The 266,913-nt window shown below is 51.3% G+C and overlaps 12 protein-coding genes and 1 long non-coding RNA gene across 44 annotated transcripts; 7 read left to right on the forward strand and 6 right to left on the reverse strand.

Annotated features, from left to right (window-relative positions):
- Positions 1-19,464: 19,464 nt before the first annotated feature.
- Positions 19,465-33,066, forward strand: Cxcl17 (C-X-C motif chemokine ligand 17). The gene is made up of 4 exons (XM_004873008.4): positions 19,465-19,646; positions 30,134-30,214; positions 30,910-31,011; positions 32,641-33,066. Exons 1-4 carry the CDS (start codon positions 19,568-19,570, stop codon positions 32,736-32,738), a joined length of 360 nt encoding a protein of 119 aa, XP_004873065.1. The 5' UTR covers positions 19,465-19,567; the 3' UTR covers positions 32,739-33,066.
- On the reverse strand, positions 25,334-36,999 carry LOC147821326 (uncharacterized). Its single transcript, XR_015447200.1, has 3 exons — positions 36,622-36,999; positions 35,583-35,761; positions 25,334-26,288 (listed from the first exon to the last, which is right to left on the reverse strand). It is a non-coding gene; the product is annotated as an uncharacterized LOC147821326 (long non-coding RNA).
- Positions 37,000-37,125: 126 nt separating this feature from the next.
- Positions 37,126-53,135, forward strand: Lipe (lipase E, hormone sensitive type). 7 transcript variants are annotated; one of them, XM_013068618.3, is made up of 10 exons: positions 37,126-37,302; positions 44,555-45,090; positions 47,162-47,252; positions 47,362-47,507; positions 47,716-47,901; positions 48,121-48,415; positions 49,239-49,466; positions 49,703-49,879; positions 51,901-52,325; positions 52,598-53,135. In XM_013068618.3, the coding sequence occupies exons 1-10, from the start codon at positions 37,194-37,196 to the stop codon at positions 52,808-52,810; spliced, it is 2,406 nt and encodes an 801-aa protein (XP_012924072.1). In that variant the 5' UTR covers positions 37,126-37,193; the 3' UTR covers positions 52,811-53,135. The 7 variants fall into 7 exon arrangements, with proteins under 7 accessions (XP_012924072.1, XP_004873067.1, XP_021106543.1 ...); XM_004873010.4 differs by having other exon boundaries at positions 37,135-37,302; positions 44,690-45,090; XM_021250884.2 differs by lacking the exon at positions 37,126-37,302 and adding an exon at positions 42,251-42,521 and having other exon boundaries at positions 44,690-45,090.
- Positions 53,136-62,947: 9,812 nt separating this feature from the next.
- Cnfn (cornifelin) lies at positions 62,948-65,222 on the forward strand. Of its 5 annotated transcripts, none has more exons than XM_087200769.1 (5): positions 62,973-63,081; positions 63,637-63,816; positions 64,275-64,385; positions 64,747-64,883; positions 64,977-65,222. In XM_087200769.1, exons 2-5 carry the CDS (start codon positions 63,780-63,782, stop codon positions 65,064-65,066), a joined length of 375 nt encoding a protein of 124 aa, XP_087056895.1. In that variant the 5' UTR covers positions 62,973-63,081; positions 63,637-63,779; the 3' UTR covers positions 65,067-65,222. The 5 variants fall into 5 exon arrangements, with proteins under 5 accessions (XP_021106612.1, XP_087056895.1, XP_004873068.1 ...); XM_004873011.3 differs by having other exon boundaries at positions 63,002-63,081; positions 63,696-63,816; XM_021250951.2 differs by having other exon boundaries at positions 63,019-63,081; positions 63,605-63,816.
- A 5,410-nt stretch (positions 65,223-70,632) lies between these two features.
- Positions 70,633-111,718, reverse strand: Megf8 (multiple EGF like domains 8). Of its 3 annotated transcripts, XM_004873013.4 has the most exons (42): positions 111,289-111,718; positions 110,748-111,128; positions 105,323-105,486; positions 104,894-105,100; positions 104,036-104,216; positions 103,866-103,954; positions 102,885-103,300; positions 102,355-102,500; positions 102,108-102,230; positions 101,059-101,213; positions 100,640-100,759; positions 100,137-100,281; positions 99,885-100,048; positions 97,032-97,232; positions 96,429-96,629; positions 95,299-95,535; positions 94,366-94,484; positions 94,148-94,279; positions 93,943-94,056; positions 93,371-93,619; positions 92,709-92,908; positions 92,041-92,251; positions 91,696-91,945; positions 91,101-91,233; positions 88,985-89,232; positions 88,798-88,908; positions 88,549-88,667; positions 88,069-88,276; positions 87,399-87,579; positions 86,691-86,854; positions 85,702-85,846; positions 83,119-83,350; positions 81,868-81,991; positions 81,479-81,692; positions 81,030-81,244; positions 76,641-76,848; positions 76,312-76,471; positions 75,935-76,127; positions 75,089-75,259; positions 74,836-74,966; positions 73,951-74,083; positions 70,633-73,424 (listed from the first exon to the last, which is right to left on the reverse strand). In XM_004873013.4, exons 2-42 carry the CDS (start codon positions 110,932-110,934, stop codon positions 72,165-72,167), a joined length of 8,361 nt encoding a protein of 2,786 aa, XP_004873070.2. In that variant the 5' UTR covers positions 110,935-111,128; positions 111,289-111,718; the 3' UTR covers positions 70,633-72,164. The 3 variants fall into 3 exon arrangements, with proteins under 3 accessions (XP_004873070.2, XP_004873071.2, XP_004873069.2); XM_004873014.4 differs by having other exon boundaries at positions 74,885-74,966; positions 110,748-111,718; XM_004873012.4 differs by having other exon boundaries at positions 110,748-111,718.
- Positions 111,719-112,337: 619 nt separating this feature from the next.
- Positions 112,338-121,656, reverse strand: Tmem145 (transmembrane protein 145). 5 transcript variants are annotated; one of them, XM_021250960.2, is made up of 15 exons: positions 121,468-121,656; positions 120,611-120,685; positions 120,413-120,490; positions 120,242-120,328; positions 120,056-120,157; positions 119,873-119,957; positions 119,704-119,775; positions 119,529-119,597; positions 119,065-119,145; positions 118,903-118,981; positions 118,675-118,768; positions 117,977-117,994; positions 117,822-117,894; positions 113,634-113,840; positions 112,338-113,136 (listed from the first exon to the last, which is right to left on the reverse strand). In XM_021250960.2, the coding sequence occupies exons 1-15, from the start codon at positions 121,585-121,587 to the stop codon at positions 112,406-112,408; spliced, it is 1,971 nt and encodes a 656-aa protein (XP_021106619.1). In that variant the 5' UTR covers positions 121,588-121,656; the 3' UTR covers positions 112,338-112,405. The 5 variants fall into 5 exon arrangements, with proteins under 5 accessions (XP_021106619.1, XP_004873075.2, XP_021106618.1 ...); XM_004873018.4 differs by adding an exon at positions 116,268-116,388 and having other exon boundaries at positions 117,822-117,994; XM_021250959.2 differs by lacking the exons at positions 117,822-117,894; positions 117,977-117,994 and adding an exon at positions 116,268-116,388.
- Positions 121,657-123,832: 2,176 nt separating this feature from the next.
- Positions 123,833-128,284, reverse strand: Prr19 (proline rich 19). 3 transcript variants are annotated; one of them, XM_021250965.2, is made up of 5 exons: positions 128,149-128,284; positions 126,995-127,128; positions 126,550-126,686; positions 124,466-125,090; positions 123,833-124,379 (listed from the first exon to the last, which is right to left on the reverse strand). In XM_021250965.2, the coding sequence occupies exons 4-5, from the start codon at positions 125,082-125,084 to the stop codon at positions 123,916-123,918; spliced, it is 1,083 nt and encodes a 360-aa protein (XP_021106624.1). In that variant the 5' UTR covers positions 125,085-125,090; positions 126,550-126,686; positions 126,995-127,128; positions 128,149-128,284; the 3' UTR covers positions 123,833-123,915. The 3 variants fall into 3 exon arrangements, with proteins under 3 accessions (XP_021106624.1, XP_087056891.1, XP_012924096.1); XM_087200765.1 differs by having other exon boundaries at positions 125,847-126,686; XM_013068642.3 differs by lacking the exons at positions 126,550-126,686; positions 126,995-127,128 and having other exon boundaries at positions 128,149-128,272.
- Positions 128,285-128,292: 8 nt separating this feature from the next.
- On the forward strand, positions 128,293-131,176 carry Pafah1b3 (platelet activating factor acetylhydrolase 1b catalytic subunit 3). 3 transcript variants are annotated; one of them, XM_004873025.3, is made up of 6 exons: positions 128,293-128,454; positions 128,592-128,685; positions 128,901-128,990; positions 129,896-130,012; positions 130,091-130,213; positions 130,853-131,176. In XM_004873025.3, exons 2-6 carry the CDS (start codon positions 128,608-128,610, stop codon positions 131,138-131,140), a joined length of 696 nt encoding a protein of 231 aa, XP_004873082.1. In that variant the 5' UTR covers positions 128,293-128,454; positions 128,592-128,607; the 3' UTR covers positions 131,141-131,176. The 3 variants fall into 3 exon arrangements, with proteins under 3 accessions (XP_004873082.1, XP_004873083.1, XP_021106627.1); XM_004873026.3 differs by having other exon boundaries at positions 128,295-128,433; XM_021250968.2 differs by lacking the exon at positions 128,293-128,454 and having other exon boundaries at positions 128,495-128,685.
- Positions 131,177-132,071: 895 nt separating this feature from the next.
- On the reverse strand, positions 132,072-160,123 carry Cic (capicua transcriptional repressor). Of its 5 annotated transcripts, none has more exons than XM_013068591.3 (21): positions 159,995-160,123; positions 154,061-156,859; positions 141,391-141,540; positions 141,067-141,301; positions 140,850-140,979; positions 140,582-140,764; positions 140,334-140,499; positions 139,292-139,494; positions 138,975-139,200; positions 138,485-138,588; positions 136,996-138,241; positions 136,716-136,903; positions 135,756-135,877; positions 135,498-135,664; positions 135,101-135,397; positions 134,684-135,009; positions 134,154-134,407; positions 133,900-134,051; positions 133,690-133,821; positions 133,155-133,286; positions 132,072-133,068 (listed from the first exon to the last, which is right to left on the reverse strand). In XM_013068591.3, exons 2-21 carry the CDS (start codon positions 156,846-156,848, stop codon positions 132,701-132,703), a joined length of 7,569 nt encoding a protein of 2,522 aa, XP_012924045.1. In that variant the 5' UTR covers positions 156,849-156,859; positions 159,995-160,123; the 3' UTR covers positions 132,072-132,700. The 5 variants fall into 5 exon arrangements, with proteins under 5 accessions (XP_012924045.1, XP_012924043.1, XP_012924044.1 ...); XM_013068589.3 differs by having other exon boundaries at positions 133,900-134,054; XM_013068590.3 differs by lacking the exon at positions 159,995-160,123 and adding an exon at positions 159,207-159,355 and having other exon boundaries at positions 133,900-134,054.
- A 13,411-nt stretch (positions 160,124-173,534) lies between these two features.
- Positions 173,535-180,340, forward strand: Erf (ETS2 repressor factor). 3 transcript variants are annotated; one of them, XM_004873032.4, is made up of 4 exons: positions 173,535-173,701; positions 178,133-178,367; positions 178,693-178,808; positions 178,888-180,340. In XM_004873032.4, exons 1-4 carry the CDS (start codon positions 173,680-173,682, stop codon positions 180,183-180,185), a joined length of 1,671 nt encoding a protein of 556 aa, XP_004873089.1. In that variant the 5' UTR covers positions 173,535-173,679; the 3' UTR covers positions 180,186-180,340. The 3 variants fall into 3 exon arrangements, with proteins under 3 accessions (XP_004873089.1, XP_004873090.1, XP_021106549.1); XM_004873033.4 differs by having other exon boundaries at positions 173,537-173,701; positions 178,906-180,340; XM_021250890.2 differs by lacking the exon at positions 173,535-173,701 and adding an exon at positions 173,762-173,951.
- Positions 180,341-185,299: 4,959 nt separating this feature from the next.
- Gsk3a (glycogen synthase kinase 3 alpha) lies at positions 185,300-195,667 on the forward strand. The gene is made up of 11 exons (XM_004873039.4): positions 185,300-185,757; positions 187,504-187,691; positions 189,064-189,147; positions 189,313-189,423; positions 191,624-191,754; positions 191,843-191,949; positions 193,010-193,107; positions 193,188-193,283; positions 193,704-193,890; positions 194,275-194,367; positions 194,986-195,667. Exons 1-11 carry the CDS (start codon positions 185,475-185,477, stop codon positions 195,057-195,059), a joined length of 1,452 nt encoding a protein of 483 aa, XP_004873096.1. The 5' UTR covers positions 185,300-185,474; the 3' UTR covers positions 195,060-195,667.
- Positions 185,755-203,060, reverse strand: Znf526 (zinc finger protein 526). Of its 5 annotated transcripts, none has more exons than XR_015447173.1 (3): positions 200,757-200,815; positions 198,051-200,544; positions 185,755-186,018 (listed from the first exon to the last, which is right to left on the reverse strand). XR_015447173.1 is itself a non-coding variant. In XM_087200697.1 (3 exons), exons 1-3 carry the CDS (start codon positions 203,043-203,045, stop codon positions 198,331-198,333), a joined length of 2,103 nt encoding a protein of 700 aa, XP_087056823.1. In that variant the 5' UTR covers positions 203,046-203,060; the 3' UTR covers positions 193,408-198,330. The 5 variants fall into 5 exon arrangements, 4 of the variants coding, with proteins under 4 accessions (XP_087056823.1, XP_012924068.1, XP_012924067.1 ...); XM_087200697.1 differs by lacking the exons at positions 185,755-186,018; positions 200,757-200,815 and adding exons at positions 200,644-200,651; positions 202,975-203,060 and having other exon boundaries at positions 193,408-200,354; XM_013068614.3 differs by lacking the exons at positions 185,755-186,018; positions 200,757-200,815 and adding an exon at positions 202,956-203,029 and having other exon boundaries at positions 193,408-200,354; positions 200,446-200,544.
- A 1,484-nt stretch (positions 203,061-204,544) lies between these two features.
- On the forward strand, positions 204,545-220,798 carry Dedd2 (death effector domain containing 2). Of its 2 annotated transcripts, XM_087200698.1 has the most exons (7): positions 204,545-204,712; positions 205,318-205,684; positions 207,008-207,130; positions 210,569-210,709; positions 212,808-212,929; positions 217,493-217,577; positions 219,633-220,798. In XM_087200698.1, the coding sequence occupies exons 2-7, from the start codon at positions 205,357-205,359 to the stop codon at positions 220,022-220,024; spliced, it is 1,191 nt and encodes a 396-aa protein (XP_087056824.1). In that variant the 5' UTR covers positions 204,545-204,712; positions 205,318-205,356; the 3' UTR covers positions 220,025-220,798. The 2 variants fall into 2 exon arrangements, with proteins under 2 accessions (XP_087056824.1, XP_004873097.1); XM_004873040.4 differs by lacking the exons at positions 212,808-212,929; positions 217,493-217,577 and having other exon boundaries at positions 204,550-204,712.
- The last annotated feature ends 46,115 nt before the right edge of the window (positions 220,799-266,913 follow it).

A 266,913-nucleotide genomic window follows, 5' to 3' on the forward strand; every position in this document is an offset into this window, starting at 1 on the left:
CTGTCACTGTGATCCTGACAGTCAGAAAGTGGCAACAGCTATACTCCTGTTCCACTCTCATCCATCAGCTGCTGCAGCATCTCATGGCACCAATCTGGTTCTGAGAATTCCCAAAGGCTTACTAGTAAGATAGAGCTGGATATTGAGAGAATTAGCTCCTCCCTCTTCCTAAACAAGAAGACAAACTGGGGTTGAGGATTTAGCTCAGTGGCAGAGCAATTGCCTAGCACAAATGAGGCCCTGAGTGTGATCCACAGCAAAAGAAGGAAGGAAGGAAGAATTAGTTCCTGACAACTAAATAGTGCAGGACATAGAAACAAAGAGAAAAATCAGATTCACAATAAAACATGCACAACTATCCAAACAGTGGTGACAATTTCAGCTTAATATTGTTAGATGATAATGACTTTGACACAAATATATGTGCCCTCGCGTGTGCAATTCCTTATAGATCCGGCTTGATTCTTTTTCAATGTCTCTTCTGGGAGTTGTACCTGATTTTATTTCCAGGTTTCAAGTGAATCCATTCGAAAATGGGATGATTTTGCTTTTGGTTTTGGGCCAAGAATCACTTGATTCCAAAAGTCTTGTGAAAACACAGTAAAGGCTCAGTGGAAGACAACACATTCAGCATGTGGGAGGCCCTGAGTACAATCTCCCACACAGAAAAGAGAAGGAGGAAGAAAAGGAAGAGGAGGAGAAGAGGGGGGAAGAAGAATCAGAGTCAAGTGCACACAACACAATGGTGAAGAAAAGTAGAGTGAAACTTTTTTTAAAATTTTGTAGGCAGTTCTGAGGATTGAATCTACGGCCTTACGCATGCTAGACAAGTGCTCTCCCACTGAGTTATATCACCAGCCCTAGTTAAGTCCTATTTTTAAAGGTCAAATTGCCTAAAAATTGGCTGAAAACAAACCACAGATCTGACCAGTTTCCTACTTGTCCATTCGTTCCTAATCTTTCCCAAACAGAATGATACCTCTGTCACGGAAACTCTCACATCTCCTGGGTCACACTCACAAATCCAAGGGTGGTGACTGTTCAGAAAGGTTTAGATTATTTCAATTTCTACCTCCTCAGCGCCTTACATAATCTACACCCAAGAATCAAACAAGGTGGATTTCAGCTGGATCAAGGAAATTTCTAACATCTTATCAGCTCTGACAACACAAATTACCAGGATGTTGTACAAAAAAACAGAAACAGAGACTTTAGTTCCTGAATCATTTCCTCTCAGTACCAACTGCCACTGACTCCACACTAACCCTTAACCACAAATTCTGACCCACAAGTACACACCCAGAAATACACAATACACTCGAGCACATTCATAGCACCCACCCTAAACTCCTAAGTGTCAGCATCATACATTAGGATACCACATGGTTTCATATAGGTGCTATAGGAGTTCACAGACAATGCTAATCAACGCATAGGAATATAACTACCCAGCTGGGTGTGGTGATATCAAATACCAGTACTCCAAAAGGATCACAAATCCAAGTCCAGTCTGGGCAATTTAGTGATTTAGTGAGATCATGTATTAAAATTTAAAAACATAAAACAGGTGGAGATATAGCTCAGTGTGAAGGCGTGGGTTCAGTCCCCAGTATCAAAAACTAAAAATAAAAAAGAATAGAGCCACCCCTAACCATACCATCTACAAATGCTGGGAGCTAGAGCACACACATGTATCTCTCTGCACCCCACGTGTTTCATCAAGCTTTGTGGGGAAAGGGAAAATATGAAATAGCACCCTGATGGCTATGGAAAGAATTTCCTGCTATTTGTTTCATGGAACCACAGGCAGGAAACAATCAAGATATTCATCGAAGCAATCACAATCCACTTTAGAAAGAGGATATTGCCTTCAAGGTGGGCTGTAGATGCAGTGAGAACAGGAAGAGAAACCATGTCAATGCCAAATCATGAGAAGTCCATGCACGGTCAGGGAACCTGCCAACTGGGCCCTCCTTCCCAGGGGCAAGAGGGGACTCTTGGCTCTGAAACTGCCCTGGCCACACCCACCATGCATCATCAGCCCCTTGAAACAGCTGTTCAGGAAGAGGCACAAAGAGAACTCTCAACCCATTTCTTGGGAGGGAAACAGGCGCATGTGACCAAAGGAAAAAAAAAAAAATTCAGGGCTTTGCTGCACCTGTGCCTGCTACTGACCACAGAATTGAAACTCGAGAGCAAAAAGGAACCTGAAAGATTAACTCAGTCAAATCCACCAATGTACAGATAAGAAAACTAAAGTGCAGAGTACATGAGTGACCATCGTGTTAACAGAGGAAGCTGTTGAGCTCAGCTGACACAGAGCTGGGTCCGCTCACTGCCACCCCTCACTTCTGGACCTCTGAGGCCGAGGTGTGAACATCCCAGACGTAACTGTATTGTCCCTCCAAACTTGCTGCTGGTTGATGTGGAGGGAGAAAGACTCGTTTTTCTGCCCACTCTGCTGCATGGCCTGGCTCAGAGCCCTCAGGGAGACTACCCTGAGAAAAGACAGGACACACAGAGGCCCTCCTGCTGGTGTAGGACCAGCAGGGCGGCTCTGAGAAGCAGCTAAACTTCATGTGATGCTCCACCTCCATGCAGGGGGCCCAAGGAGGCCACCCCAAAGGGAGCCACAGCTGACTGCTCCTCTTCCTTGCTCATCTGCCACTGAGCACCAAACCACAGAGATTTTTCTCCCCTCCCCTCCCCCATGCCTGTCCCACTCAGGCGGTAAAGCCCCCAGGGATGGGCAGAGAAGTGAAATCCACCCTGAGAGGGAGTCGGTGAGGACAGGCTGTGAGGAAGGGGGAAGCAAATGAAGGGTGAAAAGAAAGTGGGCCTCAAAACACCTCCTCTAGCATAAATGCCTATGGGATTTCACCCACTCTCGGTGCCCCCACCCCAACCTTGCAAGAGCCCAGAAAAAGTAAGCGTATAGACTACGTTGCTGACTTCACACAGTAAAAAGACCCGGAACTGTGGTATCTAGAAAAGCCCAAATCCCACTCTCTTCCAAAGCCCACACAGCTGGCCGACTCAGTAAGTCTCAAACATCCATCTTTGAGAAATTCTCCTTCTAGCCAGCTCAAGGTGAGACCCACAGATCTCAGTTCTTAACAAACCTCCCAGACAATTCCAATACTAACAACCCAAGGGTCACTCTAGGAGAAGTCCTACCGGATCCCTTTCTACAGCTTTCCTGCTGTTGACCTGCGAGTCCTCCTAGTACACTTTCTGCCCCTGAGCATCGTGTCTCATTGTAAGGCAAAACAAAAAAGGTAGAATGTACTGAACTGCTGAGCTGTTAAAAGGTCTTCCGCCAGTCAGTGTGCCGCCCACCCAAGCTTCTCATTCTGGCTCTAGCACACAAACTGAGGCTCTGGGCACATGACTACGCCTTACAGTTCCCTCGTGTGTAAAATCCGGCTAACAGAAGTACCCAAGCACTGCTGTGAGGATCAGGTGAGGTAATAAAGTATTTACTACACTGCTAGGCATGTGCTAAGCACATAATATTTGTTGGATATTGGTATTTTATATTGTAATGAAAAGAGATAAAACTCATTACCATCAAGAGTTGAAAAAGAAAAAAGAGTTGAATAAGCCAAGTAATTTTTGAGCCATAGGGAGCCTTCCAAGATTTCTAGATGAGTAATCCAGTTTTTAGCTTCATCCTTCTAAGCAATTGCTTCTCCTTTGCCTTCCCTCCCCCTTCTGACTCCCGGATACAGTGTTCTCAAATGAACTTCACATTTACACTGTACTTTTTATGGTTTATAATGAATGCTAAAATGTTTTATAGTGTGTTTTATAGTGCCAGTCTTCCTGGTTATCTTCCTGCAAAAGTCTTTCCTTCTCTCTTCTTTCTGCCTTTTCCCTCATCAATTCACAGCCCCCATTTTCCAACACTTCTTGCTCATTACTATGTGATCCCCAGGCTAAGACTATCTGGCCAAACCCTGAAAAATCACCCACAATCCAGAGAAAAGATTGAGGAAAGAGCACACAGCTGTATCCCCTGTGCTGGAGGAGGCCAAACATGCAATTCCCACAGAGCCAAGACTCTGTGTGCTCCCCCTCTTCTCCTCCTCCAGCTCCACCGCTCCTTCACTCCACCTCCTCCTGGGGCTTCAACCGTGTTCTTCCTGCTGCCCATGTTGTAGTTCCACCTGGAGGGCCCTCAGGTGTTTCACCCGAACATAACCCCAAACTGAGTTCAGCATTTCAGTCCCTAACCCTCAGCCTCACCTCAGGGCCAAAGACATTGGATGCTCCCACAGCCAAAACTAGACACAGCTCAGCGCCACCTTCAGGCCCCTCCCCACCATGCTTTCCGCTGGGTCACTCACAAAGACCCGCCACTTCTCCTCAAGTGGCCCTGACCCTCCTCCACTCTCCCAGTGTTTTGATCTCTCAGATCAGATCTAAGTCTCTCAAGTGGACTCTCCACAGACATAGTTCCCCCAACAAACCAGCTGCCGGAGCACCTGGCCCACAACACAGATCTGACCAGGCCACTTCCCCACTAGAGATTCCCCACTCATGAGTCCAAACTCCCAAAGCTGGGAGTCAAGATTCTCACAGTCTGGCAAGACCACTTCCCGATACCAATGGGCCCCAGACTAAGACCTGACCAAAAGCATCTACCCGGTCCACAAGCCTAAAAGGCCACCCACTGAGAGCATCATTCTCAGAAGGGTCCATGATACCTGAAAGTGTGTCCCCTCTCGTAAGGACGTTAACTAAATTCATTTATCTGAGGATAAATCTTTGAGCCCAGAAGGAATGATACAGATTTCATCAAGGAAGAGCAAAGAAAATACACTGATCAAACATTCAAGCTGTAGGTTTGAGTTCATCTAGATACATATCATTTCGCAGAGATATAGCTAAGGCTTAGAGTCCTTCAAGGTCAAAGCCAAGTCACCAGCACTAGGACACAGGTCCTGGCTCACAGCCCTGCTCCTTCTGCCAACTGGCCTACAAGACTCTCCCATGGACTACTGTTTGGGATTCCCATAAACTTCTTTTGCTGGACATGATTCAGGGCTCCTACCCCAACCCCACAAGCCCACAGTCTTTCAGATGACCTGGAAGGAACAGGAAGGCATGAGCTTTGGCACCAGTTTGGGGTGGAACTCCAATGACTGAACATAAGATCTTTTGACTCTAGAAAAAATAGGCCCATTGTCTTAGTGGGTGAAGCTAAACCCTAGCAGGAGCTAGGAGATCAGTTTCTTTGTGACCAAGATGAGGACTTGCCCATAAACATTAGGGGGAGGGACTAGGGGAGGAAGGAACAGACACTTTAATAGAATTCCAAGAGTTCTTACCCCTGGGTTTGGTTTGGTTTTCTCACACAGGGCTCTATATGGCCTTCTAAGTCCCTCAAGATCTAGGAAGGCTGGGAAAAGGCATGGCTTCCTGGAGGGTGGAGAAATTGAGAAGAGATTTAGATGGCCCCATTATGAAGCCATTAGAGAAAGAACACACACTTTCAATTCCCTAATTGCTAATGAAAGAAAAACGAGACAAAACAACAAACTCAGAGCTACATACCCACCTCTCCACAAAGTAAATAAACCCTCTGGTGGAACACCAGGGACCTGTCTAGGGACTGGGCCACTTCAGTACTACCAGAAACACCAGGCGGGGAAAGCAGAAAAGGCTAAGCCTTAAATAACAAAAAATTCACAAGAACATTCTCCCCTGCCACCAAATCTGAAGCTACCTGATATCCCAAGTAGCCAGAATGTCTCAGTTCACCCCATCAGAAGTTGCCGAGCACGCTCCCTGATAAAATTATTTTTTCAAGTTTGACCCATTCAAGTGAGGAATCATTTAGACAAAATCTCATGCTCATCCTCAAGACAAGGTCCTCCCTTCCTGCCTTTGCACAAGCTACCCTTCTCTCTGTAATCCCCTTCCCTCCACAGCCTGAACTTAGCAAATTCATCCTTAGACTCAAGCAGCATGCCCTCTCAGAGATCTACAAGGGGTTTCCAAGGTACGATGAAAGGTACAATAAAAAATATCTCCATTTATAACATTACAGTATGATTTTTTTTCAGTGCTAGGGATTGAATGCAGGGCCGCACCTAAGGTTTTTTCTTTAAAAATTAACATATAAAGTATAAAACGAAAGTAACTAACCCTTGGGCCAGGGATTTAGCTCAGTGGTTCCGCCGCCTGCTGTGCAAGCGCAAGGTCCCAAGTTCAATCCCCGGTACCAAAAAATAAAAAAAAACCCTATCTCTTGTATTCCCCTTTCTACCCATAATCTCAACTTAATCATTGTGTTAACATTTTGTCTTATTTCTTCTGGTCTCTTTTTCTTTGTGGCAGTCTGTACCTGACAGAAAGCAGAGGCTACCGACATTTTTCCCCAGTTCTTACAGTTCTAGAGGTCAGAAGTCCAAAATGGGTCCCTTTGGGCTCAAAGAAAGGCACTGTTGGGACAATTAAATCCTTCTAGATGTTTGAGGAGTGAATCCATTGGCCTTTGCCTCATCCAGCTCGAGGCTCCCAAATTCCTGGGCCACTGGAGTCTTTCTTGTGCGTCCCTGACTCCCCCCAACTGTTAAGGACCCTTGTGATTACTTTGGGCCCATCCAGATAATCCAGGTCAGTCTCCCCATCCTACGATTCTAACTTCCTCACGTCTGAAAAGTCCTTGTTGTCAAATAAAGTAACCTTCACACATTCCAGGAGTTGGGATGCAGACATTTCGGGGAGGCCATTATTCTACCGAACACAGGCACCTTTTATAAACTTTAGCCACCACAAAAACTCACTTTGCCTTCCTTCTCTTTCACTTATCTGTCTGTTACAGAAGCAAGAAGACAAACTCTGAGGCGAAACACACTAATCACTTCACCTCCTGCAGCCTCAATTCTCATCTATAACACAAGGATACCTCTTACTGCATCAGGAAATGTCAGTGAAAGAGTAATTAAGATATGGAAGGCTGGTAAGTGATGAGTTCTCAGTAAGCATCTTTTCAATCCTTTCCTTTTGCCCTCCCATTTCCTCTCATCCTTGTCCACTTTCTCCCTGTCTCCTTGCTCCTCAGTGACTTGGTCTGACCTAGCATTAGCGAAGAAGACTGTTCTGCCCATTCTCTTGTGATTCTGCTCGAACGGCCTTGCCATGGAATCGGCTATCTACTCAAGGCAGCCCACTATATTTATTGGGAGATGTTTGGGTTATATATAAAAAAAGGTCCATTTTATATTCACATAAAATTTACACATGCTTCCTATTAATTTTCCACACATCTCACTTCTGCCTTTCATTCACTTCCTCATTAGGTCCTTCTTCAGTCTTTCTCTTTTCACCTTATAAATAAGGGTAGTGCAGAGAAAGAAATAATGACCTGGCCCACAATAGGGAATTCCCTTAGCAAAATGAATGCTGTTTGCAAAACCTGCTGACCTTCTTTAAAACCATGTGATTCTAGGGCATCTTCCTAGATTCCCAGGAGACTATAACCATGACCAAAGGAGCCGCACCCACTCTGGGTACTCCTGCTGTTGCATAAGGTATTTTTATAGACTCTTGTACATGATTTGGTTTTCCCCACTGCTATAACTTAAGCCACCTTCAACCATTTTCTTTTTTTTTTTTTTTTTGGTACAGGGGATTGAACTCAGGACTTTGAGCTTGCGAGGCAGGCGCCAGAACCACTGAGCTAAATCCCCGGCCCAACTTCAACCATTTTCAACTCCAGGTGGCCTACTAGGACCCTAGCCAGAAAACAATTCCCTGTTCTCCATGACCAGAATGTATCCTAAGATTTCTGAGGTCACCAAAATGAAATCCCCTTTCCAGAATGATGTTCCAGAATTTGACAAGTAGCCAGTTCTTTGTTTTCTGACTCACCCTTCACATACACACCTGTTCCCTAGCACCGCACAACTTCACAGACCTTCATAATCTCTTTTAGGAAAAGGCAGGGTCAAGCTCCCAGTCCTCATAAAAAGTCACTTTTACTGAATTGTCAACTATTTGCACAGCCATTCTCTGGCTATAAAAGGGGTAGACCATGGAAAGAATGTGTACTGAGAAGGAAGTAAAAAGAGGGAGAGTCCCTGGAATGGGTCACCCAGGGAAGGAGGCTCCAAACCAGAAACAGTAATAAAACACACCCAGAGTTTGTGGTGGGTGAACAATGGCCGCCCCACCTATCTCTTTCCATGCCTGCTGGCATCTGACTTCCTTCTCAGCTATCTCTCCAGCCCTGACTTCACAGACCATAGCCGAGGCCTGGAATCTGGGACCAGACAGAACACTCAGCACTGAGCTGAAGGGGTGGCGGAAACAGGAAAGGGAGAGCAGTATTCCACTCGTACAGGACCTTACTCACCTTGCTGGCCTCACCTGCACAGGAAGTGGATTAGTCAAGGGTTACTAGGCAGGACTCGAGGTTCAAGGAGTTTTTACTAAGGAGATATACTACTTCCTCAATCAAGTCTAATTGAAAGCAGCAAAGTGGGCGTGGAAGGCGTCTCAATCTTCTTCGAAACTCATTGTCCCTCCATTCTCCCTCTTTATGGAGTTACATTCTTTCATCCATAGATCATTTATTTACTGAGTTGTGTTCCAGGAAAAAAAAATCTCAGTTGGATCCCTTAAAGTCCCAAGCATTCTATTCAGTTCATTCTATTCATCTTCATGATGACCAGATGTAAATAAAAAAATTTTAAGGTCTATAGGAAATTTTTGACAAAAGCTTCTGCACTACCCATAATACCTTTAGAGCCAGTGAACTACAAATATGAAGACAAAGGAACTTACTATGTGTGGGAGCTTTTATGTTCACACCTCACCTAAACTTCACAGTGACCTTATCCCTTATCTTGAACTGATCAAAGAGGCTCACATTATTTCTGAGTCTAAAGATCATGTTTTCACTCCACACCATTGTGCCTACCAGAATTCAAAGAAAGGAAAGATAATTGCTTCAAACAGAAATAATTGCACAAGGCTTCAGTGAAGAGACAGGGATCTGAAATGGGCCTTATGACAAATAATTTGAGAGGCAGAACGGAAAGGCAAGGATGTTCTAGAAAGGAAGAAAGAAAAGGATTGTAAGTTCAGACGTTGGAAAATAAAATGTGGGTCAGGTGGGAGTAGAGTGGGGCTGTTCTGTAGGGGCTTCGAGTGGCAGGCAGCCTAAGGAATTTGAACTTCATCCTATAGGTGAGAGGCATTATTGGGAAGCTTTGAGAAGTCAGAAAGTTAACTAAACAGTATTTTCAGAAAGATTGCTCTGATAGTATTAGGCAAGATTACTACTTGAGGAAGTGGTTCTTAACTTTGGCAACTCTTTAGAATTACCTGGAAGCTTTCTTTTCTTTTTTTTTCTTTAACGGTTCATTTTGAAATTATTTTAGACTCTCATAAGTGTTTTAAAGTGCTCATGGTCGCACCGCCTGTAGTCACAGCACTCTGGGAAGCTGAGGCAGGAGGAACTCAAGTTTAAACCCAGCCTGAGCAATTTAGCAAGACCCTGTCTCAAAATTAAAAATTAAAAAACTAGTCTTGGCAAAAGAGTTGAAAACATTACATTATGGTGATACACATATCCCCACGTTTATAGCAGTACAACTCATAATAGCTGAATCTTTTTCATTATTGCTGTTGTTTGTTTCTTCAAACATGGTCTTGCTATGTAGTTCAGGATTGAACCTAGGACTTCATCCATGCTAGGCAAGTGCTCTACCACTGAGCACACCCCAGCCCAATGTATTACATTTTGTTTATCCATTTATCTGATAATGAATATTTTGGCTTTTATAATAAATCTTCTGTGAATATTCTTGTTTAAAAAATGGGGTTGGGATATAGCTCAGTATAAAGGCTTTGCATTCAAACCCAAATACTACAAAAAAAGTGTTTCAAAAATAGAATCTACATATGCTCTTCAATCAGTTTCCCCAAATATTAATGTTTTAAATATCCACAGCACAATCATCAAAATCTATTCATTATTACTGATATCATAGAATAAACCAATCTACAGCCCTTATTTAAATTCCATCTACCAAAAAAAAAATTCCATCTACCTTCCTGCTAATGTCTTTTTTTTTCCTATTGCCCTTGGGGTTTTTTGTTTGTTTTTGTTTGTTTATTTGTTTTGGTATAGGGCATTGAACTCCGGACCTTGGGCTTTCGAAGCAGGTGGCAGTGGTGGAACCATTGAGCTAAATTTCCGGCTGCCCTTGGGTTTTTTTTGGTACCAGGGATTGAACTCGGGTCCTTGCGCTTGCAAGGCAGGCGCCAGAACCACTGAGCTAAATCCGCAGCCCTGCCCTTGGATTTTTTGAGACAGGGTCTCACTACACAGTTCTGGCTGGGCTTGAACTCACTGTGTAGCCCAGGCTGGCCTCGAACTCACAGTGATCTTCCTGCCTCAGCCTCCCAAATGCTGGACTCACAGGCATCCTGAGTGCTGGGATCACAGGCAAAGTGACTATTACTTGGATACAATTTTTTTTTTTTTTTTTTTGATGACAGGGTCTCACTATGTAGCCCAGGTTGGTCTGGAACTCACGGCAATCCTCCTGTTTCAGCCTCCCAAGTGCTGGGATTACAGGCATGTGCCACCACACCCAGCTTTGGATGCATTTTTAAACTACCAGTACCTGAGCCAAACAACAGACCAATCAAATCAGACCCTCTTAGGGTCAGGCACAGGCACTGGGGGTGTTAAGCTTCCCACAAGTGAGTCTAACCTGGATCCAGGATCAGAAACCAACACTGAAGATCAGAATCCTGGAAATCTGCAAGAAGGCCATTCCTTAAGGGTTTCTTTCTTTCTTTCTTTTTTTTTCAAAGAAATCCAGTTCCAGGAACAAATAAATAACATGAATTTTGGCACAGACCCACCTTAGGAGGAAGGGAAGGCCAGAAATCCCCAGATTGGGAAAGTGATGGGCAAGCAGACTTCTTTTTTTTTTTTTTCCCCAGTACTAGGGATCAAGCTCAGGACCTTGTGCTTTCGGGGCAGGCGGCGGCACCACTGAGCTACATCCCCGGCCTGGCAAGCAGACTTCTGTCCAACAAAGAGAAAGCAGGGCATTAAGTAAAGTCCCTCGGCTTCCTGGTCTGTCCTCTAAACAGACCTCAGAGAACCTTTGCTACAGTGAAAGCACACACTACGTAATTTTACTATAGTAAGCCTGACATGAGCTCCTAATTGCCACTGACAAGAAGAGAACTATATATCTTTTTTTTTTTAGAACTATATATCTTGATATAAATATCTGACCACACACGCAAAGATGCACATTTCCGGGTAGGGTCAAATGAATAATCCACAGAATCCATAGGTGACCTCCTTTAAACAACCCTTTCTTCCTCATTTGATTTTTTTTTTTTTTTGATCCCTAATCTCTTCTGAAGAGGCTAAGGATCGTGTTGTAAATTCATGAAATAGGAAACTGTGCACATCTCCTGTCCCCAGGATGTTAAAGCAATAAGATGTTATGCTCAACTCTCTTAGAATATTACCTTGGAGCTCCCATAAAAGACAGACGGTGTCAGGGAGCATCTGATAACATGCAAAAGGGAACACCAATTTAACTAGAAGCCAGAGGGAGCAAGGGCCCCTAAGGTATTCACATGACTAGCATGGTCCTCCAGGACTGGAGAAGCTGCTGCTAGGCAATAAGTGGGAAAGAGAGAAGGTAGCTCTAACACTCACAGAGTCCTAAAAAAATTAAATGGACTCAACTATCCCTCAGTGACCGCACAACTAGTATCCCCAAGTATCTCTATGGGGTCTGCCGAGGGCCGGCCCGTAATTAAATGCTAATACATGGATGGAATAACTAACTCATGGAAGCACAGAATCACCAGATCAGGAATGGTTGGGAAAGCTTTTGAGAAAGAGGCAGATGTCAAGTTAGGCCTTTGGTTAAACCACAGGGAAAGAGGCGAGAAGAAACCTGAGCAAAGGGAACTGGGTGTCAGGCACCGTCGGGATGCTGCTTTTGAAGGGGATCTCAGAAGTTGAAGTGGGTTTGCATGCTATTTCATTTGCACATCTCCACCACCACACAAATTATTTCACAGAAGGACGCTGGCCCTCCCTCAGAAAGGTGAAGTAGCTTCCTCTGCTGCTCCTGGTGCTGCTTGTGTGCTCGTCCACAGTGGACCTGGTGCCTCTTCTGTCAAGCGGCAGCTGAGGAGACTCGGGTGCTTACTATGGCCAATGAAAACCCAAGGAAGGAGCCAAGACTAAGAACAAGGATCATATTAATTTGCAGGTGGCGCACACCGGATGGCTCGGTGGTGCAGCGTAAGATTAAGAGACAGACACCACCTAGTAAGCCAATGAAAAACTAGTGCGAACAACAGGGTTTGTGGATAAGGGAGATCAGATCCCAATTTGATGGAATCAATAAATTAATTCAGCCAGTCAGTGAAACAGTCACACCTGCACAGTTGGAAATGGAGGATGAAGATAACAACTGAGCCGGGGATGTAGCTCAGTGGCACCGCTCCTGCCTGGCAAGCACAAGGTCCTCAGTTCAACTCCTGGTACAAAAAAAAATGAAGATGGGATGGGGAACATACTAGTTCTCTGAAAACAATTCCCTTTCTCTATTAGTGGCTGACCATTCAGCTCTTATTGGTTTTTGTTTGTTTATGGTACTGGGGATTGAACTCAGGACCTTGTGCTTTCAAGGCAGGTGGCAGAACCACTGAGCTAAATCTCTGGCCCTCAGCTCTTATTGTTATCATTCTGTAAGTTCTTTTGCTCTCACTACTTTAACAAAAAAAAGACATAAAAATCCTTGTATACCTTGTTTGACTGGAAATTTTTAATATTTTGCATTTACCATTGTAAAACCAAGGACAATTTTATAACCTTTTCACAGGGCAATCTGTTTTGAAGTAGGAGTAAATTGCTCATTAAAAAACCAGAATCCTAGATAGTTTCCCCTTTAAGTCAAGTGTCTTGTTTAAATAAACTTCTGGTTAAATGAACAACAACAAAAAAAGGTGATGTAATTTTCCAAAGCTGGTGCTGAATCTGGAATTAAAGACTAGACATGTCTAGTTCCAGGGCCCATTCCATTGCTACTACCACCAGGGCAGGACTAAGCCCAGCAGGGTAGCTTCTGTGAAAAGATACAGTTAAAAACCAAGGAAGTTGGGTAAGCTTAACAAAGAGGGGCCATATGTTGTAGGGCCATAAAAACTAGACAGAGACATCTGAACTTGATCTTGTGATTACAAAAGAGCCACTGAAGGTTTTGAGTAAGGGAGAAGCCAAATGACAGCTTGAGCAAAGGCCACAAAAGGATGGTGAAAACTGGAGTTCAGAGTCCTTAAACTAACAACACAAGGGGCCACAGGATACAGAGGAGTGAAAGTTGGACTACGAATCCGAAATCCTGGGTTTAAATGCAAAAGTCATGATGATATAGGGGAAATACAGGTAACCCCTAACCTGCTAGATGTCAGATATGCCAAGTTCGTGTTCCCCAAAATAGAAGAATGAATTCTAAGGAAACAATGGAGGTTAAGTTTATGAAAACTTGGGCCGGGGATTTAGCCCAGTGGTGCTGCAGCCTACCCTGCAAGTGCAAGGTCCTGAGTTCGAGCCCCAGTAACAAAGAAAGAAGTATGAAAACTTTATGGACAGAGATAGCTCCTGAGAAATAAGAGGGGAGGTTGCTAACGAGCCTACTTCTCAAAAGAAGACTTATAGAGGGCAGGGGATTTAGCTCAGTAGGTCCGATGCCTGCCTCAAAAGCACAGGTTCCGAGTTCGATCCCCGGTACCAAAAAAAAAGAAGAAGACTTATAGAGCACAATTATGAGGATACAACATGGGTCAAAACTATGATCAATCAATAAGAGTACAAGTAGAGCCACTTAGGTAATATTGATCAAATGGGGAAGCAACTCGTGTAACAAGTGCATATGGAAAGAACAAGGACCTTCTTTAGGAAGGGATAAATCAGGGGGTCCTGGTCACCCACAAGGGTGACTGATGTCTGTCTAGACTTTATTGGACCAGGTGGCACCAATTACCTTATCTCTTGGGAAGGTATGTAGGCCTGGTCATTCCGTCCCTATCTTGAGGCCTGGCCTCCAATGGATGTGCCTCCCGCCACAGTTGTAATGTGCTCTCAGCTTCTGCACCAACTCCCTTGAGGGCCTAGCCCTGTCTGAGTGCACAGAATATTTCTACCTAATTTAGTTATCTACAACAACAAGTAATGAGGTATGGTTCTCTCTTCATCCATAAATCAGGTAGAGTGAGAATTAACCTCGACATGGCCTCTAAAACTTGGCTAGTCAACAGTGTGGTCCACCAACTGGCAGCAAGAGAGACTCTCAGCCAGGGGTCACAGTGGTGTCTGTAGTCCCAGCTATTTGAAAGTCTGTGTCAGGAAGATTACTGGAGCCGAGGAGTTGGGGGGTAGCCTGGACAACGTAGCAGGACTTCATCTGTTGGGGGCGGGGGGGAAGGAAGGAAAGAAGGGAGAGAGAGAGGAAGGAAGGAAGGAAGGAAGAAAGAAGGAAGAGAGAGAGAGAAAGAGAGAGAAAGAAAGAAAGAAAGACAGACAGACAGACAGAAGGGCCAGGGATTTAGCTCAGTAGTGCTGCCACCTGCCTCGAAAGCACAAGATCCTGAGTTCAATACCCGGTACCAAAAAAAAAAGAAAGAAAAAAAGAGGCAGAATTGTAGTCCCCATCAGAAGAATTACAATCTGTACTTAAACAAGATCCTTGGGAGGTGCGCAAGTATATTGAAGTTTGGGAAGCACTTCTCCAAAGTGTCTTCCAGTTCGGAAATGCAGTTATGGACTGGGGATTTAGCTCAGTGGTTCCAGTGCCTGCCTCACAAGCACAAGGTCCCAAGTTTGACCCTGGTACCAAGAATAAATAAATAAAATAAAATGCAGTTATTTCACATTCACTTCAACTCTGTTGCTCCATAGGAGAAAAAGAAAAATAAAAAAATTTTATCCGTTTGCCTCATTTGTGCCCATAGCCTGCCCCAGACTTGCCCATATGAATTCTTTAGGAAACACCAGTGAGGACGTGCTGCCACCTTGTGAGCATGATCAGTAAATGTATTTAACCTGTGCGGTTCTCAGTAAATGAGGGGAAGGAGGGTGAACTCCAATCCACACGTGGTGATAAGAGAAGCACAAAGTGCACAGTGATAATTTGGCAGGCATCATGGCAAAATGTCATGTTTCAAAGGGATTTTTATAGTACCCAATAATAAATGTATTATTAGTGGAAAACCTGAGATCCACACCAAACTCCACCTTTGTAATTGTAGGAATCACTGTGACAGCTATTTTCAGACAGCCCCTAACTGAACTCTACCAGTAAACATGCAATTTTCCGAGGAAACTTACTTTTCTGCCACAGTTCTTTGGCATCCTGAGCCACACTTGGTCTGATACACATTCACCTATTCCTACTCCGTATGGGCACCAAAATAATACCTTTTTATACAACAACTTTTCAAATACTTGTATCCACCACCATGTGCCAGACCCCCACAACTATCTTCCCTCAGGCATCTTCCAAATGATAGGATCTGAAGCCCATGCACTTGCCTGTCACTTTCCTGTGTGTGAAGCTCAGCAGGCACCTGGGAAACTCAGAATTTTAGGAGTGTTCCAACCACAGCACCAGAGCCACAGGGCTACCCATCCCCCCATACTGGCACTACCCACATATCTAGAAGGCCAAATACCACAGCGGCTGATCTGGGGATACTACTTTTTCCTACCTGTGCTGCTGCTCAGTCATTCCATACCTGTGTAGGTGTATTAGGTTGGTTTTTTTGGTTTTTGGTACCAGGGATCGAACTCAAGGACCTTGTGCTTGTAAGGCAGGCAGCAGCACCACTGAACTAAATCCCTGGCCCTAGGTTTTTTTAAATCCCATTTTACTTTTTTTTTTTTTGGTACTGGGGTTTGAACTGGGGTCCTTGCCCTTGTGAGGCAGGCAGCGGAACCACTGAGCTAAATCCCCAGCCCCTCATTTTACTTTTTAAGAAGTAAAATTTACTTATCAGAGCCAGGCACAAGTGGCATACACCTGTAATCCCAGCACTAGGGAGGTTGAGGCAGAAGGATCATGAACTCTAGGCCAGCCTAGGCTACATAGGAAGACCCCTGTCAAAATTTTTAAAAAGGAAGGAAGGAATATTTAATATGTTATGAAGTGTACACTAGAGCAACACAGATGAATAGGATCTGGCCACATGCACATGTGTGTGTATGCGCACACACACACACATACACACACACACACACACACACACAGAGCTTCAGGGTTTGGAGGAAATCCAATTCAAAACTAGACTACTATAGCTGAGTGAGAAATACTATGTTAGATGTCAACACTGACTTTGGGGGGGGCCCATCTCATCAACAGCCTGGGAAAAATCTTCCACTCTTGGTTCCTTTGGCTCAGTTTTCCTCACATCAAGCTCAAAATGACATAGGAGAATGTAAATGTCCCAGATGGTCCTCTTCACTGTCACGGTTAGATTGGGCATTTCCTTCCGGGTAATCAGGGAGGCTGTGAGCTCCCACTTCGTTTTAAATGTGCTCTCTGTCCTACCAGGGCTCAGCACATTTGCATGTGCAGCAGCCAGATAGCTTCACACTAACAGAAAATCTAGCAAGAGGGCCAGGGATGTAGTTCAGTGGCACTGCATCTGTCTGGCAAGGTTCTGAGTTTGATCCCTGGTACCAGAAGAAAAAGAAAAAAAAAAGAAAGAAAATATAGCAAGATTGTGTTTCATTCCTGTGGCTTTGAGGCTAACTGGCTGATGACACTGACCTAATCATATAACCTCCCTGTACTTTAGCTTCCAACCCTCCAAAGGGGGACAAGTGTGAGAACTCCTTAGAGACAGCACCAAGCCTTATTCTCTTTGGCACCCACCATCCAGCAGATACCAGGCACACACTGGGCAATCCAGTGTTCAACAAATTTATGCATGAACAAATGACTATTATTAGAGCAACTGGAAGCATGGAAGCGATTAGCAAATATTCTTGAATGTCTGCCAAGTACACTGCAGAATGGGGAAAGCAAATAACCATGGCAGAGTGGAGCTTTCTCCTTGCTCGCCCTTTACCCCTCTCTGGGGGAGGGCTTTTGCAAATCAGGGAGACTCTTGACACAAATAATGTTTCCGACATGGGCTAGAAGTTGTTAATATTAACCAAAGAAAAAGTCTGTTTGTCTCAAGGGTGTTGTATATCAACGAACCTGAAAGTCCCAAAGCCCTATCCTGCGATATGACCCCACCCAAATCCACAGAGGGGAAAACCACAGCGAAAAAAATTCCGGCCAGTTCACTAGCTGAGCAAGGGTAAACAGACTGGGGTAACCCAGAGGAAACTCTCAGCATTGACTAACACAACTTTATGAGGAAGGCAAAACAAAGCATCCCCACTGGGCTCCCTGTGAAGACATAACCATGTATCCATAATGTTTTCTCTCTTCTTAATGAGTTGTACTTCCACGCACTCTCCAACACATAGGCCTAGTTAAGCGGTTACAAAATTATCATTCAGGGTCCAGGATTTAGCTCAGTGCTTCTGCCACCTGCCTCATAAGCACAAGGACCCGAGTTTGATCCCCGGTACCAAACAAACAAACAAACAAAATTATCATTCAATTCAATAAATGTTTGTAGAGTATTCCATAGTACCAGACCCTACATGCATCCTGTGGCATCCCAGGGTCTGTGGCCCTGCCCTCAAATATCCAATTAGCTCCAGTTTACAACACACTCCTCTGTTCTCCCATCTTCTTTGCCTTCCACCAATCCAAATTCTACCCCACCTATGAGACTGAGCTCAAGTACCACCTAAGCCAGAGTCCCTCTCAGTCCTCAGTGAACCTCTGCTACCTCTGAATGAACGTTGGTTCCACTTTTATCTATAGGATTTATGAAGTGAATGGCATCTCCTTGGTTAGGCTTAACCATCCTGAAAATGGAGTCCATTTTAAGAATTTTCCCAAAAAAAGAATTTTCCAGAAAGAAGGCGTATCAGTGGTTTGTATCAAACCAAACCCAGACCAAACCCAAGACTTCAACTTGAAAATAGCTTCCATCTCCTAGCACAATTCTCCAATATGCCAATAGGCCAGGATATCTTGAAAACTGAGAGACTAGGAATAGCCTAACAAAAATTAAAAAGAGGTTGATCAGTGCCTTCTCTTTTAAGTCATACCATCTTTTCTCATGCCTTCCTGGAGGCTTCCAGGAAGGACTCCTTGTTAACTATCCCTTCAGCCCTCACAGAATTACCCAGCAGTCAAACCCAGTCTCTGCTCTTTCTCTGACACATTTCTAAAGCCTCTGGGATAGACACCAAGTTTATAAGTGCTCATGTTCCATGACTGTTGTTTGGATCTTGAATGCCACCAAAAGGCTCATATGCTAAAGGCTCAGTCTCTAGCCTGTAGTGTAATTGGGAAGTGATGAAACCTTCAGGAGATGAAGCCTACTAAAAGAAAGTTAGGCCATTAGAGCAGTGCCCTTAAAGAGGATATTGAGACCCTCCCCCCTTCCTGTCTCTGCTTCCTGGTTCCCATGAGGCAAACAGTTCCCTCTGTCATGTGCTCCTACCATGATGCACTGCTTCACCATAGGCCCAAAAGCAATGTGGAACAGATGACCATGGAGCAAAACCATCAGCCAAAATAAACCTCTCCTCTTCTGAGCTGATAATCTCAGGTGTTTCGTTGCAGTGATGGGAAGCTAACACAATAACCCTTAGTGTTTACTAAAGTATTATTACTTTTCTTCTTTTGCCTGGAGATGTTTCCAACCAAAGTTTGGTGGCAGAAGCCCCAGCTGCCTGGGAAAACACACTTTAAAGCCATTGCCATCTTCCCAATGAACCATGAGGAGGCTTGGTTTTACCACGGGCCCGGGAGCAGTGCTTTGAACAAGGGAGAATTGCCCTCTCCTCATCCTGCCCTTCTGCAGCCTTACATGGCTACAGAGTTGGTGGAACAAGGTGAGGACAGGGCCACTGTCCAAGCAGTAGCATTACTCTTGCCATTCTTTGCCAAGGATGAAGTGGAAAGGACAGAGGGGAAACAGACATGTCCCTCTCTCTTCTGCCAACCGGTAGTGGCCACTTTCTTGCTAGAAACCGTCAGTGAAAGATATAAGGAAATTTAAACTAGAAAAAGGTCTTGAGGGAGAAATCATAACACATGGAGGGGTGGGGAGGCAAGAAGGAGGACAGGAGGGAACAAGTACGGCTGCCAAGTGATCAGTCACTTCTTAAGTTCTTAAGAATGCTGCGTTTCTTTTGTTTGATCAGTTTCACCTCCCAGATTCCCGTAAAGCACCTGGTCCAGTCTGTTAGCTAACAACAAACTCAGCGTCACCTCACCTGTTCTTGCCCTCTCATGAGAACACTGGGCTGGGATTAAAGCCCAGACCACTAAGCCAACCACCGCATGTAAGCCATTCCCAGGAACCAGGAGCCACTGCCTGGGAGCATTTCAGACACTGCAAGGAACTTGCAGCAGCACTGACAGCCACCATGAAGGTTACAATCTCCTTCCTCCTTCTGTTGCTGCCACTAATGCTGATGTCCATGGTCTGTAGCAGCCCAAATCCAGGTAAAAAAATTTTTTAAAGATTAATTTTTCAGGCTGGGGATTTAGCTCAGTGGTTTTGCTGCCTGCTGCGCAAGTGCAAGGACCTGAGTTCGATCCCCTGTACAAAAAAAAAGATTAATTTTTCTATGAAGGGGGTAAGGGATAAAAAAAAATGGTGGCAAAACAGGCCACACATGCATTAAAGTGTAGCCCTTTGAGCTACAAAGATTTGGGGCAAGATAGCCTTTCTCGGTGCCGGTTTCCTCATTTAGAAAAAGGAGGCAACAGTACATAAACTAAAGTGTGTTGAGAGAGTTCAAAAGATATTGTACGTGAAGGGGTCTGCAACTATAGCTGGCGAAATACACACGCGTGTGCGCTAGGTCAACCAGCATGTGCTGATCTTACTGTCTCCTCAACCCCCTCTCCAGAACAGTAATGAATTTCCCCGGTGCCACATGCCACCAGCAGTTTCTAATCCTATGTAATGGTCGTGTAATAATAAGAAAAATCCTGTCGCCAGACCATACTGATATGGACCCAAAGCCATACCAAGCCCTGTGCTAACAGCCTTGGGCAGTGGTTCCAAATTCGCTCCGGTTTTCACCACAGCAGAAGTGGCCCTGATCTTTCCAAAATAATGCACAGAAGAGAGATCATCCCCATATATATTCCTATTCAAGAGCACCATCTCCCCAAGAGCTACTTTGAGGTGAAACAGGTTGTTACATACAAAGCATCAACTTGGTCCTAAAATCAGAAGTTCCACCCTACTCCATCCTAATTTCAAACTTCCCCTCCTTTTTAGAGACCGCCCCAGAAGCTGCTGAGTCCCACATCCCTAGGACCCAGGCCACTGCTCGGGAATGGAAAGCTTTTCCAACACTATGACAGACACCAAGGCTTCAGTCCTCAGATGGATTCAGTGCTCTGGCCCCGACCTACTTTTCCTACTCATTAACCAATACTCTATGCTCCACATGAAGTAGACTGTGCAGTCCCCTGAACGGGTTCTGTGTGTTCCCATCAGCTCAACCCTGCTCACACATTCAGCTCAAAACCTGGCTGCTCCCTACAGCCTCCCTCGGTCCCTGCCAGAACCAGACACGCATGCCTCCTTCTCAGAGCATGCTCAGCCCTAGCTTGATTCGCCTTTTGCATTTGTTGTATTTTTGTCTCAGACTGAAAGAGGGGGAGGCTCTCCTGCCTCCAACCCCTTCCTTTCCAGAGTGTGACCTCCGTGCCAGCACAAACTGGTGTATTGTTTCTACAGCCGTCACACTATGCAGCACACTACTCAGTAAATATTAGCTAAGTCCTCACATTTCTAAGTTCAAAATTTTGCCCTTTTAAGATTCAGCACTAGGATTCAATAGCCACTCTGCTGACACATGGGGCTGAACTATTCTTTGTCATAGGGGACCATTCTGTGTATTGTAAGATGTTTAGCAGCAGCTAGAAAACCTCCATCCATTAGATGACAGTTCCCCTCAAGAAAGCTAAAAATATCTCCAGACATTGCCAAATGAGGGACAGGGACAGACACCTATTCGAGAATCATTCCTCTATGCTAATAGTTCTCCAATTTAACAACACATTTAGACTCAGCCTTACAGTTAGGGGACCTAGATCCAAACCCGGCTCTGGATTCACTTTGCAAACCTGGACAAGTCACTTAACTTTTGTGAACCTCAGTTTTATCATCTCAAAAGTCAGTAAAATACCAATTAGCATATAGACTTATAAAGATTAAATGATCTATAACATGCATCTACAAGGTGTTCAATAAAAGAAGTCCAATTTGTAAAACAGCTCCTAAAGCCCAAGGATGATGAATTGGGTAAGGGCAGCCCTGTCGCCAGGTGGCGCTATCACAAGCGCCCTGGAAAGGGCAGCAGTGGAAATCAAGCCTTGCTTCCCAGCGAGCAGTTTCTGAGTTCAGTTTTGCCAGCATAAATTTGAGCCAATGAGCGACCAGAGGAAATGACACCACCCCCTCACCCTCTAAAACAATCCTCAAAATAAAATCTGATCTTACTTTTTATCTCTAGAAATAACTACATCTGTGCTCACCACAGTATTCTTTTCACAGGGGAAACAGTCAAAAAATAAAGTTAAGAATATATGAGACTATTAGGAAATAAATTACTTACAATAGATTATTCACTACTTATATCACTTAATCATAAAATTACTATTAATAAGAGCTGACATGTGTTAAGAACTCATGTTTCGGGCATTGTTCTAAGTGCTCCACACGGATGGCATTATCTCATTTTGTCCTCATAGAAATCTAGTGTACCTTTATATTTTTAAGTTTTTATTTTTCATGCTTTCAAAAAGGTTGCAGAAATAGTCAGAGTGGGCCGGGTATTTAGCTCAGTGGCTTTGCCTGGCTGCTGCACAAGCACAAGGACCAGAGTTCGATCCTTGATACCAAAAAAAAAAAAAAAAAAAAAAAAAATAGAGTTCCAGTATATTGTTCCTCTGGTTTGTTTCAAATAATCTTACATAACCATAACAAGATTATCAAAACCAGGAAATTGGCACTGGTACACTAAGGGTAACTAATTCACAAACATTCAAATTTTGTTAATCATCCAAATAATGTCCTTTTTCTACTCCAGAGTGCAATCCAGGATCCCACACTAAATAAAACTGCCATGTCTCCTTAGTCTCCTCCAATCTGGGGTAGTTTCTCAGTCTTTCCTCATCTTCCATGATCTTGACTGAAAAAAAAATTTCAAAATACTTTGTAGCATGTGCTCAATTTGAGTTTGTCCAATATTTTCTCCTGATTAAGTTCAGGTAATGGATTTTGGGTGAGAATACCACAAAGGGATACATCCTCAGTACTGGAGGCCCAGGACATCGCTGGCTCATTACTGGTGATGCTAACTGGTGAAGGTGGTGTCTATAAAGTTACAACTGTATTTTTCTCCCTGTATCTTGTGGAGAGATACCTTGTTTGTTTATTTGTGTTTGTTTGTTGGGGTTTGGGAGGGTTGTTGTGGTGGTGTTTTTTTGGTTTTGCTTTGTTTTTTTGTTTTTTGAGACAGAGTCTCTCTGGCCTTGGTTCTGCCTGGCCTTGTACTCACTATGTACCCCAGGCTGGCCTCAAACTTGTGGCGATCTTGCTGCCTTAGCCTCCCAAATGCTGGGATTATGCGCTACCACACCCAGCCAAGAAGAGATACTTTAATATTTTGAAAATATTCTGCTTCTTATACTTTTACCCACTAAGGTGGTTTTTTGTTTTGCTTTGGTTTTTTTTTGTTATTGTTGTTGTTTTTGGTACCTGGGATCGAACTCCGGACCTTGCGCTTGGGAGGCAGGCGGCGGAACCACTGAGCTAAATTCCCGGCCCTGTTTTGTTATTTTGTTTTGGGGGGTTTTGGGGGTTTTTTTGGTACCAGGGATTGAACTCTGGACCTTGCACTTGCGCAGCAGGCGGGGAAACCACTGAGCTAAATCCCTGTCCCCGTTTTGTTTTTGAGACAGGCCTTGAACTCACTATTAGCCCAGCCTGGCCTTACACTCAGGCAATCCTCCTGCTTCAGCCTCTCGAGTGCTGTGATTACAGGCATGCACCACCATACCCAGCTAACCATTAAGTTTTAGAATTTATTAATAACTCTTGCTAACAGTTATTACTGTAGCATTACCCAAATAGTGATTTTTCTATTTAATTATTCTTTCTACATTTTTTTTTTCTGTACCAGGGATTGAACTCAGGACCTTGAGCTTGCCAGGCAGGCGCAGTGCCACTGAGCTACATCCCTGGCCTTTCTACATTTATTAACTGGAATTTTACTATAAAAAGAGCTATTCTTTCTCCTTTTGTTATTTATTCAATTATCTATATCAAAATGGACTCATGTATACTTATGAGGTATAATTCATTATTATCATTATTTATTGTGTTGTTCATATTGTCTCTAAATTGCCCATTGGGAGCTCCTTCAAGTTGGCTTCTGTGACCTTTTAATACCCTCATCACTATTTGAGCAGTTCCTTATTTTCTGACACTAAAAGGTGTTCCAGGCTCATCTTTTACTTTACTGCCCCAGCCCTGGAACCAGTTATTTCTCCAGGGAGCCCTAGTTCCTTTGGTGGAGAATGCTATTTACAAACCACAACTGCTAAATGTGCCCTTTGCTAGTACTGTAAGTGCAGCGCTTCTAGGCCCCCTAGTGGAACAGAGCTAGAAAATAACATACATACTCTCCTACTAGTAGCTATACTTTAAAAACTACTGGTAGCAAGCACAAGGACAGGAGTTCGATCCCCGGTACCAAAAAAACCCAAAAAACAAAAAAACTACTGGTAGGCGGGCCGGGGATTTAGCTCAGTGGTTCTGCCACCTGCCTCCAAGCGCAAGGTCCAGAGTTCAATCGCTGGTACCAAAAAAAAAAAAAACTACTGGTAGGTAAATTAGGGAATAGAGAAGTTAAGCAAATTGTCCAAAAATCACAAAGCAAATGTGTGGTAGAACTAGGAAGTCAAAATAATATAGATGTACTGGAAGTCCTAACAAGTTCATATGAGCAGAAAACCACAAGCCTATATTCCAGTGTAGACACAGTCCTCAGAAATAACTAGACCACAGTAATAACCACAATAATAACCAGCAATACTGAACACCTGTCTGGTCACTGGGCACTCACAGTACTGCATTTATTCCTCACAGTTCTGCAAGGTGGCTATTCCTATCCTCATTTTACAAATCAGGGAAAGGCAGTGTGATGGCGCAGGCCCGCAATCCCAGCACAAGGCAGAGGCAAGAGGATAGTGAGTTTGAGACCATCCTGGGCTACAGAATGAGTTCAAGGTCAGCTTGAACTACACTGCGAGATTCTGTCTCAAAACACAAATCAGGGAACCGAGAACTGAGGACACTAAGTGACTTGTCTAAGACTATATAATTAGGTGACAGAGCAAGTAGTTAACCCCAGATCTCCTTAGATATAAAGTCCGTGTTTATTCCACTGTATCAGTGGTTCCCAAACGCAATTTTAGGTGGAATATAAATTTGCATGTTTCACTTTAATAGTTATGTTTACTTTCATACATGTCAGAAAAACATCTAAGCATCCGGGGATTTAGTTCAGTGGTTCCACTGCTTGCCTTGCAAGCACAAGGACCTGAGTTCAATCCCTGGTACTGAAAAAGAAAAACATCTAAGCATACATCAAGCCTGTAATTTCACAGATAATATCACATAAGAACAGCTGTTTTGTCACCGTGCCTGCCTGGCAAGCACAGGGTCCTGATGAGTTCAATCCCCACTACAGAAAAAAAAAGAACAACTGGGCTGGGGATTTAGTTCAGTGGTTTCGCTGCCTGCTGCGCAAGCGCAAGGACCCAAGTTCGATCCCCGGTACCAAAAAAAAAAAAAAAGAACAACTGTTCTGCAAAATAAACTTAAAAGGGCAAAGTATGAGGTGAGTAACAGTGGAGCCTACAAAAGCTGTAGGAAAAAAGTCATAGGTGGTCTATAAATGTCTGAAGTCTGGGAGACAGTACTACAGTAGCACGAAGCTTCACTTTCATTTCCATCAATTAAATGAGGGTCAGGTGGGGTTGCAGAAAGAACAAGAGACTAAGGATCTTGGATTTGAGTTTAATTCTTAGAGATGTCACCATTACCTTGGTGAACTTGGGCATTTCATTTACTCTCTCTGGGCCTCAGTTTCCTCATCTGAAAATATAGGACAGTGATTTAATCAATTAATATCGTCCTTTTGAAAGCAATTTGATAATAATATCAATAAATATAAGAACTATTCTTAACTTTTGACCAGTAATTCTATTTTTCTAAGAAAATCATACAAAATTTGGAAGACAGCTACATAACAAAGAACTTTATCAGTATCTAAAAATAAGACAATCTGCCAGAGATTTAGCTCAGTGGTTCCACCGCCTGCCTCGCAAGCACAAGGACCCAAGTTCAATCACCGGTACCAAAAAATAAATAAATAAATAAATAAATAAATAAAATAAAAATAAGACAATCCAAATATTCAGCAATAGGAAAACACTTAAATAATTTAGACTATACTTACTGGGAGTACGATACAGTCATTAAAAATATCTGTTATGGCCAGGCATGGAGGCAAACACCTGTAATCTGCCCCTCTGGGAGGCTGAGGCAGAGGGATCACAGGCTCAAGTCCATTGTAATTCAGCAATTTAGGAAGACCCTGTCTCAAAATCTTTAAAAACTAACAAAGGGCTGGGGATGTAGTTCAGTACAAAAGCCCTGGATTTAACCCCCAGTACTGGAATAAAAAGTCAATGATGAAGATGACATAGTAGGGCCGGGGATTTAGCTCAGTGGTTTCGCTGCTTGCTATGCAAGCACAATGACCCAAGTTCGATCCCCGGTACCAAAAAAAAAAAAAAAATGACATAGTAATATCCTTTGTGAAGCAGGGAGAAAAATATATAAGATTGTTCACATACTGTGATTATCACTACATAAAGAGAAGCATACACAGGTATCCCAAAATACCAACAGTTAGTAAGAACAATGAGTTATTTGTTGTACCTTCAAGATTTTCTCTAGAATATTTGTATTATACTTAGAATGAAAGGGCCAGGGATTTAGCTCAGTGGTTCCGCTGCCTGCCTCACAAAGCACAAGGTCCTGAGTTCGATCCCCTGTGCCAAAAAAAAAAGAATGAAAAACCTTCTCAATTAAGAGATTCAATTAAGTAATTTCCAAGTTTGCTTTTCACCCTAATATTTTGTGGCTTTTTTCTGGAAGAAGAAGGAGAGGTCACATAAGAGTAAAATATTTGAAAAATTCCATTGGCAGGGGCTCCACTTGTTTAAATTATTTTAACAGCTCTCAAAACAGCACACGAGAACATTTGAAAACTCGCACTTGGAGAAATGAAGCAACACCCCCACCCCCATCTGTGTGCAGAAGGGGCACGAGTCTGGGAAGTCTGGCCACATGTCTTCTCAGGGCCTGCTCCAAATAACTTGTTTGTCTACTTATTGAACAAGTATTTGCCAAATGCCCATTACTCAACAGGAACTTTGTTGCTGAATGAGGACTACACAATTAGTTCTAAGTATTCCGAAGGAGAAAGACTTCGTTTTAGTTTGCTAGAGTTGTCACAAGAGAATAGCTGAGACTGGGTGGCTTAAGCCGCAAAAATGTATTTTCTCACGGTTCTGGAGGCTGGAAATCTAAGGTTGCCGGCAGGTGTGCTGGAGTGCAGGTGTGGGGGCCTCTGTCCATGGTTTGCAAATAGCTGCTGTCTTTGTTTGGGCTGATATTACAAAGCGCCACAGACAGTAGCTTATGAACAACAAAAAGGTATCTCACTGCTCTGGAGGTGGGATTTCTGAGCTCAGAGGGTCAGCAGCACTGGGTTTCTGCAAGGAGTCTCTTGCAGCCTGGACACAGCCCACTTCTTGCATTTTCACATGGGAGAGAAGAGAGTGCTCTGGGGTCCCTTGGTTAGGGCACTAATCCCACTAATCCGGGCTCCACCTTCACAACCCAATGGCCTCCCAAAGGCCCCTTTTCTAATACTATCACATTGAGGGTTAAGATTTCAACATGGTACTGCACAAAAGCAGACCTGCGGATCAAAGGCACAGAATAGAGGATTCAGAAACAACCCCGGGCACATCCAGCTATCTGATTTTTGACAAAGGAGCCAAAAACATTCACTGAAGGAAAGACAGCCTCTTTAGCAAATGGTGCTGGGAAAACTGGCTATCCCCATGGAGAAGATTGAATATAGACCCATATATCTCACCATGCACTAAACTAAAATCAAAATGGATCAGCAATCTAAATTTTAAAACAGAAATAATCTGCTGGAAGATAAAATAGGTAAAATACTTGAAGACATAGGCATAGACAAGGACTTTCTTAAACAGAACTCTGATTGCTCAAGAAGTAATGTTAAAAATCAACAAATGGGATTATATTAAACTAAAAAGCTTCTGCACAGCAAATGAAACAACCAAGAGTGAAAAAACAACCTACAGAATGGGGGAAATTTTTTGCCAGTTATTCCTTAGGCAGAGGACTATTATCTAAAATACATGAAGAACTCAAAAAAATTAGACACCCCACCCCATCATCTGAACATGGTGGCACATTCCTGTAATCCCAACACTTGGGAGGCTGAGGCAGGAGGATCACTGTGAGTTTGAGGCCACCCTGAACTACATAGTGAGATCCTGTATCAAAAAACCCCTAAAGGGCCGGGATTTAGCTCAGTGGCACTGCACCTGCCTCACAAGGCACAAAGTCCTGAGTTCGATCGCTGGCACGCCCTTGAAAAAAAGAACCCTAAAAAAATTAGACCCCTCCAAGTTAAAAGACCCAGTCAAAAAATGGGCAACTTAAATGAATACTTTTCAGAAGTACAAATGACCAATAAATACATTAAAAATGTTCAGCATCTCTGACCATTCAAGAAATACAAATGAAAGCAATATTAATATTCCATCTTAATCCATAAAGAATAGCTATCACCAAAACATCAAATAATAATGAATGGTGATAAGGTTGCCAGGAAAAAGAAAACTTTCTACATTGTTGGTGGAAATGTAGGTAGTACCGCCACTATGGAATTCAGTATGGAGACACCTCAAAAACTAAAAATAGCCTCAGCTATTCCCCTCCCAGGGACCTTCCTGAAAAAGTTAAAGACATCATATGACAGTGATACAGGTATACCCATGTTTATAGCAGCACAATTCATAATAGCTAAATCTTAGAAGTGGCCTATATGTCCATCAACAGATGAGTAGACAAAGAAAACGTGGTATTTTATACACAGTGGAGTACTACTGTGCCATAAAGAAGGATAAATGTGAGTCATTTGTAAGGAAATGGATGCACCTTAAGACCATAATGTTAAGTGCGATGAAACAGACACACAAGCTTAAATACAAGAAACCCAAAATATAAATAAAGAGCAAAACAAAATATAGACAATAGAAAATAGGGAGATAGATCTTTTGCAAGAAGAAAGAGTACCAAGAAATGCAGCGAGGGAAGATGAAGGGGGACAGAGTGGGAAGAAAGAATTAAGATGCGCTACGTGCATGTACCAGCCCCCCACGATGAGCGTACTCATTAGGTACTGCAGACATGTACTAACAAAAATAAAAAATTTTTTAAATATTTCAACATAAGGATTTTAGGAGGCACAAACATTAAGTTCGTGCCAGGGATTTAGCTCAGTGGTTCCGGCACCTGCCTCGAAAGTGCAAGGTCCCTAGTTTGATCCCTGGTATCAAAAAAAAAAAAAAACCAAACAAACATTAAGTTCGTATACCTTCTTACTGTATCCTCACATCATTGTTTCTCTGTGTTCACACATCCTGAGGGACTTTTCTGTGTGACCAAATCTCGTCTTCTTTTAAAGACATCAGTCAGACAGGAGAGGGTCCCGCCCCTTTTCTTTTGTACCAGGGATGGAACTCGGGACCTTGCACTTGCAAGGCAGGAGGCGGAACCACTGAGCTAAATCCCCAGCCCATGCCCCATTTTAAATTAATCACATCTTAATCACCCTGTCTCCAAATACAGTCATTCTGATGTGTTAGAAGTTAGGGCTTTAACATGTGCAGACAGTCTAGTCCATAATAAATTTCAAACCATAAACTATAGTTGGAGGAAGACTCTGAGCTCCATTAAAATACAGTGGGAACCATGTGAAAGGAATAAGTGATTACGACAAGAAATATCAGAAACAACTATAAATAGAGGTGTCATGTGGGCCCAATTTTAGTGTGAGAACCTCAAATCTCTATGCTGTCATCCTTGATCATCACAAAAATATTTTAGAGTCAGGTGCAGTGACGGCCACCTGTAGTCCCAGCTACTTGGGAGGCTGGAGCAGGAGGATTACCAGGGCCTAGGAGTTCAAGGACAGCCTAAACAGTACAGCAAGACCCAAAAACAATCTTTTAGGCATAAACTAGGCTTGGGTAAAAGCCAAAAAAGAATGTATTTGTTCCAGAGGAAGAAACATAAATAACATCCTCCTAGAGTTGAACTAGGATTGTGGATTCAAATACAGCAACTTGGATGTCAGGTGGAAATCTTGATTTGTGGAATAATATGCTCCTTGCTCCCATTCCTTAAGTCATAAGTCTTTTAATATTGGGCCGGGGATTTAGCTCAGTGGTTTTGCCACCTGCTGTGCAAGCGCAAGGACTTAAAAAAAAAAAAAAGTATTTTAATGTGGGTCTCAGGGGAAGAGTTAGAGTCTTGGTAACCCCCCACCTTCTATCCTTTCTTCCATTCAAAAGCCATTCTTTCTCCACCTACCTTCAGCTAAGCTTTCCTTTAGGCTAAATTTTAAACCTCAACTCCTTATCCATTTAAAATGCTCCTCTCCAGAAATACCCTAGATCCTCCAGGTAAAAGAGCAGGTGAAACAGAACCAGCGCAGTCAGCAGACCTTTTCTGTCGGCCCCTTCCTTCCCTTTCCAGTGCCTGGGAGTAACCTGTTTCCTCTCAACAGGGGTCGCCAGAGGCCACAGGGACCAACGCCAGGCTTCTGGGAGGTGGCTCCAAGAAGGCGGCCAAGAATGCGAGTGCAAAGGTCAGTCACTCCGAATCCACAACAATGGTGGACCCACGCATCTGCCGTGAGAGCTGACCGCAACAGGCCAGCACCAGCAGCACCCACGGCTGCTTTCTTTCCGAGTTTCAGACAAGAACTAGATTCCCTCAGGATCTGGAGGATTCACAACTAGATCTCAAACTGTCCCCGCCCCCTTTCCCTTTCCCCCGAAGACCAGGGCTGCCTTTTTCCTAGCCTTCTGAAAGCATCCTGGATCCTATTCTCAGTCTTATTTTACTCACAGGAAAAACTAAACGGGAGGCTAGATGGCTTGCCCAAGGTAAAGCAGCCCTAGAAAGATAACACCTAGGCCTCTCTTCATTCTTCGGTTTCCTCAGCGATATCCCAGTGCCCCCTCTAAACTTGCCACCAAATCCTTGCCCTGTAGAGTTCAGGAAAAACACCTCAGAAGTCCTAGTATTCACACAGCTGGCTGTCTCCGCTGCTCTCGGGTCGCCCTTTTCACATCCATTGCAGTACCAGAAGACCCAGAAGATGACAAGGCCCTGCCCCACTCCCTTCTTTCAAACATGCTAACATCTGGGTTGGGGATGTAGCTCAGTGGTACTGCGCCTGCCTGGCAAGCGCAAAGTCCGGAGTTTGATCCCCAGTTCCTGGGAAAACAAAACAAACAAACATACCAACAACCCCTGTTATCTAACCTGTTATTTCAGATTGGTTCCTGAGAGTCCCTAGAAGAAAACTTATGACAGTGCCCAGGCTGCCAAAGAAGCGATGTCCCTGTGATCACCCCAAGGTCAATGTGAAGAAAATCAGTAAGTTTCAAGAGAAAAGCCTTCCTTAGCCTGGGGTGTTCCACACCTGTAACCCCAGCACTTGGGAGGCTGAGGTACGAGGACAAAGAGTTTGAGGCCAGCCTGGGCTACAGAGCAAGACCTTGTATTTAAAAAAAAAAAAAATGACAAGCTACAGAGGAAGAGATAACTGTGACATACAACCTACAAAGGATTAGTATTAGGATTATATAAAGAATCCCTACAAGTCAGTAAGTGAGAAGGCAAGCGATACAACAGTCAAATAGACAAAACACTTGAATAGCCACTTAAAAAGCCAACTAGCTAATAAGCATTGGGAGGCTGAAGCAGGAGGATCGCTTCAAGTTTGAGGCCAGCCTGGGCTACACAGTGAGTTCAAAGGCCAACCTGAACTACATAGTGAGATCTTGTATCCTCCCAAAATTAAATAAATAAAAGACCAAAAAAGGAGACCAAAATGACATTGTCATTAAACAATCATCAAATTGACAAAAGATTTTAGGGGCCAGGGATTTATCTCAGTGGCACCACGCCTGCCTCACAAGCACAAGGTCCTGAGTTCGATCCTCAGTACCAGGAAAAAAAAATTTTAAGTCTGACAATACCAAGCATTGCCAAGGAATAGAGAAACTCTCATATGCTGTCAATGGAAGTGTAAATGGTAAATCACATTGCAAAAGTGTTGGCAGTTACTTAGTAAAGTTTAAGCTATGTGTACCATATGACCAAGCAATTACACTATTATGTATATACTCAAAAGGAATGCTTATCCACACCAGGAGACATATGCAACAACTTCATAACAGCATTGCTCATAACTGCCCTAAAACTGACCAAAAGACACAAGAGAAGAGCTGTAGTATGATTTCATGCACTGTCTTAGTTAATTTAGGATGCTGTAACAAAGTATCAGCGATGGAGTAGTTATAAACAATGGAAATGTATTTCTCATAGTTCTGGATGTTGGAAAGTCCATGGTCAAGTTACCGGTAGATTCAGGGCCCACTTCCTGGTTTACAGATGATGCTACTTGTGCCCGCACATGACAGAAGGGAGGACCTAGCTCCTTCTGTTCCCCTCTAAAGGTGCTACCCACTGACCCCATTCCTGAGAGTTCTACCTCCACACCTATGTTTTCCTGATTTTCTATAGATGGATAGTATTTTGCAATAATAAAAGATTTGTTCAAGGTGCTGGCCAAAGCAATACAAGTATAATCTCTTTTTATGTTATTTATTTATTTTTTGTTTCATTTTGTTGGACTTTGGAGACAAGGTCTTGCTATGTGTTACAGGCTGACCTCAAACTCACCATGTAGCCCAGGGTGGCCTTGAACCTTCAATCTTCCTGCCTCAGTCTCCCAGAGTGCTGGGATTACAGGCGTGTGCCACCATGCTAGGCTTGTCTTGTTTTTTTAAAGTAAACTATTATGTTTATATACAAAAAGATTTGTAAGAATGTGTAACAGTATTGACAGGGGGTTGGTAGAAAAGCTTTTACTTTTTATTGTATGTTTTTAATTTTAGTTTTTTCTACTAGACAAATCTTACTATTATAATTTTAAAGCTCTTGTCAACATTAAATTTTTAAAGTTTTTTAACACTAGCTTCCCCTTTATTTGTACCTTAGGACACCGCAGGCACCACAAGAAGCCAAACAAGCACTTGCAAGCCTGCCAAGAATTTCTCAAACGATGTCAACTAGCGAGCTTAGCTCTGCCTTTGTAGGGGCTCTGAACAGAAACCTTCAAAAACTCAAACCTGTCCAAAAGGCAGCAAGCACTCCTAGAGCACACCCTTCCTCTCTCCACTCCCTGTCGCACTCCCTAGGTCAATCCTGTGCCCTAAAGGCACTTTTCCCAACATCACCTTGATTATTGCTCCTTCTACTGTTTTCTTCTGTCTTTTCCTGTGCCCTCCTCTTACCTTGCTTTAAGCTTTAATTACCCAGTTACCTGAAAGAGACTAGAAAACCCATCCTCCTAGCTGGTCTGACTTGACCTTAAATAATCAAGAAAAGTAACAAACAGAAGTCAATAAAAGTTTCTAAACATAATAGGGTCAAATTCATTTCTTTTAAATGGTGCCTAACAATTCACATTCAATCCACATGATCCACTTTGCCCTGCTCACTCCAAATCCAACCCAGAGTCTAGATATATTTCTCCCAAGACCTTTACTCTTTCTCCACTGCCCAACTTCTTACTCTTTTTTTTTTTCTGGGTCGGGGTAGGGTGGGGGGTTACGGAGGACTGAAACCCAGGGAGTGCTGAGCTACATCCCGAGCCCTTTTTGTTTTCTTTTGAGACAAGAGTCTACTAAATTGCTCTGGCTATCTGCCTTGCCTCAGCCTCCTGAATAGCTAGGATTACAGCCACATGCCCATTCCCACCTTTTTTATTTTCATTCAACAAACCTTTCTGAGGCAAGAGCTAGGTGGGGCAAAGAAAGCAGGCATAGCAATGAATCAGATATTGTCTTATGAAAAATTATATAATTAAAAAACTGTCACAGTTTCCTAGCATGTAGGCAGCCTTCAGTATTTATGATTGCTATCTCTATCATTATCATCATTAGTAATTGTAGTCTGTAGGTTCCCAAACTAGTACAGAAGATATTGAAGAATCTCAAATGTCTTTAAAGGCTTCCAGCCATAAAAACAGGAGGACATCGCCTTTTTTTTTTTTTTTTTTTTAGCACCAGTGTGAAGTGATCAGTGACAATACAAAGAGATTAAATTGGCAACCAGTTGTAGTAATGAGTAAAGAGGGAAAAAATATTACAAGTATAGAGACTCTGTCCCTCTCTAACCCTTTTCCCAAACATCAGAAGGGGTGAGGAGAAAAAAAAAGGAGCACTCATTCAGAACGGGCTTCTGTCTTCCCAAATGAAACAGAAGACCAAATTGGGATGGTTTCCTAAGGGACAGGAGCATTTTAACTGACTGGTGAGAAGGGTGGGGCCCTCTTTATGACACAAGAGGCCAAGCCCATCCCTTCTGGTGACAGCACAGGGCGCACAGCCTCCTCCTAGTCCTAGGCCCTCTTCCCAAAGTGGAAGTCACAGAGGGCATCTGTTGGCACAGGGGTGGAGGGCAACCATCAGCCACCTGTCTTAAAAAGGAAGACCAGGGGTGCCAGGATGGAGGACAGGACTGCAAAGGGAGGCGACATTACAAGACTGTGAAGAGGGCGGCCCAGGGGAATTCAGAAGGATGAAGCCTGTGGCATCAGCATTTGCCCTGAGGGAAATGACGCCCATGGAGCCAGGCTCTAAGTCAGTGTCCAGGCCAGGACGGGAAGCTGAGCTAGACCAGAGACCTCTAACCGAGCCCCAGTCTGGGCCAGAAAAAAGACCCACAGCCCAACCAGAATGGAAAACTCAGCAGCAATCCAGTACCCAGCAGGAGTTTGCATCACAGCAAAGACCTCTCACCCAGCAGAAGCCTTTCATCCAACATGAAATGGAATCCCAGCAGGAACCTAGAACCTAACAAAAATCTGCATTGCACCAGAAATGTCTTGCCCCAAAGCAATCACCCCCGACCCACAGGGTGTACTTCAGTCAACAGGAAGCTGCCTCACTGCAGGGACCTGGTCCAGAAAAAGTGCCTACAACTCAACAGGAACCAGAACTGTGACAGAGAGATGTAGCCCAGCCAGGACCTGGGTCAACAGAGCTATCTCTTGCTCAAAAAGCTGAATTAGCACCGATAGCCCAGGAAATATCTGGACCCAGAAATGGGCGACCTGCCCAGATGGAGTCTACATCCCAAAAGAGACCTGAACAGTCAGCCCCCAAGACCCAGCAAACACCTCCAGTCCAGCAAGCCAAGTCCAAGGGAGGATCTTTGACAGTGTGGGGATTTCTAACAAGACTTCACGAACTATCTGTACAGCGATCAGCCCATGAGTGGAAGGCATTTTTTGAATGGATCACAGATTCAGACTCAGAATCAGATGTTACGCCATCTTCAGAGAAAGATCCTCCAGCCATGAGATGTGGAACAGTGACTCCAGGAGTGAAGCCAGCCTCCCAAAGGAAACCTGGTTCTGAAAAAATGCCAGGATGTGGTGGAAGGTTACTATGTAGGAAGACTGTTGCCCAGGATCGCAGGTGCTACCCAGACAAAGGTGAGTCCGACCCTGGAGGAAATGCACCCTCCCGGGGACAGTAATGCACTCATTCAAGAAATACTAAGAACTTTTTATACAACAGGTTAGCTCAGGTTATCCTTCAAAAACCCTGTGAGATAAATATCAACATCTCCAGTTTTTGTATAACAATCAACATTCCCATTTTAAAGAAAAAGAAGGATCTTGCACAAAGCCATCCATTAGGAAGTGTCAAGCTCAGGATTTAAGCCTGGGTCTTTCTCCCCTACCCAGGGCTGCCTTTCTACAAAGGATTTGGGTAACATCAAATAGAAATAGGAAAGAGCTCTGGGCAAGGGACTAGGAAACCAGGACTGCTGCCCTCCTCCCACTTTTCATTCATCCACACACAAAATCTGACCAAGTACGAGCTCAAGGGTGACACAGCAGCACAGTGCTGAGTGTGGGTGGACCTTACCCTTCCGAGTTTCCTCGCAGACAAGGCTGAACATCTGGGGAATTCAGGATCTCTGAGTCGACCAGGTCTGATCTCTGCTTCTGGGAAGACACTTGCTCCCCAGCCAGCTGCCTCCACAGGGAGTCTCAGTTGAGCCAGGCAGAATGGACTTGGTGTCTGGGTTTTCCGGAAGGAGGACCCTGGTAGAGGGGGTGTACAAAGGCAAGGATGGGTGGGAGCAGTGTCAGAGAGTGATGAGCCCGAGGCTCTGGCACCTCCTGGGGCTCTTCTGAAGCAGGCATTGTGACCCTGGGGTTGCAGGCTCCAGCTCTGTGGCACTCAGGCCCTAATCTTCCTTTTCTAGGCTCAAAACCCTTGCAGTGGAGAAGAGAAAATACAAGTTTATTGATGAAATTAGGAATTACCTATTGAGTAGCCTGAAAGGGGGAAACAACAAAGCCCCAATTCTGAAGCAAAGGGCACCTATTAGGCCATAGTCTGGAGGGTAAGCAAATCTTTTCTCTCTGCCCAGAGGCCTGTCCGGCCCTGGGAAGGCTGGGCCAACCCTCAAAGAGCTGAAGTGACCAGAGGTGTTAATGTCTCAGTGCCAGTGCTGGTTGTATGCTTTGGCAAGAAAAGGAGGAGAGTTCGAGCCTGCTTTCGGGATGCAGAGTAAAGAGTTGTTTCTCTAGTATTCCAGATCCCAGTCTCAAGGGACACCTGCACCAAGCAGCAGCAGCTAATGAGGCTGCTTCTCAGGCCTACTACTTCCTGCCTTTTCCCAGCCACATCCACTCCATCTACTTCCACTCCTCCCCACTTGCCAGCCCATAGCCCGAAGCTAGTGAGCAAGCTCAGGCATTCCCTTCTGGCTTCTCTCATTCTGTTAGGGGGAAGAGAGCAGAGAGAGAAAAACAAACCCAGGAGAGCTGAGTTTAGTGGCTCACGCCTGTAATTCCAGCTACTCAGGAGGCTGAGACAGAAGGATTAAGAGTTCTATGACAGTCTTAGCTACATAGCAAGTCCTTGTCTCAACAAAAGAAAAAGCATAGGGATATACCTCGGTGGTAGAGAGCCCATGGGTTTGATGCCCAATCCCACCAAAATTAAAAAAAAAAAAGATCTGAGCAATGGAAGAACTAGAATGGGGAGGGGGAGGGGCGGGGTTTCTTTCCCCAAGGCCCCCAGGCACAGCCACGCCTCCAGTGCTGGTCCCGCCCCTCCTCCCAGTGGTCGAGCTGGGCTGCTTTCTAGGGGATCCCTCTGTGGGAAGGTGAGTGGGATAGCGAGGCTAAACACTGGCACAGAGAAGAACGAGGCTTCCGGTTGAAATGATGTCCACGGGGCTCCCCACAAGTCCTGTCCGAACGACGCTTTTTGCTGCCTACAGGGCTGAATCTTTGTTAGCCCGGGGCTCTTTAATGCGTGCGAGGGGGCGAAGCCAGGCCTTGGGTCCTAGCGGCCAGGGGCGGGGCCCGGCTCCGGAGCTGGGCCAGGATTGCTCAGGGGGCGGGACCCAGAGAGGAGCACGCCCGGCATTGGATGGTTTGGAGGCCCGGCGGTGGTGTGGAGTAAGGATTGGCCCTGGCGGGCGGCAGGAATTGGGTCTTGCGCTGGGACCGCGGAGAATTGATGGAGTCGACCGGGGAATCAGGACCCGCTGGGGCCCGGGCCTCAAAGAATGAGAAAGAAGGGTTGAAGAGCCGCAGTCGTCGGCGGTGGCGAAAAGCCAAAGCCAAAGGTGAGCTCACGGGCTCGCTGTAGCCCGGAAGGAACCGTGCACCTCTCGTGCGGCACTCAACGTCGAGTGGAATGACCCACTGCCATGAGAAGGGGGATGCCCGTGGACTAGCCCATTGCCGCCCTGCGTGGGGGGAGCGTGGACGATCTTTTGTGGGAAGGGAGTGATGGGGGAGCAGAATGTCCCACTGGGGCATAGAAACTACCGGACGTCTTAGGAGCAGCCTGGAATAGGAGTCTTTGTTCAAGGTTGACGCTCTGGTTCCGTATTCGCTGTGAGACCTAGGGCAACAGCTCCGCGTTCCCTACCTGGGAAATGGTTTAAGCAACGATTTTCAAATGGGGAAGGGTTTGGCAGCTGTTACCCAAAGAGGATGTTTAGGGTTGAGTCAGGGCCTGGTAGTCGGGAATGCAGCTTATCACCGCGTGGTCCTCCAGCGCTTAGTCAGCCTATCCATCCATTCATTGTCATTCCACCTGCACCAGACCGGCTCCACTGGGGCCTAGCTGGTGACGACAAGGGCTCCACGTTGGCTTTGAACTTTCTTACCCTCCTTAAAGAGAAGGCAGGGCCTTCACCTGGGTTTCCTAGATCTCAGAGGGAGAGACACTGACAAACCAACAGAGATAATGCAAACCCCAGGCAGAAGCAGGCATTAAGTCCTGGTTCAGTGATGAGTCTGCCAATCTCAGTGAGGACCTATGGGAAGTTCCTGTGCAGGAAGGAAACTGACGTGCCCTTCCCCCAGCCTCAAGGACCCCAAACTTATCTTTCTACCTGGCTGCATCATTCATGACGGTTAGAACGAAAATTGGCTCCAGAGCAACCCACAGCTGAAACAGGCTGGGAGTTCAGACTGGAGACAGAGGGCATCTGCCATCACAGAAGACACTGACAAGCAGGACAGCATCCCTAGAGGCAGCACAGACTGAGATGAAGAGCCTGGGCATTCGAGACCCAATTCCTTAGGCTAAGAGGTGTGGCATAGTGGTCAACAGGCTCCTTCCTTGCCTGCCTCAACTTTCTGAGCTCTAAAATGGGCGAAATGATAGTAGTACCAGACTGCTTTGAGGTTCAATAAGTATAGTGTGTGACACACAGCAAGCCCTCAGGGGAATTGGAAATGACTATTATTGTTAGTCCCCACTAAACAGTACCTCCCTAAGAGTGGGGCTGTGTCTACCTTGTTTACTCTATAATGTCAGAGCTTATAATGTCAGACATAAAGGCACTCAAATATTTATTGGATTAATAATCAGAGGAATGTGTGGACTGTAATATAGAGATATTCATACTCATGCTTCCCTTAGGGCTGTCTGAGGAGTCTGAAAGAATCTGCTTGGGTAGGGTTCCCTGTGTCTTCCTCTTCACAGACTCAGACCCACCTACTCACAAAGGCTCATTCCCCTAAGCTATGAGATTTGCCTATTATTTCTTTTTTTTTTTTTGGTACTGGGGAACGAACTCAGGACCTTGGGCTTGAGAGGCAGGCGCCGGAACCACTGAGCTAAATCCCTGGCCCTGCCTATTATTTCTTGAGCCCCTTTCTGGTGCCAGGCTTCAGACACATGAATCAGACTCCACCCCATTCCCCAAGGGCATCCAGGCTGGCTGGAGCAGTCCTTAGTATCAGTTTGATCTTGCCAGTAACTGGCTGAGAACAGTGTCATTATGATCATCCCTTTTCCCAGACCACCACACTGAAGTCCTGAGCCACCAAGCTTTCTGATCTGGCCACTCAAGGCGGAGAGCTGGCCACCTCCAGCCTCCTCCAGGCAAGGCATATATGAGCTGGCAGTTCTTGTGGCTACCAGCCTTGATTCCAAGCCCACAAGGTTCTGGTCACACAGTCATTCAGCAGACATTCACTGAATGCCTAATGGTGTCAGGTCTAGGCTGTCAGTGAGAAGCAAGACAGACTCACAGTGGAGATGGGGACATAGATGTTAATCAGATACCACTATTGTCATAAAGCGTGACAGGTTCGACTGAGGAAAAATCCTGAGAAAATGAAAGAGGGAGGCTTCCCAAGGAAGTGACACTGGGCCCAAGGATGGGCAAGTGTTAACTGTGGAGCAAGAGGGCAGGGAGAACAGAGAGGACAGCATGAGCAAAGACCTTGAGCTGGAGAAAGCAGCACGTGACAGTGCAGGGGAGCTCAGAGAGGGAGGGAGGATGGTAACAGGAAGCTGGGGTAGCAGAGTAAGGGAGGAGGGTGTTACCTGGTTCAGGAGGCCATGTCCAGAATTTGGTGCTTTATCCTGAGAGCCAGGAAGGAGCCATTGAAGGGTTAGGAGTGTGTGGTCCCATTTATGTTTTAGAAAGACCCCCTGTATGCTATATATAGGACAGATTGAAATCCCACACACACACCCACACCAGAATACATCCAATCATGTATATATATTGATACATATACATATACATGTCCACACAAGCTCACAAGCCAAGAAAAATGGAGAGACACAGGCTAAGAAATATACATAGGCCATGACACTTGCATTCAAACACCTTCGACACACAAGGAACATGGAAGTATTCAGACTGAGAAAATGTCAACACACCCACAAACAGGCAGGACACATACCTACAAGTGTACATGCTTGCATGTGAACACTCTCACACCTTACTACCAAGAAAGCACACAGCAGAGGCTCAGAAAGAAGGAGCAACGAAGACACAGAAACCCGTTCAGAGGCCAGTAGCGCTGTCCTGGAGCTGCCCCTTCCTGGCTCTGTGACCCTGGGTAGTCCTGTCACCTCTGCACCTCAGTTTTCTCATCTGCCAAAAGAGGATGATAATGGTCCCCACTTCCTGGGTCATGAGAGGATGACACAAGTTACTCCATTGTGACACACATGAAAAGAACAGTGCTGGCACACATTTGCTCTTTCACGTGGACTCTGAGGGAGGGACTCACTCGCCCCCACCTGCATCTGATCCCAGCATCTCACACCTACACACTTCAGAAGCCCTGGCTCCCTCCCGGGGTCTAGACCTGGCCCATTGCCATCGTGCCCCTACATCCTTCCCTCACTGCCCTTCTCACCCCTGCTGCACCCCCAGGAGCCAAAGACCAGGCAGGATCCAGTTATCCAGCAGCTTTTTAGGTCAAAGTGCTGGTGTCCAGTCAGCAGAACAACCCCTACCAGGCCCCTGGTCCCTACCTCTGCATGTTCACCCATGGCCCTAGTGCCCTCTGCCTGGCATTCTTATCAAGTTTCTGGCAACCTCAGTGTCCCTTCCTCTTGTTTCCAGCTAGCCAGGCCTTCAGGGAGCTGCCTGGAGCAGGGCACAGGGCAGAGCCTTGCAGTCACCAGGGTTTGGGGTCCAGCCACCTCCCCATTGCTTTCTGCATGTTACTTGTTCAGTTAGAGGCTTCCTCTTATCTTTCACAAAAACTCCTATTCCACAGAGGAAGTGAATGAGACAATTTAGAAAGGGGAAACAGCAGTGTGAGGAAATATTTAGCAAGTGCACCCAGCACTGTACAGGGACTGAATAAAACAAAGAAGATCCTACCTTCAGAGACCTAGAATCTAGTAAAGGAAACAGAGCAAACAACGTAAAAAGGAAGTTGTATAATATGTTCGATAATGACAAATGCCACAGAAAAATGACCCAACCCACCATCTCCATGTAGCTGACCAAGCTCACCAAACACAAAATGCAGAAAGTGCCTCCCTGGGATACAACTATAGCTCATGGTACAGCACTTGCCTAGCCTGTGTGAGGCCCTGGGTTCCATCCCCAGCACCACAAAAAGAAGAAAAAGAAGAAAGTAACACCCACAAGGGGCTGCTTATAAAGGATGTCCCTCACCCCAAGTGGGCAGAGTGGTCAAGTGGTTTCCAAATGTGGAAGCCAGATGCACCTGCAATTTCCTGACAAGTGGCTTGGGCTCCTGTCTCACTGTCACAGCCACCAATCCTAACAGCCTCCTGAACCCCCTGTCTGTCCATCTTTCCATGAGTTTGGCAGCACTGGGGAGGAACAGGCCTCCACTATCCCTAGTCATGCCGTCTTCATTCTTCAGATATTTTTCGCACACCACTATCCACTAAGGTGCATGATAATCCCTGGGGCCACCTCCTGCCCTCATGAGGATGACAGTCTAGGGCAGAGACAAAGAGGACTTAGCGACAGCCAGGCAAATAATGCAGAGCCTTCAGGGCCTTGCATTTGCACAGGCCCCTGCCTAATCTTGCGTTTGTAATTTTGTATTCTTCCTACAGAGCCAGACCCCCATGCTTTGTAAGCTTTATGACTATAAACCCTTGTTCTGGGCCAGGGATTTAGGTCAGTGGTTTCACCGCCTGCTGCGAAAGCGCAAGGACCCGAGTTTGATCCCCGGTACCAAAAAAAAAGAAACCTTGTTCTGTCCTGGTAGATAAACAACAAACAAATATAGAAGAGCTAAGCATTATGGGAGAAACTAATGGGAGTACTCATCTTAGATGGGGAGGAGCAGTCAGGGAGGACTTCAAGCTAGGCCTGAAGGATAAGAACAGGCCAGCCAGAAAAGGCACTTGTGTACTGAGTGAAGTGTCTCCTGCTCCTCCGTTTCCCCATATGCGAGGTGAGGGTGGCCAAGCAGGGTGGGCTGTGAAGGGTAAGTGGCAGATACAGGTTGCCCAGAGTGGGAACACTTTCTAGTAGGACCTATGGCTCAGGCTCCTAGCTGAGATTGGCACTGCCCTTAATCGGCTTTTGTCCTCCCTAGAGGGGCAAGCAGGCCTGGCCACTTTGTCTCTTCTCCCAACAACTGGGGCCGCCTGTGCCAGGACCAGCCTGGGGGTGGGGACAGAGATCACTGGGCCTTTGGCTCCTGGAACCCATTCTGAAGGAGGGAGGTGGCCTGGCTGGGTGAGAGGGGACTCCTGGGTCCCGAGGGAGAAGAAGGCTCGGACCCTGCATCCCTGCTTCTAAAGGAGAGGGGTTAGGGGCTGGACTCCTGGGGTCTATGGCAGAGGAGCCTGGGACAGGACTCCCAGTTGGTCTGGGGCTGGCAGGGATCAGAAGGAGCAGGGACTTGGACTCTGTGTTCTGTTTACAGCATGTGTTTCCACTGTCCTTTCTGGGAGGGAGGCAGAGAGGGTGGCCACACCCTGGGCAGACTGGCCCCTCCCCTCATTTATGGCCCCAAGCTGCTACTGGCACTAAGCACAGACCAGCAGTCCTAGCCGAGGGAGCACCAGCTCAGAAAAGGCCTGGGAGGGGTGAGTGCACAACCAGCTGAGAGACAGGAAAGGTTGCTGTCTGAGCCCAGGACCTGGAAGGGAAGTGAGACACCTTCTTCTGGGGGCACGGGGGATCAGGAGCAAGGTAGGCCCCCAAGCTTCAGGAAAGGAGAGTCCTGTGAGCATATGGTAGCATCCCCACCAAGGGGGCAAAGACAGCTTGTCAAGGCTATCCAAAAACCAGGGTGGCCTGAGTGCCTGGGGAGGACAGGGATCCTAGGGGGAATATAGCAGGACCTGAAGCATAGGGAGTCAGAAGTAATCCAGGCAAGTTTTGAGGACCAGAGCTAGAGACCCGGCCTCCAGAGTCTTGGGGTGAAGACCAGCATATGCAGCAGCCCTGCACCCAGAGATCTGGGTTTGATTCAGTGCTGCCACTCTCTGTGCACCCTCCAGCTCCTTGCTGAAGCACTCTGAGGCTGTTCCCTGTCCTATAAAGCAGGGATGCTAGCAGCCATAGAGATTTGAGCATAGACAGTCTGGATCTCAGAGCGCTCAGGCACTAAATGCACAAACCCACAGAAAGCTGGAGCACAGGATCTGGCACAGAGGAAACTCAAGGTCAGTGGTGGTGATAGATACTCATATTCCAGATGGGAGCAGGGCTGGCCATGCAATCTAACTGGACAGGCGCAAAGGCCAAGGAGCCTCGCTGAAGAAGTGATTCGGAGCTTTGAGGACTCCACAGGGGAACAGGAAAGAGCTGGAGTTTGGAGGGTTTTCCACTTCCAGGCTGGAGGACAGGAGTGAGTCATCAGTGAAGGCTAGAATTACAAACTCCTAGGTTTAGAAGGGCTGTGGGGCATGGGGAGCAGGGTCCTGGGAGATGGGAATGGGCGGACAGGTGCTAAATGCTCCCAAATATTGTTGGAGAGGAAGAGCCTATGGGCCTAAGAAGGAAAGGTGCGGGGGGGGGGGGGGGGGGCTGGACTCCTGGGTCTTGAGGTAGGGACCAGCTGGGAGTCCAGACTTCTTGGAACCAAGGAGAAGGAGCCCTGGGTCCCAGGAAAATAAAGGGAGTCAGGTGCCTGAACTCCTGAATCCCTGGACGGAAGAGGGGAGAGGCGGACTCCTGGGTCATAGGGGAGATACAAATGCTAGAAAATCAGGTTTCTTTTTTTGTTTTCTTTTGGGGGGGGGCGGGTATTGAACCCAGGGCTTTCACACTGAGCTACATCCCAGCCTTTTATTTATTTATTTTGAGGGGGAATTTTTGTTTTGTTGTTGTTGTTGTTTTGTTTTGTTTTGCTTTGGTACTGGGGATCAACCTCAGGACCTTATGCTTGTGAGGCAGGCAGCAGAACCACTGAGCCCTTTGTTTTTGTTTTTTAAGATAGAGTCTCAGTGTGTAGCCCAGGGTGGACCTAAACTCATGGCCATCCTCCTACCTCAGCCTCCTGAGTGCTAGGATTGCAGGCCTACGCCACCACACCTGGGCTTATTTTTTATTTTGTGACAGGGTCTCTCACTAAGTTACCCGGGCTGGGTTTGATTTTGTAATCCTCCTGCCTCAGCCTTCTGGATTCCTGGGATTACAAACACACGCCACTACTCCCAGCTTAAGAAACTAGATTGTTGTGGGCATGTCTGGACTCCTGGGTCCAAGAGAGAGGGGATGGCCAAAGACAGCAGGTTTCTGAGTCACCAATAAGAGAAAGCAGGGACTCCTGAGTCCTGAAGAGGTGGAATCTAGGGCCTGGATTCCTAGGTCTGCGGGAAGAGGAGACAGAGGGCTGAAACCCAGCTTCTGAAAAGGAAGAAAGTTACTGGGGACTTGGACTCACTGGTGTTAAGGAAGGAGAGGGATGAGGCCCTAGAGTCCTGGAGATGAGGGGGAACCTTCTGAGTGTGAGGGAGGAGGGGGCTGGAGTCTTGGGCCTCCAAGTGTGAAGAGGCTGAGGGCCAGGGGTCGAATGCCGAGCCTGAGAGAGGAGACACAGGGCCTGGACTTGGCCCAGCCAAGCAAGGGGTGACCCCAGCCAGGGCTAACAGGCCTCCTCACCTGCCCACAGCCTCCCGGCTCATGCACACCATGGACCTCCGCACAATGACACAGACGTTGGTGACTCTAGCAGAAGACAACATGGCCTTCTTCTCGAGCCAGGGTCCTGGGGAGACAGCACGGCGGCTGACGAGTGTTTTTGCAGGTGTTCGAGAGCAGGCACTGGGGCTAGAGCCAGCCCTGGTCCGCCTGCTAGGTGTGGCGCATCTCTTTGACCTGGACCCAGAGACACCAGCCAATGGGTACCGCAGTCTGGTGCACACAGCCCGCTGCTGCCTGGCACACCTGCTCCATAAATCCCGCTACGTGGCCTCCAACCGCCACAGCATCTTCTTCCGCACCAGCCACAACCTGGCTGAACTGGAGGCCTACCTGGTTGCCCTCACCCAGCTCCGCGCTCTGACCTACTATGCCCAGCATCTGCTGGCCACCAACCGGCCAGGGGGGCTGTTCTTTGAGGGAGATGAGGGGCTCACCGCTGAGTTCCTGCGCGAGTATGTCACACTGCATAAAGGCTGCTTCTATGGCCGCTGCCTGGGCTTCCAGGTGAGCCCCCTGCTCCGGGTCCCTCTGGGCCCACGGTAAAGGCACTGGTTGCTCCTAACCTGGCCCGGTAGTAGAGCAGAGTAGCCACAGTGGTCAGTATTATTGGATTCAGGGAACAGAAAGGGGAAGTTGGCTGGAGCTCAGAGCTGGACTGGGAGCCTCAGATTCATAGCCTTGGACCATATCGACCACGTACGGAGAGCTAGCACAGCTTTTTTCCCCAGCATCCCCACTATTCTCTGTTGCCTGACACTCAGGAGAGTCATTTGATGTTACCCATCTGGCCCCAGAAGTCCCTTGAGTTTGAGACCCTTAAGAGGAGGGTCAGCATTGTTCAAGAGGCCTGTTCCGTACAGTGTGCCCCCGGAGTCACACCACTGGGGCTCTGGAGGGAGGGGGGGAGGGAGCCAGCCCACAGCTGCCAGACCCAGTCCTCTTTCAAGTGGTGGTGGAATCAGGATGTTCAGGCAGCCCTCAGGGGACCAACAAGCCCATCAGAGGAAGTGAGGAGGACCTGATGGTGCCCACGCTCCTCCCTGTAGGCCTTCCCCTACCCTCTGCTCGTCCCACAGCACCCTCAGAGAGACAGAGCTCATCAACACACAGAAAGCGAGGCAGCTGAAGGCTGTCAGACTTAGGTAAAAAGTGATCCGGGGATTTGGAAATTGGGGGAACTTGGGGCATCAGGCTCAGAGCAGAGACCCATCCTCTCCCTGTCTGGGGTCAGTGCCAGCTCCCCTACCACCACCACTAGTTGTACCTGGGAACCCCAATAGGACAGTCTGAGGCTGTGTGATCTTACAGTCCTTCCCACCCTCTCTGGGCCTTTCTCCACCTCAGTGATAGATAAGCTCAGCAGTCTCTCAGCCTCCCTAGCCGACCCTGCCACTCCAGGCTTCCCTGAGCATCAGCCTGACCTCCACAACTCAGCCTGGAAGTCTGGAAACTTCCCTCACTCAAGCTGAGTATGCAGACACTGTCAGCTCAGCAGAGCCAGCCAGGCCCTCCCCGTGTCCTGGGAGTGACATTGGAGTCACGAGAAAAAGATCCTGAACTGCCTAAACCAGTATCCCACCCACTATGGTCAGGCACCCCGGTGCTCTTTAGCCTGCTGGGCCCACAGCCAGGGGCAGGGCCAGAGCCAGCTGACAGCTTCTCTCTGAGGGCCCAGCCTCCCCATCTAAAATGTCAGCCCCTGGGAGGACAGATGCCTCCTCATCCCGGTCACTTCCCAGCCCTGCCTAGTGTGCAGCATGCTGCAGGGCCGTGGGCAGTGTTTGCAGAATGAACAGAAGAACCCTCCCTGCCCCTTGACTCAACCTCCTCCAGCTTTGCTTGCTCCGATCCTGCCGCCCCATTGTCTTCCTAACTTCTGGTCCACTCTCTGGGATGCTGTCTCCCCATTTCTCTATGGCAGCCATCTGTCCCTGTCTCTGAACCTCAGACAGTCTCCCATCTGGCTTTTTGCCTCAACATCCCAGTACCTATCAGGCTTTCTCTGGCCATCTCCCCACATCTGTCCTCCTGCCACCCTAAAACTGACCCCTACTGTGTCCCTTGCCCTTCTAGGAGATCCCTGCGTCATATTACCTCCCAGCTCACAGGCCTCCAGTGGCTCCCCTAACACTACAAGGAAAGGCAGGCTTCTTAACGTCAGCCCTACCTGACCCACGTCTCCCCCGCTTACTGATCCAGCCACGCTGGCCCTCTGGCCTCCCCTCACTGCCCGAGCCCAGTACGGCCTGGCCCAGAGCTTTGCACTCCCTGTGCCCTGTGCTGTGCGCGCCCTCCCCTCATTAGACCCCTCTGGCCCTATTCATCACTGCGGCCCCTCCACCTGCTGTCTCTGCCTAGATCATGTGTACTCCTTGATACTGTTGCATGTCTTCATTTATTTGCTTATCACTTCTCTTCCCTTTAAGAAAACCAGGTCTATGAAGGAGCCAGAGCTGTGCCCAGCACACACAGGAGCTCAGGAAATGCTTCCTGAATGAATATGTCTCACACACACACCTCTGCCCCTCACTACTGCCCTGTGCTGGGCAGGTGGGTGACTATCGTCTCTCCACAGTTCACGCCTGCCATCCGACCATTCCTGCAGACCATCTCCATTGGGCTGGTGTCCTTCGGGGAGCATTACAAGCGTAACGAGACAGGCCTCGGTGAGTGCTGGCTGGGCCCTGCCCACAGACTCCCTGCCGGTCCCTTCTCCCCAGCCCTGTGCAGCAGCCTGACCTGCTGGGGCTCCCTGATGCCCTTCCCGACCCCCAGGTGTGACCGCCAGCTCACTCTTCACCAGTGGCCGCTTTGCCATCGACCCAGAGCTTCGTGGGGCCGAATTTGAGCGGATCATACAGAACCTGGATGTGCACTTCTGGAAAGCCTTCTGGAATATCACAGAGATCGAAGTGTTGTCGGTGAGCACAGGGCCAGGCAAGGTCCTGAACTATTATAGATGGGGACACTACACGGAGGTCTGAGACCCATCTGAAGCCACAGCAGGTCCCTGCCAGGCCCCAGGCCTAGGGACAGTGCATGAGGGGAAAGACTAAGGGTGGGAGGGGAAGTGTGGGGCACCCTCGCAGGCAGCCTCTCCCCATCACCCCTTCCCTTCCCTCCCACCAGTCTCTGGCCAACATGGCGTCAGCCACTGTGAGGGTGAGCCGCCTACTCAGCCTGCCGCCTGAGGCCTTTGAGATGCCACTGACCTCTGACCCCAAGCTCACAGTCACCATCTCACCTCCTTTGGCCCACACAGGCCCTGGGCCTGTCCTTGTCAGGCTCATCTCCTATGAACTGCGTGAAGGTCAGGTAAGGCCCTGACGTCAGCCACAAGCTGAGGAGCAGGGAGCCCCCAGCCCGGCATGCCCCTCCTGCTGTATGCCACTGTCCTCTCGCCCTCCTTCCTCCTGCTGCTCACACACACAACCCCCAGGCCCTGTCCTGTCACTCTTGAGCACAACCCCTTGGAGGGATAAGGCCCAGGCAGGCCCAGCCAAGCCTCACCACCTCGTCCCTCCTCACCCCCAGGACAGTGAGGAACTCAGCAGCCTGGTGAAGTCCGAGGGCCCATGGAGCCTGGAGCTGCGGCCCCGGCCTCAGCAGGCACCCCGATCTCAGTCCCTCGTAGTGCACATCCATGGTGGCGGCTTTGTGGCCCAGACCTCCAAATCCCACGAGCCCTACCTCAAAACCTGGGCCCAGGAGCTGGGTGTTCCCATCATCTCCATCGACTACTCCCTGGCCCCCGAGGCGCCCTTCCCCCGAGCACTGGAGGAATGCTTCTTCGCCTACTGCTGGGCCATCAAGCACTGTGCCCTCCTTGGTGAGCCTCAAACCCCAGGTGCTGCTGCCGCAGCTCTTGCTCCCACCCCAGCCCGTCCTGCAGGGGCAGCGAAACCTCTAGGTCCTTAAGCCTTAGCCTCAAGGCCTCTGCCTGCCCCTTTCCCCCTCCTGCCTGGGCAGCTCTGCCACCTGCTCGCCCCACTCATGCCCATCTTCTACCTCAGCCCCTTCGTCACCGCCACCTGCTCCCTCACTCACCTGGTCTCCTCCTCCACCCCTGCCCCAGAGCTGTCCTCCTGCTGGCTCTTCTTGCCTCCCCCAGTTGCCCCAGTCCCTGAGCTGCCAGCTTCCTGGCCCTCTTCTGCAGTTCCTCAAAGCCCTTCTTAGAATAACAAAATATTAGGAAGACGCCGAGGCACAGAGCGGGGTTAGCCCTGCCCTGGCACACAGTGTAGCCCTGTGGCCCGGCCCTCTGTGCTATTGGTATGAACCTTGGCCTTTGGCTTCCCAGCCTCTGATGACTGTCCATCCAGAAACAACCCTGAGCTCCCTTTTCCTGCCACCTGCCTTTGCTGCTCCTCCAGCCTTCTGATGCCAGGGTCTCTCCATGTCCAAGTCTTCCCAATCCTCTCTTAGATCCTGATCCTTCGGTAGACCACTGTCTAGCCAAATAGGCCCAAATCCCTGTCTCAGTTTGCCAGTCTCTAAAATGACAGGCTGCTAGACCTTGGGGAAACCCACACCTGCCTCTGAGAGCTCTGTTCTAGCACAGAGCTTGAGATCCTCCTTGTCCTCCTTCCCCAGTTCCCTGACTGCATAGCCTGCCAGGCTATATCCAAGCCCTTGCCTTGCCTTCAAACTAGGTTCAACAGGAGAGCGGATATGCCTTGCTGGGGACAGTGCAGGTGGGAATCTCTGCTTCACCGTGTCCCTTCGAGCAGCAGCCTATGGGGTACGGGTGCCCGATGGCATCATGGCAGCGTACCCAGCCACAATGCTGCAGTCTGCTGCCTCTCCCTCCCGCCTTCTGAGCCTCATGGACCCGCTGCTGCCCCTCAGTGTGCTCTCCAAGTGTGTCAGCGCCTATGCAGGTGAGACCCACATCCTCCGAGCCAGGCTGGTGTGCTTAGAAGCCTGGGTCCTGCAGGGACAGGGACTGGGGCCCAGTCTTGGGCCTGCGGAAGGAAGAACAGAGCAGGGGAATCTGAGACCTCTTCCCTTTGAATGGATCAGATATTCTTGAGCCCCTGGGATCACAGTTGCCTGAAGTTCTGGGTTTTTCTCCACCTGGAAAGGAGACAAGTTCGGCCCCCCATACATTCTGCAGGTGCAGAGACAGAAGACCACTCGAACTCGGACCAGAAGGCACTGGGCATGATGGGGCTAGTGCGGCGGGACACATCCCTGCTCCTCAGAGACCTCCGCCTGGGCGCCTCCTCCTGGCTCAACTCCTTCCTGGAGCTGAGGGGGCACAAGTCCCAGAAGACACAGGTGCCTGTAGCAGGTGAGTGACCACCTCCCCTAACACACCCAGCCAGAGTGGTCAGGAAGGATGGCCTGGTACAACAGAAGTCCCAGGGGAGGAAAGGGTATGAGCCTCCAGGCCCACAGTAAAGCAGAAACTGCCTTCCTAGTTGGCTCTGCCCCCATAACCATCCCGGTTCTACTACAAAGCCTTGATTTTCTACAACACTTCACATCCTGGGAAGTGCAGGACTTCTGGTCCCCCGAGTCATCTCAGAATTCCAGGAATTGTTTTCTAAACAGCCTCACCCAGCCCACACCCTGAGAAATGACTCAGAAGATATATGCTATATGTCCTGATTTCCAGTCCCCAAATCTCCACCCGAGTCTCTCAGGTGAGAGTCCTGCCCTCCTCAATTCTTTCCAGACTTCTGACAGGGGTACACAGGCCTCAGACCCCCAGCAGCTGGCCTGGGAGCCAGGATGGGGAGATCAAGGGATCGTACAAACCCTGGAAAGTAGAGAGTCCCAGTCTTGAGTGGGTGCCAGGACCCTCAGGCAGCCAAAAATCACTTCCGTCTGGAGACCCCCTTTTCCCCACCATAACTTTTAAAGGATTTTAAAGCACAACCAATTCATTTTCTACCGCTAGTACATCCACGGTATTTTCTGAATAACAGGAATAGTACATTCAAAAGTAGATGCAGTTCCAGTTATTCAGAAAATTATTCCAATTGAATGGAATTTTAATTTTAGAATCTTCAAACAGATGCAAATATATACATCCAGAGAGAGTTAAAAGGAAATTGAATTTGAGGCACCTGGACCATTGCACATTGAAGCTTTCTTGTAGGATAGAGGTGACAAGGGCAGCCCCTGGAGGCACATACTCTGGACCATCCTGCTCCATGGTGACTTGCTGGTTCTTGGGTCATGTGGGCAAGTCACAATATCTGTGAGCTTTGGCTTGCTCCTCTGTGAAGTGGGTTCAACAAGAGTGCCTGCCTTGTTGTGTCATTGTGAAGACTACATGTCCCCATGGTGTCAAATGCCCAGCACAATGCCTGGCACACAGCAGGTACTCTTGGAAGATGTTGGTCCCCAATGCCCTATGTCAACAATTCCATTCCGATAAGTCTCTGGCTCACAGCACTTAATGCAGTGTTTCTCATATTCTCTTGCATTTTGGCCTCATGGATTGATAAAGACAAGTATAAAAACTGAAATGTAGCGTCCATGCCCTAGGGGTAAGCAGTATGACAAAGTTAATAGAGCTGGGGCCAAGGTGGACACACTGGGTGAGCCAAAAAGTTACCTTTAGTATCACTTGGGCATGTGTTTGCCTGATCATGCAAAAGAGAAGAGATAAAACTGAAAAACATGAAAGAAACTTTTGGGAACAGATCCATGGGGCTACAGGTATAGAATCCCTGGGAAACTAATATGCCCTGGAGACTCTTGTTAGCTCCCTGTGAACAGAACCTTTTCTCAAGCCATGTGGGCCCACTCACTATTTTGGACATTTGGATGCATTCACACCCTTTATATCAAGTGGCCATAAAAAGCTTGGCGGACTTCCTGCTGGGGCTGGAGGCGCTGGAACAGAGCAAGCCTGGCAGTAAAACCTTAATACTGATACACTGTGACCTCCACAGGGCGTCAGTGCTGTACTTAATCCCATATATCCCACTGAGTTTTTACATTCTAACTTCCTTTGAGTGAGGCTGTTTCTATCTCCTTTGTACAAAGGAAGAAATGGAGGTTCCCAGAAGTACACTGACTTGCCCTTCCCTGTCACACACACACAGCCTGTGCTAGAAAGCAGTCCCGCTTCCAAGACCACCATGGGACTCCCTGTTGAAATGGTCGCCTGGGACACTCCTTACCCGTCCCCAGGGCAGTCTGGGGAAATGTCCTAGGCCTGCACAACTGCAGATGGGTACAGCACCTCCTCCACAAGCCGCTGACCTTCCTTATCTGCCACCTGCACACCCAGCTAACACACCCAGGCTGGTCTGTGGCCCTATCCGGCCCCTGACTCTGCCCCTGCCTCTCCCACAGAGACAATGCGCCGAAGTGTGTCGGACGCTGCCCTGGCCCAACCAGAGAGCCCACTGGGGACAGATTCCCTCAAGGCGCTGACAGACTTGAGCCTGAAGAGCAGCTCCGAGTCGTCAGACACCCCCAAGATGTCCGAGATGTCACAGTCCCTGGAGACACTTGGCCCCTCCACACCGTCTGATGTCAACTTCTTTCTGCGGTCTGAGGACGCACAAGAAGAGGCTGGGGCCAAAGAAGGGGCGAGCACCAAGGACAGAGGCCTTGGCAGCAGAGCCACCTTCCCCGAGGGTTTCCACCCTCGGCGCTCCAGCCAGGGTGTCATCCACATGCCCCTGTACTCGGTGCCCATCGTCAAGAACCCCTTCATGTCGCCTCTGCTGGCCCCTGACCACATGCTCAAGACCCTGCCGCCTGTGCACATCGTAGTGAGTGTGGTACTGGGAACATCGCAGTTAGACCAGGGCGGGTGGAGCGCTGTGCAGGGGGCTGGGAGGAGCCGGAGTGGAGAGTCAAAGGCAGGGGCTTCAAGAGTGTAAGAAAGGAGGCTCTCTGGGTGGGGGGAGGCTGGGCAAAGGGCAGGGAACTGAGTTAAACGCATCTCTCCCCCTTTTTCCACCTCCGCCTCTTCCTCCATTCACTCCTAACCCCGCCCCCCACATCCACCACCGTCGGTGCCCCCCACCTGTGCGTCCCGCAGGCGTGTGCGCTGGACCCCATGCTGGACGACTCGGTCATGTTCGCTCGGCGACTGCGCGAGGTGGGCCAGCCGGTGACGCTGCACGTGGTGGAGGACCTCCCACACGGCTTCCTGAGCCTGGCTTCGCTGTGCCGAGAGACTCAACAGGCCGCCCAGCTGTGCGTGGAGCGCATCCGCCTCATCCTCACTCCGCCCGCTGCGCCCCAGCCCTGAGCTGAGCCGGGACTGGGGTGGGCCTCGCCGGGAGATGGGGCCTCTGGGGACGACACTAAAGACCTTGTTCCCATCTGTGAGGCCTCAGTGGTTAAATGGGTCGGTGCCTCGCCTCCGTCTGGCCCTGGCGGGAGGGCGGGCTGTGCCTTAAATTAGGGGACCGTGAGGGGGTGGGGCAGGGGCCCAGAGCTAGACCCCTGCCCGGGGGAGGAGGATGCACACACCTGTCACCGGACCTGCATTCCACCACTGCCTTTTACTGCTGCTGCGACGGACCAACTAGTGCAAATCTGTTTGTTTTTTTGTAAATAAAAGTATTTAATTAGTTTGGCCTCTCTCAGATAGAGTGAGGGTGTGTAAAACAGCCCAGCAGGGGGCAGCATCGGACTCTGCTGCGGGTAACTAGGAAACCTGGCCTATGAGCACCTGAATGGGAGAGAAGGGCTTCCCACAGAGACCTACCTCCTCCTAAAACCCAATCCAGGTTGACAGCAGGGCTCCAGCTCCTGCCCCTTCCGTACGTCTCAGCTGGATCCCTCTCCCTGGTTCGGATGGAAGGCTACTCCCCTCTACAAATCCAACGTTGGGGCCCACCAAGGTAAACAGTCTCCAATAGCTCACTCCCAACCGAACTGGAGCAAAGTTAGCAGAAAACCAGAAGCAAAATACTAGAAGTATAAGCTCTGCCAGGCTGTAACAGCCCTTCGACTCTGTAGGTCTTACCCCTTGTAGGCCCTCCATTTGGAGTAGACGATTTGTAACCAGGGCCTGGCCTCGGGGTGAGTAAACTTGCTAGGCAGAGAAAACATGTCAGGCTATGAAGAGCTAGTAGGCAGTCATTGAGGCCTCCATCTGGCCGGACCAAAATGGACAATGGCCTGAGGGCCCTCAAGGGTCTGGCAGATCATGAAGGGCCTGGAATACAATTTGAACTATAACTGGAGTCAGTGGGGAGCCCCAAAAGTGCTTAGAGCAAGAAAGGGCCAGGATCAGTTCTGGGCACTGAAAGAGCCTGCTTGGGTACTAGAGGACGAACAGAGAAGGGAAAGAGTGCACCCTGGAGGCCAAGCAGGGGACTGGGGACAAGACCAGGCAAGGTCTGAGGCCAAGCAGTGCTAACTCAGGTAGGAGTGCAGGTGGGGCTCGCAGAGAAGAGCAGGGGACAGGATGACACATGGGTCTGGCCAGGGGAACTACTGGCCAGTGAGGCTGTCTCTCTGTTGAGTGGAGAGGGTTGTGTGTGTGTAGGAGACAGAGCCAATTTTGACATGAGATAAAAGGTTTCCTAGGGATATCCAGGGAGCAGCAGAGGGTGGAGTGGGCACTCATTCACTTCTGCCTAGGGCCAAGAGACTGGAACCTTCCTAGGAAGAATGAGCAGGTAGGACTAGAGGAAGATCAGGACAGAGAACCCTGAGCCGCATGGGCCCCAGGAATAGGGTATGCATTGGGGAGGGAGTGCTGGAGGGTTCTGGGGAGCAGATGTAGAGGGAAGACGCCATCTGAGCCAGGGAAGAAGGGAGTTTCAGGCTAGAGGGAGTACTCTGTGACAAAGGAGGACTGAAATGTTATCCTTCGGCCTCAGCAATGAGCAGGTGATCTCAGAGACTTTATCCAGAGCCCTTGCAGGGGCCTAGGAGGGGACAGCTAGATGTGGTGGGCTGGAGAGGGAGTAGAAAGTAAGACATATTGCAGGGTGTGGTGATGCACACCTGTAATCTCAGCACTTGAGAGGCTGAGGCAAAAGGGTCACAGCAAATTCAAGGCCAGCCTGGGCTACATTTTGAGTTCAAGGCCAGCCCAAACTACATAGAGAGACCCTGTCTCAAAAAACAAAAACAAAGTAAAAGATAGAGCCAGTGGGAATCAAAGACTTTAGCAGTAAAAAGGATAACAGATCATTTGCAGGAGCTTGATGGGAGGTATATGCATGTTTCAGAATGATGACACATGTTTTAATGCTGCCAGGAAGGGAGAGATGGAAGCACAAGAAAGCAGTTTCTTGGGGGTATGCAAAGGAAGCAGGGGATCCTCACTTCAGAGACCCTCATCCAGCCAAGAAGTGACTTCTTTTGTTTGTTTATTTTTGGTGGGGTTTTTTGTGTTTTTTTGTTTTTGTTTTTGTACTGGGGATTGAACTTGGGACCTTGTGCTTGCGAGGCAGATGGCGACAACACTGAGCTAATTCCCCTGCCCTCTTTCATTGTTTTTGAGACAGGATCTCACTATGTAGTTTGGGGTGGACTTGAGCTCACTATGTAGCCCCAGCTGGCCTCATATTTTTGGTGATCCTACTGCTTCAGCCTCCCAAGTGCTGAGATTACAGGTGTACACCACCACACCCAGTTTCCAACAAGTGAATTCTGAGTCAAGGCCTGTGATGGGAGGGAGCCATAGCTCAGAATTTCCCCAAGGGTACAGATCCACACACAGCTCCCTGACTAGCTCCTAGGACCCCTAGCTCTTCTCTGTCAAAACAGCCATCACTATCAGTGTGCTCCCCTTCCCTGTCCCCATCTCACCCTGAGATGAGCAAAAGCTCTAGGTCTCATCCTGGACACCCCCTCATCCCATAGGCCATCCACTCTGCCTCCTGAATCTGCCTTCAGCCTCTGCCCTCCATCCAGAGCCACTTCAGAGCCACTTCTTGGGCTACTGGTGTCCAGTCTCATTCCCCCCATTCTGATCCCATCCCTAACCTGGCCCACACCTGCTCTAATTGTCTATGGCTCCCCCCATCAACCCCCCAGAGATGGAGCTCCTCTGCCTGGCTTCTGCCCACAGCCACCTCCTCATCGTCTTTTAGCCTTAGTTTCCCTGCTGGCAAAGTGGATTGACTGGCCTTCTGCTTGGGCACCTGCACACAGAATACTCCTGCATGCCTCCCTGGCCTTTGCTCACATTAAAATACCCTCCCCACACCTTCCTCTCCACCTTTGCCTGGCACCTCATCCTCCTCCAAGATCCAGCTCCAACGGTCCCTCCTCTGGAAATCCTTTCCTGACCACGCCAAATCAAAAAAGACACTCCTGCTGGGGATTTAGCTCAGTGGTTCCGCCGCTTGCCTTGCAAGTGCAAGGACCCGAGTTCAATCCCCAGTACCAAAAAAAAAAAAAAAAAAAAAAAAGACACTCCTGTGTTCCCCGGCCCCTTCACACCCATGCCCATCAGTCATCAGTCTCTGCCTTCCTGCCAGGCTGGGGCTCCTGGAGGGCAGGGCCCAGGTCTGACTCATCTTGATCAGCACCCCAGCACCAGGCCTCATACACCAGAAGCCTCCCTCAGGAAATGCTTGCTTAAGTAATAGGTGGTGAGTGGATGAGTGAGTGGCTATAAAGGGGAATCAGTGAGTGAGGGCATTAATGAGAGGAGCAAGGGCTGAACGGATGGATAAGCGGGGCATGCAGAGGCAGACGAGAATCAGATTTAGGGCGGGAGAAGGGATGGATGGATGTCTCAGATCCTGCATCGCTGGTCTGTTTCTCCAGTAAAGCAAATTGGGTTCGCTCTGGCTGAGCTGCCCCCTCTGCTTCCCGTCTGAGCTATGTCCTGAATCTCAATACTGGTCATTCTGGAAAGAGCTTATCCGGCATGACCCGGAGAACCCGTTTCCTCGAGAGCCCGCTCAAGCCTCTTCCTAGTCAACCTGAACGCCAACCCGGCAGGTTCCCCATCTATAGGCAAACTGTCAGGGACTGTCGTCTCTAGGAACCAATCGCTGTCAGCCTTGGGCTGCGGGCCCCGCCCAGTCCGGAAAGCTCCCGGAATGGCCTGGAGAAGCGGGTGTCTATTGGCTGGATGACAATGACTGACGTGTTCAGTAGCTTATCGCAGCTGGACTCGGGAAAAGTACCTCGCCTGTCAGCGTCGCCTCTAAAGACGCTGAGGGGCTGGTGGCTGAGGTCAAGCGCAGAGTGGCAAGGGATTTCTGGTGGCAAATACCTAAACTGTTTGCTGGCCTTACCCTTGGGTCCTGAGGGAGGATGAGACTGGAGAGCCCAGATTCCTCGATCCTGAAGAGGCAGGGTTCTTAGGAAACAAGGTGGGGAGGGATGAGGGGAGAGGTCCCGACTTGTGGGCCTGGGAGAGGAGGGACTGGGAACCTGAAATATTGATGTCTTGGGACCGGAACGCCTGGATCCCGACAGTCATTGGCCTGCCCTCGGACGACAGGATTTTACGAGGCTATTTATGGGATTGGAGCCAAGCCTTGCCCCCAGGCAAGTGTTCTGAGTCCCGAGGTGAGGCGTGCAATAGCAGTGGAGAGGACAGAGAAGCTATGGCCTGTTCCGCATCCCTACCTGGGAGAACGGAGGCAGGGCGCTGTCTGCAAAAGGAAGCCAGAAGGGGAGGAGACTTGAGACTCACGTAGAGACTGAAGAAAACACAGATACCAATGGAGAGATAAAAATAATAAAACAACAATAATAATAGAGCTCCCCTGTACTGAATTTACTGTGGCCTGGGTTCTGTGCTAAGCATTTTACATAATTATTTCACGTCTTCCTCATCACAGTTCTAAGAGAACAGATTATTATTATTACCTTCCCTTTACAACTGAGAAAATTGAGGTCCAGTGCGAGAGAATAAGATATAGAGTTTTATTTTTTTAAGCCAGGCACAGTGGTACACACCTGTAATCCCAGCACTCTGGAGGCTGAGGCAGGAGAATCACAAATTCGAGCCTGGGCAACTTAGCAAGACCCCATCTCAAGATATTTTTTTAAAAGGCTGAAAATGTAGCTTGATGCATAGGCTCTGAATTCAATCCCCAGCACTGCCCAAGGATGGACACCAAACATAAAATAATAGAAATGACAACGAGATAAAGAGAGGTGCAGAGAGAAGACATGGCAGACCATGAATAAAAGGAAAGGGTCTGAAAAAAAAAAAAAAAGGAGAGGGTCTGAAAGCTGAGACTCCTGGGGAAGGGGGCACTGGGGACTCCTGGGTCCTGGGAAAAGGAAGGACCAAGGACAGAAGACTCCAAGTATTTTCTTTCCCTAAATCCATGATACCAGGCTTGTCCACCCTTTCTTGCTGTGGGTGTTAAGCCTAGTCGGGATCAAAAATAGTGATTAGGAAGAGGCAGGCGTGTCACTATCCCATTAGGAGATGATAAGAAAATGAATCATGGGGGTGCCCCCAGCCTGGGAGGTCCTTTCCCTCATGGTCTCTGTTCTTTATCTGGAAAGGTCAGGCCTCAGGAGGACTGGGGGGTGAGTGGGGCCCTCCCTCTTCTTCCCCATCTCTGCATCTACTCAGAACTGTCCTGGGCAACAACAACTTCCTGGTAGGTCTTCCAGGACTCTCTGGATCTTTCTTCTTTACACTAGACCTTGAACTGATGCCCCCTAGAGGTCCTGACCCCTTGCAGAGGCTCTGCAAATGCTTATGGAATGAAGCAGCGTCCACATCCTCATCTCTCTGGGCAGCTCTTCCTCTGTCCCTACCCCACCCCATCCCTCTGTGTCACAATCACACTTGTCAGCCTCTCCCGGGCCTCAGTCTCTTTCCACCTTCCCTTTTACCCTTGTGCTTCTCCTGAAACCACTGGGGCCACCAGCCCCAAAAGGCAGAAACTGAAGCTTGTTTTGGAAGGCATCAGCCTTCCAGGGTCACCCGTGGGGACAAGTAAGGGAGTGGCTAGAGGAGAGTTTCACAAGACTCCAAATATAGCCACACTCCCAGCATCTCAAAGTCAGAAATGCAATATTAGACTAAACGTGTTCTCAGAATACATGTTAGGTGTGATATTACATTTGCACCCACATAATCAGATATACACTGAGAACACATATAATCACCTATGAGCACAAACAGAAACATAGGCACTGAATTACCTGCACTGACAGAAATACCCTATTCCACACTGTGTGACTCTATTCTCAGCCACCAACAGACCACTGGCCAGTCCCTGCCAGAAGAACTGTAAACAAAGACTTGATTTTGTTCATTTGTATCTTCAGCAACTAACAGAACGTAATCAGCACCATCATCATCACAGACACAGAATGTTTCTTATATGCCAGGCACAATTAATTCTTTGTTTTTGTTTTTTTTGGTACCAGGGATCGAACTCGGGTCCTCGAGCTTGCGAAGCAGGCAGAGAAACCACTGAGCTAAATCCCCGGCCCAAGGCACAATTAATTCTAAGCCCTTCACACGAATTAACTCATTTAATCCTCTCGACAACTTTATTTGCAAAAAGCCCATTTTTCAGATGGGAAAACTGAGATGTAGAGAAGTTTGGTGAACTGTCTGAGGTCTCACAGCCAGTGAGAGGCAGTTGAAGCTGGGCATGACGACACATGTCTGTGATCTCAACACTTGGAAGGCTGAGGCAGAAGGATCATGAGTTCATGGGCTACATAGTAAGACTGTCTCAAAAAACATGCAGTTGGGATTTCAACCCAGGTTTTCTGGCTCTAGAGTCCATCACATAAGACTACTTCTCAATAAAATAATTGTTCCCTTAGCTGAGAATGGTGCCTATAATCTTAGCACTCTGGGAAGCTGAGGCAGGAGGATCAGCAAGTTTGAGCTCAGCCCAGACAATTTAGGAACTTGGTGAGAATCTGTTTCAAAATAAAAATTTTAAAAGGCTGGGAATATGGCTCAGTCCAAAGGACTTAGATTCAATCTCCAGTACCCCCCCAAAAAAACCCCACAAACAAACAATAAAAAAACACTGCCTTAATTCAGTCAGAATTACAGAGCCACAATAAATGAGAACATTCCCAAATACAGGAGCACAGTGTGTACAACCACAGACTTGTAATGTGACACAAAGACAGAAGACGCCCATCACATGTCACACCGCCAACCACAGAAGCTATGCAAAGAAGTACTGTTGTGGGAATAGTGGCACTGCAATCCCAGCACTCTGAGACAAAAAGATTGCAAGTTCAAGCCCAGCCTGGGCAATTTAGTGATTTAGCAAGACTGTCTCAAAAATAAAGAGGGGTAGTGGGCCGGGGATTTAGCTCAGTGGTTCCGCCGCCTGCCGCACAAGCACAAGGTCCCGAGTTTGATTCCCAGTACCACGCACACACAAAAAACAGGGGTAGAGGAATGAGGGGGGATGCCGGCCAGTGTGAAGGACCTGAGTTCAATCCCCAGTACTGGGGGGGGGGGGGAGGAAAGAAAAGAGTGATGTATTATGACAATCCTCACAGTCACACAACCAACACGGAGACACAGCACACCCAAACCAGACAGTGCCACACCCAAGAGCTTGAGTCCCTCCTGCTCCCTGGGCTGGCCTGCAAGGAAACAGCAGGTTTAGGATGGGAAGGGGGCCCCCTACTTGTCAGCTCAGCCAGACCGGTTCCACCAGGGCCACGGATGGCACAACCTGCTTCGTGAAACCCACATTGGGCAACTGGGTTCACCCTTGGACTCCCGGATTCTGGGACTCTGAGGCTGGCAGCCTGGACTCCTGTGAGCTGAGGGAACAGGGGGTTGGGTGCCCCACTCATTCTCAGGGAGATGCAGAAGAGGACCTAGGCCTGGACTCTCCAGTCCGGAGAATGAGGGACTAGGGCCCTGGACTAGTCAGGATTCCAGGCTTGGCAAAGAAAAGTAAAAGTCCAGCTGGGTGCAGTGGTGCAACCCGGTAATCCTAGCTACTCTGGAGGCTGAGGCAGGAGGATTGCAAGTTTAGAGACCAGTCTAGGCAACTTAGCAAGACCCTGTTTAAAAAAAAAAAATTTATTTTTAAAGCTGGGGATGTAGCTCAGTGATAGAGCACTTACCTAGCATGTGCAAGGCCCAGCACCTAAAAGTCAAAAAAACAAGAACAAGTCCAGTTCAATTTGAATTTCAGATAAGCAAATAATTTTTAGTATAAGTATAGCATAGAGAACATACTAACACTAAAAAAAAGTTCATTGTGGGGACTGGGGATTTAGCTCAGTGGCACCCCTCCTGCCTCACAAGCACAAGGTCCTGAGTTCAATCCCCGGTACAATAAAAAAGTTCATTGTATATCTGAAATTCCTATTGACCTAGGCATCCTGTATTTATTGTTGTTTTGGGGGGCTTTTTTTGGTACTGGGGATCGAACTCGGGACCTTGCGCCTTTGAGGTAGGTGGCAGACCTACTGAACTAAATCCCCAGCCCCATCCTGTATTTATTGAATAACCCCATATGAAGAGGACACAGGCTAGTTGTCTATTGGCTGAGCCACAGGCAAACCTCCACCTCCTAGGCTTTACCTCTTCCTGCTCCGGGCTCCCCTCTTGCCCCACCAGGCCACCTCACAGCTTCCCCAGTTCCGGATTTCCTCATCTACATGAGTTGTTATGTCTAATTGGGCCCGCCAGGCTGCATCAGAAGAGGAAACTTGAGGACAACTCAGATTGTCATCTTGGAAATCTCGGGTCCCCAGAAATGACTGACATTGAGTCACCTGCAGCCCATAGTCCAAGCAGCTGGAGGAAAGGGGCTTGGTGGCTGCCTCCATGGGACAGGCCTGGAGAAAGGGAGAGAGGAGGAGAGATCCTGGGACAGCAGACAGAGAGCCCAGGATAAGAGCATGGAGAATACAGACCAATATTTGGAAGCAGATTTGCAGAGATGAGGAGAGAAAGAGATTCAGTTAGAGAGATGAAGATGCTGAGGTGGGAAAACAGACACAAGGACGAATTGAAGAGCTGCCCTCTAGACATGCAGCCTCCCAGACCAAGTGACAGACTTGCACAGCCAAGACCGTGAGCTCTGTCACTGGTCTGGGGACAAAGAGAGCCAGCCATCCGGGTGGAGCCTAGAGACAAAGCCTTGGGTCCTGTGTGTTGGGTGTGGGGGGAAAGTCGTGATCCCAGGCCAGCAGGTGATCCACCTGCCATCACCCCATATCCATACATTGTGGAGTGATGACAGCACCTTCTCTACAGGTGACACCCTAACTTTCTGGTGCCTCCTACATTTTTGAGGTAACACCTGTACTGGCAACCTCACCCAGCTCTAACAACGCTTCCCTCACTGAGTCACCTCCAACCCTGTCAAGCTTGCTGAGGGGAGACTTCAGCGACTCAGGACTCCAGCCTTCACCTCTGGTGCCCAGAGACCTGAACCTACCCAGGAAACATGCAGGACAGTGTAAGGAGATGAGACCCATGGGTCCAGGCCCAATGTCCTCCTCCTTCAAACTAAAGGGTGCAGACTCCAGTCCCTTCTTCCCTCAGGGCCCTCCTCCTCCCTCAGCTGCCCCCACCAGACCCGGGAGTCGAGGCCCCAGCCACACTTCCCTTACACTCAGGGGTCCAAGCCTCAATACCCTAAACCCCAGAATTCCAGGTCCCTCAGACCCCAGGGTCTAGGTTCCAGGCTCCTCCTCCTTGGAACGAGGGTTCCAGGGCACCCAGCCCCACTTTTCTGCACTATTAGGACTTAGGGTGTGACTCGGGCCGCATCCATGTACTTCACTTCTCTTTCAGTCCGCACCCTCCTCACCTTCCAATTTGGAGTTGAGGTGAGGTGTGAGTATTGACTGTGGTCCCGCCAAGAATCACTCCCTCAAACACCATGTCTTACTTCATCGCTTGGCCCTGAAAGGGAGGACAATCCTCCTCTTCTGGGGAAGTGACAGTTCACTAAGCCCTCTTCTCCCCAGGAAGTGGTGAAGTCACTAAGCGTGAAGACAGGGAGCCTTTCAGGGGAGCCCCCTCTGCACTCTGCGAACTGCCTGGCCTTCTTCTTTCTACCAACCCCTGCCTCTGCCCTCCCTTGCCCTCTACTCTGCTGCCCTCCACCTGGCCATCTCTGTGCCTCTCTTCTCTGAACCCTAATTTTCCTTTTTGCTATTAGTCCCAATCATCCCTCTCTGCCTCAGAACCTTTCCACAACTTTCCGTTTTCCTGTTTCTCTCCAGCTCTCTGAGTCTCTTTTCTTGCTCCCTCCTATCCCGCTTCCTGGTTGTCTCTCCATCCCCCATGCCGTCTCCATCTCTGTCTCAGTCTCTTTGGGTCTGTGCAGGTGACCCAACTGCCTCCCCTTCCTTCCCCCACACACTCACACTATTTCCTCGGTCCTAGGAGGTGAGGCATCAGGGGAAGTGATGGGGGTGGGGAATGGAGAGGCAGGGCTGGAAATCCCAGTGCGGGGAAGAGGGTCAACCAGACCGGCTTGGCTCCCCGAGCACCTCCGTCAGAGCCCCACCCAGGGCTGTCTGGCACTACCCATATAAGAAGCTCCTGGCCTGGGACGGAGAACTCAGTGCCTGTGTCACCTACATCTCTGTCTCCATCACTGCATCTTCAGCCTGAAGGTAGGAGTGGCCCTTTCTTCCCTCTGCTCTCTGAGGCTGGGCACCTCTCCTCTGCTTTGCCACCATCCCACTCTGCTCGCATCTCCTTTCGAGTATCCCTGCAATGTCCTCTCTCTGGATATCTGTCTTTCTCAATCCCCCTTGAGTCTACTTTTTCAACCTGAGTGGCACTAGGTTGAGTCTGGACTCTGGGGCTCAGCATCTCCTCTTCCACCCACCTTGGTCTGGGCCATCAGAGTTGGGCTTCTCTCTTTGCCTCATGGAGCCTCAGGTTCCCTCTGTGAAAGGGACTCACAGAGGACTCAAGGGGACAGGAACATGTGGGCATCACTGGCAGCCTCTCTATGGGCACCTGGCTCAGAGCTCTTGCCCCTTGTCCCTGCCTCTGCCTTTGGTCTCTCAGTCTCTGTGCATCTCTGTCTCTGGTATGAGGCGGGTCCTCTGGGGTCTGTCGGGCAGCTGTAAAGAGATGGGCGAGTTTCTCGCCCCCACTTACCCATCCCTGATTCCATGTCTCTCCTAGCCAGCAGGCTGACTTGGCCTCCTTCTCCCCAGCTCCCTCCCCCTGAGAGCCCACCCCCCAGTGCCCCAGTCCCTTGCCCTCGCCTCCCCAGTATCCAGTATCCCTTGGACAGACCTCAGCACCGTTGCTCCAGCCACCTCTGCATCTACACCACCGCCTCCTTAAGGCCAGCAAAATGCAGTTTGAGATGCACGACAACGTGAAAGGCAAAGGTGGGATTGCTGGATGGACCTGCAACCCTCGTAGTACTTGGAACCTGGCTGCCTCCCTCCCCTGGGCATCCTGGCTTTGAAGACAAATGGCAGCTGCTTCCACCCCAGAGGTCCCCTGAGATGCTGGAACCCAGACTCAGATATGGTGGAGGAGGTGGCATATCCAGGCCCTGCCTGGAGGCGGTGCCCACCCTTCCTCAGACCTGCAGGAGCCCCCACCCCACCCCACTCCACCCCAGGCCATCTCAACCAAATGTGCAGGAGGCAGCAGGCAAAAGGGACAGACCGGGGCGTCCATGCTCACATGTGGCAGAAGGGACAGGGAGGCGCAGTGGTGTCCCCTCCATGGGCGGCCTGGTGGCCCCGCCTAGACTGCCCGGCAGAGGGAAGGGTGGCAGGGGCATGGGGCCCTGGAGGTCCAGCCAGGCTGTCTGCTGACCCCTCTCCCCGCTCCGCAGCCATGTCCTACCCAGTGACCACTCAGCCCCAGTGCACCAGCACCTGCTACCAGTCTCAGCTCAGTGACTGGCACACGGGTCTCACTGACTGCTGCAACGACATGCCCGTCTGTGAGTGTGCCGGGGAGGCGGAAGGCGAGGGGAGGGAGGCTCACCCCAGCTCCCGCCGCCCTCCCAGTTCCAGTTCCTCTCTGGGGACTCTGCATTCCCTCCTCCACCTTGCCAGGATCCCCACACTCCTAGGGCCCCGACTTCAGCTTCCAACTCTCGACTTCCCCTCTCACCCTCAACTGTCCTGGTGACACCAGCTTCCTCTTCAAACGCTAAACCACCCCTCCTCGGACCCCAGCCCCCTCTGGGACTTCTCCTTTGTGTCCTACACTCAACTCCCTCTGGGATCCTCGCCGCCCCCGCCCCAGGCTGAGCCGCGCCCGCCAGCCTCGCCTCTGATCTGTGTCCTCGACCCGCCCAGGTCTGTGCGGCACTTTCGCTCCCCTGTGCCTCGCCTGCCGCATCTCCGACGACTTCGGCGAGTGCTGCTGCACGCCCTACCTGCCCGGAGGCCTGCACTCCCTGCGCACCGGCATGCGCGAGCGCTACCACATCCAGGTGCGCGCCGGCCGGGCCCGTGGGAGCGGGGCGCGGGGGACCCGCCTCCGGGGGCGCCAGCAGCGCTCCTGACCTCTCTCTCCCACCCTCCAGGGCTCCGTCGGGCACGACTGGGCGGCCCTCACCTTTTGTCTGCCCTGCGCCCTCTGTCAGATGGCGCGGGAGCTGAAGATCCGAGGGTAAAGATGTTCCCCGCCCCGCCTTCCGCCTCCTTTGCCACTGTCTGGCCTGGCCTCCTCCGGCCCCTTCCGGGAGAGTCTAACCCGCCGCCCCCGGTCCCACTGCCAAAAATACACCTACAATAAAAACTTGAAAACCAAGCCTGCCTACATCTTTTTTGTCCCAGGAATCTGGGTGGAGAGGGAGGTTTGGTGATGGAGGTGACACAGGAGAAATGCCCAGATGTGGATGGAAGAGTCGGGCATTGGAGACCGGCTGTGTGAGGACTTTGGCTTTGGCACGTCGTCCCTCTCTAAGCCCAGGTGTCCTCACCTGGCCAATAAGACTACTGTGCTTAGCTGCAGATCCCCAGTCTGAAATTCTGCACACGTCCTGAAGATAAGCGAAACCAGAAAGGGAGTCTTGGTGTTACAGACAGGCCAGTTAGGCAGAAGGTAGCAGGCAACTAGAGAGGCACTGGGTCCAAGATAGAGTCTGGACCACCAGGCCTTGGACAGACAAGCAGGAGCCAGAAGTCAAGAGCTGACATTGGGCCAGGGATTTAGCTCAGTAGTTCTGATGCCTACCTTGCATGCACAAGGTCCTGGTACGAAAAAAAAAAAAAAAAAACCTAACAAGAACCAGTGGACAGTTAAGTCCAGGGATGTAAAAAGCAAGGTATCAAGCAGGGTGATGGATGCCCACTGTGACAATTTCTGCTCCTACCTATCTGGAACATGTTTTCTCTTTCCCACTTTGTTTTTTGTTTCTGTTTTGTTGTTGTTGTTTTGAGACAGGGTCTCGCTATGTAGCCCAGGCTGGCCCCGAATTCACAGCAATCCTCCGGTCTCAGCCTCCCATGTGCTGGACTTCACTTTGTTCTTTTAATGAACCACTTGGGTAGGATAGAGGCCAAGAGGTAACTGCAGACTTATGCTTGCTAAGTGCCTCAGATCCTTATAGGCCCCATTTCTAGTTTAAGTAAGCTTGTTTTAGTCTTACAGGTTGACCTTAGTTTGACTCAGAGTTGTCTGAGGCCTTGTCATATTTTTATATTAAAACTCCTAGACAAACAGTCACTGGGGGAATCCACAACTATTGGGAACTATTCCTCTCTTCTTAATAAACCTTCCTTCTTTTTACCTCCTTTGTCCTATACTCTATTCTTTGACCTTGTGAGACATGGACCCAGGTTACACCATTACATTAGCAGAGTCTAGGCACTAAAGTTCAAAGAAAAAATTTAGGAATGCTCTCCCCTACTCATTCAGCATCTGTGGACTTTTGGCTTTCACACACCTCTCACAGGCTTGAGTCTCCAAAGGAAAGAACTGTCAAGCTTAAGGCTCTCTGGAACTAAAATGAATTCTGAAGGGTTATCCAGTTCATTCAACTCTTTTTATGACACTGAGCTTTAAGAATAGACATCACAGGGCCGGGATTTAGCTCAGTGGTTCCACCGCCTGCCTCACAAGTGAAAGGATCCAAGTTTGATCTCTGGTACCAAAAAAAACCCAAACCAAAACAAAACAAAGAATAGACATCACAGTCTCTGATGTGCAAAACTCAAAGTATAAATAAGGATCAAAATGTATAATAGATAATGTGAAATAGAAACAAAAGTTCCAAAGGGGAAGGGGGAGGGGAAAGGAAAGAAGGGAAAGGAATAAATACAAGAAAAGAAAAAAAATGGAAACAAAGTCTTTGTAAATAGGAGGGGTGGAGGGGATGAAGGGTGGCAGGGGAATGGGGAAAAAATAAGAACCAAGGTATATCATGTAAAGGTGCAGATTCCCAATGACAATTATTATCATAGTTTATACCTAAAATGTACCAATAAAAGTAATGAAAAAAAAAGAATAGACATCAGCAATATAGCCTACTGATAAAGTGCTTGCCTAGCATGCACAAGGTCCTGGGTTCAAACCTCAAGACTGCAAAAAAAAAAAAAAAAGAAAAGAAAAAGAAAAATCAGATGTGTATCATGTGGCCACAAACCTCCACCTGTGAGAAGCCAATCACCCATCTCCTATATAAATCACTCCTGCATCAGCTTCCTGGCAAGATGGTCCTTTAAGATGCTGACCCTCTGGGTCTACTATCTAATCCTCTAGCTCACTGTAATAAAGTTTTATTTGTACCACCAACTTGCCTCTTTTGGGGATGTAGGGAGGGTACTGGGGATTGAATCCAGGATCTTCATACTGAGCTATATCCCCAACCCTTTGTTTATTTTTTAGAGGGAGGGTCTCGATAAGTCACTAAGTTGCTAAGTTCCCCAGACTTGGCTTGAATTTTTGATCCTCCTACTTCAGCCTTCCAGAGTGCTCTGGTTACAGGCATGCAACTCCATATCTGTCTCTTCCTTGCCTTTTGACAAGCTGGCTTCCCTTGTGCTGTGCGGACCAAGGTTTTGCATGGTAACATTTCTCAAAAGCAACTGGCAGATTACAGAGTATTCAAGACTTGGGATCCATTCTGAAAATTTTGCCACTTACTGTGATATCTTTGTCAGCTTATAACCCTTTCTGAACCTGTTTTTTCTTCTGAGGGTAAGAATCCGTAATATATCAAAAGGCTATTATGAGAACAGGCGGTGGGACAGATGAAAGCTTGAGCTAAAAAAATTTTCATTGTTAATATTACTATTAGATTATTTATAATAGAATTACCCTAATAGTAATATATCGTATTACTTGCTTTATCCTCCCGCTGCCTCCTGCCACTGAATGACAACTTCACTTAGAGTACTTAAGAACTTCCTCAAAAGTAACAGGTTCCAAACCCTGCTTCTGATCCTCCAGCCCTCTTCCTCCACATTCTTCCCATCTCAGGAACCTGCAAGCTCCCTCCTTCCCCTTGCTAAATCACTACCTCTCTCACCCAGCACCCAGTCTGTTGGCTCTACTTTCAGGATATATCCAGAATCTAACGACTGCTACCCACCTTGCTGCCCTCTTTCCTCTTCAACCTGAAGGAGCACAGTGGCTCCCTTGCTGGGCTTCTGCACAGAAGACTCCTCTGAAGTCCTCAGTCAGATCACATGCCTTTTGCGCTCAGAATCCTCCCATGGCTCCATCCCCTGAGAGTAGAGTTCTCACTGTGGCCCAAGGACTTGCAGGATCTGGCTCTTACTCCCTCTGTGACCCTGTGTGATTCCTGCCTTCCCTTGCCTCCCTCTGCTCCAACCACATGAATCTGTCTTCTCTAAAATGCTAGGCACACTTCTACCTCAGGGCCTTTGCCCTGGCTGTTCCCTCAGCTTTGAATGCTCTTCCCTCAGATGTTGTGTGAATCCCTCCCTCTCTCACATCCTGAAAGAGGCCTTCTCTTCCTGCCTTACATTAAATAGTAAGTGCCATCTGCCCTTTCTGGTCACTTTCTAATATACTGCATCATTTACTTATTACCAGGCACCCCACTGGTTTACTAGCTCCATGAGGGCAGGGACCTTGTCCACTGCTATGTCCTCAGAACATTGCTATGCCCTGGAACATTGTGGGGCCCGCTGTAGCTGATCCCAACCGGATGGCATTGCCTTAGAAAAGTGACTTTGGAGATGATGTTGGGGCAACAGAGGTTCAGGCTTGTCAAAATCTGGTCTGCTCCTAATTAGCCCTGAGTTCATAGGCAAGAGATTTAGCTTTCATATCCTAAAAATGGGCGAACAAATCTCCCAGGGATGATTCTGGCAAGATTAAGTGCCTGGAGGGCTACAGACCTAGGTAAAACGCCCCCTTGCCTGAAACCTCCAGGGCATTGGCAGATATACACACACAGTTAAAAGCCAGGCCTCTGGCACCCTGTGCCAGGCTTTCTTTCACCCACCATGAGCCTCTTGCATACCAGTGCATCTAGGGAGAATCGAGAACTGAGAAGCTGACGTAGAGGAAGTGTGGACAGAGGCCACGTGGCATTGGTGTAGCAGCATGCACGGATCAGGAACAGGAGTAAAAGGTAGAGTGGCTTTGTGTTCCACAGAAAAGGCCCAGTCATGGCACAAATGCTCTGAGGAAAGCCAAGTCACAGGGAGACTGCTGAACCTTATCTAAAGAGCTGAAGCATAACACACTCCTTTTTGGGTGGTGGTGGTGGTACTGGGGATAGCACTCAAAGCCTTTGCACTGAGCTACATCCCAAGCCCTTTTTTTTGGAGACAGGTTTTCACTGAGTTGCCTAAGCAAGATTTGAATTTGCAATCCTGCTGCCTCAGCCTCCCTCAGTGCTGGGATTATAGACATGTGCCACTGTGCCCACCTGGGAAATCTTTTTGGGTCAGGGCAAGTCCCCTTTGGCTTGGGACTCCCTGACTTTGGGCAGCATGACCTGCTGCTCTCCGGTCTCAGTTGGTCAATTCCACCTTACTTCCACAAAAAATCAATCAGAAGACCCTAGGGCCCACTGTCTGCTGGGATAGGTCTCAGCTATGTCGACCTAAGCCAAGTTGGGCACACATTCCACACAGGCACAACAGAGATGTGTGTTTCAGTCCGGCAGCTGGGGTTTAAGAGGCAGCTGACACCTGACAACTAAATTTTGTCTCTCCTCGGCAAAATGGAGATTACGTAGTTCCTACCTACTACCATTGTTGGAAAGATCAAATAAAATTAAACAACTTAGCCCATGGTATTCAGTAAGTGTCACATTCATAGTCGAATCTTGGACAGTAGGTGCTATTGTCCATTCCTAATAGCAAAACTCCTATGTCAAAGTAATCTCTGAAAATTCCCTAAATCGTCCACAAAGTCTGAAAATACTGTTATTCACAGTCCACACTGGAGACTCACACAACCCCTACCAGTGTCGTGCCCTTGACTAATCCACCTGAAGCAAACAGCTTGTGTTTAGGGGCTGGATTGTACAGAACAGGTACCCCGTTGAGCACTCCCAGGAAGATGCTCAGGTGAGTCAAGGCTGAAAGATAGAGGTCCCTGGCTCCCGCCTGCCCTCATTATATGGGCTTGTGCTTGCCCAGAAGACGAGGAGATAGAATGGTTCTCATATTAGCGTCTGGGTTTGACCTTGAGCGTGTACTTGAACCAAACAAACCTCATCATGGTAGGGCCTTGTCTCAGATTCCATGCTATCTGGTTTGAACTCTTCAGTCTTATATCAGGGCCCAGAATAAAACCTGTGCTCAGAACCAGGGGAGTCTGCCTTCCCTCCTGAGCCAAACTGGGGTGTCCCTGTGGCAGGGACTTATGGAAAGTCAAAGGCATCTCTACCCACAGCCCCCCACCACCCTATTTCTCCTAAGTACAGGGCATTCATACTAAGATACACCCCCAGCCCTCTGAGACAGGGTCTCATTAAGTTGCCGAGATTGAGTTCAAACTTTTGATCCTCCTGCCTCAGCTTCCCAGAGTACTGGGATTACAGGTGTACACCACTATACCGTTCCATTCAGCCCTTTGGAGGACCAAGAGCTCCTGTCAGGCCCACCCCTCACCACCCAGGAGCCAGGCCCAGGTCACTGAGCTTACCGGTGGCACCAGGATGTGGGCATTCATCCCAGTTAACAGCTCAGGTGCTAGTTCAGAGAGCCAACGCCCATTCACTCCTCTCCAGCATGCAGATCACAATCAGACCCTTGGGTCTTCCCCACACTTTATTTGTTCAGTCGCTCCCCTCCTCTTCAAACACAGCCCCAGCTGCCTCCAACATGCACATATTGGGGGGCCCTCTCAGACAAGGGCCCCCAGTGAGGGGAAGATGCAGGGCCCAGCCCCTCCAAGGACCAAAAGCTAGGGGCTGTAGTGTTGGGAGAGTCCCAAATTCAGGAAGACAGCTAGGATTGGAGGAAGGGGTCCTCAAGTGGGAGGAGCTCAGAGGTTCTAGGAGGTGGCTTGGGTGGGGTGGCCCCTAAAGTCATCAAGACATCACTACCTGGAAGACAGCAGTGGGTAATGACCCCACCATGTCCCTCTTCAACTCCAACTCCAGCACCTCCACCCCCACTGAAGCCCCACGCCTGCCTGGAGGGCATCTCAGGCAGAAGTTTTGCCTCTTCTGAGACTTCCTGGTTGCTCCTGCTTCACTGGGTAACCCTGACTCTAGGGCCAGGTAGTGCCATTACTGAGCTTTGTCCCTTAAGCTCAGGGGTGGCAGCAGCCGAAGCTTCTCGCTCTTGTTCACTGCTAGTCACACTGTCCCTCCTCAGCTGCCACCTTCACCAACACTACCAATTTCCTGCACTGGACCAGCTGGACTTGACTGAAATGTTCAAAAGGTTTCTCACATCAAACCTAGATGCTCATCGTCCCAAGCCCACCTGCCCTTTTTAATAAACGATCCCATCAGTCGAAGTCATAACATTAGGGTCACTCTGGATGTCTCATTTCTCACCCTGGGATCCATACCCTCACTGGGTCTTCCACACTCATCCTGCATCAGTGCCATTACCCTGATCCAGCCCACTGTCATCCCTTGTCCTCCTGCTGCCTCTCCTGCCCCCTCTGACCTGCTCCCCACACCATAGCTAAATAGGCATGGACTTTGACACTCTGCCCCACAAAACCATCCAACAGCTTCTCATTCCCCTTGAGAGAAAACCAAAAACTGCCCAGGGCTCAGAAGGTCCTGAATGTCCCCAATCTCGTGTTTTCATGTCCTCATATTTGATCTGGTTCAATCACATTTTCTGGTCCTTCCAATAAAACAAGCTGGTTCTCATCTCCAGACTTTGCCCTGCAGATCCATTTTCTTGGAATTCATTTCCCAATGCTCTTCCCATAGCCAGTTCCTTTCTTCCTCAATACAGCTTCTCGGAATGCACAATCCACTTTACCTCACAATCCTTCACCACCATATCCCGCTGAGGTCTCATAACACTTGTCCTTCTCTGAAACTACCCTGCTTTTTATATCTGTCCAGATTGTCTCCTTTCACTAGAACCTAAGTCCCAAGAGATCAGAGAATCTTCTCTCACTTCCTGCTTTGCTCTGTGCCCACAACAGTGCCTGGCACAAAGTAGGATTCAATAAATAGTTGCTGAATGCAGAACAAAAGGGACCCCTGGGGGAAGGAAGCCAGTGGTCTCTGAGAAGCCAGTGTCCAGGGGCCCCCAGTCCAGAGTGGCCCCATCAGGTGACTTGACTGCTGTGGCTGAGGACACTCTGGAGGTCAAAGGGACATGCTGGTGAGGTTGTCCTGGCTCAAGAGTCCCTTCCGGCCTGCACCAGCCCCGTGTCCACTCCCACCTGCACCCCCACCACCCCCACAGTACTCATGAAGCCTGTGTCGCAGTGTGACAAGGGCTGACCCCAGGCAGGCTCCATTGGGTGCATGGGGCCCACCAGGCAGTTGGAGAAGCAGCGTGGCCACACCGGCCATGCCATCTTCTGTGGGCTCAAGGGTGATGGGCCCAGCTCGAAGGCCTGCAGTGGTGGCAGGGATGGCCGGTGGGCAGCAGCCCCCTCCCATGGGTCCCCAGGGTCCACCAGCCCCTGTCAGCAGCAGGGGTGCCAAGAAGGGCTCAGATCGCCGGAAGGCAGGTGGTGGGAGCCCTGCTGGCTTCCAGGCAGGGGCTGGGGCAGTGTGGTCTGGTGGGAAGCAGACGGTGACCTTGGCAAAGGGCCGGCTGGCCATCTTGGTCATCTCCTGCAGGTGCCGGCGCTGCTCCTGCCGCTGGTCCAGGGCCTGCTTGGCCTTCCAGAGGAGCACACAGAGAGAGAGGAAGAGGAAGAAGCAGGAGAAGAACACAGAGAAGAAGACAAACAGGTCGATGTGGGCCTGGTCCTGCCGGAAGAACAGCAAGCCCTGCGAGTCGGCTGAGCCATTGGCACTGGGCCCACTTGGGTCCCCCACGCCCAGCAGCAGCAGGTAGAAGCGGCTGGACTTGAGGGCATGGTGCTCATGTGGGTAGGTGATGACCAGCCTGTCCCGCACTCCTCGGACCACAAGTACCGCTGATGGCTCTGTCACTGTCACGTAGGTAATCAGGCCCCGGGGCCACACCTCCCGTACCCGTGGCTCTGGGGATGTGCCTGGCCCACTTCCAGCTCCTGGTCCTCCTGGATCCCCAGCCACCCGGGGCCCATCTGCAGGAGGTGGGGGCGGGGGCGGGGGCGGCTGGATGTGCACAGTGTGGACGCCAGTGTCAGGTGCCACGCGGACCACGAAGGTGTCATAGGAGGTGGAGACATAGAGGTCTACAGCACCGAAGGTCACGTCCAGTGTCAAGCGTATGTCCACGTTGGTGAATTTGGGCTGCACGCCGAAGAGAACGGTGCGGCCAGGGCCCAGGGCCCGGCGCTTGGGCTCATGGAAGCAGTTGGTCTGGGAAGTGGGGTCCAGGCAGCACTCCTGCTCCACCGAGATGAGGCGGTAGCACTGCTGGCCGCCCAGCGGGCTCCCGTGGAATGACTCCCGGCACTTGGCACACTGTGGGCAGGGCAGGGGTGAAGGAAGCATCAGGGCTGAGCTCAGGCAGGGAAAACTGAGCTAATACCTGCACCTGATGGTAAGTCACTGCCCTAAACCTTCACCAGTGGCCAGGCCAGTCCCCCAGGATGTCCCTGCCGCAGTGTGGACACCACTGGAACCTGACATTCCAGCACTGTTGTCCCTGGTGTCACCCCCAGTGACTTTGGCACTCTGAGGTCCACCTGGATGCAGTCATTCTGGAGGACAGACCTCAGACCTCTGTTTTGAGAACCAATACTTTGTCTTTTTGTCTTAAGTTACCATGACATGGGTTTTCCAGCACTGACAACCTTCAAGTTGGTGACTATCTGTAATGGAGACTTTCTACATCAGTCTGAGAGCGCCCCATCCTGGGTCTTTGACTTCAATACTCAGGGCTGGAAACTGACTGAGATTCAGTAACAGTCTAATAGGTTGACCTTAACTCAAGATCACAGATTCAGAAGTGGACACCTTGGCCCAGAGCTCCCTTCCCCCGCCATACCTGATACTTGTAGCAGTCTCGGCGGTCATTGGGGGAGCTTCCCTGGCATGTGCCTGTCTCTGTGTTGTTCTGACATGGACAGCCCGTCCCGTCCTGCTCATTACAGGTGTCTGCGTGACCATTACACTGGCATCTGAGGGTGGGGAAGAAGACTGTGTTATGGAGCTCTTGTGATGAGAGGGTTGGGCTTAATTGTCAACTTAACTGGCCTGAGAGCCAGCTGTGGGATTGGTGGGGCACACTTCTAGGTGTGTCTGGATGGGTCATGGAGATGTGACCTGGGATACTATATCTGGTCCCCAGCCTTCACTCTCTGGCTGTCCCTCTGCTCTGCTTCCTGGTCTCCATGAACTGAGTGTCTTTACCCTGCCATGACTTCCACCAGGTTTCTGCCTTGGAGCTAGTTGACCATGGACTAAATCCTCTGAAACTGTGAACTAAATTCAACTGCTCTTCCATTACGTTGTAGATGTCAGACACTGTGTAAAGCTAACTAATACACATAACCTCTGAGGCTCACAGAGGTCAAACCAATTGCCCAAGGCCACAAAGCCATTAAGTGGCAGTCAGGACTGGAACCCCAGCTGAACTGACCTGAGCCACTCAAACACTCAGAAGGAAGGGCATGGAGCTGGGGGTTTCAAGTCCTCCTTCCTCAGAAGCCCTCTCTTCTTGCCAGCCTGTCTCCACCAGGTTGCTCTGCAGCCTGCACCTCAGTGAGGGCCTCTGAGGGGGTATCTCTCATCTGAGCCCAACTCACTCCCTCACCTCTGCCTGGCCTGAGGTCCCTGGACACTTCACTCTCTTCTGACAGAAGACGGGGGCAGAGTTTGGCCCAAGAACTATTTCCAGTGAGAGGGTTCGGGCCCCAGCCCTTGCTCTCACTTGGTGCACTTCCCGTCCAGGAGGAAGTAGCCATGGAGGCAGCTCTCACATTTGTCTCCATAGCTGTTATTCTGGCAGTTCACACACAAAGCTTCATCTTCACTAGGACCCTCGGTCACCCAGTTTTCAATCTGGCCAAGGGAGGACAAGTGTTCACAAAAAGGCATGGACCATCCCCTCCTCCCTCAGACCCGGGGGTCCAGGCCCAGCCTCCTCCCTCAGACCCGGGGGTCCAGGCCCCAGCCTCTTTCACCTCCTCTGGATCCAGTGAGTACTTTTCAGGCTCCCTCCTGGCCATTTCAAGCTCCTTCCTGGAGACGCAGACGTGGCTATTGCCACGACAGAAAGCGTGGCAGGGGCGGCAGGTCCCGCCCCCCACAGCTGAACCCACAAACAGTGGGAGGCACTGCTCACAGTGGCTGCCCTGGGAACCCAGGTCAGAGTGGTCAGAAGAGTTGGAGAATCACAGGGCAGGGGGACATGAGGGACTGGCACTTGGTATGGACCATCCCTGCCTATCTGTGCTCAGCCCCACATTCTCTTGCTTACTTTTAGCCCTAAATCTTGAGCTCAAAAACCCCTTCACAATCAGGTGTGATGGAGCATATTTGTAATCCCAGCTGTTTCGGGAAGCTGAGGCAGGAAGATCGCAAATTCAAGCCCAACCTGCCTGGGCAACTTAGCAAGACTCTGTCTCAAAATAAAAAATAAAGAAAGGTCCTCACAAGCACAAGGTCTCAAGTTTGATCCCCTGTACCAAAATAAATAAATAAAAAATAAGAAAGGTTGGGAATGTAGCTGCCACACCTGCCTTCCTGCCCAAGCCCATAATCTGTCCACTACTGCAGTCCCCCCAAGAGGCTTCTCACACCTTTCTAGGCCAGACTGCTACTGCTTCCCTGTCCCCGACTTATGAGGACTCTGAATGAGAAGGGCTGAAGACGTAGCTCAGTGGTAGAGCATTGCCTACCATATGGGAGGCCCTGGGTTTGAACCCCAGCACCACAGAAAACTAAAGAAAACCATGCCAGATCACAGGCTGAAGACAAGCAAAGGCCTGGGTCCCAACATCAGGGGTCTGAGGCCCAGGGCGGCCCACCTTGGTGTGGTTGCGGCACAGCAGGCAGTGGTCTCGGGCTCCCACGCCAGCGCACTCACTATGACGATTGCAGCGACATTCTGTGGAACAGTTGCGGCCCACAAAGCCGAAGTGGCAGCGGCAGTGGTCAGGCTCCACACAGGAACCATTCACACAGCCCTGGGCGCACACAGGGCGGCACAGGCCCGTCACACTGTGGGGCAGAGGGGGGTCAGGGACCACGGCTAGAGCAGGTGCTCACCTTCCCCTTCCGGTTCAATGCCATCACCTTCACGCCTCTGCCTGCTTTGCTCATGCTTACCCCTCGATGCTCCCCAAGGGCTCCCCTAGGCCTGTGTGGTCCCTGCTGCCCACCCACAGCCCAGCCACAGCCTCACTTGTCCATGGTGTAGCCCGTCTTGCAGCTGCACTCGTAGCCATGGAGCTGGTCGTGGCAGTTCTGGGTCTCATTGCAGTCATGGTGCCCATTTGCACACTCGTCCTCAGGGGGGCAGGACAGGAAGGCCCAGGACGCCCCAGGACGCCCACATGTTAGCCCTGGTCCCAGAGATTCAGGGCTTCAACTGGGTGCTTCTGCACCATCTGCCCCCACCCACCCAGATCCCCCTGCTTGTGAGCTATACATCTGAGACTCAACCAACAGTACCCTCTGTATTCTGTGCACCACACCCCAGCCTGGCCCCTTGCCATTCCAAATCCTTCTCACCATCACGCGGGCCGCTGAGTCCACCTTCCATGCAGTGGCCACCTCCATCCTGGCCCCCCCAGGCACACCAGCCACAGTGGGGGCGCCGCAGGCACAGGGCACACTGGGTTGCCTGAGCACAGCCCAGGGAGCAGCTCTCAGGTCCCCGGAGCAGCCGCCCACAGCCTCCAGCCATACATCGAAGGGGCAGGTAGGAGGGGCTCAGACACTGTGGGAGGGGAAGTGGGTCGGGGAGAGAGAGGCAGGGAAAGGGAGGGGTCAAACACAACCTTGTGGAGCTCTCCGAAGGCTGCACTCTCCTGGAAGCCCTGCCCTCCCTGACCACAGCCAGCCCAGGGCACCAGCTGGGCCACCCTGGCCTCCCTCCCAAGCCTTTGTAACTAGACATCAGGACTGGAAGTTGGGCCAGGGAGATCCTGGAGAGGGAAGTTCACACAGACTTGGGTTGGAGGGATGTTTGGATGAACAAGTGACATGGAAATGAAGAGGACATGGAAGGACAGGAAAAGAGCAGGTATGCAAAGGGGTAGAGATGAGACCTAAACTAAAGGCAGAAGTGAGGCAGAGGGAGAGGTAGCTGTTGGGCCGCCATCTCCAGCCTCCGTGAGACCCAGTTGTACCATCTTTATTGGTGCTGGGGTTGGAACTTGCCCTTGAGGATGCTAGGTGAGTGCTTTCCCAGTGAGCTACACTCAGCCTCTGACTGGCTATATTTTCTCTCCAGCTCAGGCCACCACTCCTGTTTCCCACCACTAAAGGCAGGCAACTTCCTAGACACACACACAGAGTTTCAACAGTGGAGTTGCAAGCCACAATTGCTTAGACAAACATGGACTCGGCTGCTGGGCAAAAGACCTCTCCCACCCCAGGCTGGGAAGCTGAGGAGTTCTGGGTGAGGGGCCAGGCAGCAACACAAAAGCCACCATTTCTGTATTTGGACCCAGACCATATGCACAATGAAGTCCCAGACCCTTGGGACCTTACCTCAGTGTGTAAGAGCATTTTATTTACTGCTTTGGCCTTAAATGAAGTAAAAGAAGGAAGAGATTAATCTGGGTCAGTTGCTCAAAAGCACTTAAGAAAAAGCAAAGCAACCATGCAGTCCTGAAATAGAAAACCCTGATTGCTGTGGCTGGAGGTCTGAGTCCACTGAGGGTTGGGCTGGCCATGACCTGAGCCTTGCTGAACTGCCAGAGGCAGAATCGCTGCCAAGGAGTCTAATATTCCCATGCCTTAGACTTGTAATAAATTGTGTTATTTTTCCTGTTTTATTTTTATGCAGTGCTGGGGATCGAACCCAAGGCCTTTTGGATGCTAGGCTAGTGCTCTACCACTGAGCTACATTTCTAGCCCCTTTCCTGTTTAAAAAAAAAAATTCTTTCTCTCCCAGGCTGGGCTTCCAGATCTAAAGTCAGTGCACCCCTGGCAGATGGTGGGGTAATGTGTATGAGAAGGGGCAGAGTGCCCGAGTCCTCAGTGTCACACAGCACCTTCTGCTGTGACCTGTCTACTAGTAAATGCAATGATGCCCAACACTATAAACCACTCCCTGTGTTCTGGGAAAAGACACATGAACCTAAGTTCCAAGAGCAGGATCCCAGCTCATCCGCTTACACACCCCACAGCTTAGCAAAGCACCCAAAGAAGGTGTTCAAATGAATTTGTTCGTGGGAGGGAAGCAGAGGAGGAAAGAAGGCAGGCCAGAGAGGACAGCACTGGGTCGCTTGTCCCCAGGTTCTAAGGTCAAAGGCATCACAAAGAACAATGCCAGATGGTTCAAATCTGGAACCTTAGAGCCAAATCATAGCAGGTCTGACCTGCACATCTTTTACATTTGGTATGTGTGGTGATATTTATAAAACTTTCAAGCCAGCTGTGTAATCCTGTAATCCCAGCACTGGGGAGGCTGAAGCAAGAGGAATGCAAGTTCAAGGCCAGCCTGGATTATAGAACAAGACCCTGTCTTAAAAAAAAAAAAACAAAAACCCAAGCGTGGTGGCACAGGCTTGCAATCCCAGCACTTGGGAGGCTGAGGCAAGGAGGATCACCTCGAATTTGAGGCCAGCTTGGGCCACATAGTGAGTTCAAGGACAGCCTGAACTACATAGTGAGATCCTGTCTCAAAAAAAAAAAAAATCCAACCCAATACTTTGAATCTACAAGATTTCATGAAAGTCAAATGATCTGGCAAAAGTCCCCTCCAATTTCATATGCACCATCAACTTTGTGCTGTGTGGTTCCTGTGGGCAGGCTGTGCCCCCACCACACCCTCCTGACTCCATCCTGGCCAGTAACTCATCTTGTGAGCTGCCCATGCCCTTCAGGCACCTGATCCTGGAGGCACAGAGGTGCTGGAAGAGTTGCACATGCCAACTGGTGCTCTCATGTCGCTTTCTGGTCCCAGGAGTCCCCGAAAAGATAAACCATGGAAATCTTGAGACTATTTAGGGAGAATATTTACACTGCCAGAAAGACCCTAGGTTTGGAGATGAGAGACCTCTGCTTTTGCAGATCAATACCATGGGGACCTCTGCCCTTCTGCTACACTTTGAACCCCTGGAGAACCCTTACAGGGATCCCCTGGGAGTGTCTCACATAGTGGGGACTGGGAATCCTCCCAGCAGGTGCAACTGGGGATGGCCAGATCGGCCCTCCCAGCACCACTCCTTACAAGAGCAGCAGCACTGGCTCAGCAGCCATGCCTGTAGTACCAGAACTTGAAAGGCTGAGGCAGGAAGACTGTAAGTTCGAATCCTGCCTGGGCAACTTAGCAAGAACCTGTCTCAAAATAAAAAAAGAAAAAGGCTTAGGACAAGGGAAATGACTCACCTAAGGTCAAATAGCTAGGAAGTAGTGTAGCTAGATTCACACCTGGATCCAGCTGAGCTGGGAGCCTGAGCTTTTGATCATAAGGGAAATGAGCCACCATGCGGCTGCCAGGTGGGGCTTCCGCTCTATGTGCTTATGCTCCTCTGTGCCCTGCCCTCCTGGGCTGGAACATGCGGGAAGTACTGTCGGTTTCTTTGTACAGTTACTCTCGACACAGAAGCTCTAATGGCAAGTGTCCTGTTTTCTCCACACCGCTGTGCCCTGCGTGAGTGGGCCATGGTATGGTGAGCAGGCATGCCTCCACTGGGACTCGCACAGTCAAGGTATGAGAGGAGTACACAGTACTGGGACTGAGACCCACTTTCTGCCAAACGAGACAGAGGAATGTGAATGAAATGCCTTCGTCTGCAACAGGGATAGCTGAATCACGCTACATAAATGTATCTTTGGAGCAGATATTCTGGAAATGGAGAGGATGTGCTATGCATTCATGGGGCAGACTGTCCCGGACACATGGTGCACCTCCAACAATGCTCTCCAGCCACAGACACAGACAAGGTCCTGCCCTGCCCTGCCCTGTTTGAACCACGCACTCCTAAGCTTCCCTAGCATGTCTCACTAGACCAAGGCCGGACACCTGACTCACAAACTGGGTCAGAGCCTCTTCTTGAGAATGTGAGCTGATGAGAGAAGACTGTGAAATTAGAAAGGTAAATGAATGAGGGTCAATGAGGCCATGCATGCTGATGATAAAGCCAAGGAAGACCAAAGGATCCAGCTGTGTGGAGAATCACTGAAATTACAGGCTACAGGGCCAAGAGCAACAAAGTAGCAGCATTTCCTATTCTCAGATTTCATCAAATACCCTAAATTCTTTTTTTGGGGGGGGGTACCAGGGATTGAACTTGGGACCATGCGCTTGTGAAGCAGGCGTCAGAACCACTGAGCTAAATCCCTGGCCCTATTATTTTAATAAAAGGTGCTTCAGAGTTGTCTGCTTTTACACCAAGAGTTACCAGTGCAGGGAGAGAGAGATGAAGAAGGAAACAGAAAAAGGAGATTAAGGAGATATGACATTGAGAGTCATGGAAAGAACCAGGCATGGTGGCACACGCTTGTAATCCCAACACTCACAGATCACGAGTTCAAGCCTAGCCTGGGGAATTTAGTGACTCATTAAGACCCTGTTTCAAAATAAAAATAGGGGGGCTAGGGGTGTGGGTTAGTGCAATGGCCTTAGGTTCAATTCCTAGTGCTACTGGGAGAAAGAGAGAAAGAGACAGAGACAGAGAGAGAGAGAGAGAGACAGAGACAGACAGACAGAGGATAGAGCGGGAATGCATGAGAGCTGGAGACCGAGAGGGCTGCAGACGGAGTTCAGGAGGTAGGCACAGTAGCATGGCCAGGAAAACAGCAGGGGATTTACAAGATGAACGAAGGAAATGATAGTGGGAGGAGGGAGAACAAGATGGTGGGGTTGGAGTTATGACGGGGATGGAGGAAGGAGCAGGACAGAGGAAACACAAAGGCCAGCCCCAGCCAAAGAGGCCAGAGCAGTACCTGTTGGAGGCTGCTGCTCCAGACACAGTGTTGCCAGCCCCCATCCGCACCCTTGGAGTCCAGGCAGGAAGTGCAGTTGGGTAGGAGGTGACAGGGGGTGGGGCAGGGCAGTGGGGGTGATGACTCAACTGGCATCGGGGACACATTCAGCAGAGAGTGGCTGAAGCATGTCCAGTCATAGGTGGGCTGCACTGAGAGGATGCGGCGGGTCTCCCCTGCAGTTGGAGACACAGGGAAGAGTTGGGGTCCAGCCCTTCTCCCTCAAACACAGGGGCCCAAGCCCAGCCTCCTCCCTCAGACCTGGGGGTCCAGGCCCAGCCTCCTCCCTCTGACCCAGGAGTCCAGGCCCAGCCTCCTCCCTCTGACCCAGGAGTCTAGGCCTAGCCTCCTCCTTCAGACCTAGGATCCAGGGTTCCAAACCCTCTCAGGGAGGGAGCACTTCAGCTCACCAGTCCTCTTGAACTGCCGCGTCCACATGCACTTGCCCTCCCGTGTGCACTGTTCACAGTCAGCAGCCCCACATGCAGCCTCTGAGCAATTCCCTGCCCAGAAGACCTCTCGCTGGTTGATGCGACAGTCATTCTCCGAGGTGCAGGAGCCATTGCGCCCAATGCAGGCACCCTCGGGGCAGTTGGTACACCACTTACAGCGGGGCGCAGAGGCCTAGCAGGAGAAGACAGGCTTGGTGGGGTCTGCAGGGACCCCAGCACCTCTCCTGACCCAGCTCTTCCTGACCAACCACAGCTGACGGGCTTAGTGGTTCCTGAGACCCCAGTGTGGGCAGGAGAGCTGACCAGAGTGGGGGCCAGGACCTGCTTCTCCTGCCCAGGCCATTTACCTCTCCATCTCCAGGCTGCAGGGTCCGGGGATGGCGGGCCAGGCACTCACTACAGGTCCGGAGACGTCGGCATTCCTCCGGGGAGCGAGGCATTGGAGAGCAGGGAGAGCCCCCACAGCCTAGCCTGGGAGGCAAGAGGCCTGGCTCACTCACTCCAGCCAGGCCCCAACCTCCTACTTCCTGGAATCTTCCTGCAGCCCTCCACACCAGGACCCAAGCTGGCCTTGGCACAGACCTCCCGATCCTGGTCCACCCAGCCCTTGGTAATGGACAGTGCCATGTCCACCCATCACTCAGGCTGGAGACATCAGAAATACCCATGCCTTCCTGCTCCTTCAGCCTCTGAGGCCTTCTGCCTCCTGAATTTCTCTCCAATTGTGCCCTCCTCACCACCCAGTTGCAACCACTCACCTAGTTCAGGGCTCTTCCTAGGTAGTTCCAGGGTCTTGCCCTAGCTAGTTCCTGATCCCCCTGCCACCTCCCCTCACCAATCTGACCCTCACAACAGCCCCGGGGATCTCACTGCCCAGGCCTGCCTTGCCCCCTCCTGCTCAAACCTTCTGTGGCTGTCCACTGCCTACAGTGCAGGTCCACAATCCCTTGCCCAAAATCTATGGAGATACATGTATTTCAAACTTTCGCATTTTGGAAAACTAGTGGGTGCTCCTTCTGTTACACATATACCCAGGAGCCCAGGGGAGCACCCTAAAGTCAGAGCCACTCAGATTCCTGTAGTAAACATGATGACATACTTCATGGGACAAAGCCCAGCACAGCCTCACACATCAGGGCAGGACAAGGAGTAGTCAAGTGAGTTGGTGCAAACCTAGGAACCCCTTGGTTTGCAGAGATGTTTGGATTCCCGAACTGCAGATGAGGGAACTGTGGAGTGGGACAGAACCAAGGGCCTCGGCCATGCAATGGATGCCCTTTCTGAGCTGACTCCACCCACCCTTCCAGTCTCACGGTCCCCCAGTATGGACTGTCCTCTCAGACATGCCAGGCGTAGCCCTACTTTTACACTGCTGGTCTAAATGATACCAGTTGTTCAGGGCCTAGTTCAAACCCAACTCCTCCAGAAAGAGACCCTAGCCCACAAGCAGGGCTCCCCACTGAAGCTGCCCCAGGCCACCCCACCTGTGATGATTCATCCACTTCCCCATGTGTGAGCCTGTAGGCTCCTGAGGCATAGTGCAGACCCCTAAAAGGGTACCACTCCTGCCTGTGGTGACCTGTCAGTCACATGGTTACCTGTGAGCCTGGTCCCCGGAAAGGCAAGCTCCATGGCACCAGTTGCAGGCTCCAGACTGGTTACAAGCTTCAGGTGAGGGCAGCAGGCGGCAGGGGTCAGGGGGCATGGTCAGCGCCAGCAGGCGGCCCAGGGCCACTCCCCCAAAGCCCCCAGAGATGTACAGGCGGTTCCCCACTGCAGCCACTGCATGGGCCACAGACTCTTCCATTGGGGGTCCCACAGAGGCTGGACCTGAGGAAAGATGGGTGGGTGTTCAGAGAGAACAGCAGATGTAAGGAAGAGACCCACACAAAGAAGCCAGTCGGAAAGGTCACCTAGAGGAGATAAAGACGGAAGAGGGCAGAGACAGACAGGCAGGGAGGAGACAGGTAAGGACAAATAAAGAAAAGAATCAGACAGCAAAAGAGAGGAAGAGAAAGGTAGAGTGGGGAATGAGAACAGAGACAATCCAGGAACAGTGGTGCCTGCCTGGAATCCCAGCTACTCCACGAGGCTGAGGCAGGAGGACCACAAATTCAAGGCCAGTGTTATGGCTTGTGTTTAGATGTCCCCCCAAAGCTTCATGTGGATGAAGTGGGGCTTTCTTTTTCAGAGGTGGTTGAATCTGGAATGTGTGATGCTGGGATTAAGGGCATGTCATTACTAAACCACTGCACATGAGTGACTGGTTTGGCACCGCCCTAATCCCAGTAGTCTGGATAGCATGAAAGGGGCAGAAAGACTGTTAAACTCTCTTGTTGCTTTGCTATCTTCAGGCCTCCATGAACTGTTGCACCTCTGCCACCCTGCCTTGGAACCAGTCGATTATGGACTGAAACCTCTAGGAACTATAAACCAAATAAACCTTTCCCCCCTTTAACTTTGGGTGTCAGGTATTTTGTCTCAGCAACAAGAGAAAAGTAACTAAGACAGCTAGCCTGGGTGACTTAGTAAGACTCTGTCTCAAAATAAAAATTTTTTTTAAAGCACTGGAGGAAAAAAATAAAATAAAATAAAGCACTGGAGGGCTAGGGATGCAGTGGTAGAGCACTTGCCTAGCATGTGTGAGACCTTGGGTCCAATCCTCAGTACCACAAAAACAAAACAAAACACAAACAAGAAAACAGAGACAAACGTTTTAGAACCAGATGGAGGTGGTAACTCCATACACAACATTGTATTGGCTCTAAACACCACTAAGTTGATCATTTTTTAAAATGTATTTATTTTTACAGTGCTGGGGATGTAACTCAGGGCCTTGTACATGCCAGGCAAGCCCTCTACAACCAGGCTACACCCCCAGCCCTACAGATCAATTTTTCTTTTTTGGTACCGGTGATTGAACTCAGAACCTTGCACTTGTGAGGCAGGCGGGCTACAGATCATTTTAAAATGGATAATTTTTTTTTTTTTGGGTACCGGGATCGAACTCAGATCCTTGCGCTTGTGCAGCAGGCGGTGAAACTGCTAAATCCCCAGCCCCAAAATGGATAATTTTATGTTACATGAATTTTTCTTCGGTTTTTTAAAGCCTCACAAAAAATAGAGACAGAAACACAGATAATAGGGAAGGCAGATTGTGAAAAAAAGAGAATTAGAGAGAGAAAATCAGAGATGAAAAGGGAAAGGAGACAGGCCCAGAAATACAAACGCAGCCATAACACTAAGTGAAATCAAAAGGCAAGGTGCGGGGTGGGGTTATCGCCCAGCAGAAGAGCATACCCAGCACTGCAAAAAACCACAAAGGTGGGCCAGGGATTTAGCTCAGTGGTTTTGCCACCTGCTGCACAAGCGCAAGGACCCGAGTTTGATCTCCGGTACCAAAAAAATAAAAAAATAAAAAAATTTGTGGGCCAGGGATTTGGCTCAGTGGTTCTGCCACCTGCCTCGCCAGCTCAAGGTCCCAAGTTCGATCCCCGGTACCAAAAAAAAAAAAAAACCCCACAAAGGTGAGATATAAGCCCATTTCAACCCTATGAACAGCAAAGCTTGGAAAGAAACTGCCCACACACAACAGTGGTTGTCTCTAGAGAGTGGGATCATGGGTGGGTTTTGTTCTTCCAATTCTATAACTTATAAATAGTGAATGTAGGGCCGAGGATTTAGCTCAGTGGTGCTGTGACCTGCCTCTCAAGCACAAGGTTCTGAGTTCAATCCCCAGTACCAAAAAGAATGTTACTTTTATAACCAGAATAAAAATAAAAATTTCAAAGTGAAAAGAAGGAAGAAGGACTTCTCCATGGTCTTTAGAAAATATGGAGACAGGTTTGTTGTTGGGTACAAGGAACCCTGGCCTTTTTTTTTTTGTGGTATTGGGATTGAGCCCAGGGCCTTTGCACTGAACTACATCCCCACCCCCACCCACCCCCAGTCCTTTTTTTTTTTTAACTTTTTATTTTGAGACAAGTCTCACTAAATTGCTAACTTGCCCAAGCTGGGCTCAAACTTGTGATCCTCCTACCACAGCTTCCCAGAGTGCTGGGATTACAGGCATGTGCCACCATGCCTGGCCTGAGTGCCTTCTAATGAGTGGGGGTCCCAGGACAGATACGAGGCTCCCCTGGATGTCCCCCAGCCCCCCAAGGAGAGTGAGGGGGACTCACGGGTGAGGTCGGGCAGAAGCCAGGCGTTGCAGTTGACCTGGTAGAGCAGAACATCGCTGCTGAATTCATTAGGGTCCGAGCGTCCCCCAAGGACCACCATGGTGTCCCCTAGCAGGGCTGCGGCATGGAAAAGTCTAGGGTGGGGCTGTCAGAGCGACACAAAGCAGGGATGGCCAGTCAGAGCCCAGTCCTTTGTTCCACATGCTCCCTCCCAGCCCACCTGCATCCTTGAATTTCCCCTCCTGCCCACCCCCTCTTACTTATCCAATCCTCACCTCCCTCAAATCTTACCTCACTCCTCTAGGACCTCCTGGATCCCTCAGAGTAACCCACAGAGTCATCTCCTTTTCCCTGGAGGCCCCAAGACCTATGCTGCTCCCCATGAACTTGGCCCAGACTCGAGATGAAAACCCCATTCCTCTGTGATTTCCGCAGCTGGGCTGGGGTATGAGGCTCCCTGTGGTCTCCTTCTACCCCAAAGGGGCTTCTGAATGTATGTGCACAACACACACACAATTGTCCCTATAGCACAGATGGCTTCCCTGTGCCCTCATACCCGTGTAAGGTAGGAAATGCAAGGAGCCTCAGTCCTATGGCTTTTTTGGGTTGGTTTTTTTTTTTGATACTGTGGACTGAACTGGGGACCTTGTGCTTGCAAGGCAGGCAACAGAACCACTGAGCTAAATCCCCAGCCCAGTCCTATGTTTTTATAGACGGGGAGCCCAGGAGGGAAAGAGACCCGCCAGGCCACACCAAGAGTCAGGGCAGAGCTGAGGCAGAACCCATGGCTCTGACCTCCTGGCTAAGGATTCTTTCCTCCAAATCAGGAACAGAAAGAAGAGACCACAGGATGTCACAGTTCAGTGCAAGGGGCTACAAAGAAGGGAAGGCCAGAGGAATTCAGGAGGGAGCCAATCCGTGGGACACTAGGTACAGGGGACACTTCCCTCTTGTCTCTACAGCTATCTGTTTGAACCACTTTTTCTGACCTTTGCCCCCTGCGAGGGGGCCAGCAGGCTCCAGGTGCGGTCAGGACAGTGCAGGGAATAGAGCTCCGGGGATGGGGCTGCCAGCTCCACGTGGAAGCGGAAGCCACCAAATACATAGAGAGAGTCAGTGGCCTCGTGGTAGACTGAAGAATGGCCATAGAGACCTGCACAGGAGCAGAATGACCACAGAGATGGTGGGACAGGGCTGACAACCAGCAATGTCCTCCCACCAACCTCCCAGGATCCCCTTCTCAGTGACCACACCACTACCTCCCCAGGGCCTGAGCCCAGAGACCTAGGAGTCTTTCCCAACACCTCCCTCTGGGTTCTAAAGGGCAATCACTAGTGACTCCGGGAGAGAGAAGACAGAATCAATGGCTGGGAAGTTAGGACAAGCTGGTGGGAGGGGGACAGGGTGACAGAATGTCTAGAGACTGGATCAAAGCATGGAGGAGAGATAAGGGAGGAGAGTCACAGGGTCAGGGATCTCAGAACCCCAGGGAGGGAGACGGTGGCCACACTGGGCAGGAAATGGGCAGTACACCATGGAGTCTGGGGCAGAGAAACTGAACATCCCCAGAGATGGCTCCCTGACAATCAGGGTGGGTTAGGGGATGGCAGGAAGATAATAAGGTACAGTGGGCAACGAATACAGTACGGGCAGGGGCAGAGAGCCTGCATGAAGCCCTGGACAGCTCCTGCTCCTACCTGTTGGGGGTGTCCCACTCTGGGCTCCGGACACCCAGGTGCCGGTCACCAGCTGGTACTCAAGCAACTGCTGGTTGAAGCCGTTTTCAGGAGAGTAACCACCCACCAGGATCAGAGACAGGCCACGGCGGGCAGTAAGGGTGTGACCAGCAACTGCTGGCAACTCCACGGTCTGAGGGGCCTGAAGAGCACAGAGCTAAGATCACCAAGGAACCAGAGGTTGAGGTAACCTTGTGGGTAAAAGCGAGACCCAGATCCATGGTCCCTCTGAACTGCTAAGGAGGTAATAAGCTCTGCAAGGCTGCTCAGATTCCAGCCTCTGACTAACAAGGGCCCCGGCAGCTGTGTGGTAGGCTCTGCTCAGTTCTGACTCCTCATGCCTTCCTCAGGCTCAGTCAACCCCAGTTCATCTTTGGTAAGCCCTTGCTCCTCTGCTCTCAGTGTCCTGGCTGGGCCAAGCACAGTACCACAAACCCTTGGTTGTTGAAAACTCAGGGTTGGCCTGGGACTTCAGCGTGACCCAGGATGGCCAATGAAATTCAATTCCGGGACTTCGGATGGAACCCCAGGAGGATATAGTTTCCTCTAGTGGTGAAGTGTGTGGGAGCTGCTGTGGCCATCCCTTCCAGACCTGTCATAGGGATGGGGCTGGATGGGGGTAGACGCTTACCTTCTCCTGCCGCCACTGCAGAGTGGTGAGGTTAAGGACCCAGAAGTCACGGGTGACTCCCCAGGCCGTGAGTCCCCCGAGCAGGTACATGGCACCACGTCCAGCAGGAACATAGGCAGCTGCATGGAAGGAGCGGGGTGACGGGCCAGGGCCCCCATCCTCAGCTCCTGCCAGCATCTGTGTCCACCGCCGCTCACTCACTGAGTACCTGGGACCAAGGTGCAAAAAAGCAGCCTTACTGTACAGTCACATCAGCAGCTATCTCAGCATCCTCAGGGTGACCTTCCTATGACAACCATCTTACCATCCCCTGGAGCAGCACCACCCAAATGGTACCCCAGACCTCCTATGACAAGTGTCCCTCACCTTAGGGGCTTTTCTACACCCCTTGAGGTAACTCTTGGGTGACAGACATCTCAGCAGGCCCTGAGGTAACCTCTTCCCATGCAGGTATCCCAACTCTTCCAGAGCAGTCCTCACCTGTACAAGTTTCCCAGCAGCCCCTGGGGCAGGCCCAGGCCCCCAAACATCCACAAGGTGGCATCAGGTCCCTCCACCATAGTGTGACCCAGGCGGTGCAGGAAGCGGCTAGCAGTGTCCTGGGTGATGGCAGGGGTGCCAGGGATCAGGCTAAGGTCATGACAAAGTGTCAGGCATGGGTGGAGGGTTTATAGGTGGTCCCCAGAGTGGAGGCGAGGAAATCACCCACAGGACTGAGACACAACTCACAGCGGAGAGGCGGCTGTCCATGAGGGTCTCCCAGACCAGCTGCCCACCATCCAGCTTTGTGGCACAGTCCAGGCCCCCAAAGCCCTCAGCACAGATGCACACACCTTGGCTCTGGGGACAGCAGGAGCAGGTTCAGAGGGGCCCTAATCACCCCCCATCCCACCTGGCTGACCCTGTCCCTTTGTACCTGGTTACAAATCCCAGCCCCAGTGTGGGCATTGCAGTTCTCCGGACACAGAGCCATGCGGCAGTGTGGGCCAGCCCAGCCCTGGGGACACCGGCAGAGCCCAGCACCTGCAGCCCCATCCTGGGGCACACACTCTTGGGGGACAGGGCAGCTCCCAGGACCTCCTGATCCACAGCGGGCAGAACCCACCGAGGCATTGAAGCCCCAGGATGAGGAGCCATTGGCCTCCCAGTGTAGCACAAGCAGCCCTGTGGGGAGAAAGGCCAGTGTCTTCCCAGGTTCCTGGCACTGCTCTACCCGAGGTGTGGAGAAACCAAGAGTAATTGGGCAGGGAAGCACCCTAGTCACTTAAAATCACTGCTGTGATGAGCTGTTCTGCACATCCCTCCCTTTGCCAACTCATCAAGTTCCATCTATTTTATTTTACCGAAATAGGGTCTAGGCTGGCCTTGAACTCACTCTGTAGTCCAGGCTGGCCTTGAACTTGTGGCTATTCTCCTGCCTCAGCCTCTTGAGTGCTAGGATTACAGATGTGCACCACAACACCTGACTCCACCCATTTTAAAGCCTAAATGTCAGTCTGGGTCTGTGGCTCAGTGGAAGAGCACAGGGTTAAGCATGCACAAGGCCGCGGGTTCAATACTCAGTGCCATAAAAATAAGTAAATAGGTAGACAGATAGATGATTGATTGATTAGCAGGTAGGTAGGTAGCTTACATCTCTCTCACATTCACCTGTTGGTTGCTATCTCCTTTTGCTGCTATCCAAGCCAGTGTTTTCATGTCACCTGGACACCAGGGCCATCTCCCCACTGTCTTCCTGGCTGCCTACACTACCTCCCAGCAGCCCATGTGATCCTAAAAAACATGAACTTGACCCCATCAAGGGCAAGCCCCAAACCTTCCTAGATTCCACTGCTCTTACATAAGACCAACTTTCCTTAGAAAGATTAGCAGTTTTGTGGGTGGTGGAACAGAAATTCATTACAAAACACTTTGCGCTATGTAAAATACACTTCATTAACACTGTATTTTTCTTAACAAGAGTCCCCTTCGGGAACTGATAGGGTCCCGTGGACTCCTAATTTCACCCTATCCTGTGCTCCCCAGCTTGGGCTGGGCCTCTCCCTCCCGCTCTCAGGACTTTGGCATCTCTACTGCTCTGCCTGGAGAAACTGCCTTCCAATGCCTCCAGCTTCCTGCCTGCTGCCAAATTCACCTCTGCAAAGAAGGCCTTCCCAGTCCCCCAGCCCCCCAGCCTCCAGGCAAGGCCAGGTGCCTGCTCCTCTCCTCTGCCTCACTAGAAGAGCAACTATTCTGAATCTCCTGCTTTGTTCCCTGCAGTTTGCCCCCTCGCCTCCCCAGTGCATGAGGGCAGCATCTGTGTCCCCTGTTCACTGTTGTACCCCAGTGTCTAGCTGAGGGCAGCTCAGTGTGGGTGATTGGAAAACATCTGCTGAGTGTCGGCAAGTCCCCTCAGTTCTAGGGGCTCCCTGTGGGTCTGGGTTCACGCAGTCTCCAGCAGGCCAATTATGATCTGCCCTTGTCTCCAGCTTGAGTGTTCTGATTCACAGTATGAAAAGCATTTCCAAATTCTGGCCCTTTCACTGCCTTTCCATCTCCATCCATTCTGAGGGGTTTTTCAACCTCTCAGCGCTATGCATGTTAGGGGTGTTAGGGGCAGTAGCTCTGTTGTGGAGGCTGTGCTATGTAATGTAGAATGCAGAGCCACATCTGGTGTCTATACAACAGATGGCAGTAGCACCCCTAATCACATCAGTCAAAATGACTACAGACATCACCAAAGGTCTTGAGGGACAAAACCATCCCCGAAAACCACTAAATAGATAGTAAAGGACTGTCACACCCACCACATTCTACATGCCATGCATGGCTCTTCTCTCTGGAGCCAGCCCAGCTAGAAAAATCCTATTTTCCTCTCAGCAGAGGAAAATGAAAGCCTAGAGATAGACAGTAACTGTATCATCCACAAAAGGAATTGCATCACCTAGCAATCCCGCGGCAGTCTCCTGGAACCTAAGCCCAAGCAGATGACAAGTGCAGGGGCAAGGGATACAAAGCCAGGAGAGAGGTCCCACTGTCCCCAGCCCTCATACCAGACAGGGCCTGCACAGTGAGGGGCCTGTCCCGCCGCTGGCCACAGAAGGCAGCTATGAGGCTCCGGTCTGACTGCACAACACCAGTGTCCAGGAAGCGTGGGAATCCATCAAAGGCCAGGACGTAGCTCAGCTGGAAGGGTGAAGAGTCAAGGGTTAGGGAACCCTTCCTGGGGTCTGGGAAGAGGGAACCTGAGACTGGGAAGACTGTCAAACTGTGGCATGGAGGCCACCACTCTCCCTCCTGTGCTCAAAGCAGACATGGCTAATCAATCAGGCATTCTTGCATTGAGGCTCTTTCTCAATACACAGCTCCTGGCAGCTACCACCAATCACCTGACACATAAGGTGTAAGAAGTTACTATCCCTGGTCTAGGGAAGGGGAGTTTGAGGGATGGGCATTCAGGAATTAGTAAACTTGGAAATGGAAGGGTCTATAGGCTTGGGAACAAATCACTGGACAGCTTGAGAACAGCATTTGGTATGTGAAGTGTAAAAAAAAGACATGAAGGATAGAACCTGTCTGGGAATCTAGATTGGGTGGGGGACATGATTTTGGCTTATAGGCCTGAACCCTAGACTCTTCAATGCTCACCGTGCAGGGGGTGCTGCTGTCAGGGGAGAAGGTAAGGGTGAGTGGGGGACAGAGGGTCCCAGGAGCACAAGGCTGTAGTTCCTCAGTGGCTGACACAACCCATACACAATAGGACAGGCCAGGCCCGGCTCTCGCTGCCCTGCCACCTGGAGGCAGCAGACCTCCAAAGCGGCGGGAGCCCAGAGCCACTGAGGACACGTTGGTGAGGAGGGCACGACCCCCACACTCCCGGAAACAGGAGCCACCGGCCCTGGAGAGATGGAGAACCAGTGTCAGACCAGTTCTGCCCCAGCCCACCATGTCCCTAAGCCCACCCTACTAAGCCCTGCTGGCCCTCCGGCTCACCGGGGATCCCCGTAGTAGCCTGGGGAGCAGAGCTGGCAGTGGACACCCTCAGTATGGTCCTGGCAGAAGCACAGCCCGCTGAGGTTGTCACAATGGCCATGGCGTGGGTCCCCATGCCCGTTGCACTGACAGGGTCTGCAGCCACCGGAGCCCGTGGCATTGCCATAGCTGCCGGGCCGGCACCATTCGCAGTGCTCCCCCCATGTCCAGTCTGTGGAGGCCCCAGAAAGTGGGACACAGCGTCAGGGCGAGGGCAGGATGGGGCCCAGACCAACTGGTTCAGCGGATCCCCAATCCCCACTCCAGCCCCTGCTGCTTTAAGGGAGAGAAACCAAGGACCGGACTGGGAAAGAAACAGCAAGTCCCAAGATGGAGAATTGAGGCTCAGCCAAGAGATGGTGACAGAAATCTGTTTGGCTCAGGAGCAAGGAATGGCGCGAGGGGACTGAGAGCCACCCGAGGGGGCACTGAAGCCCACTGAGAAGAAAAATCTGGATCCTTAAGAAGAGAGGAGGGGGCAGGGGGTATAGCTCAGCACTAGATCCCTTGCCATTTGCTAGTATGGCTGAGGCCCTGGCTTCAATCTCTACACCACCACAAAAAAAAAAAAAAGAAGGAGGAGGCCCCTTCAAGGGCCACCCCGGGCACTCGGGACAAGGGCTGCTCACCCTGGCACTCATCGCAGAAACCAGGCCCCTGCTTGCGGCAGTGGCTATGGAAGCTGCAGCCACAGTCTCGGGAACAACGTGGGGCAGGGGGTCCAGGGGCAGGTGTGGGTGGGGGCAGGTCAGATGTCCAGCCCAGGTCACACACGCAAGTGAAGTCCGGGGGACCACTGCACACACCGTGACCACAGTCTTCCAGGCACCTGAGGGACCATGCAGGGATGGGGAAAGGGCCGGGCAGGCCTAGACACCCAGAACATCCCCATCCGCTCCACCCACTCGCAAGGGGCTGCCTGTTTCCACAGTTCTTGGCTGTGTGGGTGAACCTGCCTCCACAGTAACTCTACCACACACGCTAATGCCCGTCTCCATGGCAACCACCTGTCACCACTGTGAAAACTCCCTTACAACTGGGTCCTCCTTCATCTCCACAGCAATGCTGAAGACTATGGCCCACAGTCTGTGAGTGTCCCATTTCCAAGGTAACTAGCACTACCCTGGGGACCTGCCACTCAAATGAGGTCCTAGCCTGCAAGGTAAAAACCTGAGGCTAAGTGGGGATGCTGGTTCCACAAGAGGGAGCCCAGCACCATGACAGATTCTTCCCTCCAACTCAAGCCCCCACCCTGGGGTGACACCTCCACAGCCACACATGCCTCACTCACGTGCGATTGCAGTGCGTGATGCCATCGCCCTGGTAGCCTCGCTGGCACTGACACTCGTAGCTGAGAGGTGTGTTCAGGCAGGATGCCCTCGGATGACACCGTGCCAGGCCCAAGCGGCACTCATCCACATCTGGACAGCGGGCATAGGCCCAGCGGGCAGGGAGGGCCACAGGTAGCCCTAGGCCCTCCCCCACCCACAGAGAGCAGTTACTCCCACCCAGGGGCCCTGAGAAGTCCCCCTGTAGGCACCTGGGGGGAGTGAGAGAGGTAACAATTCAGAAACAGGAGAAAGAAGGGATACAGGGACACAGGGACAGGGAGAGAGGAAAGACAAACAGAAAAACAAGGACAAAGAAAAAAGGAAAGGCAAGAGAAAACAGACAGGGAAAGTGGAGAGAGAGAAATGGAGAAGAGGGGAAGGAAAGAAAAAGAGATGCAAGATAGTAGGAAGCAGAAGGGCAGCCATGGGATGGGGCCAGGATAAAGGGGCAGAGAAAGAGGCCATTAGAATCACTGAGGGGAGAGAGCCCCGCCCACAAATGCCCACCAGCCCCCGCAAACCAGCCCCTCACCGTCCCAGCGTAGGGTTGTCCTCATTGCCACACCAGCCGCACTCATGGCTCTGCAGACACTCATGGCAGGTCAGGAAGCCATCGCAGCTCCGGCACCGTGGCTCAGAGTGCACACTGTGGAGCAACAGATATGTGGGGGTGTCAGAGCCTGGTCCCCTCGGCTGGCTGAAACCTCCATTCCATCAGTGCCACCCCAGAATCGCACCTGTCGTCCCAGCCACGGCAGCCCCCGTGCGGGTACCGGGCTAGGTAGGCGGCGAAGAGGAAGCAGGTGTGGGTGGACTGGCACCAGGCACACTGGCTAGAGTTGGCCAGGCAGTCCTCGCAGGTCAGACGCCTGGGGACGGGGAGCAGGGGCCTTGTCACTGCAGCCCTCACCCCACACACGCCCGCCACCCACTTCCTGGGCCCAGCCAGGCTCACTGGCTGCAGAGCGGGGGACACTCCTCCGGGCTCTTCAGGGCACTCCGGCCCCGGCCTCGCCGGCTGCAGGCTGCATCCCCTTTGCGGCTGGTGCTCTGATGCCACTCGCAGAAGGGGTCCTGGGGGGTTGGTTGGACAAGGAGTCAGAGCCCAGTTTAGCCCAACCCTTTGGGCCCCAGTGCCTGCCCTTCACCATCCACCCTTCCAAACACCTCCCTCCCCAGCTGCACTTTCCCCTTTAGCCACATGCATCTGTGTTCTGTGTGCTCAGGGCCCACCCTTCTTTGTGCAGTAGCTCCCTTCTGTGGGGACTGGGAGGGGGTCAGATTCGATCCCCGGGATCCAGAGATGGGCAAAGGCCACACTCCCTCCCAACCTCAGTGACGACTAGGAGCCATCACAAGACCCAGCAGCCGCCAGTGAAACATGATTTGGGTATTTCTGTTGAGCTGCAGGGTAGGGTGGGGTGGGGACAGAAATATAAAGTTCCTTCCCCTTGTGGCTGAGTGGAGAAATATTGGCTGGAGCGCTATGTCTTCCCTGCCAGTCATGGGAAGAAACCCTCCCAGGGAAAAGGGGTGCAGTGGAGGATAGCACTGGAGCTGGCAGGCCTGAAGATCAACTCCGGAACTCCGGCTGCCTGAACAGGTAAACCCCACTCTGGTGAAGGGAGTTCAATTGCATTTTCTGGGCCCTGCAAGAGGGCAAATCCTGACTCCCAGGAGCCCATCTTACCCCAGTCCCACTTCCTCCTCTCCCCATCTGGTTCTTGCCTGTAGACTCAGGACAACAGCCCTAGCCGTCCACTCTCTGCACCTTGCCAGGGCTCCCAGGCTGCCCTGCTAGTGTAGGGGGCCCTTCTTGTCACCTGTTCTGTCTGCCTTTACGCTGAGACTCCACCCCCACGCGCACAAGCCGTGACCTGGCAGGTACCTGGGTACAGGCGTGGCAGTCACGATGCTCCTCACAGAGTGGGCAGAGCGCAGGCACCAGCACTAGCAGGGACCCACCTGCTGCATCATCCTCACAGTGGGCCCCACCCTGGCGCAGGTGGCAGGTGGCACTGCTCAGGCACCAGCCACAACCCTGGTCCGCCAGGCAGCCCAGGCAGGAGGAGTAGGAGGTGCAGGTAGAGGAGCGGTAGGGCTCCAGGAAGAAGAAGGAGATCTCCTGGAGGCGGGGCACAGGAGTGTCAATCAGGCTCTGAGACAGGGGTCAGAATTTAGAGCTAATGACTGGAGTTAAGGGTTAAAGGTTTGGAGACCAGATTGAGAATTAAGCACAAAAAAAGTAAGGATTTAGGAAATCAGAAAACAAACGATCAGGGTTGGAGGAAATCTAGAGATTAGAGGTCAAAGTAAGGAAGACAGAGATCAGATAGGAGGAGTGTGAAGATGTGGATGGGGCTCAGAATACGGGATCAGGGCTGGGGTGTAGCCCTATAGTGATAGAGTGCTTGCCCAGCACACAGTGGTACCTCAGTTTACAGACTTAATGTGTTTTACTATTTAGGGGAAGATGGGTACATTTGTATTTGTATGTGCCGTGGTTGTGGCTGTGTCTAGTTTGCAAACGGAAGCAAAACATTCCCAAACACTTATTTGCAAACCAAACTGCTTGCAAACAAAAGCATTCATGAACTAAGTATCACTGTATATGAGGCCCTGGGTTTCATTCCCAGCACCATAAAAATGGATAGATGGACGGACAGACAAACAGGCAGACAGATTATAGATAGATAGTAGATAGAAAGAAAGATAAAAAAGAGTATGGAATAGTTTCAGAATCTGGGACCAGAGGTTGGGGTCTAGAGTTCAAGGTGAGGTCCAGAGTTCAAAGGAGAAGAGTCAAGGAATCAGAGGTCAGGATGCAGGGAGGTTTTTTTCTGGGTTTTTTTTTTCTGGTACTGGGGATCAAACTTGGGTCCTTGCACTTGCACAGCAGGTGGTGAAACCACTGAGCTAAATCCCCGGCCTCAAGGATGCAGGGAGTAAGAGTTTGAGGCCTGGGGCTCAGAAGGCCAGGGTCTGGGGACAGGGTCAGAGCCCAGGCTGGGCACTCACACTGCCACCTGGCACACCAGTCCGATCCCACAGCAGAGTGAGCTCGCTGTGCCCAGGGCCTGCTGAGCCATTGAGCTGTCCCTGGATCTCCACTGCATACTTATGGCCTCGGCCGGGCAGTGGGAAGAGGTGAGCAGATCCAGGGCGCTGCAGCCGCCTCGTCTCCTTCTCCTGCTGAGCCACCCAGCGTCCCACCTCCTCCTGGGGTAGAGGGGAGAGACAGACAGGGCCCTCAGAACTCTTCACTCTCCTTCCTCAGACCCCCAAGTAACCTAGCACCCCGAGGAAGAGGAAGAAGAAGAGGGCCTCAGACCTCCTTAGACTTTGAAAACCTTCAAGGCACTCTCAAATCCCCCAGAGACCGACCTCCTCCTCAGGGGAGCCTGACTTGCTGACTCAAATCTGCGCTTCTCTCGTCCAAATCGCCAAAATTGGGTTTACAGATGAAACCCCAGTGCCCTCTTATTCCTCTGAGGATACACCCCACACCTCTGGCTTCTCCGAAGTCTTCCCCTGAACCTTCACATCACCTCAGATGCCCTGTACCACATCCCCACCTAGGTATTTACCAGACACACCCCTAAATGTCCCAGGCTCCCTCACCATGCTCTCTGGGTCGGAGCCACGGGCCATCCGGGCCAGGACATGGAGGCGCTGGGCCCGGGCCCACACGGACACGTCCTCGGCCCCTGGCCCGCCTGGCCCGCCTGGCAGCAGTGGGTGGATGAAGCCACGGTAGACCAAAGACACGTCTGTCTCGGGACTGGGCGTGAGGGTGATGGTTGTACTGCGGACAATTGAGACCTGTGCCAGCAGGGATGGAGTTTACATGAGAATCCCTTTTTACACGGTCCCCAAGTCCCCACATTCCCCAGGCCACATCAGAGCCAGAGAAGATGGGTCAAGCCAACTTCTTTCCCCATTTACTCAATGAGAAACTGAGGCAGAGGGCAGAGGTTAGGCAGAGGTTGTCCCTCCAGAAGAGTCAGGATTCAAATTCAGACAATAGGTGTTGTCAATAGCTCTGTCCAAAAGCTTACCTTAAACCTCAGCCCCCTCTCTTCTCCAGGTTAGAGTAAAACTCCAGGACTGGATCTTTCAGTATCTTGTTCCCTAACTTACTACCTTTCCACCCAAGCCCTTCCAAGCCAGGCCCAATGCTCCAAGTGACAGACATAGTCTATAAGTGATATTCTAGTATGCAGCATGTGACTTTATAATACCAAAAGAGTGGTAACCCAAGCATTGCTCACTGGGAAGCTATTTAAATAAGCTACAGCAGCACTGTGGCATTTGAATGTAAATGGAATACTACACAGACATAAAAAAGCCAGGCACACTGGCACATTTCTGTCAGCCCAGTTACTCAGGAGGCTGAGGCAGGAGGATCACCTGAGCACAAGAGTTCAAGATCAGACTGGACAATACAACAAGACCTCATCTCAAAAAACAAAAAAAGAGCAAAGTATTTCCTAAGTTCTGCCATGAGAAAGCTTGTCAGGAAGTGGTAATAGAAAGTAAATATACTATTTTTTGTACAAGAAAGAAAAATAATACAATTCACATTACATGTACTTGAAGGTAGACTGGAAGGATGTAAAAATATATCTTCTGGAGAGTACTAGTGGTCTTGAGTTGGGGAACACTGGAGCTAGATTGTCCTGGACCATTGCAGGTGTAGGAAGTAGGGTACACGGGAGAGACTTATAACCCAACCACTGTTTGAATCATTGTAGTTTTTGTATATGTGAATTATATTCTATTTTAAAAATCTATACAGAGCCCCTGTGGAAAAGTTTGGTGGTTCTTCCATAAGTTCAATGTAGAATTACAGTCAGGGATTTAGCTCAATGGTCCCACCACCTGCCTTGCAAGCGCAAGGTCCCAAGTTCGTTCCCCAGTACAAAAAAAAAAAAAAGTAGAATTACAGTATGACCCAGCAATTTCACACCTAGGTACTGTATATACCTACAAAAATTGAAATTAGACCAGGCATGATGGCATACACCTATAATCCCAGCACTCTGGGAGGCTGAGGCAGGAGAATCACAAGTTTGAACCCAGCCTGGGGCAACTTAGCAAAACCCTGTCTCAATATAAAAAAATTACTTTAAAAGAGTTGGGTAGGGCTGGGGATTTAGCTTAGTGGTTCTGCTGCTTGACTCGAAAGGTGAAGGACCCGAGTTCAATCCCCGGTACCAAAAAAAAAAAAAAAAAAAAGAGCTGGGGATATAGCTCAGTACAAAGGCCTGGCTCCATTCAAAAAAACTGAAAACAGGTGTTCAAACACAAGCTTGTACACAAATATGCATAACAGCACTATTCACAATAGCCAAAAGGTATAAACAACCCAAATGTCTGTTGGCTGATGAGTGGATAACGAAATGTGGAACATCTGTACAACAGAATATTATTTGACATAAAAAGGAATGAAGTGGGCCAGGGATTTAGCTCAGTGGTTCTGCCACCTGCCTCACAAGCGCAAGGTCCTGAGTTCGATCCCCAGTATCAGGAAAAAAAAAAAAGGAATGAAGTTCTTTCATGAGTGAAGTTACAACATGGATTAGCCTTAAAGACATTATGCTAAAGGAAAGCAGCCCAAGAGAAAAGGCCACATGTTATATAACTCTATTTACATGAAATGTCCAGAGCTGGCAAATCCAGTGGTTGCCAGAGATGGAAGAGACGGGGCAATGGGGAGAAACCTATTTAATAAGTCCAGGGTTGCTTTGGGGGATGATAAAAATGTTCTGTAAGGTGGGTGCAGTGGTGCACAGCTCTAATCCTTGGGAGGCTGAGGCAGGAAGATCACCATGAGCTCGAGGCCAGCCTGGGCTACATAGTGAGTTCAAGACTGGCTTGGTCTACACAGTAAGACCCTGTCTCAAAAACCAAAACCAAACCAAAACAAAAATGCTCTGTAATTAGACAGTGGTGATCATTGCACAGTACAGTGAATGTGCTAAATGTCACTTATAGTAAATTTTATATATATTTTGCCATAATAAAAAAAAGTCTTGGGGCTAGGGATATAGCTCAACGGTAGAGCACTTATCTAGCATGACCAAGGCCGTGGGTTCAATGTGCAGTACTGAAAAAAAAAATTTTTTTTGGCTGGAGCTGTAGCTCAGTGGTAGAGCACCTGCTTAGCATGTGTGAGGCCCTAGGTTTAATCCCCAAGGACCACAAAAAATATATACATACACACATATATGTGCACAAACACGCACATACCTACATCTACAAGGCAAACCGAACCCTTGAAAGTAGACTTGCTGGGTAAACACAGGAGGGATAAGGACCCATTAAGGGCTGGGGATGTAGCTCAGAGTGCAAATTTAGCATGCACCAGGCTGTGAGTTTAATGCCCTGCACCACAAACAAAATCCATTTGAAAAAGGCAAACCCTAGGCTCATGACCATCACCTCCCCACTCTGGCCACTCTGGCTGCCCACCTTGTCCGGCTGGGAGGCGTTGGGCGGCTGCTGGAAGGTGAGCAGGTGCAGGCCAGGCAGGAAGCTCTGGGTCACACAGGCCTCCAGGGATGTGACGAAGACAGGCACTGGCCCCCACCAGCCCACAGTGCCTGAGATCTGCTCCCCTCGGCAGCGGGCCTGTTCTGCGAGGACAGGGGTGGGGTGGGGTTGGGAGGTCAGTGCGGGGTGTTCTGTCGCCACCCAACCCCTCCACTGCCACTGGACACTCACCAGGCCGAGGGAGGCAGCTCTCATTGTGCACGCACCAGCCCAGAGTGCCAGGTCCCCGGGGAGGGGCTATGGGGCTGCTGAAGACCAGGCATGCCTGGCAGTCACCCAGGAGGCGGCCCAGGCCCAGGCAACTGGCAGCTGGACACTGCAAGGAGAGGCAATAGGGCTCACTGTCTGCCAGGACTCAAGGGACCCTGGGAAGGGCTGATTCGGGGTCCTGGGCACAGACCAGCAAGCTGGAGAATGGGAAATTGGAAGCAAGGAGGGAATGTGGAAGATCAAGGACAGAAGCTGGAAGATCCAAGGACAGCGGCATAAGCTCAAAAGGATCTGGCTGGAGGAAGGGGGAGGGGAGAGTTCAGAGATCTGCAGTTGGGAGGCAGGAAAGAGAATCTTGAGGGTGCAAAGAAGTCTCCTAACTGAGAGAAAGTCCTTGACCACTCAGTTTAGGCAGAGGGCAGGTCTCTGTGCTAGGGGACAAAAGGTCCAGGGCAGTCACTCACATCCCCTGAGGGGGTACCAGGGGGGGGTGCGGCTTGGCAGGCCCCCTGACACCAACTGCATTCGGGGTCTCGAGAGCAGACACTGTGGTCCGTGTACATGGAGCAATAGTCCAAGTGGTACTGCAGGGAGAAGAGGGGACAGAGGGCTACTCAGATCTGGGGCCAGCCTCCCAACTACTCACCCACTTTGGTCCTCCCAGGGAAGCCCAAATGCTCAGCACCTGAGACCCCATCCATTCCTGCCTCAGTCCCAGGAACCCTCTATGTCTTCTTCCTTCAACCAAGGGACCTCCTTCCCTCCTCTCATGGCCCTAGGGAACCCCATTCTCCTAGGGACCCCTTTCCCACCTTCTCCCTCACCTGTGGGAACCATGCTACCTCCTCCCTGGCCACCCTCGCCCTATCACCCCAGTGCTCACGTCTAGGGCAGGTGCCTGGAACACGAAGGGGGGCACCTTGTAGGCCATCAAGTCCCCACGAGGCCGGCCACTATACCCCCCAGCCACAAGCAGGACACTGCCACCAAGCACAGCTGCCACGTGTGAGTACCGGCCGCTGGGAGGTGCTGCTCGGCCTAGGAGAATACAGACGCCCCCCAACCCCAGAACATTAGATCCTCAATATCTCTCTACCTTGATGGCTCTCCTGCCAGGAAGCTACCCTGACATTTTTTTTGGTGCCAAGGATCGAACTCAGGACCTTGTGCTTGCAAGGCAGGCACCAGAACCACTGAGCTAAATCCCCAGCCCAAAACTTCATCCAGTGCAATTTTTATTTTTTGGGGGGGGGGTACTGGGGATCGAACTCAGGACCTTGCACTTTCGAGGCAGGCACAGTGTCACTGAGCTAAATCCCTGGCCCCCTACCCTGACTCTTGAGTCTCTCTGCCCAGCCTTCTTGTTGTTGCTTCAACCCCACCTGACCAAGGAAATCCTCCCAACTTTCCTGCCCTGCATTGGCTATAATCCCCTCACCTCTCCAACACCAATGAGGCCCCGACACCCCTGCCCATATCATCTTTCAGCATGATCTTGGGGTCAGAAAGACTTGAGTCCAAATCCTGAGTCTATCACTCCTTGGGTACAAACCACAGATCAGCTACTAGCCGGGCAGGAGACTCAACTTCTCTGAGTCTTTGTTCTTCTGTAGATGGAACCACCATTCCACCTGACCGCAGAGGGCTGCCTAGGTCTCACCTGTCTCTGCCTGTCCAGCACCAGCCTCCTCTCTGGTGAAGGCCCCTGCTGTTGCTCTGAAAAGCCATCCTTTCCCACTCCTAGGCCAAAGACCTGAGTGGACCTGTCCATGCCCCTGGCAGATGAGGCCCTGGCCCAGGCCCATCAGTCCTCATGACTAGCTCAACAATGTCTAGCTCACCTAGGAGGGACAGAGGCAGCTCAAGCCCAGATTCACTGTGAGGGAAGGTGGAACCCTCAGGAACCCTCGGGGAAACAAAAGAACTACTCACCCTCAGGAGTTCCTGGGGGAGCAAGCTCAGCCCCCGACACCCACTGATGGCAGCCAAGGTGGTAGAAGAAGATGCCATCTTCATAGCACTTTTCCTCCTGGTAATGGGTATGCACATTGCCGCCTGGGAAAAGAGAAAAGGGGCACAGCTGGCAAGACTGGGGGAGGTAGGGATGCCCACATGGGGAGCCTCAGCTCAGGTTCTACTTGGATCCCTGGCCGGAAGGTAGGACTGAAAACCTCCTCACCATAGACCACCATGTAGTTGCCCAGCACACTGGCTGTATGGAAGGCTCGCTCCCGTGGGCCCTGAAGCCCGTCCCGGCCCTTCAGGGTCGTCCATACACGTCGATCCACATGGAAGAGCTCAGTGGAGTTTACTCGAACAGAGAACCTACAAGAAGGGGTCAGGCAGGGGCTCAGGGGAGGCAGGGCCTCTCTCCCTCCTCTAGGCTCTTAGGGGCCATGCGACAACCCAGGGTAGAGACCAGCTATGACCCAGGTCTATGTCCCCTCCTAACTAGACACTCCTGGTAGGCAGGGCCCAGAGTAAATGGTCTCTGAGTTACCTGTATAATCTGGTAAGGAATGGATGAATGTGTGGGAATGGTAGGAAGGTAACTGAGCATGAAACTGAATAAAAAGGTATAAAAGGGTGAGTGAATGAACAAGGGAAGGAAGGAAGAAAGGAGTCTGTTACTGGGCAAAGACTTAAAGTTGCCATGGAGTTGGGCCAGCCTGGCCCTGAGGGACAGGGATGGTAGGACAGGTCACTCACCGGGCAGTGGAGGGTCGGTGTCCACCATGGACCAGCAAGGCGCGAGATGGAGCATGGAACACCATGGAGTGGCCAGTGGCAGCAGGGGGTCGCCCACCTGCAGGGATCACCTGTTCCCAGTAGCCCCTGCTAGTGCCACCAAGGTGGAAACGGAAAAGGCCAGAGGAGAAGAGGTCATGCTGGGTGCGGCCACCGGACACATAGAGCCAGATGTCGTCTACCAGGGCAGCTGCATGACCTGCCAGGCCTGGGGGTCCTGAGGAGCTGGAGGCAGCTGGTGCCAGGAGCTCCCAGTGGCCCCCACCCAGTGGGCTGAAGGCCCACACATCATTGGTGAGTGAGCCATTGGCCAACTCACCGCCCATCAGCACCAGGGAGCCAGCCCAGGCCACAGACACGTGGGAGTGACGGGCAGCCTGTGAAGAAGAGAAAAGAGACAGAGATGGAGAGGGCAACAGGTGGCGACCGAGAGAGCCACAGCCAAACATGGCAGAGAGGTGCAGAGAAGGAGGGAGATGGGCAGATGGTGGAGAGATAGAGACAGAGATGTGCAAAGAGAGAAAAGGAGAGACAGACACAGAAAGATGAGACGGGGAATAAAAACACAGGTGAGATAAAGAAACACAATAAGAGAGGGAAGAGGAGGGAAACAGAAGAGGAGAAATGACAAAGAAAAGAGAGAGAAAGAAACAGGCCCAGAGTGAGGGAGACAGAGAGATCAGGCAAGAACAAAAGACCAAGAATCAGACAGATGAATTTAAGAGAAACACAAGGGAGACACACAAAAAGGTAAAATGTAGGGGGGAAAAAGGAGCAAAAACAGGAAACCTGAGCAAACAAAGGCAAAAGTAGGGAGAGGCAGGTTCCAATATCAAACTATGGGGCTGGGGCAGGGGGTGGGACAGGAATATAGGACAATGGAGGTCACCCCCAGGGGGACCTTGGCTGGGTCTGATGAGGGGACAGAGGAGGGATCTATACCGGAGCAGGACTCAGGTCCCAGCGCTCCCAGGTGTTGGCAGAGAAGTTGTACAGGACGAGGTCACCCAGGGCCTTGTTGAGGTCCTGGCCTGTGGAGGGGTGGATAGTCTTAAGCCCCAGCCACAGGTGGCCAGGCCTCCAGACACTCCATGTTCACCCCACCTGCTCACCTCCAAAAACAGCCAGCAGTCCTGGTGGGGACAGGAAGGCACCAGCTGCCCCAATACGAGCAGAGAAGGCAGGGTCCCCAGCACTCACATTGTGCCACCAACCAGCCCCCTGGTTCTCCCACAGATGCAGGTCACAGGCACGTCCCAGGAAGCCAGGCTCACAGCGGCATGGTCCCAGAGGCTGGGGAAACAGGACATAAAGACACGGACAGAGAGACAGAGGAGGGACACACAGAGAAAAACAGCCGGAGTGAGACAGACAGGACAGAAAGGCAGGAGAGAGACATATAGGAACCCAGAGAATGGAAAAAGACAGGCAAAAGGACAGACAGAGACAAACGGGAAGGAGACAGGCAGACAGACAAAGGGGGAGAAATAGGGGACACAGAGACACAACCAAAGGAAGACCGAGAGATGGAGCAAAGAAAAAGGGAAAGACCATGAGATCAGTGTTTAGCCTGGGCAGAAAGCTTGAATTAGAGAGGTGAAGGCAGGAAGGGCTCAAAGTGAGATCCAGATCCTAAACTGGAGATGCACGGCTCAGATAAGGTCAGTGGCAACAGAACTGAAGTCATGTCAAGGGGGTCAAGGCCACACAGGGCAGCTGAGTAGGAGGGAGCTGGCTCTGGCAGTGCCCCCAGGAGAGAGTAGGGTGTGGATGAGGACAGAGCAGGAGGGGTGCCGGCAGGTGAAGGTGAGGTGAGGCTGGAGTCACAGGTGGGGTTGGGATCTGGAAGGAGAGCTGTCCCTGCAGGGGCAGTTTCAGGTAGGAACAAGGGCCCATCTCAGAGGTGGAAGTGGCAGGAGTGGTCACAGATCCAGGCCCCAAGGGGGCAAGGTTGGTCAGGGACAGCTCACCGAGGCACAGTTGCCATGGCTGCCACAGTAGGCTGAGCACTCCTGCAGGCCACAGTCAGGGCCACCCCAGCCTGGCTCACAGGCACACACTCCTGGAGGCTGGCACTGCCCATGGTTCCGGCAGCCCCCCGGGCACAGGGAAAAGTGGAAGGAGGCATTGAAGCCCAACAGGTTGTAGTTGGCATCACTGAAGAGGTGCAGCAGCATCTGTAGGCACAAGGGTGGGGCTAGACCGGAAAGGTGGCCCACCACCAGGGGACCTAGAACCCCACTGCCTTTGTCACTCCCCACTTTCATTTGTTCCTTCTCCCTGATGCCCTCTGGCTATCTCTGTCCCTCTGGTCTCTTGTTTCCCTGTGTCTCCATCCCTGTCTACTCCAGGACCCACTAGATCCTCCGCCCACAGTCCCACAGCCCGTCCCCACTAACCTTGCCCGAAGAAGCCTCAATGGGTGGCGGACGGGTGCTCCCACTCAGACTGGCAAGCAGCAGGCCTCTGGGAGAGTCACCATCATACACAAACAGGTAGTCATATGTGCATTCCGTGTCCAGGAAAAGGAAGTCCAGCAGGATCTGGTGTTGGGGACTTGGGGCTGGGAGGGAGCATGGAGAGGCCAGACTCGAATGCGGACCTTCTCCCCAGCCAGCCATGCAGCCCATTCACCCACGCCATGCCAAGTTCTGGGGATGTGGGGGTGCAAAGGTGAGTCAGGCCTGTGCCCCGCCTAAGAGGAGAGGTCAGAGCTATGGGAGCCAGAGGGACATGAGTCCAGAGAAGGAATCACAGTGTCAGCCCTGCAAGTAAGATACACGTGCCCCCATCATTCAGACGGGGAAACTAAAGCACAGAGAAGAAACACCATTTCAGTGGTCACAGATTGCACACACAGTGTTCCCGATGCCTCATTTGCACTTTCCACATGTGAGCTTCAGACATGTGCAGGCTCAGCAGAGACCTGAGACTCCCTAGACCACGCTGAACTCAGCTCCCAGGGAAAGTCACGTTTCCTCTCCCTGAACAAAGCCTTTATCCTGGAGTGTCACAGTTCCCCTCTGCCTCCATCCAAGGTCTTATGCTTGTTTACTGCAGTGGCTATAGGCATAGACTCGAGCTAGACTGCCTGGGCTCAAAACTCAGCTCTGCCACTGACAAGCTACTAGCTGTATAACCTTAAGCAAGTCACCTACCCTCTCTGACTCTGTTTCCTCATCTGTAAAGCAGAAATATAATGGTATTGCACTGGATCCAAACTTTAGGCCAGGGCTCTGTGGTGGAGCGCTCACCTAGCATACATGAAGCCCTGCATTTCATCCCCAACACCACAAAAAAGCAAACATTTTGGGCCACTTCTAGCATTTAAAAGTGCAAGCTAGTTTCCTGCCCTATGTATCTGGGAAGAACCTTAGTGACTTCCTCTACCAGAAACAAGGCAGCAAAAAAGACACTGGGATTTCTGCGATTAGGAAACAAGAATCCTGTAGCTTTCAGCTGGGCCTCACAGAATGCTCCCTACGAGAACACAGCTGTCATGCTATGAAAAGCCAAAGCCACATGGACAGGCCACATGGAGGTCTTCCAGCTGACAGCCAGCATCAACGGCCAGCTCTTCCTTAAATACCCAGCCTAGATGAGCACTCAGATGACCGTAACCCTGACTGACATCTGACTGTGACGTGAGAGGTGACAATGCCTATAAAGTGCTTAGCACAGGGCCTAGCACATCGCAGTCAGGGCTTAACACTGTCACTATTCTTGCTTTCTGCCATGTCTTGGTTCCAGAAGGTTCTTTTATTCCTACATCCTGCACTAGAGGCCCTCATGAGACTATTGCAGGCAGCTCGGGGGAGTCCTCTGGGCAGGGAAAACTAGGAGACCTGAGTTCCAGCTCTGTCCCTGAGCTGCTGGAGGACCCTGGGCCAGCCCTTCCCTGTGACCCTCAGCTTACTCATCCAGGTACTGTACTGGAGATGCTCATCTACCACTCTCCCTGGCTGTGTGATCACAGGATAGCTCCATGGGCTCTCTGTGCCTCAGTTACCTTAGCTGTAAAATGGGGATAATTTCCCCCAACCACTAAGGCTGGTGTGACTATTTACTGAGATGATGGCTCTATCCTGCTAGCCCAGAGTTAGGATCCTCAATAATGTGTCCTGCCCTGCTCTCATCCTTGTCCTCTCTCACCTCATCCTTGCCATCTTTCAGGATCTGGCCTCCAGTGGTGCCCTAACATGGGTTCCTGAGGGATTTTCCCAACTTGCTATCTGGCCCTATCTCTTCCTTGCTCCAGAGTCCTGCATGGCTCCCCACTACCCTATGAGAAAATCCAGCTCCCAAACCTCATGCTTGGATCCCAATATTTTTTTTTTTTTTTTAGTACCGGGGATGGAACTTGGGTCCTTGTGGTTTTGAGGCAGGCGGTGGAACCACTGAGCTAAATCCCCAGCCCTTGGATCCCAATCTTGTCTCACATCACCCCATTGCTTGTACCTCTGAGGAACAATGCCTTTTTTGTTTTTTCCCCCACAGTACCAGGGAATTGCTCCCAGGGCCTTTGCAGTGAGCTACATCCTCAACTCTTCTTTTTTAATTTTGAGACAGGGTTTCATTAAGTTGCTAAACTGTCCAGGCTGGGATGAACTTGCAATCCTCCTGCCTCAATCTCCCAAGGTGCTAGAATTATGAAACAAAATCAAAGAAGAACACATTTAAATGAAAATGGTGTGTGTCACTATTCCAGGCTGGACACAGGGCCTTTGCACAAGCTTCTACCTTTGTCTAGAATATATCTTCCCTTCCTACCGAAGAACTTCCCTCCTCCACCAGAAAGCCTTCCTTGATGTCCCCCAGCTGGGTTAGGAGCCCTTCGGGGGTTCCCACAGCCCATTATAACCTTTATTCCTCTGGGCTGGAGTCATCTGTGCAAAGGTCCAACTCTCCTACAGCCTAGGAGGCCCACAGGGCAGGGCCTGGGCCTGGGCCTGGGCCTAATCCCTCCCCAACATTGTCCTGCACAGGCTTGGCACTCAGCAAGGGCTCAGCAAATGCTGGACAACAGAATGAAAAAATGCATACAAGGAAGACTATGAAGCTTGCAGCTCTCCCTGGGGCTCTGACCAGAGTCCCTGGGACTGACGACACATACAGCTCCCCAGCTGTGGTCTGGGGAATGCAGAAGAACCATTCAGCTGGACCATTTGAGCAGACCTCCCAGAATCTCACCAGCCTCAACCTAACTACACAGTTCCATTTCTGGACTCACAACAAGGACATCTTTGTACAGTGCCTGCTGGAAACCAGCTCACCATCTGCCTTCCCCACGTTCCTCCCAGGGTTCAAGGTCTCCTGTTTCCACCAACCCCCACACTTATTTCCAACTGAAATCTGATCCAAACCCATCCCCTGGCCCCACCCCTGCTCCAAAGCACGAAAGACCAGGAGGTTGAGGACTACATAAAGTATGCACACGGCACAAAAGCAGTTGGATTGGTTGCTCATTTTTTAACAGATGTTGGTTCTTAGTGGCTGCAGGCACTGAGAAGGAAAGGAGACAGAGGGAGTCTTCAGGTTTCCCAGATGCCGCCTGCACCTCAACATCCAGTCACTTGGCCCCCAAGCCTCACTGGTGAAACTCCACAAACATCTTCCTAAACTCTCCACACCTCTCATCACTTTGCCTCTGCCCCAGTTCAGAGCTCATTTTCTCTTGTCTCCACTCTCCCCTCTACCCCAGGCTGAAAGCAATATCCTGCTAACGCTTAAAAATCCTGAAATCTTCCGGTGGCTCCCCTGAAGTCCCCGTGGAAAGACTTAGCATGACACTCAGGGCCTATCTCCCCCAGCTTCTGTCTCCTTCTTCATCTCTCAGTCTACTATGCAGCCAGACCAGACAAACCCACACATGGGTCCTGAGACACACAAGCCTCCTTCAAGTCTCCATAGATGCTGGTTAATTTCAAACCCAGTAAACTCCTATACATGTTTCAGAACCCTGCTGAGGTGGCTCCTTCTATGTAACACAGAGCAGATTCCTCCCCTTGCCCTAAGCCCACCCACCAAACCTCTGTTCCTCCTTCTGCCTTTACCCTGGAGCACTGTCTCAGTGAGCACACTAAGGGCTGAATGTCATGTCCAATTCCACCATTCCCAACCAGTTGGAGACTCTTCAAAACCAGAGAATGATTTATACTCCCCATGACATATTTCCCATTCTGTTCTTATTCCATTCTCTTCTTAACCTGACAGGAATGGCTCCCATGCTGGGTACAAGTAAACACACCCCCCCCCAAAACATGCCTTCATCCATACCCCACAAAGCAGCCAGAGCAATCAACTAAAACAAATCAGATCAAGTCCTGCCTCTGGTCAAAAATGTTCTGTAGCTCCCCGGTACCTCATATAAAGACCAAGCTTTCTGCCAAGTGAGGCCTTGTCACATCTGTGGCCTTTACCTGTGGCCTCCTACCTCTCCTTTAAGGCCAGCTCCCACATCCACTGCGCTGTGAAGCCTAGGACTTTTCCTGCCACTGCCCTTGAGCTTCTCTTCTCCCTCCCTTTGCCCTCAGGGTACAGCTCAAAATCACAAGATCTTGCGCCCCCTGTTTTCTCCCCGTGTTGAATCCTCTGCTGGTAGGTTATCTTCTGCTCTATGTTTCAGCACCCTGGGTTTCTGGCTGCTTAAAAGCATCTCATCCTCCTGGCTCCAGGCCTCTGAAAGGACTGTTCCCTTCGCCAAGAATGTCCTCTGCTGCCTCCTACCCGTGCCACTCGTCCTGCCCAGATGCAGACTAAATCACATGTTTTCTCTGGGCTTGCCCACTCCCTGGGAATGGGTTTGTCTCTCCTTTTGACTAGGAGCCCATAAAGGTAGAGCTGGGCCCTTTGCACAGCCTGTTTCCTCTTTCTGGAATGTTCCTAACTGATTTCCCTTGGTCTTTTAGGTCTCAGCTCTGACATCTTTGGAAAGCTTCTTTGCTCTCTTCCACTCTCAGGTCAAGAACTTCTGGGTTCTTCCAGCACAGATCACTCTGAGCTGTCACAGGCTGTTAATGTGTTTGTCACCCCCAATAGAATCCAACTCTGTCACCAGGGACTGGGGGGCTCTTTTGGACTTCTGCTATATCTCAGTGGCAAAAATAACACCTAGCAGATGAATGAAAGAATGCCTTTAACTAGTACTTTATACATCATATAATAATCACCATCTTACTTCTGTTTATTGAGGATTTACTATGTGCTAGGGATCAGGCATGTTAAATACATGACCTTATTTAATTCTAACAACCTAGGAGGTGAGTACTATTGTTATCATGTAAGGGAAGATGAATCTCAGTGAAAGAAAGTCACTTGCTTAATCACAAAGATGGCAGAAAGTGGAACCTAAATTTCAACCCAGGTGATTGGACTTAGAGCTACAGGTTTTGGTTGTTTTGTTCTATTTTGTGGTACTGGGGACTGAACACAGGGGCCTTCACAATGAACTACATCCCAGCCCCTTCTATTTTTATTTTGAGACAGGGTTTCCCTACCATGTTAAATTGCCCAGGCTGGGCTGGAAATTACCATCCTCCTGCCTCAGCCTCCCAGATTTCTGGGATCACAGGTGTGTGCCACCAGCTCAGAATTACTCTGAATTCCCCTCACTGTTGCTTCTGGTTTGTACCTGTCAAACTGAGTCTGCACACATCTCCCCCACCAGACTTCCAGGGTAGGGTCCAGGTTGGTTGCAACCATGGGGGTCCAGCATTTTAAGGCACAAGCCCTGGCAAGACCCCGGCTCTAGGAGAGTACTGAATGGATGAATGCACAAATGAATGAACTCGTGAATGAGTGTGTGACCCACGCGGCCCCACTCACCCTCGATAAGCCACTCGCAGTTGCCATTGACGCTGTAGTTGCCTGCGCCATCCGTCACGAAGCCTGGAGCCTCCCGTAGCACCTGCCGCTGCCCCTTGCAGTCCCCTGCCAGGGCCCGAGGAGACAGTGGCCCCAGCAAGGCCAAGGCCAGTGCCAGTGCCACGCCCAGAGTCCGGCCTAAGGCCATCGTCGACTCCCGCCTCGACCCTTAAGACGAGAAGGGCCTTAAGGACCCGTGGAGTACCCGCCACCAGCGTGAGGGCATCCAGTGCGACCTCTATAGGCGTAGCATGGCCTTGCACACCGGGGAGGTCCTGAAGACGCAGTTCCTCGGAAGGGAACGACCGCTGTTAATGGCCTTTGGGGGTCGAGGGGTGGGCCCTACAGAGCAATGGAAGGCCCTGTATGTGGGGTTGTCATGGATGCGGCCGACCCCTAGGGACCATAGGAGTCCCCTACAGACACGGGTTTCCATAAGGGGGCCGACCCCATAAACAGTGTCCAGCAGTTAAGACTCCGGCCGCTGCAGACCAAAACAGACCTTAAAGACGGATGGGTGCCCAGGGGTGACGGACTCTACCGCCCGGCAGGGTCCTCCATAGAAGGTGCGGACCAGGACGGTCCAGGCCCGGACCGTCCTGGACAGACCCCTCCAGCCGGGGGCGGGGCGCGAGCTGGTCCCGGGGGCGGAGCCTGTCTTCAAGAGCTTGGGCCCGGATCCCACAGGCACACTCCCTTTGCTCACCCACCCGTGCCTCCCTCCCGAGCCGGATGGGCCGGATCAGAGAGACTAGGTGTTTCTCGGGCCAGAGCGGCCGGGAGAAGACCCGCTGGGAGGGCCAGGGGGCGGGAGCCCAGCGGCCGCTCTGGGAGAACGCGCGGAGAGGAAGCGAGAAGTTGCAGAGCTGCAGGTCAGAGCGCCCCTGGGAGGACTGCGGAGCGACCAACCCCACCCCTTCGCAAAGGGAGGCTTCCGGAAACTTCCCCTCCCAGGTTTCCAGCCACATGCGCAGCAGCGACCTCCTCGAACAGCGGGGAGATTTACGCATGCGCAGCATTAAGCTCATAACCCAAACTCGTACGTAAAACCTGTGCTAGTGGCTGAGGAATCCAAAATGCCACTGGAGGGCGCCTCTATCGCTGACTGGGAAGGGGAAGTGGTGCAATATACAGCTCTGCTAGATGATTGGTATTTTCTGTGCTCCCAGATTCTGGGTCAATTTAAAGGTTAGGTTACTGGGCCCTTGCTTCTGGGCCAAATGCCATTTCACAGATGGACACACTGAGATTCTGAGATTGAAAATGTTCTTGCTCAACCTCGCCACTGAGCACTATCAAGATGTAAGAGAGAAAGATAAAAGAAGCTGGGGATTGGTGGCGCCTACCTGTGAGCACTCAGGAGACCGGAGGATCGCTGTGAGTTCGAGGCCAGCCTGGGCTATGTAGTGAAACCCTGTCTCAAAAAAACTAAAGTAGGGCCAGGGATTTAGCTCAGTGGTTCCGCCGCCTGCTTCGCAAATGCAAGGTCCTGAGTTCGATCCCCGATACCAAAAAAATTAAATAAATAAATAAATAATAAAAAGAGCCATGTTATAGATGAAAACTCAACGAATCCTCTTTATTTTGGCAAGAAGGGAAAAATCTTTCTGCCAGGGACCCTATGGAAGGCCCCCAGAATGCAGACAGGAGCGGAGAGCATGGGTCCGGTCACAGATCCAAGGGAGGGTTTCAGAGAGACCAGCTTCACAGTATCCGTCCCGGGAGCAGTGGCTCGGGGTCGCACAGTCCTGGAGAGTCACGGTCAGGATCCCGGCGGGCGTGATGGGTGTCCGAAGTCCAGCGGGGTCAGAAGTCTCGGAGGGGGCCAGGGGGCCGAAGATCGCGGAACAGCGGGAGCCCAGAATCCGGCGCCGCTCGGGGCAGGGGCTGAGGGAGGGGACGGGGAGAGCGGCTCCCGCGGGACCGTTTGGCACAAGAGGGGTGGGGGCGGGACGCAGCGCATCCCACCTGGGCGCTGGGGGTGAGTGGGGAGGGTCGGAAGGACCTGGGAGGGCCGAGCCCTGGGGCCGGGACAGGGCTGGGGGTCCGGAGCCCAGCCGGGGCCCGGAGCGCACCCATGGGTTGGGTCGGGCAGGGATGCTCAGACTGGGGGTGCGGGGCCCCCAGTCGTGTGCATGCTGAAGTATTCGGTGAAGCCAGTGTGCAGCGCCGCCGTCGAGGGCACGAGCGGGTGGTAGGGTGGCGTCGGGCCATCCCAGCCCGGGTCGGCCGCCTTGGGGAACCGAGCGGGAGGGGGCGGAGAGGCTGCGCCCAGCTCGGCTGTGGTCACCACGCGGCCCCTCGGGGCCACCGCCGCCGCTACCGCTGTCTCCTCCACCTGCTTCCCGGCCTGGGAGGGGGGTCAGGGTCAGAGGGCGTCCAGGACCCTCGGGGGGGCGGATATGGCCCCGAAGGCCCGTCCCCCTCCCCCCAAGGACCCAACCACCCCAAGAATGGTCACACGTGTCAGTCAGGGCAGGGGCAGATCGGGGGACGCCTGGGCAGCGGAGCCAGGTACTCAAGAGGCGGCGTCGGGGTGCGCCAGGCGAACTCCGGCGGCGGCCGGGGAGCGGGGGGAGAACCGCGGAAGGCGGGCGGCGGGGGCACAGCGCGTGGCGTCGGCGGGGGCGTGCGCAGTAGCGCCAGGACCCAGTCCGGCAAGGTGGGCGCGGGGGCCAGGGGACGGTCTCGGCGTGGCGTCGGGGCGCGGGGCGTGCGGAAGGCAGGGGGAGGGCTGAGGCGGCCGGGCGCCGGGGGCGGCGGCGGCGGCGGCGGGGCCGGGAGCGGGGTCAGGTACTCCAGGGGCGGCGCCAGCAGCTCCTCAGGCGCCGGGGTCGCAGGGCTTACGGAGGAGGTGGGCGGGGGGATGGAGAAGAGCTCCGTGAAGTTGGGCACCGAGTCGCTGATGAACGTCACGTTCCCATAGACGTGCTGCGGGAAGGCCTTGTCCGCCGATTGGCTGCCACCGGGTCCCGGAGTACCGGCAGAGGCGATCTGCGACGTGCGGACGTGGTACGGGAAGTTCTTGTTGGCCGCTGATGGGCGAGTCATGATCTGGGGCAGGGGTCAGGCACAGGTTGGAGAAGCCTGGCGCACCCCGAAGCTTCTCCTTGAGTACCTGGCTCCTTTCCCTGGCTGTTTCCACAAATTCCAGCACCTCAAGAGTACCCTCTGTTTAGCAGTGTTAGGGTGCTTGCCTGTAATTTCCTAGCTCTCTAGGAAGCTGAGGCAGGAGGATTGCAAGTTGGAGCCCACCCTCAGCAATTTAGCAACTTAGTGAGACCTTGTCTCAAACTATGTTTTCAGAGGGGCTGGGAATGAGGGGTTGGAGAGCAGCACAGTGGGAAGGCCCCTGGGTTCAGTCCCCAGTACCACACACACACAGACACACACACCAAGTGTTACCTCCACTTGACATCGCTCCCCCTACACTTCCCTGCTGCCACTCAAACTGGATTAGGTGCCTCCTCTGGGCTGTGGCTGTGCCCTGGGTTCTGACCTTTCCCATCAACACACCTCTTACTACTCTGCCTATCAGAGTCCTGATCACAGACTAGTTAAGATCCTCATCACATGCTGTTCATTGTGATAGCCACTACCACAAGTGGCTTAAATTTAATAAAAATTAAACTAAAATTTTAGTTTCTCAGCCACACTACCCTACCCACATTCATGTGCTTATTTGACACCATACTGGGAGGTACAGATTATAGAATGTTTTCATAAACACAGAAAGTTCAATTAGACAGCAGTGAATAGTCTAGAATGTTAGCTCTCTGAAGGCAGGAACTTGACCCTCCTGTTCCCTGTTGAATCTCCAGTACATTTTGCACTGAGCAGCACTAGGCTTCTCCCACCCCCTTCAATAGTGTACTGGGCATTGAACCTAAGGGCTTTGCACTGAGCTACATCCCCAGCACATTTTTTAGTTTTTATTTGGGGATAAGGTCTTGTTAAATTGCTAAACCACCCAGGCTGGGCTTGAACTTAAGATCCTTTTGCCTCAGCCTCTCAGAGTGCTGGGATTACATGTGTGGGCCACCATGACAGCCTGTGCTGGCATTTTTAGGAAGGAAGCTGGCTGAAGGGCACTTCATTTGGGTTGAGCCTGCATCACACCTCTTGGCTCCATCTCTCACTGAGCATGGGATCTGGGGCACGTTGACTAAACCTCCTGAGCCTCACTGGCCACCAAAAGGGATTGCAATGACTGTTTGGAAAGATGAGAGGGTAGAAATGAAAACCACTGGTGCAGAGCCTGGCTGGCACCTGGTGGGTTCTCAGTGTTTCTCCCCTTTCTATCCCTTTCCGACTTCTTGCAGATTTTCAAGATGTACTGGCCAGGGAAGGTGATTGAATCTGTACCATAGCCAGGCTCTGAGGTGGTGGGTGGCACCTGCCTTGGGCTCCTTCCTTGGACTTCTGGTTACTTTCCCTGCAATGGGCACATTCTGGTTCCCTGGAGTTAGGATCTGGGGCCCTCGGTGATGCCTATTTCCCTTTCTGGCTCCCACTTATGTTGCACCTAGTGGTAGACCAGAGAAGGATGCAGTTCAACATGCCTGCCCTGCTACCAAAGGCCATGGAGCCCTGGCAGGTCACTGGCCCTCTCTGGGCCTTAGCTTCCCCTCTCTTTGTACACTGCTATCCATCCTGTGCTGGGGCTGCTCTGAAAATTGAAAAAGAGCAGGGGTAAATGCATATGAATATTCCTAGCAAGAAACACACTATTTCAAGACAGAAGCCCAGAGAACAGTGGATGGATGGGTGGATGAATGCACAGATGGATGCATGGATGAATGAACTGTCCCCAGGAAGGTCAGACAGGATGGGAACCAAGGTAAAGAACAGATTTGATGCTGAGATCCTCCTGATACCCAGGTCTGGACAACACTTCAGATCTAAGCCACCAGGAGCCACAGACTGCTCCATCCCAACAGCTTCTTCCTGAACAACGATCTATGATGGGAGAGTCGGGGGTAGGGCTTGAGGAGGGCAGTGGGGTTACAGAGGGAAATGTGAGAATCTGGGGACACAGAGTCAGGAATGGAAATAGGGATGGAGGCAGAGAAAGAGGATGGGGTTGTGGGAAGAGGCCAGAACATAAGGTGGGAGAGAAGAATAGAAGAATAGAAAAGTTGGACCGGGCATTTAGCTCAGTGGTTCCGGCACTTGCCTCATAAGCGCAAGGTCCCAAGTTCGATCCCCGGTACCAAAAAAAAAAAAAAAGAAAATGTGGTCTAGCAGCCTATCTGTATGCTATATGTATCTTGTCCCCCTTTACATACACACACTGGAGATTGAACTTACAGTCTCACATGCTAGGCAAGTCCAGTAAGTACCTTCCGAGTGATTAAGGGGTAAATGGTTAAGGGGAGATGGGTCAAGAGCTCAGAAAAGGATGTTCAGGCAGTTGAAGAATAGGAGCCCTGTGCATCTTCTGCCCTTCAGTTTCCCACCCCACCAGACACCTGTCCTTACCAGGAACACACCATGGGCATACAAATGAATCCCCAGCTGGATGCCATTGACAATCTTCTCCCGGGCCCACTTGGGGATCCCGAAATTGGCAATCAGGGCCATGACAGGGACCGCAAAAAACCTGCACAGGAGATATTGGGTGGATAGAAACTGCCTCTGGCTCCATCTCGTTCCACACCCCCACCTCCCTTGCCATGCACACGGCCCCAAACAGGTCCCAAACTGAAGCCAGAGGTTGAAAGGGGACAGGAATCTCACTGGACTGGGAAATTCTAGGGAGTAAGGACTAAGTTGAATTTAACTGGGCTCTACTATACCCCAAATCCTGGCATCTCATAGAAAATCAATTGATATTTGATGACAGAATTAACAAATAACAATTAAGGAATTATTGCATCCCAGCCCTCTTTTTAAGCCATACATATTCACTTAACTCACAGTGAGTCTATGATGGAGGTAGAATTTTCATCCCCAAGAACAGATGACAACACCAAGGCAGAGGTTAATGGACTTACCTGAGTTGGCAGAATTTATAAGCTTTATAGCCCCATATATTTCCCTATGCATGCTCAAGAAAACCCTTTGCCAGAGATACTACTGACAGCCTTATTTTGTGGACAAGCAACCTAACAGGTACTCTGTGAAAGTAGTTTTTTTCCAGGGGTGGGGATGGAAGCCAGGGCCTTTATTCATGCTACACAAGCACTCTACCACTGACCTATATTATCACCTGTTTTGGGTTTTTGTTTGTTTGGTTTGGTTTGGTTTTTTTGAGACAAGATATTGCTTTGTAGTTCAGGCTGGCCTTGAACTCACTATGTAGCCCAGGCTGGCCTCTATCTTGTGGCAATCCTCCTGCCTCAGCCTCCTGAGTACTGGGATTACAGGCATGCACTACCATACCCAGCTCTTGTTTCGTTTTGTTTTTGAGACAGTGAGTTGCTATGTAGCCTTTCTATGTTGCCCTGAAATTCATGATCCTCCTGCCTCAGCCTCCCAAGTAGCTATGGTTACAAGTATGAATCACTGTTCCCAGTTTAAAAATAATTTTTTGCCAGGTCAGGAGGCTGAGATAGGAGGATCACCACAAGTTCAAGGGTAACCTGGGCTACATAATGAGTTCAAGGCCAGTCTGGACTAGATAGTGAGACCCTGTCTCAAAAAAATAATTTTTTTGCAGTACTGGAAATTGAACCCAGGATTTTCACACTGAGCTACATCTCTAGTCCCCTTTTATTTATTTTATTTTATTTTATTTTGAGACAGACAGTCTTTCTTGCTAAATTGCCTAAGCTGGGCTTGAACTTGTGATCCTCTTGCCTCGGTCTCCTAGAGTACTGCGATTACATGCATGTGCCACCATGCCCTGGCTCTGAAAATAATTATTTATTCTCTCTTTTTTTTTTTTGCCTTGAGAGAATAATTTTTTTAAGGTGGGGAAGTGGTAGATTCTGAGTGACAACTACCTGACTTGAAAGCTTGAAAGCTTGTCTTCCCTATGGAGAAGGGTCTGAGTTGGGGGCATAGAGAGGTTGGGGGCCCACCACATCTCACCAGAGGGTGTAGGCAGCAAAGAAGGGCACGTAGAAGGGCTGCTTCTCAGGGAAGTGGCGCAGGGAGATGAGCACTGCGTAGCAGAACCACACGTAGGCTGCCACCTGCAGCCCGATGAGCCCATAGCCGGCCAGAGACTCATATGTATACAGTACCTGGCCTGGATCAAAGAACTGGACCCACAGGACAGGGTTAATCACAGCACTGGCCTGCTGCCCCAGCCCCACCACTGGGTACCCAGGGAGCAGGGTTACTGGGTCAGAACAGAAGCATCAGGGGAGTCGGGGATGGAGATAGAAAGATATAGAGGTAGAACAAGAAAGCTAGGACCAGGCCACATCAGCTATCTTGTGCCCAATGTGGGGCTAAATGCCTACCATGTGTGAGCTTTTCCATTAGCATCAACTCCACAAGGCAAGTCTTACTAGTTCCCACTTCACAGGGGAGGAAAGTGAGGCTGAGAGTGAAGGCCTTTGGCCAAAGCCATAAGGTGATATAAAGCCTCAGAAGAGTCCCTAGAGTGGGTAAGGTCCTCCTGATTTTCAGGGGAGGAAACAGGTTTGGGGGGTCATCACTCAAAGTCAGCCAGCTAAGAAGTGGGACAGCCAGAGTGGAATCCAGCTGTGTGTGACACCTGAACTTTTAAAACAGGGAGCTTAAATGTTACAGACAGTGAGAGGCGGAGGGAAGAGGAAAAAAGCTACTCAGAGACAGACGGGAAGGCAGAAACTCAAGAGTAGGAGAGAAATCCAGGAGGACGCTAGGTGGAGAAGGGCAGCAGCAGGCAGGTCAAGGAGAAGGAAGCCACCAAAATCTGGGAACGGAGAGGCCTGGCAGGGGCTGGGGGACTCACTTTGGCCTCATAGATGAGCAGCACCACGTGGGTGAGGGTGTACAGGGTCATGTACACAGACAACTTCACAGAGCCTGAGTGGCTGATGCGGCCCCTGGCAGCAGCCCATGAGAGGAGACAGCAGGGGTGGGGGCCGTCAGGGAGGAGGAGGTGATCACCCCCCACACCCACCCACCCCTGCCCAGCTCCCCAGCCCAGCCACCCAAGGAGCACTCCCTGCCCGGGCACCGTGTCACCGTGAATCCCTTCCCCAGAAGGATGAGCATGAGCAGGAAGATGAGGAAGCTGGAGGAGAAGAGCAGCTTGGCTGGGGAGGAGAGAAGGGTTCAGAGATGGCTCAGAGAGAGTACAGATCTCCCGCAGCCCTCCCACAGCCCACTCCATTCTCACCCAGGATCTTCATGCTTTCGTTGCCAATGCCATCAGTGGCATATTGACCCCAGTAGATGCAGAAAAACAGGAGGCTCAAGACTGAAAGGACAATGGGCAGAGAGGGAAAGGACAGAAATTAGCTGTGGGGATCACTGTCCTCTAGCACTATGACACCGATGAAATGAACCCTACTTTGCCCCCATTAGGACTCCAGACTATCTGCTCCTACTTGCTAGATTGTGGAGTCCACTGCCCCTAGTCCCTCTGCCTCAGACCCAGGGGTCCTGGCCCAGCCTCCTCCCTCAGGCTCAGGGGTCTAGACCCCCAGTCCTCCTCCCTCAGGCCTAAGAGTCCAGGCCCCAGCCACTCATCCCCTAGGACCCAGGGGTCTAGGCCTCAGCCCTCCTCCCTCAGACCTAGGCATCTGGGTTCCAAGTCTCTCCTCCCATAGAACTCAAAAGCTGGGTAACTCTAAACCTCACCCTCCACTCCTGCTGCAGCCATGAACATTTTGTAAGTTGTGTGGAGCAACTGACGACCTTTCAGCAAATCTAGGAAGGCATCATAAAAAGGCTGTTCACAGACAGAAGGGAGGGCAGCACATTTCCTAAGCTTGCACCCACATACCTCATACCCCCCACTATATGCTGGACTCACATCCAAAGTAACAGGAGAGGAAGAAGATGAGGATGAAGATGAGGAGGAAGGTCACATCTGTCTCCAGGATCCCTAAGATTTGGTGGAAAGAAGAAGTAGTTCATTGAGTGGGTGTCCTCACCAAGCTCCAGTTGAGACACTGGCAGTAGCTCACCAGGTATCTGCTCACCAAACTCATCAGCTGAGAAGTGTCGTGTCCAGAAGGACTTGCCATTGGTGAGGACCATCTCATATTCCAGCTGCAGCCCATCTCCCTGTGGGGAGTGTGGAGGCCTAAGGAGCACCCTAGGCAGGCAAGGGGGTCCACAGAAAGGCAGAGGAGAAGGACCAGGGGGCCACCCCAGCCACTTACCCCACACTTGCTGAGTGCAATGTACCACCACCTTTCACGCACAGAGCGGAAGCTTCTACCACTGGAGCAGCTCAGGTAACGGGTTCCCTCCTCTGACACCACCTAGGGAAGAGCCAGGAGAAGGCTGAAGTCTGTCCTCCATGCTGCCAGGCCCTTGACCTTCAGCGCCTGCCTGCTCCCCCGCACCTGACAGCCTGACCAGGCATACTGGGTGGTGAGGTTGATGACCTGGTTGTTCTCTGGCCTGATCACTGACTCCTTGGCCAGGCAGTCCTAGGGAAAGCAGAGACAGGATCACTCCCTGGCCATCAAGGACCTTCTGTTCCCCTCCCCATACACCCTCTTCACAACCCTCACCTTGTCCCCTGCTTTGTACACAGCTGGCCACTGTGATGGGTCATCAAAATAGAGAAGGATGTTCTGACAGCACTTGGCCTGCAGACTCAGAGATTTGGGGGTTTGAGGGAGTGTAGGGGGCTGGAGTAGCCCTTGCCTTGAGAGGCCAAAGGAGTAAGTATCCAGCCTCACCTTGGACAGTGGTTGGGGGAGACTCACCTCAGGGTAACGGAAGCGGAAGTCCAGTCGGCCGTAATCCGAGAGGAAACAAAATCTTGTCAGGAACACCCAGTCCTGGCAAAGGGGCCCGGTCAGACCCTCTTCCAAGTCCTTTGAGAACCCTCTTGGACTTCAGAGTCCTTCAACTTTCTTCCCTACCCTCAGATACTTGGCTTTTGGCTTCCCAAATACCTCAAAGGAGACCAAGTCACTTCCAAAATTCTTTCTAGGTCCCCTTGCCGTGGGTCTAGGACTCCTGCCATCCTGATTATTTCCCCGAGATGCACGCTACCACCACTATCTCCACCCCCAGTTAACCTTCCCTCCTCTCAAACACGCCTGCCTCCATTTTCCAGGAACCAAGAGAAAAGCCCTGGAGAGCCAGGTGCCCATCTTGGCCACCTTCGGTCTCAGCCACCTTCCCACCCGAATTCACCCAGTTATACACACACACACCTCCACCCCACCCCACCCCACCCCACCCGCGGCGGTCCCAGAGACCATCCTGAGCTGGGGAATCTTCCAAACCGCCCCCCTCAGCCCTGAGCGAGAGTGTATTGAACTCGGGCTCTCCGCGGAGCGAAGAAGAGTGCTGTCCCTTCAGCACCACCTCGGCCTCGCCCCTCCTTCCCGCCCCACTCTCCCAACCTGCCCCTCTCCTCGCCCAGCTCTGACCTCCACGTCCCTAATACAGCCCCCAGAGCCCCGACCCTGGCCCGGCACCCCCCCACCCCCGCCCTGGCCCATTCGGCAGTGGCTCCCAGGTCCGCCAGGAGGGTGACAGGGGGCGGGGCGGCACCTGTCCCCTGTAGTCCCCTGGGCCCGGTGGGCCGCTGGGGAGGGCCGGGCGTGCTCACCTCCTTGGAGCTGAGGTTGCCCCGCACGTACTTGGCCCGGGCGCGGGGGGGCAGTGGCAGCAGCAGGAGCAGAAGCGGCGGCAGCAGGCGGCGCAGCGCGGGCGCGCACGGGGGCTCCATTCCGCAGGCTCCGGCCCCCGCCCCGCTCCGGCAACGGCTCCGACTCCGGCCCGGCGACGGAGGCGAGAGCGCGCGGGCCGGCCAGCGCGCGCCCCCGATTAAAGGGGCCGCTGGGCACAGCGTTCCCCGCCCTCTCCACCCGGATGGCCCAACCTGGTCGCTACTGTCCCCACTTGGGAGGAGACGCACCTTTCGCATCCTTTGTCACCCCGCCCCAGCTCCAGTCCTTTCCTCCGGGAGTCTTGTGGATACCTTCGGTTCTCGGTGCCCTCAACTGAACTCACATTATTTCAAACCAGGCCTTCTCTAGACTGCTGTCCCCGGGACAATTCACAACCCCCAGACCTGAGCTCTGTTCTGACAATTTAGTCCCCAAACCATTCTGATTACCCATCTCTCTGTCCTTAGCAACCCCTCTCACTTGTGTCTGCCCCTGGGTTGCCAGTGTCACAGATTCAATGCACCCTTGTGAGGCGCCTGCAGAGGCACAGAGGACAAGCCACTAGTTCTGGGTCATACAACACAGAGGTGGCGGTGGGGGAGCTTTCTGCCACAACCACCATACCCATCTGCCTGACCTATCCTGTCACTTCTTACCTGAGTGTGAAACAGGGTTGCTGTGAGAAGGAGAGGTGTGAGATATCTAGGAGCATGGACTCAAGCTGCTTGGGTTCAGATCTCACCATTGGCATTTCCCCACCACAACCCTCGTGACCAATTCATTCAGCCCAGTGATCTCCTAGTCCAGTCCACTCTGTGTTTGAATCAACCTTGTGGTTTCTCAGTGGGGAAGCAGGAGCCCTGGAAAGTCTTCAGCTTGATTTTCCTGATAAGACTCCCATCAACATTCCTAGTTTCATCCCTCACCTTCCACTGGAGAAAATGTGCAACTGTTCAAAATGGCATTTTAATATATTTATCATGGTTTTTGAAAAAGTCTCATTACATAGTCCAGGATGGCCCTGATCTCAACAAGTAGCCCAGGCTCCTCCTGCCTCCTGCCTCAGACTTCTAAGTGCTGTTATTATATAAGTGTGACACAATGCTGGGCTTTATTTTTATTATTTTAAATGACTTTATTTTGAAATAAGGACTATGTTGCCCAGACTGGCCTCAAACTCCTGGACTCAACCGATCCTCCTGTCTCAGCTTCCCTGTGCTGGGATTACAGGTGTGTACCACCATGCCTTATAGTGAGTTCAAGGCCAGCCTTAACTACATCTTGAGACCCTGTCTCAACCCCACCCAATGTAATTTTTTTAAAGCAAAATTCTGATTTTTGGGGGGGGTACTGGGGATCAAACTCAGGACCTTGCGCTTGCAAGACAGGTGGTGGAACCACTGAGCTAAATCCCTGGCCCTCTGATTTTTAACAATAGGCAATTGATCTGGTAACAAAAATGAAGGATGAGGTGCCGGGGATTTAGCTCAGTGGTTTCACTGCCTGCTTCACAAGCACAAGGACCCGAGTTCAATCTCCAGTACCAAAAAAAACAAATGAAGGATGAATGAAAAATGGAGAATGTAGTGTGTACAAAGGTATTTAAATATAAAAAGTAGGTAACTGATTAAACCATTTAAAATATATTTTGAGGGGGAGAAAATCTTTGGGCCAGATTGAGCCCTGATCTGCCACTACGGCCCTGATCATGCAATTTACCCTGTTCCCTGTGATCCCAGACCAGAAGCTCCGCAAGGCCAGGGCAAATGTGACTGACTCTAGTTCCAGCATGATCTAAGGATAGGAGCTAAATAAAAATGGTCATGTCCCCTTACCTCCTCTACCTCTGCCCTTCTCCAAGCCTTGCACATGTTCTTCCCTTTGCTGTAAATGTTCTTTCCCACCAACTATCAAGTTTCTACCAATCTTCCAAAATATAGGGCATAAAAAAGAAAATACAAGGCCTGTGTCACCTCTTCTGTGAAACTGAATCTTGTTCCTTAGGCTCCCAGCCCCTTCAGCTCTCTCCCACATGCAACCTCTGGAGGTGGGATTTCCCCCCACCAGAATGGGTGTCTTATGAGGGCCCCAGGCTCACTTATTCTGGGCCCCTGTATGGCTAGAGCTCAGAGTCAGGCACCTAGTTGGCCAAAGTGGGATATGTGTTAAGACTGAGACCACAAGTTTCAATATCCTGTTGGCCCCTCGGGCCCCAGGAAGGTAAAATGTAACAGTGGCTTCTCCTCCATCTTGCTCCTAGAACTCAGAGCTAATGAAAGTTACTCTCCAGGGTCTGCCACTCACTAAAAACCAACAGGACCAAGAAGGTACTTTATTGAGATGACTGGGTATGAGGATACCCTGCCCCAGGCCTAGCCACAGCCCCCTCAGTACAGTCTCATGGGTGGAAAGGACCAGGCTTCTGGACTGCTCTGAGCTACTACCCAGGAGAGACTGGGAAGTGGGGCAGGGGAGGTGGGGCTCCAGTCCAGGTCAGAAGTTCGGGGCAACAAAGGTGATGGCTGAGGCAGGGGCTGAGGTGGGCCTACACACCAGTGATGGGGAGGAGGTGGTGTGCCTACAAGCCAGATGCTTTTTAGTAGGTCAAAGGCTGTTGGGGGGCCCCAGGCTGTCCCAGAAGGTGAAGACAAGGGCAAGGAAGGTGGCCAGGGACCTCTTCGTGGCTCCAGGCTCATCCTGTGTGCAGTGGGAGTGCTGGACATATGAGGCATGGTAAAGATGTCCTTTGTCCGCTGGGGCCTCCTCTGCCTCCCTTCCCTTGCGGCTTGTTCAGGCTTGTTGATCCAGGAAGGCGTCATTGTTTGTCTCTCAGGAACCTCAGGTTTGGTCCCTGGCACACAGGAAAAAAGCATGGGGGATAGGTGGGCTAGAGCAGAGAAAGGAAAGGGGGAAGCGGAGGGCAGGAGGCAGGCTCACCTGGCAAAGGTGACTGGCAGCCTTGGAGCACCAGGGCAAGATCAGGCACACAGCCATGGAGGGCATGTAAGGTTCCCACGATGGCATCTCTGGCCTCCTGCACCAGGTTCCTCCTGGGGAAGGCCTGTGGCAAAATCAACTGGCACTGTAGCTCCTCCAGAAGTTGCCCCAAACCAGGGAGTTCTGGAAAATTAGGTGGGCCTGGGCCTGAGCCTCCAGGCACTTGGTTCTCCTTGCCCCTTGACTGGGAGGCTGGCTCTTGAATCCTGGCTGGGCTGGAGGAAGGCTTAGTGGGGAGGGGGGGGGTTCTTGGCTCCAGGGACCCTCTGTCAAGCAGCCGGGCCACATTCAGGGATTTCACCTCATGGTTGAAAAGACCCCAGTGCTCCCGGCTCAGCCGGCCCTGGGTTATGACCACGAGCTTGGATGCAGCAGGGACCACAGGATCCCGGAGGGCAACAGGTGGATCCTGACTGGACATAGGAGGATCATGATGGGCCAATGGCCGGCGGCTGCCCACCAGGGCTTCATTCCGCTCCCGCCTGGTCTTCCGACGACGCACACGGCCAGGTTTCTCAGGCTGCTGGAAAGACTGACGGTTTGGTCCCCTGGGGTCCATGGTCTCCTGGAAGAAAAAAGGACAGCTGGGGCCGGGGATTTAGCTCCGTGGTTTCAATGCCTGCTGTGCAAGCACAAGGACCCCAGTTCAATCCCCGGTACCAAAAAAAGAAAAAAGGACAGTGGTCATCAGATATAGGTAAGTCAGGTAAGTAGCAAAATGAGAAGAGATGGTTGAGGTGAGGTGGAAACACAAATTTTAAAAATATTTATTTAGGGGCCAGGGATTTAGCTCAGTGGTTTTGCCGACTGCTGCGCAAGCACAAGGACCACAGTTCAATCCCTGGTAGCCCCCCCAAAAAAACCTCATTTATTTATGTATGTATTATTTATTTAATTGCTTGTGATACTGGGGATTGAACCAGAGAACTAGAAATAGGGACAAGGGCAAATAGTTAAAAGATGGAGGGTGGCAAATGGATCATGAGATTTGAGTGACGTAGGGGACCAGAATGGGATTTTAGACAGAGTAGAAATTCAGGAGTAGAAAAAGTACAGGAAGGTACAGAAAGTGAAGAGAAATGGTAGAGAAAGACAACAAGAGAACCTGGAGACCCTGAGAAAACCTTGGGAGGACAGAAATGAAGACAGAGGAGTTACTGGGGACAAGGGACTGGTCATGAGGAGAGACCCAGAGCAGGAGGCAGGCTGGGGCAGTTGAGGAAGGCAGCAGGGCTGAATGAAGGGAGTGAGGTACAGTTGGTGGGGGGAGGGTACCTAACCCTCTTCAGTCCCAACGAACGAACCTCACCCACACACTTACTCCACGCGGGTGTGGAAAGCAATGGCCACTTTTCCGTGACGACACTCGCCTCGAAGCTGCTCCAGCACTCTCCCTGAAGTCAGGCACGCCACACGCATGCGCGCTATACGCACGCGCGTGCCCTTGCCACGCCCTTTGACTTGCACGTTCTGAACAGAGGCGCGAGGCCTTCCCAGTGCCAGTTATAGCTGTCCCTCCTAGCCTCACGACCTTGGCTCCACTCGTCCACCAATTGGCTCTGAGGACTCCTAGGCCCGCCTCTTTCCTGAATGCTGATTGGTTTAAACAACTATTGGCTCACTGACTAGAGGTCAGATGTGGCTAGGTGTAAAGCTAAGGTCCATGCCGACCTACCTTGTCTCCAAGGGTGAAATTCATCCTTGGAGAATCATTGTTACTTTAGTGTCCTGATTCAGAGCTAGGCTCTGGAGCTAGAGTACCTAGATTCAAAGCCCAAACTGACATATTTGAGCTGTGTGACCATGGAAAAGTTTGTAACTTCAAGGCTTCCATTTCCTGATCTGTAAAATGGGGTTAGTAATAGTCCATCCCTCATGTGGTTACTAGAAGGATGAAATGAACCAGTATAACTGTCTTGAAACACTGCCTGATGAATGAGTGAATGGTTAGAGGCCTTTTTCTCACTTAAGCGTTGCTTCAGAAACTACACCTCTGTCTCTCCAATTTACCTGTCTACACTTACCCAAGTTATAAACCGATTGTGGTGGTGCAAGCCTGTATTCACCGCACACTGCGAGGCTGAGGCAAGAAGATCAAAAGTTCAAGCTGAGGGCCTGGGATTTAGCTGTGGTCCTGGCGCCTGCCTCGAAAGTGCAAGGTCTTGAGTTCAATCCCCGGTACCAAAAAAAAAAAAAGTTCAAGCTGAGAAACTTAGAGAGATCCTGTGTCAAAAATTTTTTAAAAGAGGGGGTAGTCTGGGAATGTAGCTCAATGGCAGAGCACCCATAGGTTTGATCCCCAATAAGACACACACCCTCGCAAAAGCCATGCCAAGGTATTCCCTATGGCAATAATATAACCAGTGTGTCTTTTCTTTCTGCTTCATTATCTCTCAAATCCCACTCAGAGACTACTAGAACACCCTGGCCCTCAAAGTCCATTTCTCCTTCCCAAGAGATTCCCTGTACCTTAATCACAACTTTGACGCCTCTCTGCTCTGTCGGGATCTGTCTCCCACAACATATGGATAAGGCCAGGATTCGACTCATTCATGTAATATTCATTTGGCAAATATTGTACTTGTCGAGCAGCCACTATGTGCCTGGGGCAGTTCCAGGGAAGACACAGAACATAAATACAATAAATAAGACTCATCTCTATGCCTCAGGACCAATCTATCCAGAAGGAATGAGTACACAGGAAGGTCCGACCTGGAGGTGGAGTTACAAGAAAATGACCAGGACTTTTAGAGGCAAATGAGACCCCCACCTGGTCCCTCAGAACAGAGAGATCTGAGAGTACACTTAAGTCTGAGATTAATTTGGAGCCAGAGGAGAAGAGGTGCTACCTTAGGTGGCCTCGGCTGTTAGTGTGGGTTTCAGAAGCTAGACACACCCCACTGAAGTTGTTGGTTGGCCCCTGGGTTTAGAGAGGGGAGCAGAGGCCACAGAACTGCAAGATGATCTGCGGGAGGGGTGCCAGGCTACCTAGACCTGGGCCCTAGAGACATCTCCAGTTTCCTTTCTCTTTCTTCAACCTTTTCTACTTTCTATGCAGGCCCTGTGGTGTTTTGAATGGACAAATATGTAGTTTACGTTTCACGCCATTAAAAAAAGAAAAAGACCCTGAGCTAGGCATGGTGGGATAGGTCCTTAATTTCATCACTCTGGGAGGCTGAGGCAGGAGGATCACAAGTTTGAGCCCAGCCTAAACAATTTAGCAACTTAGCGAGACACTGTCTCAAATAAAAAATAAAAAGGGTTGGGGATGTCACTCAGTGAGAAAGCCTTGGGTTCATTCCCCAGTACCGCAACAGTAACAACAAAAAAGATGGTGTTTTGAGTAGAGGAAGTCCAAGAACAGGTAGGTTTCCTAACACATTGGCGCCACCTTAGAATATCTCCTTAAAACCAGGTCTCTAAATTTTATGATTTGCCATCTTCCTTTTCAGTCCCCCATGTCAATAAAAAATGGGAGAGTCCCTTCCTGACCAGGTGCTTAGGAACCACCCCTCCAGGGATCCAAGAATGAACTCGCCCCACTAGCTTCCTTCACCCGCCACCACCTCATGTACGGGGCACATCCTCCCACGATAGTCCCTTCTGCACTTTTGTCTCCCTACCGCAAATGGTTTCTTCTTCCAAAGAACGGCGCTAGGTTTTCCCTGCCCACTCTCGGCTTTTCAGGTAGATGGGTCCACCCCGTGACGCCACAAGGTGGTTTGTCCCTCCTCCCCCCGCCACGCGCGCTGGATGGTTTCGCCTGCCCCGCCTCCCGTGCCGGGGTGCGCTATCCGCAGCGACCGGAGAGTGTGCGGCCTGGGCGGGAAGCTCCGGATGAGCCCACTGCGCGGCCGCCTTGGGGGAAGAGAGGATTCTCAATAATCCCTCCTTCCTTCTAAACGAAGGTTTCCGCCCCAGGAGAGGAGGTGGCGCCCCGGATCGGCCTTCAACCTTCCCGAGAGTGGGCGCGTCGGGACGGTCCATTGTTGTCCGGAGGGGTAGGAGTGGGCGTGGCGGAGCCTCCGGGAGCATTCACGGGCTGACCTGACTAGCTGTTCCTCAGGAACTGCGGCGCCGAGATGAGCAAAGAGGAGAATCCAGCCAGCAAGCCCACACCGGTGCAGGACGTGCAGGGCGACGGGCGATGGATGTCCCTGGTAGGCGATCCCGACCGCAGTACTCTGAGGTCGGCTACAGAGGGGGAAACGGGGGGGCGGGGCCTGGCTCCAGAGATCCTCGATTTTCACAGCCTGGCTGCTGGCAAGCTGAGGGCGATTGGGGTCGTGCTGCCTGAGAAGGCAGGACAGTAGGGGCCACGCAGCGTGCGTGCCATTGACTGACGCACACACACACTCTTCGTGCGTCCCCGCAGCACCATCGGTTCGTGGCGGACAGCAAAGACAAGGAGCCCGAAGTAGTCTTCATCGGGGACTCCTTGGTCCAATTAATGCACCAGTGCGAGGTGAGACCCATCCCCTTCTGCTTCCCCCAGGGCTATTCTCTTGAGTGATACTTGTGGCCCAGAACCCAGGGCACACTAAGTATGGGGTACTTGAAATGTCCTGTGGCAGCTGGGCACCGAGAATCTCCGTAACATTCTGCTGAGAAGAAAATTTGCTCCCAGAGTTTGTCACTTAAAATGAAGCTTTCTTACAAGAAGATTGCCTAGGGTGAGGCTCTTTATTGTTTGCTTAAAGTAGAGCACAGCCCTGTAGGGTTTGTACAAAGTAAAGGTCAACTGTAATGGTACTCCACAAAAGGGGCTCAATCATAATCCTTCCACTAAGCAAGGTTCAACCATAAAGGTTTTTCTCAAAATAAAATTCAACTGTAATGCTATTGGCTGTATGCACAGTTCAAACAGTGATTTCCATAAAACGAGTCTTGCTTCTAGTTAGTGAGACTGTAATAGGTTACCATTAAAAACTTACATGGGGGCCCAGGGATTTAGCTCAGTGGTTTCACTGCCTGCTGCACAAGCTCAAGGACCTGAGTTTGATCCCCGATACAAACAACAACAACAACAAAAAAAACTTACATGGGAGGGCTGGGGATTTAGCTCAGTGGTTCTGCCGCCTGCCTCACAAGCGCAAGGACCCAAGTTCAGATCCCTGGTACTGAAAAAAAAAAGTTAAATGGGGGCTAGGGATTTAGCTCAGGCTCAGTGGTGCTGCTGCCTGCCTCCAAGGTGCAAGGTCCTGAGTTCTATCCCAGGTACCCCCCCCCCAAAAGTTACATGTTATTGGGGTTTGTTCAAGGTGAGATTTAATCAGACTGCTTCCATAATGGCATTTGATTAAAGCCTGGACAGAAGGTGGTGGTCCATGCTGAGGATACCCCTGTGCCCACTCCACTTCTTGCCCACAGATTTGGCGAGAGCTCTTCTCTCCTTTGCACGCACTTAACTTTGGCATTGGTGGTGACAGCACACAGCATGTACTGTGGCGGCTGGAGAATGGGGAGCTAGAACACATCCGGCCCAAGGTGAGTGGGACTTGCATGGAGAGTTAAAGCACCTTTTGCCTGCCACCTCACTGCTGCTTTGTGCCCCTCTTTCCACAGATTGTGGTGGTCTGGGTGGGCACCAACAACCACGGGCACACAGCGGAGCAGGTGACTGGTGGCATCAAGGCCATTGTGGAACTGGTGAACCAGCGGCAGCCCCAGGCCCGGGTCGTGGTGCTGGTGAGAGGCTGGGAGGGTGGGAAGGGAAGAATGGCAGTGGTCTGGGACCTCCTAGATGTAGCCCAGCTGACAATTCTCGACAACTTGGCACAGTGAAATGGCTTTCAAGCAAAATCTCATGTGGTAGCTTACTATACCGTAAGAATATGGGCCAGGGATTTAGCTCAGTGGTGTTGCCACCTGCCTGGCAAGCACAAGGAAGATTTCGAGTTCGATTCCCGGTACCAAAAAAAAAAAAAAGAGTAGCTGTGATTGAGGATGTGTTCAGGGGCCAGTTAGCTCCTTTTGCCTGAGATTCTGGAGGTAACCCCTCCCCCAATAAACCTCAAGTAGGCAGAAGTTGTCAGGCATTCATGGAGTGTGTTTAGGCTGGGACACTTCCTCCTTTGAATGGGGCACTGCGACGGTAGCCACATTTTTCTGAGTGATACTTGGAAAGAGGCTGGCTGGCACTCAGTTCTTCCTGGTTGGACACTGGAACATGCTATCAGGAGCTACCCTTCTGCCTTCCCCACTTTTCCATACCTAGTGTATTTTGCAGCTGAGAGCTTTATGATGAGGGATAGACAGTTTGGCAGAGAACAGAATAGCCAGATGCTGGTAGGACATCTCCTTAGGACTCTTCATGTTGCTCCTCAGGGCCTGCTTCCAAGGGGCCAGCACCCAAACCCACTTCGGGAGAAGAACCGACTGGTGAACGAGCTCATACGGGCAGCACTGGCAGGCCACCCACGGGCCCACTTCCTAGATGCTGACCCTGGCTTTGTGCACTCCGATGGCACCATAAGCCATCATGACATGTATGATTATCTTCATCTGACTCGCCTAGGCTACACACCTGTCTGTCGGGCCCTGCACTCCCTGCTTCTGCGTCTCCTGGCCCAAGACCAGGGCCAGAGTGTTCCTCTGGCAGAGCCCACACCCTAAACATCTTGCCCTCCCACATTAAATTCACTTTCCTCAGTTTTTGTTTCCTGCTTTATGGCCAAGCCTGTCTGGGTACCACCACTAGATCCTCATCGTGATATAGGACCCTACAGGGTGCTTCTATTCCTTCCCAACAGGCATCACTAGTCCATCAAGGCACTTTGATTCTTGGATTTCCATCACAATAGTATGCTTTAGGTAGATGATACCAATCAAGAAACACACTGGGTAAAACCAGTTTGCCAGCATTATCTTGTTAGGATCAAGGTCAAGCAGGAATTCTGGGAACACTCAAAACACTGAGCTGTTCCTCCAGTCTGCATGTTATCCTGGCTGAACTTCTGATGCTCTCGCCTTAATTTAGATGCCACTTCCTGTGGAGGCTTCTAGACTCTCCCAACCCCATTAGTGGTCCCTCTCTGCACTGGGTACCGTTGTCTCAGGAGGGCACTACAGCCAGAGGCTGAGTGGGAGGGGTGAAACCCCCAGAGGTTGAAGTGCTGACCCAGGCCACATGGGGGCCGTAGGGGTCACTCAGGATGGCCTAGTATTCTGGGTGGATTAGCCTTTTAAATGCTGCCTCTGGGCTAGGACCTCTTGGAGCCTGTTGAGTAAAACTGATTCCAGTACAGATATAAGTGAGCTTCCTTTCTCAAACCACCAGGTTGCCTCAGGTCTTACCCCAGTGCAAACAAGTTGAATGGCTAGGAGCAGCATGGGCTTTGGAGTTCTTTGAGCCCTGGGCTTCTGCAATAAAGACCACCCCATCCATAAAGGCAGGGATTTTGGCCCCCAAGGTCCCTTTGCTGTTGAGGTGGTACTGCAATCACTCCTCTACTCTGAGGAGTGCACTGCTCTACAGCCATCTGATCTGGAGATAGGACTGGTACAACTAACACCCCTCCCACTTCAGAGCAAGCAGCCACACAGATGTGTTAAACAGCTTTAATCGCGGTCATTGCTGCTTCTCGGCACAGTAAGAAATATTGCACATGATCAACATGTTTTGTTCTGGGGATGGGGGCAAGGGCAGGGGGAATTACCTTCTTAGAAAGTACAACCCAAGTTGCGAGGGCAGAGGGATAGGGAGAGAACCCTCCCCATGCCTGTGGCAAAAGTGCAGGAGCCCCACCCCCAAACTAACCTGAGTCCAGCCCCTCTGGGGAAAAACGGGGTACATGAACTCCCCCTACTCCACAGGCACCTCCCTGTGGCCCAAGGCCCACACTACCTTCCAGCTTGCAGCCCTCACATGAGCCATTTTGCATAAAGTACAAGTGAAAAGCTCTGAAGGTCACACTCCCGGTTATGAACAGGGGCTCAGTAGAGGGACTGTGCCCCTGCTTCTCCTCAGCTGCCCCCCAGCACAGGGAGGGAACTGCGGGGAGGGACTATATACAAGAGGAGCAGGCCTCATTCCGCACCAAACTGGAAAGGACGAAATGGCTTTACTGGGGAGGAGGTAACCATCCCCCTGCCCCCCCCCTTCCTGCCACCTACATACTGTCCATGTCCTGAGGGGAAGTACTGTGGGTCCTGGGATCTTCTCAAAAGGGCCCCTCACCTGCTTGTGGCAGCTGTGGAAGGGCCTGAGAGTGGAGAGGAAGGCTGGGGGGGCCCCTCCCAGCCAGGCTGTCCAGGTCCCGGCTCTGGGGGTGGAGGCAGTGGTGGGGCAGCCTGGACTGTGCCAGAGTCCGAGCCAGGTAAGGTGGGGTCGGGGCCTCCAGCAGGGCTAGGCGTGGAAGCAGGGGTAGCAGCAGTGCCAGCTGGGGGCGGTCCAGGGAGGGGGGCCTCAGCTCCAGGGGGCTGCTCCGTGGGAGTGGCTGCCTGCATGATCTTCTGGCGCACCTCTCGGATCTTCAGTTGCAGACAAACCTTAGACGGGAAGATGTCTGCATAGCGGGCCTGGAAGGCTGCTGTAGCCTGGGCTGGGGACAGAAATTGTGGAGAGGGCAGGATGAGATACTAAGCAAGTCCCATCCAAGTGACCTCCAAGAGTCTAAGACACACTCACCTGATGGGAAGAAGCCATGGTCCTGGAAGAGCTGCATGACCAGGGCCCGACGCTGGTCCAGGGTGCGCCGAAGTGAGGAGTATGGCACCTTCTCATATTCCAGCTCTCCTAGCACATCCTCAGCCTCTGTACCTGCAGGGCAAAGAGAGCAGGGTCAAGACTACAAAAGCACGGGCATGGTGCAGGCCTATAATCCCAGCACTTGAGAAGGTGACATAGGAGGATTGCCAGGAGTTTGAGGCCAGCCTGATTTACAGAGCAAGAGCCTGTCTCAAGAAAGAAAAAAAAAAAACCACTACAACAGCAGCCCAAGCTTCCCTGCCACCATCCGAGTACCCAATCAAGTCCTCTCAATTCTATTTCACGGCGGAATCAGAGAGGGGACTGGCAATATCACATGCCAACTCAGCTACCTGACAGACTCCAGAACTCAGCCTTGACTTGTTCTTCTTTGCAATACCTACTTCATTGTTCCCACACTGCCCTCCCAAAACCCCTCCTGTTGCAGGTGCTGGAGTCCCTACAGTGCCTGCACCTGTTCGGTCAAAGGTGAAGATGTCCCCCTCGCATTTGGCACTCTTGGGGGTGTTGGGCTCTGAGCTGCAGCTAGATCGTCTCCTCATCTTGCGCTTGGGTGAGGTAGGGTCCTCTGGTGCTGAGTCCAAGTCTGGCCAAACAGAAGCAGGCTCAGTAGAGGTAGCCCCAGTCTGCTCCCCCACCCACCCAGGAGCCAGCACTCGCCTACCCGTGGAGTTCTTCCTCTTTTTGCGGTAAGAGCCCAGGATGGCCCGAGGTGAGGTGGCCAGAGACTGCAGGGTGGGTGATGGCAGCACTTCCTCTGGCCGAAACTCGGGCAGCTCAGCAAAGCGTTCTTCAAAGTCTACCTCCGACAGGACCCTGCTGGAGGGCCGGCAGGGTTTGCTCCTCTGCCTCAGCCTGCAGCTGCCGGCTCTCCCACCTGCCCCACACCCTTTGCCAAGGTCCCCAGCCCCTGCTCACTTGTCCACAGAGTCAAAGGTCTTCTTCAGGGGTGGGGGCCGCACCTTCACCTTCTTGCCAGTACTAGCAGCCTCCTTTCGCTCAGGTGTGTCCCCAGCCGCCCTCCCACTGCTGCCCTCGCTGCTGCTACTGCTACCACCCAGGGCTGCAGCTGGAGCTGGGGCCGGACTGGGAGGAGTGGGAGGCTCCCCACGGCTCTCCAGGCCCATCCCAGGGACACGCCAGTCTGAGGATGAGCTGGGGAATTTGCTGGCCTGTGGTAAGGACAAGCAGGGAGAAAAGCTCTAGGCTGACCCACTGGGGCAACAGCCAGAAACTTGAATTCTGGACAATTCAAAACACAAACCCTTAGAGAAAACTCAGTCCCATGGCTTCAGGAAGGCCAGAAGTGGAACACCAGGTGGAAGGCATACAATAGACAGACAGGATACACATGCAGGCAAGGAAGGAAGAGCAAGACAGAAAAGCAAGGACAGTGGGCAGCAGACAGCTGGGCACCAGGGGGAGCCCCAGGACCTCCAGACACTCACCATGGTGTCAGGGCCCTTGGTACCAGTCCGTTCCTCAGCAGGCAGGGGCAGGGGGGGACTGCTCCGGGCTGTGGGAGGCCAGGTCTCTGGGGGTGGTGGAGGGGCCGGTGATGTAGGCTGCCCCTCAAGCTCAGACTCTGTGGCTGATGGCTCTCGGGCTGGACCAGGCTCCAGAGGCTGCCGGCAAACAGGGCCAGGCCGCCCAGTGGCACTTGCCTCAAAGGAGCCTACAGGAATGCTGGCAATGGCTGCCTTCACTTTTTGGGGGGCCTTTGGGCTGGGACGCTGGGCCTTGGGGGCCACTAAGCTGTAGGTCATGGAACCCGCTGGTGGAGAGAAGAACATTTGCTGAGTCAGGCCTGGAGACCATCCCCCCCCATCCCCAACTCACCCTTCCCTGGTTGCTCTGACACCCACCTGTGGCACTAGGGAAAGGGCTAGTGGGGGCTGGGGTGGCAGTGGCAGTGACCAGTGGGCCCTTGGGCAGAATGGTGGCAGCAGCAGGTGGGGTGGTACTAGTGGCCACAGTATACACCAGGCTTGGGGGGGCCTGGGATGGCTGGGCCAGGGGTGCTGAGGAGGTGGGTGCCGGGCTTCCTGGGTAAAACGCTGTTATGACCGGACCTCCTGAGGCTGTGCAGACAGGAGGCAGCTGGGGGCTGGGCACAGGTGACACGCCCACCTGGCCAGGAGCCAGCAGTGGGGCCTGGCCAGCTGAGAGACAGGAAAAAAAGAGGCAGGAGACTGAGTTAGGCCCTGGCCTGTCTCAGCCTCACTCTGAGCCCTCAATGCTCCCTGCCAAGCTGCTCCTCACCTGAGAGCAGGGGCTGCACGAATGCCGGTCCACTGGGCCCCAGTGAAGTGAAGCCTAGAGCTACAGAGCTTGTGGGCCCATAGGAGGTAACTGTTCCAGCCTGGCTGGATGCAGGGCTGGTGCCCAGAGGCAGTGTGTGCCCACCTGCCGACTGCACGTAGGTGATTCTGCCACACAGAGGAAAGAGGAAGAGTGAAGTGAGCTGGCCCACCCTGTCCTACCCTGCCCTTCAACTCAGGAGTGCTCAACTGTGCTCACCTGGTGGAGGAGGGCAACAGGACCTTCTGAGGCTGTGAGGTGGGTCCAGGGAGGGTGGCTGGGCTCAAGGGCGGCACCAGGCCGCTGGGTGTGCTCACAGGCACAGGAGTCAGCTGGATGATCTGTGGGTAGAAACACCCACAGGACGGGGTGAGCTGTGACCCTAAAGTAAAAGGACTGAGGGGCCAGGGATTTAGCTCAGTGGTTTCGCTGCCTGCTACGCAAGCCTAAGGACCAGAGTTCGATCCCCGGTACCAAAAAAACCCACAAAAAATAGGAGGAAAAAAAAAAAAAAGGACTGAGACCTAGGAGGGGTACTATACAAAAGCAGGGGACTCAGAATTTGGGATTAAGACATGACAAAAGATGACAAGAGGACACAGAAAAAGAGCAAGGTGTAGACACTGGGGACTTAAAATATGGCAAGGTTGGGCCGGGGATTTAGCTCAGTGGTTTCGCTGCCTGCCTTGCAAGTGCAAGGACCCGAGCTCAATCTCCGGTACCAAAAAAACCCCCAAAACCAAAAAACAAAAACAAAACAAACCGCAAGGTGCATAGCTGTCATGAAAGATGCCAAAAAAGAACTCCAGGAAGAGAAGCAAGTGACTAAAGGAGCCAGGCGTGGTGGTGCCCACCTGTAATCCCATCCCAGCACTTGGGAGGCTGAGGCAGGAGGATTGCTGTGAGTTCAAGGCCAGCCTGGGTTACATAGTGAGTTTAGGACCAGCCTGAACTACATAGTGAGACCCTGCCTCAAAAAACCAGAGAAAGGGCCGGGGATTTAGCTCAGTGGTTCCGCTACTTGACTCGAAAACACAAGGACCAGAGTTTGATCCCCGGTAACAACAACAAAAAAAAGTGACTGAAGGAAAAACAGACACAGAAACAGTGGAAGACAGGAAACAACATGTAGCAGAAGAAAGGGAAAAGTGGAGCCAAAGCTAATAAATACACCCTTACCTTGCTGGGTGGCTGGGCACCATTCTGCACAGGTACTGAGAATGGTGGACTGACCAGGGGCAGTGGCTGGCCAGCCCCTCCACTCCGTACTGACATGCTAGGGGCAGCCAGGGGTACTAGTACCTTCCCAGGTAGCAGCTGGGCTGAGCCACCTGGGGGTGGGGCCTGCACGGGAGAAACTGACTGGGCTGGAAGTTGCAGAGGAAAGAAAAGAAAAAATTACAATAAAACCAAACAAGCCTACTAACCTAATCCTTGTGCTGCCCAGCCCATGCCTCACCTTTAGGGGGTGGTGCAGAGGGTACAGGCTGCAAGATAGGGATGCCAGGGGTGGGTGCAGTGGCGGCCAGGACCTTGCCGTTGGTGGAGGTGCCCGGCGGGAGGGTGAAACGGATGCTGGTGGTGGGTGCAGGGCCGCTGGGAGCTGCTGTCTTGGTCCCAGGGGCTGCTGCTGGGGCAGGTGCCACTTGAAGCTGCTGGGGCAGCGTGGGCAGGATGTACTGTACCTGGGTGATTCCCCCAGCCTTGCCCAGGGCACCTGACTGCAGGATGCCCAGGGGTACTGGCCCATTGGGACCACTTCCAGAACCTGCTCCTGAGCCTACAGTGGTCCCACTGCTAGGGGCCCCCTGAGTAATAAATTGAACAGCAGGGGGTGCAGGGGCCCCATAGCCTGGAGTACCCACCAGCAGGTTGGTGACAGTGGCAGGTGCCTTCCCCACAGTGCCCAGCAGGGGCCCAGCCACCAAGTGTGGGGCTGGTGAGGTGGCTGCTGACTTCTTGTCCGAATACACTAAACTGACACCCAGCGGGGAGCCCCCAGGTACCCGAGACCCAGTGCCCATTTCAGTCCTGGCACCTGCTGTGTCATTTGGAGATGCCTCAGCCCTGCCAGAGGCGGGGAAGGGCTTAGAGGCAATGGGCACAGGAGTGCTGCTGACAGGCCGCACTACGTTGGTGACCATGGTGGCAGCAGGGCGGGACAAAGGGGCTGCTGGGGTCCCATAGGCCAGTGATGGGGCTGGGACCGAGGGTACTCGGGCCCCACTGCCCTCCCGCTCCTCCTTGTTTGGGGGCAGGACTAGTGTCTGCAGGATGTTTCCTCCCCCACTGGGAGGTGCCGCAATGACTGAGGGACCTGGTGGCTCCAAGCACCCAACACTTTCAGGTCTCTTGCGCCGGAAGGTGGCAGGATCCGTTGGGAGAAACCGAGTGACCTTGGAAGATGTTGCTGGGCCTCCAGCCCCAGAGAGTGGAGGCCGAAGTGGGCCTGCTGCACTGCCCTGACCAGACTCCTGGACTTTGAAGGTTCCAGACCCCAGTGAGAAGGAGGTGGCTACTGAGGTTGAGGCAGCAAGTGAGGAGGAGGAGGAGGAAGAGGAAGAAGATGGGGTGGGGCCGTAGCCTTTGCCAAAGGCTGCAGCTGCAGGTGGATCTGGGGGCCCTGGAGGCTCAGGGTCCAGTGCTGGACGGCAATGGGTGAAGGAAGAACGGATCACAGGTGAGAACACCTTACGGCCAAAGCCCTGGGTAGAAGGAAGAAAGAGACACCCTAATCAAGGAAATATAAGCATTTAGACACTCACCCCCAGGCACCCTTTACAGCCAAAGGCTTTAACTCATTCAGCTATGATCCTACTTGTCACAGGCCAAGCAGTTTTCTCTCTCCAGGCCTTAATCTCTCCCCAGGTCAAACACACAGGAGCAGACATTCTCCCCTCCTAGGAGTGTGACAGGACAGCACACTGTGCCCCAGGGCCAAGCCTCACCTTGTTGCCCTCTGGGTCCTCCCCAGAGCTGTCTCCACTCTCACTATCAGTCACCCGCTCCTTGCACTTGAGATCAATATCAGTGGTACCAAAACCTTCATCAGCTGAGAAACAGAAGGAACATTGTGGGAAAGAAGCTGAGGGCAGAACTACCCAGGAGGGAACAGTTTGGAACCTGGACTCTGGTCTCAGTTCTGCCTCATTCAGGAGTGTCATTCAGGAGGCTAGTTCCGAGCACAATACAGGAGTCTAAAAGCACACAGACACAGCATCTACCACTGTGCTAACAGTTCTCATGTCCTGCCTAAGGGCCTGCAGATCCCTGGAGAACAGGCCTGGGTTTATTCAGCAGGACCAGAACTGATGGCATGCAGTCATAAACAAACATGAACAAAAATAAATGGAAGGATCCTAGCAGCCTGGGTTCTCACCACCCTCCATGGCTTAGCCTGCTGGTCCCTAGCAGGATTCTGGGCCCTGCACTGCTCACCGATAACATCATCGTCCCCTTCTTCTTCACAGATGACCATGCGTTCTTCATCACTGGTCATGTCCTCACTGGCTGCACGCTGGGAACGAGAGGCTCGGGTGGGCAGCAGTGGGGGCCGCCCACCGGCCGCCAAGGTGCCTCCCTCACTGGGGGTTGCGAAGGGGCCTGAAGTGCCATACTGGGTGGAAGGCTTTGGGCCAGAGTATGATGTGGGGCCAGACACCATCTGCAGAACAGGTGGCAGGGAAGGTTCAGCCACATCTGCTGCCTCAGGCAAGCCCTCCCTGCCCACCCCCCTGGTGGCCTGCACCCCGAACCTGAGTCAGTTCTTGTAGTGCCTGGCTGTCTACTTCCCCACCGTCCAGGCTGTGTACCCCACTGTGGGAAAAGGCTCGGGGCCGGGCTGAGCCAGGTCCCCCAACTGCGTGCAGCCGTTCTGCTCCACAGGAGCCACTCCCCGGAACCTTGGTGTCTGAGCTCAAGAGTGTCTGGGCTGCAACGGACAGGAGCTCAGAGGACACTGTAAAGCAGAGGGAGAGTGGCTGTCACAGAATCATGAAGCCTCTCACCAACACCTGGACTGGCCAAACCACTCACTGATATTTGTAGATACTGGGCAGAAGCAGGCATGGAAGTCCTGAGCCACCTAGTGGTGGGGAAGACACCACCAACCAGCCCATAATCTCCTTCCTGCTGGTTCTTGCCCTCTGGGACTGCAGGAAACAAGCCTGGTTCCTGGGAGGTTGACCTTCTGAGAGTGAGCACAAGCCTAGAAATTAGCCTGTGATGTTTTCTGGCTAACCACTGGCCTACTTGAGCCTCAGCTGTCTCATCTCAGAGAGGCAACAACATACCCATGGTCAGAGTTGGAGAGCCATAGCCACAGGATCAAACCAAAAGAACCCCAGAACACTGCCATGGACCCCAGACACTCATTTAGTAGAAGCAGCCCATCAGGGCACTGTGAGCTGCAGCAGTTCCAACGATGGTCTTGGAAACCAACCAAGATGAAGTTTACATTCTGGCTGTGCTACTTACTACAGTGTGACTCTAAGCAAGTAACTTTGCCTCTCTGAACCTGTTTCTTCATCTGAAAATGGGTGTGGTTTTGAGCATGATGGTACCTGGCATGTATAGGTGATCAATAAACAGTAGTGTATTTTTGTCTGGATATCTTACTGCCTGTATCTCCCTGGCTCCTTCGAATAAAGCAATTGCCAGTTCCTTTATTGTTAAGCATCCTCAAATAAAAGCAAGACAAAATAGAACTGCTAGAGCAGGGAGTGAGCAAGCAAGGGGGTAGCCGGCAGCTCTCAGGGAGAGAGGTGGCAGGATGGGACAGCCAAGGGGCCGACTAACCCCCAGGGGCGGCGGCAGTGCCCGTCTCCGACATGCTCCGCTCCCGCGTCTCCTTGTGCCCGCCTGCCAGCCCCAGGCTCGTGGGCTTGGCCTCTGAGCTGGACTTCTTTCGGTCCTTGTTGCACCACTTCCAATCTGGGTGGGCCTTGAAGTGGGCCTCCTTCACCTGGCAGGAGAGGGCAGGGCGACCCTTCACTCACTCACCCCACCAGTGGAAATGAGGAGGAATCAAAAAGAGGAGAAATTACCTGGAAGGCCAGATCATGGTACTTCTGCTTCTCTTTGGGCCCCAGAGCATACCACCACTCGCCCAGGATCTTGCTGACGGTCCGGTTGTCCTGGTTAGGATGACGCTGGTGGACCAGGGCTCGGTGACGCTTACTGAAGATCATGAAGGCATTCATGGGCCGCCGGATATGGTCCTTCTCCCGCTGCAGTAAACACAGCCAAGAGCAGGAGTTAGGACCAGCCTTAGGCGCCTACAGTGAGACCAGGGGACTGGTGAAGAGCAGGTACCTTGTTGGGGCTGCGTCCATCCTTCTCAGAAGACGAATCTCTTTCCTTAGGCAGGGCACTGAGCGACTGTGTCCGACGTTTTCCAGGTGGCAGAGGCAACTGGATCTCAGGAGACATGATGGAAAGAAAGCTTGCGGGGGGCAACAGGTACAGTGAGGACCATGTCTCTGGCCACCCCCTTTCCCTCCCAACCTGTCCTAGGTCTTGAAGGACTCACGCATCATCATGGTCGCTCTCTGTCTCACTATCCAGCCGGGGTTCTCCTGGGGGGCCAGGGACCTCCTCCTCAGTGGTGGGAGGAGGACCTTTACCAGGTTCCAGCACTCCCAAAGTATGTAGAGGTCCAGGACCTGGGCTCTCAGGGCATGTGGCTCCAGGGGGCCGCCCAGGGTCAGCACTCCCTGTCCCTCCTTGTGGCTGCTCATGAGCAACAGCTGCTGACTCAGCCGGTTCTAGGGGTAGAGAGATGCATCAGAGGGCCCCTGGGCCGCTCTAACCCCCTCTAATCTCCATGCTTTCCCGAAGCCCCCTGCCACCTCACCTTTGCTCTGGTTGGAGGCCACTGGGTGGCTGGCAGGTTGTTGGGCCTCACTCGGCTGCACAGAGGGGTCTGGCTGGCTGGGTGCCAGAAAGGGAACTAAAGAATGCCAGGGGAACACGGCCACAGAGCGAGGTTCCACATTTGTCCACACTGTGGGAGGGAGCCAAGTGAGCCACGGGAGCGTGCAGGACAGCTTGCCCCTGAACCCCAACTGAAACTCTTCCCCACTCTGGACAAGGTAGCTCCACCCTTTTTTCACACCCTCTTCCCCTACCCCAGAGCCTCTTGGGCTAATCCACGAGATGTCGTTCAGGAAAAATTCTCCCTGCAAGGTCTCTGGATTTATAAAAAATGAAAACAGATGCAACCTCTACTAACTAACCCTCCCACCAGGGACCAGGCCAAAGAAATAACTAGCTCCTGCCACAAAGCAGGTCACGCTCAGCCGCCATTCCACATTCCTGGCCCTCTCAAGACTCCCGCCAGGCTGGAGACCCCACACAGCAGTCACATCACATTCCCAGCACCCATGTTACCATCTGACAGTCCCTCACCTTAGCCTCACGCTCCCTTTCCTGAGACTGAGGGCCTCTCTCTCCTTCCTCCAATTCTCCATTCGTTACCCATGGCTCCCCTGATGTGTGAGGTCTTCCTTGCCTTTCTCCCCTTGGCAGATCTGCCCTTCCTGGGTGGAGCCCACATGGCACCAATGGCTCTCCCCCTCTACCCCATAAAGAGACTCCACTGCTCACAAAGAGGCTCCCAGCTTCCCTCCTAAACCCCTGAACTCATCTTCAGCCCAGGGTCCAGCCTCCCCAACCAGAAAGAGGTTAATGGTGTGGTAAACTCCTCAGAAGAAAAGGCACAGGCAATGGGGCAAAGGAAAGAACTGCTACAAGTCCCTGCCCAGAGAAGGCAAAAGTAGCAGGTGTTTCCTTGAAGCTATGCACAGGAAAACACTTTCCTCATCACAGGGCCATCCCAGAACCAACCTTCAGCCCCCAAAGCTGAAAGATAGGGCAACTCCTGGACTGAGACCCACCGCTTCTGGACCTCTGGGGTGAGGCTAAGCTGGGAGTGGGCTTCCTCTATCACTGCCCAGCTCACCACGGGAAGTGGAACCAGCAGAGCAGCAGAGAGGCCCCCGCTCGGGGGAAGACAAATGACAATGAGGGAAGGAGGGAAACGCCCTAGCACTGGTCTCCATCATCCCAGGTCTCCCTTTGATCCAGATCAATCTGACCTGAGGTAACCCCTCAATCCCCAATGCCTTCAGAAGCCTGGACTGGGTGAGCTCTGGGTTTGCAACTGACCTCAAGACCTGATTCTGAGAAAAAGTAATCCTCAAGGAAATTGGACGTAGATCAGGATGAACAGCACTGCAGGGCACTCAAGACTTTGTAACAACCCTGTCCTTTATCCCCGAAGGCACAAAAGCCTGCTGGGCCCTCCCACACCATAAAGAGCCCCCAGGGACCGGGACCTGGATCTGTTCCTCTCTCACAAAGATCTTTCCATCGGCTCTCCTTGTGTTCTGAAAAGTGGGGTAGGAGACACTGAGGACAGTCCTTTGGTCCAGTCCCCTCCCTAGTGTACTACCTTGAAGGTACCTAGGTCTCTCCCTCTCACTAGCGCACACTACAAACACTCCAGCCCACAGTCTGTTTTGAGCCACAGTGCTTCACTCACTTCCTGAGCCCTGTTCTTAGCCCTCTACTCAGTCAGAGCCCCCTCCCTATCTCGATTCCACACCTTCCACCACCAGGTCTCAGACTGCATGTATTCTAACCTAGGCTTCAAAGCCAGTTTATGACTCCTCGCCTCCAATACAACGGACCTGCCCCACCCCATCCCATCCCTTTATATATCACACCTGTACCCTTGAAGTCCCTACTCCTGCCTTCACTTCGCTACACTCCCACCTGCCATCACCAAGCAAAGGACCAGCCGGGCTCTGTAACTTTCCCCTTTACTCTGCATCTATCACTATCTTACTACAGCCCCATGACCGTTACACCGCACTTAGCACCCCAACATCCTGACCCCTAGAGTCCCAGGGCCCAGGCACTACTGACCGAACATGCCGAGGCCACGGGAGGCCGCGCCAGACGCGGGCATCAGGGGCCTGTGGGCCGAGTACATGGTCCGGCGCGGGGGGTGCCCGGTAGAGGCTCGCACCTCCTCAGTGGGCACCTCCTTAGTGGCCGACGACGCTCCGCCCGCAGCGAGCTCCTCGGCCGTTGCTGCTTGGGCCCGGGGGGAGCCGAAGGCCGTCGCCGCATGCCCCCCCCGCCCCCCCCTCAGGCTGGCCCACGCGGGGGGTCTCTGTCGGGGCGCGCCTGCGCACAGCGTTGCCCGCCTCCCACCGCCCAGGGGGCGGGGGAGGTCAGCGATTGCCGGCCCCGCCCCGCCCCCCGGCGCGCGCGGGGGCCGTCACGGGGCGCGCGGCACGGGGGCCATCGGCACCGCCCCCTCCCTTTCCCTCCTCCCTCGAGGAGTCCGGCGGGCGGGGCGGGGCGGGGCGGGGCGCGGCGCGCGTGCGCGGGGGCGGCCCCCTCCCTTCTCCGCTCGCTGGCTCGCTGGCTCGCTCCCTCCCTCCCTCGAAGCTCAGCGGGTAACGGCCCTGGCCTCGCGCGCCCCGGCAGTTGGCGCCGCCGCCCCGCCTTTCCAGGCCCCTGGCCGAAGCTCAGCGCCGGGTCGACCTCCGGCCCCGGGCGAGCAGATGGACCAGCGTGCGTACGTCCGTGTGCTCCGAGAGCCCCGCGCCGAAGCACCGCCGCCTCCCCGCCCCGCCACTACTACGCGCTCCCCTCCCCCCGCGGCGCCTCCCCCCGCCCCTTCCCCGCTTCCCCCGCGGCCTTCCGCGCAAGCCCGGCCCCCCGCGCGTGAGCCCATTGGCTGCCGCCGCCGCGCGCGGGTCAGGCCCCGCCGCGCCCGCCCCCATTGGCCGCCCCGGGGGAACGTCAGTCATATGCAAATAAGAGCTGGGCGGGGCGGGCTTCGATTGGCCCTGCCCGGCCAGGGGCGGGCCCGGGGTAGGAGGGAGCCAGGGAGGGCGCACTGCAGTAAAGGCAGTGAGCCAGGGGGGCGGTCCGGGGCGCTGTGCTGCGGAGGCCGGGGTTTGAGTGGGTGCTTTGGCCTGTCCTCGCGAGGAACACGCTCACGCGCTGGGCCGCTGGACAGACAATCCGCGCAGGGCTGGGCAAGCCATCCCTGAGCCCTCCCAACTCACAGCCATACGCACTCCTCACAGACACTTTTCATGCCACACCCAGTATCGCTTACACATGGGTCAGGGTTATCGCTTACAAGGCACGGGTACCCTATGTCTCCGTCTTACACCCACTGTCCACACACGAAGTCACAGTCCACACACCTGCTCACATAGATGCGTTACCTCACACACTCAGGGTCTTTCACTCCCCGACAGTCATGCAAACTATTCTCACCCTATCTATGCCCTGTCACACATGGCTCACACTTCCACCAGCCCACATGAATCATACAAGCAACATATCAGGGGCTGGAGCTGGATGACAGTGTGTTTGCCTAACATGCTTAAAGCCCTGGGTTTAATCCCCATATAGCACTGAAATAAAATTTTTTTTTTGGTACCAGGGATCAAACTCGGGACCTTGTGCTTGTGAAGCAGGCGGCAGAACCACTGAACTAAATCCTGGGCCCTCCACACTGAAATAAATTTTAAAAAACATTTTTTAAATAACCATATCAAACAGATCTCAGCACAATCACTGCCTGCCCACTACACACACCAAACACCCCCCCATCTCATACAGCCCTCTAAATTCCCACGTAGAACCCCTCAACCTCAACACCCTAAATCTCAGAGACACCAGCATACCAACCTCACACACCCTCCTGGGCACTAACTGTACACATCAGCACCAAGTCACTCAGATATGCAGTGCCTTAATGGCTTTCCAACACCACTTAGCCACCTAGCCTGACTTAATCTGCCATTCAGGACCCTCTCTCCCTAGCAGTGTAGGCCAGGGGCAAACAGAGCACCGTGGCCCATTCGCCCACACATACAACACACCCTTCCCCAGGAGAGGGCCATGAGCAAGGGACTGCTATGCGCTGGCTGTTGTATTATCTTGTTTTTTGGTTGTTTTTTTTGGTACCGGGGATCGAACTGGAGTCCTTGCACTTTCGCAGCAGGTGGCAAAACCACTGAGCTAAATCCCCAGCCCTGTATTATCTTGTTTATTGAATCCTCACAACTACATAGGAAGACAGAAGTGATTTTGTCCATTGTTCAAGTGTCAAAATTAGGCTCACAGAGACTAAAAAAGTGTACCTGATCATGCGGCCAGGACATTAACATCCCTGTGTTCCACCTCAAGTGCTCTTGCCATTACTCAAATCTAGACCTCAAGGTGGACTAGCAGGGAATTCCAAACAGGCCCAGGTATATGCTCCAACAATGATACAGATAAGACTGGTGACCTTTGGAAAGATAAGCAAGGACTGGGGATGTAGCTTAGTGGTTAAAGTGTGTGTGAAGCCCTGGGCTGGATCCCCAGCATGACCAAAAAAAAGTCAGCAGGCACACAGGGAGATGGATCTGGGTCCCCTAGGCAGAGATGCAGAGGCCTTGAATCATGCAAGAGGGGCCTTGAATCATGCAAGAGGGGCCTTGGGGCCAAACCTAGAAAAGGCAGAAGCTTAGCTTCACACCTCAGCAGGTAAAGGCTGAACAGACTCAGACTGACCAAGACTAGGCTCCTACACAGGTTGGGTAAGGTCTTCAGCAGGAGCAGTCAAACCTTTTCTCAGTCTACCCTATCTACTGACAGAGCTGAAGGCATCAAGAGAGGAAACAACTAGGTAACCTGATCTTAAGAGGGGGAGAGGAAGGCCTGAAACCCTCTGACCTACAGAGACGGCAGGGCCACAGACTTGGCTGTGAGCCTGGAGGGGCTGCCATAGGGACTATTAGGTGACTGCCCCCTCCTCTCTATGCAGCCCTAGACTCAGACCCTCCATTACCTCACTGCCCCAGGGACTGCAATGTGAGGCAGAAATCAGGCTAAAATCAATGTGGCCCCCTCCTCTCCCCACCGGTGAGTGAGTCACCTATTGGCACATTAACCCCTTCTCTACTGCAGTGCAACCCTTCGACAGAGCTCAGAGAAGCCCCGCACCCCCACTTATGTTGGGGGAGAAAAAGACACAGGCATGGTACAGCAGTGAGAGAGGCCCCACACATCTGGGAAGATTACACATCTGGTAGAAGACACAGTGCCCATGGAAAAAGGATAGGAAGAGGCCCCTTTTGGGAGTGGGGACCCAGTCTGGCAGGGAGGTGCAGGAATCTGGGCGGGAAGGGCCCCCCTGCCCTGGGCTCTGGGCCAGCCCTATACTTAGCTTCTATTGTTCAGGGTGGAGGAACCCAGGGTAGGGGTGGATTAGGAGTGAAGGGGAGGGAGCAGGTCCTACCCCAGACAGCTCCCTCCCTCCAGCCATCCCCAACCCTAATGGGGCCTCCCTAGTTGAAAAAGGCTGAGAGGGTTCTCAAACAGGGCCCCAGCCCAGTCTGAGATAGCCTTGGTTCACTGAAGCCAGGTATCAGGCAGGATTACGGATGAGAGCCACCCCTAATCAACTCTACAAAAGGTTTGGCCCTAAACAGCTTCTACCATGCCACCTCACCCTGGCCTAAGGACAGGGAGCCCAGACAGAGACACCAACAGCCACCGCGGTGGTACAGGGCAAGGCCTGCCCCGCCGCCTGGGGCGAGCAGCCAGGGATGCTGACGGACTGAGGGACAGGCAGACACCCTCTGAACTCACGGGGCCCATTTATTGAACCTGCAAGGCACCGCGCCCCGCCGGCTGCCCGCAGCTCCCCACCCTGCTCTCTTCCCCAGTTACCCGCCTCGGCACACCACCCCGTGTCCCCAGCTCCCCTCACCCGCTCCCCATATCCACACCCACCCACCCACCCTCGGGCGGCGTCGGCGACGGCCAGGGTTGCCTGGGGAACAAGCCCAGGATTGGGCTGGCGAGGCTCTGCAGGGATGGGGGCTAAAAATAGCGACAGGGTGAGTCAGTTTGAGTGGGGCAGGGGTAGGCAGGGGGACCAGAAGGGAAAGAGAGGCAAGCGAGATGGGGGAGGGTCCCTGGGGGCTGGGAGAAGGGCAGGATGCGCACGGAGGACAAAACGGGTTTGGGGATGGGCGGTGCGGGGGTGGCGCTGCGAGGGGGTTAGAGGCGCCGGGACTGGGAGCGCTGGTCAGGAGGCGCCACCGCGGGGGCGGAGGAGGGGGCGCCGCCCTGCGTTCTCCCTCCCCTCCCAGTGCTCACGAGATTTTCCACTCGCCGCTTGGCCCCCAGCCAGCCCCGGGCAGGCCCCACAAAGCGGCTTTGTGCTGGGAGGACGGGCGGGCGCCCGGCCGGCCTGACACCCACGCGGGCCGCGACGGGGCGCGGGCCAGCTGGCACTCGAGTTGTCTGGCGGGCTGGGGGAAAGACACCCAGGCAGACAACGCGGCCGCGCGGGGGTTAACTGCGCAGGGGCGGAGGGAGAGGGACTTGGCCAATCGGCGGTCGGCGGGTGCGACCACAGCCAATGGGAAGGACGGAGGGCCGATGCCTGGGCCTACCCCTGAGGCGCGCGGGAACCTGCACCCCTGGGTGCCCACTGGAGATGGGCGCGGCTCTCAACCGGTGCCCGTCTGAATACACAAAGCACCTGGTGCACCGTTTTGCCGTCTACGCGGGCAACAGGCTCTGAGAGGAATAAGCATTTTGTAATCAGGAGGTAGTACGGCTGACATTTGAACCCAAGTCTGACTAGCTTCACAATCAGCTTTTCTGCCGAAATGGGGAGACGGGGTTCTCTGCCCGCTCCCTCGTGGGGAGCGGGATCAGGGGATAGTGCGGGCGGAGGCGGCGGCGCAGCAGGCTAGGGTCCAGCCGCCTGCGGTGCAGCCGCTGCCGCCGGCGGTAATGGGAGCCAGACGCCGTCGCCGCCGCTAATGCGCCTCCCTCCCGGCCACTAATGGAGCCATTAATGCCCGAGTGCCGGGGGCTCCGCGATGCGCCCCCTTCCCCACTGCGCATGCGCGCGCTTGATGCCCCACCTCAAGCCACCACCAGGAGGCAGCCTGACCCCTTGAAGGGCAGCCTGACCCCTTGAAGGACTGCAGTTGGGGGATGCTAAGCGCGGAGGGGGTCGGGCGGGAGGGGGCAGCCGGGGACTTCCCCACTGAGTTACCAAGACTTAGTTTACGAGACCCCGCAAAATCAGGGACTCTCCTCCCCCAAGCCATGCTCTTCTTCCCATCCTTGGGCCTCCTTCCTCTCCAGGGATCTTTGACACTTAGATCCAACCGCCACCTACTCTAAACCCTTTCTTGGCTCTTTATCAGCCCCAGAATAGAGCCCCAGCAGCTCAGCCTGGTATTAAAGCTCTGCCTGGCTGGGCCAGGCCTCCACGACACCCATCCACAAAAACTGGGCCCTAATATCAGCTCCATCTCAGCTAGCCACTCAAAGTTCATTCACTTTCACCCCTCCTGACCTTTGCTTATGCAGCTGCCTTGACCTGGACTGACTGCCCTTTCCATTCTTTTTCCCCTTTTCCTTTTTTCACTACTCTGAAATCTGCTCATTTCCCCATACCTCACCTCAAATGTCACCTTCAAGGAAAACCCTACCTGCACCTCCCTCTCAAGACCCTAAGACCATCCCTATCCTCTGGTTTCTCCAACTTAGTACCTCCCCCAGCTCATCTTTATCTGTGCCTACATCCACATCTGCCTTGACCTGACCTGCTTGCCTTGCCCCAGGACTGTTCAGCCCCTGGACCAGGCAGAAGAGGAAGGAGCTGACCTCTGGTGGTAGTGATGGGGTTAATTGCTGGAGGGTATGGAAATTATAATGGGGAGAACCTGGATTTGGGAGTTAGGAGACCCAGGCTCTTCCCCCTCCGCCCCTCTGTAGGCCTCATTTTCCCATCTGCCCAGGCATAACTGGTGGGTACTGCCTGTCCCTGAGCTGGCACCAAATTTGTCCTCTGGAAGGGAGGGGGAGGGGTTGACCGGGTCATGCCCTCTAGCAAGTGAGTGGGCATAGGAGCTGCTTTCCTGCCACCCCCACAGCCGGATCTCCTAGCTTGGCCTATGCAGCCCCCACCTTCCTGCCAGTCTGGGGAACAGGTGCTTGGATGGGACATGGGTCTGCAAAGTGGATCCCAACACTTCTCAGCTGGTTTCAGGAACAACAGTGGGCAGTTAATTTGTGAAGGATCAAGAGAAGTCTCCCAGGCTTGAACAACCTCCCAACACTCCCCAAAGAGAATAGGGGGCTGGTGCTTAGCAACCACCCACTGACTTATAAGATCTGAGCACATGACATGCACAGAGTAGAGGTGGGAGGCTGGGATGGGGCAGGACTGTCTAAAGAGTGGGAATGGGAGGGCCAAAAGGGAAACTACTGCAGACCTCCCAGGAGACACAGGACCCCCAGACTGGGAGCAAAACAGAAAGAAACTGGGCTGAAAGCTCTGACAAGGAGGGAAGGTCAAACCCTCAAAGGTGTAGACAGACAGAGGTCTAGAGAGAAATATGTAGATCTAAAAATAGAGAAATGGGAACCCAGGGGAAAAGACACCTAGCCATTCAGTGGCTTGGAACACACATACTGAAACCCAGAGACAGTCAGAGCCCAGGAGGAGGAGCAATGCCTGTCAATAAGGGGAAGCCGGGCAGGAAGCTGAGAGCTAGGAGGAAGACCATGCCAGGAATGGAGCTGAGACATCTGGCCCCTCCAGGGCTGGGACTACAGGCTGGCAGGGGCGGGGGAGGATGTTCTCCTGGGGAGCAGGCGGGAATAGTCAAAGGGAGGTGGCAATGGCAGCTGGCTGGCGATGCCATGAGCAGAATGTGGAGAATGCCGACGGCCTGCCCCAGCATGTTCCCCAGCGGAAGCAAATGCCTGGCAGGGGGCAGGAGCAGGCAGGCTGCCCTGGACGACCCCCTCACACCAGCTGAAGGGTCAGGCCCTGGCACCTGTGGGCAAAAGGGGCCAAGACTGTGGCCTCACTATGCCACTAGACATGGTCAGCCCTATGTAGGCCCCAGAAGGAGTAAACCCCAAGGTGCCTGCCTCCCAAGGGTGTAGGGAAGCCTCTGGGAGAATGAAAGAGCCAGCTGGCTGGAACCCTGAGAGCAGCCTGGATACTTCAGTATGGGTGTTATTAGGGAGGCACTGTTCAGAACTGCCAGAAGAGGCACTGGACAATTTCTGATGACCAGGTAGCCTCCAGAAAACGGCCTCCCTTTCCTGAACCTCCTGGACAACAGGACTAACAACCCTTACTTCACAGCATTAGATAGGTATGATGAAATGGCCCCAACCCTGGGGCTGAGCACATGGTATATGCTCAATCAAGTGTTACTATTTTCTTTTTTTTTTTTTGGTACCAGGGATCGAACTTGGGACCTTGTGCTTGTGAGGCAGGCAGCAGAACCACTGAGCTAAATCCCCAGCCCAATTTTCTTCATTATTATTGAGAATACGTAAGAGCCTGGGATGTTAAACTAGATATGCTGGGTTCAAATACTGGCTCTCTTTTCTTAGCTGGGTAACTTTGGGCAAGTCACTTAGCCTCTCTGGGCTGTAGTTTCCTCCTCTGTCCCTGGTAAATGATAATCATAAGGGTCTCCTGAGGCATTTTGAAGATTCAGTGAGTAAATGCTCAGGAGGGCTCATGAAAAATGTGCCAGGCACAAGCATTACCAGTGCTTATAAGTCATTACTAACTCTTGGTAGTGAGAGTCTAGCAATTTGGAGATTGTGAGACCAGTTTCAAACCCCAGTCCTACCCCTTCCAGGCCGGGTGATCTCCATCGGAACTCTCCTTTGTCAGGGGCCCACTTTTCCTCATCTGGAAAATGGCACCAAAAGCCCTTGCTGGGCCTGCCCAGGTAGACCTCAACATCACCCGTGGCAGACCCAACCCTCCCCATGCAATAAGCATGACCTGAGGCGATGCTACAGGAGCAGTGTCAGGGCTCTGGGGATATGAACGGTGGGGGTGAAGAGGTGGTAAGAGACCTTCCGCTTCTCTGCAGAGAAGACAGAAATCCCTGCCGTTGCCCACCTGTCTGAAATTTTGCTTCAATCACCTACAATAACAAATGCAAAAGGTGTTGAGGGAGGAGTGAAACACACGACTGAAAATCTCAGTATATGAGCATGAGTGGCAGGCATAGGCCCTGTTCCCTGTGTGCTGACTCTGAAAACAGGCCTGGGCTAGAATTCTGGGAAGGCAGGTCCTGGCTCCTTACTAAATTGGCCCCTTCCCCAAGCCAAGCCACAGCAGCTCCTACCCACATCCACACCCCAGACTGCTTCCTCAATGGTCGCCCTGCCTCTGGCCTCAGGTCCTCCATGATGTACTGTGGTAACCTTCTATGGCTCTCTAGTGCCCTCAGGATAAAGTTCACAAGTCTAACGGCCCTTTATGATGTGACCCTGGCTCACCAATCCAACCATACATCCCAACACTCACCTACCTTCCAGAGCCCTTCACACTGCAGATTCAATGTTCTGTAATTATATGCTTCTGCCTTCAGCCCTTTGCACAAACTCTTTCCTCTCCTGAAATTCCTTCCTGCCTGCCTTACCACACTTACATCTGTATGCCCTTCAGTTCACAGGTCTCTGGCCCCTGACCCAAGAAGCCTTCTCTGGCTTTTCAGACTGCCATCAGCATCTTCTCTGGGCTCCCACAGTTCCTGGACCTCCCCTACATATCCCACCCCTGGCCACTCTAGACTGTCGCTGTCTGGGTATTGGTCTTTCTACTCCAAGGGCTGTGAGCCATGTGAGGGCAGGGCTATGTGCTCAGCACCACCTAGCATCCAGTCAGGCACAGAGGGGGCCTTACCCCAACAGTGGACAGATAAATAAATAAAAAGTACTGCCGGGTATAGTGGCACACGCCTGTAATCCTAGCACTCAAAAGGCTGATGCAGGAGGAGTACTGCACGTTCAAGGCCAGCCTTGGCTATGGACTGAGTTGAAGGCCAGCCTGAACTGCACAACAAGAGACTCTCAAAAAAATAAAAAAGACTAATCCCAGCAGCACTCTGGGAGGCTGAGGCAGGAGAATCACTAAGTTTGAGCCCAGCCTGGGCAACTCAGAGACTTAAGAGAAACCCTGTCTCAAAATTTAAATGTTTTAAACGACTGGGATGAGCTAGGCATGGTGGTGCATGCCTGTAAACACAGCACTTGGGAGGCTGAGGCAGAAGGATCGCCAGGAGTTCAAGGTCAGCCTGAGCTATATATAGCAAGACCCTGTCTCAAAAAGGGGAGGGGCCTGAGATGTAGCTCAATGTAAAGACCCTGGGTTCAATCCTCAGTATAAAAAAAAAGGGGGGGGGGGTTGCTAGTAAAGGGACTGATAATACCTGTCATTCTCCCTTTGAGTTGGAGTCAGGCCAGCAGGAGAGGACAATAGAAGCAAAGGTAAAGCTGGAGCTCTGGCTCTCCAGTGCTATCTCTGAACTGCCACCCTCCCAAGCCCAGCCTCGGCCCTCCAGCCACACAGGCTTCCACCCCTACTTTCCTAGGCTGTATTCCTTCCACCTCAGAGCTTTCCCATAGGCTCTTCCACCCCCAACCTGTGGTGGCTGGTTCCAACACATCCTTTAACTCTTAGCTTGAGGATTAAACCCGAGGACCTGAGGACTGCCACACTGAATTCACACCCAGAAAAGTGCCCAGCACACCTGCACTCCCTCCATGGCACTGACTACACTGGTGGGGTTTACTAGAGTCCAGTCCTGGTCCTGCCACCTCCTGGGAAAGGACCTTTTATAGTCTCAGTTGTCTCTTTTGTAACCCAGCACCAGAGTGCTGTGGTCGTGAGCCAGCCTGTCTCAGTTTGAAGGCTGGCTCCAGGGCTTAGTAGCCACATGACCCTGGGCAAGTCACTAACTTGGCCTCAGCTTCTTCTAAATAAGTATAATCACAGCACCCACCTGTGAGGATCGCCGTGAAGACAAAATGAGCTGACATTTGAAAAGGGTTTAGAACAGAGCATTTGTGGTGAGTGCTGTGTTATGGGGTGGGAGTGAAAATATAGCGAGATAACCCAGTACAGAGCTTATCACAGCAGTGTCCCTGTTCAGTCCCCCAAGACAGGGGAGCTGTCACCAGGATTATCACTCCCACAGAGGCCTGACTTGGAGTGCACCTGGTAGAGGTTTGCTAACTGATGGACCCTCAAGAATGCATTCCCCGGGCTGGGGATTTAGCTCAGTGGTTTCGCCACCTGCTGCGCAAGCGCAAGGACCCGAGTTCGATCCCCAGTATTAAAAAAAAAAAGAATGCATTCCCCAATAGGCTGCTTCTGGAAATGCCACATAGACCCTTAAAAGCCTCATCTCGGGCTGGGGATTTAGCTCAGTGGTTCCGCCGCCTGCCTTGCAAGTCCACGGTCCCGAGTTTGATACCTGGTACCAAAATAAATAAATAAGTAAATAAATGAATGCCTAGTCCCTTGCCTGACGTATAAATTTCCAATGCAACATCTGTACAGAGAGGAGGCCTGCCTCCCTGTGGAAGCCCCAACTGGAAAGGGGCCCTATTCAAAGTGAGTCCTTCTCTAGCCCACCCACCAGTTCTCTTACCTGTTCCAGGCCGACCCATGATGACTTCCTTCTTGGGAGCAGGATGGCTGGTATACGTATTGGGCACCAGGACAGGCAACAGGGCAGCAGGTGAGGGATGGAAGGCCACGGGCTGGAAGGGTGAAGAAGCCAGGCCAAAGGTGGGCATCGGCTGGGCCACTGCAGTTGGCGCAGCTGGAGGCACAGTGATGGGCACAGGGGCCGGCAGAGGTGGGGGTAGGCCAGGCTTCCCACTGGCCACCCCAGAGGGCAGTGGGGTTTCACGGCAGGCCCGCCCAGGTCCCCCAGCCCGTGCCTCACCGGCAGCGCCCACCTCTCCAGGAAATTTGGAGGGCAGTGGCACATCAGGGTTGCGGACAATAACAGGTGAGTCCCGCTGCACTGCAGGCACCCTGCGCACAGAAGGCCCTGGATCCGAGGTCAGGCCAGCAGGTGGGGGCAACAGAAGCAAAGGTGAAGGCTGACGGGAGCGAGAAAAGGGCACAGCAGGTGACACGGCCCGGAAGCCAGCCGGTGTGGAGGGCGTAGGTGTGTGGGACACAGCGTCCACACCAGAGTCTAAGCTGTCGCTCTTAGGGAAGTCTGGGGCAGCTCCTCCACCCACTGTGCCAGGGGCTCCCAATGCCCCTGGGTGGGGCAGCAGTTCTGTCTTCCGCCGCCCAGGGCTGATGGGAACAGTAAAGGTTAGGTTGGTCTGGAAGGTGGGTAGGATGCCGGAGGAATGCCGCTCTCGGGGGGCAGGTGGTGGTGGGTGGGGTCCCATATCTGGTGGCGTCAGAACACCTGCCTTAGGGGTGCTGGCGCTTAGGTGGCGACTGCGAACGGCAGTGCGCTGGATGACTGGAGAGGCATTGATGGGGCTGAAGTTGGCTGGGCGGAAGCCGAAGAGTGGCGAGGGTGAGGGTGACGGGGCTGGTGAAAAGGGCGACTGTGTAGAGACGGGTGAGAAGGAAGGGGTGCCGGAGCGTGAGCTGCCCAGTGACACCAGCATCACAGCTGCCTCACACTCATCAAACTCAAAGCGTGACAGGTCAGCAGGGGCCACCAGGCGTGGGCGTGAGTCTCCCCGAACTGCCACACTGCTGGCCTCGCTGTCCCTCGACGTCTCGTCACCCCAGTCAAACTCGGTACTACCTTCACGGGCTGCCACACCAGCTGGCCGCCCAGCCCCACCTGGCCCACTGTCGGCCAGGCCCTCCATCTCCTTGGTTCGCATGGACAGGTGGCGCGAGCAGTAGCCCCTTCGCTGTGACTCCTTCATGCAGCCATCTCGTGAGCACAGTCGTCGCCACTGCTTGCCATTGAACTTCTTTCGGATTCCGTTGGGCGTGCAGACCACATCACCCTTCTTGTACTTCTGCTGGGCAGCTGTCAATGGCGTGCGAGCCCGGGCAGCAGGTGCAGCTCCCTTTTCCAATGAAGCCACGCTGCTGCTCCGGCTGCCACCCTGGCTCCCCTCTTGGCAGGGTGAGGGCTGCTCACCTGGGCGGCCAGGGCCAGCAAAGGCTGGGGACTTGGGGGCTGGTGACAGGAGCTGAGGTGGGGGCAGTGGAAGTAGGGCTGGGGTGCCCAAGGCTGATGGGTGCTTCTCTTCACCCTCCTCACAGTGAGCCCCCAGATTGCCACCAAAGCTGATTTTGGAGACCTCAGCATCCTCAGGCTGCTTGGGATCCAGGGCAGCAGGGCAGGGCGGGAGGACAGCTCCAGGTTCAGCTTGTTCTTCCTCAGGGACTATGGGGGGCTTCCTCAGCAGGGCCTCAGGTTCCCAGGGAGGCCGCAGAAGGCGTAAGCTGGAGCGGGCCACCCACACAGCCTCCTCGGGCTCACGATGCAGTGGCTGTGGGGGCTGTGGTAGGGTGCTCGGTGGGCCCAGTTGGGAGCTGGAGCCAGGGCTGAGACGGACCTTATAGGCAGCTGGCTTAGTGGCCACCTCTACTACCACACCTTCACGGTAGGCAGCAATGCCAGGCTCCACACAGGTACAGACAGCGGTGCCCACCACCAGGGCACCTGGTGGTGGTGTGGCATCTAAAACCACATCTATGCCACCACCTGGCACCCCCTCATAGAAAGTCAGAGACCGGTCACCAGGGAACTGCACCCCCAGGTCCTGGCTTCGGCGCACCTGGCGCACCACAGCAGGCAAGAAGAGACCATCACTACGCCGAGCCAGCACCCGCTGGGACCGTAGCTGCCGCAGGTCATAGCCACCACTGGTGCCACCGGGGGGCCAGGGGCCTGGACCACAAGCCTCAGCTGGCTCATCCTCCAGGTCAGCTGAGTGCTCACTAGCTGTGTCAGTGGAGGAGGAACGAGTGGAAGTGGGTGGCCGAGGAGGCACCCCCAGTGTGCTGGCCTCCTCAGGGATCTGCTCTCGCTCTTCAGGGGCCCCAGCCGCCCCACCACTGCCACCCCCATGCTCCTCCACGTACTTCTTCTTGGGCGCTCTAGACTTGAATGTGGCTGTCTTACGGCTGAGTGAGGGCTCCCAGCGGCCTGCCTCCCCATCCCCCTTGGTGTCCTCAGCTGGGCCTGGAGCCAGGTCAGGAGGGTGCAGCTCTGGGGATGGCCTCTCAGCACCAGGGCCCTGCTCGGCTTCCTCCTCACCCTCTTCAGCTTCTTCTGTTTCTGGCTGCTGCTGTAGCTGTACCTCATCATCTTCCTCTTCTGGCTTGTCACCCTCCCCAGCCCCTCGCCGCCTCAGAGCTTTGGCCCTGGTGGCTGGTGGGGACTTGCTACCACTGCCAGGACCTGAAAGGCTAGTGCATGCCTTTTTCATTGGCTTCATCTTCTGTCCACCTGCAAGATGGGAGAGCAGGTAAGAATCATTGCGAACAACTCAAGAACCAACCCAGGCTCAGTGTCCCCCAAGACTTTCTACTTGTTAAGTCCATGCCTCAGTTTCATGACCCCTAAGGCCCTCTCCCTGACTGTCCTCAATTCATATGGGCCCTGGCTAGCACCCAGACATAGACTGGCACCTGTGTCCCCGAGCATCCACACTTTGGCTCCTTGGGGAGCACTCACATACACCTGCTTTCTCTGCAAAGGCCATGGAACACACACGCATGCACACACTCCAGCTGCTGCAAGGGATGTGAGGAGCATTGACAGTTCACACTGTCCTGAGCCCTGTGCTCGGCTTGCTTTTAATAACTCATGTCATTTCCCAACAGCCTAAAAGGTGAGTTCTACCATCAGCCCCACTTCATATTTTATCAAACAAAGGCACAGAGAGATTAAACAACTTGACCAAGATCACCTAGCTAGGAAAGGGCTGAGCTAGGGTCTGAACCCAGGCAATCTGGCTTCAGGATCTGTGCTCCTAACCATTTCAGTGTGCCACCTGTCACATGATCCAGAGGGCATGCTTACTCTCACTGTCACTGTCCAGAGAGCATACACACTCAAATGCAAACCCATACACAAGCACTAAGCCACATAAAGGGAGGTGACTGGGCTGTGATGTGAGCCTTTCTCCCCTCCCAACCTTTCCTCCACCCCTCTGGGCAGCCAGGATTGGCCAGGCATTGTGTGGAGTGGGCAGCTACGAGTTCTGAGGGATGGGTGCCCACTCTGCACCCTGGGCCTGCCAGGTAATAGCCATCTCCCCGGATCTTGGCAGGGAGCAGGCACGGGCACATCTAGGGCAAGAGCTCATACCCACTGCTGCCAAAGGGCCGTGCATGAGCACACGCATGCGCACAAACACAGACACACACGTCATCACACAGTGGGACACAGAACTGCACCCCAGGGTTTCTCTGTCCCACTGGATGAGAGCCTGCCCCTCCCCCAGTACCCAGCATCATACCCACAAGCCCAACCCCCGCCTCTCTAGACTGGATGCATCCCCAGCCTGGCTAGCCTGGCTGTGGTAGAGTGGCTGAGTCAATCAGCACCCCTAGACCCCTAAATATGCCTTCCAACTCCAGGTGAGTTTAAGTAGGATAAGGTCAGAGAAAGCAGGACAAGCTCAACGAGCCAACCTCACCCACTTCCTGAACAGTCATTACTGCCCGCCCCCTTTCAAGCTGCCCTGAGACAAGAGAAGGGAAAAAAAAAACTTTACTCTGAAGTGACTTACAAAAACTGAGAAGCCAAAAGGGGAGCTCTACAGTGGTTGGGGTGGCCCCCTGGATCAGATGTCAAACACCATCAGAGGCACCCCTGACAGCCTTCAGATTCCCTGGGTACCCCAGACCTCCTGTTCTCCTACCTGGGGCCTGCTGCTCCTGGGGACCCTGCAGTCGCAGGCCTGCCCTTCCTATGGGTCAATCCTGGGGTCCCCACAGGCAGAGCTCAAAGGGCCAGGGACTGGTACCCAAGTACGCAGGAGTTGGAAAGCCCTACTGACCTGCTGGGCCGCTGTTCTGGGGACTGAGATCTAGCCCCCATTCTACCAAAACACAAGCCTCTGGTTACCCCACCCAGGGCCTACAACCACACTACCTGGTACCCCCAGGCCCTACTGCCTAGACCAGCCTCTTCACCCCAGAAGCCTAAGCCTCTTTCTTTTCTTTGGGGCCTATCCTCTTCCTGTCCATTTCTCTCTGAGCAACTCCTACCCAAGGTCCTGTGGGCCCTCACCTCCCTCACAATCAGAGCTGTAACTCCTAATGCCAGGCCAGCTCAGACCCTGGCTCTTTGGTCTCAAGCGCTGTGCTCCCACCAACCTTCCTGGCACCAACTTCTCTGTCATTCTCTCTCTCCCATCCTGTCACCATCTCTACCTCTCTCCCACAGGCCCTAGGCCCCCCTCCTCCCTCCTCGTAACCCCCATTTATCTGTCACTTATTCCTCCCAGTCACTCTCCTGTCTGCCATCTCTGGACCTGACACCTTCTCTCCACATCAGCTCTCCTTGTCACCCCCTCCAACTCTGTACCCACCCTCTCCCTGTCACCCTGATCTAGTCCTGTCACCCCTCCATTCCTGTTATCCGTTCTTTGCCTACCACCCCTCCCCCAGTCACCTCTTTTCTGCCACCCTCCTCCTCACCACTTCCTCCACTCTGTCTCCCCTTCCCATCATTCCGCCCATCCCTTTTCCCCCTGAACCCCTTTCCTGTCCCTGCCACCTGTCCCCCCTCAGTCCCCAGTCCCCCGCAACCCCCTGCCCATGTCAGCCCTGGCCACGCCCCTCACCTCGGGCTCAGCGGGGCTTCGGGGCGGGGGGTCGTGGCCCCGGCTCAGTCCGGTCCGGTCCCTCCCCGCCCCCCCTCCGGCTCTCCCTCTCGATTCTCCCTTTTTTTTTTTACTCCAACACACAAAATGGTGAATGGACCTGCAACAGCTGGAGCAACCAGCCAATCAGCGGCCACAACCCCGCTGACCGGCGCCGGGCTAGACCAGTAGATATCCGCAGCATAGTTGACTCCGCCTCTCAACGACGAGCGACGCTCACAGTGGCCAATCGTGCCCTTCCGGCAGCGCTAGGGGGTGGGGCCAAAATCCAAGACCAGCCTCCCTTCGGGACCGACACCAACCTAAGCCTACGACCGCCTGATCTATCTAGAGCCATGCCCTACAACAAATGATGGACACTAGCTTTGGCCAAATGTAGGCCAGTTTAGTGCTGAATGACGGATACAGTAACCAGTCACCATGCACCCCAGGCCGGAACCCAGCCTCTGTGAAGGACAGTAGCCAATGAAATGAAGGAAGGCGGGACTAATAGACGGACTCTCCAATAAGCTGGCCTAGAAGGCGTGGCCCTAGCGTTTGTTGACCGGCTAGACGCAATTCCTGCTGGGAATAGTAGTCTTCTCACGTCTCCGGCCCGTAGTCCACAGTACAAGGCAGACTACAACTCCCATGTGACAGAGTACACAGAGCACCAAAGAAACCGGGAGAGGAGAAAAAGTCAGAAACAGCAGTTTCTCCTGAGTCTCTCTGGACACCAAGAACATCTTAGACCCAGGGCCCCAACTCACCCGGATTCCCGGCTCTGGCGTCGCCGGTGGCTCCTCTCAGTGGCGGTGGTAGCAAGCACGAGAGGGAGGTGCGACAAGCAGCCAACCGCCACCCGCGAGCCCTGCAGCCAATCAGCAGCAGCTGGGGCGGTGCAATGACCTCACCGGTTCTACTCTCTTACCCCTCCCCCACGTGGTTGTTGCTGCTGGTAGCCAGAGTAGGGAAGTTTGGGGTGGGGGGATGGGAGGAGAATTAGTGATGTCATCTTTCCTCTGCTTGATTGGCTGTCGGGTGGCCAGGACTAAGACCAATCAACGTTCTCAAAAAGTCTGGCGCGGCCCCGTGGAAAGCCCTGTTGCCACCGGGAGGGGAGAGAACGCGCGCTTGTTGGGTGACGCGCGAGGCAGCGTAGGCCACGCGCGCAGCCTGGGACTTACGGAACCTAGGGATAAGTTACCTACTCCAGCACTTTTTTTTTTTTCGTACCGGGGATCGAACTCGGGTCCTTGCGCTTGCACAGCAGGCGGCGAAACCACTGAGCTAAATCCCCGGCCCACCAACACTTTTTGATATTTAGGACAGCGCAGTTTTCTGATGATCCCCCTAGGCACTGGGTGGGTGGGGGCACAATATGGGGAAATGCAGTACTTCATGGAGCATCGCATGGCATCCAGTGGAGAGCTATGCTGTGGGTAGTCACACGTGGAGGAGAGAGATTTAAGATCGTAGGGTGAGGTATCACCTTGGAGGTGAGAACAAGAGGAGGTGCTATGTCCTGTTACTAGTCGATGCCTGCTGTCCAGATATGGAGTTTACAGCAGGTATAAACTTGTCTGCAGGTATCCATACTCATCATATCAGATTTGATCCTTGACCAAGGGTAATGCGAGGCGAAGTACACTGGCCCTACGGAAGATTTATTTTCCCTGTAATGGATTCTCAGTAGTATTATCCACTTAAGACTCACACGAGTTGTAAAGAAAATGCATCTAGCCTATTGCGGGTCATACTGTCCAAGTAACATTCGCACTACTTGTGAAAGAATGTGCTATGGCATATGGCAAATTCACACAGGACATGGAAGTATTACTAGTTGTCCAGTAGGTTTCACTGAATATAGAAACTCACATTATCCATGGGAAGTTCCCACTATCTACAGAGATTGGGGAAAATTTCAGTGTCCATAGGGAGTTCATACTTAGAAGGAATTTTATACTGCTACGTTTACTGTTATTTATTCAGTTTTATATTATCATGTTATTTCTATTTTACTATTCTAAAAACTAGTTCTTATTTCTGTGTTATGTGGACCCAGAATTGAGGAAAACTTTATAGGGCAGTTTATATCATGTACATTGAATAGATGCTGAGGCTAGGGAAATTTTACACTCATCAAGAGCTTTCCAGGCTTACAGCTTATTTAGCTCAGTAGTAGAACATTTGCCTAGCATTCATGAAGCCCGGGGTTCAATTCTCAGTACTGCCATGGCAGAGGGAGGTTCACTTAGACCCTTTGGGGAGTGACTCATGGTTTCACAAAAGAGCTTCACAGCAAGTTCTCTATGCATGCAGGTTGTGAATTGTCCATGTTAACTCTCATAGATCCAAAGGAGATTATTCTCTCTGAGGGGAAGTTCCCATTGGGCAGAAGTTCACAGTGCCCATAGGAGCTTACGTTGTATTTGGGGGAGATTTCCACGGATCAGGATGGGGTTTCATGTCCCATAGCCAATTCCCATCAGGTGTGAGGGAGAATCGGAATGTGGAAAAGGCCATCTATATTCTCCATGAAAGAATTCATCCTCCTGATGAAGGGAGGGGAAGGGAAAAGGAAAAGAGGGAAAGGAAAAACTATGAGAAAAGAAAAAAAATGGAAATGAAATCTATGTAAATAGGGAAGGGTGGAGGGGTTGAAGGGCACACAGGTAATGGGGAAAAAAATAAGAACCAAGATACATCATGTACAGGTACAAACACCCAATGATAAATGTAAACAAATTGTATACCTAAAATGTACCAATAAAATGTACCAATAAAATTAATTTAAAAAAAAAGAATTCATCCTCCTGGGCTGGGGATTTAGCTCAGTGGTTTCGCCGCCTGCTGCACAAGTGCAAGGACCTGAGTTTGATCCCCGGTACCAAAAGAAAAAAAAAAGAATTCATCCTCCTAGGGAGCATTGTACTATAGTAGAAGGGGGTCTCCCCTGCAGTTCAGGATTATCTCTGGCTGGGGTCTATTTATAATGTTCACAGAGAGATCCTCACTGCTTATGCAAGTTATACCATACCTGAAGGACCCCACAAAGGGAATTCATACTGTCCAAGAGCTAGTTCCCCAGTCATGCAAGAAAGCAATATACGGGGAGCTGTACCCTGCCCCTGTTAGAATTACATAAACCAGTTCACTTAGTTACACAATTCATTAAAATTACACTGTCATGTGCCACAAGGGGTGATTCTGCAGAAGCAGGGCAGCACAGGCTTAACCAGGCTCTGTGGTACTGGGAAGGTCAATCCCTCAGTGCCTTGATTTCCACCCACCACTCCACCCCCGCTTTATTTTTGAGATAGGGTATTGCTATGCAATTCAGGCTGACCTTTAACTCACTATGTAGCCCAGGTTGGCCTTGCTCCTGCCTCAGCCTCCCAAGTGCTAGAATTATAGACGTGTGTCACCACACTGGCTCCACCACTTTTTAAAAGGGAATAATAATGTCTGGGGATATAGCTCAGTGGTGAAGCACTTGCCTAGCATGTTCAAGGTACTGGGTTCAATCCTCAGCACCACAAAAGAAATAAAATGAGTAATAAATGAAAAATTTTTAAAATAAATAAATGAAAATAAATAAAAGGACAATGAAAAAACCTGATAGCATAGGATTATTATGAAGATGTACTGAGTTAATACGTGCAAAACACTGAACGGCATAAGTATGTGCTACCTCACAGTAGAGAGTATAGATAACCATGATGTATTGGGGGTTTTTTTTTGCTTGTTTTTCTTTTTCTTTTTTTGGTTTTTTGAGACAGGGTCTTGCCATGTAGTTTAGGCTGGCCTTGAACTCACTATTTAGTCCAGACTGGGCTTGACCTCACAGAGATCCTCTGCTTCAGCCTCCTGAGTCCTAGGATTATACGCATGCGCCACCATGCCTGATACCATGACATATTATATAGTTTAAAAAAACTAGAAGAGGCCAGGTGTGGTGGTGTCTGTAATCCCAGCACTCAGGAGGCTGAGGTAGGAGGATTGCTATGAGTTCAAGGCCAGCCTGGGCTACATAGTGAGTTCAAGGCCAGCCTGAGACAGAGATCCTGTCTCAAAAAACAACAACAACAAAAAAAAAAACCCTAGAAGAAAAGCAGTTTGAATCTTTTCACCATAAAGAAATGATAAATGGAAGCCATATGTGGTACCACAGGGCTGTAATCCCAGAACTTTGAGAGGCTGAGGCAGGATGATCCAAAATTCAAATTTCACTTAGGCAATTTAGTATATGTGCTACCAAAGCAAGCACTCTCCCAGGCAGTTTAGAGAGTTACTGTCTCAAAATAAATAATATAAAAGACTGGAGATGTACCTAAGTATGAAAGCCCTGGGTTCAATTCCTAGGACCACCAGCAAACCAAAACGAAACAAAAAGATAATGTATGGTAAATGTTTAAGAGGACAGTGTTTAACCTGATTTGTATATCACTCAATGTGTACATGTATCAAAATATCACATGGTACCCCATATATATGTACCATGTTTATCAGTTAAAATAAATTTTAAGTGGGGTATAATAGCACACATCTGAAATCTCAGCTACTCTGAAGATTAGGCAAAAAGATTAAAAGTTTAAAAAAAAATTCAAGCCCAGCCTGAGGCAGTTTAGGAGACCCTGTTTCAAAAAAAAAAAGGTTGGAGACAGCTCAGTGGTAGAACATAGAACACTTGCTAAGCACAAATTGAGTCCTCACTAGGTTCAATCCCCAAATCCCCAGCACCAAAAAATAAATACATACATCCATAAATTTCTTTTTAAAAAACTTTATTTCAATGTAATACAAGTATATATTTTGTTTGTTTGTTTGTTTGTTTGTTGGTGTTTTGTTTTGTTTTTTGATACCGAGGATCAAACTCAGGTCCTTGCACTTGCGGGGCAGGCAGAGGAACCACTGAGCTAAATCCCTGGCCCTACAAGTATGTATTAATAAAGGAGATTTGAAGATTTTTTTTTTTTTTTGGTACGGGGGATCAAACTCGGGTCCTTGTACTTGCAAAGCAGGCAGCGGAACCACTGAGCTACATCCCCGGCCCCAAAGAAGATATTTTTAAAAAACAGTCATTGGGGCCGGGGATGTAGCTCAGTGGTTCTGGCATCTGCCTCGCAAGCGCAAGGTCCCAAGTTCAATCCCTGGTACCAAAATAAATAAATAAATTAAAAAACAGTCATCGTGCTTCTATAAAAAAATCAAGCAAAATTTGATAACAAATTAAAGAATAACATTAGTTAATACACTATGTAGCATTCATAAATTTCAATTTTAAATAGAAATAAATAAAGCTGGGCACATGCCCTGTCAGCAGTGCATAATGGTGCAAGCCTGTAATCTTAGCACTCTGGAAGACTGAGGCAGGAGGATCACAAATTCTAGGCCAGCCTAGGTTACATAGTGAGTTCAAGGCCACCCTCGACTATACAGGAAGACCTGGTCTCAAAAAAATGAACATAAAAAATGGGGGGGTGGGTTTTTTTCCTCCTGATGGATTGATATTTACCACACAGATATGCTGACTCCTGAAATCCTTCCAAAAAGTATCACCACCACTAGAATATGTAGTTCAAGCTGAACTTGAACTCACTCTGTAGTCCAGGCTGGCATCAAACTCATGGCGATCCACCTTCCTCAGCCTCCTGAGTACTGGGATTACAGGCGTGTGCCACCGTACCGGACTAGGGCCTTTCTCATTCTAAGCACACACTCTACCAATGAACTACACCTCCAGCCCCAGTAGTGATTATCTTTGTTCAAAGAGAATGTAACAGTATTTGAAGAGTTCATACTGTCACAATCTAATCATAATTGGTAACTTTGTCTATACTTTGTATGTGCTCTGGTGGTGGTATTTTTTGAAAGGATTTCAGGAGTCAGCATGTTTGTGTGGCATGTATTTATCAGGAAGCATCATGGTCCAGTGGGGATAATAAGAGACCCAATCTCATTCAGTTGGATTGAGGTTGAAATGAGATTACTGAAGCCAAGCTCTTGCACTTAGTAAGTGCGTAGGAAATAGGGCTTGTGAGTTTTTTTGGTTTTGGTATTTGGGATTGAACTCAGGGCCTTTTCACTAAGCTGTATCCCTGGCACATTTTTTTTTTTTTGGTACCAGGGAACAAACTAAGGACCTTGCACTTTCGAGGCAGGCGGCAGCAGCACCACTGAGCTAAATCCCCGGCCCCACATTTTTTGTATTTTGACACAGGGTCTCACTATGTCACTGAGTTGCCCAAGCTTGGCTGAGACTTGTGATCCTCCTGCCTCAGCCTCCCAGAGGGCTGGGATTACAGGAATGTGCCACTGTATCTGGCTTGTTGAATGTTTTGTTTGTTTTTAAAGACAGGGTCTCACTATATAGTTCAGGCTGGCCTTGAATTCATTATGTAGCCCAGGCTACATGAACATGCAGGGATCCTCTTACCTCAGCTTCCCCAGTGCTGGGATTATAGGGATGCACCACAAATGCCTGGCTGACTTGGTTGAATTACTTTTTTTTTTTAATTACTTTTTTTTGTTTGTTTTTGTTTTTTGTGGGGTTTTTTTGGTACTGGGGATCGAACTCAGGTCCTCGCGCTTGCACAGCAGGTGGCAAAACCACTGAGCTAAATCCCCAGCCCTTTAAGTTACTTTTTAAGGGAGAATCAAAATTTGTTTTAGGAGCAAATCATACAATTTTATGAAAGTCACAAAGGCCTAGAGAGTTTAAATGGAACATGAGGTTTCTAGCTGTCTCTGGGAAAAGTTTCATTATCCATAACTTGAATGAAACTAACATACTGACCACAGGGTTACTGCAGCCACTGGTGAGTCTACATGGTCGACACCCTATATTGTACTCACTGGAGGTCCACCCAGAGGGATGACATTGTCAGTGTGAAGTACAGTGTCCATGGGCTGTATTGGGCCAGGGATGTAGCTCAGTGGTGCCATACCTGCCTGGCAAGACCAAGGTCCTGAGTTCCAATCCCTGGTACAGGAAAAAAAAAAAAAGGAAAATCACATAGTTTGTACTGCATGAGGGCACGTTTATGATGGGGTTACACGATTTAAGAGTCACTTCTTATGAAGGTGATCCTATCTATATGGTCATCTACACTGTTTACCCAGATTATGGGAGCTGACCTGGTCAATAAAGGAATTCACATCATGAGGCAGGAGGACTGCCAGGAGTTTGAGGCCAGCCTGAATTCCATAGCGATACTCTGTCTCAAAAAAAAAACAAAAATGAAAAGGGCCAGGGATTTAGCTCAGTGATTCCAGTGCCAGCCTCACAAGCACAAGGTCCTGAGTTCGATCCCCACTACCAAAAAAAAAAAAGTTCTACTGAGCTGAGTGTGTGCACACCTCTGACCTATGATGCCAGCACTCTGGGAGGCTAAAACAGGAGGCTCCCAAGTTCGAGACCAGCCTGAGCAATTAAGCAAGACCTTGTCTCAAAATAAATAAAAGGGCAGGCTGAGAATGAGCTCAGTGTGCAGAGTGTGAAGGCCCTGTGTTCAACTCCTCGTTCAGAAAAAAAGAAGACAAATTATACTGACTGATCACCCTACGAGGAACTGTATGGGATGCACATTGTTTATATGCTGTCTGTCTGTTTTTACGGGGTACATGATGTTTATGAGGGTCCCACCATATTTATGAGTGTCTCATTGTTTACATTAGGGCTCACACTGTTTATGAGGGTCATACTGCCTTTATGGAGGTTCATACCATTTATGTGAGCTGTTTTCCAATATGGGTTCACACCATCTATGGGGATTACATTGCTTATATTGGGGTTTGTATAGTGGTTTTTCTTTTAACTGGGGCTCAGACCCATGGGTACTCTACCATGAGCCACATCTCTAGTCCGATTTATTTATTTTGATGTTGGGAATTGAACCCAGAGCCTTTGCACTCAGTTACATCTCCAGCCCTTTTATTTTTTAGAGACAGGGCTAAACTGCCCAGGTTGGGCTTGAACTTGTGATCTTCCTGCTCAGCCTCCCAGAGTGCTGGGATTGCAGTCATGCACCACTACAGCTGGCACACACTGGTTTTTGGTTTTGTTTGTCTGTTTGTTTGTTTGTTTTTGAGACAGGGTCTCACTTTGTAGTGAAGGTTGGCCTTGAACTCACTATGTAGCCCAGGCTGGTCTCGAACTTGAGGGGATCCTCCTCTCTCAGCATCTCAAGAGCTGGGATTACAGGCATGTGACACCACTCCTGGCTCTGGTTTGTTTGGGTTTTTTTTGGGGGGGGGTCGGTGTACCGGGGATCGAACTTGGGTCCTTGTGCTTGCACAGCAGGCAGTGAAACCACTGAGCTAAATCCCCGGCCCCAGGTTTGGATTTTTTGACACAGGGTCTTTCTATGTAGTTCAGGGTAGCCTTGAACCATGCAGTCTAGGCTGATCCTCCTGGGATTACAGGCATGTGCTGCTATGCCTGGCAGGCACACAGTTTTTGAGCCTGCACTTTCTTTGTCCATAGCATAGTCCCACTGCATATGTGGGTTTATGTCAGTGATGACCACTGTGCCATTTGTGTGGGTTCATACTGCTGCCAGGTTGTACCAGCTGTGTAGGGAGGACTCAATTCACCTCAGCAAGTACACGATATCAGTTAATTCCACATCAGACATGGACCCAGGCACTGGTGGTAAGAAAGTGTAGAAAATAGAGCAAAGCCAGCATAGTGGCACATGCCTGTAATCCCAGCACTTGGGAGGCTGAGACAGGATTGTTGCAAGTTCAAGGCCAGCCTGGGCTACATAATGAGATCCTGTCTCAAAAACAAAATAAAACAACAAAAATAAAAACAAAACAAAAAAGAGCAAACCCTTGTCTCTGGAGCAACATTCAATAGGACTCTGATACCCTTTATGGAGGATTCCTGTTTATGGGTTTCACATTCTTTTAGGGAAGTGCATTTGCACTAACTGCCTATGAGAATTTCTCTGTGTGGGGATTACATGTATTGTATTGCACTGGGTATGGGGGAGTCACTGTCCAAAGATGGGCTTATGCCCTCATGGGTTGCTAGCCTCTGTGCCAAGCTGTGGGGTTACTTCAGGCAACAAAACAGGTGAAAAATCTCTGCTATCTTAGAGCTGACATTATAGGGGAGGGATTCAGGCAATGAGCAAATACATTATGGAAAAATATGTCAGACGAGAATAAGTCCTATGGAGAAAAATAACACACAGAAGGTACATTGGGATCTAGAAAGGGGGGAGTCACAATTAAAATTGAGCAGTCAGATAAGGTCTTATTGGAAAAGTGATTTGTGAATAAAAGCTTGCTGCAGATGAGGTGCAGAGCTATGTAGATGTGTTGGAGGAAAGCCTTCCTGTCAAGTAGAATGGCATAAGCAAAGTCCTTGAGGCAGGAATATGCCTAGTGTGTCCTAGTAAAGAGGCTGAGTGGGGCTGGAGTGAAAATGAAAGGGAAAACTGGATGTGAAGCCTGGGCACGGCTGGACAGGCCATTGCAAAAGTTGGCTTTTACTCTCAGTGAATACAGGAGCCATTGGAGAGTTTGAGGTAGCAAAGAAACCTGGCTAGGGATAAAGCACAGACTACTGGGGCCAGGGAGGCCAGTGAGGAGATCAGGGTGGGAATGAAAATGAAGAGTAGCTGATTTCAGTCAGGCACAGTGATACAAACCTGTGTAGTTCTAGCTACTCAGGAGGCTGAGGGAGGAGGATGGCTTGACTGCAGGAATCCAAGGCAAGTGTGAGCAACATAGTGATACCTCGTCTCAAAAAAAAAAAAAAAAAGTTGGATGTCAGATGAGACAAGGGACACAAGGATGACTCCAAGGTATTCAACCTGAGCAACCAGCAAAATAGAGTGTAGGTTCCTGAGCTAGGGAAGAATGTATGTGAGAGGAACAGTTTGGGGGAGCTCAGGAAGACCTTTTTGATTTGGCAAGCTTGAGAAATCTAAACAGATACATTGGTGAGGGAGCTGGGTATCCAGGAGGCTGAACTTTAAAGAAGAGTTGAGGGCTAATGATAGAAAGGTAGCTGTGGGCTGGGGATTTAGATCAGTGGTACTGCACCTGCCTCGAAAACGTAAGGTCCTGAGTTCGATCCCCAGTACCAAAAAAAAAAAGAAGAAGAAGAAAGGTAGCTGTGAATCAGGCAAGGTGGCACATACCTGTAACCCCAGCAGTCTGGGAGGCTACGGCAAAAGGATTGCAATTTCAAGCCCAGCTCACACAATTTATATTTATTTATTTATTGTTTGTTTGTTTGTGACAGGGTTTGTGTAGTTGAACACATTATGTAGCCCAAGATAGTCTCAAACTCACAGGGATCCTCCTGTCTCAGCCTCCAGAGTTGTAGGAGTACAAGCATGTGCCACCACACCTGGCTCATTCTGCACAATTTAGCAGTTTAGTGAGCCTTGTTTTGAAAAAGAAATAGAAATAGAGGAAAGAAAGAGAAGGAAGGAAGGAAGGTAGGAAGAAAAGGAAGGAAGGAGGGAAGGAAGGAAGGAAGGAAGGAAGGAAGGCAGGCAGGCAGGCAGGCAGGCAGGAAGGAAGGCAGGCAGGCAGGCCGGCTAGGGATGTAGCTCAGTGTGAAGGTCTGGAGTTCAGCCCCTAGTAACACACACAGACACACACACTCAGAGAAAGAAAAAAATTTTACTACAGAACTGATGGAACTCATGGAAGAATGAGTGTAGATGGGGAACAGAGGGCCCAGGGCTTGCTGAAATTGAACTCCCCGGCCTCACACATCTCAGTCACGGGAGTAAGAAAAGGTGGTATTACAATGGGGTCACATCCTCTGCTTAGGCATGGTCACATTGTTTTCTGGTAGCCGCACCCTCTATATTGAGTCATAGACACAGGTAAGTGCTCTACTACTGAGCTACATCACCAGTCCCTTTTAAAATATTTATTTATTTATTTATTTATTTATTTATTTATTTATTTATAGATAGGGTCTTGCTATGCAGTTCAGGTTGGCCTTGAACTCACTATGTAGCCCAGGCTGGCCTCCAACTCACAGCAATCCTCCTACCCCAGTTTCCAGACTGCTAGAAATACAGGTGTGTGCCACCATGCCCAGTTTAAATTTTGTTTTGAGACAGGAGTTTTGCTAAATTGCCAGGCTGACCTGTTCTTAGTTATTGTTGCCTCTTCCTCCTCCTCTTTCTTCTCCTTTTCTTCTTCCTCGTCTTCCTTCTCTTTCTTCTTTTCTTGGGGTACTGGGGAGTGAACTCATGGCCTTCACACTGAGCTATATCCCCAGCCTTTTATTTATTTGTTTGTTTGTTTACCTTTAAGCCAGGGTCTAGCTAAATTGCTAAATGCCCAGGCTCCATTGACACTTGCAATCCTCCTGCCTCATCCTCCTAGGGTGCTAGAATTATAGGCAGGCACCCAACCCACCCAGTTCTATTCTTAGGGTTTTAATGGTTCATTATTGCTTATAGGTTGATGGGTGGGTTGGTCCCTTTTAGGAGTGAAGTGACAAAGTTTATGAACATTGAGACTTTTGTGGGGACAAGTCCTGTCTATGCCTTTGCCTGAAAACAGCAGGATAAATGTTATCTGTGTCAGGACGGCAAACTGAAACAGGGACTACCAGGGCCATGGGCGTGGGGTGTCCTTGCTGTCTGGATAGAGTTGTTTGCATTGTTCATGGGGGTGTTTCCTGAATCTGGTAGTGGTTGTGCTGTGCTTTTCACTGGTTATCTGAAGGCTTTCCACAGTGAAAGCGGGGAGGAAGGTGTTCTTTTCTTCACTGGAGCCTAATGGCCTTGGAAGTTTGGCCTCTCTTCAAGGAATGGTCATTGATGATGGGTAATTTCCACTACAAGTTCACATTATTCTGGTATCTCACACAATAATGGTGGGGATCTCTGTCACTACCATCTTTGGGGGTGGGTCTCAGGATCCATGAAGTAAATGAATTATCCAAGAGGCTCTGCATGGATCCCTGAGAGGTTACAAGATCCATGGACAAATTTGCACAAACCACCAATGACACAAGGCCCAGGGCACATTTTCATCAGGACTGCCAATTCTCTACAGAGGGTTCAGACTCTCCCATGAGATATGCCCGCCATCCATGGTGGTTGTGTTTCACAGAGCTGGCCAAATGGTCAGGGTGGGATTATGACACTAAGAGGCAATTTCACACTGTTGATGCTGTGTCTATTGTTGGAGTGTTTTGGTGAGTGTTTATTACAGTTGGAGTCCGCAGGGTAAGGAGTGCTCACTTTATCCATGAAGTATACGGTTCACTCTATTAATAATTTCTTTTTTCTCTATAATTATTATATTAATTTTTATTTATGTATTTCGTTTTTGGTGCTGGGGTGGAACCCAGGCCTTGGACAGGCAAGCACACTCTACCATTGAGTTATACTCTCAGCCCAATATTTGTCTACTTATTTCACACCCCTGATTTCTCATAATAACCCTATCATACAGGGTCTCTTAACATCCCTATTTTACAGATAAAGAAACTGAAGCTTAAAGAAGTAAACAGGTGAGCTTATTTGCTCCATGTGACAGGCAGGAGGTGCCAGAGTTATAATTGCAATCCAAGTCTCTGTCTTGGTGGTGGGAGGGTAGCTGACCTATTATTCTTAAAACTCTGCATCATTTTTTCTTTAGAGGAGGGTGGGAGTGGGTGGACTCCAGTGAAGAAGGTAGTCAGCGTCAAGGGCTTGGAATTGGACAGATCTGGATTTGAATCCTAATTCCAGCACTTCCTGGTTATAGGATTTTTGGCAGACTCATTTCCCCTCTCAGAGCTTTATTTTCTTAATCTGTAAATGGGGATAACAATAGTAACTCTCCTCATTGGGATTTCGTGAGGATAAAATGAGAAGATGCCCTGACAATGATTGGCCAAGCGCCTGGCACACTGTGAGCACTCGGAATCAGGAGCTGTTATTCTAACAATGATGATGATTGCTGGACCACACTGCTCCCAGAGGGTTACAATATCCGTGGGGGAGCCGCACTGTCCGTAGGCAAGGTTACATAATTCCCCAAGGGGGTGATTCTTCCCTGGAGGCCTTGGTCTCCCCAAGGAGGAGGCCTGAGACTTTCTGAGGAGCTGGTCTAAGGTGGAACCCAGGAACGCAGAAGGCTGGGCTTGAAGCTCCCGGAGCCTGACCCCTGCAGGCCTTCCCTCCCTCTGGCTTGTCAGTCTCTCCCAGTTCATCTACTGTACAGGGTTTCCGTCCCTCCTCATCTCATACTCTTTTGGTAACTCAAGAGTCATTCTTGAGTATGTCTTAGGCCCTGCCCGTGAATCTTGCTTCTATTTGCCCTCTACCCGGCTGGCAGCTCCTTGCATCCATTTGATCAGCACTCCGATTTCCTGTTTCCCGGAGCCTCAGGCTCCATCAATTCCTCCCAGCTGCTGCGGAGAACAGACTTAACACTTCCCCTACGCTCCTGCCTTAGGTCTTAAGCCTAGTCTTCCTCTCTCCTGGGGACCCCCAGTTCCCCCTGGGAGCACATTTGTTCAGACTTGGGTCGCCCCCACGCATCCTGGCCTCACCTCCGGAACCCCCTGCCCTAGTGGTGGAGGTGGGGTACCTCCGGCGCCAGCCGTGTCTCCAGGACAGCTGCAGCCTGGGGATGGTGGTGGTGGCTCCCGAATGCATTTTCTCAGGTCACTTCCTCCCCAGCTGGACTGAGGCTATCAGGAAAGCCAAGACCCCATCCCCACAGGAGCGGAGGCCACAACCGCCTCCCCATTTCCGATCCTGGGAAATGCTTCCCACCCATTCCACCCCACCCCTGGACAGCTGCCCCCATTCAGGCTCTTGGTGGTGGTGGTGGTGGGGGGTAAGGCCAGACTGAGAAATGCTGTAGTCCAAGGTCCTGATTACGTCCTCCTCAGAAAAGATTCTGCCTGCACCCCAAAGATCTGTGCCCTTCCCCTCAAAAATTCCTGATCCTTCACGGAGGGCATCCCTTCTAACCCAGGCTCCCAAAGGAAACTCGAGCCCGGGGGGGGGGGGGACGCTAAAAAAGGAGGGGAGGGGCAGGTAGCGAATGCTGAGGATTTAGGTTATCTGCAGACTTGGAGCCTCCGAGAAAGGTCATGACCCCCAAGACCCCTGTTCACTGTTGGCCCTCTCCTTCCTCTCTCCCCCGCCGCGCGGCCCCTTTAAGTACAGAGCCGGCGGGTCCTCAGAGGCAGCTAGCCGGCAAGCGTGTGTGTGAGTGCGCTGGGAGGGGGCGGGCGCAGTGTCTCCATGGCGACGCGGCGGTGACGTCGCAGGCCGGGGGGCGTGGGCGTCCCGGCCCCGGAGTGCGATATTAACCCGGGAGGCGGCGGCGGGGAGGGGAGAGGCTCTGAGAGGCGAGGCCGAGTGAGGCGGAGAGGGCGGCCCGTCGGGCGCGGGACAGGACGGGGCAGCGCGGGCGCCGGGAGCCGCGGCCCGGAGTTGGGGCGCCTCGCCCCGGGCCCCCCAGCATGAAGACTCCCGCGGACACAGGTGGGGGCGGGGGCAGCACGTGTGGGGGACTTGTTGCCCCGGGAAACCGGGCGGAGAAACTTTGGGGGGGGGCGAAGGGATCTGAGGTAGCCGGAGTGATCCCTACTTCTGGGGGACCCCCAAGCACTCGAGACCTGTTGCTTCTCGCGGCGCGAGCGGGGGTGCAGCCTGGGACCCCCAGTTCGTGGCTCCGGTCGGAGTGGTGTGGGTGCTGAGTCCTGGTCTTCTCTCTCTGCCCGGACCCGGAAAGGTGGGCTCTTCTCCACTCCTGAGATCACTGGGGTGGTGGGGTCCCTCCTTGCCACTCTGTCACGTTGCACTCTGGGGGCCGGGACGTGTGCGGGGCGGGGGGGGGGGCGGCCCTGCTGTCCCTGGTTCCGCGCTGCGCGTTCCGGACCGTGACCTTCAAGGCAGCGTGTGCCCCGCACCGATTTAGAGGGGGAGATGGGATGATCTCTAGGAGGGCGTGAATGGGGAACCCGGGACTCGGGGTCCGGGCTGCGTCTCCCCTCCCCCGCCTGTCTCCGCCGGCTCCTCGCTCCCCCGCCCGCACCGAGTCGCAAAGTTCCAAAGCGCAGCCCGAACGTTCGAAAAAGGAACTTTTTGTTTCCGACCTTAGAACGCGCGGCTTTAAGGTGGCTCCGGAGAGACCTGGGTACCTTCCTCCCGCGCCGCCGGAGGCCCGGGGTTGAGGAGCTTGGGATGGGCGGGGAGGGGGACGTAGAGGCTCCCCCCTCGCTCCCCCTCCCGGATCCAGCTCTTCTCTTTCTGCGGGCCGTCTTTTTCCTCCTCTCCTCTTCCCCGCCAACTTGCTCCTCCTTAAGGGGCCAAGGTTCCCCTCCCCCCTCAGTCGGCGGGCGGGGGGCAGCGGGATTAACCCCCCTCCCACTCGGACTTTCCCCCTCCCCTCCCCCGCCGCCCCCGAGCTCGCGCGGGCTGGACTTTGCGCCGGAGCGTGCGGGGGGAGGGGTCCTAGCCGCCCCCTGCCCGTCTACCCCGTCGGAATCCGGCCCGGGGCGGGACGGGGGAGGGGGAAGGGGGCCGGGCGCCGCTGTTCAAACTTGTTTCCTTTCCTCGGCGGCGGCCGCCGGCCGCGGCTAGGACTCCTGTGTGCGGGTGTGTGCCCCGACCGGCCCACCCCACCCCACCCCACCCCCCTGCTCGGCGGGTGGGGGCAGCTCTTAAAGGGCTCAGAGCAGGACTCCGGGTGCCTGGGGATTGGGGCCTAGGAGGGGTACTCGGGTGGGCAGGGGTGCTGAATGCTGTAAGGTCAGTCACGTGTGTCGCACATACTCCCTGGCTCCCATAGGCTCCCGGGGCTGTTTGGCCTGGGGGGCAGCTGGAGCCTACCCTCTCCGGGGGAGGGCACCCAAGGTGCCCCGCCTCATCTTCCCTTTCAGCTACGGGCCTTGGCCCGATCAGACCGGCTAGGCTGCTCCCCCAGCCCTGTCTGGGGTCGGAGTCTCGTGTGTGTGTGTGTGTGTGTGTGTGTGTGTGTGTGTGTGTGTGTGTGTTCGTGTTCGTTCTCTGGTTGGGGGATCGAGGGGGATGGGCTTCAGCAAGGCCTCTAGATCCGTCTGTCCTTCTGTCTGCCGGCAGCTGTACGCCCCTCCATCCGATCCTCCATCCCGGCCCCTCTCTTCTCTGCCGTGGCTGTTTCCCACTTCCTGTTTTCTTCCCGGCTCTGGCTGGCTCTGGCGCCATCGAGGACTGCCTGCAGTGGGGGAGGTGATGGGGCCCCCATGGAGGGCAGCATGTTGTTCCTCTACCACCACCCATCCCTTCCAACACCCAAAGTCCCTTTAAAAAAGTTTGGGCGGTCACATGAAGTTGGGGGGTTCCCAGGAGTTGTGCCCCCACCCAGGCTTTCACTGCCTGAGAGAATCCCTATTCCATCTCTGTAGGATCCAGGTGTGCTTTCTGGGACCCAGCCGTCCCAAGCTGTTCCTGTCGGTCTGCTGCCATCTCTATACTCTGTCTGCATTTCCTGAACCTGTGTCTCAGTACAGCTGCTGTTCCTTTACCTGCAGCACTGGTTCCCCATGCTATAGAGGTCCTGCACCCCTAAGCTTTCTTAGTGCAGGGCTGGTATTTCCCTGATATAAGCACGTGGGTTCATACACAACACACACTCACACATGCTCCCCTTGCCCGTGCCTGGCTCCTGGCTTCAAGGCCCGGGGAACAGAGCCCCATTGAGATACCCTGACGTCACCCCCCGTCTTTACCCACCCTCCCAAGCCAGGCAGGAACAGGCCCTCGTGTATGCGGTGTCCGATCAGGGAAGCCGTCATTGGGGTGGGCCTGGGTGTGGGTCAGGGTCCCTGCCAGGAGTGGCAGCCACTGTCCAGACCCTGGGAGGTGTTGCTCAAGGAAGAGGGTTAACAAGGGGGCCTGGGACAGCTCCCAGAACGTGGCTTGAGGCCTTTCCAGAGCCCCCCCCCACCTCCTTTCCGAGTTCCCTTTGTGTTGGATGTAGTCTCTCTCACTCCCTCTCTTCTGCAAAGTTTATTTTTAGCCTCCTGCTCCCCCGCTCCCAGGACTGTCGCTGCACACGTTGCCTGGTTACCGGGACATGGAGGCTGAGGCTGGTGGGCTGGGAAGGGTGGCTTTAATTTTGGGGGGAGGGTGGAAGTCAGTACACCCCTCCACCCCCAGACTGATGTCTGAGGGGCTTCAGCCCCCCTCCTGGGTCTGGGAGCCAGATTGGGGCTGAAGTGGGAGTAGCATGGAGCTTGTTGCCCTGAGAAGTACCAGGAGCTTTTTTGAGGGGGTTCCAGAATACATGCAGGTTGTGGCTTGGTCACCTGGGCTCCTAAAAACCTTTGGGCTCCCAAAGACTTCTTGTCCCCAAGGGACACCCTGGGATGTTCTTTTTCTCAAGCAAGAGGAGGGTAATGGGATGAGCGCCTGAATTCCTGTGAGGCTTGGGACTGTGGATGCCTAGGTTCCTGGAAGGGCTTATTAGGGGCTGTCACTGCCAAAAGGAGCAGGGCTGCTGGTGCAAGACTCCGGACCTCAACAGCTGGAGGTCATATTCCTGGACCTCTGGGGGCTGCTTTGAGGTCCAGATTTCTGAATGGGGCAGGGACTAGGTGGGGAATTCATACTAAGGCTCTCTGGGGCTAGGGATGAGGGACCTGGGTCCATGTAGGATACATTGAGGTCTAGATTTGGAGGGGGTAGTCCTCCTGGGAGCAGGGATCTAGCTACCTGATCACTGATCAGAAACACTAATCTGTGCTCCCTAGGGGAATGATCCCCTGTTGGATTCCAGACTGGGGTGGAGTCATTGGGGAGGCTTAGTCTTACCCAGAGCCCTGGTTGGTACCTGCTTGAGCTGGGGCCAAGGGAGGGAACTGACTCCTGCAGCCTGACTGGGCCTTCAGACCCCATCCATCTTTAGCTATCTACCTTGGCCTTTTCTCTCTAGAGGCACCAGGGCCCCTGCCCTGCCTCCCCCTCCCTCTCTTCCTCTCCTTTCCCTCCTCCCACCCCTCCATTACCGGCTGCCTAGTGCTGAATTATTGATGGCCCCTGATTACCCGGGGGTTTGGGAAATGACAACAACCACAGCCCCCCCCCCAGGCTCCCCACCCCTCCAGGGACCAGCCAGCCCACCACCAACCTCTACCCAAGGTTAATGTTTGGGGTGGGTGGGCCAACCTGCAGGTGGGCAGGGAAGAAGCTGAAGATGAGAAGGCAGAAATGGGAAGAGGGTGACTGCTCCAGTGTGCCTGCTCTGTCTCTGCTTGGGCTGGCCTGGTTCTGGGAAGGGCAGTGCGACTCAGAGGGTCCAGGGCTTAGGGGGGCCCTCAGACAGTCTGAGTTTCACTCTCCAGGGAAGACAGAAGCCTCTGTGTGTGCGAGCGCTGACCTCATCGTCAACCAGCCACCCCACCCCTCTTGGTCCTTTTAAGAAGAAAAAAAAAAATCCCCTGGTTCTGGGATGGTACTGGGGCTATTAGGTTTTGGGGGTCAGATAGTATATATTCCTAAGGATGGGATCAGAGGAGCTTGGGGGGAGTGCTACTGTCTCTGAATGGGAGTGAGGAGAGGCTGGGGGGCTGTGCCCCAATCTGGCTGGCCACATGTGCCCTTTCCTGCCCCTCCCCCACTGGCAGCCCTGCCCGCCGGCCTGGCTTGGTGCCTGGCCCCCTGGCACTGGCCCCGGGACCCGCCGCCGACGGTTTCCTGTTTCTCCCAGTGTCGCTGGAGCAGGCTCCAGCTTCCCCTCCCCCTCTCCCCAGTTCCTGTCTAGCCCCCTCACATAGACACACACTGTCTCCCTCTAACTCAGGCCTTCACTTGGGTGAGGGGAGAGGGATTTCTCCATAATGAGGGTGAGGTAGGAGTTGGACCCTGGGATGCAACCCACAGCACCTGACTTGGCATCCTGACCCCAGGCCACTCCCTACCTCCTGTTCCCAGGGTTTGCCTTCCCGGATTGGGCCTACAAGCCGGAGTCGTCCCCTGGCTCGAGGCAGATCCAGCTGTGGCACTTTATCCTGGAGCTGCTGCGGAAGGAGGAGTACCAGGGCGTCATCGCCTGGCAGGGGGACTACGGGGAATTCGTCATCAAGGACCCTGATGAGGTGGCCCGGCTCTGGGGCGTCCGCAAGTGCAAGCCTCAGATGAACTATGACAAGCTGAGCCGGGCCCTGCGGTGAGGAGCGTGTTGCTATGGGCCCTAGGACACATGTGGACAGCCCTCACCAATTTGAGAGGCCTTTGACCCATGGGAGCAGGCTTTGGGTTTGACTCCTGGCTCTGCCGGATCCTAGCTGTTTGACTGGGAAAGCTATAGCCTTTCTTGAGACAAATGGTGGTAACACAGGGTTGTCCTAGAGAACATTTGATTTTTCTCATGTGGTCCACATTTCTCTGGTTCCCTTTGTGAGCAGTGCCCAAGCAGTGTCAAGGTATGGAGTCTAGGTCTGAGGCCCCAGGAATAGCGAGTGACCATCCTAATTGTGTTTCTACCTCCACAGCTATTACTACAACAAACGCATTCTGCACAAGACCAAGGGGAAACGGTTCACCTACAAGTTCAACTTCAACAAACTGGTGCTGGTTAATTACCCTTTCATCGATGTAGGGTTGGCTGGTGAGTACTGGGGATGGGTGACCTTGGAAGGAGTAGAGGGTCCATCCTCCTAGGCTGGGGTAGGAGCCTTGATACCAAGTCTCCCCTCTCCTCTCAGGAGGTGCAGTGCCACAGAGTGCCCCTCCAGTGCCGTCTGGTGGCAGCCACTTCCGCTTTCCTCCCTCAACGCCCTCTGAGGTGCTCTCTCCCACCGAGGACCCCCGCTCACCACCGGCCTGCTCTTCATCTTCCTCCTCCCTCTTCTCTGCTGTGGTAGCCCGCCGTCTGGGTCGTGGCTCAGTCAGTGACTGTAGTGATGGCACATCAGAGCTGGAGGAGCCACTGGGAGAGGATCCCCGGGCACGACCACCTGGCCCTCCAGAGCTGGGTGCTTTCCGAGGGCCCCCACTGGCCCGCCTGCCCCATGACCCTGGTGTCTTCCGTGTCTATCCCAGGCCCCGGGGTGGCCCTGAGCCCCTCAGCCCCTTCCCTGTGTCGCCTCTGGCTGGGCCTGGCTCCCTGCTACCCCCTCAGCTCTCACCAGCCCTGCCCATGACACCCACCCACCTGGCCTACACACCTTCACCCACACTGAGTCCTATGTATCCCAGTGGTGGTGGTGGCCCTAGCGGCTCAGGGGGAGGCTCGCACTTCTCCTTCAGCCCTGAGGACATGAAACGGTACCTGCAGGCCCATACCCAAAGCGTCTACAACTACCACCTCAGTCCCCGAGCCTTCCTGCACTACCCTGGGCTAGTGGTGCCCCAACCCCAGCGCCCTGACAAGTGCCCACTGCCACCCATGGCACCTGAGACCCCACCGGTCCAGTCCTCAGCTTCGTCCTCCTCTTCCTCCTCCTCTTCCCCATTCAAGTTTAAGCTGCAGCCACCCCCACTAGGACGCCGGCAGCGGGCAGCTGGAGAGAAGGCTCCAGGAGGCACTGACAAGAGCAGTGGCAGCAGCGCAGGCGGTGGGCTGGCTGAGGGGGCGGGGGCGCTGGTCCCCCCCCCACCGCCGCCACAGATCAAGGTGGAGCCTATCTCAGAAGGCGAATCCGAGGAGGTGGAGGTGACTGACATCAGCGATGAGGATGAGGAAGATGGGGAGGTGTTCAAGACACCCCGTGCCCCACCTGCACCCCCCAAGCCGGAGCCTGGCGAGACACCTGGGGCAGCCCAGTGTATGCCCCTCAAGCTGCGCTTTAAGCGGCGCTGGAGTGAAGACTGTCGCCTGGAGGGGGGTGGGGGCCCCCCTGGGGGCCTTGAGGATGAGGGTGAGGACAAGAAGGTGCGAGGGGAGGGGCCTGGGGAGGCTGGGGGACCCCTCACCCCAAGGCGGGTGAGCTCTGACCTCCAGCATGCCACAGCCCAGCTTTCCCTGGAGCATCGAGATTCCTGAGGGCTGTGGTCAGGGGGCCCGGGTTACCCCCACTCCCCATGCTTCTTTTGCTGCCTTAACCCCCCAAAGCCCTGGAGGTGAGGGCAGCTCTTTAGTCTCCTCCCTGCCTCCTACCTTTCCCCTCCCCACATTTTGTATAAAACATTTTTTTTTTTTTTTTTGGTTTTGTTTTTAATGGTGGTGGTGGGGTGCCCCGGGCTGGGAGCTGTCCCTTGTCTCTGGGTTTCTAAGCTTGGGGTAAATTGGGGCGGGGGGGGGGGGTTAAAGGGGCCACCTCCATCTGGGGAATTTATATTTGAATGAGGCGTTGGCCTTAACACCCAGGAACTTTTTTATTACAATCTCTTAGGAAGTAAAGCCTTGTCTCCCTCCCTGTTCTCTGCCTCTTGTACCTCCCCTCCCCTCCACACCCCTCAGCCACCCTCACCCTCACCCCTGCCTTCCTCGCCCCTTTAGGGGCCATGAGTGCCTGGGTTTTTCATACCCCACAAGGTTGCAGGAGGGGAGGGACGATGTTGTTATGTACCAAAAATTCTGTGGTAGGGGGTGGGGGGGTCAAGAGGGTGAGGGGTGCCATCCATGGGCCACAAATCTCTACAAGTGCCTGCTCTCCCTCTCCTACTCCTCACCCCAGCATCAGTCTACCCTTTCACCCCCAGCTGCTCCTAGGACTGGCCCATGGGCAGGTGGGTGGGGGGGATGGGAAGGGGGTGCCCTGAAACCAAACTGGAAGCCCCCTCTTGCCTCCCAGCTGGGGTCCCTGGGGTGGGGTGGGGGGCTATGGTCAAGCCTTATTCTGTATGGGGAATGGAGGGTGGGTAGGGAAGTAGGGGGACGCTGGAGAATGTATTCAAAACAATAAAACTTTGGACCTTTGCATGCGGTGATATGTCCTAAGGGCTGGGTGCAGCCACTGCAGGGCTACAGCCTTTGCTTAATTCTAAAGGACAGGCCTAGACTAGCCCCCCAGTGGATTTGTGGCTAGAGGCTAACTCCTTCTGAATGGGTCAAAATCCCAGCCTGGGCCAGTCATGGTGGTTCACGCCTGTAATCCTAGCTACTCTGGGAGGCTGAGACAGTATCACAAGTTTGAAGCTAGCCTCAGCAAATTAGACCATGTCTCAAGAAGGGGTGGGTGTGTTGTGCCCCAGGAGTTGATCCCTAGTGGCATAGGGGAAAAAAATCTGGCCAGAAAAATGATCCCTTAACCTTGGGTGTCACATAAATCCCAAAGGTGAAGGTAAGGTCTTGGGCCTACTCTGGTCCTGTACTTGACTGGTCCTGTATTTTTTTTTTTTTTGTACCAAGGATCAAACTCAAGATCTTGCATTTGACGAGGCAGGTGCAGGCCACTGAGCTAAATCCCCAGCCTGGTCCTGTATTCTAAAGGAATCTGCTTGTCCTTGGAATCCTATAGGCCCTTCACCAACCTGTTGCTGTAGGTGTTGTGACTGCCTGAAATGCCTACCTTCTCTAGCTTTGATTTCCTAGACACACCCCAGTTCTCCAGTAAAGACCAGGAACTCTTTGCATTGCTTGCCTATAGCATGCTGCCCACATTGCTCAATTTAGGATGCTTAGTTAAGCTGGGAATCCTTTGGAAACAAGATTTGCAATGTCTCTTGAAGTGTAGACCTTGTAAGATAACTCAAGTGATCTTTCAGTCCAACCAGCAGGTTGAGAAGGATGTAGCTCATCATAGTTGGTACTGATTGACCTACTGTGTGCCAAGTTAGGAGCTGTGATGCTTTAGCTCCTTCAACATCCAAGAAGGAAGGGCAGTGGACTCAGTTAAATAAATGCCCAAGGCACTAAACCTGAGCCAGGACTTATAACTGAGCTTTCTCTCCAAAGTCTGCTTTCATTGACTTCTGAAATTTCCTTTCCAAAACCAAGCTGGCTGGATCCAGATGAGGGTCTCAAAGGATCATATGATCTGAGAGATGAACTCATAAACTAGAAGCCCAGATGCAGAGTGGAGTTAGGGATGAAACAATCAGGAGGAATGCAGGCTGGAATTGCCCTTAGAGACTAGCCCAACCCAGGCAGTGCAGGTGAGGTGCCTGAGGCCCAGAAAGGGGAAGGGGTTTCCCCAAGGCCATTCAGCTGCTAGCTAAGAGATGGAGTGGTAATTGAGGGCTCAGGGCCTGCTGGATTCACTACACCATGAAACTCCACCCTGTGGAGCCCTGAGGGTGAGGAACGCTGACTGGCAACTGCTACCCACTCACGCTTAAATCTCAGTTTGTGTCAGCCCTGGGTGGGTGGTCCCAGGTGATGCTGTCAATTGGCAATGAAGAAAGGATTTAGGGCTGGAGTACTGGTAGGAAACAGAGGCTCCCACGGCAGCCTTTGGGCAACTGCTCCCTCTCCTGGGTGATGTAAGTCATTCCCTGGGGTGGGGGCCACCAGGCTATTTCTGGAAGTTGGGATGAAGCATAGCTCCTGGCAACATAGATGCAGCTGAGTTGATAGTGGGGTGATGGTGAAAGGCGATGTCATCACTGGCAGGAGGAAAGCAAGACCCCTGCTAGTAGCTGGTTAGTACCCTTAGCTTGGACCCCAGTGTCTTCAGAGTGCCTCTAACCACTGGCATTCCTAAGTCCTCAGCTGCAGAACTGTTCTCCAGATCAGAACATGGGTGCCACCAAACTTGTTGCCCCAGATTCTGGCTGTGTGGGATGTCACAGGTGGCACAAGGCTTTGAAAACTCCAGCCACTCCCTCAATCTTTAATCGCCCACTTAAATCCATTTCCAAGCCTGAATTGTTTCTGCAAGAAGACACCATTGGTCCTGCCCATATCCTGTGAAATCCTTGCTTCCAAGCAAGTCCTTCATAGGTCTCTTAGAGTACTTCACAGATTAGCTCAGCACTTTCAGACCTGTAGCCCTCCAGCACCTACACAGATCCCCAAAGCTCCTTCCTAATGCTTCTCAGCCATCCCTCATCCCTTCAGGTTGCTCAAAGATCTTAGTCACCAGTAATTTATCACAGTCTCCCACAGACCTTTTGCAGACACTGTAAATACACTTGGACTTCTCCACTGATCCCCAATAATTGTTCTCAAGTGCTTATGACCCCCCCAAAACCCTATACCCCTCCAGGGAGTAGGCCCTTCATAGAAACTTACAACCTTTCTGATTACTCCTCTGCAAATATTCTCACCTCCCTAAACACAGCCTGTTAGAGTTCCTCAGACTGTCCCTAACAAACTCCTCGGATCCCAATCTGCTCGCATCGCTGGCCCACGTGGCTCCGTGCTATGTTCCACGGGTTCTGGAAGTTAAACCGCCTGTATCTTGCCCCGATTTGCCGCCCTTGTGAACCTCATTGACCCTTTCTGTGATTCCCTATGCCTTGGGACTTGACTCAATTTACTTTTCAATTCTGAGGTGCCGTCAGAGGGCAGCAGCTACCATTTGGTTAGGCAACTACACGTCCCAGAAACACCCGCTCCGAGCTGTGCGCGATGTGTCCTCGGAGTTTCCGAGGGGAGTGGAAGTGTGTCCGCGCTTTGCATCCTGGATAACATAGTCTGAAAGCGATTTAACGTGATCATTTCTCTCTGTGTCCGCGGGAAATTGCAGTTAGGAGCCGACCGATCAGACAAGACTTTTTTTAAGGCTTCAGAAAGGGCAGGACAACTAGTGTGAACACAAGTTTAGATTAAAATGAAGTCCAGAAACTCCACTTCCCACCATTATCAAGGCCGGACAAGCTTAGAGCACTTTCATTCCAGTTCCAAGCATTTGGGGCTGCGCTCAGGGCGGGGTGCGGAGGTTGTCCCAGAACTCTGTTTCCCAGCGCCCTTTGAGGCTGCTCCTCTTCCGGGTATTAACTGATAAACGAGGCGACTCAGTTCGCGCACAAACCTGACGCTACTTCTTGTACAAGGTTTGTTTAGGATCCTGCAATTTAGGAAGCGGAAGATTGCAAAAAGCTGAATGAGGGTTCAAAACAGAAATTCCTTCTCTGTCTTAGCTTCCTAGTGCTACCCACATTGCTAGAAGAAGCTAAATTGTATCCGAAGACAAGTGCTCAGAGAAACCACTGGAAACTGTGTTATTTAAACCCTCCGCAGTTAGGCAGAGGGTGTTTTTTACCTTCCTGATAGATGATTACCTGGGATTTAAAGGTACTTGGAATTTTTTCCCCCAGCACTCACTGATTGACTTGGGCTCATTCTTTGGACCAGAGGGCAAGGAAGGAGACGTTGAAACACTAGTTTCCTCAGGGAATGCCTGTCCTTAATCTTTCGCTCACATAACCCTAATAGTACCTATTGGACTCCACTTCCCAGCAATCCTCTGAGCATAAAGCCGCCCAAAGGGTCAGGATCTGTTCTGGACTATTCCCAGCATGCTTCGGGCTGGTAGTAGATCCCGCCTCCTCTGTAAATGGGGATATGGCTTTGAACTCCATTTCCCAGAAGAAAACAGGGCTTGCAGTAGCAACTACATGGAAGCCTTGGTGTCGACTATTTCCTGGCAGGGACTGCAGCTTCCAGTAGTATAGGGTAGGTGAAGCGCGATGTCTACTCCATTTACTGGCCTATCTCTAGAACTGCGGTATACACTTGGGTGTTGAGGATCACTTGGGACTCCATTTCCCGGCGTGCTTTCGAAGCCGCTTTACACCTGCAATGCGGTGAGGGTGTAGTCACGACTGCATTTCCCAACTTGCCCCACGGCCCGAGATCTGAGAATTTAAGGACACCAACTCGATTTCCCAGAGTGGACCTGGCGTTAGGAATCACACAGTCAAAAGACTGAGCAACTGGACTCCGTTTCCCGGCATGCATCAAGGTCTACACAGCTCAGGGATGGAGCGGCTGCAATTACATTTCTGAGGCATACCTAGAGGCTTGTCGTTGCCGAAGAGAAATGAGTGTGTGGCTCTGATTCAGTTTTCCAAAGTGCCTCCGGGGTAAGCCTTCGGCACACTTGGCTCACGGATTACCCAGGACTCTATTTCCTGACGTACAGTGCGAACCGTCATCCCCATCGTCTACGCTTGGGCCTTTAATGACTCCATTTCCCGGCGTGCCGCGCGGACCGAGGGCGGGGCCGACGCTAGGCGGACTTCATCTCCCGGCGTGCCCCGCGGCGGGCGCTGGGCTGGAGCCGGAGCCCGAGCGGCGCGGCCTGGAAGAGGCCGTAGCCCGGGGGAGGCGGCGGAGGCGGCGGCGGCGGCGGCGGCGGCGGCAGCGGCAGCGGCAGCAGCAGCAGCGGCGGCGGGGTCAGCCCGGGTAGCCCGAGCCCCGCGGCCTGGGCCTGCGCTCGGCGCCATGAGCGGCGGCGGGCCTTCAGGAGGCGGCCCTGGGGGCTCGGGCCGGGCGCGGACCAGCTCGTTCGCGGAGCCAGGCGGCGGAGGCGGCGGAGGCGGCGGCGGCCCTGGGGGCTCGGCCTCTGGCCCAGGCGGCACCGGCGGCGGGAAGGCGTCTGTCGGGGCCATAGGTGGGGGCGTGGGAGCCTCGAGCTCCGGGGGTGGCCCCAGCGGCAGCGGTGGAGGAGGCAGCGGCGGCCCCGGCGCGGGCTCTAGCTTCCCGCCGCCCGGAGTGAAGCTGGGCCGTGAGTATTAGGGGTGCCCGTGTCGGGTGGTGATCTGGGTTTCCTAAGGTCCTCAACTGTAGATCTGTTCCTTTCATGTGCTCATATAAGACCTCGAGGTCACTGTTCCTCCTCCAAACTGGGGTCTTGAGCTCTCTCCCTCCCAGAAAAAGGGGTTTGGAGTTACCGTCACTTGGGAGTTTAGGGTAAGAATTATTGACATCCAGAGAAACAGGGTCACAGTTCTCGATTCTTTCAGTACCAAGGTCTTGGGTCGCTGAGCTTTAAAAACAAAAATCTGACGTTACCATTCATTAGAGATCAGGATCAGAGGTCATAGTCACTTGCAAATGGGGAATCTAGGATAGTTGTCTCCTAAAAAAACAAAAATAAGATCACTATAGCCAGGGATTTATCTCTGTGGTTCCAGCGCCTGCCTTGCAAGCAAAAGGTCCCAAGTTCGATCCCCGGTACCAAAAACAAAACAAAACAAAGATCACCATATCACCACTACTACAAAAAGAGGATCTGCATTTACTCTCCCTTAGAGGATGGGGATTTGAATTGTATATTTCTTAAAAGTCGGGATTTGGGGTTACTGTGCCACCAACGAACAGAGCCAGGTTTGAAACATAAGACCTGGCATCATTACCAACCCAAATATCTAGAGCTATACCCCCAACAGTAGCCATTAATAGTTATTTCAAAACAAGAACAGATGGGGAATCAGCATACCCTTCAAAACAAGTCCATTGTCCCTGTTCTTGAAAAAAAAAAAAAGCTTGGGGGGGTGCTTTTTAGCAAAAATGAAATGAAGGGTGGATCACAACTCCCCATGGATTTGAAGTTATGCCTCTTTAATCATTTAGGGGTATGCTGTCATTGGCTGCACAGCAATGTAGAATACTTCCCTCCAAAAGAAACAGTTACTGGCCCCTCTAAATGGATTTAGTTCATCAGTTTCCTAAATAGAAAAGGCCCCCTGTCCCCTAGGAATGACACCAAGGTTTGCTGCCATTCAGAGAATGGAATTTGGGAATTTGAGCTACCCTTCAAAAGGTCTGAGGCTGGAATAGCCGCCCCCTGAGGACAGAGATCAAGCTCACTATCCTCACATCTTGTGCTGCTCTGGACCCCACATATAAAGAGGTCGGGTCAGTTTCTGATCTAATGTATTTGGGCACGGGTAGCTTTCCCCCAAAAGTGGGGGTCAAAGCATTAGTCTCATACCAGGAGAGCATGTTCATTTTTGTCACCAGGAGCCAGTGGTGAAGTTACCAGTTCTACTAGAGAAGATTTAGAAGGCACTGCTCTACAGGTTGTGAAAATGATCATTGCTTTCCTAAAGTAGGAATACATCAGGCTTACTGTTCCTTCAGTAGAAGATGTTAGGTCTTGCCTTTCCTACAGGAGGGCCCAGAGGGCAATGAGCCCACTATAGATGGATTCAATACCTAGGGTTGATGGTGTCTCCCAGTATCAATAGGGACCAGTGATTTGATGTTTCCTAGAAGTGGAAATTAGGGGTTGTCAACCCTTGTACAGCAAAGAGGTTTAGGTGTCACTGTCCTCCCATATAGGAGGATGCGGGATTTAGGGCTTCCTGAAGAAAAGAAGGGAAAGGGCACTGGGGGTTTCCTCAGAGAGTGGGAAGGGACAAAGAAGCCCCAACAGGCTTTTTGCAGAGATTTCCTTCCCACAGCCCTGAGATAGAGTGGTGGCTGGAGGGGAAATGTCAGTGGATTGTGTGTCCCCTTTATTCCCCAGGTGACAGCGGGAAGGTGACCACAGTGGTAGCCACTCTAGGCCAAGGCCCAGAACGGTCTCAAGAAGTGGCTTACACAGACATCAAAGTGATTGGCAATGGCTCATTTGGGGTCGTGTACCAGGCACGACTGGCAGAGACAAGGGAGCTGGTGGCTATCAAGAAGGTTCTTCAGGACAAGAGGTTCAAGGTAGCTTGGGGGAAATGGAATGAACAGTTTCGGGGACTAGGCATGGCTGGTGAGAACTCCCAGCAAGAGAACGGGTGCCTGGGGTTTCAGAGGAGACCTGAGTGAGCATGGGCCAGAAAAGGGGAAAGAAGGGAATGAATTGAATGGAAGGTGGGAAAAGTTGATTCCAAGAGTTGAAAGCTGACATTTATTGGGCATTTGCTTAATATAAGTGCTTGATAGGGGAGTTCTTGTTTAATGTACCTAAAGATTCTCTGAAGGTTGGTGCTGTTGTTATTCCCATGTTAAGCAAGCAGAAATGAAGTTTGCATATAGAATACCCTATTCAAGAGACTAGACTTTAGCCTGATTTCCAAGCCCTTCACCTTAACCACCTGGATACATTTCTTCCCAGAGAAAGGAGATGGTAGGGCTGATGGTGTTAGTGCTGAAGGTAGCACTCTGCCTCAGGTGTTTGACCACTGCAAGATATAATTCAGCCTATGCCGTGTTCACAAACTATTGGTGTTGGTATGGGGCCCTGTCCTTTCTGAGGAGGGGTACCTGCCGTCTTTCACTTGGGCGGCAGTGACCTGTGAACTAGCATTGGCCCAGGGAACTAGATGGAGATGGAAGAGATGGTAGTGGAAGGATAACTGGTATTTGGAGGACTGGCATTTGGAACCTAGGCTACCCTGGATGTGGAGGAACTGAGGCTGGGTCAAGCCCTGGCTCTGGACAGCTCCAGGATGTCACCCAGAACTTGGTTAGGGTTGACTTCCAGAAGTGAGAAGGATCTGGGGGCAGGGAGCTCTGAGGTCCCAGGTGGGAAGAGAGTGGGGGAGAATGCTCAGTCTGGGCCTTTTGGGAAGAGGCTGAAGGGTCTCTGTAAGTCCCTAAGTGAGAATTGGATGCCTGGAGTCTGGGACTCAAGATCCAAGCTAGAGTTCAAAGTCCGAGATGCCTCTGGGGAGAGCAGAAGCAAGTAGTGGTGGGGACCAGAGTGAACTGGATGGCCAATACTGGTCTCTGGTCTCTGGTGCCATGTAGGCTGCTTCATCTTATTTCTCATGAGAAGCTGAGAACTGGCTTTAAAAGTGAAGCAATTTGGCTTTTAAATGTCAGCAATAAGTTGAAAATTTTTTTAAAAGCAGACTGAAAAGAACACATTTGTGTTCTGGAATGAGTCCACAGGCCTCTAGCTATGTGAGAGGGGAGGAAGTTTGGGGTGAGGAATTGCAGGATGCCCCTGAAGGGCCTTGCTACTGTGATACAAAGAGCAACTGCCTTTTCTATTGGCCGGAGTGGGAATGGTGCTGAGGCGAGTATACTAGGGAGTGGAGGCAGAGAGAGAGGGTTGGTTGTATTGAGATTTTCTTCCTCTGTCCCCAAGAACCGAGAGCTGCAGATTATGCGTAAGCTAGACCACTGCAATATTGTGAGACTGCGGTACTTTTTCTACTCCAGTGGGGAGAAGGTGAGACATTGGGGTGCCCAGGGTGAGGGTGTGGCTTCACCTTGACTCCATTCATTCTCCTGCCTGCTTTTCTCATGAGTCCAGTCTTTCCCTTACAGTGCCTTATATACACCTTCCCTTTCCCCTTGCTCCCAATACCTCACACCTCTCCTTTTCTGTCTCCAGAAAGATGAGCTTTACCTAAATCTGGTGCTGGAATATGTGCCCGAGACAGTGTACCGGGTGGCCCGCCATTTCACCAAGGCCAAATTGACCATCCCTATCATCTATGTCAAGGTAGGCAGGCAGGCTGCTCCAGAGCTTCATTTCTTCTGTAGGTTACCTCATCTTTCAAGTTTATGTTGGTTCCTGGGGTCCCATATTTTGTGCCTTTGCTCCTGTAGCCCCCAGATGGAGTTTGCCAAAGCAGGGGAGGGCCAAGGCAAGGGCTGACTGAATCAGGAAGGCAGCTGGACCAGGCAGCTTAAGAGGCTGCAGGGTATCTGCTCAGATCCACATTGAAAGCCCACTATTAGTGGTGTTGGGGTGAGGGATACCATGAGTTTGAGGGGAGCTGCTGAGGTCAGAGTCCAACCTTTGGAGCCCGGTTGAGGGGTAGTGGGAAAGACTTAGGGTTGCAGTCAGATTAGTGTCCATACCATAGAGCCAGGCGTGCATCTTCCTACATCCTCTGTAGCATCATTCCCCATACCTGGCACTGTGTCCTGGGTGTAAAGGATCTTCAGGAGGGCTGGGGATTTAGCTCAGTGGCATTGTGCCTGCCTCACAAGCTCAAGGTCCTGGCCTGGGATTTAGCTCGGTGGTTTTGCTGCCTGCTGCACAAGCGCGAGGACCCAAGTTCGATCCCCGATACCAAAAAAAAACAAGCTCAAGGTCCTGAGTTCGATCCCCGGTACCAAAAAAAAGGGAATCTTCAGGAGGTATCTGAATGAATATATCAATAAATGAGTGAAGCCCAGGAATGATGTAGGTTCAGAACAGAGGCTGGAACAGGTGCTGCATTAGGAGGCAGGAGGCGTAGGTTTGTTTGCTAGAGGTTTGGGGCCCAGCTGCTCCTTGTGCTGGCTTTAAGAATTCTACTCCTGAGTGAGGTGACTTGGGCCCTATCAGTGGCTGTTGTTGCTAGACTTCAGCTCCTGGAAGGGGAATTCTCTGATTGGGAGCTGTGCTGGAGCTGCCTGCACACTGGGCCCAGTGCTGAGCAATTCCAGAAGCACAGCTTACTAAGACCCTTGTCTTGCTCTCAAAGAGCCTGTTTGGTGGGGCTGACATGCACTGTCCAGGAAACATGAAACTAGGTGCTGCTACACTAGAGGGAGCATAAGGAATCCTGGAAAAAAGATATCCTTGCTCAGCCTGATTTGGAGATGAGACGGAACAAGGAAGGCTATTGGGAGGAGACCAGGTGCATGAAGTAGTGGCATCTGGCTGAAGGGAACAGGGACAAAGGAGGAACCCTTTGTACATGGTGGAGAACAGTTGAGCAGTTAATACATAACAGACACTGGTCTTGGGCCCATGGAAGCAGAAGTGATCAAAACTCAAAAGATCCCTGATCTTTTGGCACTTGGGTTCTAGTCAGTAAGTGGGAGAGAGGCAGCAGAACTGAGCTGGAGGCAGGGTTGGCTTGTGGGTGGTTTTGACTGTGGAGTGAAGGAGGCTGAGCTCTTCAGGAACCAATGGTTTTTGGAGAGGGGAAGCTGAGTGCCTGACTCTCCAGCCTACTTTATGACAGGGCTTTCCACTGTGTCTGACTTATTCAGCAGGCTTCTGCCAAGGGGTGTGGTTGCAGCAACAGTTGTCAAAATTTGGTCTGGGGACTAGCATCTGTGCCGGAAGGCTTATTTCAGATGCCCCATTCTTTTTTTTTTTTTTTTTTTTTTGGCGGTACTGGGGATCAAACTCAGGACCTTGGGTTTTCTTTTTCCTTTTTTTTGGTACTGGGGATCAAACTCGGGACCTTGCACTTATGAGGCAGGTGGTGGAACCACTGAGCTAAATCCTTGACCCTAGAACCTTGGGTTTTTGAGGCAGGCACAACAGCGCCACTGACCTAAATCCCCCACCCTCAAACGCCCTATTCTGAAGTCACATAATTAGAAACTGTTAGGTGGGTGTGGTAGTCTGAAAGGCAGAAGGGTTGAAAGTTCCAGCTCAGCCTGGGCCACTTGGTGACTTAGCAAGACCTTGTCTCAAAGTAAAAAATAAACAAAGGGCTGGGGCTATACTAGGTGTGAAGGTTCTCAGTTCACTCTCAGGTACTGCAGAAAGACAAAAAACCCAAGAAAACCCTGTGAGTTTGGGGGCCCATCAGTGTGTTTTAACAAGTCCTCCCAAGTACTTGTGGTATGCACTCAAGATTGAGAATCCAAGATTGTGGCCTGGAAGGATTCTTCAGGCCAAGACAGTGGGCTAGTGACGGTGTGCTGTGTGGGCAGAGCTGAGCTGGAGTTCAGCTGTCCCCTGCCTGCCCCAGGTGTACATGTACCAACTCTTCCGGAGCTTGGCCTACATCCACTCCCAGGGTGTGTGTCACCGTGACATCAAACCCCAGAACCTGCTGGTGGACCCCGACACTGCTGTCCTCAAGCTCTGCGATTTTGGCAGGTGGGACTGACCTGGGTTTGCTGGGTGGCTAAAAGGGTAAGGGGGACTTTAACCTTTGGCTGTTTACCCTTCCCTTTTCTTCCCACAGTGCAAAGCAGTTGGTCCGGGGGGAGCCCAATGTTTCCTACATCTGTTCTCGCTACTACCGAGCCCCAGAGCTCATCTTCGGAGCCACTGATTATACCTCGTCCATCGGTCAGAGTCATGGGTGGGTGGTGCTGGGAATGAAAGTCTTGGCAGGTTTTGAGTTCTTTCTGTGCGCTGTGTGTCAGGCTTGGTGATAAAAGCTTAACATCTGTTCTTTTAGGGGCCGGGGATTTAGCTCAGTGGTTCCACCACCTGCCTCGCAAGTGCAAGGACCCGAGTTGGATCCCCCGTACCAAAAAACAACAACAACAACAACAACATCTGTTCTTTTACCCAGTCCTCACAAGCTTAGGAGGCTGATGCTACTGCATGGTTGTTTTAGATAATCGACCTAAGGCTGAAAGCCGGGAAGCTTCCTGCCCATAGTTGCACTGCTGAGATGGGGCAGGGCTGGGATTTGAAAGCACACCTGACTCCAGAGTCCACCCTAGCTCTGGAACCTCCCAGTCAGCTCTGTTCTCAGCTGGAGGGAGGGAGGGGCTGGGAATGACCTTGGGGGAACCAGCAGGCACAGCTTTGTTACCACAAAGGTACCACCTATTCCTAGGGCCTCTGTGTCCTGTTGAGGATGACAGTGCCACCTTCCAGGCATGAGGGGCAAGGCTAAAATAAGGGAATGGGTGTGGGAAGGGACTGTGTGGTCCCTAGGTGTAAACTTATGCAGTGAGGGTCATGGTACAGACTAGGGAGGGGCCAGGCTAAAGGGCTTCTCATGGGCAAGAGTGAGGCTGGGACGTGAGAAAGGTATTCTAGGATTTAAGGTTTTACCTTCCTGTGGCCCAAAGGACATAGGTTCCTATTGGCAAGGTTGGGCCTAGTTTGTCCTCTGAGGATAGAGCCAGACAAAGGGCTCACTGGGGTCACTGAGCACGGGCAATGAGGGCTGGAAGGACATGTAGTCTGAAGAGTGCAGCTAAGTGGGGCAGACATGGAGGTTCAAGGTCCAGCTCCAGTATTCTGTGTATGACCTTTGGATAAATGTTTCCTGACTTGGGAAAATGGGGGTCTTGACACCTGAGGATGGCCATGGGAAATAACGGAAGTGTTTGCAAAGGGATGGGCTTGGTGACCTGTCTGCCTAGCCCTGAACCTCCCCCATTGCCTTCAGATGTGTGGTCAGCTGGCTGTGTCCTGGCTGAGCTCCTCCTTGGCCAGCCTATCTTCCCTGGGGACAGTGGGGTGGACCAGCTGGTGGAGATCATCAAGGTGAGAGTAGGGTCAGGGAGGGCGTGGGGCAGGGCTAAGGGATAGGGGGCCTCGTCTCAAACCCCTCCCTCACTACACAGGTACTGGGAACACCAACCCGGGAACAAATCCGAGAGATGAACCCCAACTATACGGAGTTCAAGTTCCCCCAGATTAAAGCTCACCCTTGGACAAAGGTAGGGTAGGGATTCGGGGAGGGAGGGGGGGGTCGTCTCCTGAAGGCCAACTGGGCTGGTAGTTGGCTTCAGAATCATGGCTTGTGAGGGTTTAAAGTTAACCAGGGAGCAAGTCAATAACTCATTACGTTTAAAAAGTTTATGGAATCTAAAAAATTAAGGACCCACAGGTAATCGAGATTCCATTTCTGTGGCAGGGAAACTGAAGCTCATAGCAAGGTTCATATAATCACAGGACCTGGGCTGGCTAGCTGCCAGATACAAATTGACTTCCTCTCAGTGGTTGTGCCTCTGTTTCCTTATTTGGAAGGTGGGTTTGTGAGAGGCAGGCAGTTGTATTTGCCACAGGCAGCGAGTCATAAGATGCTAGTGCCGAGGGCATCTCTCACCCTCATGACCCTGCACCCCCCCTCCCCCCAGGTGTTCAAATCTCGGACGCCGCCTGAGGCCATCGCTCTCTGTTCAAGCCTGCTAGAGTACACTCCGTCCTCCAGACTCTCTCCACTAGAGGCCTGTGCCCATAGCTTCTTTGATGAACTTCGATGTCTTGGAACCCAGCTCCCCAACAACCGCCCACTTCCCCCCCTCTTCAACTTCAGTCCTGGTGGTGAGAGCAGTAGAAGTGGGGAGCCAAGCAGGTTACAAAGCAGGTCTAGGGGCCAGGAAGTTGTTCCCCAGATTCTGGAGAACCATAGCTACCTTAGCAATGCTTTATGATCTGTCTTTTTTTTTTTTGGTACCGGGGATCTAACTCAGGACCTTGTGCTTTCGAGGCAGATGGCAGAAAGACTGAACTAAATCCCCAGCCCATGACAATCTGTCTTATGCTAGGTTCTTTCCAGTTTTATACTTAAAGAATTCTGTGGCTAGAAGTGTCTATAAACAGGCCTGGCCAATAACTGGCCCCTTGTTTGGTACCCCTTCATAATCCTCACTGGGTTTCCAGTGCCCTGGCTCCTCCCTGACTGGGCGTGTCAATTCCCCTCTCTAGAACTCTCCATCCAACCGTCTCTGAACGCCATTCTCATCCCTCCTCACTTGAGGTCCCCAGCAGGCACTACTCCACTTACTCCGTCCTCACAAGGTAAGTTGGAGGACCATCTGCTGAGGGTTAAACCAGCACTTCTGAACCAAAATATATTTCACAGCATGTCAGTGACCACCTTAGTAGGGCATTGTTGCCTACATCTGTGTGTTTTGTTTTGTTTTTTGGTACCGGAGATCGAACTCGGGTCCTTGTGCTTGCGCAGTAGGCTGCGAAACCACTGAGCTAAATCCCCGGCCCCTACATTTGTGTTTAAAATGCTAATTGGAAACCAAAGAAATGTTTGCTGTGAACAAACAAAAAGTTGAACTTGCTGACCATGTTTAAGAATTGGGCCACTTTAGGTAAAAACCCAGATTTCCTTTTCTCTTGGTGAAGAAAATCAGATTCGGGCAGCAGTGGGCTGGCATGCCTTCCTGACTGCAGTTGGCAGTGGGCTGGCTGCAGCTACCTCCAGCTGCCTCTTATGTGGAGCCTGGTTTCCTGGTGTGAGGCACTCAATGTCAAGCTGGCCTTTTGGGCTTTTGAGTTTGCAATCCTGGACCTAAAGTGACAGCTTTTAACTTTTAACGTAGCATCTTACCACTCTACTCTGGAAGGGGTGCAGGGGGATCTGAAAGGCGAAGACTAATTGTCAGTTGCTTTCCTTCCCTTCAGCTTTAACTGAGAATCAGACCGGCTCAGACTGGCAGGCACCTGATGCCACACCTACCCTCACTAACTCTTCCTGAGGGCCCCACCAACTACCCTTCCATGTCTATCTGGGAGCCCTAAGTGGGGTTGGGAAGGGGGAGGCGTAGCCCATCAAACTCCTATCCTGGCTGGCCCCCTAGACTAGAGGGCAGAGGTAAATGAGTCCCTACCCCCACCTCTAGTCCCTCCGTTACCAGCCTCACTCCTTTGATGGGCTTTTTAAGAGGATTTTAACTGGTTGTGGGGAGGGAAGACAAGGAAGGATGGGGTTGGGGGCATGAGGAACTCCTACCCCTTTTGCCCCCTCATACCCCCCAGCCTCCACTTCCTCCAACCCCCCCCCCCCATGACCCTTGTAAATAGAATCAGCCCACTTCATCTTTTCCCTTCCCTGGTCCCCAGGTGTAAATAGATTGTTATAATTTTTTTCTTAAAGAAAACGTTGATTCGCACCATCCAACCTGGCCCTGCCCACTCCTACAGCTGTATCTCCACTTCTGTCCTCTGCTCCCAAGGCCTCCTCACTCCTCTCCCAACCCTGGAGGGCCTGGGGGAATGGGGAGAACTCCTGATGTCTTAAGTTTCCACAGTAAGGTTTGCCTGTGTACAGACCTCCATTCAATAAATTATTGGCATGAAAAACTGCTTCCCGTCTGGCTGCCTGTTTCCACCAAGGTGAGAGGTTGTCTGGAGGGCTATTCAGGGCCAGGAATGGGCTATATCTCGGGCAGGGAAACACTGGGAAGCCCTAGTTTTGGCCCTGATTCAGGTGCCTAGCCCTTCTGGACCTGAGCACTCCTACTCCTGTCTGCATGTGGAGTGATGAACTTTTTCATTGTAGAGGCCTGTCCTGTGACCCAGCATAAATCATCTGCTTCTGCTTAGGGAGGGAGAGATTAGCATCCCAGAGACCAGTGAGAGAAGTGGCGATCCCTTGAAGGGGTCCAGGCTGAAGAACTTAAGTTGCAGAGTCAAGACTATAAACAAAGGGCTGTGTGTCTCAGTCCAAGCTGCTGGCTGCTTCTAGGACCTGGGAGATGAGTCACTCAGGCAAAAACTTAAAACTTACTCTGCCTATAGACTCTGGGGTGAGGTGGTGTTGGGACACGAGGCAGGGCCAGAACCCTAGCAGATTCTCAAGGCTTCTTTTCAGAGTTAAGCAAGGCACCTATTTGCTCTGCCTCTCAGGGATTGGGAATTGACAACTCTGGGAAGGCTGGGGCAGAGTTTGGCTTTTTCCCTCACTTTTAAAATATCCTAGGACTAGATGGTAGGGGCTGCCGGCAGATGGAAATGGCACCATCTCCACATGGTGTCAAGCAACAAGCATAGGCAGGAGACTGCCGAGGGGGAGGGAAAGAGAGCCTGGGGAGGAGCAGCTGCATGTCCTCTGCTAGATTCCACTGAGGACATGTCCCAGGAGTGCTAGGACTGTTTCTGTGGGCTCTGGGCTTTCCAAACTGCCTAAGGACATCTATACTGCCCAGAACAGGTTCTGTCCTGCTTTTGCTCAATACTGGCCTGTATTTCACCTTGATTGCAAAGTGGATTTTTAGAGCACATAGATTAGACAAGGGGAAGATGGCTGGTCTGGGCGAGGGGCAAGCCTTGGGTGCTTGGGGACCTCTTTCTCCCCAGTGTTTGATCATGTATTCACTTTCCTCCTACCCCCCATAACCCTTGCCCAGCTCTGTCCCTGTTCTCTCCCCTCTAGACCATTGCCAGCCTCCCACTCACATCGCGAATCCCAGGGAGACCTGATAACCCTGTTATGACACCTCCACACCCCTGCAGCACTGTCTTGAACTACTCAGCCCAACTCCCAAGGCCTAGGCTTCCCTCCTGGACAACTGCCAGCCCCAGCAGCATTCTACTTCATCTGCCTGAGGTGTGCAGAGGTCTAGGGCAGCCTGTTCCACTGACCCACATCTGCTTAGGGAGGAAAGGACTGTTATCCTAGGCATCCGTTGAAAAAATTGGGCATCCCTTCCTGCTTCCAAGGTCTTTTACCAGCCCCCTTCTATCCCAACTGCTCTGCGACCCTGGTTTACTTTTCTTCCAATTAGAATGAATCCTTTTGACTCCAACTTTCTACATGGGTTTCAGGTCTCAATCACTTAGAATAGCAGTGGTTATAAAATGTGGGCTTAGGGGACAAATCTCACAGTGCCTTGGAAGTAGCTGTCCTCAGTTTTTGCATCCGTACAAGAGGGATGAGACTGAGATCATAATACACCCGTTGGGATCATAGTACACATACAGTGCTAAGTGTAGTGCCTGCCATGGCCATGCAGTCAAATGTTCAGGTAATTATAGTTTCAAGATGGTCTCCAAATATATACTATCCTATAGTGCTGTCTCCCTGAAATGTTCTTTTCCTCTTCCACTGGCAGATTCCTACTTTTTCTTCAGGGACTACCTTCTCTAGGAAGACTTTCACACTTGATCTCCTCCCATGAAGGTTTGTTCCCTACTCTAGGATCCCAGTGTCGCTGCACATCCCCATCATAACCCAAGAAATCCTTAAGTTTGACTCATCTCTGGCCTTCATCATTGCATAGCACATAGGAGGCCTTTGGACACAGGCTGAATGAAACCAATGAGCCACATTTGGAGAACAAACCATCTGTACTTGTGTGTGGTCTTACTAGATACTTTCTGAGGGCAGAGCCTGTGTCTGACTCATAACTGGGTCCTCAGCATTACCCACTCTTTTTCTTTTTTGGTACTGGGGATGGAACTCAGGACCTTACACTTTCAAGGCAGCTGGTGGAACCACTGAGCTAAATACCCGGCCCTGGATCTCCCACTGTTAAGATTAATACCAGGGTACCTAAATCCCCTTCTACATTGTCAAAATTGAGATGAAGGAAGCCCAGATAAGTTAAGTGCTTTTCTCTACCAGGCAGAACCAAGCCCTGGGTGCCCAAAATCCAAGGAAGGCTAGGGCTGGGGGATAAGCAGAAACTCTTAAGAGATATAAGAGAATCCCCAGCACGGGAACATGGTTGGTGCTCCATAAAGTTTACCTGATATTGCTGGGTGATGCAAAGAGCCTTGCCAAACCCCACTTTGTAACACAGCAGGGTGACCTGGGACAGATTACATGGCATCTTAGCTTCAGTTTCCCCTCAGGAAGAGAAAGATGACATGGGAAACCTGGCAGGGCTGCTGAGGAGTCACTGGATACAAGAGTGAGTCTCATGGTGAATGCCAGATTGGCTTGTCAAAGGGGTGGTCCTCTTTTCCCTAGAGGCGCCCACACTTATTGTTGTGACCAAACCCTTTTATTGTTGCTCTTCCACCATGTCACACAAAGGCCGTGTCTAACTGTAACAGCCCACTTGCTTCACTGGCCCCCAGTGCAGCCTGGCACAGCTGCAGTGTGTCCTCCAGTGCCAGTGGCTGGGATGTCTCAATGATGGCGATGGTCTCCCCGAGCTCTGTGCACATGATAGTCTGCTGAGGCTCAGCGGCTGGGGGTGGGGCAGGAGGTGGTGATCTGGGAGGCTGCAGGGTCAGAGACCGGGCTCGGGCATGGACCCGCTGATGCAGCCGTAGGCCTGCCATGGCACGGAACCAGCGGCCACAGGTCCCGCAGTAGTAGGGGCTCTTGTTGTAGAGACCAGTGATGGGGAGCCGGGGTGCACGGGCAAAGGCAACAGGCCGAAGGTGCAGCCGCCGGTGCTGCTGCAGGTTGGAGCTCTGTGTAAAGCGCTTGCCACAGTCCAGACACTGATAGGGACGCACACCTGTGTGGGTCAGCTGGTGGCGGCTGAGGTTGGCCAAAGAAGCAAATGTCTTGCCACAAGAATGGCACTGGAATGGTCTCTCACCTGTGTGTGTCCGCAAGTGGTTACGCACATGGACCAGCTTCTTGAAGCCCTTGCCACAAACCCCACAGCGGTGCCGCCGTTCAGGGGGCCCATGTACTGCGCGCCGATGTCGGGAAAGCCGAGAGGCTGAGGCAAAAGACTTGGGGCACTGTGGGCAGGGCAGCTGGGCAGGTGGGGCAGGGGGTGGGGCTGGGGGCGTGGGCTCTGTTGGAGCTGGAGAGGCTGTTGCTGCTGTTGCTGGGGCCCCACTTTTCCCAGCATGAGTGCGCCGATGGTAGAGGAACTTGGTCATATTGCTGAACGTCTTGCCACAGCGACAGCGATGCAATGGGTTGGCAGTGTGAGCCCGGCGGTGGGCCACCAATGTGAGTTCTGTGCCAAAGCCTCGTCCACAGTCCATGCAGAGGTAGCGAGCTTCTCCACGGTGCAGCCGCAGGTGCTGCTCAAGAGAGGCTGCCTTCTTAAAGACCTTGGAGCAGGCCGTACATTCGTATGTGCCACCCACATGGGCCCGCCCATGAGCCAGCAGCCGGTTTGCTGAGCTGAAGCTGCGCTGACACTGGGTGCAGTGAAAGGGGTGGGCACCTGATGTTGATCCTTGAGATGATCTTCGGTGTCTCTGGCGTGCCCCTACAGAAGTACAGTGTTGGGGACAATCCCCATGGCCCTGCGCTCTACCAGCCGTGGACTTATCACCTCCCATAGTATCAGCAAAGTTTACATCTTCCTCATCCTCTGACTCTTCCTCCTCCTCCTCTTCATCTTCCTCATCTTCCTCCTCCTTCTCCTCTAACCCATTACGCTCTTCTTTCTCCAAGGAGTCAAAGTGAGTTCCCTGATGTTCCAAGAATTCCTCTGGGGTGGCACAGAGGGTGGAACACTCAGGACATTCATAGGGCTCCATCTTGACTTCAGGTGATGGAGGAGGTGGTGTCGGGGGAGGCAAAGGAGGTGGTGCTGGTGACTCGGCTACTGTAGCAGAAAGGTGCTGAGCCTTGCGATGGGCCACCCACAGCTCAGGTGAGGGGAAAAGCTCTTCACAATCCCCACACTGGTACTGGATCTGGCTTGCAGACTCCCGGAGGTGAGCATCCTGGTGGGCCAGGAGGTCACTGGGAGAGAGGATGAGCTGGCTGCATTCACCACACTGGAAAGGCCCCTCCCCAGTGTCTGGCACTAGCTCTGGCTCCAGGCCAGCATCCTGTGTGGTCAGTGCCTCCTCCTCCGACACAGTGGCCACATGCTGCTCTTGGTGTGAGAGGACTTCCTCCAGTGTGTTATAGAGGCTGCCACACTCAGAACACATGAACTGGTGGTGCTGAAAGAAGAGGGATGAGGCAAGGGCCTCCCCAGGTGTCATTTCTGTCACTTCTGCTATCTCTGCCATCTCCCCCGACATGGATGACACAGATGTTGGCATCTCCACTGCCCCTGGTGACTGTGTTGGCATCTCAGCCACCTCAGCCACAACCTCTGCCATTGTAGGGAAGGCAGTGCCTGCAGAAGGAGGGGCAGGAGCCAGTGACATACCAGGAACCCAGGAGAGAGGGGATATCTCAGGAGTTCCCTTGCTCATCCCATTACTCACCAGCCTCTATCAATCAAAAATCTTAATCCAATGTTTATGTCTCAGTCTTCAAGGATCCTGTGCCTCTGAAGCCTATTGCCACTCACAACAGCCAGGCATCTGCAGAAGAGAGAACACTCCTCAGTCTGGCCTGGGATGGTGCTCTCTCCCAGAGGCTCAGCCACACTCTTTCTGAGAATACACCATGTTTTTTCCAGCCTCCTAGCCTCTGTGCAGTTTCCCCTTTTCGCAACATCTTTCTTCCTTCCTTTACATAGGCACACAGAGATATGGCAAGACATTAAGAGCACAGGCCCTGGAACCAGACTTACCTCAGCTTGATTCTGAGCTCCACTGCTTACGTCCACTCTCTGAGAGCGTTTTCTCACCTGTAAAATGGAGCTAAAACTAGTACTGACCACAATGTCACTGATACTTGATAAAGGCTAGCTAAAAGTTCGCTAAAAACGCTGTTTTGAACTTAAGTCTTCTTTTGTTTTGTTTTGTACCTGGGATCGAACTCAGGACCTTGCACTTGCAAGGCAGGCAGCGGAACCAGAGTTAAATCCTCGGCCCTAAACTTAAGTCTTTGATGCTACTATTTTCTCTGGTAAGAAAACTCTCTTCTTCTTTAATTCATTAAGTTTATTGGTACATTTTAGGTATACAATATGATGACATTCATCATTGGGAATTTGTACCTTTACATGATATATCTATCTTGGTTCTTATTTTTTTCCCCATTGCCCTACCCTCCCTATTTACAAAGACTTTGTTTCCATTTTTTTCCTTCTCTCATATTTATTCCTTTCCCTTCTTTCATTTCCCCTACCCCTTCTTCTTCCCCTTCCCCTTTGGACCTTTTCTTCGTATTTCACGTTATACTTTTTTTTTTTTTTTTTTTTTGAGACAAGGTCTTGCTTTGTGTTCAGGTCTGAAGTCACTTTGTACCCCAGGCTGGCCTCAACTCCTGGCGATCCTCCTGCCTCTGCCTCCCGAGTGCTGGGATCATAGGCGTGCGCCACCACACCCTATCTATTATACATTTTGATCCTCATTAACACTTGCAGTTTCTCACACCAGAGAAATCTCCTCCTGTTTGGCAAACTCCTACCCCATCTCCTTTGTGAAACCTCTGGCAACATCTTCATATCCTCAGGGCAGTGGGCACGCCTGCCTTCCTATGATATCGTATGCATCCTCTATCATAACTAATATGAGCTTGGAGTGTTCCTTTGAGCTTTTTACAGGACTGAGAGCTTGCAGGCAGGGTGTGTCTGATTCATTGTGGGGGCCCAGTCACCAACAAAACCACATACCAGGGACAGGTATTTTAACTTTCAAATTTGCCCCCACATGCTCTATGTCCTCTTCTTGTGTGGGTTCAGTGCAACCCAGGCCCCCTCACACAATGGAGGTTCACAGTCTATTCAGCAAATGACCCCCCCCCCCAATTTTTTTTTTTTTTTGGTGTGGTACTTGGGATTTAACCCAGGGCCTTTTGAAATCCCCATCTTCTTTATCTCTTCACCTCATCTGTTAGTGCCAGAAGGCAGATGGGAGTTTAGTTTATGTCCCTGCCTATAGAATTTGTTCATATTAAGCTCCGTGAGGGCAGGGATTTTAGCCTATTCATCACTGAGGTATTTCCAGTGCCAAGAACAATGTCCAACTCACAGTAGGCACCAAGTAGGTATTTAGTAAATGAATGAGAGTCTCTAGGGGAGTGAACCCTGGGAGTTTAACCATCCCTGTGCACATTTCACTTCTACCGGGCCAACTCTCCCATTTCACCATGAATTTCCACTGTACACAGTATACTGCACAGTGCCCTGTTTTCAGGTGGTGCCCAATAAGTACTCCTTGAATAAATCATTCACTCAATGCCCACGAGCTAAACATTCCTTATCAACCTATTCCAAATCCTTCACTAATTTTTAAGTTCTAGGATCCTGTACACAACAGCTATTCCACAAAGGATCTTCCTGTAAACAGCCAACAGGGAGCAAAGAGCTCCATTTTTCCTTGTTTTGCAGCCCCACTTGGAACAGAGAACTCTCCTAGGATTAGGCCCAGAGCACGCTATAAGACTTGTCTCTAGAAGGTGGCCCTGAAATTCGCGCTTTCCTTGTCTACACACCTCTTACCCAATCTTGGATTGTGAACTACTAGGAGGAGGAAAGGGGGCTTTTCATATAGTCAATCCTTAAGTCTTACCAGGAAAGAATCCACCAGGGCCTGAAAGTTAAACTTTGCTGGTACATAACCCTTTTCTGCCAAACTCATCTCCTAGGCAGCCGGAGAAGTACCGGCAGGGGGTGGGAGGGAGCCAAACTTCAGGTACAGCACACCACAGGAGGGCAACCAACGCGTCCAGGGTACCCAGGAAGGCGCACTCTCCTTCCACTCGGCTCAGCTCCCGCCCTAGCACAGGCCCCGAGGTTCTTCAGTCCCTAGGGTCCTCTTCATTCTCCTTCCACCCTCTCCTTAAGCCCAGCGCTCTGTTCCCCGCCCGCCCGCGGCGCCCTCACCTATTTCTCTTGCCTTAACAGGTCCTGCCGCTCTTGACACAGACCCTCGACTCCTGGCGTGCGGGACCCCTCACTATCCACACCTCCCATTGGGCGGCGCCCTTACCCGTGGTGGCCAATCAGAGCCGGCAGCGCCGGCACGCGCCCTTGCGCCTGCGTGTTGACTCTCAGGCGGGGCTCCGCGAGTTTCTCCACGCACACATCTGTGCCCTGTGGGCGGGGTCCGGAGCCGAGAAGCGTATGCGCAGTTCTCTGTGGCCACGCCTTTCCTGCTGAGAGTTTGAGAGTTCAGTAGAGTGAAGCGGACACACAGAGCAAGGGCTCATGGAGGGAGCTGGGGGCTGGCTGGAGGCCTTGACAGGTGTCATTTCATAGATGGAAGAAACGGAGAGTCTATGAGAACACAGTTTGGAGCTAGCCAAACTTGAAGTACTTCCCCTCTATGGGCTTTGACTCATAAAGACCCCAAAGGCTGTTGAAGGGACTGAATGATGCCACACATGGAAAAGCGCTCAGCAGGGGGGCCTCATATCTGCACCGTGGGTACCCCATCTATCGTGAACACTGTCCTTTTGAGTTTGTAAAATCCCTTTGTCTTTTCTCTCTTCATTTAATTATAATCACTTATAAGTCATATTATAAGGGACTCACTGTGTATTCAGTTCAGAACTATGTTTCCATAGGGGGAATCGATGCCGTCCATTTGTTTCACAGTTGGGGAAACGGGGGCCCAGAGAAAGGAAGAGATTCTTCGGACCCATCGCTGCAGCAGAGGCAGAACCTGTACTGAGCCAGTGCCAGGCAGGACTCAGGACTTCCGCCTCCTAAGGGGAGATCATTCCGGGCATGGGAACTGGTCAGCAAGGAGACTTGTGTCAGGCACGTGCTAGCCCTGACCTTGAGTCACCTAAGTGGGTGTCCCAGCGACTGTCACGCCCAAAGCCCTGCGGCAGGGGACCAGAAAACACCACAGCCCAGACAGACCTGCTTTTGTTGGTGCAGGTTAGGGAGAGGGCATTTGAGTGGCTCCCTAGTCCTGGAGGGCAGAGACCTGCATATCGGGATGGAGAAGCCTATTGTGAATTGGAAAGAGGTTATTCAGTCCTGAACGTGAGATTGGGGAATCTTGGTCTTTATCAGGAGAAGGAATTTATAGATAGGATGGGGCTGGGGCGTGTGCTCTTCGTGACTGGATCATGAGACAGGACAGTTGACATGTAGGTTCCTGGTTGCCATTAGGAGTGGGGGTCAGTCTAATGGAGGAGGATCCAGGTCCTGATTTTAAGAAGCCTGGGCCCTACTGGGAGCCGGGATAGTCTTAATTGCAGACCTTTGCCTCGGGAAGCTGGGGCAGTGTTATACTGTGGGTGTTTTGGTCGTGATCAAGAGGGGGCTGTAATTTATGCGATGAGTATTTCCGCAGATCGTGATGTAGGGCAGTCCGGGACCCGGTGACTTGAGTCACGCAGAAGTAGAGATACTATAAGTGCCAGGCCGGGGGAGGTTCTCGCATTGCGCAAGCGCAGCACCGGGTAGCCGGGAAGCTTTGGTTGGGGGGCGGGTCCAGAGGCTCCGGAGGGTGGGGCTTGTAGGTCTAGTTCTGCGCGTGCGCCCAAGGGGCGTGGCGGTCGCACCTGCGCGAGTTGGGGGAAGGAGGAGGAGCGAGGTGACGCAGGCGTTATAATAGAGAAGGTGCCAGAAAGATCCAAAACAAGTGTCTCCAGCCGTCGCCCAGAAGTCATCGGACGCCGGAATCGGTGAGAATCCCGAGAGGCCTAAGGGCGACTGGTGGCAGGCAGACGAAAGCACTCGGGCGCTGGGGACAAAGTGGAACTGCCCTTCTAGGGCAAGGGTCGGGTTTGGACAGTACCACCTGTGTGGAGCAAAGGGCTGCCTTGGGCGGTCCCGCTGTTGGGGGCCGAGGGTCACTTTCGGACAGTACCACTTGGGTGGAGCGGAGAGCCTGAGTGGAAAATACTGATGGACAGAGGCAAGGGCTGCGTCCCGACGTTTACTACCCAAAGGCACCGTCTAGTAGACAAAAGTGCTTTGGAATGGGCCGCGATCCTTGTTTGGGCCGAATCACTTGGGTCGTGGGGGGGGGGGGCTAGTTTGGAACGTACCACCTGGGGAGGGGCCTTTAGACTCGGCTGGCTGGACTGGTCGGAGAACTCTGTGTCTGGCGTTACTAGGGGACCTTGGACTATACCATTCCCTTCCGGGGGAGAGGGAGACTGAGGCGGTTGTGGGTTGTGGGGGGCGGCCCTGCCCGGCCTAGGCGGGAGAACACGCACTGGCCGGTGTGGAGTCCCGGCCGCCGCGTCGCTGACCCGCTGCCTCCTCCCCGCCGTGTGGGTTCTAGGGCCTGGTTCTGAGCTTGTTCCGCGTCCCTCCCCCGGGAATGGCGCTGTCTGGGTCGACCCCGGCCCCGAGCTGGGAGGAGGATGAGTGCTTGGACTACTATGGCATGCTGTCACTTCACCGTATGTTCGAGGTAGTGGGCGGGCAGCTGACCGATTGCGAGCTGGAGCTTCTGGCTTTCCTGCTGGACGAGGCCCCCGGCGCAGCTGGCGGCCTGGCCCGCACCCGCAGCGGCTTGGAGCTGTTACTGGAGCTGGAGCGCCGCGGGCAGTGCGAGGAGAACAACCTTCGGCTGCTGGGCCAACTCCTGCGGGTGCTGGCCCGCCACGACCTGCTGCCGCACCTGGCACGCAAACGACGCCGGCCTGGTAAGGTTAAATGGGAGTGTGCCAGACTAACTATGGGGAGAAGGTCTAGTCCCATAGGCCCCCGTGGTGCCCTGATAATGTCCTATTCCATTCCCCCTTCACACAGTATTAATGAAAAACAAAAGAGGGAGGAGGCATGGTTTAAGGAGGAGTGAGCTTGGCCACATCAATAATACTGACGACCACTGTTTACCGGGAGTCTTGTTCATCCCAGGCACTGTTGTAAGTCCTTCATATGAACTGTCACCTTATATCCTTCTAATAGTCCCACGAGGAAGTACTGTTACTGTCCCCACTGTACAAGGAAAACGACAGGTTCAGAAAAGTTCAACAGCTTGCCACATATAAGACTTGACTCCTACATATTAGGCATAGAGGATATAAGATAATGGGGTTTATTTACATTTAGCTGGTGCATCAGAAAGTAAAGATGAATAAATAAATAATTTCCTTTAAATTGAGGTTACAGAAAGACTAAAACAAGGTAATAGGATAGAGGGAGTAGGAAGTGCCTCGAGGTGAAAGGAGGCTGCCTTAGATTAGGTGACCAGTGAAGGCCTTTCTGAGATGACATTTGAACTGAGGCTGCCAGCCATGCACACATTTCAGGGGAGAAGTCCCAGGTAGAGGTTAAAGCATTGGAACCTTGAGGTGGAAATGAACTTGATATCATGAGAAGCCAATGTGGCAGAAGCAAAGGGGCACCCAAGCAAGGGTGGAGAGATAGGGAAAAAGATAACTTTATGGAGGGGCTTACAGGTAATGTAGCTAGAAAGTGTGGGAGCCAGGATTCAAATCTAGCTGGCCTGTCTCCAGAGTTGAGGCCCTTGACTTGGGAGGGAAGGACAGCAGTGAGAAGGGTGGGGAGCTGGGAGGGTTTCAGACTGCCAGAAGACCTGTGCATGAATAGGTGTTGGGCCCTTGGCTGGGTTACTAGAGGTGGAGTGACTAGGTTGGAGAGCAGGGATTATAGGTTTTCGTAGTCTGTGAGAGTTGGATAACCAGACATCTCTAGAGAGCTAATAGCATTTGAGAAAAACATGCCTAAGAGTCAAGTTCTAAGAGAAAAGATCGGGGAGCCTACAGAGACCCTCTTACTCCTGTGGGCCTCAAGGTGAATGAGGGACTGTTGATGAGGGGCAAGGGGCCATTACAGAGATCCTGATCATGATTTCGTACAGAGTAACTGGAGCTACTGTAGACGTGGGCTGGGTGGCTCTAGAGTGGGAAGAATTTTCTGTCTAGGGCATCTAGGGGTAGGAGTTGAAGACTGGACTTGGAATTGGCAGGAGGCTGTTAATGTTTTTTTCCGTTCTCTTCCAGTATCTCCTGAGCGGTACAATTATGGCACCTCCAGTTCTTCTTCAAAAAGGACAGAGGGCAGCTGCCAGCGCCGTCGACAATCAAGCATTTCCTCAGATTCTCAGCCGGGCCAGTGGGATACAGGTGAATCCACTGGGTGGGCATGGTGGCAGTGTCCCTCTTGTTCTTCTGTTTTTTGTTTTTCTTTTTGGTACCGGGGATCGAACTCAGGTCCTTGTGCTCGCGCAGCAGGTGGCGAAACCACTGAGCTAAATCCCCGGCCCCTTTTTGTTCTTCTGAACTCTGATAAACCTCCTTATCCTGGCCCATCAGAGAAGTGGCCTGAAGGGTCTTTGGACCTCATTTTCACAGTGTGTCTATGTTTATTATTGTATCATTGCTACAAAAGGAAGCATGTGTCCTGAAGCAACCCATAGAATTGTTTCATGTTTTCCATTTCATTTAAATAACATCATATTGTGGGTATCAGTCTGTAGCTGGTTGTCTTTGCTAGACCTGTTGGTGAGATTTATTTGTGTTGAATGCCTCTAATTGGCTTAATTGCCATGTCCCAATTAATTTATTCTGCCTCTTTCCCCTCCCCCTGTTTATTATTATTATTATTTTTTTTTTTTTTGGTACCAGGCATCAAACTTGGGGACTTGCACTTGTGTGGCAGGTGCTGGAACCACTGAGCTAAATCCCTGGGCCCCCTTATTTATTATTATTATCATAAAATTTCAAACATGCATAGAAGTTAAACATCTTTGTTGAATTCTCTGAAAGTAAATTATAGACATCAGCAGATTAACTCCTCATCAGCAGACATCACTTAAGACGAATGATATTCTCCTATACCACTTCAAGATCATTATTGTGCCTTAAAAAATAAATATTCTTGGGGCTGGGGATTAAGCTCAGTGGCACCAGGTGCAAGGTCCTAAGTTCGATCCCCAGTACCTAAATAAATAAATAAATATTCTCTGATACCCTGATGGTCCATTTTCAAATCTCTTAACTTTAAGAATATACTCATGGTTGAGTTGTTATGTGTGCAGTTATGTCTCCTTAATTTCAGTATATTTTAAATTTTATTTTATTTATTTGTTTAAAAACTTCTGTTAGTACATGTTTGGAGTACATAATGATGACATTCATCTTCGGGAGTTGGTACATGCACATAACACATCTTAATACTTTTATGTTTTCCTTCCCCTCCCTCTTCAGTTTCAAACAGTGGAACAGAAACTTCTTCCCAACCTCATATCTTTTGTAGAGGAGGTGATGGGGAGGCTCTTATGTGCGCTAATAAGCATGTACTCTACCACTGAGCCACCCACACCTGCAGCTCCCCTTTTTCCTTTTTGACTTTGACCTGACCAGTCTGATTGTTTTGTAGTATGTCCCGATTGCTTCTGGATATGTCTTTGATAATTTTTGTTTGTGTCATTTAACTTATCCCACTGTCCCTCATATTACACCCCCTTTTTTTTTTTGGTACCGGGATCGAACTAGGGTCCTTCCGCTTGCGAGGCAGGCTTCGGAACAACTGAGCTAAATCCTGGGCCCCCTCCTTTCTTTTTTGAGACAGGGTCTTGGTATGTACTCCAGGCTGCCCTTGAATTCACTGTATAGCCCAGATTGGCCTCAAATTCATGGCAGTCCTGCCTCAGCCTCCAGGAGTGCTGGGATTATAGGCGTGTGCCACTGCATCTGGCTAGTCACTTTGTGGGGTTTTTTTGTGGTTTTTTTTTGGTACTGGGGATCGAACTCAGGTCCTTGCGCTTGCAAGGCAAGCAGCTGAACCACTGAGCTAACTCCCCAGCCCCTAGGGAGCTCTTTTAAGAAACATTTTCTCATGTTTTTCTGAGTTATCACTATGGAGTCATTATTTATTTACTTTGTTATGAACATTCTTCCCAAAGTTCAAAGTGGTTAGTTTCTGTTGTCTTTTTAGTGTAGGTGCTGCCCAAGTGAGCACACTAAGTCTCAGTGTCTTTTTGTTGTATTTCCCTAGTTTTTTGATTGCCTCCTGCTTTGTGGCACTCCAGATGCCTTGGGCTCACCTTGAACTTTCCCTTCCCCAGCCCTAGAATCAGCTATTTCTTAAGGTCCCTGGTTTCTTTTAGAGGCCTTTGTATTTATTCTGGGTACTGAGTAGTTACGTTGTTTCTAACCTCTATCCCTGAGCAGAGCTAGTGACTGCTTTATAAGAAACTCATAGTTGGGCTGGGGATTTAGCTCAGTGGTTCTGCCGCCTGCTTTGCAAGCACAAGGTCCCAAGTTTGATCCCCGGTACCACCCCCCCCCCAAAAAAAACTTATAGTGCATTTTTAATTCAAAGTTAACATAACAAAGATTTTTTTAAACTAAATCTTGGCTTTTAATTATATTGAGAAATGGATTTTTTTTTCCTTTTTTTTAACCAATATATTTTATAACAGTAATAAAATAGCATCAGAATTACCATCAGTACTGTTACTGAAGGTATCTCCTGAATGAAACATGGGATTTGTTTGTGGTTCTTGCTCTTTGATCATATCCCATTGAGACTTTGTGGTCAGAATGTTTTTCCATGTTACTTGAAATAGTTATTTTCTCTGAGTATTCATGTTACCAATTATATACACAGTTAGGGTCCTGTGTTTTGGCTTCTGTTTAGTTTTATGGTTTGTTTCTTTTAGTTTTCGAGTAAGATAGTACATGACTCAAAAGGCAAAACTAAAGTTTGAAAGAAGATATTAGAAATGTCTGGCGTGTGGTGGCTCAAAAAAAAAGAAATATCATTTGTATCTTTCCTCCCCCAAAGTAGGTCATGTAAGTAGTTTCATTAATTTTTGACATGTCCTTGAGGTGTTTATCTTTTTTGTTTTTGTTTTTGTTTTGAGACAGGGTCTTGGTATGAGTTCCAGGCTGGCCCTAAACTATGTAGCTGAGGCTGGCTTTGAACTCACAGTGATCTTCCTGCCTCAGCCTCCTGAGTGCTGGAATTACAGGTGTGTGTCACCACATCAGGCTGCCAGTGTTTATCTTGTAAAAATAACATGTATATTCTTACTTCCTCTCTTTTATTATGCAAAGTGTAACACAATATCCTGGAAGCTGTTCTGCTACACTTGTTTTTTCTTGTCAGACCTTTGCATTGTGTTCAGATTTTCATGATTATATATGATCCCCCAGTGGCTGTTGTCTTGTCTTCTGATGTGAGTGTGCAAGGGCTTTTTTATTTTTATTTTTTTTGAGACAAGGTGTCACCATGTAGTTCAGACTAGCCTTGAACTCACTATGTAGCCCAAGCTGGCCTCGGACTTATGGCAATCCTTCTGCCTCAGCCGTCCAAGTGCTGGGATTGCAGGTGTGTGCCACCATGCCCTGCTAAGACCTGGAAGAGTCGACTGAATGTTGAGTGTGCCTTTCCAGATGGTGACTGTCAGTGGTATCCCATCTTCTAGACAGGGCCATTCCAGAGGGGCTCCCTCAGAGAGTCATGGCATAGAGTGGCTTTGAGCTCCTCCTGGACACCTACCTTGGCACTTCACCTATCATCTTGGTCCTCAGTCTACCTCATCTTTCTCTCCTCAGACTCCCTTCCGACTAAGCGGCAGCGGCGGAGTCGGGGCCGCCCCAGTGGTGGTGCCAGAAGGCGGCAGAGAGGGGTCCCACTTGCCCCTCAGCAGCAGCAAGAGCCAACCAGGCCTCCATCAGAAGGCAAAGTGACCTGTGGTAGGTGTCTGTGGGCCTTAGGAATGCAAGAATAGTGTCCAGGGCAGGCTATAGAGTTGGAGAGTTGAACAAGTGGGCATTTGTCAGGGTTGTGACATGACATACCTTACAGGCAGGCAGCAACTCTCAGACACCCATTCAGCACTGGGAAGTTATTACTATTTGTGGTATTGAAGTTTGAGCCCAGGGCTTTGTGTATATTAGGGACTCTACCACTGAGCTAATCCCTAGCCCTTTTTATTTTTATTTTGAGATAGGGTATTGCTAAAGGTACTCAGGCCAGCCTTAAATTTGTGATGCTCCTGCTTTAATCTCCCAGATAGCTGGGATTTACAGGTGTGTGTTACTGGATCTGTCCATAGCACAGTGGAATTCTTTTCCTTTTTGTTGCCATCTTGCTTGTCTATAGCCTGCCGTAATTGAAGGATAAAATCATGTGCCACCCATCCCCAGGAAGTCCTCCCTGATAACTCCCTTTCTATAATTTCATTTGTTTGCTTAGCAGACATCTTCAGGGGTTACTTATTTCATAGTCATATCTTATGCAGTGGTGGAATATCACAGGGATAGAAAACCAAGGGCTGTGGGTCAGGCTGCCGGATTCACATCTTGGCCTTGGCACTTCAATAAGCTGTCTCTCTGACCTTGGGCAGGTGACTGAACCTTGCAGGGCCTGTTTCCACATCTGGAAACAAGGCTGATAATGGTCCTGACTAAGAGTTGTTGTGAGAAAGGCAAGTTAACCATATAATGTGCTTGGAGTAGTGCCTGACCCAAAGTACATGCTGTATCAGGTGTGCTTTTAGTCTCACTGTTGCTGTGCAGTGGGCTTGGGGTGGGAATGCCACAAGGAGGCCTTGCTCTGACCTTGTAGTCAGGTGACAGACTAGTGGAAATGAAGACGGATCACTTTGATGGCTGTCCTGAAGAGGATTGGGAATGGGTAGAGGAGGCAGATAGGGCCAGGTAGGCTTCCTAGGCTGTCTGACGTTTTAAGCAAGGGAGCAATGTGACCTAATGCCTCTTTTTAAAAGAATTTCTAAGCTGGTTGTGGTGGCACATGCTTGTAATCCCAGCACTGGGGATCCTAAGGGAGGAGGATTGTGAGTTTGAGGCCAGCCTGGGCTCTACATAGTGAGACCCTATTTCAAAAAACCAAAAAATAGGCTATCATGTCTCATCATAGGAGCCCCATCCTACAATGTAGGTATAGTTTTAAATTTTTTTCTCCCTTTTTCCTATTTTTACTTGGTCCAAACTTACTCTGCAGAACTTACAAACTTTACCACCGAAAAATTTAAAAGTAATGAATGAATGAATGAAAAGAAAAGAACTCTAACACCATCTGGAAAATCCTCTAGTAAGGGAGTTATTATAAATAAAATGCTTAGGGCAGCCCTGGGCTTCTACTACAGGCTCTGCTGAATGCATGTTAAATATAGCAAGTAGTGTGGAAACCAGGAAATGGGTGAAGAGGGTGTGCATTCTCACAAGCAGAAGGGGCAGAGGTCTTTCCTGGGATAGTCATGTTGGAGAACATAAGGGGGTGGAGTAAGGGAATATTCTGGTTGTATGGCTGACTGCTGACAGGGTTGGGTCCATGGAGGGGCGACATCTGCTGTGGAGACTCATGCTCGGTCCTTACCCTAGAGAAATCCCACCTAGTCTTGTGGGGAGGGCAGAGCCACAGATAGCTTTCCATCTCTGGTACTCCCTTCTTGGAATTGGACAGAGAGGATCAGGTATGGTCTCTGAATTTCTAGAGCTCCCTGGCTACAGGGGAGACAGATAAGGGAAGTGGCACCCAGGCTGGTGTGACAGGTGCTGCGTATACTGTGAGTGCGGGGGTACATGGGGGAGTCTTCTTACTGGCCCTGGTTCCCTGTGGAGATGCCACTTCCAGGATAAGTTCAAAGAAGCTGGAAAAGTTGCTGAGAAGGACGTTTCCCATGTTCAGGCTGGGGTGGAAGGTGGGGCAACTCTGTATCCACAGGAGATCTGGGCTTAGGGGTGCTTTTTCTCATCATCTGCAGCCCACAAGGCACTCATGACTGCCCTTCCTAGTGCCCATCATGGTCTTCCAACACCTATCTCATAGGTGAGGCTGCAGATACCTGTGCTGGATGCCATCAGGAACAGAGGAACAGAGTCAGTCCCATGTCCTCAGACAGCTCCCAGCTTCCAGGGATGACTGCCCATGGTGACTCTCCCTTGAGTCAGGTAGTAATTACTAGAGCCATCAGGCTGGCTGGATGGGTGAGGGAGTCATTGCCTCAGGGAGGACAGGAGCAGGCAATGGCAGACTTTAGCTATCTTCCCTAGGGCCAGGAGGTTGTTAGCCAGGGTGTGGCTGTGTCTTAATTGAGATGGGTAAGCAGGTCTGACTGCTGACTCACCAGGCAGGGCAAGGCTGGAGTGAGGCTCTCCCCATTTGGGCCGCAGTTTTGCCCTCTGAAAAATGGGGATGGCTTACCTTAAGGAGGCCATGAGGCTTCTGTGAGGTAGAAGGAGCCCCTCCTGACCTGAGTGAGGAAAAGCCTGATACTCTTGCCCCACCAAACCTGTGGCACTTATGGGGGTTGACTCCAGTGAGCTGCCCTCATTTACTACAGTAAATTTCCAAGTACCTGAGGGTATGAGAAGGGCACTTGGAGTTCCTGAGCTTGGACACAAAACCCCTGAGCTTCCATACCTCTCTTGGCCATCCACTGGGTACCGTGCCAGATATATTACTCTCCTGACTTGAATTCTCAAGACATCCATTGAGGTAGGTAGGGCTGGCATCCAACAGGCCAAGGAAAAGGAAGTCATTAGTAGGAGAGACGGGCAGAGGTGGGTTTGTTCTTTCATTTTTCAAAAGCAGGATCTTGCCATGAAGTCCAGGCTGGCTTTGAACTCACTATGTAGCCCAGGCTGGCCTCAATCCTTCTTCCTCAGCCTCCTGAGTGCTGGGAGTACAGGTGTGTTATCACCACACGTAGCTGTCCATTTGTTTTTTGAGTGCTTACTAGTGCTGGACCTAGCAGGGCTGGGAGGCCCCCTGGCCTGCCATCACTGAGTTCATGTTCTGGTCAGAAGGGAAAGCCACGTCCAAAGCTTCAGATGTCAGGGGAGTATTCCAGATGGAGGGGAGAGCAGGAGCAAAGGCTTGAGTGGGAGTGTGCCCATGGTGGTCAGGGGTGGTGAGGAAGCTACCAACACTGGAATAGGCAGGTCGAAGGGCAGACTGCTAGAGATGAGGGCAGGACAGGTAACCAGGGCAGATCCTGCAGGGCCCTGTGAACCATAGCCCTTAGGCTTTGCACTTTTTTTTTTTTTTTTGGTACAGGGGATCGAACTCCAGTCCTTGCACTTGCGAGGCAGGTGGAACCACTGAGCTAAATTGCCAGCCCTGCACTTTTTGAATTATGGAAAGCAGTTGGAGGATTTGAATGGCAGGATCAGTTTTGCTTACCCCCACCCCAACTTTTTCTATGGAAAATATACCAAAATATATTCATGGCATAACAACTGTGAGAACCCATTACCAAAATTCAGCTGTTGTCACTTGTGGCTGCTCTTGTGTCATGAGCCATGTTACTTTGGAGTCATTTCCAGCCGTCTCACTGTTCAGGGGTAGACATTTCACCGTGTATCTCGAAAAGAAAAAAAAAATTCTTTAAAGTGTCACACTAAAATATTATAATAGTAATTCTTTTTTTCTTTCTTTTTTTTTGGGGGGGGTATCCGGGCTCGAACTCGGGACCTTGCACTTGCAAGGCAGGGGTGGTGCCACTGAGCTAAATTCTTGGCCCTATAATAGTAATTCTTACTATCCCATACATCATCAGTAGACAAATTTCTGCAATTGTCTCATAAATACGGGTTCTTCAAAGTCTCCACATCTCCAGGATACCCTGCCATCTTGACTCCCACCCCTGACCCCAGTATTGTATTTGTACAGAGCAGTTGTCCTGTAGTATCTCCCAAAGACTGGCTTTGGTTCATCGAATCCTGAGAAGGGCTGATTTAATGTGTTCCCCTGTTGTGTGTATGTTCTAGAAATTGGGTTAGAGAGTCTTGATCACACTCTGGTTTGATATTTTGATTTTTTGGACTCACTTCCTAAGTGGTAGTGTTTTCTTCCATCAGGAAGCAGGCAGTGGCTGCTTACCTGTTTTTTTTTCCTTTTTGAGACAGGGTCTCATTATGTAGTTCAGGCTGTCCCTGAACTCACTATGTAGCCCAGGCTGGCCTCAACTCGCAGTGATCCTCCTGCTCATCCTCTAGAGTGCTGGGATTACAGGCGTGACCACCACACCCGGCTGGCTGCTCAACTTTTGAAGTTGGTGGCAGCTTCTCATTGCCTTGGTTCATTAGTTTAGTAGGAGACAAAGAAAGAACTTGACTTGATGACTCTGGAAGAGGCTGGAGTGAGGCAGACATGAGCCAGGAGGCTGGAGAAGGCTCCCAGAGCTTCCCTGTTGTGGCAGCAGCTGTGGTGGGCTATTTCCATGGAAGCATGCTGGCTGCCTCTTTCCTCCTGGGCTAGAAATTCCCCACCTGTGCTTGTCCTCTGTGACCCCATCTCACCCATCTAGGAACCCTTGGTGGGAAGACTGGAGTGAAGTTCTGTTCAGGGCTCCCAGACGTCCAGTGCAGGCAGGGCTTGCTCTCAGTGGCCGTGGTGCCCCACTAGGAAGCCCCTCCCACTTCTGCATCTCACTCTGCACCAGAAGAGAGATCCTTGGGGTGAGGTGGGTGCTGGGGCTCACTTGAGCACAGGAAGCAAGAGCAGCTCTCTAAGAAGGAAGAGCCCTCCACCTCAGAAATGGAAGCATTTGTCTGCCACTGTCAACATGGGTACAGTTCAGTTGGCTCTCAGACCAGGGTGCAAGGGTACTGAGTGCTTGTGCCTCCTCATCCTTCACTGCCACACCTGGACTGGTCCATCCACCTTTCTCCTATCTGTTGCTCCCATCCTGGACAGCTGACTGCTGCCTTGGTCTTCTTCCTGTCACCCTCCCACTCCTGCAGAACAGCTGGAGTTGTCTCTCAGTAGGATGGTCCTGACTTTCCTGTGTTCCCAGCTGTATGTTCAGCCTTGTAATCCTCACCACCGCCCCACCAGAGCAGGTGCTGGGGTGAGCATTGTTCATGGAGGAGCCCAGTGAGATACAGAGAGGTGTGGTCACCTCCAGAGACCCCAGGCCTGGGCTTCTCTGCTGCAGAGTGAGACCAGAACTGTGGTCCTACTCTCCGTTCTCTTCCACTGTGTTCCAGCCACGACAGTGAATGTCCCAAGTTTATTTTATTTTATTTTTTCTTTTGGTACCGGGGATTGAACTCAGGACCTTATGTTTCAAGATAGGTGGCAGAACCACTAAGCTGAATCCCCGGCCCTGCCCCAAGTTTATTTTGTCCCTGGACTTTCAGTAAGTGTCCTTTTTTCTTCCAGAAGGCCATTTTTACCTTCTCTCCATTTTTTCATTTCTTAGAGAAGAATTCTCACTCATTTCTAACTAAGTTATAACTTGCTCTATATCATTTTCTCTCCTGGGCTTCAGGGTATCTTTTAATTATGTATTTGTGTACACGGTTGTATGAGAGGAAGTGAACAGGATGGGGTAATTAAGAGCTCAAGCTCTGGAGCCACGCACCTCGAAATTCTGGCTTTGGGCAAGTGACTCAACTTTTGTGCCTCAGTTTCCCTACCTGCAAAAAAAATATCACCAGATTGTGGGATGACCTAAAGGGTGGGTAGGTGTGAAAATCAGCACTGTGACAGCCTGTAGTAGATTTCATATAAGTGTCACCTGTTGTTACTTTGGTGCAGGATAGGGTGGGATAGGGGAGGAGAGATCAAGGAGAGGTTGCCTGTAAAGCACATGATTCAAGGCCAGGGTGGAGTGGTGGCTCAGGTAAAGCTCATCTTCTCTTGCCCAGTGGAGCCTCCTGTCCTCTCCCTCTGATTACCCCTGTGATCGCGTTTTCTAGATCCCAGTTGGACTGTGGGCTGGTGAAGCATTTCCTTGTGTTTAAATGGGAGTAATGAAAGCACCTGGAGGATTAGGTGGTCCAAGGCTGGGAAGGTCCACGGCTGGGGACCGGCATGCAGGGAAGCACACCTCTCTGTCCTACTTGCAGCAGTGTCACCCTCAAATGCCTGGGACTCAGTAAATTCCTATTGAATGGAGACTCCATAAATCGATCCTTTCCCTGCCCCCTGCCCACCCTGCATGGTGGGGACTCTGCGTGAAGAGATAGATGATTTCTACACAGGACTAGTAATGTCTGCTCTGAAGAGAAGGGCAAGCTGGAAGAGGATCAGGTGGGCAGGAAGTGGAGTCTCTTGGTGGGGAGTGGAGGAGGAGATGAATAGGACTTTCTTTTTTAAAAGACGGTCTCACTGTGTAGTTCAGGTTGGCTTTGAACTCCTGGCAATCCTCCTACCTTGGCCTCCCAAGTCCTGAGACTACAGGTGTGCACCATCACGCCTGGATCAACAGGCCGTTCCATGAGGGAAGATTGGGGAGTAATTTGTTGTGGCTGGAGGACAGGGTATTGCAGTTGGGAGAGTTGATGGAGGAGGTTGGGCTAGACATTCAGGTGAGAGAGGTGAGGGCAGGGTTGGGCTGGGGCCATGGGGTAGAGAGGTGGGTGTCGAAATTATGGTTCCTGTTTTGGGGGCTACTGTGTGTTACAGACCGTGCGTGAGTCAGGTACTGCATGAGTTATCTCGTTTAATTTTCATGACCCCACCGTGCAGCAGGGACCTCTTGTTTGTCTGTTTGTATTTTTCAGATGAGGAAACTGAGGCTCAGAGAGGTGAGGTCACATGCCCAAGGCCCCACAGCTAGAGAGTGGCAGAACTGGGACTCACCTCCAGGTCTGTGGGACTCCGCCGGCTGGGTCTGCCTCTGCCTTTCCCTCTGTCCACCCTGGCCTTGGGCAGATGCTGTTACTCCTAGCACCCTAGCCCCTGTTCCCATTGCAAGGGCATGGCCAGATGCTTACAAGGGTCAGGGATATGAGGATCCAGAGGGCTTATCTGGTCCTCAGCATGGAGGGAGCTAGGCCTAAGGGCCGTGGAGGGAGCCCCGGGGGCTGAGGCTGGCAGGCTTCCCTGGGTCTTGAGTGGAGAGGATGGGGTTCCCCAATAGGAAGAAAGAGGAAGGATTTGTGGTGGAAGGAGGAAGTGGGTCGGGTGAGAAGTCATCTGGCAGTGCGGGGGACCTGCCTTCTTTCTGCTCTCTGCTGACACATCTGTGAGAGGTGGAGGGAGCCCATAGCACGGGACTTCCACTCCCAGAGCTTTGATTTCCTCATCTGTCAGAACCTAAGGTGGCTTCTGGCCCACAGGGCTAAGGGCTACATCCCCAATGACAGGCACATGACACAGCCCAGCTATTGGCAGCTGCCATTCTTGGAGCATCCATTGGACACCAGGCATGGTACTAGATTGTTTCTTTCTCTCCATTACTCCTCTTTTAATCCTCATAACAGCACTTCCCAGCAGGACTTGTGTTCTGGTTTAGATAGGAACCTATGTTCAGAGAGATAACTTTTCTGAAGTCACACAGCAGTGTCTGAAGGTCCTGAGTTGGAATCAGTTCCATTGACTGAGAAGCCTGCACCCTGGGCATAGGTGGTTGAGCACTGTAACCGCCTGGCTATGTGATCTTGGGCAAGTCCCTTCACTTTGCCTCCATTCCTTATCTGTAAATTGGTGTGTTTATAGGGCTTGCCTGGCAGGGTCATTTGTGGATTAAATGAGTTCTATGATTTAAGTACTTGGAGTGATAACAAGTGCTTGCTGCTGGTGTTCCCAGCTCGTCTTTAGACAACCCTGTGCCGGGTATGTAGTGGGGGCACTGTCACTAGCCCCACTTCACAAGTGGGTATTCAGATTTTCTAGAAGAGAAGGCCTGAGTTCATACCTGCAGGGATGGTCCTGTTCCCTGCACAGAGCTGCCACCATATCTGGGCAGATCTAAGTATAATTGTGACAGAAACCCAACTTCAAACTGTTTAAGAAAAAAAAGGGATTGATTGTAACTGAAGATCCAGCCTGGTAGGATTCCAATGCACCTTCACGAAGACCACAGGATGAACTCCGGAATCTTTTCCCTTCTATCCTTAGTCCTGTGTGGGCTTCATTCTTTCTTCTTGGTGGCTCAGGGGCCCCCAGAAGCTCTGGGCTTGTAGCCACCCTCAGCCTTGTGGACAGAGCACTTGGCTTCCAGTGGTGCAGTGTCAACTTGAGTCTCCGGGGCCTGCTTGGACCACTCGCTTCCTGGAGCTTGCTGGGGAAGATAGGGATGTGGTTGGCCTGGGACTCTCATTGTGGTATTAGTCTGGTTGTCTGAAGGCAAGTGCATTTAGTTCATGAATCAGTTCTTTCACAAATGCATACTGAGCACCTACTGTGTGCCACAAGGTTGTACAAGTGAACAAAACAGATGAAAAGTCCCTTAAGGGAGCTGTCATTGAGGGAGACAGATGATAGCATATTAGCAGCCTATGGAGTAGGTCAGAAGGTGATGCGTGCCTTGGGGACTAACAGCTGGGAATGCTGCAGGAGGATGGGGATGGTGGGTGGGCCTCATCAGGAAGGGGGCACTTGAACAGAGACCTGCAGGAGTTAGAGGAGAAGTTCTCTGGCGATCTGGGGAAAGAGATCCTGCTGGGGAGAGGCAGGGCTGAGTTGGAGCCTGCCTGAAGTTGGAGCAGTGAGGAAGGGTGGAGCTGGGGAGAGAAACTACAGGACAGGGAGGTAACAGGCCAGAGCTCACAGAGCAAAAGGTGTGAGGACTTCACAGTCCTTGAGGGGTATGGCTGCCAGTAGGAGGCAGGGGCAGAGGGAGGAGTCTGTGGGAGGAGGCCAAGGGAGGAGGGGTGGTAGGGTGTTGGCAACCACTGACAGTTTCCTCCTCCCCCACAGACATCCGCCTCCGAGTCCGAGCAGAGTACTGTGAGCACGGGCCGGCCTTGGAGCAGGGTGTGGCATCCCGGCGACCGCAGGCACTGGCGCGGCAGCTGGACGTGTTTGGGCAGGCCACTGCAGTGCTGCGCTCAAGGGACTTGGGCTCTGTGGTTTGTGATATCAAGTTCTCGGAGCTCTCCTATCTGGATGCCTTCTGGGGTGACTACCTGAGTGGCGCCCTGCTACAGGCCCTGCGAGGCGTGTTCCTGACTGAGGCCCTGCGTGAGGCCGTGGGTCGGGAGGCTGTCCGCTTGCTGGTCAGTGTGGACGAGGCTGACTATGAGGCTGGCCGGCGCCGCCTGCTGCTGATGGAAGAGGATGAGGGGCGGCGTTCATCAGAAGCTTCTTGATTGTGGATTTGGCAAGACTGACTCCACTTCCAACTCTGGTCCACCTTCTTTCCTGGAGGACGACCATCTCTGCCCCAAGAGGACTGTCATTCCAGCAGCTCAGACTGCTTCAGGACGGCAGGCCCCTTGACAGCCTTTTCTACAGGATGTGGGCTCTGAGGCCTAAACCACTTCCAGCCAAGTTTCCTTCCCAAACTCCCTACACCCCCAAGGTGTGTTCTCAGCCTCAGGAGGCCAGAGACTCAAGCTTCCAGATTGTAGAGGGTGGGAGGTGTAGCCACACTCACCAAAGCCCCCTGCACATCATGTCTCTGACCCCTGGCTATGTATGCAAGTGCATACACATACCCACTCATACACTGTCCCCTCTGAAATCTTCCCTGGACCCTGCCCTGGCCTGCTCCAGACTCTTTGGCCTAAGGGCTTCTCTCTCAGGATCTCTTATTTTATCACCCCCACCTGGGCTTCAGTCACACCAGTGGACTCTGGAGCTGGGGTGCACATGGCGCCTGCTCACTTTACCCCCTCATCTCTGACCAGCCAGGGCTCTGCCATCCCCCTGCTCCCCAGAGCCAGACACAAACTTGCACTTGGACCATTACCCACAGTGTCACATGTGGGTGTTGCAGAATTAGATCAAGGTCTGCTGTTGCCTGTGGGGCCAGGGGCAGAACTGGCTGCCTTGTAAAGGAAAGGCAAAGATTTGGGGGCTGTTGGGAAGACTTTTCGCAAATGGCACCAATAAAACTGCCCTGGAAGGGGCACAGGTAGGCATCAAGGCTCTCTAGGACTCTTTTTTGGGGGGGGCCACTGGGATTGAGCCCTGGTATGTGCACTCGAGGCAAATATTCTATCACTGAGCTACACATCCCCATCCCTTTCTAGGGCTTTCTTGATGGATGGAGGGAAGGGAGTGTCCTTGGCCAGTGTTAGGGGTTGGAGGGTACCACAGGATGCTAGATAGCTGCCAGGTGCTACCACAGGCTTGTCCCACTCTCTGGGCCTCACTTCGCTTATCTGTCAAAGAAGAAAATATTACCTTGGAGTCATAAATTACCTACTTGTTCACACATGCTTTGCTCCTGTATGTCCATGGAGGATGGTGGCTCCTGGGATTTTTAACTAGTGAAGTGAGATAAGCCAGCCGTCCCCAAGACTGATGAAGCCTCAAAGTTTGAAATGGAAAGGACAGGGCACCAGGGGTTCTTTTCCTGGAATTCCCGCTCCATATGGCTCCCACTATCACATATGGACATTCATCTCTTAACTTGGGTGTCTGCAGTTCTTCTTTCTGAGACTTCCTGTTGCTGTGCGGCTGTAGCTGAATTTGTGGCCTGCCTCTTCCCTTCCTTTGTGTAAGGGCTCAGGAACTCAAGATTCTTACACAATAAGGGGTTTTCTTTCCTGAGGGGCAAGGGAACCAGGGCTGGGGAGTTGGTATGATGGGTAGGGATTCCCCAGGGCTGGATTTTCCTGGAGGCAGGGAACACCACTTGCCCACATCTGTGAACCTGGCCTGGCCCCTTGACCTGTGTTGATGTACAAGGATGGAGTGGTAAGCCTAGGAATTGAGTCCTGTCTAGGAGCTGAGGCTGGCCCAGCCAGCTGCTGTGTACATTCAACCCTGCCTTTACCATCTCTGGGAGGGAACTAAGTTCTACTGGTGCCTCCTCAAGGTCTTTGTGTTATATGCATGCGTGCTACTAGGTATTTAACCCAGGGCCTTCTCACTGAGCTACATCCTCAGCCCTGTTATTTTTATTTGTTTTTGGTTTTTTGAGACAGGGTCTTGCTACAGTTCAAGCTGGACTTGAACTCATGGTGAGCTTCTTGCCTCAGCCTCTCCAAGTGCTGGAGTTACATGGATGTGTCACCACACCCGGGTCAAGGTCTTATTTAATACTTAGCCACTCCTTGTGGATTTTATCTGCATTTTTGATAGAAAATAGGCTCCTGAGGGTTCCAGACACTGATTTTGAGTATTTCTACTCTAATGATAACAGGTTAGGTAGCAAGGTGGGCTTGCGACTCCCTTGGAACACTTTTCCTTCAGGTGTATGGCTCTCTCGCAGGAAAAGGAGTATGGGCTTTCTTTCCATAATCTTCTAGGACTTGAGGCTCTCCTCTGCTTGGGCTTTACCCCTGCCTAGAAGTGGGAGATGCTGCTTGCCTTAGCCTTTGGCACTACTGCTGGGCTAAATTCCAACTTGCTGCTTTCCTCAAGCCTTAAGACTGGTCCGCCTGCCTATGAATGACAGACTCCGCCCCCTTCCCCCGGGCACCTTTCTGGCGCCACCCTTCCGTTTAAATTCTACCCTAGAGGCCCTGCCCCACCCTTTTCAACTGCCCTCTGGTGGCTGGCCTAGAAAGTCCGAGAGGGAGGCTGCAGGAACCCTACGCAGCCGCAATGAGTCCTAGGAAGTCTGTAGTGGCGGAACGGCCAGGTAGTACCTCGCGCTAAGAACCTTCCTGAGCGCAAGCGCGGTGGAACTCGCTTGGGCTGTTCCGCGCACGGGACGCTACGGGTGACTGACAGACCTGAAAGGCCCAGAAATGGGCCAGACCCAGGCCATGAGGACAACTCAGGAAGTCAGGAAGCGGGATTCTGTGGAGCAAGGTGTGGACCACCTGCAGCTAAGGGAAACGAGGACTTTGCCACCTCTGAGAAAGGTGGGCCATAGTTTCACAGAGGAGTGGAGCCTTTGAAGGATGAGTAGGAGTTCAGTAGGATGACTGAGGGGACATTTCAGGCCTAGAGAACAGTCCTTTCCAAGGTCCTAGGGAATATTCCTGAGTGGGATATAGAATGACAGATGGACAGGGTGAAAAGAAAGTTAAATGAGAAAGCAGAGCCAACCACCCCTCGTTTGATGGACAGTCATCTACCACTTTCTGTGTGGGGAGCAGGAACTGGCAAAGAGACATGAACTCGGACAATGCCAGTGTAAGGTGTTGACATGAGGCAGCCCTAGCGTGCCTGGGGCTTGGCAACAAGGGTTCCGTGAGGCCTCTGTGTGCCAAGCGGTGAGCGAGCTCTGCTGCGGACCCTCAGGGGACTCCAGCCTGGGCACTGGCTCTGGCGAACCCCTGTTCTGGTGGTGAACCCAGAGTGGTCAGATCCACTACAGAGCAAGCAGCAGAGGCTGAGATCCAGCAGACCCAGGGTGAAGGGACACAGGACGCTTCAGGGATTGGGAAACTCCCTGTTCATTCTGTTAAAAATTACCACCACTGAGACACATTTTAGGTATGAAATATATTCATAAAAGTGCATAAGACATAAATGTACAGTTAATGTTGTAAAACACTTGTCTTGTTATAAGGATGCATCCTACTTCAAGAAATACATTACAAGCCAGGTGTGGTGGCACAGAACTGTAATCACAGCACTCTGGGAAGTTGAGGCAGGAGACTTGTAAGTTCGAGCCCAGCCCAGGCAACTCAGCAATTTAGCAAGAACCTATCTCAAAATAAAAAATATAGAAAGGGATGTAGCTCAATGTGAAGGCCCTGGGTTCAGCCCTCAGACTGAAGAAAAAATTACAAGCATCTCAGGAGCCCCTTGTCCACCTTTCTGTCATGGGCTATTTCTTGGTCACAGCCTGTTTTCTTCTCTCTAGCTGCAAACACTACCCTGAGTTTTATAGTAATCCCTTGCTTTCCTTTAACTTTCTAGTTCTCTGTCACTCACTGATATAAATGGAATTGTACACTATGTTTTCTGTTGTTCCTGGTTTCCTTTGCTCATTGAAAGGTTTGTGAGATTCTGCCTTGATGTGCTTTTCTGTAACTGACTCATTTTTATTGCTATATAGTAGTCCATTGTAGGAGTAGACCACAATTAGTTCATGCATTGAATGAGCATTTGGGTTGTTTCCAGTTTGGGGCTGTTATGAATAATGCTGCTGGCAACTTTTTTTTTCTGACAACATTCTTGTACATATTTTTTTGTAAACATTTTGGTGCATACATTTCTGTTGGAGTGTACCTAGAAGTAGAAGTGCTGGGCATGGGTGTGAATATGCTGAGGTTTACAGATACTGCCAACTTTGTTTCCTGTAACTGTACTTTTTTTTTTTTTTTTTTGGTACCAGGGATTGAACTCAGGTCCTTGCGCTTTCGAGGCAGGCGGCGGAACCACTGAGCTAAATCCCCGGCCCTCCTGTAACTGTAATACTAAATTACCACAAATGTAGCTTGAACAGAAATTCATTCTCTAAAGGTTTTGGAGGGCATAAATCTGAAATCAGTTTTCCTGAGCTAAAATCAAGGCATCGGCAGAACCACACTCTTTTCTGAAGTTCTAGGGAGAACCCATTCTTTGGTTCTTGCAGCTTCTGGTGGGTGCCAGGATCCCATGGCTTATGGCTGCATCACTGCAATCTCTGCATATAGCCTTCTCTTTTTCTGTCCTTATCAAATTTCTTTCTGCCCCCCCCTTTTGTTTGTTTGTTTGTCTTTGGTTCAAGGGATTGAACTCAGGACCTTGCACTTTTGAGGCAGGGGGCGGCACCACTGAGCTAAATCCTCGGCCCTCTGCCTCTCTTCTAAGGATATGCATAGTTGTGTTTAAATAATCCATCCAAATAATCTAGAATAATTTCCTCACCTCAAAATCCTTACTTTATACAGGGCATGGTGATGCACACCTGTAAACCAGTACTCAAGAGTCTGGGGCAGGAGGATCACCCCGAGTTCATGTCCAGCCTGGGCTACATAGTGAGTTTAACCCTAGCTTGAACTACACAGGGAGACCCTATTTCAGAAAACAAAACAAAACAAAATCCTCACTTTAATAACACCTGCAAAAAGACGCATGCGCATATGTGCATATGCACACACACAGCTGGGTGTGGTGGTGCATGCTATAATGCCAGCTACCCAGCTACTCAGGAGGCTGAGGCAGTAGGATCAAAAGCTTCCTGGGCAGCTTAGTGAGACCTTGTCTCAAAATAAAATATAAGGGCTGGAGATAAAACTCAGTGGTAGAGCACTTGCCTAGCATACACAAGGCCCTGGGTTCAATCCCTAATACTAAAAAGCAGAAAAAGTCAGTAACATTCACAAATTCCAGGGATTAGTTTGGACATCATTTAGGGGACTTTTTTGGTGGCCTACTATTATTTTTCCAAGCTGGCTGCACCCATGTACATTCCCACCAACATTGAGAGTTCCCTTTGCTTCATCTCCTCAGCAGTACTTCGTGTTATCAGGTGCTTTAATGTGGATATATGGTAGTATATTATTGTTATCATTGTTTATTTTATTTTCTTCCAATGATTTTGTTTTTTTTTTTAAAGTTTTGTTTGTTTGTTTTTTGGTTCTGAGGATCGAACTCAGGACCTTGTGCTAGCGAGGCAGGTGGCAGCACCACTGAGCTAAATCCCTGGTCCTTGTTTTGTTTTTGAGACAGGATCTCCCTGTGCAGTTCAGGCTGACCTCGTTGAACTCACTAGCCCAAGCTGGCCTCAACTCATGGTGATCATCCTGTCTCAGCCTCCCAAGTGTGTTTTGATTTTTTGAGACAGGATCTTGCTATGTAGGTAGCTCAGCCAGGCTTCAAGTCTGCTGTGATCCTTCTGCTTCAGCCTCCTGAGTGCTGGAATCATAGGCATGAGCCACCATGGTGGGCTTCTGTTGACTCTTGAATGAAGAGCTTGAGGTCTGTGAGCATATAGAATGGTCAAGAGTATTCCACCTTTCCTCTCTACCTCAACCTGTGCTGCTTTGGTGGAATACTTAATGCGCCATGATGCCCCATGATGATCCATCTTCCCAATTATTAGCCTCATAGTCTCTTTCCTCCTCATCTCTGGTGACCTGCATCCCACTGAGCCATCCTCTTCCATGACCGCACCTTGGAGTGAGTCATTACCTGGAAGTGTAGCATACATAGCAAACATTTACTGAAGGCTTAGATCACGTGTTCGGTGCTATGTCAAATGCTTTATATGTGGTTATCTCTCACACACTCTGGAAGATTAGCATTAGTATCCTTATTTTATTAATAGGATGGATTTGTATTGTATTAGTAGTGTTATTTTACTAATAGGAAGATACACACTTAGATGAAGTCACTTGCTGGTGTGACACATTTAGCAAGGTAACAGAGCCAGGATTCTAAGACAGAACTTTCTAGGTCTCAAATTAAAAATTTCTGAGCATACTGGCACATACCTGTAAATCCAGCTACTGGGGAGTCTAAGACAAGAGAATCTCAAGTTTGAGGCCAGCCTGGGCAAATTAATGAGACCTTGCCTCAAAATTTTAAAAAATAAAAAATTAAGAAGTGTTAGGAATGTAGCTCGGCACTCCTTGGGTTCAATCCTCAGTACCTTAAAAAGAAGGGAAAAAATTTTCTGGTTTTAATCACAACCTAGTACTGTCTTCTATGTCTTCACAATCCAGTGTCCTGCTCTTTGATCCCAGCACCTGCCTTCCAGGTCTGACAGGCCTCACGGCTGTCACACTTGTAGCTTCAACTCATAGGGAGCTCCACTCCCTTGATCCCTCTGTTGTCTGCCAGTCTGTTAGACCCCTCCTGGCTTCTCTCCCTTCACTGCCCAGCTAGAGCCCCATAGTGGACCATCTGATCTCTCTCACTGACTCTCTAATAGTTAGGGTCTCAGCAGGAAACAGAAGGCACCACAGCTGGGATTTTGAAGATAATTTAATGAAGAGACTATTTGCAGGGGTGTAGGCAGGGTTGAGGGAACCAGCAAGGAGGTTAAGACAGTTGGAAGCTGTGACCACCCTTAAGTCTGAAGGGGCAAGGAAAAGAAAGGGCATTACTGGAGCCCTGTGAAAGCCATGGAACATGGCTGAGAGTAGCTGGAGTTGTGGAGAGCACTGTATGACCAATTCCAGAGCCCAAACACTGAGCTGGATCTGGGAGAAGAGCAAATATCCAGAATGCTTTCTTTCCCCCACTTTCTAATGTACTGCTGCATTACTCTTAGGAAGAACCTAATTAGAAGTTGGAGGGCAAAGGGGACTCATGCAGATGATGCCATCTGTACAGGTGGAGAGGGTGTAGGGTGGGCCTGGAGGGTAAATGGAAAATGACCAGCATATACTCTCCATTTCCTTATACCCCTAGCTTTCTGGCTCATCTATCAGCATTGCCCAACTTTGGTCCAGAGCGATGAGCTTGGCTCAGAGAAAAATGATGGCATAGTGGCACATATGGGTCACTCCAACTTTTTGGTTCATCCCCTGTCAGTCACTTCCCTCTCATGAGAATCCCCCAACCCTCTCCTTTCAGTCTCAAATAAAACTGAGCTAAATCAGTCAAGATTTCCTTCAGCTACCTACTTAAACCCGCATATATCCCACATTCTTGCCCTTTCACTGGTGCATTACCCATCTCATCATGACTCCTCAGAATATTGTTCTATCATTCTCTGCCTCTCTATTTCCACATACTTTCCTGCCCTCCTACCTTCTTGCCAACCAACAAACATATCCAAATTTGTACAACCTTAAAAATTAACTCATGCTAGGCACAGTGGGGCATGCCTGTAATCCCATGGCAAGTTCAAGCCCAGCCTGGGAAACTCAGTGGGACCCTGTCTCAAAATAAAAAATGTTAAAAAGGGTTGAGGATGTAGCTTAGCACAAAGGCCTTGGGTTCAAACCCCAATTCTACAAAAAACAAACAACTCTGTCTTCTATTCTGTGCTTCTCTGGTGCTTGTCCTTTGTTATCCTCATCTCATCCCAAATTCTTGAAAGAATATGTAAGAGTTAGGATTTTTTGGCTGCCAGCAACAGAGACTGACTCTTGGTAAATTAAATAAAAAAGGAATCTATTAGAAGTAAATGAGGGTGGCATCCACAACAGAGGGAGAGAATGAAGAACTAGGCTTCAGAAAAGACTAGAAGTAGGATAGTAGTGAGGATCGAGGTAGCAGAAAGGAATGGCAATTTCCTTAGGGGCCTGGCTGCAGCATGAATCAGCTCCAACCATGTTTAGGCCTCCTGTCAGGTTAGCTCATGATTCAAGTTCCAGGGAGAGCTTCTGATTGGTGCAACTCGAGTCATGTGGTCTTCCCTTGGCCTGTGGACAGCGAGGCTCCTTGATGGACAGTCTCATAGAAATGTACTCGGTAGGCCATGGTGGTTGCTCAGAGAAAAGTCAGGGAGCTGTTATAGACAATGGGGAAATGGATGCTGGGCAGGCAGAAACAATGGATGTCCATGACAACAGAGCTCTCTTCAGTCCCAGACTTCACCACCTGTTTGAGTCTCTCCTCACTGAAACTATTCACAGTGAGAATTTTAATGACCTTCTTTTGCCAAATACAAGGACATTTCTGAGTCTTTGTGTGCAATTTTAAACTCTCCTAACCAGTACTTCTCTCTTAGAAATCTTTCCTTCCATTGCTTTTGCATAATAAATCAACCCAATTTAGCATCTCTAAACAGTAAACACCTATTATTATGTCTATGGGTCAGGAATCCAGGAGCTGCTGAGCTAAGGAGCTGTGGTCTCTTTGAAGGCTTGAGTTGTTGGGGACTGGTTTTCTCTTAGGGTGAGTGAGCTAACAAAAAGTGGGAGCAGTGAAACACTCACACATATATGTGTGTGGCTGTGTGTTGGTGGGAATCAAACCCAAGGCCTTGTGCATGCTAGACAAGTATTCTACCATAGAGCTATACTCCCAGCCCCCCTAGTCTTTTTATAACCTAACCTCAGAAATGATATCTCATCACTTCTGCCTCATTCTGTTCATTAGAAGTGAGTCAGTAGAACCAGTGATTTAGCTAAGTGGCACTGTGGCTGCCTCGTAACTGCAAGGTCTTGAGTTCGATCCCCGGTACCAAAAAAAAGAAGCGAGTTGGTAGGTGCAACCCATACTCTGGTGGAGGGAGTCACCCAAGGCCATGAGTACTGGGAGGTGGAGGACACTGGGGGCCTCTGAGAGGCTGCCTACCTATAACTTCCATATGGAGCATGGACACAGATATTACCTTTGGTCCGACACCTTCTCTAGTGCATTTAGGGATTCCTTTTCTTCTGTCCACCTTTGAAATGTGGCTCTTTCTCTCCTTCCTTGGCCCATATTCCTTCATGCTCTTACTTATTCCTCTCGAGAAATGTTGATGACCCTCATGATTTCAGCTATCAGCTATATGCTGATCATGTTAGCCCAGAGTTTGTACCAAGATATTTTGCACATAAATATATTCTAATACACTCTGCAGAAGCAACATAGGTCTTTGCTGGATCTAGGGCATCTCCCATAGACACCTCACAATAAGAGGTTCAAAGAAAAATTTAGTTGAGTAGTTCTGTACCTCCTCCTGTTTTCTCCTGTGTCAGTGAATGGCACCTCCATCCACCCAGACATCCATGTGAGAAATGTGGCCATCTTCTTTGATACCACCCTCTCTCCTATGCTTATACCCACACATAAGCGCTGATAATTTAGCTTACCTCTAGCCTCTACATGTCCCTGGTACCATTGGCATAATACTGGCAGTGGCCATTGCTCGCGCTATTCAACAGCTTCCTGATTTTTCTCACCCCCACTTTTGTCCTCTCAAATGTATCTTCTAAAAAATGCAAATCTTCCCTTGATCGAAGTCCTCTAATGGCTTCCCATGGCCTCTGAGATTAAAAGATGCTTAGTGAGTAGGCCCATACAGCCTCCCCAGCAGCATCTTTCTGTCTTGGTTTAGGCTTTAGCAACCCCAGCTACCTGCCTGTTCATAGCCCACTCTTCTATATATGCATACTTTTGTTCATGCTGTTCTCTTTGATTTTAATGCCCTCTTTCTCACTTTAGGAAGACTATACTATTTTCCTTTTTAGACTCAAGAAAATTCTTCTAGGTTCGATTTGTATCCTGGCACATTGTGTTATTGTGATTTTTATATGCATTTGTCTTTCTTACTGGACTATGAGCCCATAATGGCAAAAACTAGATCCCGTTCCCCTTTATGTCCCGGCACCTTCCATAACATTTGTCCATAAATAGGTTCTCAAACTTTGTATTGAATAGGTGACTATGTCAACTGGAGATTCACAATAGCATATGATAAATGAGCTGGTTCTAAAAGTTGAATAGAAATTAGCCAGGAGGAGAAGAGTAGGAAAGGCATTCCAGTTTTAGGGTATTGCATGTGCCAAAGCCAGGGGGTAAGAGGAGACAGACTTAAAGAAGAGGTAGTGGTTTGGTATGGCTAGAGTGTGAAGTACGTAGTGGGCAGTCTCTGGCCAGGAAGAAGGAGCCAGATATTGTGAAGGGTCTCAAAAGTGGGCTAAGGAGTTTGGCTTTTGTCCTATCAGCAACAGGAACCCCTGAAAAGAGCCTGAAGCAGGAAAGTGATTTGCTCAGATTCATAATGCAGAGAGGTCAGTCAGTGTCCAGTGTGGAAAATGGACTAAACAGGGCAGCTCTGGAAGCTGGGAGGCCAGAGAGGCAGCAGTTGGAGTAGTTAGGCAGGAGCAGGAGAGTCCTGAACTAGGGCACTGGAGCCGAGAACAGAAGAGGAGATTGATTTCAGAACTGTGAGGCTGAACTCTACAAAATTATTGTTTCGTAAGAAGAAGCCTGTTGAAAATTGGTCTGTCATAAAGTTTGTTTTAATATTAAGGACATACATGAATTGGATTGGATTTTGACTTCACTGGATGTGAATGTGAGAAAAAGGAACAGCTCTAGAATGTGGACTATTTATTTGATTTAAATGTCAGATTGAATGGAGAGGTCACCATGGGGAGAGGGAAGCCAGGTGTGGGGCTTGGGAAGGTGACATGTTCAGATTGAATGAGTCCTTAGAGAGTTTTGGGGACCCCCAGAGGTGACTGGATATCTTAGGACAGAGAGCTAAACTGGAGACAAATTTAGGGTGACCAGAATAGAGAAAGAAATTGTTCGATCCCCGGTACCAAAAAAAAAAAAAAAGAAATTGTGGGAAGAGGCGATTCACCCTGTGGGAGCAGCCCAGACAGCAGAACCACAAGAATGAAGTTTCTTAGATGCTAAGAGGCTTTTTCAGAGATAGTTGTGGTCGGATACTGCAGAGAAGGAGAGTCAGGTAGGACTGAAAAGTGCTTGTTAGATTTGTCAAGGACTAGTCTGTTGGGGAGTGTGACAGCGCTCTGAGTGGAAGGGCAGAGACTAGGCCTGGCTTTGGAGCTGTCCCTTCGTTTCAGTAATGTATCGCGTCAGCCACCAGGGGGCAGTGTCCTCGTGGAATCCAGGGAGGATGGATTCACTGGGGCCTGCATCCTTGGAGATGAGATGCAGGCAGGGATTAGGGGCTTGGTCCATAGCAAAGGATGTTTCCTAGTGTGGGCCGGGCATCTCCAAGTGAAGAGAGTAGGGAAGGAATTCTGAGAAGGCCAGGGTGAAGGAGATCCTTTCTGTGGAGTGGACAGAGGGCAGATTACAAAATCCCAGTCCCGTTTTATAGTTATATGGTTATATGGTTTTATTTCACATGATACTGACAAGAGCCATGGATTTGAATTTTTGACCTTAAAATTCTAATTTCTTCTCAGTCCTCCATTACATTCTGTATTCAAGACCTTGTGGTAAGTGCAAGGTCCCAAGTTTGGTCCCCAGTGCCGGAAAAGAAAAAAAAAAATCCTGAAGTTTTTACCTGCTTCCATGTGAAAGTTCTTTCTCCCTGGAAATTCTCACCCAACCCTCCTGCCCCTTATCCTTCAGTTCTGGTCTCAGATATTACCTCTTCCCAGAGACTGTCCCTCAGTGCCCACTCCTCCTCCTGCCTCACATGGATAGCATCCCTATCTTGATATTCTGACTTGTAATCACTTGCTTATTTGTGGTCAGGTTTATTATTGTCTGTCTCCCTGCCTGTTATCTATCTATCTATCTATCTATCTACCTACCATCTATCTATCTCCAGGGCCTTCTCACTGAGCTACAACCCTAGCCCCTTTTCCTTTTTTTTTTTTTTCTAAATTGTCCAGGCTGAGCTTGAATTTGCAATCCTCCTGCCTCACCCTGCCAGAGTGCTGGGATTACACCCATGTGCCACCATATCTGTCTATATTCACCAATTTTAAATATATAGTTTGATGGGTTTACACACAGACTCATGTAACCACCACCACAATCATGATTCAGACATGTTCATTAACCCCCAAATTTCTTCCTGTTCTTATGCTGTTGGTCCCCTTCTCCCTCAACCCCTTCCAATCCCTGAACTGCTTTCCATCACAATAGTTTTACTCTGTCTAGAATTTCATACAATTGGAATTCTGTAGTGAGAAGTCTGTGTCTAGCTTCTTTCATTTCGATTTTGAAGTTCATCTATGTGGCCACATGTATCAGCAACTGCATATTTATTGTTGTTTTCCTCCCAGATGGGAATTTCAGTGGGGACAGAGTTGTATCTTGTTTACTTTTGTTTCCTCAGCTCACAGCATGGCGCCAGCATAGTAGTGCTTAGGCCATGTTTCTTAAATAGAACCGAACCTAATGGCCTGCGACAACAAATCTAGGAAGGCTTTGGAAATGGATGTACCTAAGGAAGGACCCACGGGCAAGATGCCAGTGGCCTTTGTGCTAAACCCCAGCTGATCCACTGCTCACCCTGCTATTTCCACTCAGCAGGCTCTGCTCCCTTTCCCCTTTCCAACCTGCTTCCCTTCCCTTGTCTTCAGTTCTCCATTCCTGGTCTCAGCCTCCATTTCCCACTCCAGGCATCTTCTAGCCTTTGGAATTCCCTATGCCACTGAGCTCTCTTCTGGGACCCTCCCCTGGCTCTGTGTACCTTTCTTTGTGTCTCAGAGCCTCTCTCTGAGGCCCTTTAGGATGAAGAAGGCAGCTGGCTATCCCAAATTGGAAGCTAGGTTATTATTTCTCTTCCTTTCTCTCTTTCACTTCCCTTCACCCCCTTTCTCCTCCCGCTCAAACACCTTCCCATGGGACGCACTTAGAGGAATCTACATTTTATACAGAAGGGCCTTTGTGTTTTATTTTTTCCCTGGGCCCCATCCCTCTTTCTCCCCTCTCCTCTTGCCTCTTCCTAGACCCCTTCCCTCTTCTCGATACCCTCATCCTGCTCTCCTTCTCTTTTCTCTTCCTTTCTTCCATCCATTTTTTGAGACAGAGTCTTGCTATGTGGTTCAGACTGGCCTCAAACTCATGGCGATTCTCCTGCCTCAACTTCCCAAGTGCTGGAATTACAGGCCTGTGCCACTGTACCTGGCTTGTTCTCACTATTCTTGTCAGCCTCCACTCACCTACGTTCCTCCTTTCCCTAGTGTCTTCTTCTTTCTCTCCCAGCCATTCCCTTTCTGTTCTCATTCTCCTCCTCCCTCCCATCTGTTTCTGTCTTCAGGACCTCCCTCTCTTTCTTTTTCTTTCCCTTTTTTTTTGTACTGTGCATTGAACCCAGGGTTGGTCTACCAATGAGCTGTATCCCCAACCCCTTTTGTTTTTTAGACAGGGTCTCACTAAGTTACCCAGACTGGCCTAAAACTTGAACTTATGATCCTCTTGCCCTAGCCTCCCAAGTGCTGGGATTACAGATGTGTGTACTACATCCTGCTCAAATCAACTTTTTTAGGTCCTTAACATTGATATTTATGTGCTTAGTGTGTACTTATATTTTTATTTTTTTATTTTTTACTTTTTTTGGTACCAGGGATTGAACTCAGGTCCTTGCACTTGTGCAGCAGGAGGCGAAACCACTGAGCTAAATCCCTGGCCCTGTACTTATATTTTTATACATAATTACTATTATGTACTTGGTGATTGTTAGAAAGGTGAACCCCCCCCCCCCATGTGCTGGGGGTGAGGCAGAGAACAAGAGATCTTTGTCCCTTGTCTTGCTACTTCCCTTCCAGCAAGTACACAGCTCCTCGGACTGCAGCTTCTCTCACATCTAATTGTTCTAGAACAGACTGGAGGCTCAGGAGTCTGCTGGATATATTCATTGCAGGGTCCAATATATCTTCTTGCTCCTTCCAGAGTAATTCATATATTGTCACCATACACACCCTTTTGAGTTCCCTTCTTTTTTTTTTTTTTTGGTACTGGGGATCAAACTTGGGACCTTGCCCTTGTGAGGCAGGTGGCGGAACCACTGAGCTAAATCCCGGCCCCTTGAGTTCCCTTCTTACTAATGAGACCCCATGTACCTTTCTATGCTAGTGAAGTAACTCTTTTAAAAAATTTTTTTTCCAGTACTGGGAATTGACCTCAGGGCTTTTGCACTGAGTTGTATCCCTAGGCCTTTAAAAAAATTTTTTTTTTCCAGAACAAAAAAAAGACTTTATTTATTGAGGACAAGAGGATACAAACAATATAAAAATCAAAAGCTTATCTAGCATTTAACTAACTTTCCTTTCTCTGCTTGTCCAATGAGAGCTGGATGTTATTTGTACATTTTGTAAGGGTCCTGATCTGCTCCTGAAATCTTTATACAAGGGGAAACTGAGGGGTGGATTCCTTAAGTGGCTCTTTAGGAGAACTCTCATCAGGGCAGGAGAAAATGTTCAAGTCTGCCTACTTCTTTCCCTTCTGCTTCATGTGCACTACAAAATAATCACTGCATGCAATGCTGAGGCCTGTGATTAGTGAAAAGAAGCTCTGGAAGCCCACTTTGCCATCTCAGCATTGGTCCAAGTCCTTCAGGATTTTGTCCACAGCCAGAGGATTTTTTTTTTTTGGTACTGGGAATTGAACTTGGATCCTTGCACTTGCGCAGCAGGCGGCGAAACCACTGAGCTAAATCCCTGGCCCCAGAGGATCTTTTTGGTTTTCCAAAAACCCAGGGAACTCCTTTTCCATGAGTACTCGAAGGTCCTCCTCTGTTAAGTAGCCTTTGTTCCCAGCAAATTTTTGAAACGTAAATATCATGGTTTCCATGGCGTGTTCCATTTGGGATGGCATTTTGGTGAAGTCTGTTGAAACTGGGGGCGCTTGGGCTGCAGTCAGCAGGGTTTTTTTTGAGACAGGGTTTCATTAAGTCCCTAAATTGGCCAGGCTGGATTCAAAGTTGGGATCCTCCTGCCTCAGCCTCCCAGAATGCTGGGATTTCAGGCATAGACTGTGATGACTGGCTGGGTATTTCTCATGTTTAGATGTATTATGCACTCTCTGTGGGTCCCCAGAACCTGCTCGTGGGTGTCTATTTATGTTATTACCAGGTAGGTCTATTTGGTTGATGTGTCTGTTTTCTGGGCACAGGGGAGAGGGTACTTCCTGAATTTGTTTGTGATGTGCACATAGTGCGGGTTCTGGGAAGCTGGTTTTCATGTGGCCAGGTGGCTCTCATGGCTGAGTGTGCCTGATGTTCATGCCCTGATAGCCCCATGTGCCTTGTTTGTGTACAAGTTGGTTGAGAATTTCCTTATTTGTGTTTGGTGCACATTGAGAAGCTAGCTCTATATAGGGGTTTTTAGAGGTTACATAGCTATTATGTGTATGCCACATTAAGTCCCTGTACTTACTTTATTTATTTATTTTTTATAAATTTTTGTGAGACAGGGTCTTGCTGTGTAGTACCGCCTGGCCTTGAACTCATTATGTAGCTCAGGCTGGTGTTGAACTCATGGCAATTCTCCTGCCTCAGCCTCCAGAGTGCTGGGACTACAGGCATGCGCCACCATGCCTGGCTATCCCTGTACCTACTTTAGATGCATAAGGGTAGGTATTTCTTGCATTCATTTGTGTTGTGCACGCAGTATGGGTCCCAAGAGGCTGCTCTGTACAGGGAGTAGTAGGTAGGATACTTCCCTGTCTATTATGCACATTCACCACAGGTCCCAGGTACTTACTTTGTATGCCCGCGGGGTAGGTGTTTCCTGTATTTATTTCTGTTACGCACTGGTAGTGTAGGTCCCGGGAGCCTTCCCTGTACATGTGGGCAGTTGGTGATTCTTGTGTTTCTCTCATACTGTGTTGCAAGAGTCCCCTGTGCCCACTCAGTACGCATGGGGCAGCTGCACCAGTAACAAAGCAAAGGGCAGCTTCAGTTGCTAAGCTGAGATTGCTCAGCGATACTCATGTCCTCCTTCTCCTCCCCTTCCTCCTGCCTCCCCTCTTCTGCAGCAAACCCCTTCTCAGGTCTGGGTACCACTTACTGCCCTATCCTCCTTCTGCACCTCCCCACCCCTGCCAGCAGGGGGTAGGAGCCTTGCTCCCTCCTCTGACTTGCAGACCTTCCTTGGCCCAGGGCCCTTCCCACTCTGCCTTCCTCTCCTTCCTCCCTGTCCTTCAGCAATGCTGTGCCTGGCACAGGGGAGGTACTCCGTGCACAGGCACTGCCCTCCTCTCTGACCTCCCCTCCCTTTCCTTTTCTTTCCTGCTGTTCTTCCCTCTCCCACTTGCCCTCTCCTCTCCCTGCACCCCTAGATCCTCTTACCCCCAGCCTGGTCCTGGGGACTGCTATTACCCCCAGCCTGGCCCTTCCTGCTTTCTCTGGGCTGTGTCTCTTGACCCCTTTCCCTGTCTTTCCCAGGTTCATTCTCTGTGTCTATTTATCTCTTTCTGTCTCTGTTTTGTATCTCCCTGTGAATCTCTACCTACCAGAAAGCCTCTTCCAGTGCCTGTCTCCATCTGCCCATATTGCTTTGTGTCTCCTAGGTTTCTCCTTTCCGTGTCTTTCCTGCAGTCTCTGCCCATGTATATCTCGGTGTTTCTCTGCATCATTTTGATTCTCTAAGTCTCTCTCTTTGGTTTCTGTCTTTCACTGCCTCTTTATCATTATTATTTTTTAAATGTCTTGGTCTCTTTGCACATTTCATTTTATCTGTTTCTCGAGTCTATCTCAGAATATGCATATTTCTGTCTACTCAGTAATTATTTCTCTCTCTCTTCCTGCCTTTCTCACTGCCTCTCTATCTCTGTATCTCTTGGTTTCTGTTAATGTCTTTCTGGCATTGCACATTTCTTTCTTTCAAAGGCTCTTCATATCTCTCTACTGTACAAGTCCATTTCTTATCTCTGCCTGTCTCTCTGTCTCTGTGGCTTCCTATCTCTGTATCTCTCCAACTCTGTTTTGCTACTTTATCTCTCTCTTTCTGTCTCTCTTTCTGTCTCTCTCTCTCTGTGTGGCTTTCTTCTATGTCTGACTCTGGCATGTCTATCTCTTATCTCTATGCCCCTCTATCTCTTGTCGCTTTGTGAATCTGTCTCTGTGTATTTCTCTATGTCTCTGTCTCTGTCTCCCTATCTGTCTATCTGGTCTGTTATCTCCCTATCTCTGTGTGAGCTTCTCTGTGTCCCCTCTCTTTCTCTCCCCCCCCCCCTCCTTGGACCTCTTTCTCTTATCTCATTGCCTCTGGGTGTCTCTGGCTCCCGGAGCCTCCATGTGGCTGTGTACCCATCTGCTCCACACCACCCCACTCAGTCCTTGTGCCTGTGTCTGTGTGTCTCTGGACATCTCTTTGCCTCCATGTCCCCTGTTCCACCAGCCCTCTTCCTTCTGCCTTTCCTCTTTGTCTCTGGGTGTCTCTTTGAGTCTCTGGCTTTAGGGCCTCTCCTTGCCTTTGAGTCGCCCTCTGCTCTCCACCTCTTTCTGTCTCTTCTCCCTGTGTCTGTTTCCTAGTGTCTCTGTGTCTCTGTCACTGAACATCTCTCTATCTCTGGGTATCTCTGAGTATCTCTGTGAGTCTCTGTGACTCCTTGTCTTTCAGTCTCCCTCTGCTCCCTGCCCCTTCTCCTTTCTCCTCTGTCTCTGTGTCTCTGGTATCTCTGTGGGTCTCTGTGGGTCTGGGGCCTCTCCTTGTTTCCCTGTCCCTCTTCTACTCCCCACCACTCTCTTCTCTGCCTCTGGCTCTCCTTCGTGCATCTCTGCGTCTCTCTGTCTCTGTGTGTCTCTGAGTATCTCTGGTCTCTCTGTCTCTGTGTATCTCTGTGTCTCTGTGGGTCTCCGGCCGCTCCCTGCCTCCGTGTCCCCTGCGCTCCCCGCCCTCTCCCTCTCCCTCCCCCCTCGCTCGCGCTCTCTCTGAGCATCCTTGGACCCGGGGTTGCCATGGGGACAAGGTGGGAGCCGGGGATGGCGCGCGCCTGGGCTCGCGCCGGCAGCTCGGGCGAGGAGCAGCGGCCAGAGCAGCGCCAGCAGCAGGCAGTGAGCGGGCGCGGGAGCGGGAGCGGGAGCGGGGGTAGCGTTGGCGGCGGCGGCTCCTCCTCGGCCATCCCCTCGGAGCCGTGCAGCTGACGCGCATGGCGAAGACAGCGGCGCCTACCGATGGGAGCAGCGGTAAGGCAAGGCGGCGCGGCGCAGCCGAGCGGGCGGCGGGCAGCCTCCTCCTCTCCCCAGCTCGCCTGCGCGCCCGCTCGCCCGCCCTCCCTTCCTCCCTCTCCCCTCGCAGCCCCTGCCCGCCCGCCCGCGCCGCGCTCGCCCTTCCATTTAAAAATCTTTAAAACTTTGCATATTAATATCTGCGCTTTGCATAATCTGACCCGCGCTTTATTGATTGCAAGAAGCTTAATGCAGCCGGCTCGGCCTATTGCAGAGAGCTCTCCGGGCGGGAGCCGGGCGGGCGCCGCTCGCTCCGCACCGCGCTCCGGCTGCCCACCGCTCCTGCGGCCCCGGCCCTCTCGCCTCCTTCCCGGCGCCGGGCGCCGGAGCTTTGCCCCCTGGCTGGGTATTTTTATTATTTGGGAGCTGGGGGTGGGGGAGTCTGCTTGCTGTTGATGGCAGTGAGGGAACCAAAGAGAGATGGGAGGGGGGTAGGGATGGGAAGAAATGGGGACGGAAAGGAGGTGAGAAGGAAGGAAAAAAGGGGGAATGGGGCAAGAAGGGTGGGAAAGGAGAGGCGTGGAGGGGAGGCGGTAGAGAGGAGAGGGCAGTCGGCAGAGAACGGAGCTGAGAGGACGGAGCAGCGAGAGCCGAGGCAGAGAAGAGAAAGGAGGGAGGCAGAGGAGCGCAGACTAGAGAAAGAGCCGAAGACAGCCCCGGAGCTGGCGAAGGAGATGGGCAGTGGGCGCTTCGCCGCTGCCTCCCCCAGGCCAAAAAATAAAGAAAGGAAAAAGAAAAAATAATACCAATAAAAAGATGATGAAAATAAAAGACATCGCTGCTGGGGCCACCGCACACAAAAAGGAGCGAAAAATCAGAGAAGAGAGGCGAAGTGGCATCTGCTCCCACCGGCTGCGGTGCTTCGGGGAGGCTCTCTGGGCTGGGTGGGACCCCCGTTTTGATCCTGCATTTGAGGAAGGGGCGATTGGGGAGAAAATGAAGGGGGGTCGGGGCTGGTGGCTGAGCTGCCTGCCCCCCCCCCCTTGCCCGGGGGTGTGGGGCCGGTTTAGTGTGGTGATGGTGCAGGTGTCGGTTGGTGATGCTATCTGGAGCCCCGAAGCAAGCAGGGTGCATGGGGGGGAGAGGTAAGAGGGCACTGGGAACAAGAAAGGGCTCGGGGTGGGCGTGAGGGGTGAGAGAAAGGAAAGGGGCGCCTTGGGCAGCAGGGAGGGTGGGAAATGGGGGGAGGAACCAGCTGGGATGGGGCATGGAGAGACGGTGGCGTCTGAGGCAGGAAGAGTGGTGGAAAGCGAGCTCCAGGGCCCCAGAGTGATGTTGGGGAGCTACAGTGCACCCCTCAGTTCTCTGGGCAAAGTGTGTAACTTGAGGAACCCTTTGACTGCTTCCTTGTGCCTCTTTGCTCCCTTCCCTTTTCTGCTCCTTCTCGAGTCCTTTCTTGCCTCCCCTTTCTCTCCCTGTTTTTACTGGCTTCCCTTTCTGTTTTCCAGTTTCGCTCTCTTCCTCTTCTCAGTGAATGCTTTTTCCTCCTCTGTTTTTCTTCTTTTTTTTTTTTTTGTCTCCCTTCTCTCCACCGCCTTCCTTTCTTTTTCTCTTTTTTCCCTCCTCCCTTTCCCATGCCTTTTATTCTTTCCTGCCTGCCACTCATTGCTCCTGTCCTCCAACCCCCTACCCCTCCCTTAGTTTCATTTATTCATCACTTTTGCAGCATCAGCATTGCACAGGGTGCCAGGGAGAGAGGCTCTGTGCAAAGCCAAGAATCCTCTAACTTCTCACCAGGCCTTAGCTCTGTTCCAAAATCCCACGTATTTCTACCCCCCCGAGCTGGGGGCCTTAGCACTGCCCCTGTTTTTTTCTGGTCTCTAGAGAAGTCTGATGGATGCTCACTGGGATGTGGGAGGGGGAGGGGAAGGTCTTAAGTGAGGGCTCAGGGCTATGGACTCAGCCCCACTAAGAGATAAGGGTGTGGACAGAGAGGAAAACACAGATGGGTAGTGGGAAGGGGAGAGGAGAGGAAATTGGGGGTGTGTGTGTCCATCTGAGAGAGTCCTTAGAGCTTTGAGTCCCAGGTGGAACCCAAGAGAAAGGGTCTGGGTTGGTAACCACTCCCCACTTTCCTCCTCCGTCCTAAGGTCTGGGGAACTGGGGAGTAGGTCCTGGATTTAGAGGAAGGCTCAGTCACTTAACTCAGTAGCTTTTAGTGTTTTGCCATCCCTTCAGGTGAATTTGTTTCCCCAACCCCCAGGGTATGAGGGGAGTGTGTAGAGTCAGTGCGCAGTGGGGGCTGATATGTACAGAGTCAGACCATGGCGGCAGTGTGCATGTGTACAAGGCCTGCATGCGTAGGAAGAGGTGTTTAGAAAGGACTGACTGTGTTCAGGGCTTGGGAGCCTTGGTAAAACAAGGAGCCAGAGGTGTAGAATCATGGTATGTTTTTAGTGGGGGGTGGTTGGGGTGCCTGGATTCCCCATCATGGGTAATACGCATGTAAGAGAGTGTCATGCGTATATTTGAACGGGTTTCTTCCTTATCATGTGTGTGTGCACTCAGGAGCTCCTCTTACTCTGTGTGTGGAAGCAGCCACACGTGTGCAGGTCTGTGCTGAGTCTGGCATCAGTAATGGACATGTGACACTTATGTTCAGTGTGTCTGGAATAGAAGCTCTGTGTATGGGTACTAGGTCTGAATGTAGTGTATGTACACGAGAGTGCATATTAAAGAAAGTCAGTCACATGTGTGACAGTGCCATTTCTGCTTGGAGCTATTATTATTGTTGTTATTGCTATTGTCAGGGGTCTGTGTGTGTCTGAGCTAAGACGGTGTGTGGGTTTGTGAAGCAGGGTGTGGGTGGAATATTGAGGGATGTGTGCGTGCACCAAGCTTGTGGGTGAATGGGGGGTGGTTGACAACATGCTTGCACAGCAACCTTGAAGCTGGGTTCAAGAAAACAAAACAAGAAAAGATCTCCCCTGCCCACAGTCTGCCAGCCCACCAACCTTTCCCTGGCTCTTCTGTAATAACAAAGCATCCCATGTCAGAGAGTGGCTGGTCAGCAAAGAGGGCCATATACAGCACCTCCAGTTGCGAGTAACAGGATTCTATGTCTACTTCCTGACTTACAGGTAATTCTGGACAGAGGCTCAGCCGTGCTGGTTAGGGAGGTCCAGATCCTCGTTTTCCTGAGGTTGGTGGAATCCCTTGGCAGGTTACAGTGCTATCCTTGGGGCCTTGGTAGCCCTCAATACTGTTCACTAGTCTTTTTGGGGAAAATAGAAAATATCTGTGGCGAGTTATGGTGGGGAAGGAACTCAGCCACAGGATGAGTCTATGTGTGTGCAAGCGTGTGTGTGTGCACACACTCATGTTTGTAATAGAGTTTGTTAGCCTATACATTCTAGATGGCATGCCAGACACATTTTTTTTTTCCAGTGGGTCCATCAGTGGTCACTCCAAGCCACCTCCCATTTGGTTCTTACACATTCTTTCCTTGTGTGGAAGGCTCATAGGCCAGAATCTCCTCCCCAGTATGACAACCAAGCAGGGGTCCAAACCTTAGCACACCACTGAGCGTATCATACTCCTGGTGTGAAATCATGGTGTATGAGGATGTGACCTATCAGGGGTAGGGGACAAATGGCCATGATAGGGGCTGCCTGGACATCGATGACGGCAAGGGAACAGTTTTCTTATCTGGCATGAGCTGGTTTCAGGATACAAATGGTTGAGAATTGTTAGAAGAAAGTGGGTGTGGCATCTCTTTGGACTGGGGTCTATTCTTTCTTCTAAATAACACTTATCATTTTCTCCTTGGCCCCAATACCTCCTGACCTAATAGTAATGATGGCGATAGTGATGCCCCTCATATACTCTTGTCTCTTACAGTAGCCCTGATGGTGCCCCTTTTACAGATGAGGATTCTGAGACCCACATTACTTTCTCAGACCAGAACCACCTAAGCTGGGGCTAAAAGCAAGGTTTTTCAGCTCCTGGTGCTGATCTTCATCCTTAGAGGTCTATTCTGCTCCCCTTAGCTGTCCCAGCACCATTTCCTTTCATTGGCTCTGACCCTTCCCCCACTTCCTCCCTGCCCTCTAAGAAGTCCATCCACAGACTTGTCTCCTAAGACTTGCCAGGTAGATGGATGCCTTACTAGCTCAGTGAGGGTTTCAAGGACCTAGAACTTCTTTGACTCGTGAAAGGAAAGCTTGCGAATGATCATGGTTGAGCTTGTTCTGATTTGGAGGTGGGCATGTTGAAAGACAGGATTGTGGAGGAGTTCATGGGGCTGAACCCCTCCCAGTGAGTCCTGTGCCACCTTTTCAGATGCATATGATAGCTTTGAGAGGCAGCTGCACCTTCCTGTACTCACCTACCTGCCCAGTTTCCTTAGATACTTGGAGCAGGCAGTATTCCTAGCTTTGACACATTCAGAGAGGCTAGAGATATTGGTCCCACATACGGAAGTCTTTGCATTCAATAGGTATTTATTTTGACATGAATCACTGAATTAATGAAGCCACTAAGTTTCCAGATGTGATCAGTTGAGGGTAGCATGATCTCTCTCCTTACCTGAAAACCATTGTTAGGCAACAACCACCAACCAACTTGGGCTTGGATTCTGGAGTGCAACCAATCCCAACTTTAGAAAAGATTTTGGGTGCCTGACTTGTGAGTACAAAGGGAGCTTCTGGGGCTGGGGATTTAGCTCAGTGGTTGCTGCCTCACAAGTGCAAGGACCTGAGTTCGATCCCTGGTACAAGAAAAAAAGGGAGTTCTGGATCACTAGGAATCTAGAGAAAGTACGGGTTTAGACTTCGAGATGGGTCTTTGAGGATGCTCAGGGATTGACGAAGTGGTCTGAGGGCATCAGGACGGTCAAGGAAAGTGGGGAGGAAGCAGCCCAAGCCAGGGGCATGGCCCCGAGAACAGAGGTTGGCCTTGTATAGCAAAGCCTCATCTATGGAGGCTCATTTGCCGCTTGAGAAGTTTGGACTTGATCAGGCTACGGCACTGTCATGTACTCAGTCACACACACATAACATTGTGCTTTGAACAACACAGACTAGTGTGTGAACATGTATGTGCTCGTGTGAGCACACCCACAGGGACATTTATCTTAGAGTCCCTCACAAAAACCAATAAGGGCAGTACTTTAGTCCTCACCCTCAGGACCCTGTAATGTACAGGGATCTGGCCCACACAGGCGAGTGTAAGAGCAAGCTGAGGACCCTCCCCCACTCGGGGTGCAGACTCATGTGGCATTCAGACTTAATCCGCCGCAGTGAGGCCAGGGAGGCAGCATCTGTCACTTTTACAAACATAGGCAACAGAGTCTGAGGGACATACTTCACTTGCTCACAACTGCCTGAGAAACGGACGCCCGTACTGCACTGTCCCCCCATGCCCAAGACAGAAACAGCTCTTCTGGCCACCCACACCAAGCCCAGATCTATGCACCAAATCACTCTTGCATTAAAGCATGCACACACCTACATACATACATACACACGCATGCATACTTGTGTGAAGCACAGCTCTTGCCATTCTGCGTCCCCATATGCACAACCATACACTCATACACTCTGACTTTAAGCACAGCTGCTGACATCCTAACCCCTCGTTTTCTCTCTCTCTCTCTTATACACACACACACACACACACACACACACACACTCCTTTTGACTTAAAGCACAGCTATAGCCATTCTACCACCCATACTCACATTTCTACAGGCAGACTTACATACACACACTCAGACACACATCCTGGAAATCCAGCAGAACCACTGTGGCCAGCAGTCATTGAAGAATGACAGCCTGAGCAGTGTGCCGAGGAGGGGGGTTGCCCTGAGGCATGAGCTGAGGGTCGCACAACAAGGTACATCCGACTTCCTTGAGAAAAGGGTCAGGCAGACCCCGAAAGGGCTCCATTGATCCGGATGGTTCTTCCAGGTAAGGGAGATTCAACAAATGCAGGCCAAAGGCAGGAGCCAGCTAATGGCCGAGGCCGCTGACGGTTGAGATGGCTGGTCAGCGAGGAGGGGAGGCTCGACAATTGATGTAACTCAGAGCTGGACAGATGATGGCGCATTTGGCTGAGGCTGGCTGGGGGGCCACGGACCAGAGGCCAGGCAGCCATTCTCACCTCAGTGGGGAAAGGCCAGACCAGGGCTATGTTGCAGCAGGGTGGGTTCCCCGGCTTGGCTCCACCACACATCGTGCCTCAGATAGGTGTCTTGGGGTCTTTGTAAGTGTGAGTGTGTGTGTTTGTGTGCATGTGTGTTTGTACGTTTATCTGCAGTTGTCAAATTGTGCCTGTAGAACTTTGTGTTTTTGGCACACTTGCCATGCATCTTTGTGTGTATATGTGTTACCCACCCATAAGGTGCTCAGGGACCTTTTCATTGGATCTTGTGCACCTTTGTGTCCATGTGTGTCCATGTGTGTTTGAGTTCATGTGTGTGTGTGTGTACTTGGAGCATACAGGAATATTTCTCACTATGAGATGCTATGCACTCTTGTGTGTTTTTATACACATGTACACACACGTGTATTGACATTGAGTTGAAGGTTGAGGTAGGGGAGAAAGGATGGGTTTGACTTTGGACTCTCAGCTGTCCATGCATCTGGTGGCCCATAAGGCCGTCTTTGTGCATTCATTTGAGCTTCTGTCCGGACACTGGGGGTGAGGGGGCTTGTGTGCTTGCCTGCTCTGGTTTGAATATTTGTGTGTCCACTGTCCACAACAGCATCTCCCTCTGAGCATGGCTGTGGGTGTTGTGGGCCAGAGCAGTATAAAGGGGGAATCTCTTTGAATTTCCTTGTCCCTCTAGAGTGGGTCACATAACCCATGCTAAGCTCGGCTGGGACCCAGCAGGCCGGCACAGTACAGATCACCCCTCCTCCTCCCTCTCCCCCCCATGACCTTTGAGCATAGCAGCCCCAAATACATATTTATCAGAGGGGCTGTGGGGACCAGCCCCTCCCCCACCACTCCCCTCAGGGCCCAGCCTGCCTGGCTGCAGAGAAATTAACCTTGTGACACAGGAGCTTGCTGACACCCCGGCCCCCTCCCTATCCGCACAGCTCATATGAGCATGGGTGGGTATGAGAAAGAGAGATAGAGAAGAGGTACTTGTCCAGACTGGGAAGGCAGTAGCAGCCAGGGGAAGAAAGACATACAGGTATACATGTCTGAATCACTCCTTGTTACACAACGCACACGCACATGCACATGTGTACACACACACATAGATGCACAGTACATGCATACATACCACTCTCCTAACTAGAGAGGCCATGTAAGTCTTGAACAGATCCACAAACACTGAAATAGACATGCATGCAAATATCAGATTCTGAAACACGTGACTGACATGTATGTGAGACCTAGGTACCCATACCCTCAGTCAGAGGTTCTCTTAGTAAATGGATTGGTGCTAGAGCCTGCAGATCCACAGAGACATTTGTGTGTGTGTGTGTCTACAGAGGTACATAAATGGACACACCAGATTTGGAAACAAGGATCAGCACATCTACACAGGTATGAAAACCCAGATTTCTATGCAGGCACATAGGCATGGAGACATCTCAGGGCAAGACAAATATGAAACACCAGGGTGCTCCTCATGTGGGGATTTTTTTTTCAACAGAAAATGTATAAAAACAGATACTTGTCAGCTTCCAAACCCACATACCCATGAGTATGCACTAGCCACATTCAGAAATCCAAGGGGGAAGCCACACGAAGTGATTGAGAGAGACACACCCTGAGTGACAGAACACGAACATTCCCCAGTCTACCCTCATATGCAAGTGAAATGAAAATGGACAGATGCACAAGTTTGAAAATGTTTATGTAATTAATTCCCTTGTCATATGGGGCATCAGCCTTTATATGAGCCTGGCCCCGTCCTAGAGGCTGGAGAAACTGGTTTTCGAAACAGAGCTGTGGCTCGCTCTCTAAGAACTCTGTGCCAACAGGACCAGCACTGATTGGACCTCAGTGTGTAGTTAGCTGTAAACAGTGATAACATCTGGGAAGAAGAGGTATAAGGGGCTGGGGGGGGATCATGGAGGAGCCTGGTTTTTTAAAAATTTTTTTGGTTTTTTGAGACAGAGTCTCACTATGTAGTTTAGACTCACTACGTAGCCCAGGCTGGCCTGGAACTCACAGGGTTTCTCTTTCCTCAGCCTCCTGAGTGCTGGGATTATAGGCATGTGCCCCTATGCCCGGCTGGAGCCTGGTCTAGATTGGTGGGTCAGATGTAACACCTTAGAGGAAGTGACATTTAAGCTGAGTGTTACACACACACACACACACACATGCACGCACGCACACCAATTCTAAATATGCATATATTTCCCTCCCAAAATCCATCAAGACCAAACAGGCATAAATAATGTAGGACTTAGATGTCTCCACTTTCATCTTGCTGTGCCATATCTGCCCCTCTAGAAAACTCTTCTGGACGCATGCCTAGGTAGGCAGTGAGGTTCTTCCTGCCTGGGCCCAGGTTCTGGGCTCTAATGGAGGGGCACAAAATGCACTGGGGCAGCATTGAAGGAAAGTCCAGAGGAAAAGCCTTGGAGAAAGGTGAGTAGGGTACGGGGGAACAGGGAGGCAGAGGGCTTTTACATGAAAGCACTCAGTATACACAAGTGTGGAGATGTGAACAAACAAAGGATGTCCCCAAAACTGTGTAGAGCCCAGGGTTGCTGGATGTCAGAAGTGGGGAAAGAGGTTTGACTCAATTGGGAAGGGCTGTGAGGCTCAGGATTTGTTTTGAGTGTGCTGTGTAGTCCTGGGAGGGTTTGGAGGAGGGCCACTCAGGGTATGTGAGCTAGGGATTCCAGGCAGGAATCCCATGGAACTAGATCAGGAGAGGGGAGGAGGAGACTCTGAAGGGAGAGATCTGGTGAGTAGCTCACCAGTCCTGCGGTCCTCCCTGCCTGTCCACTCTGGGACCCCTGGATAAGGCCTGACTAGGGAGCTGCTGTGGACTGCCTCCCCTTGCTCCTGGTCCCATCTCTTGGCTACTGGCAAGAGTCAAATGAACAAACTATAATTTACCCTCAGATGGAGATTTGCTGGGGCTGGGGTCAGAGGTTACAGTCCCCCTTACCAACTACTGACACAACCGATTCTTGAGGCCTCCCATGGCCAGGCCTGAGGCGGATGCCAGATGAGTCAGACTCCTCCTGCTCCCCAATCTGGGGAGCTGGACCCCGACAAAGCTCTATCAGGAACCCTAAGGATTCATCAAAGGCTTTTGGGGCTTGTTCTTGAAGAATGAATAGGTCAGAAGGCTCCACAGTGCATACAGTGAAAAGGGGAAGATGGAGCCTGGTTTTTGAAGGTCCAAACAACCTCATCTGCCACGATGAGGGAGCCTGTCATTCTTCCTGCACTCTTAGAAAAACATCTTTCTTGGCCAATAAGCCCTTGTGTAAGTTGGTGCCTGTCTGCCTATTCAAGTTACACCCTTTTTTCTGGTTCCAGAAGCTCAAGCCACTCACCTTCTTGTTGTTCCTTAACTTTCTTTCTTTCTTTCTTTCTTTCTTTCTTTCTTTCTTTCTTTCTTTCTTTCTTTCTTTCATTCTTTCTTTTTTTTTGAGACAGAGTCTTACTATGTAGTTGAGCTATGGAATCCAGGCTGGACGTGACCTCACGGTGATCCTCCTGCCTCAGCCTCCCAAATGCAGCGATTACAGGAGTGTGCCACCCACTCAGGCATGTTCCTTAAATCTTCTTTCTTTAGGGCCTTCCTGTTATGTCCTTTGCCAGGGCTGCTGGTATTTGGACTGCTGCTCAAAACCCACCTTTGCTGACAGGCCTTTCCTGATCACTCTGTCTATAATAGCATCATCTTGTAACCCACCCCTACCTACTTTATTTTCCTTCCTGGCTCTTAAGTATATTTTGTTGTCTATCTCTTCTTCCACTAGAGGGTCCCTGCCACCAGGACAGAAACATTGTTTTGTTCACACCTCTGTCCCCAGTGCCTAGCACAGCGCACACACTAAGTTTCCAGTTAATGTTTGTCAAATGAATTGGAGCCAGATGCCCTGTCATCCTATTTTCCCGGTGCAGTTCTGGAGGAGTCTGCTGTTCCAGACAAGGGTGATGGTGCTCACTTTCTGGGGGTTGCACCCCCCAGTGCTATGGGGGACATTGGCAAACTAGACCACCTCCTGCCCACCACCTCTTTCTGGGCCTGTATGCTTCCTTCCTCTGCCCCCAGCTCATCCCCAGTGCTCCCCTCACTTTAGTTTGTCCCTAACCCCAGTGTGGCTCCCTGTAGGTTACTACCCTGCACATGCTGCTGGCCGCTGCCACCCAGCTGAGCAGGAGGGAGGGTCCTCAGGCCGTGGAATTGGGTACAGCTGGCTTCGAGTCTAGGCTATGTGGCTGAGGGTAAATCACATCACTCCTTGTATGGCTCGAGTTTCCTCGTTGGCAAAATAAGGTATTTGTGGGGACGAGGAACAGTTGCCCGTGTTATGATGACACTAATAATAGTCGCTCTTTATTGAGTACCTGCCAGGTGTTAGGCATTGCGCTAGGTGCTTTGAACTTTTTTGTTCATTGAAAAAAAATGGATTAAAAAAGAAAAGTGAAAAAAAAAAAAAACGTGAGGGGCCAGGGATTTAGCTCAGTGGTTCTGGTGCCTGCCGCGCAGGTGCAAGGTCCCGCGTTAGATCCCCAGTACCAAAAACAAACAAACAAACAAAAAAGGGAGCATGGAGTGTCCCCAGAGTGTCAGTCCTGGGGCTTGGTGCTATGAATTACAAAAGTGAAAATAACTCCTCTGTGCAGAGTTTACTGTTCCGATGTGTGCACATACACACACACACCTGACGTATGTGTGACACTGGTCAGACTGGGGGTGGGAGATCCACGGCTCTTTTCAGCAGAATCCCCAAGGGACAGTGTGAGGGCCACCGAGGCAGCAACTCTCAGAGACGAAGGACCAGCCACAGCCATCCCTAAATCCCCTTTATCAATGCAGCGGAAACTTCCATTGTTCAGGTCTGGATTGCAGAGCCCAGAGCTGGGTCTGGTCTAGAATTAGACTCAAGAAATGCTCATGGAAGGAAGAAGGAGATATATCTGGTCAAATGTCTTCATTGCATGTGCTCATTTTCTCAGGTTACCAACATAAAACTTTTTCCTTCCCTTGTGCTTGATAATATTTCTGCCATTCCCTTGTCCCTTGCTTTGTGTCAGGCCCTCTGCTAAGTTCCTTCTAAGCATAGCCTTGTTGACTCCTCACACTAGCACTGTGAAGAAGGTGTGTTATTATCTTCATGTTATCTTTGAGCAAACAGGCTCAGAGAGCTAAAGTGATTTGCCCAGAGTCACAGAGCTGGGGGCAGTGGGCCCAGTTGTAAGCCCCTCTATCTTCTGCCCTACAGGGCCACACACTGTCTCAGTAGTCTGCATGCACACTTGCTCTTACAGCTTTCCCCTCCGAGCAGTCAGAGGGTGTGAGCCAGGAGTCAGAAGCCCCAGCTTCTGGTCCAGGCTCTGTCATAACCAGCTGAGTAACTTCAGAAAAATCCCTTCCCTTCCTCTAGGTCTCACTTACTTTCCTTTAGCTGTTCCTCATATCTGTAAGCCCTCAGCCAGTTTCCAGAAGAGGGGTGGAGACAGGATTTGGCTTGCTTCTATGTTGTCCACTTGCTGAGAATGGAAACCGTAGAAGCAAGCTCTTCTCCATTCATTGGAATTCAACTTCATTCACATTCCTGAGGACACTGAACCATGCTGGGCTTGGATGTAAAGGGGATATATGATAAGCTTGGCAGGGGAAGGGGAGCACAGAAGTAGTGTTCATGGTGGGCCCCCGAATACCTGGCCACAGTCCAGCTTGTTGCAGAAATCTCAGAAAGAAATACACAGAGACACAGAATTCGGATAAAATAATAAAATTTCTTCTTGCAAGTGGATGGGAATGCCAGAAACCCGTCTCTGGTTGGTATCTGCGCCACTTCGTTCAGCATTTCCCTTTTTATATCCTTTTTAGCCATTATCTCATCCCTAGTGGTCTTTGATATGTAAATACAATTCCAGTTCCTATTTACAAGTCACAGACACAAGATAGGCCATATACATTGTAAATTCACCCTGGCATGGTAACTTTGTTAGGTTAATGAAGTTATCAGTTAGAGTCAGATAATCCTCACCTTAAGGAGTTATGGGAAAAGCAAATCTTAAAAGAACACATTACTTATTTCGCTTCTACAACTACCTTAATATTCCATCTATTAAGTTATCTAAAACTTTTCCGTACCACAGCTGACATAATGTTCATTAGCCCCACTTTTTCATTTGTTTTTTGAGATGGTCTTACCATATAGTCCAGACTGGCCTTGAACTCATTGTGTAGCCCAGGCTCAGCCTTCCAAGTGGTGTGATTACAGGGATGTGTCCTCATGCCTGGCTTAGCCCCACTTCTTGCAATTACACATGCAAGAACACATGGTGTGATACATATTCATTGTAGAAAAAAATATATTCAAAGAGATGAGGAAAAGCCTACCATTATAATCTAGTTAAATTTTTAAAACTCATTAACTTCCTGATATCTCTCCATTTACATAGTCTTTTCTCCAACAGGAGCCTGCCTAAGAATTTACTCACAGAACTCACACAAATGCAGAGGCTTGGAATCCAAACTCGGTTCCAGTGTCTGCTCTGTCCAGTTGTAGGACATCTGGGTTGTTTTCCAGCTTCCCTGATTGTAATGATCCCACTTAACAGATAAAAACACTGAGGCTCAGACCTGAATTCTCTCACATGTGTGAAAAGCTGAAGCACTTTTGAGGGGAGCTGGGGCTGGCACAGGGGCTAGGGGCAGTTTCCAGCCTCACCCTGAGGTGCTCTGAGGAGCCCTGAGAGAGCAGCCTGAGTAGAGGTTCGACCTGGCAGAGGGAAGGCAGGGGTGTCTGCAGAGACCACCCTCTTCTCGTCCTTCAGACCAGGAGCAACGCAGGCCTGAGCCTCCCCTGTCAAGCTTCCCCCATTCCTCTCGCTGCCTCCCTCCCTGAGCCCACTGGCTGCCTGCTCCATCCTTGCCAGCTTATCAATAGGTTAAGTGGTCAGGTCAGCAATATTGACCATTTGATTAGGACCTTGTCAGATCAATCCCCCGCTCATCCCGTGGTCCTCCTCCCCTGTCCACACATTGCCTCCTGCTCTTCTGCGCCAGGGAGCAGGTGGCCACAGAGGCCTCTGCCCTCCTCACATAGAACCCTAGCACTGCAGCCTCCCAGCCCTGTGTGGGCTACTCTTGGACCTCTGTCTAGGCTCCAGGTTTCTGCGCGACTTCTCGAATCTAAGCCTCTTGCTTGGAGTCATTAGATCTTGTTTGCAGTCCATCCTGGGCCTCCCAGATTCCTGCCAGACAGAGCTGTTCCTCTTGGCTGTGTGACTTTGGGCAAGTGCCTTTACCTCTCTGAGCCTCCATGTCCTCAGTAGTATCATGGGGATGATACTTGCCAAAAGCTGTCACAGTTCTGAGAGACCTCACATGCGGAGCATCTAACCATTCCTGGCACATAGCCAGTGCTAGGCAATGCTGGCAGCTCTCACTAAGACTGCTGAGCTGAAGATTCTCTACTGATATGTATGTGGGTGCTGGTCTCAGTCTGTCTGTCCCTTAGTGGGGCTGTATGTGGGCAGGCTGTTTGTAGGGGCAGCTGGCACCATCCTCAAGGCTGTCCCAAGTTTTCTTGTGGGGCCATATCCTATGCTAGGCAATACCAGGGCCCCCAGAGGACCCAGGCTCCACCTTATCCTCAAGTAGCTCACCATCTGGCAGGCAGGTGGCAGACCAGAACACAGCAAACCATTATATATACTGGCTGGGAGGAGAGCTGAGGGCCAGGACCTTACCCTGAACTTACTCTCCTCTGTGAACATCGGGATCCACCCTTTCTGTGGGGCAGCTGCAAGCAACAAGGCTTTGGAGTCAGACTCTTGGGTTCAAATCTCGGCTTCTCCTCCTCCTGTGCCTGGTAACTGAGCCAGCTGCCAAGCTCTCCTACTCTCTCCAGAGTGCCCATCTCTAAAGTGAGGAGAAGGCATTTTCTAAATAGAACCCAGTCTCAAGGCATTGATGGAATACAGCTCCCATCCCCACCGGGCTACCTCTACTTGGAGATGCTATCAAAATGGGAGAGCTGTCTTCTTCCCTCTATCAAAGGCCACGAGGAGGGGAGCTCTGGGGCCCAGGAAGTGGGACAGGGAGAGTCGGAGACAGGTGGGGCAGGGTGGTACTGTCCATGGGCACTGTGGCTGAAAGTGGCAGAGGGCAGAGAGACAGGTGGGCCCTGCTGGAGGGAAGCACCAATGTGGGGTGCTGCCTCAGGGGAAGACCCCAGCTTTAAGGCACTGGCTGGCTTCCAGGCCCTCTGAGACCTGGGGATTCCCTGCCCGCCCCACCATCACTTACACCAATATTGACGGCTAATGCCGTGTCGCCACCGTGTTCAACACTCAGCGCGGCTAATTGTTTTGACTGGGAATCGGCAAGGCGATTAAACGCCATCGATTTTGCCCTGCGCGCTGCATCGATTTTTAAATTTCCTATTGATCCTGGCCCTAAATCTCCTTAACCAAGACCTCACCGTGGAGATGACAGCCGCTGATTAGCTCTGGGGCTGGGGGTGGGGTGGGGTGGGGTGAGGGGTGGGGGAGCAGCCCCTGAGGGGGAGCAAACCCAGCCCCTCCTTTGTCCCAGAGTCCAGGGTCCCGATCCCCTTCTGTCCCTGAGGATGGAGGCTCAAGGAGAGAGAGAGGGGTGGGGAGCTTGGGAGACCCCTGACTCCTTTTACCTGCCTTTTCTTATCCTGTTTGGGCTTTACTCTGTCTTCTCTGCCTGTTCACACCTCCTTCCTGTCTCTGTCCTCCCCATCTCTTCTCTCCTTCTCTGTTCATCTTTTTCTCTTTCTCTTTTCTCCTCCTGACCTTTGATGCCTCCCCTAATTCCATGTGCCTGTGGCTGATCCTGGGTTTTAGTCTCCCTGTCTGTACCAGTAAGTCTGCCATTATATAGAAAACTGACCTACCATGCACTAAAGTCCACATCTAGTCTCCTCTCTCCTCTCAGGAGCACACCCATGGGACACATAGATGTCAAAAAGGGCTGGACTTACTGGCTCTGTGACCTTGCCCACAGGGCTCTGCCTCTCTGAGCTACCACTCACCGTTCACTCATCCGTACTTGCCCAGGGGGAAGGTCTCCCTGCAATTTTGTCTCCTTTAGGAACTCTCCCACAGTCTGTGGCTCCTTCTCTGAAGGAAGCAGAGACAATGGTGGTCCTTATGTGGATTCAAGCAGCTTTTCCAAGAAAACTGCCTGTCCAAGAAGCAGGAAACCAGGTTTCAGTAGGAGGCTTGCAGAATTGAGCTCTCTAGTCAGCTCTGTTCCTCACGGAGCTATACATGATCCTAAGTGAGTCATGTCCCTTCAACCTCACCTGCCATGTCTCTAAAGTGGGGGTCATGCCAACCCTCACTCTTCCTTCCTTCAAAGCTGCAGAGAGGTTCGGTGAATACTCTTTGAGGATGGGTCTCCCACCTCTTGTCTATCCCTCTGTCCTCTCTCTCTACAGCATGTGGAAAGAACTTTCCAAAGACAAACTGTATTATGTCCCTCCCCATCTCTGATGAAGCTACAGCTGCTTGGACCAGGCACTTGTGTCCCTGTAGGGTGCAGCCCTTATAATCTCTGAAGACTCATCCTTCCCCTACTCTGTCATTGAACCCTAGACAGACAAAGGTCTCATGTACTCTTTCATTCCTCGTGGATCCTTGTCTGACTAAAGTTTGTCTTCCAGATTTGGCTTGGGTGTTGCTTCCTCCTACATCATCCCTAACCTCTGGGATTCCTTGGCATGTTCTGCCTACCACACTGTGTTGGCTTTGATGCTTTTATTCTGTCTCCCCAACTTGTTTGTGAGCCTCCAGTAGACAAGGGATAGACCTTGTGTAGTTCATGTCTCTACCCTACACTTGGTTTGGATCCAGCTTAGAAAAACTTCACTATTTCTTATCTAACTAAATGAATAAATAAACGGACAAATGTGCAAGTCATAAATATCATCATAATGACTTTTATTTCCATCTCCCCAGGTACATAGACACCTCATGATAAGTAACCCTTTCAAATTCCCCAGTAGTCCTTGGAGATACACAGTTTGCTAGTTAATTAATGCATCCACCCATCTATTCATTCAGTCATCTATTATGTACTTACTGAGGATCTCAAATTTGCCAGGCCCTCTGCCAAATGCTAAGGCTGCAAGACACAGTTCCTGCCCTTTAAGGAGCTTCCTGTCTGATGGGGAAAACAGATAATTCAACAAGGGCAGGCACCAGTATGCCCACTGTGAGAAAGAGGGCACTGAGGCTCAGAGGCCAGAAATGATCACTGAAGGCAACACATGGCCCGAGGGACCTGAGTCCCAGGCGCCTGTGGCCATAGTTCACCAACTTGCAACTCTTGATGGTGAGAGAGGAAGAGGGTCCCTCTGCTCAATGGGTGCATCATCCTACATGAGGCTGAGACCAATTTCTTGGGATATTGATTCCATTTTCTCTCTCTAGGTTCTCAGCTGGACCAGGTTGGTGGCCTGAATGTATTAGCTTCGCTGCATCTGCTTAAGAGGTAAGGGCCTCGGCCTCACAGTTTTGCTTACTGCTATGTTCAGGGATCCTATTTGCCTAAGGATGTTCCTGCTTTCCCATCCTTCTCCCTGGCCTCTCCACTGAGGCTTGCTGCTCTCTGTGCTGCCCTTGTTCCCCAGAGATAGAATCTGATTGTATTTTCTTCCTCCATACATCCTGTGGTTTTCTGGCCAAACCAGTGGTTCTGAGGGTTGGTGACCATGAGCGTTTCTTCCAATGAGTGTTAGGACTGAGTAGAAGAGAAATGAGGGTAACCTGGTGGTTCTGATCACAACTTTGGGGTCAGGTTCTAACTGCATGGGAGTTGGCAAAGCTGGTATCTACATTTCCTCAATGAAAACTGGGAATGATTACAGGACCTACCTTAAATGCTGTGCTGAGGAGAAAAGAGGGTAGAGGAAGGATAGGCAGGTGGCTCTGAGATCCTGAGCATGGCTCAGTGTCCTTGTCTGTCAGAGGAGGGGGATTCATAGCACCTACCACGTGGAGGTTTTGTGAAGATGAAAGAAGTCACCCTCCAAAACACGTAGCCTCAGTGGGGGTCGAGATACAGCTGGAAGCTGTCCCCTGAACCAATAAGGATTTGTGAAGCCCCTCCTTGGAGCCCAGTGAGGCTCACAGACTGAAGCTGGAGTTCTCTAGCCATGCACTCCCCTCAGCTTGGTGCAGCTCCAGCAGTGAGCACCAGGGGAGGAGTAGAGCTCCCTGCACTGCCCTGCAACCAAAGTGGCTTAACCACGACCCTAGAGAGGCTGCTGGGTGTCCTCAGAGGCCTCCTGACCAGGAATCCTTTCCTGTACCAGGAATCACTGACTCACTTTAAGAAGCAGATTAACCAAGCACAGTAGTATATGCATGTAATCCCAGCACTCTGGGAGCTGAGGCAGGATGATCACAAGTTTGAGGCCAGCCAGGGCAAGTTAGTGAGACCTTGTCTCAAAATAAAAGGTGTGTAGCTGAGTGGTAGAGTGCTTGCCTAGCATGTGTGTGGCCTTGAGTACTAGGGAAAAAAAGTAAGTGAGAGCTGTAGCACAGGATTTTGCTACCTGGTATGGTAAGGACCATGGTGGACTGGAAAATGCATGGAGGGCAGGATGGGCACTGACTGCTCAGACATAGAAACTAGATTTTCCAGTATTCTCAGAGAAGACTTTAATGTGAAATTTCCCAATTTAAAAATTGTGGCAACTAATGCAGATTTTCAAAAATCTGCTTGTGGTCCAAACCACACTTTTGAGGTAACTTTTGGCCTATAGATGGCTAGTTTTGCAACAGTATAGAGCTTCTCCCAGGAAAGCACACATCAGCCTTGCTATGCTACAACGGAAGTATTCACTAGCCCCTAAAGACCACTCATAGATCCCTGTTCCAGCTGGTGAAGAACATGAGTGTCTTAGTTCCAGGACATCTCTTTTCTCCAGGACGCCTTTTTCAGGAAACCAGAGTAGTAGCTTTCCCAGGACTCCTCATGTCCTCTGATGCCCTTGAGGTTGGAAAGAGGGTCTGAGAGCTTTCAGGTTGCAGAATTGGAAGCCAGAGCCTGGCTTTGAGGAGTGCCTGAAAATTACCCTAAAGTAACAGAGGGGTTTAATTATGTTTCAAAGTTGTTAGGGGCTGCAGTCAGGTCTATAATTTTAGTTCTTTGACTTCAAATAGATGGTTATTAAGTAACCAAAGTTGTATAGACATATGTATGACAGAGTTGCTAATGCACAGCAAAGAGCTGTCATGGTCCAGTGAGGAAACTGATGTTTGTTAGAGGCCACCTATATGCCTATTCTAAACACTTTGCTTCTAATCCTCATTGCAACCCCATGAAGTGGGTGTTAGTCACCTGTTACAAGAGAAGAAAACTGAGGAACAGAGAGGGAAGGCAACTTGCTTGAAGCCACCCATCATATCAGTGGTAGAGTCAGAATTTGGACTCAGGTCTCCCTGAACTTAAAGATGCCATTCTTCCACCTTACCAAAACCTACCATAGTTTTTGGGATCTCCACAGGATGGCAAATCTTTGTGCTTTGGGGGTGAATTTGATTTGGGAGAACACCTGAAGTTTGATTTAGCACCAACTCTGCTAAACTTAACAACAAAGGGGTTGGATAATACTGAGGCTACTTGTGGATTTTTCAGTAAGACTAGAGACAGATACAGTAGAGATGTGCTTCCCTGATGGAGTTTGTAAACTAGCCTTGGAAGCCGTTGCCAAAATAGGAGTGGCTCAAGGAAAACTTCAACCTCCAGGGAGACATCTTTGAAGAAAGCTGCACTCTTTAAGGTGTACAATTTTGTTGTACAACAAACACTGCCACCCACCCCCCACTACCTTTCCTTTATAGCCACACTTGGAAAGTAAGTAATTCCTCAAAGACAACTGGAGGCCTCTTCAGTGCTCCATGTGGGAGCCAGAGCTCCAGAATGAGGGAGATCCCACTGCCAGCCCTGAGTGGGGAATGTGTCTTGCTGAAGTGTAGCTCCCTCCTTCACTCCCTCTGGCCCCTTCTCTGTCTCTCCTCCCAGCCATACTAGTGTTTGCTCTCCACTCTGATTGCCCCTCTCCCTCAACCTCCCTTAGCTTCTAGATTCCCCTGCCTTGAACAGCCTTCCCTAACCCCTGGTCTGGATTGCACCCCTCTTCCCAGCTGAGCATGATCGCCGTGTCTGATCACGTGTTATGTGTTTGGTGTCTGCCCCTTAAGTGTCATAGTGAAGGGAAACCTAACAAATTGATTTGCCTAGCACACCTCTACTCAGTCCCCAGCACAGTGTAAATGGGAAGTATTTGTTGAGTAAATTAATTAATAAGTGAGGAAACAGACACATGAACTCATATCCATCCATTTATTCCTGCAGCCATTTCCTGGGAATTCTTCTGTACTAGGCCTTGAACTATCCTTGAAGGTACAGAGACGAGGTAGACCCTCTGAGGTCTACAAGGGGCCTCCAGGCTGGTGAAGAGTCAGGCTCAAACACTATCAACCTGGGCTGGGGGCTGCAGGTGCTGGGTTAGGGAATGTAGGAATAGATTGACCTGTCTTGGGGACAGGAGGGCCATAGGGGAGGTGGTGAAGGGTCAGAAGAGAACAAGGCATAAGTTATAGGTAGGAAGGGGTGGCTGACCCACTGATTCTTATTCACTATTAGAAGCTGTGGTAATTGGAGGCCCATGGCCAGCTACAATCTCCTGGGCCCACTGCCCTCTGAGTACAAGGGTGGGAGAAGGGCTGTGTTACCACGTTATTTCTCTCTCCCTCTGGCCTTCCATCTTTCCACAAAAGGACACATGAAACAGGTCCCAGGGTCACAGAGATGATTCAGACTTACTTACCAGGGGCATGCCTCAGGGCATCCTAGCTCCCTGAGGGAGTCCCAAGGGCCTTGGAAGCAGGAGCTTAGCTATGGGTGAAAGGCTTTCATGACTGTGTCTGCTGAGGTGACGTGGAGAGGTGGATGTTGAGCCACAGGGTGGGGATGTTCTCCCTGAGAGGAGCCTATAGGGGCTGTGGTGGGTGCTGACAAGACCCAGAGGTGAGCAGGTGGGTCAGGTATTTGTGCAGATCCCCAGACTCAGTCACCCTCCTTCTGAACTGTACCAGAGACACTTTGACTTTAGGACTAGGGTGTGTGCTGTCACATGTGGGTTGGGGTGGTTGGGACAGGGTTTCAGTGGGGCAACAGTTCTCTCAATGCAAGTGAATGATGGGTTTGAGATGAGACTCACAAGGTGCTCCACAAGTGGCAGCTTTGTGAGTCAGGCTGTGGGCAGGGGCCATGGGCAGCAGTGTTCTTCACTGGAGGTATAGGCCAGATGTGAGTGGCTGTTTACTATTGTGGGATATTGGGAGGTGGCAAGACACTGCTCGACCCCTTTGGCTGTATTTGCTGTCACTGAATGGGGTGGATGGGGACAGCTGCAGGTTGGGAGTGTCTGATGGCCACAGAGTGGGGCTTATAGATGTGGAGGAGGTAAAGATGGATTGCATTGCTTAGCAGGTTTGGGAACGATGGGTCCCTGGGATCTTTGACAGTCCTGTTGCAAATGAAGGCCAAGTGCCCTCCATCCTGGCAACCACAGGCCTCAAGTTCTGGGGGCAAGCATTTGGTTCTGATTTCTGATAGAGGGAGACATTCATCTGGGCTCTGTGGTGACGGCTGGCAAGCAGAGGAAAGATCTCAGAGTCTGACCCTAGAAACTTTCAGTAACGTTTGTTGGAAATCATGATGAGTGTCCCACCTCCACTGGACTGTCCTGTCGGCACTGCCCAGCAGGTCTCTGTGCCTGGCCCTCATTTGTTTCCTTTTCTTCACCCTGGAGTTCCACTGTATCCTCTTCTTTCTTCTTTTCCTTGGTCTTCATCTGTATTTTAGCTTCTCCATTCTTTCCTGGCTGCCTCCTTTCCCTTTGAGCCTGAATCTCTGCCTCTGAGTCTTGTGTCTGGGGAGGGTGTGGATTGTGCCTTACCTTCTATCTCCAGAGACAGCCAGCCACGAAGATATGTAAGCCTAATGGAGATGAGGAGGAGGCAAACACAGAAAGGAGGAAAAAAAGGCACTTGAGGTAAAAACAAGAATGGAAGTGTCCCCTCTGCCCCTAGCCACTCCAGGACAGCTTCTGGGACCTCTTTGCGCTGCCATCTGCCTACAGTCTTCTTGGAGCACGTGGTGGATAAGAGGGCCAAATGGATCATTTGAGAAAGGGGAGCCCAGCAATATGTTAGAGGAGAGCAGAGTGGGAGAGGCTCAGGGAGGCTCAGGCTCAGGGAGGCTCAGAGAGTACTCAGAGAGTGTGACAGAGAAGTGCAGAAGGAGAAGGAGGAACCAAGAGCAGACAAAGAGAAATGGAGATAGGTCAGTAAGTAGAAAAGGTGTAAAGCACAGCAAGAGATGCAGAGACCGGAAGAACCAACAAGAGAGTGCTTGAATGTGAGCACATGAGAACATGTTTTAGGGGAAAGATGAAGGCCCCTGGGCAGGATAGGGTGTGGAGGAGGAAGAAGGAAGAAGCAGGCTGAGGGTAACCAGGGAAGGTGGGCACCCCTGTAGGGCAGGAAGGAAATGTCTTATGCCTGGGTTCCTGAGCCCTCACTGGGACAGCTGTGCCTGGCAGACTGTGAGGAACTTGTCCAAGGCCCCCGGTGTGTGTGTCCATGCATGTGGAAGGTGGGGGTGACAGGTGTGTGGCAGAGGGGAGCACTGTTCTCAACTGCCCCGGTGGTCATGAGCCCAGTCCCTGCTGCTGCCCCAGACCACCTGTCCATCCTGTCCTCTTCTGGCACTGCCTGTCAGGGCCCCAGAGGACAGTGAGAAGGGCTTGGGCATCTCTGACTTCTGGTCTGGAGGATAGGGAGAAAGCTGAGTGTGTATATGACAGAGGAAAAAAGAAAGAGAGGTACATCACTTTGGACTTGGCTTCCCTTCAGCTCCTCTCTGGGTTTGCTGTCTCGGTCCCCACTGCATCACCAACTTCCCTCCACCTCTGTCTGCATGTCTGTCTTTCATCTCTGTCTCTCCTGTGTCTTGCCTTGTCTCGTTTTCTCACTCAGCCTTCTGTTCTCTGTATATCGCCCGCTGCCTCTTACTGCCTCTGTGTTCTAGTTCTCCCGGTCTCTGGCTCCCATTCTGTCTTTATCGGTGTCCTTTCTCGGCATGGTTCATCACTGGCTTTTCGATGTGTTGTATTTTCTTTCTCAGTCTCTTTTTCTGTGTCTCTCTCTGGCGTGTTCTCTCCATATGCCCTTCCTCTGCTCTTTCCCTCTGGCTTTGCCTCCTGTTTCTGTGTCTGTGTCCCTTCTGGATTCTTTCATCTTCTGTCTCTGCTTCTCCCTGTGCATCTCTGTGTGTCCCTCTGTCTCTCACACTGTTGGTCTCTTCTTGATCCTCGTCTCTCTGGGTCTCTGGCTGTCCATCCCTGCCTCTGTGTGTGTTTCTCTCGCTCCCCCTCCCTTCCCCCCTTTTTTTCTGTTTCTAACACCCACACTCACATCCTACCTCAGGAGTAATTGCTTTTGTCTGGGTTGGACTGGACTTGTGGTGGGGGGAGGGTGGGGGGAGCGGGTGGCGCTGGGGGGGTTGGGAGGGACGGAGGTCGCTTGGTGGAGTTGAGGTGGCGTCCACCAAAGCCGGGGGTGTTGAGGAGCAGAGGTACTACCCGCCTAAGGTGAAACAAGGGAGGGGCACCTGGGCCCATCCTAGCAGGGGTCTGGGGCCTCTGGCAGGGAAGGGAAAGAAGGCAGGCAGGCCCTTACTCTTGTATTTGGAGACGATGTAGCGATAAAATGGGCTAGCCAGTGTCTCGGTGGCAGCTTCTGCTGCCTCACCCCCTCCCCAGCTCGGAGACTCGGGGATGTAGCCCTCCCCTTCTGCCCTACACACACTGTCATGTGTACCGAGTCACCATGATACACACAGGGACACACCCAGAGCCTCCATCCCAGTTGTGGAAACGCATTCGGCCATCAACACACAGGGACACCCAGAGCACGTAGACACAGAGAAACCACATGGAGTCTCCAACACTCATAAGGAGAAAGCGCCTCCGATACACAGAGACAACCACACCGGTCCCTGAAGCACAGGTACAGCCACCCACTGACACAGGCATGGGGACACTCACTCACCAAAACACCTATGTTCAGACATGTTTTGCTGGGGGCATGTACATGCCACCACGCTCGGATTTCCTAGAGCACATAGGCACATACAGCCTCCACATTTCCTGGGGAGACAGAATATCCCGAGATGCTCCTGGAATACCGCCACACTCCCCAAAGGACAGACAGATATGTGGGGACACTTAGGGTCAGGGAAATACCCACATACACTGCCCATGAGTGCCCCTGGGACACAAACCCATGGTCACACACAGACATGACTCGAGAGCCAGGACATTCAGGGCACAGTCCCTGAGTCCCCCAGCAGAGCTTAAGGACCTGCACACATCCTTTGGAGATGGCAACTCAAGACACCATAAACCTCCCTTTGGAACCTCCTGTCTGACACCTCACAAGTGCCCCAGTCCCACACACATGCAGGCCAGGCCCTGGGATAGGGCTGAGGTAGCTTCTACCATCAGAGACCCATGGGATGGGGCAGCCCATGGTTCTGTGGGTGGGCAGCAGGCTTGCCTGGGATGCCCACTCTTCTTTATGTCCTTTCACTTTAGCTTATTCCAGCTCCCCCAGGTCTTCCCTTGCCTCATGGGCTCAGGACAGTGTCTTCCCTTCCCTCCCAGGGGCCCCTGCCTACCTCCCCGAGCTTCATCCCTCTCCTGCCTTCCAAGGGCCCCATCTCCTTGAGCTGCTCCCGCCTAAGAGGATGCCTGCTTTCTCCCAAGGGGACCATCTTTCGATTTGTCCCAGGCTCCTTCCCTGCAAGTGTGACCCCCATCCCCATCTGCTTCCCTGCCCACTCCCATACTCACCCCCTCTCCTGGCTGTCCAAGCTCTCAGCCTCCCTAAGCTCTCCCGATGTAGGGGAGTGGTGGTGGGGGCCCTGGCCCCTTAGAAGCTGGGGTAAGGGGAACGTAGGGGCAGGGGGCCTGGGTGCGGCTCCAGGAAAGGGAAGCACGGCAAGCAAGGGAGAGAGAGAGAGAGAGAGAGAGAGAGAGAGAGAGAGAGAGAGAGAGAGAGGCAGAGGCAGGCAGGCAGCCAGCCGGCTTTATATCCCTGCCGTATTGATCTACCATGTCACAGCCCCGGTCGATAGCCAGCCGAGAAAGAGGGAGAAAAGAAAAGGGAGGGGAGGAGGTTTGGGGGAGGGCAGCCAGGACCCCTCTAGTCCTCTGCCCATCTGGGGCCTCCTGCACAGGGTATGGGGCATGTTTGAGCCTGGCCCCCCGCCCCCAAAAGAGGCCTGCCCAGTCCTCCCCCTCTTCCCTTTGGCTGCGGCCCGCTCCCTGAGAGCCACCCCAGCCTTGGTAGGGGAATTTAAGCATGGAAGCTTTGCTTATTACTTTCCATCTCTCTGGCAGCTCTATGTGCCCCATGGACAAGGGGACTCACAACTGCCTCAGCTCCCCTCTGCCTTCCACAGGCAGCTGGGCAGGTGAGATGCCCTGAGGAAATGTCCTGTGGGCACTGGGGCCGGCAGGACTGTGGATCTTCTATGCTCTGGGACTCTGAGCAAGAGAGAAACCTCTCTGAAGGCCCTCTTCCCTATCCATCATGTGTTCAAAAGTGCCCTGACTACTTGAGATCTTGCCCCTTTTGACTGAGTTTCTCACCACAGCTGTGCCAGAGACAGATCATATTTAAGATTTCTTTCTTCTGGACCATCACTCTTCCCACAGGTCTGAGACAGAGAAGGCTCAGCCTCCCCCATGCCTCAGCATCCTCTTCCCTATCCGCAGGCCCTTCTCCCACCTGCCCCTTCTATCTAAGTCACCCCTGACCCGGGAGGGAAGGTCAGGGAAAGAAGACATCTTCCCTTGGTAGGAAGAGGAGTGGGAGGAGAAAGGCCCTGAGACAGCACTGAGAATCCCGGGGCTGTTCCTTCATCCTACCCGTGGCTAGGTCTTCTCTGAGCCTCAGTTTCCCCTCTACCCCCATGCAGCCCTGTCCCAACTTGCAGGTTCTGGACAGCTCTGGGATTCATAGAGATTGGTGCAGATGGGAGGCAGGGCCATCAGGAGGGTGAGGCCAGGCCCAGCAGGGTGCCTGATGCCCCTCCCTCAGCCTGGACTGACCGGGTCCCAGGTGCGTCACCCCACCCCCAACTCCCCAAGGCTTCAGCTCTTTGTCTGCCCAGATCCTCCTCCAGTTCCAGCCCAGCCTCAGAGGTTGAGGAATCACCTTAGCCTTGACCCGAGGGGGCGGGCAGAGGAGGGGCAGGCGGCCCCACCCCGCCTCCTGCCCATGGCCATCCAGCAGCCCTTCTCCTACTTCCCTGAGTACCCCCCCACCCAGCATCAGGCTGCTGCTCCCTTTGTTAGGAAGGGGGAGGGGAAAGAGATGAGCTGAGGGGACTTGGCCTGACCCCCGACCTCTCCCCCTCCCTTCTCCTATCTGGGTCCCCAGGGGCTCAGCGCCCCCTTGATGGACAGTTCTGACCATCAGCCAAATGGCTCAGGGAGTGAGCAGGGGGCCAGGTAGGGGGGAGGGGAGGAAGGTCTGACCAGGGTCCTAAGCCCACCGCGGGTGTAGGATGTAGTCTTCTGGGATGAGACCCTCAGGAAGGGTGGAAGAGGGAAGACAAGCACACACAGGCCAGGCTCTGGGGGGAGGCTGATTGAAGTGGGGGGTACAGTGGCAAAGTGGGGTTTATCCCAGCACCAGTAGCACTGGAAGCCCGGTGGGTAGAACCTGGCCTGGGCAGATACCCCTACCCCACCCCCACCTGGCCTGCGGCATTGGGAGTGCAGCGAGTTTAAAAAAAAATTAAAAGGAAAGAAAAAAAAAACCAGGAGCAGGAGAAGCTGGGGGAAAAAATATATAAGAAAAAATATAATAAGAACTAAGCGGTGGCTGCAGGAGAGAGAAAGGGCAGGAGGCGGGGAGGGGGGCGCAGGGGGGAGGGCGGCTCGGGCCCTGGTCGCTGCGGAGGCCGGGCAGCCGGCCTCTGCGCCGAGCCCTCCGCGTCCCCCCTGCCGGCCCCCTCCAGCCCCGATCGATCCAGTTTCTTGGCAATAAAGCATTTTTATTGTCAGCTGCCCTGAATGCCAAATGTGAGACTGGTCCTGCTCCCCCCCAACCGGCTTCCTCAGCACCCCTCCCCCAGCCCTCCTCCATGCCCCTTCCCTGCCTTCACCCCACCAAGGAATCAGCATCGTCCATCACCAGGACCCCTGCTCTTCCTCCTCGTCCGTGTCAGCTGCAGTCCCCGAGTGTCCTCAATAATCCACCAAGCCCTCGGCCCCCACCTGGGCCGCTGTGCTCCCCACTACAGCCTCAAACCCACGGGGAAGCAGAATGGTGGGCTCTGGATGAGTGGTCTTGAGGGGAGCACAGGGATGGGCAGGAGGAGGAAGATAAGGGTCTTGGGGTGGGCAGCAGGAAGATGATGGCCACAGGTTGAAGGGGGTGTTAGCCGCAGTGTGGACAGCAGCAGCCTGCCCAACAAGAGCAGCCATCTGGATAGAAACCTGGGCAGGTGGGGCACCCCCAGGCCCTATCTCGGCCCCGTGGCAGCCCCTAGGGCCTGGCTCCACCTCTTCCATGCTGAACTTGGCCTTGTTCACCGGGAAGCTGCTGCTCAATGAAGGGAGAAAAACTGGGCTGGAAGTTGAACACCCCTTCTGGTACCCATCTCAGCTCTGCCCAGGGTTGGGGACCACACCGCACACCCCACAGAACTGCTGGTGTACAGAGCTAAGGAGAGGATGTTGGGGAAGCAAATTACAGAGGCCCCGGTAGCCCCACCTCAGCTTCCTCTTCTTCACTCCCTCTTTCTTTTCTTTTTCTCTTTGTCTCTCCGCTCTTCTCTATCTTTGCCTCTCTTTCTGTATATCTTTCTGTCTCTCTGATGCTGACTCTCTCTTTATTGCTGTCTTTACCTCCAGGAATTAAAAAATCTCTATACACTTCTCTGTTCTACCCTCCTTTCTGTTCCATGGCCCCAGTTATTCTTTTCCTGCTCCCCTCTTTTCTCTGCCCTGTACAGGCTTTTCTCCTCTATCCACCCTGCCTCCCAGTATCCTTTGTCTCATCCCACCTCCCCACATCTCTCTCTCTGGTTCGTCCTCCTTCTCACAGCTGTAAAAAAAATAAACAGAGGCCCAGATCCTTGGAACGTCTGCAGGAAGTGCAGAAAAAGCGTCTTAAACCCCTCTTCTTTCTTTTTGAGTACCAGTATCTGTGGGAGTGAGAGCTCATCTATATCAGCAGAGACAGAGCTGGAGACCTGAAGGATGGATCCATCTGTCTGCCGTAGACATGCTATGTGGCTTTCCTTAAGTCAACTTATCTGCCCTGAGCCTTGGGTTTCCCCTGAAAAATAAGCTGTTCAGATGGTATTCACAGCCCCTCCTGTCCCTTGAAGGCTCAGGGTTCTTCCAGTTCCCCAGGAGGGACTCAGGGGCAGCTCTAGGAGGATCTTCACCCTGGGGAACACAGTCAGCCCACGGCCACCCTGTGGGCCCCCATGATGACATCTCAGGGTGGCAGGCCTGTTCTCTCCTTTTCTCCTTGATGACTTGGGAAGATGAAGCTGGAGAAGTAGCCATGCCTGGGATGCCAAGGTTTTCCCTATCAGGGCAGAGGAGTGACCTGACTAGAGTCATTCTTTAAAGAGGAATGTAAAGGATGGCTTGAAGACTTCAGATCCCACCTCCATTGTTAGCTTCCCAGGGCAGGGTCTTCAACTGCACTGATCCCTAGCCTGGTGTCTGCCACTTGGATGGGGTTCAAGGGCTGTCTGTGGAGTGAGTGATGGAGTGAGGAAGAGCGTGTCATAGGTCAGGCCAGACAGTGGAGAGAGACAAAGGTGGCCTTTGATTGAGCAGACTGGGGTGGAGGAGGCAGGGGAAGGAGCAGGGGACTCAGACATCTCTGGGTTGAATTTAATAGAAGCTGACAGATGGGGGTCCTTGGGAGGAGGAAAATTCTGAGATGATCCTGTGTCTCCTCTCCAAGCTGCCACCTTCACCCAGGACTCAGTGACCCAACTAGTCCCCCCACCCCACATCAACAGATCTCTCCAGCATCCAGCATCTCACCAGATATAGGGCAGCATCCAATCTCCCTGCTTTGGCTTCACCTCTCCCTGGGTGTGAAAGGGAGTGAGGAGCTCTGTGTTAGAAAGTCCTGTAGATTCATGGGATGAGGCCATTTATTTTTATTTTTTTAAAGGTCATGTGTAGACACTTACTGATGTCATATGTAGACTGTGCCTGGCTGTTCAGGATACATGGAGGCTTCCCACTTACTGTCTTGGCAGCTGGGATTGCCAAGCTGGGAGTCCCAAGCTGGGAGTGCAATTTTGGGAGTTCCTTTCCACCGGCTCCAGACCTTTGTGAGGTCCTCCATAATAACCTTTTCTCTACTGGCCTCTCATCCTTTGCTCATGCTGTT

The sequence above is a fragment of the Heterocephalus glaber genome, unplaced genomic scaffold (genome assembly GCF_053883595.1).
Source record: "Heterocephalus glaber isolate CG9 unplaced genomic scaffold, H.glaber_assembly_v1.0 deba00001744, whole genome shotgun sequence".
In the NCBI taxonomy this organism is placed as follows: Eukaryota; Metazoa; Chordata; class Mammalia; order Rodentia; family Bathyergidae; genus Heterocephalus; species Heterocephalus glaber.

What these genes read in the sequence shown, in the direction of transcription:
- Cxcl17 (XM_004873008.4), top strand. Translation starts at nt 19,568, where the DNA reads ATGAAGGTTACAATCTCCTTCCTCCTTCTGTTGCTGCCACTAATGCTG. An exon ending in CTGTAGCAGCCCAAATCCAG is followed by an intron (nt 19,647 to 30,133) that starts GTAAAAAAATTT and finishes TCCTCTCAACAG; the next exon opens with GGGTCGCCAGAGGCCACAGG. An exon ending in GGTCAATGTGAAGAAAATCA is followed by an intron (nt 31,012 to 32,640) that starts GTAAGTTTCAAG and finishes TTTGTACCTTAG; the next exon opens with GACACCGCAGGCACCACAAG.
- Lipe (XM_021250884.2), top strand. Translation starts at nt 42,266, where the DNA reads ATGGCAGAGGAGCCTGGGACAGGACTCCCAGTTGGTCTGGGGCTGGCA. An exon ending in CAAGCACTGTGCCCTCCTTG is followed by an intron (nt 48,416 to 49,238) that starts GTGAGCCTCAAA and finishes CCTTCAAACTAG; the next exon opens with GTTCAACAGGAGAGCGGATA. An exon ending in GTGTGTCAGCGCCTATGCAG is followed by an intron (nt 49,467 to 49,702) that starts GTGAGACCCACA and finishes TACATTCTGCAG; the next exon opens with GTGCAGAGACAGAAGACCAC.
- Cnfn (XM_087200769.1), top strand. Translation starts at nt 63,780, where the DNA reads ATGCAGTTTGAGATGCACGACAACGTGAAAGGCAAAG. An exon ending in CGACAACGTGAAAGGCAAAG is followed by an intron (nt 63,817 to 64,274) that starts GTGGGATTGCTG and finishes CCCGCTCCGCAG; the next exon opens with CCATGTCCTACCCAGTGACC. An exon ending in CTGCAACGACATGCCCGTCT is followed by an intron (nt 64,386 to 64,746) that starts GTGAGTGTGCCG and finishes CGACCCGCCCAG; the next exon opens with GTCTGTGCGGCACTTTCGCT.
- Megf8 (XM_004873013.4), bottom strand. Translation starts at nt 110,934, where the DNA reads ATGGCCTTAGGCCGGACTCTGGGCGTGGCACTGGCACTGGCCTTGGCC. An exon ending in GCCATGGCAACTGTGCCTCG is followed by an intron (nt 104,217 to 104,893) that starts GTGAGCTGTCCC and finishes CTGTTTCCCCAG; the next exon opens with CCTCTGGGACCATGCCGCTG. An exon ending in TGCAGCCTGGAGATGGAGAG is followed by an intron (nt 81,693 to 81,867) that starts GTAAATGGCCTG and finishes TTCTCCTGCTAG; the next exon opens with GCCTCTGCGCCCCGCTGTAA.
- Tmem145 (XM_021250959.2), bottom strand. Translation starts at nt 121,587, where the DNA reads ATGGAGCCCCCGTGCGCGCCCGCGCTGCGCCGCCTGCTGCCGCCGCTT. An exon ending in TTGCACTCAGCAAGTGTGGG is followed by an intron (nt 119,958 to 120,055) that starts GTAAGTGGCTGG and finishes CACTCCCCACAG; the next exon opens with GGAGATGGGCTGCAGCTGGA. An exon ending in CTTCTCAGCTGATGAGTTTG is followed by an intron (nt 119,776 to 119,872) that starts GTGAGCAGATAC and finishes ACCAAATCTTAG; the next exon opens with GGATCCTGGAGACAGATGTG.
- Prr19 (XM_021250965.2), bottom strand. Translation starts at nt 125,084, where the DNA reads ATGGACCCCAGGGGACCAAACCGTCAGTCTTTCCAGCAGCCTGAGAAA. An exon ending in CTGCCAGTCACCTTTGCCAG is followed by an intron (nt 124,380 to 124,465) that starts GTGAGCCTGCCT and finishes CCTGTGTGCCAG; the next exon opens with GGACCAAACCTGAGGTTCCT.
- Pafah1b3 (XM_004873025.3), top strand. Translation starts at nt 128,608, where the DNA reads ATGAGCAAAGAGGAGAATCCAGCCAGCAAGCCCACACCGGTGCAGGAC. An exon ending in AATTAATGCACCAGTGCGAG is followed by an intron (nt 128,991 to 129,895) that starts GTGAGACCCATC and finishes TCTTGCCCACAG; the next exon opens with ATTTGGCGAGAGCTCTTCTC. An exon ending in AGGCCCGGGTCGTGGTGCTG is followed by an intron (nt 130,214 to 130,852) that starts GTGAGAGGCTGG and finishes GTTGCTCCTCAG; the next exon opens with GGCCTGCTTCCAAGGGGCCA.
- Cic (XM_013068589.3), bottom strand. Translation starts at nt 156,848, where the DNA reads ATGAAGCCAATGAAAAAGGCATGCACTAGCCTTTCAGGTCCTGGCAGT. An exon ending in ATGGACGCAGCCCCAACAAG is followed by an intron (nt 140,765 to 140,849) that starts GTACCTGCTCTT and finishes TGTTTACTGCAG; the next exon opens with CGGGAGAAGGACCATATCCG. An exon ending in AAAGAGGAAGAACTCCACGG is followed by an intron (nt 133,822 to 133,899) that starts GTAGGCGAGTGC and finishes CTGTTTGGCCAG; the next exon opens with ACTTGGACTCAGCACCAGAG.
- Erf (XM_004873032.4), top strand. Translation starts at nt 173,680, where the DNA reads ATGAAGACTCCCGCGGACACAG. An exon ending in GAAGACTCCCGCGGACACAG is followed by an intron (nt 173,702 to 178,132) that starts GTGGGGGCGGGG and finishes TCCTGTTCCCAG; the next exon opens with GGTTTGCCTTCCCGGATTGG. An exon ending in CATCGATGTAGGGTTGGCTG is followed by an intron (nt 178,809 to 178,887) that starts GTGAGTACTGGG and finishes CTTGATACCAAG; the next exon opens with TCTCCCCTCTCCTCTCAGGA.
- Gsk3a (XM_004873039.4), top strand. Translation starts at nt 185,475, where the DNA reads ATGAGCGGCGGCGGGCCTTCAGGAGGCGGCCCTGGGGGCTCGGGCCGG. An exon ending in AGCTGGTGGAGATCATCAAG is followed by an intron (nt 193,108 to 193,187) that starts GTGAGAGTAGGG and finishes CTCACTACACAG; the next exon opens with GTACTGGGAACACCAACCCG. An exon ending in CTTCAACTTCAGTCCTGGTG is followed by an intron (nt 193,891 to 194,274) that starts GTGAGAGCAGTA and finishes TCCCCTCTCTAG; the next exon opens with AACTCTCCATCCAACCGTCT.
- Znf526 (XM_087200697.1), bottom strand. Translation starts at nt 203,045, where the DNA reads ATGGGAGGTGTGGATAGTGAGGGGTCCCGCACGCCAGGAGTCGAGGGT.
- Dedd2 (XM_087200698.1), top strand. Translation starts at nt 205,357, where the DNA reads ATGGCGCTGTCTGGGTCGACCCCGGCCCCGAGCTGGGAGGAGGATGAG. An exon ending in GCCGGGCCAGTGGGATACAG is followed by an intron (nt 207,131 to 210,568) that starts GTGAATCCACTG and finishes TTCTCTCCTCAG; the next exon opens with ACTCCCTTCCGACTAAGCGG. An exon ending in GTGACTCTCCCTTGAGTCAG is followed by an intron (nt 212,930 to 217,492) that starts GTAGTAATTACT and finishes TGTATTTTTCAG; the next exon opens with ATGAGGAAACTGAGGCTCAG.